The sequence below is a fragment of the Perca fluviatilis genome, chromosome 4 (genome assembly GCF_010015445.1).
Source record: "Perca fluviatilis chromosome 4, GENO_Pfluv_1.0, whole genome shotgun sequence".
NCBI classification, from domain to species: Eukaryota; Metazoa; Chordata; class Actinopteri; order Perciformes; family Percidae; genus Perca; species Perca fluviatilis.
Window position 1 is genome coordinate 41,918,311 of NC_053115.1, and position 288,358 is coordinate 42,206,668.

Sequence of the window (288,358 nt, forward strand, 5' to 3'; positions counted from 1 at the left end):
TGACTGAGTAGCAAGATATGAATTCAGTTGTGATTCTGTGAGAATTCACAGATCCAGTTTCTCTTTTTTTAATCTTCCCCTTAACATTTAAAGGAATCTACATGTATGTGTGTGTGCTCAAATATGGCTTCTGGAAAGAAAATAAAGGATTAAATATGAATTACTAAACAGACATTAATTAAGAAGTTCCCCATACTTTAAGAGTTACGCAGCATATTCGCCAGGAGTCATTCTTGATGCCTAAACATCTCTCTCAGATAAGGCCAAGGATGATTGAGAATGTCTTGCTGCTTGTCTGCCGAATCTGTTTTCTTCATTTTCAATCATGTCGCCATCCATACTACTAGTGCTAACGTTACCACCATCATGCCGCAATGATTTCCCGCAAATGAATGCCGCCGAATCTGTCGAGTCGTCTTGTAGTGGTGCGTCAAGTGCAACGTACATTCCCATCCAATTAGATTGAATTCGGTATTGATGACGCGAAAAATAACGGTAACTCCAGTGAAATTATTTGATACTTGTTAATGAGGACTAGATTAGGACTGTATTTTTGATGCTTTATTAAGATCAAGCAACGTGTAACCTAGCTAACAGGTTAACACAAACAACTAAATCACTAGCTAACTTACTTTAAATTTGCAAGAACTATAGACCAATACAACAACAGGCTTAAATTAACCGACAACATAAGTTATACGACTTACAGTTCTCAAGGACGCACACACACGATCTAACGGATTATCCTTTTTTCTCCGTGTGCGTCGCGCGGTGATGGCGCGGCGTCGGCGCTTATTTTCCCGACATGCACTCACAATCACTCCTGATAGACGACCTTTTGTACAAAACTAAAGTAACGAGCCAATTTTCTAAAATGTAAGGAGTAGAAAGTACAGATATTCGTGTTAAAATGTAAGGAGTAAAAGTAAAAAGTTGCCACAAAAATAAATAGTAAAGTAAAAATATCTGAAAAATCTACTTGAGTACAGTAACGAAGTATTTGTACTTCGTTACTTCCCATCTCTGTCTACAGCCTACCAGGTGGTGTTCTGTTATTTAAGTGCACGGTTTAATTCAGATTGGTATGTATTAAAACATACTAGTCGTATATGTAGGCCTGTCGCGATAGTCAATAAATCGAGTTATCGCACGATAAAAAAAAATGAGCTCGATAATTTTTCCGGCCGCGATAATTTCCATTTGCATGCTTGTTTGTTTTCCTCGTCTCTCTCTACCAAAGAGACTGGAGGACCACTCTCGGTTCCTTAGCGTAACGAGGAGTGAACCCTCTTGTCAGTCGCATGGTCTTTGTGGGGGCGGGACTGCGGACAGAGACAGACAAACGCTAGTTGAGAGTTGGAGCAGGGTTTCCCGCAGCACTTTGCAGTTAAGGCGCCGTCAAAAAGAAAGTAGGCCTATATGAGCGATATCACCCGTGTTATTTGGCGTCTCGTTTCTCCCTTTCAATCCAAACCACACAGCTGACAACCTGCAGGTGGAGACTGTGGAGCCGGGCTCGGACATACACGCCGCTGGTCAGTCTCGCAAGCGGTTTCAGGAAAGTGGCTCCATGTTTCCGACAATGCACAGAACATTAACGGTACAAGCCTACAGCTGTCCACGGACACGGAGTGTGGAAAGTATGTCAGAGTTGCACCTGTGTGTGTGTGTGTGTGTGTGTGTGTGTGTGTGTGTGTGTGTGTGTGTGTGTGTGTGTGTGTGTGTGTGTGTGTGTGTGTGTGTGTGTGTGTGTGTGTGTGTGTGTGTGTGTGTGTGTGTGTATGTGTATGTGTATGTGTGTGTGTGTGTGTGTGTGTGTGTGTGTGTGTGTGTGTGTATGTGTGTGTGTGTGTGTGTGTCCGCCCGCCCCCACGAAGCTCCGACCTGAAGAGGAGCAGAAGCCGCACCTTCGCCAAAATGAAGACTGAAAAACAGAACTATTTTGGTACATTTACTCGCCATGTGGCAGATAGCCATACAGATAGATTTAATTTATTAATTATATATTATTTAAATTTAATATTTAGAGTTAAATAATTGTAAAATGTAGTACAGAGTCTGTAGTCTGAGAACTTACGTGTCACAAACGGCAATTCCACAACTGTACATCAGCGTGAAAGACGACATACCAAAGGAGATCAAAGACATGTTCTGGATATTTAAAATGTCTTCCAGTTCCAGTGTTAAATATTATTTAGAAATAAAAGTGTATTGATCTTTGAAAAGGTGTACCTGTATTATTATGCCATTATCATTATATTAGATGCAAATGGTCTCTCAATGACAATATTATCGTTTATCGCAATAATTTCTGGGACAATTTATCGTCCAGCAAAATTTGTTATCGTGACAGGCCTACGTATATGTATCAATTCATACTTCATTATTTGACATAAATTAATTTCAAGTCAACGTCAAGTGGTCATCTTAACTATGATATCAAAATAAATACAAATGTTTAAAATTATGTTAACACCATTGTCATGTTGATGCTGAAACAACTATTTGATTTCATTTTTTTTTAGGTTTATCCTTGTCTTACATTATAATGTACAGATTTTCTTTTTTACACTGTTGCTGACCACAATAGAGTCCTCTCCAAATAGAAACATAGAAGCAGAGTCTGTGGCACACAGGTTTAAGTAACAATATAAGTACAAAATGAGCCATTTTAACCAATTTGTACAGTGATTTCATTCTTATTTTCTGCACTGTCGAGCTGCATGATTTATATTAGAGAACAGTTCATCGTCAAGTCAAGTTTAATGCAAGAGAAAATGATGCACAGAATTCTTTAAACAAATCAGAGGTCAAATAAGCTGCATGTCATTACTCAACCCCCCTCTGTTTGGTGTGTTAAGTTGTGGGAGCATGGCACTCAGCTCCGGTGTTCCCATGTGTCCCTGCTCCATGGAGCCTGACATTGGGCCTCCACGGCTGGGGTGGGGAGAGCTGGAGTGGAGGGCACCGTGTTGAGGTGAAGGCTGGGGCTGTATTCTTGGGGAGGGACTGGACTGTGGGGGCTGCTGCGAAGGTGGACGGGGCTGGGGAGCTTATTCGGCACCTGGTTTGCAATAGCTGCGCAGTAATTCCTGCAGGGCAATCAGAGCAATGTTACCATCCACCACGTGTTAATGAGCTGGCCCTGCTGGGGCAAAGGGCTCCCCTGAGCCTGCAGAGGAGCCATGTTGAGCATCAGTCAGAGTCAGAGTCAGTCACTCGGCCGACATGTATCTAGGGGGACTGTGCAGCCCACATCGAGCATTAACACGAAGGTCGAGCATGTCTCTACAAACCCCCATAAATGTTTCCATGTCCTGCATATGGTCAAAAGTGAATGTGAATGGGTCCTTGGCATCACACTCCATTGTGTCCATCAACACTCTCCAACAATTAAGTTGGTCATCATGATTCATCCACACAAATGACGGCTCGTGCACCCGTCCCTTAAACAGCCCAGGGTTGTTCCTGACGATGTACTCTGCTGTGTACATGTCTTTGACAGTTAATGGTAGCTCCTCCACTTCTACCTGCTCCTCCTTTGATAAGGTAAAATACATTAAGTTAAGACTACTCTATAACATAAGATGTTTATGCCATTTCCGTACATGAGGAACATCACCAACATGGTATTTATTATAAATTCAAGACATTTTCTCAGTGGTTCCTTGTTGAAATGAGTTGCCTAGTGTTGTCCATTCCTGTGAGTTTTGGTTCTTTCAAAAAGGACCTTAAAGACATCTTTTCATTATAAATTAATTAAGTAGTTCTTATGAGTATTTGAGTATTATGGTATTTCCATTAGGCTATTGATCATTGATATTACATTGTTGTTCATTACTGCTATTTTCCTTAATGTAGTCTAAGCAGCATTTTAAAAGTGTTTACTGTTAATTTTTAACTTTTGTATTGTTTTTATTTGTAAGTCACTTTGGACAAACGCATCTGCTAACTCATTACCATAACTATTACATGCACAAAGAAAATATAGGATGCAAACGTGAAAATGGTTGTCTGGTTAGTTTGGCCATACCTCGACTTTGTGGGGTCGAGGAATCCTATAAATAGGTGGTAGGTTGCCTGCCATCAGCTGTTTTGCCTCCTCTGTCCAGAAGGCAAAGCGCTGTCCGATGTGCTGCCCATGCCTTTTCAAAAGCCAGAGTATGGTACTTTTAATATAGCATAATCGTAAAGCAGACCAATGTTTTACTGAATGAAATGTGTCCTACCTTGTGATTGAGAATTTCTCCTGAATCTGGAGACACCACCACTTGCGAATGGATGGTATGTCGCTCTGTAATACAAATGTAATATTGGAGACTTGTGCTGTTTAGTTTTTAACATTCTTGGATAGATACATAATATGAATTACAACTTACATCCAAAAAGTGAAACTGGGCACCAGTACAGATGCAGAGGGCGTACTGTTAAAGAGAAAGATACTGATTACAGAGATGTAGGACAAACGGGAAAAATTGCGTGGAAAGTGTATAAGCTTACCATAAGCATGAAGATCCCACAGCTCTGTCCATCTGATTGAACTGGAAATGGCTGGAAAGTAATACATAGTTACTCAGATGTAGTGTTGACAACCATTACAGTATACTGTGTCCGCTGTGCAAAATTAAATGCGGAAATATTACATATAGTAAGTAAAGTTACATCAAAATCTTTGCCTGTCTTCTCCACCCACGGCCCATTAGCCACTGCTTCTGCAGTTGTCTGGAAAACAAATTATGCGAGATTTAAAAACTGAAGCCATAGAACGAGGCTTTTGCTCAAACCTGAAGCCATAGAACGAGGCTTTGCCTAAACAGGATATCAGTCTATTTCACTCGGTTTGATCTGTAAGGCTGTTACACAGTGTCATCAGAATGATGATTTTCAGAGTGCTGTTCAGGCTTAACTGGATGAAAGAACTGTATAAAAGGCACCCATCATGTGTTAACTTTAATTCCCATAGTAGCATGTAACTACATGCACTGTCTGTTCTCTGTGTGAGCCTTAGACGACCACAGGTCAAACCTTGCTAATGTCCTCTGCGTATGAGTTTCAAACCTGAATATGGTTCGGTACTCCTCATCTCCAAACCCATTTGGACGTAATGAGTCCAGAAAAATAGCCTCCTTCTTAGCAACTAATAACACCTGTGAAGCACATAAGCCATACATGCCAGCTACAGGGGCACCGACTGGTTTAAATAATAGAGGAAACACACAAAAAAATGTTACTGTACACAAAGCATGTAGTGGCTTACTGTTTTTGACTCCCTACTCCATGCTGGCAAAATGATAATGTCTTTTGATTCCACGTTTTCCTATAAAAAAACACAATGTTCAGATCTCCATGGACATATCTTCACTTAAAGAGGTGTATCTGCTGGACTTATGTCAACACATTATGCAACTTACTTGCAAACTGGCTTCACTATGCTTCCATGTAGGTTGATTGTATACAGGTCAGCAATGTGGACATCCATTCCCTGAATAATATTGTATGTCAGTATTTCATACAATGCAAATTTATAAGTGTAAGTCATCGAGGAAAATACAAAGACATACATGTCTCCTGGCTGCCTCCTCTACCAGCATGAAGCACGCATTCCCAATCTGAAAGCACAGAATGTTTTGCATAATTGCAATAAAGGCATTAGAACCATCCAAACTCTTCACAGCAATATCCACTTACATTGCTCTCCACCTCCTCATCCAGCCCCAAGCTCCAAAAGTCCTCCCTTCGAAGACACATTGGGCCATCCAGAACAACAATTTCTTTTGCTGGACGTGCTCTGTCCAGCACATAGGTCAGCTAGAAATAACAAAAAATATCCCTGTTATGAATGAGCAATCATGCATTTATTATTTGAAGCACACCAACAAGCTATGCATGTCAACTATCCAGTTTAGTTTGGCACTCACCAGTTGATCTTGCTGTGGACCGAAACTCTTGGACCACAGTGGACCTTTATTGGCATACTGGTGGTCCACCAGTCTAATGTCCTCTGCCCTCTTGGACCACAGTGGACCTTTTTTGGCATACTGGTGGTCCACCAGTCTAATGTCCTCTGCCCTCTTGGACCACAGTGGACCTTTTTTGGCATACTGGTGGTCCACCAGTCTAATGTCCTCTGAATCCTCTTGGCTCCCCTCTGGTTCACAGCTATGGTCTACACAATGGGAAAGTAAATACTATTAGTTCATGTTTCACTTGTTATGTTTATTTTTCGACTACATAGGTATTGTTATAGATCCTACTACTACATTCGCATAGTCATTTTGCAAATATTAACTTTTGTTTTCTGACATCATCCCCCCCCCCCCCCCCCCCCCCCCGCGGGGGGGGGGGGGGGCCCCCCCCCCCCCGCCCCCCCCACACCATCCCCCCTTCTCCCTTTTTTTCCCCCCCCCCACAAGACCCCCCCTGCCTTGACTGAGCACTAGCGCACCCCTTTCCCTTTCTTGGCCTCAAAAGCCTTTTTTTGTTTTTCCTGTGCCTTTTCAATGTTGTTCAGTACCTTAAAGATAAGAATGTATAAATTATAATGCGAACATTCTTATTCACATTGAACATGCCATCCACACAACTCTGAACAGACCTTTTCATTGAGGGCCTTGACTCCACATAGTTTTAGCTCCAGCTCCTCCTCTGGGTCTGCCAATTCTAAGGCGGAGTCTGTCTCACAGGCATATAATGCCTGTGGTAGACGGGGGTGTCTGTTATACATTAAAAAGTCTCTAATTTGAAACAAAAAGTTTTTGTTAGATTGCATTGAACCACAAAATAAAACTCTTAAAACATGTATGTGATATATGTTATCTAATCATTTTGAATTATAACCTGTTTTGCAGTGTTACTTCCATAAACTATGGCCTGCAGTTGGACGTCCCAGTCATCCTGGTGCTGACTGACGTATTTTGTGAGAGTCCTCTTCACGTCTTGGTTAGTTCTCTCATCCTTCAACATGCAAAGGAATTACTACATGCATTTAAGTGTACGTTGGCTAAAGTTGACTTGTTTTGAGGGATGTCATGATGGCACACTTACTTGGCCATTTGACTGGGGGCGGTATGCACTTGTAATGGCATGTTTGATGTTCAGTGCCGCGAATATGTGTAAATGACTAATGAACGTGAATTGTGATGTCATATGACCTGTGTGAAGGAGGTGAAGGGAGAGGGTAATCAGGACACATACGTTTCCGTTTTTACATTTATGTTTATTTCACACGTCATCAATGTATAATTTAACACAATCTCATAAAGTACAATGATCATATATAAGCCGCGTGAAATGGGGAACCCCAAATAAGCTACTAAAAGCTTTATGGGGTCATTCTTCTGGCATCCGTGACAGCTTTTGACCTGATGGATACATTTATCATTTAGACCAAATAATTAACTGAAGTCAAACAAAGCCACTAATGCAATTCATTGCCTGAGAGCCATAGTGTTACATACAAAATGTTTTTACCCAATCTGCCACATCTGCCTTTATGCTGTCCCAGTAGTACCCCGCAGCAACCCTGTCCGTGGTGGCCCTCACGCCCCCGTGGTTCCCTGTGCCAGGGTTGTTGTGGCACTCCTCCAGGACAGCCCGCCTCTGCTCCTCAGACAGCACAGCCAGCCTCATATTTTCCACACTGGGTCCAGTGTAGAATAATTGACTTTCTGTGATAGACATACCAATGTTTGTTAAGTAATGATTTTTGCTGCATTGTTTTGGTATTACAATACGGCACTTATGTGCACGTGTCTTTGTTCAGGGATGCAAACACGTGTGATGAAAAAAGAGAGTGACATTTCTGTTACCGTGAAAGGAAACTAGCCTATTCGAAATGTTTTAAATGTGAATGCTCTAAACGTAATTCATCATTAACTAGATTAGGCAAAGCATGACACGTTCATCACTCAGTTGGGGTGTAAGCCTATGTCTTGAGTGATCGCCTTCCCTTTAAATGTCTGGAACTTTAACTCCATGCTGTTTTTGTTGTTGGACAGCGCCGTCTTTGATTCAGAATTTTCTTAAGGTTTTCATAAATGACACATGGGGGGGCGCCGAAAAGCGCGCTATTTGCATCCCTGTTTGTTCCAGTTATAAGTATGGCTGCTACAACACAGCTCACTCACTTCTTTTCAACTCTGACTAAACTTTACTGAACAGCTAGGGGACCGTTCGTTATTTATTTAAGGGGCCACCGGAGGAGTTTTGGGACCTTGAGTCAAAATAGACCTGAACCTCCCTTCAACAGCAACAAATTTTTGATGACCCTCCAACATGATTGGGAGAAAAAAGGATGACCCTCCCCAACACTTTATTATACTGATTTGCAATTGGCAAAGCTGAACAGAATTCCATTTTTTTTTACAGCCATGACATAGATGGATAAACGGCTGCATTGTCATCTGACGCATCCCACTCCTCTGTTATGGTGTGGGGGCCATTTCAGTAGATTTACTCACCAACGTTGTCGAAACACAATAAGCATGGAAACTAAATGCACACTTCCTGCGTTACTTCAGATACTAAGTTACTCATCTAGTAAATAAAACAATAAAACATTAAGACCATTCAGCAAAGCACACTGGGTAATTCAACACTGGTTGCTATGGACTCGTCACTAGGCTTCCTCAGTCATTGAATATTTTCGCATTGGTAAAAGTGCCGAAGCAGAACATTATCCAAAACTCAATTTCTCAGACGAGCGTCAATTTGGGAGCTTGCATGCTACCACTCCTTCCTTCTGAAATCCCTTAAAAAGGCTGTCGTTTGCACAATTTCACAAATAATCACCGGGACCAAAAGGATATACCTCCCGTCTCATGCCTTCCCGGCTACTCCTACTCCTTGATGTCCACTTAATATTAAGTGAACATCAAGAAGTATTTTGCATGGATGTATATACATCCATGCTCGAAACCAGAGCGCTGTGAAATTAATGAAATAAAAAAAAAAAAATGCGCCCAAGCGTGGAACAGATCGTACAGTGTCGTAAATCATCGTAAAACATGATTATCGTCGCAGAACGGATCGTGCAGGCAGCACGGATCGTGTACCGACAGTAACGCTAAAGTTAACTGCTATGGTTATCTGTTTATAAAGTGGAAGTAGACAACTTATCAACTAGCTAGTTAATCTGTCTGCTTATCAACTCCTTGAACGGATTATAGTAACTTTTAGCACGGCTTATTGTAGAAAAGGCTACCGCAAGAAAAACATTGGTTCACTGAGGTTTGTTTGACTGCCAATGTTAGCTAGCAGAGCTAACGTAGCTAGCGCGCTGCAATCACGTCCGATGGCAGACAGAATTGCAAAATAAAAAGCAATCCAACAGCACATTATACAATGTAAACAAAGACATGTTTTCTTGTGGCGGCTGTCGGTACACGATCCGTGCTGCCTGCACAATCTGTTCTGCGCATGCGCAAGATGTTCACGCATGCGCAGATGATAATACTGTTAACGTTAGTTTAGCTAACAGCTAATTCGTTTAACTGCTAGCTGACAGCTAGATTCAGTCTAAAATAACGTTAAATCAAACTTAATGGGAAAAGCAGGCTACAGCTAAATTAAGACTTTACAGTAATAACAATAAAGACAAGTATTGAGTGATCGTATTTTAAATGAGCACAAGTAGAACTCACGTAACAGCTGTTATCTTAACGTTTATTTTCAAGTTTTATTTTGAGGGTATTTTAAAGTTTGCATGCTGTTTCAGCTAGCGGTTAGCCAAATAAGCTGTTAGCTAAACTAACGTTAGCTTGCATGTTGAGGCTAATGGCAGACCGCTACAATCAGCTAGCGGTTAGCCGAATTAGCCGTTAGCTAAACTAACGGAGGCTAACGGCAGACCTCTACAATCAGCAATCAGCTAGCGGTTAGCCGAATTAAACTAACATTAGCTTGCCTGTGGAGGCTGTCGACCGGAAGCGTGGAACAGATCGTGCAGTGTCATAAATCCTCGTACAACAGCGCATGCGCGAACATCTTGCGCATGCGCAGAACGGATCGTGCAGGCAGCACGGATCGTGTACCGACAGCAGCCTTTATAAAATGAGCAGTGGTGAAAGTTATTAAAGGTCTCATGACATGGTGCTGCTTGGATGCTTTTATATAGACCTTAGTGGTCCCCTAATACTGTATCTGAAGTCTCTTTTATATAGACCTTAGTGGTCCCCTAATACTGTATCTGAAGTCTCTTTTATATAGACCTTAGTGGTCCCCTAATACTGTATCTGAAGTCTCTTTCCCGAAATTCAGCCTTGGTGCAGAATTACAGCCACTAGAGCCAGTCCCACAATGAGCTTTCCTTAGGATGTGCCATTTCTGTGTCTGTAGCTATTGAGGAGGAGAGAGGGGGGGCAAGGTGGAGGGTGGGGGTGTGGCCTTGACCAACTGCCACTTTACTCATTTGAAAGCCATGATGTCTCTCTCTCATGGGTGGGCCAAATTCTCTGGGGTAAAGCAGAGAACGGGGAGGTAACCTTTCTCCTTATGACCTCATAAGGAGAAGATTCCTGATTGGCCCATCTGAGCTTTCATTTTCTCAAAGGCAGAGCAGGATACCCAGGGCTCAGTTTACACCTATCACCATTTCTAGCCACTGGGGGACCATAGGCAGGCTGGGGAAAACACATACAGGTGCTGGTCATATAATTAGAATATCATCAAAAAGTTGATTTATGTCAGTAACTCCATTCAAAAGTGAAATTTGTATATTATATTCACTCATTACACACAGACTGATATATTTCAAATGTTTTCTTATAATTGTGATGATTATAACTGACAACTAATGAAAATCCCCAATTCAGTGTCTCCGAAAATTAGAATATTACTTAAGACCAATACAAAAAAAGGATTTTTAGAAATGTTGGCCAACTGAAAAGTATTAACATGAAAAGTATGAGCATGTACAGCACTCAATACTTAGTTGGGGCTCCTTTTGCCTGAATTACTGCAGCAATGCGCCGTGGCACGGAGTCGATCAGGGAAATGACACATGGGTCCTTTTGGTCTTTAGCCCAGGCGAGACGCTTCTGACGCTGTGTCTTGTTCAAGAGTGGCTTGACAGCTGAAAGCCATGTCTTGCATCCGTCTGTGGGTGGTGGTTCTTGAAGCACTGACTCCAGCTGCAGTCCACTCTTTGTGAATCTCCCCCACATTTTTGAATGGGTTTTGTTTCACAATCCTCTCCAGGGTGCGGCTATCCCTATTGCTTGTACACTTTTTTTCTACCACATCTTTTCCTTCGCCTCTCTATTAATGTGCTTGGACACAGAGCTCTGTGAACAGCCAGCCTCTTCAGCAATTACCTTTTTGTGTCTTGCCCTCCTTGTGCAAGGTGTCAATGGTCGTCTTTTGCACAGCTGTCAAGTCAGTAGTCTTCCCCATGATTGTGTAGCCTACAGAACTAGACTGAGAGACCATTTAAAGGCCTTTGCAGGTGTTTTCAGTTAATTAGCTGATTAGAGTGTGGCACCAGGTGTCTTCAATATTGAACCTTTCCACAATATTCTAATTTTCCGAGACACTGAATTTAGGGTTTTCCTTAGTTGTCAGTTATAATCATCAAAATTAAAAGAAATATATCAGTCTGTGTTGAATGAATGTATACATTATACAAGTTTCACTTTTTGAACGGAATTACTGAAATAAATCAACTTTTTCATGATATTCTAATTATATGACCAGCACCTGTATTAATGTTAAAAAACCTCAAAGTGACATTTTCATGCTATGGGACCTTTAAAATCTAGTCATGTTATGAACGGAAGTGTAAGTGAGTTAATACTATGCTCTTCTCTGTTTTTGGTGAATTTCTGTAGCAGAAACAGCGTTTCCCCGTCATCAAGGGCTGTCTGACAGCAATCGAAAGCGATGAAAATACTGTAAATATAGCCTAAAAATCTTAAACCCAAACACTTCACATTACAAGACTTCTGGTATTTCTTCTGCACTCGAGATTCCTCCTGCTCCCACTGAGACACCCTGATGTCAAAAAGAACACACACGGATAAAAAGAGGGTGACTTTATTTGATTTTACAGAACAGACGAGACGTACTGTTTAAGAAATAACCATGTTTGGAGTTCCCCAGACAGCCGTCCGTTTGTTACACAAAGACTGAAGTAAAAGGTTAGCACTCATGCGGTCTGATGAAAAACATGACAAACCAGACCACTGACTCGCGTCACGCTCTCCCCGTGCACGTTTCATCATAGTGCACGTTGAACGTCAGCAGCTCTGCAGACAAATACATTATCACATCCAATGATTAAACACTCGTTCAGACGACTCTTAAAACCCTTCAAAGAGCGCCTTACTTTGAAACGATTGCCTCGGCTCCGTTCTTAGTTACATTCTTTAAGCATCAGACACACATTGGCCATGGTCGGGGGTTCGAATCCCTTAAAGGCGCAGGCAACCGAGCAAGGAACCAAACCGGGATTCTTGGCCGACTTTAGGCGAGAAGCAACAGCGCTGATATACCGTCTACAGAGTTCCCATTTCGTTTCGAATTACATCCCCAACACACCTAAGAGTTGTGTGTCTATATATGTATGTGTGTGTGTGTGTGTGTGTTTAGACACTCTTTTATATGGTGACTTTCTGATGATACAGGCACAAAAATAAATTGGATTTTTAACACCTTCTAGAGTACAGCCTCGGCCACTTTTGGTCTATCCAAACTGGGAGAAAATGTCAAACCTTATTTCTCCCCGTTTGGTTAAAAATATTCACACAAGTGCCACAAAAGGCTGAAATATCGGATTCCTCGACTTCACTGTTTCTGCACGTTAACATCTGTAAGCCTCTGAACACAACGGTCTCTCCTTTGAGAAGAGAAAAGACCCCCCCCTCCTCCACCAGTCTCATTTCCTCGCTGAAAGCTGAGTGGAACCGTTTGAGAAAGATGAAGCCGGGGTGCAGAGTGAAGGCTGGAACAGGGCTGCAGGTGGGAGCTGAGATGTCGGAGCGACAGTGAAGTGGACTGGGTGGAACGAGGAGTTTACAGTTGGGACATGAGGTCCAGCAGCGCGTCGGCTTCACGCCAGAGACCAGGGGGACCGCGGCGAACGCGGCTTACGCCATGCTGATGGGAAACAAGAGGAGAGGAGGGGCTTAAATCACAGAAACAACACTTAATGGCTGTGTGTGTTTACGTGTGTGTTAGTCTGTATGTGTGCGTCTGTATGTGTGTATATCTCTGTGTGTATCTCTGTGTGTGTATCTGTGTGTGTGTGTATCTGTGTGTGTGTGTGTGTGTGTGTGTGTGTGTGTGTGTGTGTGTGTGTGTGTGTGTGTGTGTGTGTGTGTGTGTGTATCTCTGTGTGTGTGTGCGCGCGCGCGTTATTTACCTGTCGATCAGCGAGTCCCTCATGCTGGTGGCGATGGCGGAGGGCTGCGCTGAGTCGCTGAGTCTGAATACGCTCTCGATGACCGACAGCTCGGTGCTGGTGGTGTCCAGGCCGCAGAACGCGCACCAGTCGTTGACCACCATCCCGCCGGCGATCACCTCACTGCCTCTGTTCACCGTGCCGGCCTGGACAGGAAGGATGGTAGGATTTACTGTGTGGTTTCTTTCAACCAGGACCCTGTTGTCACACATGTCTGAGTGACTGATGGGAACAACAATCTTTGAAAATGGTCCGGTATTAAGCGAGAAACAAGATGCGATGTCACGTTAACGTGCACCTTTTGTCCACTAAAGATTCTGTTTGTGCCGCTGACAGACTCAGATTATTATTCTAAGTGTCTGACAACATTATGGGATGGATCTCTACAGAGATAGACCTTTTAGTTCAAGAGTAAGATCCTTTTAGTTTAACATGAAACAGCCCCGAAATCACCATCACCAAACTCCACCAGACTCCATGTAAATAATCAGGACTTTTAGCGGTGTTATAGAGCCAGCATATCTCCACCAGACTCCATGTAAATAATCAGGACTTTTAGCGTGTATAGAGCCAGCATATCTCCACCAGACTCCATGTAAATAATCAGGACTTTTAGCGTGTATAGAGCCAGCATATCTCCACCAGACTCCATGTAAATAATCAGGACTTTTAGCGTGTATAGAGCCAGCATATCTCCACCAGACCCCATGTAAATAATCAGGACTTTTAGCGTCGTAAGAGCCGTGGGATGATAGAGAAGTCAAACTCACAACGAGGGGAACTTGGAGCAGAGATGACAGCTCGTCCTGGTCTTCTATCGACGTCTTCGGGTGGACGAGGCCTCCCTGGTTGCTGAACGCGCAGTAGGAGCCGACCAGGACCTGCTCCGCTATCGTCTGACGGAAAACCTCCACCTTCAGAGTGTCTGCCAGGATCTCCTCCGTCTCCTGGGGGGAGAGAGAGACACGATGTAAGACATCAACCTGTCACAGGGATCTCATCTGCAACTTGACTGCTCATTTCAATTCACATGTCAACTTAAATGGATCCATCTCTCTTGGTTCAACGTGACATCAGGAGATCAGTCTGCTTGGTTATTTATTTGACTCAGCAATAACCCATTTAGTTTATTAGAAGAAACCACAAATGTGCAGACTACTTTGCTCCCTTATTTTAACTTTTAGCCAAAAAGGCGATATGAATGTTGACTTTATGACGATATGAAGGAGGAAAGCCTGCACACTAGTGAAGATGTATTCTGGATCAACGGGAGATACACTTCCAGGATAAAGCCTGACGTCCCTCACCTTCTCTTCTCAAACTCTCGTCTCTTCCAATCAACGACCTTTGAGCTGGCGAGCTACACGCTGAAAACGGCAAGTTCTGAAGAAAGCGTGGACCTCTGTGGCTTCGTTTTCAAAACCACCTACTACATCCTGCAGACGACTGCAGCATGCTGCGTTCATCAGCAGTAAGAAACATTTAAATGGCTTTATTCAGGCTGAGCCTTTGAACAAGCTCTTAAAGCGCTGGGCAAAAAAATAAAAATAAAAAGACCTCACACCACTATTGCAAATGAAAAATAGAACTTAATGAGCTTTGCATTTTTTGGTTTGTTTACTTTATAAAGATGATGAAAATTTGAGAAACAGAAACTTGATTTCTTACATCTTTATTTATGTAAAATAAGCAAATAAAACAAACCCTAAGTATGAACTGAAATATCAAATCTAATGCATATACAAGACGGGTTTCTCTCTGCCCTGTCAGACGCGGCTCTCCCTCTCCTCTGCCTGCTCCGTGGACGGTGACGGTGTGTGTGAGTGAGTGTATCTAAGTGTGTGTGTGTCATAACATACACTTGGCCTGACTTCAGCACCGTGATACTGCAGCAGTGTTTTCCACCAAGGCGTGTTTGTGTGTGCGTGCCCGTCTCACCCTGTCCAGGTCGGGGTGGACCAGCGCCACGTAGTCGTTGCAGGCGACCACGTTGCCGAGTGCCGACAGCCTCTCCTCGACTCGCTGGATCTTCACGGCGTCCGGCAGACAGTTCCTGATGTGCTGCAGCTCCTGGTCCGTCGTGTTGTTGGGCACCAATAGACCGTGGCGGTTCCCTGGCGACCACAGACACACAAAAGTCATCAGAACTCTGGTATTATTAATGTGATGTTATAGTTTGGGGGTAAAAAGGGGTTGTTTGTATTTCATGTACAAAGAGTCTAACATGTAATTGTACAGGCTAATTTCCATCTGCAGTCCCTGATGGGTCTACAATATCAGCAAAATAAGGTTCTTCTACATGAAAAATCAATATAGAATACGTTGTCAATATGCGTCACTGGGCGTGTGGTCAGCGCATCTGTGTGCGAGCGGTCCAGATCGTTACTCACCCACGCACATCCTCCCGATGATGCGACAGCCGGCTATGGACGCGTGAACCACCGGGATGGTTTCTGACAACTCCCCCTCGAACACACTGCGGTGACACAAACAACAGGCGGTCAACGTACTGCAGCCCCGCGAGGAAACCAACGGGCCGTTTCTGCCGGCCGGTTGGTCACACACCACTCATCCAAAAGACTGAAGGAGTCCTCTATGAAGCTGGGTCTTCAACGTCTTTTAAGGCAAGGTCCCCTTAGCTGAGAGAGAGACGCATCAGGGACCCCCTAATACATATATTGTATAAAATGAAGTTGCATATTAAACTGGGCCTTTGAATAACATGTAGGGCAGCCTAAAGCCTTTATACATACCTTTTTAGTGCATAGAATACTAAGCTATTAAAATAATTGTGGGAATGATTTATGAATCAACTTTTATTGTTAAACACACATTGAATCCTTAGGATGAACTGTATCTGTGGATGGCTATTTTAGTGACTACCTTACATACAGTATAGGCCAATAAGCCTAATATTCAGCGGGGCTTTCATTTTTTCATTTCACAAATAGGCTGATTTTTGTTGTTGCTAATAATATGTTGGATTCATGTTAAGACATTTTAAATTTTTGAAAAAACTTTCAGGAAATGAACAATAATTTGGCGGCCCCCCCCTGCAGTAACTCTGAAGACCCCCTGTTGAAGATCTCTGCTCTACATACATACACATACTGTACTTATTCTACATACTTTTGTGTCCTGTATTTGAAGTTTTTGGTTTATTCTTTAGTATGTATGTATGTATTCATTCATTCAAGCTATGTGGCAGCAGAATACACTTTTGAACTGTAGTGTGTGTGGGTGCATTTATGTGTACTTTGTCATTAAGTTGACACACCTCATCTTACATAAAGTCAATAGCTGAAATTGCCGGGAAGAAAATCAGGTTTGGTCCCAGCAGTGGAAGCTAACTTAGCCTCCATGCTAACAAACAAACTGACTGATTCAAGTGTATACAGTTCAGATCAATGTATTCACAAAAGTTAAAAGACAAGACCACTCGTAAGACATGATGCAGATGTGTGAAACGGGACAGCCCGGTAAGCTTGGTTGTGGTTTAGGCAACCAAGCTTGATGCAATTCCCCCTCCATACATTGTGTTCTCTTTGTGGGTTTATGCGTCTTTGTAGTCGTGCTGTGTCTTTTTGAGTCTCTGTGGCCATTTGGCGTCTCTTTGTACTCAGTTTGTGGTAGTTTTGCGTCTCATTTTGGACCGTTCTTTGGAACGTTGGAAAAGCTAGAGCAGACAATAAATACATGACACTAAAAAAAACCTTAAAGACAAAACTTAAGGCTAAAGAAGTCCAACTAGAGTCATTAGAGCTCAGAAAACAGTCATTCGGCAGCCACAAACAGCTCAGGTGCTACACCTAAACCTTATAATAAAAAAAAGGTAAGGAAGACCCTGTAGAAGTTAAACAAACCCGTATACACAAAAAAAAACTCACAAAAGTTAAATGACAAGAGCACTCATAAGACACGATGCAGATGTGCGAAAAGGGACTTTGGGATATTTTATGTTTTACTGGGAATAAATACAGTACAGTGTCGGTGATGTAAATCTTTTATTTATTTTTTTGCTGTTTTTGTGTCTACAGGAGTTATGGATAAGGATTTCTGAGGAGGTCGACCTTTCTGATAAAGAGTAAGATCCTTTTTTGAAACCTAAAAACCCACCAGACTCCATGTAAATAAAACAGTTATTTTAGCGTCGTAAAATACACTTTATCCAAAGCCAACAGACACAAAATAAAAATTTGAAAAGACATTTTTGGTCATCTTTCCACTTTCCCAACCATCACAATTCTAGTTTTGACTGAAATAAACAAAGTTTACTGATTTACATGGGAGAGTATGCTGGCTCTATACACGCTAAAAATACTGTTTGTTTAAATTGAGTCTGGTGGGTTTAGCGCTAGCGACCTCGGAGCTGTTTAAACTCTGATTGTGTATTATTAAAAAGATAGCTTAACGTAAGTACAAGGTGTATTAAAGGGTAGGGTTACCATTAAAAGGTAGTTTTACCTGTAACTTCAGTACAACGTGTATTAAAAAGGTAGTTGTACCTGTAGAAGTTCTCGGAGCCGCCGACGGCCACCAGGCAGTACGTGTTGGTGAGTTTGGCGAAGCAGCCGATCTCGTTGTTTTTCTCAAACGATGCTCTCACGGCCATGGCGACGGTGAAAAGGAGGGTTGACTTCTGATCCTGAAACACCACACAGTCGTTAAAAAACACTGAGCTGCTGATAATCACCTAATTTAACGAGTTAATGGCGTACGAGTTGAGCAGCTTTTGGCAGTCCAGCCGGAGCTACCGATGCTAGCTAGCTGCCTAGCTAATGCTAGCTAGTTTTCAGACGTTTATCATTTAAATGTTAGCCAGAGAGGAAAGCTCGCGCACGTTATAACAACACGCAGCTTCGACTTCACATACAGTCGTGTTTTTTTTTTTTTTTTTAAATAACTCCTGATATTTAGTGAAAAAGGGGATAACATAATTACCTGAAAACAGCCCGTGGCCTCTCAACATGCGTTGTGATTTCCTTCTACCACACGTGTTCACTTCCGCAACGTCAACGTAGTGACGTAGGACGTACCATGCGTTGTAAAAACAACCTGGTTTGCTCTGTGGAGAAATTAATGTTGTTAGTTGCAGACGATTTCTGTCTTAATAACAAAGTTAAAGAGGTTTCCTCTGAAATATTGAATACTATATATTCCGTATATATATAATATAATAACATATATTCAGCAAAATAACATTAGAGAGATTTATATTTAATATTCTTGCACTCGTTCATTTGTTTTATCTCTGGGTGTTTAGCTACTAGAATGTTCGACATTTTATAAGAAGGAAAACTGGGCAAACTTTTCAATTTCAGGATTACATTCTTACATGTTTGGAAGTGTTTTGAACAGTAAAAACAAAAAAAATGGACTCCAAACGTGTGTGTGTGTGTGTGTGTGTGTGTGTAAGTGTGTGTAAGTTTGTGTGTTTGTGTGAGTGTGTGTGTAAGTGTGTGTGAGTAAGTTTGTGTGTGTGTGTGTGTGTTTGTGTGTGTGAGTAAGTTTGTGTATGTGCGTGTGTGTCTGTGAGTGTGTGTGTGTGTGTGTGTGTGTATGTGTGTGAGTAAGTTTGTGTGTGTAAGTTTGTGTGTGAGTGTGTGTTTAATTGTCTGTGTGTGTGTGTGTGTTTGTGTGTGTGTAAGTGTGTGTGAGTAAGTTTGTGTGTGTGTGTGTGTGTGTGTGTGTGTGAGAGTAGGTTTGTGTGTATGTGTGTGTGTGTGTGTGTTGTATATGGCAACAGTATAACATACAGTATGTTAAAAATATGAAGGCAATTAAGATTCATTTAATAGACAAATGCCAAAAATGTCTGAAATAGATATTATAAAAAATGTGCACAGCGTAAATTATAGATTATAGATGTGTAAGATGTCCATAATGTGTGTTTTACTATTTAGAATATATATCTATATATATAATATATATATATATATATATATTTATTTTGATTTGATTTTATTTAGGACAATGCATATTAATGAACATTTCTGTAAATGCGCCTAATTTTCAACTGTAGTCCTAGTTACCTAGTATGCATGTCTTTATGGTGGAAAGAAACCAGAGCCCCCTCAGGAAACCCATGCAAACATGGGGAGAACATGCAAACTCCACACAGAAAGGCCCGGGACAACCCCAGAACCTTCTTGTTGTGAGGCAGAAGTGCTAACCACTGAGTCACCCTGCTGCATTAGATATAGCTATAGCTATACAGCGATATATCTATATATCTATATATCTATAGATATATAGATCAGATTTGTCCCCAACAGATCATTTCATGCTGCTTTCTCTCGTCAGCTGCTTCACAACTGATGTTTGTGTCTGTGTGTGTGTGTGTGTGTGTGTGTGTGTGTGTGTGTGTGTGTGTGTGTGTGTGTGTGTGTGTGTGTGTGTGTGTGTGTGGGGCTTCCCTCTCCAGTAACCTGCATAGCAACGGTCCTTCTCCCCTTTTCCTCGTGTGGCAGCCGGGATCTCTGGGGCGCTCTGAGCCAATCACGTTGGCCTCTCGGTGTGACGTCTTGTTTTGTTGACACTACCATTAGCTCGCTACCTGTGTGACGTCACTGCAGCGGGTCGGTGTGGGGGAGGTGGGGAGGGGGTAGCCAGAGCGGAGGAGGAGACAAAGAGCCTCCAAGATCAGGTAGAGGTCTCACTCCTCTCTGTGTTTTTGTCTGCTAACATTTCAACATCTGCTTTTTCTACTCATGGTTCAACGCTCAGTAGCCTAGAGAAAAATGTTTGAAGAAACGTTCAGAAAAAAAGGAAAAAGAACACTGGAAAAAGAATTCAGGCATGTCCCGCTCCAACAAGAGACATCTATTTAAATTGGTGGTGTGTTGAACACCGGGCTGTTTATATTTTTCATGTTATTAGCTACATGTCGTCATCCAGCGCCACATTTTAACAACATGTTTCCTTACACTATTATCGTGCAATAACGCAACATAACCAGCCTATTGTTTACATTGATCCCATTGTTACAGAATGGCTGCTGGTCGCTGTGCTTTATTGTTTGTGTTCTTAGTGATTTTATGTCTATAATTGTTGTCAGACCTCTCAATATAATGACAGTAGAGCTGATTTGACTTTCCTTAACCCTTGTGTAGTCTTCCCACTTCGACCATGCAACTTTGTGTTTTTTGGGTCAAAATTTAAACTTATTTTCAACGTTTTGGATGTCTTTTTTGACACTTTTGTTGCTTTTCCACCAATGTTTTTGTCACTTTTTTCAAAATTTTTGTTACGTTTTCCCAACGTTTTTTTCTGCACCTTTTGACGTTTTTTGTGTGTTTTTTCGACATGTTTTTGAAGCTTTTCCTGACACTTTTGTCATTTTTTTTCAACATTCTTTTTATAAAAAAAATTTCTGCTATAGAAACTTTTTTGAAAATGGGTCAAATCTGACCCGAGGACAACAGCGGGAGGGTTAAAACCTGTCCCTGTTCCATCGTCACAGTGCTCTATTATTGTGGCTAGTCTGATATAACGCGCGGAGTGATACATTATCTCTTTTATAAACGATCTTTGGAGTCAGCCGCTCCACCGACACGTCTGCTGGGATACTCTGCCTGGAAACACCGCAAACTAATCGGAACCGGCGGCCGACAGAGACGGACGGGTCTCGTAGGATACGAGGGGGTCGATTAGGTGGGATAAAATTAATTTCTGTTCCCGACAGCAGCTCACACACACCTCTCTCTCTCTCTCTCTCTCTCTCTCTCTCTCTCTCTCTCTCTCTCTGTTGTAAACATGTCAGCTCTGTTCTGTCACATAACACAGATGTGCACTAAAACAGTGTGAAGCCTGTGACACAGTCTGTGGTTAAGATAAGGTCAACTCGTTAACACTAACATTAAAGGGCTAAAAGTGTCGTGCTTGTCGCTGACCGGCTCAGATTAGTATTCGAAGTGCCTGACAACATTATGGAAATGATCCACACAGACATAGAGCTTTTTTGTTTACCTTGAAACAGCCCCGAAATCGCTATCGCCAAACTCACCAAACTCCATTTTAAAGGGGTGATAGAATGATTATATAGGGTATTTCACACTGTTCCTTATGGTCTCCTAATAGGGTATTTAACATTGGTTGGGCTGAAAATGGCCTTGTTGATATTTTATTGGCCCTTATGCATCCCTGTGTTTTGGCTCTATTTGGAACGACAGCTTTTCTTCCAAATATGGTATGCTCATGAATATTTAGATGAGCTGCGCGCTGGCTGATAAGGAACCACATACACAATACATTGGAGACGCACGTCTCATATTTCAAAACACACACACACACACACTGCTGCCCTGCGCACAGCGCACACACACAAACACACACACACACACACATACACTGACATACACACACACACCGCTGCACAGCGCACATACACAAACACAGACTCACTGTCTGTTACATGCCCAGACATGCCCAGGCGCGAGCCGCAGCAGCTAAAACAGCCGAGACAAAATAAAAACGTTTCAACACTTTCATTATAACTATAGTGTTGTTCTAACGTTACTCTTGCGACATAAAAAAAACCTCCACCAAAGAACTCACCTTGCAGCTAGTAAGGTGGGGAGAGGAGAGTGAACCCCTGCAAGCCTGTCCTCTGCCAGTGCCTCTGCAGCGCTGCGTTAGATCCACAACTCCAGCTCCATTGTCCGATATACTCGTTCTAAACCCTTTTCTCTGGGCCAGTAGGCTCTTCCGTTGTACAGTCTAGAACACTGCATTTACGACCGTGGTTCATTTTCAATATCCTTGCAAAACCTCCAAACTTTCTTCTTTTCTAAAGTACACAGCTCAGGGTGTCTGTGAAGGGGGAGAGGCCGGCAGGGAGCAAGCAAACCCGGCCAGCAGCCGCCGCCTGTCTCGGCAGATTGTGGAGCTTGTGAAGTCCGACACTGACTTACCAAATTTGCAATTAGCCATCAATTTTCATAAAACGGCCCATATTTGAGTTTTATATAGTTGATTTCTCGCATAAAAAAGTCTCAGAAGTGAATTTTGTAATGTAATAGCAGAGATCTGCACAACCTAGATTTAGAAGACTAACTGACCTCAGATCAGTTAGTGGCCTAGTATGTAAATTTTGGGGCGTTACAATGATAGAAGGTTGAGCCAAATGAGGAGGATTTGGGAGGTTGATGTCAACTTCCAGCTTTGTTGAGATTTGCCCGTTTTCAGAGGCAGTTTCAAATTGTGAGATTTGCAGAGAAAAGAGGTATCAATATTTTTAAATTTTAACACACTTCATTCAAAGTCGACAGAAACAAAATAAATCTATCAAAATCCGTCTTAGTTCGTATTTCCACTGTTCCAACAATCACCACTGTGGTTTGGTTGAAATAAACCCTTAATTCATGTGGAAATAAGCTGGCTCTATACACGCTAAAAAGTATTGTTTATTTACATGGAGTCTGTTGGGTTTGGCAGCGGTTTCTGGTTAAAGGTACAATATGTAACATTTCTGCATTAAAACGTCTAAAAATGACACTCAGTAACTGTTACACAGCTTGCTTTCTGCCACACAGCATCATTTTGTCATTGATTACATGCCACTTACAACACAGTAATACAGCAGAGATCTTATTTATTGATACATTTCAAAATCAATTGATCCAGCTTAACGTAATGTGCTACGCTGACAGGTAACGTTAGCGTTAGCGCATGCTAATGCTCGGTGGAACGTTAACGTTTTAAGGTTACAACATTGTTCAACACTTCTTTTATGTATAATTGTTTTGATCAAGGTAAAGTTACCGTCAAACAGCACTGGGCTTACCCACGATTACGTTCGCCAGCTAACAGTTAGATAGCTGTATAGATAGAAGACAAATCTAGCCAGCTATTCCACCCGGTTTTTTCTGCCTCGATCCCCACCGCTAAGGGACTAGTTCAGTTGGGATGAGAGCGGACAACAGCCCTGGGGACACGACACATCCACAGTTAGCCAGCAGCCAGCCACTCTTATAAACTTACAACAATCCGAACCCAGCCAGCACAAACTCCAGCACTGGTTGATAACGATGCTAACAGCAGTAACAGAAAGTTACCATATCACCCCAGGCGTCCGAGTCTGGCTGGCCGCGGTGTTGTGCTGAAATTTTTCTTGAAAGGTCTTCTTTAAAGTTACGTTTGACCCACAAATGGTGACTGTCCTGTGGACAAAAGGTGAAGGTGGGGAGAGTCCAAAAGCAACACCCGTCAGCCATCCTATTGATGTAGCTAGGCGTATCCTCGGCTGAGCCGCGGCCCCAAAGATACTCGGCAGCCAGCCCCAGCCGTGAAGTAAGTCTCTCAGCGTATCCTCGGCCGGTATCTCTGGGACCGTGGCTCGGCCCCAGTCGCAAAGTAGCTAAGTCTCTCAGAGGTGTTGAGTAACATTACAACAAACCCTTTTCCCCCAGGTGCTGAAAACATCCAAAAAGTGACACTGAGGTGAAATATATTGTGATATTGTTAGTTGCTGGCTAATGTTAGCTTGCTTGATCGCTAACTGGTCAACTAGCTAGCTAACGTTAGCTACCAATACAAATCAAAAAAAGAAAACGTAATTATGTGGGGGAAACTGCAGCTATTTTATCAGAATGATGTAGACGTTACTAAACATGACAAGGATAAAACTGTAATGGATAAACCTATCCGTGACAAGATCTATTTTAATCAGCAATTGTGTTAAACTACAACTCCCATAATGCCACTACACAGCGTCATCAAAAGTCTGTGTTTACATCCATTGTTTTGATTGAGAGACCCCTAGCGGCAGAAAATTACATATTGTACGTTTAAACAAAAAGGATCTTACTCTTTAACAAAAAGGTCTATCTCTGTAGGGATCCTTTCCATAATGTTGTCCGACACTTAGAATAATAATCTGAGTCTGTCAGTGGCAAAAACTTAATTTATAGTGGACGCTAACTCACGCTGAACATTTGTCCTATAGGGTTACATTTCAGTCCGGTTCACGGCTGCCGGTTACAGCGGTTACTGGACCAATTTTAAAGATTTTTGTTTACATTATTCACTTATTCACCAATGCATATGAAAGTATAGTCCAGGTTGGGAAAAAAACTGAAATTACAACTCATTTACAGGAGAGTATTAAAGAGGTAGTTTTGGTGGGTTTGCCGTCCGTTAAAGGCTACATGTTTATACCCAGTCCACCTTAAGTTGGAGGCAACTACAGGTTTTCTGTTTCCTCAGCTTTAATGTCTCTTCTGATGCCCAGTCTGAACACCAATCAGCTGATAGGCCTGATTCAGGGATTCCTTATCGTGGAGGAAGAATAAAGATTAGGCAAACTCACTCTCACTTTAAGCCAATCCATAATGCAGATGGACTGCAGGCAAATCAATCTGCTGGTGGGAGATTATTTATCCAATTAGTTCCCTGTGGGTGAACTCTATTCATGCCCAACGTGTTTCATTTACTGAAGAAAAGAAGAACAAATAAACACACTCTTTGGGTTACAGTGGTATGAATTCATGAAGGCTGTAGTCAGTAGTCTGACTCTAGTCCACACAGCGTTCCGGGATTGGAGAATATTAAACCAATCACAATTGCCTCGGGCGACGCTAAGCGCCGGACAGAGCCACGGTGCCTCTGCAAAATAGCCTCGGGAAGGAACTTGTTTTGGTGGAACACTTATAAGTTCAAAAGTAGTTTTAGTCGTGCAACAGAAAACTCAGGTTGGACAGATAGTCTAGCTAGCTGTCTGGATTTACCCTGTAGAGATCTGAGGAGCAGTTAACCATAGTCGTTGTCGGTACGCCATCTGTGCTGCCTGCCTGATCCGATATGCGCATGCGCATTAATACGTAATAGAAAACGTGATGGTTTCCCTACACTATTTGTATCAGGCATGCATTGAAAACAATGTTGAAACACTTGACGGCCAGGCGGCACAACTGGCGGCATATTTTTGTACTAAATAAACACCGGAGCGACCACCACTGGACAAATCGTTAATATTTTAGTTTTTGACACTTTAAAAGACCCTCAAAATAAAACCTGAAAATAACCGTTAAAATATAGTCTACTTTACTTGTGCTCATTTAAAATACAATCAATCGATACTTGTCTTTATTGTTATCACTTTAAAGTCTTAATTTAGCTGTAGCCTGCTTTTCCCAGTGTTTAGTTTGAGTTAATGTTATTTTAGACTGAATCAAGCTGTCAGCTAGCGGTTAGCCGAATTAGCGGTTAGCTAAACTAACGTTAGCTTCCCAGTGGAGGCGGGAGACGGCCGCAGGTAAAGCGCGACAATAACGGGACGGTTAACGGGGAAACAAAACGCCACACGCGGGACGCGATCCCCGGCTTCCGGGGTGAAAGTCCGGAATTGTTTGACCCATTCACCCCCCCAACCAACCTCCTTACGCAGATTTCATACTACTCGCTACCGTAGTCGTGCTGTGACCATGACATATGCTTCCCATTTAAATACATTAGTTTACATTTTCATGCTGGCTACCATGACAAAAACGTCCCTGTGAACATGAGTCAATAGATTAAATAACGTGACCATTTCACCAACTGCCATGAGACTGGGTTGACGTACAGCATAACTCAGTGAATCATGCATTTATGTGCGCATATTAATGTACTTATGGGTACAAATATTGTGAGATCCTGGTGTTTTCCGGAGACGAGAGCGGGATCATTTTTGCTTCGTTAAGTGAATGATTCTTCTGTCAGGCAATTATCCTGGATATGCACTTCTGTTGATTCAGACTATAGAGTTGTTCCCAGTAGGAATCAAACTACCAACCCTTATAGCTATTAAGCCACACGCAAGCGAAGAGGAAAGAGAAGATGAAGAAGGGAATAAGGGAGCAGCTGACGTGAGCCCTGCAGCTGCACACTGAGGGACACGTGCAGGTTTTGTGTCAAGTCCTCAGAGAAGCAACGACAGATTCAATTTATTTCCAACCGAAGAGGGGCAGCACCGGAGATAAGAAGAGCGCACGAGACAAAACTAAACAATATCTCAAAGAAAGAGAGCAGAGCTATATTTAGCCCGGCTTACTCTCGGCACAGACAGCTGAGGAGGGGAAGTGAGGCGACGGATTGAGACGCTCTTAAATTCATGAATGGAGAATGTGTAGCTCACACTATTGTGTTAACCGTGCTTGCCTGTTACATTTGAACGGCTTGGGTCCAATTAAGTTTTATTTGGAAGGAAAAAGAATGAAAAAAATCAAGATAAGATAATATAAATGGATTTTCATCGTCGATTGATCTGTTGATTATTTTCTTAATTAATAGATTAGTTGTTTGGTTCATAAAATTTCAGAAAATGGTGAAATATGTGGATCAGTGTTTCCCAAAAAGTCCCAAGATGACGTCCTCAAATGTCTTGTTTTGTCCACAACTCAAAGATATTAAGTTTACTGTCACAGAGGAGAGAAGAAAATAGAAGATATTCACATTTAACACGCTGCCATCAGTTTTCAAAATGATTCATCGATAGAAAAAAGTTGCAGGAGCGCTTCTGGTGTCCTTTTAACCACACTTAACACCATCAAGTTCACAGAGAGGAGGAAGAGTTATGACCTAAGGAACCCATATCCAGGCACTTAACACTTTATCTTGCACCTGGCGCAGCGCAGCACAAAGCCCCAGCTAGTTTAAAGGTCCCATAGCATGGCAAAATGTCACTTTATGAGGTTTTTTAACATTAATATGAGTTCGCCCAGCCTGCCTATGGTCCCCCAGTGGCTAGAAATGGTGATAGGTGTAAACCGAGCCCTGGGTATCCTGCTCTGCCTTTGAGAAAATGAAAGCTCAGATGGACCAATCTGGAATCTTCCCTTTATGAGGTCATAAGGAGAAAGGTTACCTCCCCTTTCTCTGCTTTGCCCGCCCAGAGAATTTGGCCCACCCATGAGAGAGAGAGAGAGACATCATGGCTTGCAAACGAGCAAAGTGGCAGTTGGTCAAGGCCACGCCCCCACCCTCCACCTTGCCCCCCCCTCTCTCCTCCTCAATAGCATTTAAAGCTACTGACACAGAAATGGCACATCCTAAGGAAAGCTCATTGTGGGACTGGCTCTAGTGACTGTAATTCTGCACCAAGGCTGAATTTCGGGAAAGAGACTTCAGATACAGTATTAGGGGACCACTAAGGTCTATATAAAAGAGACTTCAGATACAGTATTAGGGGACCACTAAGGTCTATATAAAAGAGACTTCAGATACAGTATTAGGGGACCACTAAGGTCTATATAAAAGAGACTTCAGATCCAGTATTAGGGGACCACTAAGGTCTATATAAAAGAGACTTCAGATACAGTATTAGGGGACCACTAAGGTCTATATAAAAGCATCTAAAGAGCACCATGTCATGGGACCTTTAAGACCGACGCAGTTGTCATTTTCCCATATAGGCTAGTGACAAATGGTCCAAAAGGGCTTTAGTTTTTGAGATACCCCTACCGGAGGTAGAACTAAACCCAACAATGTTTTTCCTCATCTCTAAGGTCTCCCATATGTGAAATGGATTCTTGGCTAAAACTATTTTACTGCTAAGATTGTTAAATTAACAGATATTGTAATACACCCCAAAACCAAAAAAGGACTAAAATATAGCCTGTCCGTATGGGAGTTAAGGCATAAAAACTAATGCAGATCAATCACACAAGCTCTGAGAGCTTTGACACTTGGCAAGTTTGTAGTCAGGAAGTTGCATTACCTACTAGAAAAGACTGGATGTGAATATCTTGATGTATGGAATAACTAGAGACCTATAAACACATACCTAAAATAGGCGAACATGCAAAAAATAAATATCTATGCAGAATGGTTTCCTTTACTTTATGGTTACTTTGCCAGGGATGATCATAGAAACAGCTGTGATGGCTTGTTGGAATGGTGGGGTTGTGCTGAATCCAGCAATACCAAATATGTAAATATAGCATGACAAATCAGGGTGTTCTTTCACTCATTGTATGAGGTGTCCAAAATTAAAGAAAATGGAACACTGACATAATTTATTCTCAAGTCCAAAGCTCATTATCAGTGGTGAGAAGAATGTTGAGAAATTCAAATATAAGATACATTTAATAATGAAATATTTCATATGGCACCTTGTACTATACAGTCCATATGGAAACAGAGATTGAAATGGAAAGATAACACCTTACCATAGCACAAACAGGAGACCAGGAGTCAGGATTGCAGTTTGACCTTGATGAGCCTTTTAATAAAACTATAACTTAACTTCACACAATACAAATTAAATTACTGTCTTAAATCAAACTAATGGCAATCTAACAAAACAAACCCTGGGAGGGGGAATGAGCTCACTCCTCACTGAATCTCCAGCTTTTCTCAGGCTGGTTTTTTTCTAGCAGCAACCATTTGGAACATGAACTGCTTTTGGTAGCCATTCTGGGGGTTAGGCTATCTCCAAAGGCCACTTTGGGGAGGTCAGCCCCCCATGATATTACAACTGCAACACACCACTGTCACTTATCTGGGTTCCAGAGAAGAGGTTTGACCAGGTGGCTGTGACGCCACACTACTGTTTGGTACAAGGCTCTAACAAGGCTCTAAGCACTTGTAAGTGCCTTGTACCAACAGTAGTGTCCACGCGATCTTCAACCCTCGTCTCTAAAACCCATTTGGTAGAGGATGGAGGCTCAGAGAAGATGGGTGCATTGAACCTGTGATGTTCCAGAAGGCACCAGCACCTAAAGAAGTTAGAGACATCACCCACCTCTACTGTAAAGACGGAAACTGCAACGATGCCACCAAATGCCAGTGTCTTTCAGTGGGCTTGACCTGCACAGAGTTTTGCTCTTGCCCTGCAACTGTCCAAATATTTCACTGATGACAATGTAGATGAGTGACAGTGGTGTGTTGCAGTTGTAACATCATGGGGGGCTGACCTCCCTAAAGTGGCCACTGGCCCAGTACCAGTGTTGCCACAGTTACTTTGAAAAAGTAACTTAGTTACTTTACAGATTACTTGATTTTAAAGGTAGTTTAGTTACTTTACAGATTACTTGATTTTAAAAGTAACGAAGTTAGATTACAAGTTACTTTATTAGTTACATGCAGCAGCTGCCGACAACACCCCTACAGCCTCAACATAAAAATGACAACCGGTTTACTGTGAGGCAGCTCAGCGTTGCCAGTAGTAGGGATCTGGTTTATTATGGCACGAAAGAGAGCGAGTCAACCGTGTTTAAGGGCAGCATTTCCGCTACAACATAGGCCTACTGCCCGACCAACTTCTTCAACTCTCCCCCGCATACTGGTTTTGCACCGAAGTCCATCTTTTGTTGTTTGGGTGGTGGGGGACCTGCTCTCTGCTTCGCTCCACCTGCTGGGACTTGCTCTGTAAGTCTGACTGCAGTGCTGCGACTCCAAATGTTTCTTCAAATTTGACGTAGTCGCCACTAGCACAAAGTGTACAACGAACCTTAATATTGCCATCTTTAGCTTACACAAACTCTAAATAGTGACTGTATTTCCAGCTAGAAAGCGCGCATCTCTCTCCTCCCTCCATTGTTGTTTACGTTTGTCGCTGTGTGGTACACGTGACCTGTCCACATGCTGAAAACGTGACCTGTCCTCATGCTGAAAACGTGACTTGTCGCATACGTGACTTCACTCTCCGAGACGCAAGAAGAAAGCAAAAATATATATTTTAAGGAAAATGACAAAAATAGTAACGCACAGTGACTTGGATAAATAACTTTAATCTGATTACTGGTTTGGAAATAGTAACGCGTTAGATTACTCGTTACTGAAAGAAGTGGTCAGATTAGAGTAACGGGTTACTAGTAACGCGTTACGTGGCATCACTGCCCAGTACTGGCGATGTAGGTGCTGACAAAGCTACATAGAGCAGCCTTGTTTCCACTGATCCCGAGGTATTTTCTGTAGTTTGGAACACTTGTTTGTCCTGTGATGATATGTGTTCGTCTGCTGGTTTGAATGGTGCCTCTTCTTTATCTTTCAAGATCTTTGACTGAGTGTTGGTGGTTATATCTATCAAACACTATAACGACTATGATATGACTTGTACAGCTTGCTGCAGAACTGGGACAGCACCATATATTCTTGTGACAGCAAACCATGCCATTTATAGTAAAGCACAACAGATCTTGTGGAGCAAACCATCGCCCTTACAAGGAAAGATTACAATGAGACTGGGAGGTATGCATATCACGATGGCTTACCTAGCAAGCATCGGAAAGCTCAATGGCGATGGTGGACTCTTTGACATACTGAGTCAGATGTAACATCTCGACAGTTCAAGTGCATTTTGGGCGTGTTGCTATCTTGAGGCAGCGGTGAGTGATCGCGCCATTGACCAACCAAAACCTGGTCTAAAGTCAATAAAGTCAGCATTTCATTGTTATTTTAACAGCACATTAGGAAATTGCACCTAGGCTCGTGCACAGCGCGCGCACTATGCTTGTTACACACACAGGGATGCGCAGCACACACACATGCAAAAGATTACAAATAAAAATATTACGTTGCAAATACAAATACACCATCATAATAGCAATACGCCCAAAACACACCTCTGATTAATGAAGACACTAAGTACAACCCTTTAGAACCAGGCGCCCAGACCCTTTTTTTCCACCGTCAAACTAGCAAAAGTGGATTTGGACACGCCCTAAACACACCTGCGCCAGGTGCTTCATGCCGTGCGCTTACGTAGATCATTAAAATAGGGCCCTAAAAGTTTTAAGGTTGCTTACAAAAAAGTATGATTAATTTTGCAAGACATTTAAAGGTACACCAACGCGTGTCGGCTTGAGCCTTCCTCGGGTGTCGTAGCCTGGATAACACAGGGAGAACATGCAAACTCCACGCAGAAAGGTCCGGCCCCGGATCGACCTCTAGCTGACCCAGTAAGAGCGTGCGCCCCACGTAGGCTGAGTTCTTTGCAGCGGCGCGGTTTGAGTCCAACCTGCGGCCCTTTTTTTTGTCATCCCCCATCTCTCGCCCACATTTCCTGTCTATCCACTGTCACTATCAAATAAAGGGAAAAGCCCCCCCAAAAAAATAGCCCGGCTCCCCCAGACCGGGTATTGAACTCTGCCCAGATCGTTGATCTAACTCTGCAGTACCAACTTGCAGAATCAGTTTTATTCAGAATCAGATTTATTGGCCAAGTATACTTACATATACAAGGAATTTGACTTTGGTAGGTTAACTCTCTATACATTCAACAAATAAACATGTAGTAGACAAATATGTAAATATGGCACACAAACTGTATCAACATAATATAGACAAAAAATTACAAGACAAGTACAGATGGAGTGGGATATAAAGTGCAAAAAGTAATAGTGAACAGTAATGTGCACAATGCATATTATTAATTGATTGATCGGTTAATCTTTGCAGCTCTAAATATATTACTACTCCAGATCCAAAGTATTTTTAGTCATGATATAAACTTTGCTCCATGGATCCATTCTCTTCCTCTTTATCTTCTATTTCTGACTCACCGCCTGAGCTCGGCTGTGGTTAATGTTTTATGTCTGCCCAGCAGAAGCTCCCCCTCTGATGTTATATTTAGGTCTGGACTAAAGGTTGGGGCCCACAATCAACTTTTATGTGAGAATTGTCACAAGTTATTGCTTCGTCCGGAAACCTGCAGCCGTTACACATTTGCGAGGCAGTTCATCTCTCGTTTTTTTAAAAGGCACGCTCCCTTCTTTACTGCCGCCCATTATTTCCTATCGACCATAGGCGTAATTTAAAGGGGGGATATAATCAAAACTGGCCAGTGCAAACCACCAAAAAACCTTTCAACCTTTTAATTTCCTTTACATAAATAAAGAAATTTGCACAGGAGCGTGCCTATGTTCCCACAGCCCTATGTCCCCCCTACATTTCTAAGATTTTTTTCAAAATTGCGGCCCTAGTATGTATTTCCTTTTTCATAAATTTGTATCAGATTTTATCCCCCTTTCTCCCAATTTGGTAGCCAATTACACCCAACCTATTATCCACAAGCAATGGACTACAGATGGAAAGTAACACTAACCTTAACATAGGGACTAAATTTAAGAATAATCTTATTATCTCATCCATAACATGATGCAGAAAAGGCACAAATTGTTGTGAAAAAAACCACCAACCCCCACCCCCAACGTTGAACCCAAAGTTACGCCCTTGGTATGGACACAGTGGTTACAATCTCCGTTTGTCACTGTGCTGTGTGAAGATATTCAGCAGCATTTTGTTCCTGTTTGGTACAGAGTCGGCGACAGCTTGTGGTGACATTTGTCTTCATTTTCTATACAGTGACAGAAACGTCCACCAGCTTGTGACTCATGTATCTTGGCGATCCAAAAAATGAAAAGCGAATGACAAGTCTGCCGATTTGGGCGCCCGGGTAGCTCAGTTGGTAGAGCACGCCTGAGGCCTGGGGTTCAAATTCGACATGCGGCAGGTTTCCTGCATGTCTCTCCCCTCTCAGGCTGTCCTGGAGATTAAAGGCGGAAAATGCCCCAAGTTTTGCCCATTTCACATATCTCCGCCATTCAAATCCACAGCCATTTGTCTACCTGGAGGTAATAAAATGAGTTAGTGCCGTGTCACCGTGATTCAGTCTACTGCTACGCTATGTGTACTTAACCCTCGTGTTGTCTTACTGTCGATCACGCAGCTTTTTGTCATTCTGGGTCAAAATGAAAAAAAAATTTCCCCAATGTTTTGGTCGTCTTTTTCAACACTTTTGTGGCTTTTTTTCCCCAAGTTTTTTCCAATGTCTTTGTCAATTTTAGTTTATATATTTTTTACATGTTTTTATCAAGCTTTTGAAGCTTTTTCTGACTTTTTGTCAGTTTTTTCCAAGTTTGTCACTTTTTCTGATGTCTCTATCAATATTCTTTTTAAGTTTTTTTTTTTTTTTTTTTTAAGGATTTTTTTGTTAATTATTTAATTTTAAATAATGGGAGGTGGGGGGGGTTTTAATGGTAAAAAAAAAAAAAAAAAAAAAAAAACAAAAAAAAGGGGGGAGAAAAAAAATGGTAGTGGGAAGAAAAGGATGGGGGGGTATGGGGGGTAAAAAAAAAAAAAAAAAAAGAAATGAAAAAAAAAAATTTGTAGGGGGGGGGGGAAAAAGAGGGGGGGGGGGGGGGAAAAAAAAAAAAAAAAAGGTTTTCCCGAACATTTTGTCACTTTTTTCAACCTATCAATTTTTGTTCAAATGCTATAAAATCTAATATAATACCCAAATGAATTGAAAGTTTTGAACTGGTCATTTATTTTACATTAAATAGCGTTGTATGGAACCATCCACCTTATTTTTTTTTTGGGACAATTTGTAGAAAGAAAGTTTTTGATATAGAGACTTTTTGAAAATGGGTCAAATTTGTCCCGAGGACAACAGGAGGGTTAAAGAGGACCTACACTGATTTTTCACCTTATGCCGACCTTACACCAAATTACTTTTCAAGTAATTCCACTGTCGCAGACTGATTTCTAAACTGGAAATTGACCTGAAGTTTATACCTGTGTGTTGGTGTTAAAGCTGCAGACACACTGACCAGACGGCCCGACTGTCGGGAGAAAAGGCAGTTGGACTGATCAGTCTCCCGAGTTGGTCAAAAAAGTGCCTCGGAACACAGCAAAGAGAGACGGACCCTTTCTTTCCCCGTCAAACTAGCAAAAGTAGATTTGGACACGCCCTAAACGCACCTGCGCCAGGCACTTCACGCCGTGCGCTTAGATCATTAAAATAGGGCCCTGTGTCTTTAACATTAGATGTGAGATGATTGTCTTAAGATATGAGATGGTGTCAGACTTCAGTCTTTTCAAAATAAGAAAGATAGTCTTCACGTGTGTGTTTCCAGGTGTTGGGGAGTTCTGTTGAATATGTATTAACAAAACACACAGAAATAATAATTTGGAATCGGGAAGATCCCGATATTTGTCTTCATATTGCTGTACAGTGAATAAGAAAAAAAAATACAATAGATTGAATTAAAACAAGTCATTGGTTGCAGCCCCATTGGACAGTGCTGCTGCTCGGCTGTTTTCATGATGGTGTAATTTCCCAGCATGCATTTACAGACCACCGGGAAGCGGCTCGCCCAGCGATCGTGTAAAGTAAGCAGAGTAACACGATCCCATCAGCTAAACTGATTGAGTCGTGTTTGATTGGATTGGCGTCATGGATCACTCTGGAAGGATTAGCGATGTCCGAGCTGATAACGTGGGATCTCTCTCTTCCCCCTCTCAATCTGCATCTCTCTCTCTCTCTATCAAAGTCTTTCTATCTTTGCCCACTCTGACTCTCTGTTCTATGTCTCCATTTCATCCCCGACAACACACACACTGCCCAAATGTAGAGTTTCTCTCAGATCTGAATGCGTTCAGTGTCTCTTTTTGAGACAGAAGTCACGCTGAATCTCTGCCTCTGTAGTTTCCACCAGTGAAGCTTTAAGTTCAGGTCTGAGCCGAACTTATCCCACCTTTTGTGTCATTTGTTTTGATAGTATTATCAAAAATTCTCTATTACTTATAATAATAACAACGCTTTGCTGCGTCAAAGAGAACTTCAGAACAAAGACAACTATCTGGAGGTGGGACTTTATTGCCTGTTTAAATTGTTAAAACCATTGAATATGTACACTAACCTGTGTGTTGTTGCTCAGGTGTGACAGTGATGATGGGAGGAGAGCAGAGCCATGAAAGAGAGGCTGAGGAGAGAGAAAAAGAGACTGAAAAACATCAAGAGTCTGCCAATACTGACAGCTCCGGATCTGCTGCTGCTGAAGGTAAACACTACATACTCTGGTGTGGTGGAAAGTAACCAAGTACATTTACTCAAGTACTGTACTAAAATTCTGACTCCATCTAAGTTCTTTTCTGGGTTTAAAAATGGAAACGCCCACTTAGCCTTTAGCCTCCAGCAAAAAGCAGTGACGTAGGTTACCACAAGCTAATCCATATGAATAATGTGAACGATAGTACTAGCTGAGTTAATGTTAGCTGTGCTAAGTTTGGATGTAACGCATCACAGAAGCTTGTTAGTTAGTTAACGTTAGCTGTGCTAAGTTTGGATGTAACGCATCACAGAAGCTTGTTAGTTAGTTAATGTTAGCTGTGCTATGTTTGTAAGTAACGCGGCACAGAAGTTTGTTAGTTAACGTTAGCTGTGCTATGTTTGGATGTAACGCGGCACAGAAGCTTGTTAGTTAGTTAGCGTTAGCTGTGCTATGTTTGTAAGTAACGCGGCACAGAAGCTTGTTAGTTAGCGTTAGCTGTGCTATGTTTGTAAGTAACGCGGCACAGAAGTTTGTTAGTTAATGTTAGCTGTGCTATATTTGGATGTAACGCGGCACAGAAGCTTGTTAGGTATTTAACGTTAGCTGTGCTATGTTTGAATGTAATGTGGCACAGAAGCTTGTTAGTTAACGTTATCTGTGCTAAGTTTGGACGTAGCGTGGCACAAAAGCTTGTTAGTTAAAGTTATCTGTGCTAAGTTTGGACGTAATGCGGTGCTGAAGCTTGTTAGTTAGTTAACGTTAGCTGTCCTAAGTTTAGACGCAACGCGGCACAGAAGCTTGAACGTTAGTTTGCTTCCAAAAGTCACACGATAACACAAAGAAACTAACTGATCGAGGCAGTGGTAGACCAGCAATTATTGTTTATGTCAAAGGTATCTGGTGGTTTTAAAGGTCTCATATTGTTAAAAGTGAGTTTTCCGTGGCTTTTAAAAAAAAATAATAAAGCAGGTGGAGGTGCTATATAAATACTGTTAAGTATTAAAACGCTCAATCCACAAAGAAATGCACACAGCCCGTATTCAAAAACGGTGTCTTCAAACGAGCCGTAAGGACTTCCGTACGGTTGTGATGTCACAACTATACTATATATAGGTAGGAAGTGCCTTGACAGTCATTCCTCGGCTGCAATGAGAGTGCAGAAACTTGGAGGTTGCAGATACGGAAGACCTGGAAATGCTGACCAATCAGAGCAGACTTGGCTTTTCCAGGATGGGGGGGCTTAAAGAGACAGGCGCTAAAACAGAGCGTTTCAGACAGACAACATGAGAAAAATAATGTCTTTTTTGGTTTTCAAAGCATGTAAACATGTTCTAGTAGAAACCAAAATATAAATATTTACCTGAAAATGAGCATAATATTGGATCCTTAAAAGAGAGCATAGATAAAAGCAGTTATGCAAAAGATATAGACTCTACAATACAAAACTAAACATTCAACATATACAAGTCTGCAAAGACTAAGATATCCACTCAGTCTGGTATAAATTAATCATACTCAATAATCGTTACTTACTTTGTCTTATTTCCTTAAGAAGTGACTTTATAAGGATGAAGTTTGGTTTCAGAGGTTGTCTTCAACTCTTAGTGATCTTACAAATAACGTCACCAAAAAACCAACATATTGCGCACATTTTGAAAAGATAAGGGCTCATTTTAGTAATATTTTGCTTCCACAGAAACCCCAGGAGAGCTGCCCCAGTGCCAGATGGGAAACAGGAAGGTGGACAACATGTGCTTCATGATCTCGTGCACCAACTGGTACTAAAGGGATCCTCGTACAACAGGTTGATGAAACAGAAGATGTTGATGGGACGTCTTGGCCAGACGCTGCATTCATGGAGCCAACGAAAATCCAAAACCAGGCTGTCACTGAAGTCCCATGTGATCAGCGCATTGTTTCGCCATTTTATAGGTCAAAACAAACAGCATATAACATATGTTAGAGGTGGTTGTTGGTAGATTTTGATCACATTAGGTCAGAGTCAGGATAGCTGTGTTCCCCGGTTTTCACTCTTTATGCTAAGCTAAGCTGACTCGATGCTGGCGGTGGCATCATATTTACCGTACAGACGAGACTGTAATGAAACTTCTCATGTAACTCTTGGCAAGAAAGCAAATAAGTGCATAAGTTCAGCCAAATCAATCATTTTCACAGCAATGACTTAAATAAAGACGTTTGATTTTTATTTATTTTTTATTATTTGTGTCTCATTACTTTTAAGATAGGATAAGTTACATCTTTATTGATCCCTAGCGGGGACATTTGGTTGTTGCTGCAGTACAACAGCAACAACAGAGATAAAGACAGATACCTGCATACTGCATTAGTATTTATTGGCTCCAGTTCGATCGGCAGTGATGGAAACAGGACAACCCAGGTAGATAAGCAATTTTTCGGCCCTTTTCTGGCACGCTGCTGTGGCTGTGTCGGTAGGGTCTATCATCACTGCCACAAACTCCGCCCATCTTCGACTAAAACATCAAATTAGTCCGCACGAGTTTGACAGAGGGACTGAATACGTAACAGATATTTAAAAAACAATAAAGTAACCACCGTAACATTTTCACTGGCCTCCATGCTGGTTTTCTGTTTACAAAGAGTAGCGTATAATAGTAGGCAGTATGGTAGGGAGCGGGGAAGAAAGGCAGCGGCCTGTGGCGGAAAGTTGAGACCGACTCAACTTTTAGAGAAACACAACCAGACGTCACCCTGCGGCGGCCAATCATGTGCGTGTGGATCAGACTTGTCAGTGTGTTTTGAGGCAGTGTGAGTGCCGTACAGGAAACAGAAAACATCACTGCCTCTATTGCTGCCACAAGAAGGTTTTAAATCACTATGAGAGTAAAAAATGAAAAAGCAAGCACTGGTAGTTTGTGTAACAGCTGACTGTTTCCTCAGTCCCTCGGTCTCTTTTCTGGCTCTCTTTCTCGGTGAAATGGAGCGGTCTTCAACTGCAGTCAGAAATCTCAAGGTCTATAAACGATCCGACGGAAACAGTAATTATGAAAAATAAAGTCTACTTGTGCCACACTAGGGGGTTAAAGAACACAACAGGACGTCACACAAATGGGACGATTAATCGCTGGATTGCTTTTTCTGGTCTGATTGTGTCCCAGAGACACGTAATGCAGTTGGGGGGTGGAGGTTGTGATGTTAGTCTATTTCATCCATTGACATGTTGATGTTTGGTGTGAGTAGGGTGGGGTACCGAAACCCAGTGCTTACACGGCACCGGTGCCTTAACAACTGGTATCTACCGGACCCAATAGTAAAGCAGATTTCGGTGCCTAATTTCGGTTCTACTGAAATGCCAGCACTGCCCTCTGATGCTCCGAAACGGACGTTAGAGGCAACAGAAGTGTGAATGGAAGCAGAGATGGTGCATTGGGACACACGCACACTGTCGAGCGAGGGGGGATTTTGATTGAAAGCCTTTCTTGTCCAATATTGTTCCAATTTTATCGATATTGTTAATGTTTTAATTATTTTGACTTGTGTGTGTTGAGCCGTGTAGACCAGCAAACTCTTTGTAGAAGCTGATTTGATAAAGAAAAGTTATTCAAAAACTGCATGTTTAAGCAGCCAATCAGTGTTGAGATCAAGAAATGTTAAACTAGTTGAGATTTAAGCTACGCTAAAATCTATGTTTAAATTCTTTTTGTATTTGGTGTAATACAGAAGATGATTATGTCTGTAAATGTGTTTCATTCATTTTCCATCAGTTCAATTCTGCTAATGTTGGTGATTTAAATAACATTAATGCTTAATTATTTCCTGTTTCATAATAAAACATTGCCTTTTCTTGTTCCGGATGTTCTGTTTTTCAGTTTAATGCTTAAAGTCTGACTGCTTCTGTGAAAAATACTGACAAAATACAATATTGCTAAAAGGTGGCAACAGCCTCCAGTTTATTATCCAACAGTACCATGCCATGGTAATGACTGCTAATGACTACTTTTTTGATGTGTTGCTCCCATCTGTTTGACTGGAACAATGGCACTGGTAATATTTTACATAATTTTACAAATAATTACATATGGGCTTGGGTCAAACTTATTGAAGAATAGGTTCAGTTAAGTTGTAAATTATGGGTCACCTTGAACACCATTGGTGCAGGTTTGCTGCATCAGTTTAATTCCGTTACACAACTTGTTAATAACTTTAAAGAAAAAATGTGGGTATGTCTGTATTTATATATGTTGGTATGTATGCAAATCTTATAAATATATAAATACATATGAATAAGTAAAGACAAAAAATACTGTTAAAAAGACAAGAGAAAGCAGGTATAGGACCAGAATCTTTTTTTTTAAACTTCCTTCTATTCTTTTTGAACATGGAAATCCTAAATTGTAATCAGTTACTGGAATTGTGAAAGATGTGTTTGCTCAGGATTTAGTTTGTGTGTGTTTTTTTTCTGCTTGTACTTACATGTTATTTCTCAAAACATGTTCAAAATAAACTAATCTAATAAAGATGATATATTTTGGTATGAAACCCCGCATTTTGAATTTTTAACCAAGTATCTTGTATCATTAATATTACTTTTTTTTTATAGATTTCAAGACCTCCTGCCTCACGTGCATTAGGATCCGTGCATCCGTTCCAATATGCAGCTGCAAAACTACAGCCAATCAGAGCGCAAGATACGGGCTGATGGGAAACCAGGGGAAGGGATATTCTGTAACTTTACTGTTTGCCACACGGACTAAAGTTGTTGATGCGCCCAGAGAATAAAATAACGTAAAATACGTATGGAACGGTCATTGACATAGGGAACAGTCTGTAAACAGGCGTAAAACGCCGTAATATTTCCTTTTCATTCTTTGTTATTTTACTGCAAAACAGCCACCAACAACTTGGAGAGCGGACGACCGTGGATGTGGTGCTCACACACTTTCACCTGGAGGAATCCGCGATGGTCGCCGGCCGGGCGGACAAAACAACTTCCCCTGGGTGAGTTCAGCTACAGGACAGAAAAGTGGAAAACTGAACAACCTGCTGACACTCCAAACACTGAAGGTGAGTTTGACTAAAAAATGTGAAGTCGCATATATTTATACTTAGGCTAAATACCGCATTGGTCGCTGTTGTTCATTGGAGCGATAGATGTAGATACTGCCTCTGGCTTGTGAAATGCGTCTGCCGCCGCCATCTTGGGACGGTCATCCGACCATACAGACTCATTGAAAATAACAGACTTTTGTGCTGCTTTTGGAAAAAAAACTGATTTTGTCTCCTTTTTCCATCAGAATTTAAATGTTTTCCAGGTACAAGGCTGTTGTTTAGTAAAGCTATCGCTGACATTGCTGTATTGTTCTTCTTTATAATTACTTTTTTTATTATTATTTTTTTTTTTCCTACCAAAAACTATTTGTGCTGGTGGTACATGGCTTAAAAACACTGTTCAAAGGGGGAACATTATTGAAAAGAGGTTTGAGAACCACAAGCTAATGCTAACTTGTGTCATATAAAGTCTTTTATTTATGTAATATATCAGTAAGATGCTGTAAAGGGTGTTTGTCATGTGTGTTAGTGAACTACAGTTCCTTGAGTGGCCACTTTAGGAGACCCCCGTTGTTAAAAATCCCAATTTCACAGCAGAAATAAACATGTTTACAGCCTGGTACAACATCCTTTCGGTTTATTTAACTAACTTGCCCCTGTATGAGGGCAAATGTTTTTTTTTAAGCCAACAGCTTAAAATCTGGTTGGAAATATAGTGAGAAATTATTTTAATTGTACATAAATTAAGATAAAACACCTCTTTCATATGTGAAATGATATTCCATATAGCTTAGTTTGGCATATGTTTGGCATCTACCAATGCAGCACATAAGTCTTTCTTTGAGTCTTTATTTATGGTCAGAATGAGTCAGAAGTCCTTCCCAAGAAGTCGGCGGCACAGACGCATCTCATGTGCTTATATGTACGTATATATCTCGGGTGAAGTTTGTGGAAAAGGTACGGGAGCCATCACTGATTGTACTTTCTGTCTGCTGTGTTTTCAGCTTCACTCGAAGAAAAAAATGGCTTCCAGATCAGAGGAGGATCTCTGCTGTCCGGTCTGTCGGGAAGTCTTTAGAAATCCTGTTTTTCTATCATGTAGCCACAGCTTCTGTAAAGACTGTCTGCAGAGATCGTGGACACAGAAACCAACACAGGAGTGTCCAGTCTGTAAGACAACATCCTCAAATGCCAATCCACCTTGTAACCTGGTGTTAAAGAACCTGTGTGAGGCCTTCTTACTGGAGAGAGATCAGAGAGCTTCAGAGGCTCTCTGCAGTCTGCACTCTGAGAAACTCAAACTCTTCTGTCTGGACCATCAGCAGCCAGTGTGTGTCATCTGTCTGCATTCAGAAAAACACTCCAACCACAGAATCAGACCCATCGATGAAGCTGCACGACAACACAGGAAGGAGCTTCAGGAAACTCTGGAGCCCTTAAAGAAGAAGATAAAGGTTTTTCAAAGAGTTAAAGTGAAATTTGATCAGACAGCAAAACACATGAAGGTCCAGGCCCGACGCACAGAGACGCAGATTAAGGAGCAGTTTAAGAAGCTTCACCAGTTTCTAGAAGAGGAAGAGGAGGCCAGGTTGGCTCCACTGATGGAGGATGAGGAGCAGAAGAGTAAGAGGATGAAGGAGAAGATGGAGGGTCTGAGCAGAGAGATAGCAGCTCTTTCAGACACAGTCAGAGCCACAGAGGAGGAGCTGAGAGCTGAAGACGTCTCATTCCTGATCAACTACAAGGCTGCAGTGGAAAGAGTCCAGCAGCGCCCCCTGCTGGATGATCCACAGCTGCTCTCAGGAGCTCTGATAGATGAGGCCAAACACCTGGGCAACCTGAGCTTCAACATCTGGAACAAGATGAAGGACATGGTCTCCTACACTCCTGTGATTCTGGACCCAAACACTGCTCATCCTTATCTCATCCTGTCTGAAGATCTGACCAGTGTGAGACAAGGAGAGAGAAAGGACCTTCCTGATAATCCAGAGAGGTTTGATAAATGCTGGTTTGTCCTGGGCTCTGAGGGCTTTAACTCAGGGAGTCACAGCTGGGATGTCGAGGTTGGAGACGGTAAACGCTGGTCACTGGGTGTGTTAGCAGAGTCTGCCCAGAGGAAGGGAAGCATACGGTCTGGATTATGGAGAATAAAGTTCTATGAAGGTAAATACTCAGCACGGTCAGCACCAGCTCCATCCATTGATCTCGTAGTGCAGAAGAAGCTCCAGAGGATCAGAGTGACTCTGGACTGGAACAGAGGAATGCTGTCATTCTCTGATGCTGATACTAACACACACATACACACCTTCACACACACTTTCTCTGAGAAGATGTTTCCATTCATTAAAACTTGGTATAAAGTCCCACTGAAGATATTACCAGTGAAGGTGTGTGTGACAGTAGAGCAGAGCAGTTAGAGATAAAGAGGATGATTATATTCATGATGTTTGTTTCTTAACGTTTGTGATATCCTCGGTTCAAATTTGACCCGTTTTTACAGTTCTTTATATCAGAAATATTGGTTTTGTTCAACCAAATTGCCCAAAAATAACTTGGATGCATGGATGTACATTGTATGCATACAACATTCTTTGCAGGTAAAATTACTGATTACTTCCATTGAATTTTGGATGTTTTATTCAATTTTATAGCATTTGAAAACAATAATTTTACATGGTTTTAAAACAGTATCCACTCAACATCCTCTGATCTGAACTATTAGTTAAAATAATGTATAATTTCTACTTTTTCTAACTCAAAAATTAGGTATAATGTCATAAATTAGGTTTATTGACCATAAATAAAATAAAATAAACATTGAAATAAGGCAAAAAAAATGTATAAAAGCGTCAGTAAGTAGGACAACAAGTTCATGGTTGATGGGAAGACAACACAAGGGTTAAAGGGAAAACAGTGGAGCTGAGAGCTGAACACGTCTAGTTCTTCTCTGATGCTGACGTCCCGGTGAAGATATTACCAGTAAATGTGCGTGTGATAGTGGATGACAACATTTAGAGATAAACAGGATGATTATATTCATGTTTATTTCTTCAGGGGAATTTCTTCATGATTATTAGACTTGATTGTTTAGTTTTAAAATCTGCTTTTTGTTTAATCAATATTGTTCATATTTAAATTATTTTGACTTGTGTGTGTTGAGCCGTGTAGACCAGCAAACTCTTTGCAGAAGCTGATTTGATAAAGAAAAGTTATTCAAAAACTGCATGTTTAAGCAGCCAATCAGTGTTGAGATCAAGAAATGTTAAACTCTAGTCGAGATTTAAGTTACGTTAAAATCAATGTTTGAATTCCTTTTGTATTTGATGTAATACAGAAGATATTCTGTCTGTAAAAGTGTTTCATTCAGTTTCCATCGGTTCAATTCTGCTAATGTTGGTGATTTAAATAACATTAATGCTGAATTCATTCCTATTTTTCAACAACATAATAAAACATTGCCTTTTCTTGTTCCGGATATTCTGTTTTTCAGTTTAATGCTTAAAGTCTGACTGCTTCTGTGAAAAATACAGCAATGACAAAATACAATAATGCTAAAAGTTGGCAACAGCCTCGAGTTTATCCAACAGTACCATGCCATGGTAATGACTGCTAATGACTACTTTTTTGATGTGTTGCTCACATCTGTTTTACTGAAAAAACTTATTGAAGAATAGGTTCAGTTAATTTGCAAATTATGGGTCGCCTTGAACTCTGGGTGCAGGCTTGCTGCATCAGTTTAATTCCGTTACACAACTTGTTAACAACTTTAAAGGAAAAATGTGGGTATGTATATATGTTGGTATTTATGCAAATCATGTAAAAAAAATCGTATAAAGTAAGTAAATAAGTAAAGAAAAAAATATACTGTTTAAAATACAAGAGAAAGCAGGGTGGGACCAGAAAAGTAGTCCTATTCTTTTTGAACATGGAAATCCTAAATTGTAATCAGTTACTGGAATTGTGAAAGATGTGTTTGCTCAGGATTTAGTTTGTGTGTGTTTTTTTCTGCTTGCACTCATATGTTATTTCTCAAAACATGTTCAAAATAAACTAATCTACTAAAGATAAGGTATTTTGTATGAAACCCCTCTTTTTGAATTTTTAACCAAGTATCTTGCCTCTTTAATACATGGCATTTGTAGCAGAGCAAACTGCTTGAAAAAGCGTTTTTTTTTTTTTAATAGATTTCCAGACCTCCTGCCTCACACATGCATTAGGACAGTGGTTCCAAATCTGGGGACCCCAGGGGGGCGGCAAAGATCACAGGGGGGGCGCAGGTCTTTATCTGGTTTGAGGTTGAGGTAAAAAAAAAAAAAAATTTGCACATGTTAAACAAATGATAATACACTAGAGTATATAATGTATACAAAAGTCTGTATGAAAACTATATATTTTGTTGTATGCTCGTTTTTCCTGCTGCCACGGCATGAATGAAACATGGCGGAGAAATGTAACAGTGCTGATAACTCCTCTGTATCAAGAAGGGCTCAGCGTTTCTTAGACATGAGTAGGGGGGGCGCCAAGGAAAAAAGGTTGGGAACCACTGCATTAGGAGCATGGATGTAATAAGGAGGCGCGGCTTATCCGTTCCAGTATGGCAGCTGCAAAACAACAGCCAATCAGAGCGCAAGATACGGGCTGATGGGAAACCACCATAGACCGTAAAAGAAACCAGGGGACGGGATCTTCTGTAACTTTGGACTAAAGTTGTTGTTTCACCGAGAAGAACGTTAAACACGTGTGGAACAGTCTATCTTGTAAACAGGCGTAAACGCCGTAATATTTCCCTTTTATTTTTTGTTATTTTACTGCAAAACAGCCACCATCAACTTGGAGTGAGAGCTATAATTATTGTTTCTGGCGGACGACCGTGGATGTGGTGCTCACACACTTTCACCTGGAGGAATCCGCGATGGTCGCCGGCCGGGCGGACAAAACAGCTTCCCCTGAGTGAGTTCAGCTACAGGACAGAGAAGTGGAAAACTGAACAACCTGCTGACACTCCAAACACTGAAGGTGAGTTTGACTAAAAAATGTTAAGTCGCATAGATATATTTAAACTTAAATACCGCATTGGCCGCTGTTGTTCATTGGCCCGATAGATACTGCCTCTGGCTTGTGAAATGCGTCTGCCGCCGCCATCTTAGGACGGTCATCCGACCATACAGACTCATAGAAAATAGGCTCGTTCGAGATGAGCCAGATCTGCGCAGAATCGATCACCGGCGATCGCCGCCCAATGCATGCCGGTTAGATTTGTGTCCGACTTGATCCCGACTTGCTCTGACGTCATGCACACGTGGGCAACGATAATCTCACGAGACCAAGGCAGCCGCAGTTCTGAGACGCAGGTAGCGCAGTTGCTTTTCACCAACTGCAAGAGCCAGGCGGACGCAGGTGGACCCAGTGCATGCTGGGAAACGCCGTCCTCTCAGCTGATCGAACAGCTGATTGGTTCAGAATCGACTCAACATGATGACGTTTTATATAAACGTTTTATTGATTTGTAATCGGAGGGATTTTAACTGCTATTTGTCTGATTTAAAGGCTTATTATGTACAGAACACATGTAGTGAGGCTGATAGTTACGTTTAGAAGTCAGAGAGACTAAATCTGTTCAGATTACGGATCATCTACTGTCTGTTGTTTATTAAAATCAGCAACAGATCACATGTAGAGCATTCTGACAGTTACTCTGTCATAATAAAAACAACTGGAGACTGTGTAGCAGCTGATATATGGGTCTGATAACATTTTATTAAATCGGAATCGGACCCGAACGGACAACAGTGTTTGTGTCACTTCCTGTTAAGTCTGAAGGCTGCTGGAGTCAGCTGGAAAACTGTCCGACTTGAGAGCAGACTTTTGTCACCGCCCCCTGCTGCTGCCGCCTGCTCTCGTCTACTTTACAGGCGAGGCGCAGTTCATCTCGAACGAGCCTAATAACTAAGGGTGTGACGAGATCTCGTTTTACGAGATCTCGCGGGATTAAAACGTGACGAGATTTCTCGTCGAGGTGAAAAGTTAGGCTCGTTCGAGATGAACTGCGCCTCGCCTGTAAAGTAGACGAGAGCAGGCGGCAGCAGGGGCGGGGACAAAGGTCTGCTCTCAAGTCGGACAGTTTCCAGCTGATTCCAGCAGTCTTCAGGATGAACAGGAAGTGACAGAAACACGGTGGTCCGATTCCGATTTAATAAAATGTTATCAGACCCCTATATCAGCTCCTACACAGTCTCCAGTTGTTTTTATTATGACAAAGTAGCTGTCAAAATTCTCTACATGCGATCTGTTGCTGATTTTAATAAACAACAGACTGTAGATGATCCGTAATCTGAACAGATTTAGTCTCTCTGACTTTTAAACACAACTATCAGCCTCACTACATGTGTTCTGTACAGAATAAGCTTTTAAATCAGACAAATTACAGTTAAAATCCCTCCGATTGAAAATCAATAAAAAGTTTATATAAAACGTCATCATGTTGAGTCGATTCTGAACCAATCAGCTGTTTGATCAGCTGAGAGGCCGGCGTTTCCCAGCATGCCCTGGGTCCACCTGCGTCCGCCTGGCTCTTGCAGTTGGTGAAAAGCACCGCGCTACCTGCGTCTCAGAACTGCGACCGCCTTGGTCTCGTGAGATTATCGTTGCCCACGTGTGCATGACGTCAGAGCAAGTCGGATCAAGTCGGACACAAATCTAACCGGCATGCATTGGGCGCCGATCGCCGGTGATCGATTCTGCGCAGATCTGGCTCATCTCGAACGAGCCTGTTGTCTCGTGAGGCGATGTGATGTCAGCGTGATGGAGCGTGAAATTACTATTGAAGATCCCCCTGCCACTTTTAAATCATTTGTGTGGCAACATTTTGGTTTTCCTGCGGAAATAATAAACGTCGAAAGAGTGACAGACAAGACGAACACAATATGTAAACATTGTAAGAAAAAAATGCCGTATACCGCGGCTAACACGAGCACTATGCAAAAACACTTACAGCACCACCACAGCTCTCTACTAACTACTGCACCCGCGACGAAAACATTAAAAGGGCAAACAACTCTAAAAGCCTTTGCATCTCTGCCACCGGTAAGTGCAAGAGCCACGGCAATAACGAGGGACATAGGCGTTTTCATTGCAGCTGATCTGAGTTTTTATCAGCTGCAATATATATGATATGAGTTTTTTTTTTAAATCTCGTCTCGTCTCGTTCTTGTGAACCCAATCTCGTGATGTATCTCGTCTCGTGGAGTAAGCGTCTCGTCACACCCCTAAAAATAACTGACTTTTTTGGTGCTTTTGGATGTTCGTGTTCAATTACCGAAACTGAGCAACATGTAATAACATTTCACAGATACAAAACTATTTACTGCCATTAACGTGTTGAATTTGTGATTACAAGAAGTAACGTTAATCCTAACAAACTTAAGTGACTCTTCTGATTAAACATGTTCGAGTCGTGATTCACTCGGATCTTTAACCCGAGTCTTTAAATTGACTCACAAATCGCGAGTCTCTAGTATCATTGTACCACTGTGTATGCATGGGTATATGTGAGCTGTAGGTAGGTAGATATACGGTGTACATGTATGTAAAGAAGAATTGTGTTGAATTCAGTGGCGGTTCTAGACAAATTTTACTAGGAGGGGCCAGTGTTTAACCAGGGGGGCACATTAGAAAATGGCAAGAAATGATATTTAAAGATTATAAACTTTACTTTAAAATCATATCAACATTTATTTCGTACAAGAATGAGTGCAGGTGCAAGAGAGGTAGTACCATAAAAAATGAAAAATGTCATAGATACATGCATAGCAATATGTTAGATTCCATCATGACAGAATACCCCCCCCCCCAAAAAAAAAAAACACCCCTTCCCGCCCCCCCCCCCTTTTTTCTTCGCCATTTTTTCAAAATGGTTGGGAATATATTCAAGTTGGGCTGTACTGGTACATCATTCTTGGACTTGCTGCTATCTGTAGAAAGATGTATAGTAAACATAGGGCACAACTACAACATGTATTTACGTACAGTGGTATGCATGAGTTTAGACACCCATATTAAAGTTGACTAAAAAAAGGAAAAAAAAAACAAAAAACATCCTTTTGGAAATTGATCTTAATGCCTTAATTAAAAAAAATGAGGAAAAATTCAACCTTTTAAGGACACCAATTTTCTTTGTGAATGAATAATGACGTAAATAAATAAATGCTCTTCCTTAAAATACAGGGGTCATAAGTCTACACACCCCTATGTTAATTTCCCATAGAGGCAGGCAGATTATTATTCTTTAAAGGCCAGTTATTTCATGCATCCTGATAAAGTTCCCTTGGCCTTTGGAATTAAAATAGTCCCCCCCACATCATCCCATACCCTTCACCATACCTAGAGATTGGCATGGTTTTATTTGCATTGATATGGATCTAATTTCAGTTAGCTATTAGGCTAACTGAAATAAAACCATGCCAATCTCTAGGTATGGTGAAGGGTATGGCATGATGTGGGGCTATTTTAATTCCAAAGACCAAGGGAACTTTATCAGGATGCATAGTATCCTGGATCCATGAAATAACTGGCCTTTATAATAAACATCTGCCTGCCTCTATGGGAATTTTACATAGGGGTGTACTTACTTATGCCCCCTGTATTTTAAGGAAGAACATTTATTTATTTACGATACATTATTCATTCACAAAGATAATTGGTGTCCTTAAAGGTTGGATTTTTCCTCATTTTCTTTATTATTAAGGCATTAAGATCAATTTCCAAAAGATGATTTTTTTAATTCCTCTTTTTAGTCAACTTTAGAATGGTTTTCTAAACTTATGCATACGACTGTATGCATGTATATCTGCATGTATTTCAAAATGTAGGCCAAGTATTTACTTAAAAAAAGAAACCGAGCCATATTGCCACAAATAAGAGTTTACAGCAGAAAGCACCATTTTAAGGACACACAGTAGGCCTACAATGAAATAGTAATTACACTGCTTTGCAAATACTAAGAACCTTCTTCATCACAAACCTGATGGTGCAGTACTTGATCCACATGGATCGACTTGCTGTCCCCCTGGCTGTTCCTCTCTCTGCCCTGTAGGTTTCCACCCTCTTCTTCATCCTCCTCACCCTCTGGAATTTCCCTCTCTGTGTCAGAGCCCTCACTGTCATCACATGCCCTCTCTCCATCCTCCACCGACTCCTCTGGCTCTCCCTCTTCCTGCTCCTCAACACCTTCATTTGTTTCTCTCACTGCTATTTTTTTGTTTCCTGGGGCAAAAAAGGACGCTATGTCCCTTCCTCGTTTCATGATAACTATTAGAAGAAAAAACGTAGGGGCATGCATTATATTTCGTTGCCTAACCATCCCTCCCTACTTAACACTGACAGATAACCTGTTGATTACTTTACTCAAATGTATTTTTTATCGCAATGCAACAGCCAAGATGGATGAAGTTACGTGGTTTACATCACAACATTGTGTAGTCCTAGCAAGGAGACTGACATTTGGATATTCGCTTCTGCTTCGATGAGTTTGCTTAAATATGATTAAGTTCTAAACACATCGAGACCAGACATTTACAAACTTGATTTCATTATCAGTGTGAGGAACAAAAGGAACATGGTTATGTGCAAGAACAACAAGTCACTTATGAGACGAAATTGTTTTGCTTACCTTCGACTCTTGCAACAGGAGAAATCGTAGCTCCTCTCTCCAAGAGTAGTGTCTCATTCAACGAGCAGCACCACATGTGGGCGTGGAAGCATGGATGTATTAAGAGAACTGGATACAGTGTTCGGCGGGAAGACCCGTACGTTCCAATGAGAGTGCTCAAAAGCGCATTATGCAAACATGGAGCTCGGCTTTTCCGCATTCTTGGCCCATGACGTCACGGTGGACACGCGCACTAGCAACAATTTGTTTGTGTTGTCTTAGCAACCGGTAGCAACATGCTCGTTCATGAGGTTATCTCTCGTGGCTCTTACAAGTGGCGAACTCATGAACTCGCCGTTTTCATTGTCTAAAATATTCACTAACGTTAAACATTGTGTTTTCGTTGTTCCTGATCGTTTACATGCTTAGCTAAATAAACGATACATGTATTAAGCTAGACAACCAAGGAAATTTAATCATTATGTCGTGCTACTAGCTAGCTAGCGCTAGCAGTTAGCCTGCAGTTTCGGGAACAGAGCTCATCCATGGCTTTATCTCTCATCCACGTTACAAGCTTTACAGCATACAGCCCTCGGATGGATCATAAGAGAGAACCAAGGCCATGTAATCACTATGTCTGTAGTAACGTTATGTAGCTAGGCATGATCTTAATACAGCCACGCTAGCTAACCCTGATGTTAGCAACTAGCTAGCTAGCCGATAGCCCCGCCAGTTTGGGAAACGCTAATGACGTTACATCCACGTAACAGGCTTTACAACATACATACATCCCTCGGATGTATCATTACTTCATAAGATAATACCATGGACGTATTGATAGAACATTTACATCGATACATCAATACATAGAATTACATCCATTAGCTAGCTATATCCATTATTACAGCTAGCTACGTGAGCTCGGGAGAACAGTCATGTGAGCGGGCGTGCGCAGTCCCGTGGGTCTGCTCGCGTCCATTATGCGCGTTCATCATTTCAAATTTAATAATTCTGGATTCGCTTGTAGTGAATGTTAAAAATGTTAAAAACGTAACGTTTTAACCAAGGACCCTTTCATTGTTCAAGCTGGTAAGTTGATATACCCCGAAACAAATTATCCGCTGAAATATAGACGTTTCTTTCGCCATGTAATGTCTATGTGAAAAGTCTTTCTGGGCCATGGGGTGCAGTACCACCGTTATCCGCTAAGCCCATGTTGGCATATAGACACGGCGCTCTTCCTGGGGGCTTGCGTGGAAGGCAGGCTACGTTGTTTGGGTGCGCCGCTCTAATTTACCCGTGTAGAATGTTGCGTCGCACATTAGTTCCGCTTTTGGTGCTTGCGTGTAAAATCATAATAAATCACTAATCTTTTTATTTGCTCAGCACGGGGGGGCCCAGGGGTGGCCAGGGACATTTCAAGGGAGGCACGGGCCTCCCTAGGCCTCCGTGTAGAACCGCCACTAGTTGAATTGTTTTGTATTTAACTAAAGGATAAAAATAGAGAAAGGGGGTAGGACTAGAAAAGTTTGTTTATGAACTTCTTCCTACTCCTTTTTGAACATGGGAATTTCTTATTTTAATTATTTATAATAATTTTGGTAGATTGTGCTGAGAAGTACATGTCCTTATTTATCTGTCATTTTAATTTTATATATGTGTGTGTGTGTGTGTGTATATGTATGTGTATGTATATATATATATATATATATATATATATATATATATATAAAAAAATAATTTTTGTTACATGTTCAAATAAACTACTACTAATACATTAAAAACTACTACTACTAGTACATTAACCCGGTTCAGTTGAGTCCTACTACAACTAAATCTAAAATGATAACCGCGCCACACACAAACCTCTTGCAACATTAGCTTCTACTATGCTAGCCTTCTTAGCTTCAAAAAACTTTATAACTTACAATTTCAGTGCTCCAGACTAACTTTTTTCACTAGGAGCACAGTGGCCCCCAACTGAAATTTTTTGGGGCACAACCAGAAAATTTAGGGGCACACACCGTAAATCAACATGCTAACCAAATATTCACATTTTACTAATTTCCACTGTATTACTAATAAATACTTTGATAATAGATGCAGAAATTACACTGTGCTGTTTCAAATTCAGTGTCACTATTGAAGATGCAACATATAACGTAAACTGACAGCCCCATCGCTGTCATGACAGTAAAAAAAAATAAAAAAAAATATATATATATATATATAGTTGTATTTGTATATTATTTTTTAGTCTGTTTTATTTTCACCATGACCGTTTTTAATTGCTCTTTAATTTCTCATGTTGCTGAAAGGTGCTGTAGAAATAAAGTTGCCTTGCCTTAGAACCTCAGCCTGTCAGTCAGTCACCAGGGCATAGAAACCACTGTTGTGCCTGGCTGCTGGTCTCCGAGGAAGTTTACTTTACTTTATACTTTATTAGTCCCATCACTGGGAAATTTGTCTTGGACACCATGCACAATAATAGATCATTCACACAATACAGCATCCGTTAAAACAAATAAGAGAAGTTTAAAAATAAAAGCACAAGAAGGCAGTTCACAGTATTTCATTTCTATTTAGCGCCTTGATTGCAGTGTAACGTCAACAGCACCGCGACCGCTTTCGGCTCGCCATTAATATCATATCGCAGCAAACACTGTCTGTGTGAAGTTTTGAAAAACTGTAACCACACTTAAAGGGGTGATAGAATGATTATATAGGGTATTTCACACTGTTCCTTATGGTCTCCTAATGGGGTATGTAACATTGGTTGGGCTGAAAATGGCCTGGTTGATATTTTACTGGCCCTTATGCATCCCTGTGTTTTGGCCCTATTTGTAACAAGAGCTTTTCTTCCAAATATGGTATGGTCATGAATATTTAGATGAGCTGCGCGGTGATTGGTTGAGCGACTTGCCATACGCAGACATTAGAGACGCGCGCTGATTGGTTGAGCGAATCCCCAATACACATACATTAGAGAAGCGACAGAATCTCATATTCCAGACACTGCAATGTTTCATTACCAAATTCACTTCTGAGACTTTTTTAAGCGAGAAATCAACTATATAAAGCTCAAATATGGGCCGTTTTACAAAAATTGATGGCTAATTGCAAATTTGGTAAAACGTGTCGGACTTTAGGAGCTCCACACAGTCTGACGAGAAAGCGACAGCCTGCTGGGCTCCATACCCAGGGCAAAGTCACCCTTTGTGGATACTGCATACGGGGCTCCGCGGCCAGCTGCCGGCATAACTATATCTACAAATAATACATTTACGGTTTTGAATGTCCCAATGTCTTATAAAGCTAACCGTTGTGTCCGATTTGATTTTAAGGCATTTTTATGAACGGGGGGCTCTTTGTAGGACAAGCTGCTTGCTATATGTCCCCATTCATTACAATGGGAAAATACCCGCTAGCTAGCTACACTTTCGCCATAACTAAATTATATTTACTGTTTGAATTTCGTCACGCCACTTATACAACACATTCCCCAATGTCTTATAAAGCTAACCGTTGTGTCCGTTTGATTTTAAGGCATTTTTATGAACGCAGGAGATCTTTGTAGGACCAGCGCTGCTTGCTATATGTCCCATTCATTACAATGGGGAAATACCGCAGCTAGCTAGCTACATTGTCGCCATAACTAAATTATATTTACAGTTTGAATTTCGTCACGCCACTTATACAACATCATTCCCCAATGTCTTATAAAGCTAACCGTTGTGTCCGATTTGATTTTAAGGCATTTTTATGAACGCAAGGCGTCTTTGTAGGACCAGCAGCTGCTTGCTATATGTCCCATTCATTACAATGGGGAAATACCGCAGCTTGCTCACTTTCGCATAACTAAAGTATATTTACAGTTTGAATTTCGTCACGGCATGAATATTACAGGTTCCTCAAGGTCTTACAAAGCTTAGCTAACACTTGTCCGATTTCGGATTCAATTGAATGTATTTTTGTGAATGTCAGAGTTAGGAGGAGGCTAGCTAGCTCTCATTGATGGACTCCATCTCACCGCGGCTCTATCAATGAGACTTGGCGGACAAGAGGCGTTTATTTTCCCGATTGTTTGTTTAAATAACTCACCACACATACCCATTATAAGATTAACTGGAACCTGCGGGCTGCGGTAAAAGATTGCGGGCGTAACAAGCTCGCTGACACTGCGGTCAGGGCGGCGATGTAGCAACCCAGGCAGCACCAACACCGGCACTAAACTCCGACACACAGTCGGAGAAAATTTGCAATTAGCCATCCATTTTCGTAAAGCGGCCCATATTCGAGCTTTATATGGTTGATTTCTCGCATAAAAAAGTTTCAGAAGTGAATTTTGTAATGGAATAGCAGAGATCTGCGTGACCTAGCTAGATTCAGAAAACTACCTGATCTCAGGTCAGTTGTGTAGCCTATTTGTACATTGGGGCGTGACTGTTCTCTTAAGGTTCCGGATTTTGAGACGCTTGCGTAAGCAACTCAGCTTTGTTGGGATTCGCCCGTTTTCAGAGGCAGTTTCAAAATATGAGATTTTCATAGTAAAGGGGTGTCAGTGGGATTTTGAGCTTCTATGTATGTCCTATTTACCCACCAAACTGTCGTTATTCAACTATGACAGGGTAAAATCGGTTTTGCATTCTATCACCCCTTTAAAACTACTTTACCGGCATTTCCGTGACTCATTGGGACTTCAACAAAACTGCAGAGCCCACGTAGTTTGCGTGTCTGCGAGTGTGTGTGTTTGTGTCAGAGCACCACTCTTTGTCAATTTTCAGAGAGGACAGATAAGCTTGCGCTTATGCGCTCTCAGGTACCAAAATTTCAACGTTTAACGTGTAAAAAAGGGGGCAAATTTACTGGTCGCACATGTGCGACTGGATGTAACATTCAGTCGCACACTCTCAAATTTTGGTCGCAAAATGCGACCATTTGGTCGCAGTCTGGAGCCCTGAATTTCGTAGGCAACAGCAACTCCACAAGTCAACTCAAGCGCCTGAGTGAGCAGAGAGACAGTCCCGACCCGCAGACTCAGAGCCGGAAGCTCGCAGGCCATGGGATTCACTCGAGAACTCACTAGTCAACGAGGGCTCGTGAGTTGTCGGGGATTCATGAGTTGTCATGTGATTCATGAGTTCTTGCGCGAATCAGCCGGCTAAATGAGTGGATCTGACGAGCGAGTGAAGTCGCTCCTCGAGCTCAGAGTAAAGCAAATCCACAATAAAAGCCATTCTTTCACTTCTGAAATAACATACAATGTTCTGCATGTAGCCTAGCTAGGCCTACTGTAGGTTTTGGTGTATAAATGTAGTATGTTAAATGGAATTAGGTCGAGCAGAAAGTCCGAAACATTACAAGCTCGCCTCGGCTCGGCTGGCTTGGTTCGCAGACAACTCATGAGTTGCCGACAACTCACGAGTCCTCGATGACTCGTGAGTTGTTGATGACTCGTGAGTTCTCGTGGGAGTCAGTCAATCCCGCGAATCAGCCGGCTACATTGTTATGAGTGAATCTGATTCAGAAGAGCGAGCATAGCGAGTGAAGTCTCTCCTCGAGCTCAGGGTAAAGCAAATCAACAACAAAAGCCATTCTTTCACTTCTGAAATAACATACGATGTTCTGCACGTAGACTAGCTAGGCCTACTGTAGGTTTGGTGTATAAATGTAGTAAAATGCAATTAGGGCGAGCAGACAGCTCACCTCGCCGACAACTGTGTTTTTTTTTTTTTGTCTTTTGTACAGATACACATACACATTGAAAACATTAAATGCATACATAGACTACCGGTCAAAGGTTTTAGAACACCTCAATTTTTCCAGGTTTTTATTGAAATTCATGCAGTTCAATGTCTTATTGTACTCTGAAATGAAAGAATAGAACAAATGAACAATTTAAGTTAAAAAAGAAATCATGGAATCAATTTATAAACCAAAATGTATTCAAAATTTTTGACTCATCAAAGTAGCCCCCTTTGGCAGATATAACAGCTGAGCACACTCGTGGCATTCTTTCTACAATGGAAATCAAATATTCTTCAGAAAGTTCTTCCCATCTCTGTTGCAGAAGTTCCCATAAATGTGTGGCACTTGTAGGTTGCTTTGCTTTCACTTTTCTGTCCAGTTCATCCCAAACCAGCTCAATGGGGTTTAAGTCTGGTGACTGTGCTGGCCACTCCATGTTTTTAAGCTTACCATCTAGTTCTTTTTTGCCAAGGTAGTTCTGGCATAGCTTGGATGAACCCCTGACCAACTAGGCGCATACCAGGGTACTGCATGGTGCTGCAAAATGCTGTGGTAGCCGTTTTGGTTCAGGGTGCCTTTCATTCTGTACAAATCACCGACCCTGGATCCAGCAAAACAGCCCCAGACCATCATGCTTCCTCCTCCATGTTTGACAGTTGATGTCACACACTGAGGAACCATCCTTTCGCCTACTCAACGGCGTACAAAAATCCTGCGTGATGAACCGAAGATTTCAAATTTTGATTCATCAGTCCATTCTGTTGTGGCTTTGGGTCTGCCAGACCTCTTCCTGTCAGAGTTTCCCCCAGTTTCTAAGTGCCTTTTGATGTTGAAGAATACTGTACTCACTGACACCTAGGCCTGTCACGATGGTCAATAAATCAATTAATCGCACGATAAAAAAAAAATGAGCTCGATAATTTTTCCGGCCGCGATAATTCCATTTGCATGCTTGTTTGTTTTCCTCGTCTCTCTCTACCAAAGAGACTGGAGGACCACTCTCGGTTCCTTAGCGTAACGAGGAGTGAACCCTCTTGTCAGTCGCACGGTCTTTGTGTGGGTGGGACTCCAAGCGGAGAGAGAGAGAGACAGAGAAACGCTAGTTGAGAGTTGAAGCAGGGTTTCCTGCAGCACTTTGCAGTTAAGGCGCCGTCAAAAAAAATAAAAGTATATGAGCGATATCCACCGTGTTACTCGACGTCCTGTTTTCTCCCTCTCATTCCAAACCACACAGCTGACAACCTGCAGGTGGAGGCAGTGGAGACAGGCTCGGACATACACGCCGCTGTGGACTTGTCTCGCAAGCGTTTTCAGGAAAGTGGCTGCATGTGTCCGACAATGCACAGAACATTAACGGTACAAGGCTACAGCTGTCCACGGACACGGAGTGTGGAAAGTTTGTCAGAGTTGCGCCAGTGTTTGTGTCGGCCCGCTCCCATGAAGCTCCGGCCTGCAGAAACCACACCTTCGCCCAAAATGAAGACTGAAAAACAGAATGCCACAGTGAAGTCACCTATGTGACAAGTCACGTTTTCAGCATGAGGACAGTTCACGTTTTCAGCATGAGGACAGTTCACGTGTACCACACAGCGACACAAACGTAAACAACAATGGAGGGAGGAGAGAGATGCGCGTTTTCTTTCTTACAGATTAAGTCCCAGCAGGTGGAACGAAGCAGAGAGGAAGTCCCCCACCACCCAAACAACAAAAGCTGGACTTCGGTGCAAAACCAGTAAGCGGGGAGAGTTGAAGAAGTTGGTCGGGCAGTAGGCCTATCTTGTAGAGGAAATGCTGCCCTTAAACACGGTTGACTCGCTCTCTTTCGTGCCATAATAAACCAGATCCTACTACTGGCAACGCTGAGCTGCCTCACAGTAAACCGGTTGTCATTTTTATGTTGAGGCTGTAGGGGTGTTGTCGGCAGCTGCTGCATGTAACTAATAAAGTAACTTGTAATCTAACTTCGTTACTTTTAAAATCAAGTAATCTGTAAAGTAACTAAACTACTTTTAAAATTAACTTTTAAAGTTTTAAAGTTACTTTTTCAAAGTAACTGTGGCAACACTGGTGATGCTAGTTAACACTATACTCGACAGCAGCTAACATTAGCCTACCGCTAGCTAGCAGCTGGATTAAACACGGTTAAAATGCTGACAGCTAACGCTGAACGGTGTAAAGTGTGACTATATTTCACTGTAGAGGATAACACCGGGATGTAACAATCTGCAGCTGCCGTTGTCAGAAAAACACAGACGGTGCGTTCAATGAAACTGGTAACCTACAGCCTTGTGGTGTATTCAAAGTTATTGTTAAATGCCCTTTTCCCATCTGGTGGTTGTTTTTGTCGTTCAACATTAATTTACTAGTGAAATAAGTTATTGTTATAGTTATTACATTATTATTAAATCATTTAAGTTTGACCATATGGCCTAGCAATAAACAAGCCGTTCTTTAATGTTGCCAAAAAAAGTAGTCGGTTCAGGCACTGGGAAAAAATGATGTATGTGATTAATTTAGATTAATTAATCAGTATATAATTAATTAGATTAAATTTTTTAATCGATTGACAGCCCTAATCATGTTCATATGATGATAGTAAATGTGAAGCCATTTTTATCATAGTGAGTAGTGATAGACCGATTTTATCGGCCAGCTGATATATCGGGCCGATATTTGCGTTTTTACGTGTATCGGCATTGGCCGATACGCTGCTGCTGCGTTAGCCGATCCCGGCATTATTTACAGACAGGCGTCCAAAGACAGCTCTGTGTTGCTGGAGACGCTGCAGTTCACATGCAGACCATGCACTGCCCCTCCACCACTAGCACCATGGCAGTCTTAAATTACAAATCAAGCACTTTATTTTTAATGGGTACTTTTCAGGTTTGTTTTCTTAAATTATGTACATGTGTTGACAAAGGACATTTTGTGATGACCTGATTATATCTGTCTTATAATATGTCAGCAAGCAATGCATCATCAAGGCTGTGTTGTAGATGTTGATGAAAGCCTTTTACCCTTGCACAGTTAACCATATGCAGTGCACCCATCCATATGATGCACATTGCACACATAATTTGGGTGATATAAATGTAAGATGATTGCAGAAGTGACACTGATATGTGTTTTTGTTTATTATTTTTAAAGACATGGCAGAGCAGATTCCAAAAACAAATCCAGTTTGGCAGGGTTTACATTTTTATGATGTAAATTGAGGGAGCAAAAGCAGTATCGGCTCCAAATATTGGCTCAAGAACATCAGCAGCCCGTATCGGTCATCGACTAAGGCTGATGAAAAAAAAATCGGTATCGGCACTAAAAAAACGGCTGATCCCTAATAGTAAGTCCAATAGGGTTAATATTACTTACATTTTACGTGAATGTTATGATTGTTATCATAAAATTGTGCTATAAAATAGAAGTTACGGTCTTCTGCCTTGGTATGACCGATTGTCATTTTGTGGGCAATGCTAAGGCAGAATACAGAAACTTCCGAAAAATGGTCAAAGGTCAAATTTGAGTTCAACATTTTTTTGTAGATAGATTAGTACAGGTATACACTACAAAATGTGAAAATTACAATTGTATACCTGTAACTCAATTGTCAGGACATTAAAGCTGCATATCCTCTTTTCACCTGGTCTCTGTTTTAGCTACAGAGTGAGACCTCTTTTCGTCTTCTTAAGTAAAAGAAAGGTTGTTTCTCCAACTTCGGTCAGTTACAAGACAGGATTAGCAGGGAGACTAATAAATCTTTTGTAGATTATGGTGAACTTGTGTGTGTTGTAGCAGTGCTTTGCTATTGAGAACAAGGTAGCATGCTAGCATTAGCGTTAGCATGCTAACGGTTGCGGTTAGCCACCTCGTTTCGGCTTGTGACGTAGAAAGCTGTGCAGATTTTGACCAGCTCACCCGGAGACTGAAGGCAGGACACATTCAGAAACCGTATCTCACTCAGAACACCATGGATGGATTTTTTTCAAAGTTTGTATGCGTATGGAAGCACCAGAGACACAAAATAACACCCCAAATCCCAGAAAAAGTGATTTTTATTTTTCATAATATGGGCACTTTAACCCTTGTGTTGTCCTTTGGGTCCCAGTGACCCGAAGGACAACACAAGGATTATGTACTTCCGTTTACTTTGTTGAGAATTGCTCTCTAAACCCTGTTTCTTGTAAAGTAAGTAAAGTTTATTTCTAGAACACAGTTCTAGACACAGTTTAAGCTGACCAAAATGCTGTACAAACAAGAACTAAGGTGCTGTATTAACCCTTGTTTAGAGAGCAATTCTCAACAAAGTAAACGGAAGTACATAATCCTTGTGTTGTCCTTCGGGTCACTGGGACCCGAAGGGCAACACAAGGGTTAAGATAATTTTAAAGTAATTTTTCTAAGTTTCACACTCTGGCGAGTTATGGTCTTTTGCCTTAGTAGGGCAGTACTGTATGAACATTATGGAGGGTAAGGTTGTTATAGAGCTCAAAAGTAACCTGGGCTATGACTAGGGCTGGGCGATGTGGCTTAAAAAAAAATCTCCGATTTTTTTCACACCAAAACCGATTTTCGATTTTAATCGATTTGTTTTTTCTATTTAAAAACAAACTACAACTGACAAAGAAATTGCTCAAAACAAATGTACTCTTTATTTTGTTCTGTAGCTTATCAGTTTTCTAACTTCAAACTTAGTGACACAATGCACCTTCAAAATAACTTATATAATATAAATAAAATTGTGTCCCTTTTTGATAAAACGCTTTTGTGTAACTAACAAAAATTACAAAATTAGATATATTACAAAAATAAATACTTTTAACAGTGTTATTCATAAAGTGCAAACAAAACTTTAAACAGTTTTCCTGAATCCTCAAATTGTAAACAAAATGAAATATCTGCATCCATTGACTTCAAAATAACTTAAAATATAAATAAAAAATAAAATTGTGTCCCTTTTTGATAAAATGCTTTTGTGTAACTGTGTAACAAATCACAAAATTAGATGTATTACAAAAATAAATACTTAACAGTGGTATTCATAAAGTGCAAACAAAACTTTAAACAGTTTTCCTGAATCCCTCAAATTGTAAACAAAATGAAACATCTGCATCCATTACTTTAGTTTCAACATTTTTCTTTTATGCATTTTTAGCCAGGAAGACAAGCCTGTCTACTACCTCTGGCTTGAGGCATGCCCGGTTACATGTAACAATGCCCCCTCCCACACTGAAAAGCCTCTCTGATGGGGCACTTGTAGCAGGGACAGACAAGTATTTTTTTGGCCAAATTACTGAGCCTTGGGAAGTTTGGTTCGTGACGCTTCCACCGCTGAAGTGGATCAGTGTCTGGGTCTACCTCAGGGGTCAGTAGGTAGGTTGCCAGCTCTGTCTCTACTTTCACTGCCTCTGATTGGTGAGAAGATGGCTCTGGCACATTCTTCTTGAAGAAAGCAGCTAAAGTCATTTTCTTATTGGGCGGAGGCTGTGCTTCTCCTTGGCACACCTGCACAGCTGGACCAGATTGCTGTGGTGTACTTTTTTCAGCAGGCAGAGACATCAGCTCAGTGACAGCTCTCTTCTTGACTTGTTCCACCTTGTCTGGGTCAATGTAGGTTGTACAGAACCTGGGGTCCATCAGTGAGGACATGTCCAAGAGTTCATTCTTCACAGGGTCACTGTATTTGTCATCAAGGTACCGCATTATGTTTCTTTTTATTGTTTTAGTGAATTCGGTGTCTTCTTCCTCTGGCTGTAGGAGATTTGTTTTGAACAAATGCAGCACCAGTTTAATGTAGGAGACACTGACATAAGCCTCCCCGGACAGGGCGTCTGTAAATTGTTGGAGTGGCTTGACAGCTTTATTTACGGACTCTAAAACCTCAATATCTTGCCAAGTGGGCACAAGATGACGGCTTTTCTTGTCTGACCCCAGGACACGGACTATGGCCTTCTCCTGTTCGAGAAATCTCTCTATCATTTTTTGACGTGAACCCCATCTGGTCGGGGACTCCGTTACCAGCTGATGAGTGGGTAGACCAAGCTCAGCCTGTACTTCACCCATCTCTCGTCTTTTCTTCCAACTATAGGAAAAGGCAGCAACCGCCTTTTTACAAACCCCAATGGCACGATCGATTTATGGGTCCTTCACACCATTCTCTGTACAATAAAGAAGGAAAGAAAACGCAAAGAAAATTTTTTTTGTGTCACTATTGGTCAGTGTCAACAAGTCTTGTATTTGTCTCATATTTCCAAATTATTAATGCACACTAAAGGCATACATATACAATATACACACACACACACACACACACACACAATATACCATTATTATTAATCATGCATATACATTTAGTGGAAATATGTGTTGATTTCATTAAATTGCATTAATTACAACATGCATTAATTGGGCTGTTCATGTGTAAAAAAAAAATCAACACCACTTGAATGCATAGCCATTAGACTCTTACCTATAGCGTTGTGCAGTTTATGTCCAAAGCACTGGAGGTTGGGCCACTCATTGTCTCTCAGAGCTTTTATTATGTTGGTGCCGCTGTCTGTTGTCATACAGATGAGTCGGTCTTCATCAAGGTTCCAGGAGGTTAGAGCTTCTTTTAGCCCCGCGCAATTATTTCACCTTTATGGTCATCGGGAAAGTAAGCTGTTTGAAGGCAGACGCTTCGCAGAGTCCAGTTGTCAATAAAATATGCAGTCAAACTCATATAGGGCTGCATCGTTCGACTGGACCACAGGTCCGTTGTGGCGGAGTAAAACGACACCCCCTCCAGCTCTCTAGCGATCTTTTCACGAGTACCGTTGTACAGGCGAGGCAAGGCAACTTCGGCAAAATATTTGCGGCTTGGTAGCACATACCTGGGGTCGATAACTTTAAGCATGTCGATAAACCCCGGCTTTTCCACAGTGTATATGGGCACCATATCTTTTGCTATATATTTCGCCACTGCATCCGTGATTGCTTTACACCGGGGCCCTTTCTTGTCATAGGGGATACACTTCGAAAATCTTTCTAAGACTGTAGTTTGTTTTTTTGCGGGTGTGTTTGAACTGCTGTCTTGTTCGTTTCGTTGAGAGACACATACCTCCCACTCGGCTGCATGCCTTTGTTTAAGATGCTGGAATAAATTTGTTGTGCTGCTACCTTTGGTACTAACAGCTTTTAAACACACTTTGCAACGTGGCGTTATTTGTTCTGCGTCTGACCCCGAAAAAGCGTCATATTCCAAACAACGGATGAAACTGCGCCTTTCTTTGAAACGAGCTCTTCCTTGCTAGCTGCCATGTTGTCATGTTGTCTGTGTGCCGGCTGTAAGGAAAGCGGGGGAGGGCTGAGCCTGAAGTCTGAACTACGGAAGCCTAAGGGGAGCGTCGGTGGTGGAAGTTAAAGAGAAAACCGATTTTCATTAAAAACAAATCTCCCTAAACGTCAAATTCGAGTTAATCGATAAAATCGATTTATCGCCCAGCCCTAGCTATGACTAATGACTATGTCCTAGGACCAGGTGAAGTGATTGGTAACAATGTGAACTAAACGAAACACTATACTTATGCCCAACCAGCCAAAATGACATCAAAGACAGCAGTAATGGCACGTTTTTTCCGCATGTGTGCCGCCGTGTTCATGAACGAGAACTCAGTAAGTTGCTACTCAAAAAAAGTTTTTCAAGGTTGGCAGGTCTGTAACTATCTGGTATGAAAACCCACATTCTTATTTAACCAAGTATCCTGGATGATAAATGCATGTCTGACCTTTTGTAGCAAAGCAAACTGCTTAAAATCTGGTTGGAAATATAGCGAGAAATATAATTTTAATTCACATGAATGTACTAAGCGTTTGTATAAGCATGAGACGCTTACAGTGACAGGGCAGAGACTGACCCTGTGATTCAGTATGAGGGTGTGTGTCATGGTGGTAGTACAACTAGGTCCAATAGTGCAAGGATAAAGTGTAGACACCAGCATTAAATAAAATAAAATATGGACAATATAAGAGAATAATGTAAACATGGTAATATAAAAACTATAGCAGTGCAAGGATCAAGTTTAAAAAAGACAGCATTAAATATGGGCATTATAAGCATTAAGCCTTAAATATGGGCATTATCAGGGAATAAAGTAGACAGTAGGATAGACACAAGTCAACAGTCAATGTTAGAGTTTTGAAGTAATAGGGTTAAAGCTAGAAATGCACTGATAGACCGGCCGGTGACCGGAATTGGCCGGTTTTCACGTGCTCGCCCATGACCGGCGACCGACAGGTCAGTCTGACATATGCCGATTTCATGCCGGTCAGTGCTACACTTACTTGACAACATAAGTTATACGAGTTACAGTTCTAAAGGACGCATTTACTAGGGATGGGCATTCGATTACATTTTCGAATGGCTATCGATTAATCATTAATATTTTTATCTTAAAATTCATTTATTTAACGTTTTATAAGTTAAAAATGCAATGAAAATACAGCGTGCTTTTCCTCGATGAGATCTTAAATACAAGAAGAACAACTTGTGGCAGTTAAACTAGAGGTTATAGATATAGATTATAGATAAATGCACTGCGGTGCTCTGAAGCAGCAGAACCTGAAGCTGCGAGCCAGCGTTCTTAAACAGAGACCCTCGCTTGTTCCAAAATAATAAATAAAAAGAATCATGTTAAATAATAACTAAACCAAAAACATAATAATACTAGATCTGACAGGTTTTTTCAAAATGTAACTCAAAACTATCCAAGGCACGGACAAAGCCTAATAACAAAATAACCAGTAGGCTAACTCAGATACAACTTCTGCACCAGTCTACTGATTTTTGTTTTTTGAGAAAGCATGATCTGGGGTCAAAACACCTGCGTTGCCGGGATGCACAGGTACGTCCGCGCTAACTTGGCCAGCTCAGGGAACCTTATTCCGTTCTTTGTAGTGAGTTTCTACCAGTCTGGTGATGGTACGTCGTGACAAAATGTGATATGCTGGTTCCAATATCCACGTCAATGAACTTGCCCTTGGGTAATTTTCTCTGCTCGTTGTGCATCGCAGCTCCTCCATGCTAACGCCGAGTCTATGCTAGGTTGAGAGAATGAGAGCAGGCGACATTAACCAGGGTCGGATACACTTTGTTTAGTGGTATGCTACATCATTTGAATCGTGGCCGTGTTGTACTTAAACACTGCATCTCAGTGTTTGCAGTGAACCAAGTCGTTTATTTTAAATCAAAATGGTCCCACGCCACACTTAGCCGTGTCCTGTTCACGATTACTTTTGAAATCAAAACGGAAACTCGCAGCTAGGTAACTGAGTATAATGTTTAATTGCTGCCACACTGTGAAATTAATTTCATTGCTTCAAGACTCACACTACGCAACGCAACCAGCATTAGTTTAATCGATAAAAAATGAACGTGATCGACGAAATTCTTAATAATCAATTATCGATCGTCGAGTAATCATGCCCATCCCTAGCATGCACACACGGACGCTACAGCAGTCTCTTTTTCCTTTCTCGCACCTTTACCGCCATGTGTCGCGCGTACCCGCTCGCGGTGTGAAGCGTGTGTCGGCGCTAATCTCATACATATAGGGAACCTCGTGAATTAATCTGCAACATGTCAGCTGTTTGGAAATTCTTCAGTGTGTGTGCAGAAGATAACAAGTTTGCAATATGCAGCACCTGCAAGGAAAAAGTAGGGCGTGGAGAGACGACATCAAAAACCAGAATCACATTTTTTTAGATGGATATTGGATGTGAAAAGAAGGAAATGGTTCTAACATTGCACGTGAATTTCCAACACCAGGAGTAATTTATATAGTTCTATTTTATAGTGATCCATTCACTGTTCAAAAAATGTTCTGTGCAACATGTTCTATTAAAGTATAATAAATAATATATAAATATATAATAAAAAAAAATAAATATTTGTGTGCTGTAAAGTGGTTAGAAAAAATTGAATTGGCTAAAATCGGTATCGGCTGGCCTAACTCAATGGAAATCGGAATCGGCCTAGAAAGTTGTAATCGGTGCATCTCCAGTTACAGCCATTGTTCAAGTATTAAGTTAGACCTCAGTCCATGCTGGGGGAAGGAGGGAGGGAGGTGTTGTGCATATGGGCTAATAAAGCCAGTAAACAGTGTAACAGTATAAATACTAAGCAGTAAACAGTGGGCCAGTGGACAGTCAGTACATAACTGTTGTTGTAGGAGGTAGTGGAAGTGGTGGAGAGGGAGGAGAGGCAGACAGATTAGGCAGAGAAGTCCCTCTCTCCTCTTCCCTTTTGTGAAACATTGACTACGTTTACAAGCTGTCAATTTTCGGGTTATGGTCGGGTTAAGGTCACTATTCGGGTTTCTGAAACATTTGGAATAACCCGTTTACATGCATGAGCAGAGAGAGTTACTCCTGTATACATGGCATTTGTAATCAAATGGCAATATCCCGACGTAAACGGCGACGCACGGTTAGCGTCTGGACGTAGCCTACGGACAACCTTAAGGCGCAATAACTTTTCGGTCACCTTCTTATAAATCTCACTATCTCGGTACTTTCTGTTGTCAACAAAAGACATTATATTCATGGTTTTCACCACACTAATGAAAAATTGGTTTCCTCCTCGCTCCAAAACTGTGGTGCTGTGCTGCGTCTCGCCATGTTTACCTCTACTTCTTTACTTCCGGTATACTGCGTGCAGGTTTTCTGCATTGACATATATATATATATATATATATATATATATATATATATATATATCTATATTATTATAGTATATAATTATTATTATAACTATGTTTTCTGGCGCATACAAGAAGTTCCTCTACTCAAAAGACCAAGATTCCTTGTGAATAGAACATGCGCAGAACACAAATCAATGTTCCTTTTGATGGGGATATGCCGATACGCGTTTACATGACCAAAATTTCGGGTTAGAAAAGGGGTAACCCAGGTAGCATATTCAGGTTTTTAAAAACCGGAATATGAGCATATTCGGGTTTTTGCCAGTGTTTACATGGCCGTGCGCGACCGGGTTATTGCTAATATTCCGGTTTTGAACGGGTTATTGGCTGCATGTAAACTTAGTCATTGTAGAGTTGTATAGCCCTGGGGACAAATGACTTTCTCAGTCTGTCAGTTGTGCATGGCAGTGTGCGTAGTCTTGAGCTGATCATGCTCTTCTGCTTTGTGAAAGTGCAGTGGAGTGGATGACAGTCATTGTCCAAAATGTTGAGCAGTTTATATTGTATAGTATATATCTCTGGTGAAGTTTGTGGAAAAGGGAGGGGAGCCATTACTGACTGTACTTTCTGTTTGTTGTGTTTTCAGCTTCACTCGAAGAAAAAATGGATTCCAGATTAGAGGTAGATCTTTGCTGTCCGGTCTGTCGTGATGTCTTCAGAAACCCTGTTTTTCTCTCATGTAGCCACAGCTTCTGTGAAGACTGTCTGCAGAGCTGGTGGAGAGAGAACCCAACACAGGAGTGTCCAGTCTGTAAGACAACATCCTCAAATGCAAAACCGCCTTGTAACTGGGTGTTAAAGAACCTGTGTGAGGCCTTCTTACTGGAGAGAGATCAGAGAGCTTCAGAGGCTCTCTGCAGTCTGCACTCTGAGAAACTCAAACTCTTCTGTCTGGACCATCAGCAGCCAGTGTGTCTCATCTGCAGAGATTCAGAAAAACACATCGACCACAAATTCAGACCCGTCGATGAAGCTGCACGACAACACAGGAAGGAGCTTCAGGAAACTCTGGAGCCCTTAAAGGAGAAGTTAAAGGTTTTTGAAGAAGTTAAAGAGGAGTGTGATCAAATGGCAAAACACATAAAGCTCCAGGCGCGACGCACAGAGTCACGGATCAAGGATCAGTTTAAGAAGCTTCACCAGTTTCTAGAAGAGGAAGAGGTGGCCAGGTTGGCTGCACTGAGGGAGGAGGAGGAGCAGAAGAGTCAGAGGATGAAGGAGAAGATGGAGGCACTGAGCAGAGAGATAGCAGCACTTTCAGACACAGTCAGAGCCACAGAGGAGCAGCTGAGAGCTGAACACGCCTCATTCCTGATCAACTACAAGGCTGCAGTGGAAAGAGTCCAGCAGCGCCCCCTGCTGGATGATCCACAGCTGCTCTCAGGAGCTCTGATAGACGAGGCCAAACACCTGGGCAACCTGAGCTTCAACATCTGGAACAAGATGAAGGACATGGTCTCCTACACTCCTGTGATTCTGGACCCAAACACTGCTGGTCCATTAAACGGCCTGTCTGAAGATCTGACCAGTGTGAGAGTAGGAGAGGAACAGCTTGATCTTGATAATCCAGAGAGGTTTGATAAACACCGCTTTGTCCTGGGCTCTGAGGGCTTTAACTCAGGGACTCACAGCTGGGATGTCAATGTTGGAGACAGTACAGGCTGGTCACTGGGTGTGTTAGCAGAGTCTGTCCAGAGGAAGGGAAGCATAGAGTCTGGATTATGCAGAATAGGGTTCTATCAAGGTAAATACTCATGGTCAGATCCAGCCACTGTTCTCGTAGTGCAGCCAGAGGTCCAGAGGATCAGAGTGACTCTGGACTGGAACAGAGGAAAGCTGTCGTTCTCTGATGCTGATACTAACACACACATTCACACCATCACACACACTTTCACTGAGAAGATGTTTCCATTATTTACCAGTTGGGATAAAGTCCCACTGAAGATATCACCAGTGAAGGTGTGTGTGACAGTGGAGCAGAGCAGTTAGAGATAAAGAGGATGATTATATTAATGATGTTTATTTCTTAACCTTTGTGTTATCCTTGATTTTTTCAGAAATATTGGTTTTGTTCAACCAAATTGCCCAAAAATAACTTGGATGCATGGATGCCTGCTAATCCAGAGAGGTTTGACATATACTGCTCTGTCCTGGGCTCGGAGGGCTTTAACTTTGGGACTCACAGCTGGGATGTCAAGGTTGGAGACAGTCTGGTCACTGGCTGTGTTAGAGCGGTCTGTCCTGAGGGAGGGATTTGTACAGTCTGGCTTATGGAGAATAAGGTACTATTTAGGTAGATACGCAGCACAGTCGCCAGTAGATCCATCTGTTACTCTCATAGTGCAGGAGAAGCTCCAGAGGATCAGAGTGACTCTGGACTGGAACGCACAAGAGCTGTGTTCTCTGATGCTGATACCAACACACACTTACCACCCTTTCACTGAGAGGACGTTTCCAGTCATTTTCACTGGGGATAACGTCCCAGTGAAGATATTAAAAGTAAATGTGCATGTGATAGTGGATGACAACATTTAGAGATAAACAGGATGATTCATTTGATGTTTATTTCTTCAGTGGAATTTCTTCATGATTACAAAGACATGTTAATTTCTATTTCACCTGATTGTTTAGTTTTAAAATCTGCTTTTTTATCTATTGTTCATGTTTTAATTATTTTGAAGAAAAGTTATATAAAGAAAAGTTATTCAAAAACTGCATGTTTAAGCAGCCAATCAGTGTTGAGATCAAGAAATATTAAACTCTAGTCGAGATTTAAGTTACGTTAAAATCAATGTTTAAATTCTTTTTGTATTTGATGTAATACAGAAGATGACTATGTTTCTAAAAGTGTTTCATTCAGTTTCCATCAGTTCAATTCTGCTAATGTTGGTGATTTAAATAACATTAATGCTGAATGTACATTCATTCCTGTTTTTCAACAACATAATAAAACATTGCCTTGTTCGGCATATTCAGTTTTTCGGTTTAATGCTTAAAGTCTGACTGCTTCTGTGAAAAATACAGCAGTGACAAAGATTAGCTTTATAAGACATTGGGGAATGATGTTATATAAGTGGCGTGACAGGGCTCCAGACTGCGACCAAAATTTGAGTGTGCGACTGAATTTTACATCCAGCCGCACATGTGCGACCAGTAAATTTGCCCCCTTTTTTACACGTTAAATGTCGAAACGTAGGTACCTGAGCGCGTAAGCGCAAGCTTATCTGTCTTCTCTGAAAATTGACAGAGAGCGGTGCTCCGACACAAACGCACACACTCGCACACACACGCAGAGTTGCGATCGGTGCAAACTACGTCGGCTGTTTTGTTGAAGTCACAGTGAGTGATGCCGGTAAAGTAGTTTCAAGTATGGTTACCGTTTTTAAAAACGCGTTTGCAGCTATATGATCTTAAAAACGGTCACGGTGCTGTTGACGTTACACTTCCTCTGAGACGAGCAGCAGGCACAACAGTGTGCAACTGTGCTCTGGTGACTGGCTGACAGGCTGAGGTTGTAAGGCAAGGCAACTTTATTTCTACAGCTCCTTTCAGCAACAAGGCAATTCAAAGTGCTTTACATGAAACATTAAAGAGCAATTCAAAACGGTCATGATGAAAATACAACAGGCTAAAAAAGTGAGTGAGTAAGAAATGAATAATTATTCAATTTAATAGGTTGTAGGGACGTGTTTGGGAGGAGAGAGGGAGGGGTTTTATTTTTGTTTAATTTCTGTAGAGTGTAACATATTCTAATAAAATAACAATGTTCTAACTACATAGGATAAATAGGTTTGGAATTATTTTTACAAGTGAAATAATTGTTTTGTAATTACAGAGGTAAAGTACCGAAAAAATGTTCAGGTATCTGTACCAATATTGGTTCAGATGTGAAAAGGTACCCAACCCTAAGGGTAGTAGCCTAAACAATGCATGTTTAATTTTAAGGTGAATTCATTGTAATTGTAGACTAGAGTTGGTATATTTTTTAAATATTTTGTTTACTGTCATGACAGGAATGGTGCCTTCTATGTTGCATCTTCAAAAGTGACACTGAATTTGAAACAGCACATTGTAATTTCTGCATCTATTATCAAAGTATTTATTAGTAATACAGTGAAAATTAGTAGAAATGTGAATATTTGGTTAGCATATACATACTACCCCGTAGTGCAGTATCCACAAAGGGTGACTTTGCGCTGGGTATGGAGCCCACCAGGCTGCCGCTTTCTCGTCAGACTGTGTGGAGCTCCTAATGTCCGACACGTCTTACCAAATTTGCAATTAGCCATCAATTTTCGATTTCTCGCATAAAAAAGTCTCAGAAGTGAATTTGGTAAGGAAACATTGCAGTGTCTGGAATATGAGATTCTGTTGCGTCTCTAATGTGTGTGTATTGGGGATTCGCTCAACCAATCAGCGCACGTCTCTAATGTGTGTGTATGGCGATTCGCTCAACCAATCAGTGCGTCTCTAATGTGTGCGTATGGCAATTCGCTCAAACCAATCAGCGCGCAGCTCATCTAAATATTCACGAGCATACCATATTTGGAAGAAAAGCTCTTGTTACAAATAGGGCCAAAACACAGGGATGCATAAGGGCCAATAAAATATCAACCAAGCCATTTTCAGCCCAACCAATGTTACATACCCCATTAGGAGACCATAAGGAACGTGTGAAATACCCTATATAATCATTCTATCACCCCTTTAATGCTGTTAGTTGATTGTCAGTTTGATTGTCAATTCTCTGCAGCAGGATCTGTGAACCTACCTCATCTCAGCAACTGCCTGTACTGGTGAGTATATGTCTGTTTGTAAAGAAAACTATCTGTGTGTGAATGTGTTTTTCAAACGTGCATATTAAGTGTGTGTGTGCGTGTGTGTGTGTCAGGTACATGATAATGAAATACAAGGACAAAGAGACCCAGCAGAGAGACCCCAAGACCCACCGCCAGAATCCTTCTTGCCATTCAGTCCTAACCTGGACAACCCTTCCTGCAGAGTAAGCCGTGCAAAGTTGCCAAATGTCCTTTTTTTTCAGCAATATCTTTAACAGCTATGTAAACTAAATTTGTCCAAACTAATGAACTTGCTAAACACTTTTTCCAACATTTCATTCTGATTAACAAGTAACAGGAAGAATCCTTTTACTGTCCATCCCAGCTATCATTTTTGGGCACCATGGATTGGGCGAGGCACACGAAGGTCGAACACTGCTAAACACAGAGTTTTTAAAAGCTCAAGGTCCAAGAAACTCAGCAGAGGCAGATGGCATCAATATTACTGAAGACAGACTCTCAAATGAATTGATGAATTTGAAGGTATCCTCCACATAGTTTATCACCTTTTATTTTGTTCTTTTCACAAAGGACTCTCATGGAATCTTTGTCTGTTATAGGCCTACAAACTGCAAGACAGTTGTATGGAAGCAAAGTGGCTTTTTGATGCAGTTGAATAGATTGAAGTCACAACAATAGGCCTAAATGTTAGTGGGGATAATATAACACATTGTCAACCCACGTTTACTGTATTTATTCTTTCCCTTGACCTACACAGGTGGACGCGGTGCGTACGCTCTGTAAGGAATGTGGTGTCGACTCTTGCGGTTCTAAGATAGATAGATAGAAGACAGGTTACGTTGGAAGAGGAAGGCGGGGTGAGCTGCGGAGGATATATTCTGAAGATCCCCACCCTGGGTTCTGCAGCCATTTCTGCCAACTAACGGCAGGATTTCCTGAGAAGGGATAACAAGGATCTGCACACACAAGAATACAAAAATAAACATGTTACACTCTTTCCAAGACTGCTTTTTATTTTTATATTCTATATTGTTTTCACACTTCACTGGGACATTGCTGCAAATACAATTGCTTATCAGCAAGGCGAGAGGGCATGAGACAGGAGACTCCAGGTTGCAGCCAGAATGAATTTATTTGTTTGACTATAATCTGCATTTATTTTATAGACGGACATATTTTAAGTATTTTATTCATCAGTATGATAGTCTGCATCTATCTTGTAGACATATATATTTTTAAGTATTTTATTCGTTTGTATGATTGCCTACTGTTTAGTTTAAAAAAAACACCAAATATATTTTGAAGTATTTTATTCACGAGCTTTTACTTTGAAAAGTAGAAGCTCGGGGAAGCTTTTACTTAGAAAAGTAAGAGATCTTTTTTTAACCCTTGTGTGGTCCTTCGGGGTCCCGGTGACCTGAAGGACAAAACAAAGGTTAATGCAGCACCTTGGTGCTCGTTTGTACAGCATTTTGGTCAGCAAACAGTGTTTAAATGTGCTAGGAAACAAACTTTAATTACTTTACAAGAGACAGGGTTTAGAGAGCAATTCTCAACAGAATAAACGGAAGTACATCATCCTTGTGTGGTCCTTCGGGTCCCGGTGACCCAAAGGACCACACAAATTTCGGACGGCACCAAGCGGGATGGCATGAGACGGGGACGCGAGCTTTTATTTTGAAAAGTAAAAGGTCGGGGATGGCACCAGGCGGGACGCAAAATTACGAATCCCACTATGGCCACGCCAAGACCCGCCCTACTAAAGCAGCTTGATTGGTTATATACTGTCTATGGTTAGGGTTAGGCATTCACCTCGAGTGGTTAAGGTTAGGGTTATGTGATTGGTCAGGGGATAGGACCTGTACGTGTAAGCCAGAGCTGTCTTTCTCTATCACTCTGGTGTAAGCATGGACGCCTGGCCAATTGTAGTGTGTGAATGCTATTGAAGGGCGGGTCTTGGCGTGGCCATAGTGGGATTCGTAATATCGCGGGACGGCATGACATGGGACGCTCCGGGCTGCAGTCTTGTCCCAATGTGGCAGCACGCGTACACTGCTGCGAAACTACAGCCAATCAGAGCGCAAGATACGGGCTGATGGGAAACCAGGGGAAAGGATCTTCTGTAACTTTACTGTTTGCCACACGGACTAAGTTGTTGTTGAACCTAGAAGAACGTAAAACACGCGTGGAACAGTCTGTCGTGTAAACAGGCGTAAACGCCGTAATCTTTCCTTTTTATTCTTTGTTCTTTTACTGCAAAACAGCCACCAACAACTTGGAGAGCTTATTATTTCTGGCGGACGACCGTGGATGTGGTGCTCACACACTTTCACCTGGAGGAATCCGCGATGGTCGCCGGCCGGGCGGACAAAACAGCTTCCCCTGAGTGAGTTCAGCTACAGGACAGAAAAGTGGAAAACTGAACAACCTGCTGACACTCCAAACACTGAAGGTGAGTTTGACTAAAAACAGTGAATAGAACAGTCACATAGATATATTTAAACGTAAATACCGCATTGGCCGCTGTTGTTCATTGGCGCGATAGATGTAAATACTGCCTCTGGCTTGTGAAATGCGTCTGCCGCCGCCATCTTAGGACGGTCATCCGACCATACAGACTCATAGAAAATAACCGACTTTAGTGGTGCTTTTGGATGTTCGTGTTGAATTACCGAAACTGAGCAACATGTAATAACATTTCACAGATACAACAATATTTACTGTGCTAAACGTGTTGAATGTATTATTACAGGAAGTAACGTTAATCCTTCTTTTAAGCTAACAAACTTTAGTGATTCTCCTGATACTGTAAGCCAGTGTTTGTCAAATGGTGGTACGTGTACCCCAAGGGGTACTTTGGAGGACTACAGGGGGTACGTGACATTTTTTGCACAATGTTTTTCAGTTACTAGGCTGTAGTTACTTCTACTTTCTGTTACTTTTAGTTTTTTTCAAAGTTTTTGTCGCTGTTTTTGAAGGTTTTGTTGCTTGTTGACCTATTCTTGCCTTTCTTTTTTCCTCCCAACTTTTTTAACTTGTTTTTTTAATTTAACACTCCTGTGACATGCGGAACAGACATTATGAACAACGTACTAAAAAGAGAAAAACCATGCCACCTCCCTCCAATTTCCCACCCACCCAGTTCAGGTCAAAAGCGGAAAGGGACAACCCAAATAGTCCTGCACGATTTGAGTAAAAATATGAAAAACAAATTTTTTTTAGCTTAGAATTGATGTCACGAGGATATCTGTGTAATGTTTGCACACGTGAACCATGACAAAACAAAACAAATTGGCAGTACCAAACATAGACTTATTTTGGCACCTATAGCACATTGTGCATCACCACAAGCTTGTAAACATAGAGGCTTCAATGAATAAAGAAAATAAAGTACATAATGGCTATTTAAGTACAGTAGGCTACCAAAAATAGTGACCCTGATATAGGCTCTATCTGAACTCCTTGAACATGTCTTTACATATTTAAAACATGTCAATCAACATGCTACAGCTTCAGTCTCTAGAGAAATGGAGTTTGTCAATTGCCAGTTTAAGTACAGTATCAAAAACAGAATGATTTCTTAGCACACTCTTTAACTGCTTGTCTTTCATGTCTTCAGCTGTCCAATCAAAATAAAGGCCGAAAATGCCCCCAAAAAAAAAATCTAAGTCCTTTTAAAAATTAAATCGCAACAGGTGTGAATGGAGATGGCGTTTTATAACTATTAATCGTGCAGGCAAACGGCATGGCAGCATCGCGTGCCCAAGGCACAGCACTCCAAAAAAAAGCAAAACTAAAAACTGTACAGTTATACGGGCAGTCATGAAAACAAAAGTAGAGACCCTAATAAACTAACACCCAAAAGAAAGACTCACGGTAACATTACCAGGGGAGTCTTAAAGCAACAATAGCAGCTTGTAGCTGTGCGTCTTGAAACGGTCTTACCAGAACAGAACACCGCGAAGCCAGGGGGTTAGCATGCGCTAGCATGTTCGGAGCCAACAGTGGACCATTGCAGAGACCTATCAAGCTACATTAGGCCCTCGTGAGGGTGAGAAGTTAGCAAAAAAACAGCTATTCGGGCAGTATTGACGCATCCATTATGTTGCCAGGCGAAATCAGTCCTCGGTGGGTCCTGAGCTGAGTCAGTGCTGAGAGGAGATGAGGTCCTGGGCAGCCTCAGGGGAAATGAGCCGTTCCAATCCATCTCCGGTTCTAGTAAACAAGTTAGCAGGGTAGCGCAGGGTAGGTCTGAGGCCCAGATTATATAGCTGTTTCAGAACATCTCGGTATGCGGAACGTTGCTCGACCACCTCGGGTGAATAGTCCTCAAAGATGTGGATCGGAGAGCCCTTGTATGTCAGCTTGCCACAAAGCCTATGATCCTTGCGCACAACCAAGTCCCTGGTTTGGAATCTGTGGAACCGCACCACGACAACTCAAGGTCTTTCAACGGAGCCAGGCCTCGGAGCTGGCGTTCGGTTAGCTCTTTCCAGTTCCGGAGCAGAGTCCAGTATTTGTTCACCAAGGACCTCAGCTAGGAGTTGAGAAAAAAAAACGTTTGTTGCGCACCTTCGATGTTCTCAGGGAGGCCTACCTTATTCTTATGTTATAATGTCGGTGTCTGTGTTCAAGATCGATGAGTTTAGCTTGTAGCTTAGCGTTCACCTCTGTCACCGCAGCTAGCTTAGCCTCAGACCAGTTTGTTTTTAGCCCAAGTAATGTATTGATATAATTCAAATGTGCGTTCCCAAATCCCAAACTGACATTTTTTTATATTATTTGTATCATTTTTAGGGCAAAAGAACACAGTTTATGTCCATCATCAACACAGTTTGCAATGATCTATTCTGCTGCGTGATCAAGTGAGCTGCGTGCTGCAGCGCTAATTATGACATGATTATATGATTATAACTTCTGAAAATCTAGGCAACCCTTATATAACCAATGTTTTACAGAACTCAATTATAAAAACAAACAAAATCTGCTAAAGTAAACCATTGAATGATTCCTAAACCATTCTGTTATCGAAATCCATTCTGTGGCTGTTGAGATTTGTAAGCGGCTGCAAACGGGAATAATCACTTGAAGTTAACCAACTATTTCTTTATTAGGGCAGGCATATTTCTCTTTTAAACACATACAAGTTCAACTAAATTAATGAATACATTTTTCTTCTTTAATGAATGTATTGAGCCTGCTTAATGAATTTAGTGAGCCTGTATTTCCATAGCTACGGTACGGGACCGTCGCCTGCATCAACGTTACCGTATGACAACAATAGACAGCACTCCTTGCCTTTTTTATTTTATTTTATTTAATGTTTCCCGTTTCCCGTCATAACCTTTCCCGGGAATTGGGAAATAGTCTTGATCAGATTTCCCGGGAATCCCGTCTCCCTGGATTAAACCGTAGTCTGGACACTATCTAATCTTGCCTCAAGTTTGGTTTGAAAGAAAGATTTGAACTCAGTCAGAAGCGAGGCCTTGTGGCGGCAGTCACTGGCGAATCACCCTTCTCTGGGACGTCTTTTACTTTTTCTCTTTTACTACTTCTGCTACTTGGGCAGAGCAGAGAGTAGCAATGCTTTGCCTTTCTGAGAATATAGTTCCCAGTTTGTATACGGTTAGAAGATGGCTGTGTCTCATGTGACCTTGTTATTTGTACACCTTGTGACTATACAAATCACAATATGTAAATAGGAACATGTTGCCATTATTTTGTCACTTATTGGGAGCAGTAGGCTAGATAGAGCCGGTTACCTCCAGGATCTGTGCTAAGCTAGGCTAGCGGTGGGGGCATCAGACAGAGTTACAACACGCACAGTGATGAGAAGGGTATGTATGGACTTATCTAACTCTGGGGGTTACGGTGAATAAGCTAAAGTCCCAATAAGTCGGCGTGTTCCTTTAAACATGACTGAGCCTCTGACATGGAGGATACTGGGAGAGAAGGTGACTTTCACAAGCATGTTTAAGGAACACACTGACTTATTGGGACTTTAGCTTATTCACAGTAACCCCCAGAGTTAGATAAGTCCATACATACCCTTGTCATCTCCGTGCGTGTTGTAACTCTGTCTGACGCCCCCAGCGTTAGCTTAGCCTAGCACAGATCCTGGAGGTAACCGGTTCCATCTAGCCTACTGCTCCCAATAAGTGACAAAATAATGCCAACATGTTCCTATTTACATGTTGTGATTTGTATAGTCACAGGGTGTACAAATAACAAGGTCACATGACACACAGCCATCTTCTAACCATATACATACTGGGAACTATATTCTCAGAAAGGCAGGGCACTGCTTCTTCTGCTACTTGGGTGGAGTGATTTGCTTGCAGCACCTGAAGCCCTGGTGAGGAGCAGAGAGTTTGCTCAGAGTTGGAGTAATAGAGTCAACAATTACTAGATAGTAAAATCATAGTGACCTTGTTATTTGTACACCCTGCTAGGAAGTGATTAGCTTTTTTATATAACTATTTTTGACCTATTCTTGCCTTCCTTCTTCCTACCGTCTTTTCCCAAGGTTTTGTCGTTTACAAAAAAAGGTTTTTGTCTCCTTTTTCCATCAGCATCTAAATGTTTTCCAGGTCCAAGGCTGTTGTTTAGTAAATCTATCGCTGACATTGCTGTATTCTTCCTCTTTAGAGACTTTTTTTTCCTACCAAAAATTATTTGTGCTGGTTTGTAGGGGCTACATGGCTTAAAAAACACTGTTCAAAGGGGGAACATTATTGACAAAAGCTTGAGAACCACAAGCTAATGCTAGCTTGTGTCAGTTAAAGTCTTTTATTTATGTAATATATCAGGAAGATGCTGTAAAGGGTGTTTGTCACGTGTGTTAGTGAACTACAGTTCCTTGAGTCGCCACTTTAGGAGAGCCAATCCCAATAGACCCTCGTTGTTAAAAAATCCCAACTTCACAGCAGAAATAAACAGGTTTACAGCCTGGTACAACATCCTTTCAGTTTATTTAGCTAACTTGCCCCTGTACGGGGGCAAATGTTTTTTGTAACTCAACCATTTAAATGACCTCAAGGCTTAAAGACGCATATTGTAACTATCTACACAAGATAAGATATTTTGATATGATAAGTATCCTGGATGATAAATACATGTCTGACCTTTTGTAGCAAAGGAAACCACTTAAAATCTGGTTGGAAATATAGCGAGAAATTATTTTAACTGTGCATGAATAGAGAAAAAATACCTCTTTCATATGTGAAAGGATATTCCATATAGCTTAGTTTGGCATATCTTTGGCATCTACCAAGTCTTTATTTATGGTCAGAATGAGCCAGAAGTACATCCCAAGATATTGGCGGCCAGACGCATCTCATGTGCGCCGAAGGCGATATCTACGTATATATCTCTGGTGAAGTTTGTGGAAAAGGTAGGGGAGCCATCACTGATTGTACTTTCTGTCTGCTATGTTTTCAGCTTCACTTGAAGAAAAAAATGGCTTCCAGATCAGAGGAGGATCTCTGCTGTCCGGTCTGTCGGGAAGTCTTTAGAAATCCTGTTTTTCTATCATGTAGCCACAGCTTCTGTAAAGACTGTCTGCAGAGATGGTGGAGACAGAAACAAGCTAGAGAGTGTCCAGTCTGTAAGACGACCTCCTCAAATGCAAATCCACCTTGTAACCTGGTGTTGAAGAACCTGTGTGAGGCCTTCTTACTGGAGAGAGATCAGAGAGCTTCAGGGGCTCTCTGCAGTCTGCACTCTGAGAAACTCAAACTCTTCTGTCTGGACCATCAGCAGCCAGTGTGTCTCATCTGCAGAGATTCAGAAAAACACATAGACCACAAATTCAGACCCATCGAAGAAGTAACACAAAAACACAGGAAGGAGCTTCAGGAAACTCTGCAGCCCTTAAAGAAGAAGTTAAAGGGTTTTGAACAAATTAAGGTGAAGTTTGATCAGACAGCAAAACACATAAAGCTCCAGGCGCGACGCACAGAGACGCAGATTAAGGATCAGTATAAGAAGTTTCACCAGTTTCTAGAAGAAGAAGAGGAGGCCAGGATGGCTGCACTGTGGGAGGAAGAGGAGCAGAAGAGTCGGACAATAAAGGAAAAGATGGAGGCTCTGAGCAGAGAGATAGCAGCTCTTTCAGACACAGTCAGAGCCACAGAGGAGCAGCTGAGAGCTGAAGATGTCTCATTCCTGATCAACTACAAGGCTGCAGTGGCAAGAGTCCAGCAGCGCCCCCTGCTGGATGATCCACAGCTGCTCTCAGGAGCTCTGATAGACGAGGCCGGACACCTGGGCAACCTGAGCTTCTACATCTGGAACAAGATGAAGGACATGGTCTCCTACACTCCTGTGATTCTGGACCCAAACACTGCTCAACAAAAAGTCTTCCTGTCTGAAGATCTGACCAGGGGGAGATGGGGACAGAGAAAGCTGCTTCCTGATAATCCAGAGAGGATTGATAAATACCCCTCTGTCCTGGGCTCTGAGGGCTTTAACTCAGGGACTCGCAGCTGGGATGTCGAGGTTGGAGACAGTACAGGCTGGTCACTGGGTGTGTTAGCAGAGTCTGCCCAGAGGAAGGGAAGCATACAGTCTGGGTTATGGAGAATAGGGTTCTTACAAGGTTATTACTCAGCAGGGTCACCATCAGATCCAGCCACTGGTCTCGTAGTGCAGAAGCAGTTCCAGAGGATCAGAGTGACTCTGGACTGGAACAGAGGAAAGCTGTCGTTCTCTGATGCTGATACTAACACACAGATACACACCTTCACACACACTTTCACTGAGAAGATGTTTCCATTCATTAGTCCTTGGTATAACGTCCCACTGAAGATATTACCAGTGAAGGTGTGTGTGACAGTGGAGCAGAGCAGTTAGAGATAAAGAGGATGATTATATTCATGATGTTTAATTCTTAACCCTTGTGTTATCCTCAGGTCAAATTTGACCCATTTTTACAGTCCTTTATATCAGAAATATTGGTTTTGTTCAACCGAATTGCCCAAAAATAACTTGGATGCATGGATGTACGTTGTATGGATACGTTCTTCGTAGGTAAAATTAATGATTACTTCCATCGAATTTGGGATGTTTTATTCAATTTTATTAGACTGGGTAAACCCCGCCTAATCTGCCGGCAATTTGATTTTGCCCTGCAGCTCAGGCAGGAAACCTGTACGTTTATCTATCCTGCTTCCGTAACGGAACGTTTTGCGGGAACCAATCACAAACTGGCTTATCCACCTGGTGCGCCATTGGCGGGTTTAACACGATGACGATAGAGAAGCAACCAAGCAGCTTCTTGTTTACATTCAACATGGCGGCCACCGAAGTGCAGCAACCCGTGGATGCCGCTGTCGCTGCTACGTCACCCGGATTGTTGGTCTGATTGGTTGAAGGACTATCCAATTGCGTACAGAGTCATTTGAATATGCCCGTTGATCACGCCTCTTGTGCAGAGAAAATACAGAGCAGACTCCCCCAGACTAATGTTCAATCTTAAAAGATTGAGCTTGGTGATAGCCAGACTACAATTTCATAGCATTTGAAAAAAATATTTACAGTTTTAAAACAGTATCCAGACTAAATGTTGACATTAACCAGTCTGTGATTATCCATTCAACATCCTCTGATCTGAACGATTAGTTAAAATAATTTATAATTTCTGCTTTTTCTAACTAAAAAAAATAGGTATAATTTCATAAATTAGGTTTATTGACCATAAATAAAATAAAAAAAGCATTGAAATAAGTCAAAAAAACTTTTCAGTTTTGACCGTGTAGGACAAGTTCATGGTTGACGGGAAGACAACACAAGGGTTAAAGGGAAAAGTGGAGCTGAGAGCTGAAGACGTCTCATTCCTGATCAACTACAAGGCTGCAGTGGAAAGAATCCAGCAGCGCCCCCTGCTGGATGATCCACAGCTGCTCTCAGGAGCTCTGATAGACGAGGCCGGACACCTGGGCAACCTGAGCTTCAATATCCATTGATGTTTATTTCTTTAGGGGAATTTCTTCATGATTATAAAGAAATGTTAAAGGAACATGCCGACTTATTGGGACTTTATCTTATTCAGCGTATCCCCCAGAATTGGATAAGTCCATACATACCCTTCTCATCTCCGTGCCTGTCCTAACTCTGTCTGATGCACCCACTAGCCTAGCTTAGCACAGATCCCAGAGGTAACCGGCTCCATCTAGCCTATTGCTCCCATAAGTGATAAAATAATGCCAATATTTTCCTATTTACATGTTGTGATTTGTATAGTCACAGCGGGTACAAATAACAAAGTCGCATGAGACAGTCATCTTCTAACCGTATACATACTGGGAACTATTCTCCACAGAAGGCGAAGCACTGCTACTGTTCCTTTAATTTCTATTTTACCTGATTGTTTAGTTTTAAAATTTGCTCTGTTTTTATCGATATTGTTCATGTTTTAATTATTTTGACTTGTGTATGTTGAGCCATGTAGACCAGCAAACACTTGAAGCTGATTTGATAAAGAAAAGTTATTCAAAAACTGCATGTTTAAGCAGCCAATCAATGTTGAGATCAAGAAATGTTAAACTCTAGTCGAGACTGAAGTTACGTTAAAATCAATGTTTAAATTCTTTTTGTATTTGATGTAATGAAGATGATTATGTCTGTAAAAGTGTTTCATTCAGTTTCCATCAGTTCAATTCTGCTAATGTTGGTGATTTAAATAACATTAATGCTGAATGTACATTCATTCCGTTTCTCAACAACATAATAAAACATTGCCTTTTCTTGTTCATCATATTATTTTTTTTTCAGTTTAATGCTTAAAGTCTGACTGCTTCTGTGAAAAATACTGACAAAATACAATATTGCTAAAAGGTAGCAACAGCCTCCAGTTTATTATCCAACAGTAACATGCCATGGTAATGACTGTTAATGCATACCTGTCAAGTTTTGGATTTGAAAATAAGGGAAATTTTCCGGCGCCCACCGCGAGCAGTCCCATCACCCCAACCAAGCTCCAGTATCCCTTACATTTTAAGACAGGTGTACAAGAAAGCTAAAATCACCACTTGATGCAGAATGCTGAAAACATTTACAATTTACAACATTGCTTGTCTTTACATTTACATTTTATTTTCATTTCATATTGCTTTTCTTTTACAGTTTTTCTTTTCATTTCACATAACTTTTCTTTACTCTTTTAGTGAGTTATATATATACATGAGAGTAGAGCGCAAACAGTTCTGTTGTCTAACGTCATCCTATTCTCTGGAACAATCTTTCGTACCATGCTAAACACCCTTTCTGAACTTGCATTGCTATGGGGAATGCATAGAAAAGCCTTCATAAGTTTTGGCAGCTCACTGAACCTCATGTCCTTTCCTACCAGGCCCCAGAATCTGTCGATTCTATCTTCTTGGGGGAGTTGCTTACTATCTGTCACCTGATAGTCTGTGAATTCCTCTCTCATCTTGTCCTCTTTCAGCCTCAACTGAGGGAACAGGGCCCCTAGCCTTTCCACTGTAAAGTAAAACAAGTGTTTGACTGAACATTGCAGATCTAAAAAAGTATCAAGTATACTGTGCCAATTATTTGTTTGGTTATCAATGGGGAACTGTCCCCAGAGGATGTTGTTATGATGCGATGTAAAGCCCTTTGAGACAAATTGTTTGTAAAAATGGGTTAAACCTTGCCTAACATCAATAGGCTTTATGCACAGATGCACTGCTTCCTGAACTTAAGCCAGCTCCTTTATTTCCTGTCTTACATTATTGGACAAACTGATTAATCCAGGTGTGTCTGACCATTGCTAGGGTGGTTGCTAGGGTAAGTAGTGGAGCTGGGCATAAAGCCTATTGGAAACTGTTTCTATTATCTACCTGTCCCTGGTGTTATGTTAAGACGAGCTGCAGGGTCCAGCACTTTCAGGTCCCTCATGAGTGGATGGTCGAGGGGAAAGGAGGAGAACATCTTCTTAAGCACTGCCTCATAGAAGCTTCTCACAGTTCTACAACAGCATAAGAGTGAAAAAATGCATTAGTGGTAATATTTTTAGGCACACTACAGCCTATACTCTCATACTGTCAAAAGATGATATAATATAACTACTGGGTAATATACTCACTGAAAGATTTTCTTTTCGGCTGACACGGAGCTCAGCGCTTCTCATGAATGCCTTTGTGTCTGCTCTGATAAAGAGATCTTCATCAGCCAACTGATGTCCATTTCTGTACTCCACCCACTGAGAGGTAAACCCACGATTGCCCTGGCTGGTATGAGGTAGCCTAGGATCCTCATCATCAGCCTGCACATTTCCTCTTCAAGTCTGAATTTGTACTCCCTCTGACTGGAGATAATATCAATGGTTACAACAAAATAACAGTGAAATAAGAATGCTACAATAAGCACAAACATTTAATTATATACTATTATTCATTCATTCACTCATTCATTCAATATCATTGACACCCACCCAATGTTAAATTCAGATAAAGGCTTATGGGCAGCACTCAGGAACAGGAAGTAGGTCTTCACGATTGGATCAGATGGCTTGCCAGATCACGCACTTTAACACTCCTCTCCACCTCTTCATGACTGTTAAAGTAGACCTACAGTACATAGAGATACAGGGTGGGAATACATGGTTAAAATGGAAATATAGCATAGTAAACTGTAGATATCTGCTGAGTGGAGTTACCATCCTACCTGTAGTGCATCCCACTGGTTCAGCACCCTCTGGATGCAGGTTAACAGACTCAGCCATCTGGTGCTGCAGTACCTGAGGAGCTTCAGGTGGTCTGAATCAGTGAAGTCTACAAACTCTTTGTAGACTTCACATCTTTTTGCACTGAGAGATAGAAAATTACTCTGTTAGTGGTTGAAATTGTGAATGAGTGAGTGTGAGTGTGTGTGTAAAGAATATAATATATATATATAATATAATAATAACTGCAGGCCTACTAGGCTACCTTGTTCATGAGTTAGCCACATGCAATGTTGTTACATTGTAACACACACAACATTAGGCGAGAAAAATAGGCCTATATGTATGCATTTACCTTTTATCAAAGTGGGTGTATATCCCCACCAGGATGTCTTCCAATGGTACCTGGGCTGCTCTGATGCCACAGCCAGTGGCCAGCTGTACCAGGTGGTACAGCTTTTAGCGACCTGCAGAGTGGCCTCATCGTAGAGTCTAGTCAGGATGACAAATTCTTTGTCTGTTTTTCTGTTGTTCGATTCGTCGCACATCAGTGAAAAGGGCTGAGATCGGCATGTTTTGGCCAACTCGTCCTCTAGTTCTGCTGATATGGCACCTGTTGAGTGTCCAGTAATTAGCTAGTAAGTTAGCCTACAAAAAGCATGCCATGGGTTAATGCTCAAATGTTAGAATATTCAAACACATTTCAAACCCATTTTATACCGTTTTAGCAAACGTACAGTAGCCCAGCAGTAAGATAGGTAGCTATATGGCTAGCTAACTTACCTTTGATGATTTGAGTAGCCTTAGTTTTTCCCGTTGAGTATTTTCGTGCAATAGCAGAGTCCGGGAACATGTCAGCTACACACTTGTTGAAGTCGTCGTGGAAGGAGAAAGGAATGTTGTTTTTGGCACATAGCATTGCCATTTTTACCTCTGCACGTGTGACCTGGTCTGCCTCGGTGGCATTTCTCAATACTAATACGGGAGGACGGCGGGAAAGAAGGGTAAAATACGGGACTTTCCCGGCCAAAACGGGATACTTGACAAGTATGTGCTAATGACTACTTTTTTTAATGTGTTGCTCACATCTCTTTGACTGAACCAATGGAGCTGGTAATATTGTACATAATGGTAAATATTAAACCAGATTTAATCCTTTATTTCTCAAAAGGGTGGAACAGAATGGCTGAATGTCTGCTAATGCTTTAGTTGACGGCCTGCAGTGTAATTCTTCCTTATTCACAGTATAATTGCTGCTGCTGAAGGTAAACACTACATACTCTGTGGTGGAAAGTAACTAAGTACATTTACTCAAGTACTGTACTAAAAGTCTGACTCCATCTGAGTTCTGGGTTTAAAAGTGGAAACGCCCACTTAACCTTTAGCCTCCAGCAAAAAGCAGTGACGTAGGTTACCACAAGTTGTTCCATATGAATAATGTGAATGCTAGCACTAGCTGAGTTAACGTTAGCTGTACTACATTTGGACGTAATGTGGCACAGAAGCTTGTTAGTTAACGTTAGGGTTAGCTTGTTTTTTAGTTCATGTTAGTTTGCTTCCAAAAGTCTAATTACAGTACAGTGCGTACTGATACATAGATGTAGGTACGAGGAAAAAAGATGGGCAGTTAGCAAAATAATATATCAATCTGGGAACGTACTGTATATTGGGATTGGGAATGAAAAACATAAACTGTGGTATTTTTAACACCCAGGTTCCTATAATATGTTGGGTTGCAGTATGGGGAATGGTGGGCGTCGTTTTAGAGAAGCCATATTCACCTAGCCTCGTGAGACCGTCCTGATCTTGCACGCTCCAGTTTTCCACTCGCAGATCAGTCTGGCATCTTGAGATAGAGAAAATTTGGAGCCGTTCGCCAATAAGCGACCGACCAATCAGTGTTGGTTTTGAGGTGGGTTTAGGTGTGACGCAACGAGAAGCGTCTATCACCAACATAGGTGGTGATAGACAGATGGTTTATCCAATCAGCTAACCAGTATTTTCAGACAGCAGTAGCCCTAATTCTGTTAGCCGCTCGCTAATGCTTTTTTCCCGGTCCATCTTCCTTCTTTTGGAATATGGACCGGGAACCTGAAATGGGGCGTTTCATTCGTAAATTCTCGTTACACAAACGGCAAATATCCTTTACCGACATGTTGCTTGCTTGCTGAGCTAACGAGCTATGCTTTGCCTGCAGCAGCAGGGGTAGCCTGGCTTGTGATTGTATTTTCATACGCTTCGTTGATCTGATTGGTTGATTTGGCCCGTCTATCACCAACATAGGTGGTGATAGACAGATGGTGTATCCAATCAGCTAACCAGTATTTTCGCCCCTTCCCAAAAGTTCTACAACGGTAAGTTCCCAGATGGATATGCCAAGCAAATGCGAAGCAATCCATCTGGCGGAGGCAGGTTAATATTCACCTCATTATGATCCCATAAATAAACCTCACCAAAAACAAACTGCACACAAATTGCACACATTTTAGTCTGGAACAACATACATTGGTAGAGGTTGTTGCGGTCTGGATGAGTTTGGCACGCCTTGAACTGTCCACATGGCATTTATAGGTGGGCCAATCATGAACCATCTTTGCCTTCCCTAGTGAGCATGTGGTCAACAGACTCTGGCTTGTTTATGGCTAACTAAAGACTTGTATTTAAAAGAGATGGATAGTTGTGCAGAGATTCCAGGGATGAATCATTCTATTAACCACTTGATGTGGAACTACCATTGCAAATTGGGGTTATGAAGGCGTGCAAGGCTGATGTGGCCTCCACCAAAGGAAGAGCAGACGTAAATGAAGCAACACAAGGACATGTTGCAACATGCATGGTTGAAGTTAGGCAGTGGCGCACTACATTAAACCAGGGTTCTCAAGTTTGATCAAAAGTTTGGAGTGAGATTACATGCGTTAGGGGAGGAGCCATCCCAATTTTTGCCGCAGTGGCCCCTCTATTTATCCCCCCCATCCCACCACCTTTTTGCTAGGACTTCAATTTTACCCATTGCTCATAATTAACCAGCACAAATAGAAATTATGACAATTGGTGAATTTGATAAATGGCCGCAACATTACCACCAGTCTTTTGGTTTTCATATGTACCATGTACCTTGGTCTCTTGTTCTGTTATGCCACTAACCGACGCTGAAGCATAAAACTTTGCAATCCCACTTGCTGACTTAAGTGCCTGTTCTTTGGCCTGATGCCCTTTGCTTTTAACATGCCTGTTGACATCAGTCACACCTTGATGGGCACATTAATTCTCGTGTCTGCAAACAGAGCACCAGTAGTAGGAGCTGATACTGCCTTTGGTGATAAATGGCCATTTGGTTGACCACTCATTTTTGAAAGTACACCTATAAGTGGCTGCTCCACTTAAAGCTTTCCTCTTTCCTGTCCTGTCCACTGAGTCTTCCACTGTCTCCTGTGTGCTCTCTTCCACTGTCTCCTCCTCTGATCTGGCAACCTTTTTAGGGGGCTTACCCTTTGGTGCCAAGAACAAAAAAATATTCCTAGACAAATGCAATGAATAATGTAGGCCTATGTTTTGACATGATATTAAACATTATTGAAATAATAACCAGAGCACTCGGCTTGAATAAATGTAGTCTTAATGTAAGTAGAAAGACTATTAATACAGTAAAATTTTAAATAAAACAAAGAAATACATCTTCACTCCTTACCATACCCTCCAACATTTCCCTAAGTTTCAGATAACGTAAGCCATCCAAACGGAGCCAAATCTTGTGGTTGCAAAGCAGATAATAATTTAGCCACAAATTGGCTATATTACCAAATGTTCGGGCCTCTCTGGAGTAAATATTAAAAATGTTAGACAAGCTTTCTTCCAACTTACCTTCTCAGTGTGTTCACGCGTCTATGCTGCTTACTTAGTAACGGACGTACGGTGGCCGAGAATGTTCCATGTGTTTGCCTATGTTGTAGGCCTGGCAAACTCGATTCCTTTTTAGGATTCAGGTTATTCTGAGTCATTCACCAAACTGATCCGGGTTGTGCAATTCACTTGAATCACTTGAGTCAGTATTGTATGCTACATCAAAGGCGAGCTTTTGATTTGGATAAAATGCCATGTTTTCATTTAGAATCTTTTAATTTTATTTGGAAAACGTTATATCCATAAATGTAAATGGTCTGAAAGAAAAACGAATATTCTTTTAAAAATTACATGTAATTATATTTTGTAACTTTAATAGGACTGACAAATAAGAAAACCATCTGGACTCTGAACATTTACAAAGACTTACAACCTCTTTAATGTAAATTCCATGCGCCCCTTTTTCATGTATTTTATAATACTAAATTTAATGTTTTCAATGTGTATGTGCATCTGTACTTGAATACAGGGGCGTAGGCAGAAATAGTATTTTGGGCGGGCCAGTTCAAAAGTGGGTGGGCCATTTTTGAATGGCATTCATTCATTCATTCATTCATTCATTCATTCATTTTCAAAAAGACGAAGCAGCAAAAAGGACTAACTGAAAAAAACAGCAATGATTTTACCTTCCAACATACTGCATTACAACGGCAATAACAGTACTGTCTACAACATGCTCTAACCATTATATTCAAAAAGAATATTTGCACCGGCAGAAACAGCAGCATTGGCTCTGCACAGCACTGTTATAAAATTAACCATTTTATTACACAAAGTGGCAACTAAACATGAACCCAAAGAGCAGAGAAGGCGTTTACATACTGCAGGACATAGAATGGCCTACATCAGACAGAAATCACACATGTAACAATGCAACAGCATTGTTGCTTCAGGACTATGGTCAGATCATGAGCAGCAAATGGCTACCAGCAGTAAAAGAAAATCAAAGAATGAAAACTTCCAGCCAAGCATTGTTTAGCTAAATTATGAAAGATATAATGAAAAGTTTTGTGAAGCAAAAAAAAAAAACATGAGTTGTCGGCGAGGCGAGCTTACAATGTTTCGGACTGTCTGCTCGACCTAATTGCATTTTAATATACTACATTTATACACCAAACCTACAGTAGGCCTAGCTAGGCTACGTGGAGAACATTGTATGTTATTTCAGAAGTGAAAGAATGGCTTTTGTTGTTGATTTGCTTTACTCTGAGCTCGAGGAGAGACCTCACTCGCTCCCCATGCTCGTTCGTCTGAATCAGATCCACTCATGACAACGTAGCCGGCTGATTCAGTTGATTCGCGGGATTTACTGACTCCCGCGAGAACTCACAAGTCATCAACAACTCATGAGTCATCGACAACTCATGAATCACCAACAACTCACGAGTCATCGAGGGCTCGTGAGTTCTCGAGTGAATCCCATGGTCTGCGAGCTTCCGGCTCTGAGTCTGCGGGTCGGGACTGTCTCTCTGCTCACTCAGGCACTTGAGTTGACTTGTGGAGTTGCTGTTTACTACGAAATTGTAAGTTATAAAGCTTTTTGCAACTAAGATGGCTAGGACTAGTAGAAGCTAATGTTGCAAGAGGTTTTTGTGTGCCGCTGTTATCATTTTAGATTGAATTGTAGTAGGACTCAACTGAACCGGGTTAATGATGCTAGAGACTCGTGATTCGTGAGTCAATTTAAAGACTTGGGTTAAAGATCCGAGTGAATCACGACTCGAACAGGTCTACTATGTTGCCTAGTAATGAACTTACGGTGGCCGAGACTGTTTAACACAGGGGCAAACGATACGTGCTGGTGGCAGGAAACTTCACTCCTTTTGTCTGTAACTCGTCCATAATGTACAACATTAGCAAGACAACGTAGCGGGACAACTTTGCCTTCTCAGCGTGAGAAATACAAGGTCTGGCGTGTGAGCATGTGAACTGCTTGAAATGCGCGTCTCACTGTCAATGCGTGAGGCTTGAGAACCCTGATACTAACTGCCTGACAACATTCAAACTGCTGTTGAACGTGAACACAACTGTTGCATAAGCACGATGCACATTATCAGTCTTCATATCCAGTAATGAAGCAGACCTTTGGAATGAGACACACCTCTGTGTTAGAGGTGAAGCAACAGCATTTCGCAGAAAATATGTGACGGAGCTCCACCCCTCACCTGACACAAATTTGCGTTTCCTAGGATGGCTAAGGCATGTCCCGCCCTACTCTGCCTTACTCTGCCTTTGACTGGCTTACCCTTACCCTAACCTTAACCAATCTCACTCTTCATGTTAAAACCTAACCAATCCAACCAATTAAGGCAACGAATAATTGACAATTCGAGGCAGAGTAGGGCGGGTCATGCCTTCACTATCCTAGGAAACCCGAGACAAACCAGGAAACAGTTTATTTTTGGTCCTCACTACAGAGAGACGCACAAACTGAAAACAGACGATCAGATTCAGCTTCAGACCAAACTAACAACTTCCTCTGAGTGAGTTCAGTTACAGGAGAGAAAAGTGGAAAACTACAACCCTGCTGCTTCAACCTGCTGACACTCCACACACTGAAGATGAGTTTGACTAAAAACACGACTCAAAGTGAAAGTAAATTTCAGTGAAGTTAGTAGAGGAGGGAGGGGAGCCATGACTCACGGTACTTTCTGTCTGCTGTGTTTTCAGCTTCACTCAGAGACCAAATGGCTTCCAGATCAGAGGAGGATCTCTGCTGTCCAGTCTGTCATGATGTCTTTAGAGATCCTGTTGTTCTGTCATGTAGCCACAGCTTCTGTAAAGACTGTCTGCAGAGCTGGTGGACAAAGAAACCAACACAGGAGTGTCCAGTTTGTAAGAAAAGATCTTTGTATGAACCACCTTGTAACCTGGTGTTGAAGAACCTGTGTGAGGCCTTCTTACTGGAGAGAGATCAGAGAGCTTCAGAGGCTCTCTGCAGTCTGCACTCTGAGAAACTCAAACTCTTTTGTCTGGACCATCAGCAGCCAGTGTGTGTCGTCTGTCTGCATTCAGAAACACACTCCAACCACAGAATCAGACCTATCGATGAAGCTGCACGACAACACAAGAAGGAACTTCAGGAAACTCTGGAGCCCTTAAAGGAGAAGTTAAAGCTTTTTGAACAAGTTAAAGTGAAGTTTGATCAGACAGCAGAAAACATGAAGGTCCAGGCCCGACGCACAGAGACGAAGATTAAGGATCAGTTTAAGAAGCTTCACCAGTTTCTAAAAGAGGAAGAGGAGGCCAGGTTGGCTGCACTTAGGAGGGAAGAAGAGCAGAAGAGTCAGAGGATGAAGGAGAAGATGAAGGCTCTGAGCAGAGAGATAGCAGCTCTTTCAGACACAGTCAGAGCCACAGAGGAGCAGCTGAGAGCTGAAGACGTCTCATTCCTGATCAACTACAAGGCTGCAGTGGAAAGAGTCCAGCAGCGCCCCCTGCTGGATGATCCACAGCTGCTCTCAGGAGCTCTGATAGACGAGGCCAAACACCTGGGCAACCTGAGCTTCAACATCTGGAACAAGATGAAGGACATGGTCTCCTACACTCCGGTGATTCTGGACCCAAACACTGCTCAACCCAACCTCATCCTGTCTGAAGATCTGACCAGTGTGAGGCGAGTAAAGAGACAGCAGCTTCCTCATAATCCAGAGAGGTTTGATAGATACCGCTCTGTCCTGGGCTCTGAGGGCTTTAACTCAGGGACTCACAGCTGGGATGTCGAGGTTGGAGACAGTGCATTCTGGTCACTCGGTGTGTTAGCAGAGTCTGTCCAGAGGAAGGGAAACATAGAGTCTGGATTATGGAGAATATTGTTCTCTGAAGATGAATATGTAGCACGGTCCCCACCAGATCCAGACACTGTTCTCGTAGTGCAGAAGAAGGTCCAGAGGATCAGAGTGACTTTGGACTGGAACAGAGGAAAGCTGTTGTTCTCGGATCTTGATGCTAACACACACATACACACCTTCAAACACACTTTCACTGAGAGGATGTTTCCATATATTGGCACTGATGATAAAGTGAAGATATCACCAGTAAAGGTTTGTGTGACAGTGGAACAAAGCAGTTACAGGGTTTTCCCTAGGTTCTAAGAGCACCTTTTTGCAACTGACGTCATACGCTTCTTTAAATACGAGTGATGTCATCACAATTTCTTTGTATAAAACTTAGTGGCTGTCGGTTGCAGCGAAAGAGAGGTCCTATTAAACTCATTAAATCACTAAAGGAAAACTTTGTTAACGTTACTGCTAGCATACTACTCACCGACAAACACCCTCTCTTTTTTCCTCTCTCTCTCAACTGCACACTCGCTAATGTGTGGGCTGCAGCTGCTGCTGTGTACACAACATACATGGTGTGTATGGGTGTGTGGATGTGACACCCATCCCACGTATTGGCTGATCATCCAGATGCTCCCCACATTGTTTTTAAATTCATAATACACCTAGGTTGTGCGCCCAAGCTATATTATGGCAGGGAAAACCGTGAGTTAGTTATAAAGAGGATGATTATATTAATGATGTTTATTTCTTAAAGCGAAGTTGCTGAATTTAATGTCTTAATCTGAACCTGTCATCCTAATGTCTCATTAATACAAAGATATGTTTAATTTTCTTTCACTTACTGATTTTGTTTCATTTTTGTTGTTTTCTTTGACAGTCTGCTTTTTCACATCACATTCATTTATCTGACACGTTTACAATACTGTACAACCCAACAATTGCAAGAATCTTGCATAAATATTATCTTCATCAAATATGCTGAACTGCTTCAAGAGCTGCATTCAAAGGAAATAACAGATTAAGGCTATGTTCAGACTTGGAGTCTTTTTTGACTAGAGTGCTTTTACAGTAAAAAACCCCCCAAAAAACTAGCAGCGTTCCAAAAAGCAGCCGAGAGGGTCTTTTGTTGCTATAACAACAGCTACTGCTACAGTATCCTAGCTAGAGCACTATGTGGAGCGGTGCTAACGTTAGATAAAACAAAGCGGTGGAGCGAGGTAGAGAAAGAACAGAGAGAGAGAGAGAGCGGTGCTAACATTCGATAAAACAAAGCGGTGGAGTGAGCTAGAGAAAGAACAGAGAGAGAGAGAGAGAGAGAGAGAGAGAGAGAGCAGTGCTACGTTTGATAAAACAAAGCGGTGGAGCGAGCTAGAAAAAGAACAGAGAGCGAGGGAGAGAGATATAGCAGTGCTAAAATTAGATAACAAAGAGGTGGAGCGAGCAAGAGAAACAACAGAGAGAGAGAGAGAGAGAGAGAGAGAGAGGTGCTAACGGTAGATTAAACAAAGCGATGGAGCGAGCTAGAGAAAGAACAGAGAGAGAGAGAGGTGCTAACATTTGATAAAACAAAGCGGTGGAGCGAGCTAGAGAGAGAACAGAGAGAGAGAGTGGTATTAACGTTAGATAAAACAAAGCGAGTTTCCTAAAGAGGGAGTACCCAGTCACATCATAAGTCGCTGTGCTCCGACTCGATTTTTTCTTGTTGTTATGGAAACGACAGGTCTGGCTACTCCGCTTGTCATTGGTCGGCTGTCAAAAAACCGCTGGACGTAGCGTGTTCTTTCAGAAAAGTTGAATTTTTTTCAACTTCAAAAACACTCCACGCTGCAGAAAAGAAGTCAGTGGTGGTGTTTTAAAAATACACTCAGGACTTTTTTGAAAACGCGGTTTACGCCGTAGGATTATAATGTAAAACAGACGCTGGCAGCTTAAAAAAGACGCCAAGCTTGAACATAGCCTCCGAGTTTTTTTCATATGAAAAATAATTTGACCCAGTTTCTGATCTTTTCGTTTGTTTAGCCTTTTTCTTTTTTATCAATACTGTTTTCATTTTAAATTGTTCAGGTTTTATTATTTTGACTTGTGTGTGCAGAGCCATGACAACCAGCAAACACTTTGTAGAAGCTAATTTGATCCCAAAATATCAATAACTACACGTTTGAGCAGCCAATCATTGTTCAGATCCAACAAACTCTATTTTAAATCATAGTCCAGATTCTGGTTACATTAAATGTTTAAAATATGAAAACGTGTTTTACATTTTCCAAAATATATAAACAATAATATATTCGATGTAATAAAGAAAAGAGGATTCTGTAAAAGTGTTTAATTCAGTTGAATATTGCTGTGATTTATTGATGTGCTTCATGATCTCGTGCACCAACTGGTACTAAACTGGTACTGGTACAACAGATTAATGTTGAATCTTGACTGAATTTCATTTTTTTTTAATCAGTTTTGTCTCATTACTTTTCAAGATTTAAAATTAAAATGCACAATTAATTTTCATTATTATATTTTCTCTCCTTTCAAGTTTTTATTAAACACTTTTGAAAATTCCAAACCTGTCATTATACCACACTGAACATGAGGCCTAACAATCATGTTGACTGCATCACTGCAAAGCTTTATTTACAAAACCTTTTGTTGACACCATTAAGTGTCACACCTTAAAGTACAAACTACCTCTCTCCAACAATATTCCATGTTCAACTTTTTTTCCCTTGATGTCTCATGGTCCTCCATATCCAGAATATTCCTGGGATTTTACTAAATTAAACCAACTGCCTCACAACATTCAAACTGCTGTTGAACATGAACACAACTGTTGCATAAGCACGCTGCACACTATCAGTCTTCATATCCAGTAATGAAACAGACCTTTGGAATGAGACACACCTCTGTGTTAGAGGTGAAGCAACAGCATTTTGCAGAAAAGTTGTGACAGAGCTCCACTCCTCACCTTACCCAAATGTGCATTTCCTAGGATGGCTAAGGCATGTCCCGCCCTACTCTGCCCTACTCTGCCTTTGATTGGCTTACCCTTACTCTAACCTTAAACAATCTCACTCTTCATGTTAAAACCTAACCAATCCAACCAATTAAGGCAAAGAATAATAAACAATCAGAGGAAGAGTAGGGCTGGTCGTACCTTCACTATCCTAGGAAACCCAAGACAAACCAGGAAACAGTTCGTTTTTGGTCCTCCCTACAGAGAGACACACAAACTGAAAACAGACGATCAGAAAACTACAACCCTGCTTGCTTCAACCTGCTGACACCACACACTGAAGGTGAGTTTGACTATAAACAAGACTCAAAGTGAATTTCAGTGAAGTTAGTAGAGGAGGGAGGGGAGCCATGACTCACGGTACTTTCTGTCTGCTGTGTTTTCAACTTCACTCAGAGACCAAATGGCTTCCAGATCAGAGGAGGATCTCTGCTGTCCGATCTGTCACGATGTCTTTAGAGATCCTGTTGTTCTGTCATGTAGCCACAGCTTCTGTAAAGACTGTCTGCAGAGCTGGTGGACAGAGAAACCAACACAGGAGTGTCCAGTGTGTACGAGAAGATCTTCAAGGGATCAACCACCTGTTAGTCTGGTGTTGAAGAACCTGTGTGAGGCCTTCTTACTGGAGAGAGATCAGAGAGCTTCAGAGGCTCTCTGCAGTCTGCACTCTGAGAAACTCAAACTCTTCTGTCTGGACCATCAGCAGCCAGTGTGTCTCATCTGTCTGCATTCAGAAACACACTCCAACCACAGAATCAGACCCATCGATGAAGCTGCACGACAACACAGGAAGGAACTTCAGGAAACTCTGGAGCCCTTAAAGGAGAAGTTAAAGGTTTTTGAACAAGTTAAAGGGAAGTTTGATCAGACAGCAGAACACATGAAGGTCCAGGCCCGACGCACAGAGACGCAGATGAAGGAGCAGTTTAAGAAGCTTCGCCAGTTTCTAGAAGAGGAAGAGGAGGCCAGGTTGGCTGCACTGAGGGAGGAAGAAGAGCAGAAGACTCAGAGGATGAAGGAGAAGATGGAGGCTCTGAGCAGAGAGATAGCAGCACTTTCAGACACAGTCAGAACCACAGAGGAGCAGCTGAGAGCTGAAGACGTCTCATTCCTGATCAACTACAAGGCTGCAGTGGAAAGAGTCCAGCAGCACCCCCTGCTGGATGATACACAGCTGCTCTCAGGAGCTCTGATAGACGAGGCCAAACATCTGGGCAACCTGAGCTTCAACATCTGGAACAAGATGAAGGACATGGTCTCCTACACTCCTGTGATTCTGGATCCAAACACTGCTCATCCTTATCTCATCCTGGCTGAAGATCTGACCAGTGTGAGACAAGGAGAGAGAAAGGACCTTCCTGAAAATCCAGAGAGGTTTGATAAATGCTGGTTTGTCCTGGGCTCTGAGGGCTTTAACTCAGGGAGTCACAGCTGGGATGTCGAGGTTGGAGACAGTAAACGCTGGTCACTGGGTGTGTTAGCAAAATCTGTCCAGAGGAAGGGAGACATAGAGTCTGGATTATGGAGAATAAAGTTATATGAAGGTAAATACTTAGCATCTTCACTACCAGCTCCACCCACTGTTCTCGTAGTGCAGAAGAAGCTCCAGAGGATCCGAGTGACTCTGGACTGGAACAGAGGAAAGCTGTCGTTCTCTGATGCTGATACTGACACACACATACACACCTTCACACACACTTTCACTGAGAAGACGTTGCCATATATTGGCAGTCCTTATAAATTGAAGATATTACCACTGAAGGTGTGTGTGACAGTGTAGCAGAGCAGTTAAGAGATTTAGGGAGTTTTCACACCTGTAGTTCGGTTGCTTTGGTCCGAATCATTTGGTGAGTTGGTAAACTTGGAGCGATTTGCCCTCGGTCGATTTGGTTTGGTTTGGTTTGACACCTGGAAAAATCCAAGCGTACCAAAATGCGTCATTACAAATCAGGCAAGAACGTCCAGCCCTCTTATTGGTCGGATATTTCTGGGGGCGGGAGCAAGAAAGTAAATACAGGAAGAAGGTCCTGTGTTCTGGTCTAGTGGTCAGACCAGCTCATTTCATTAAAATTACCAGACATTGTTTCACAAGAGACGTTACTACATCTGCTCTGGTCACCGAGACTTCGCTCTGCTGGCGTCTGTCTCCAATTTTAGCGGCAGCTGGTTTGACCACAGAGATACGAGTGACGGACGCCAAGCTTGACCGCAGTCTATTTCTGTGAGAGAAACACTGCAAGCTGCTACAGTTTGCTGCTCTGCTGCATCGCAGATTGCTAAGCACACCTGACTACATGAGACACTAGCTCAGACTAGAGGAGTGTATAGTTGGTGTGGTTCGAGTACGGATCACGTTCTCACCATAAACGAACCGCTCCAGAGTTTGATTGAAAGTGCATCGAGACCCCCTCTTCAAGCAGGTCTCGGTGCGCTTGTTTGGTTCGCTTTTGGTGCACACCAGAGTTCGATTGCCGCATTCTCACCTGCCCAAACGAACTGCACTAGCGGGGCAAACAAACTCTAGTTCGATTCAACCAAACTAAAGGCTGTCGGTGTGAAAACGCCCAAAGTGGACGATTAGGACAGCAAAGCTGCGTGGACCCTATTGTTTTTACCAGTATATTTCTTCTTTTTCCTAAGAAATTCATGTTCCCATGCACGAAAACTCACCAAACTTTGCACACAAGTCCGGTTATATACCAAATCAGTCTTGTTTGTGTGCTAATAGCCCAGATAGTGGCGCTAAAGCAGCCATCTAAAATTCAAAATTTTATAAGTTCATCACATAAACCGTACATGCTAAAATGACTATAGCCCCAGTCCATCTCTACTTTTTTCAAAAACTGCAAAACTTCCTAAACCTATCTCCTCCCACATTTTTGTCCTCCCACACCTGTCTTCCACAGGTTTACAATTCAGATTTTTTATATATATTAAAAATTGAGCTTACATTGCATGCAAACATTTAACTGCATGCAGTATTGTAAACAAATACTGCAATTTCTTCCAAAATTCTGAGGTCTCTGTAGATTTAGTGTTCAAAATTTCAGAAATTTAACTCATTTTATCTTTTTTTATGTTTTATTATCTCTATGTTGTCTTAACCAACACAAATTCTCAGGATTTTCTAGTGAGAAATGATTTTTTGACTGTAGTTTAAAATTCTGCAGTTTCATGCAGTACTACCCCTTGTCTACTAAATGCCCTGAAGTCAGTTTTGTCATCACTCAGATAATAGCTCCCTGAGATCAGCACCTGCCTAAGGCATCAGAGGTTCAGAATTCGAGCCCCTGGTGTTGCAAGATGTTCAAACTATATCTAATCAGGCATTGTGCTTTGGACCCCTTCCCAGCATGTTTTACATGTGTCTCAGCATCAACACATCTGTCTGAAATGATCAGTTCATGAGTTTGTGTCCTAGCTTAACATGCCACTGTGTACTCTACATTGTGCATTGCAGATTAGAGACATAGGTTTCTTCTAGTTCAACAAGGTTGATACTGGTCTTTAGAGCAAGAGGCTCAGTGTTTCAATCCCTTACACACCACTCACCAACCCTCACTTAAACAGTAGGCCTGTTCCTTGGGCATAATCAACGTGATTAGCAGGAATTTTTGGCACTTCTGCTGACAGAACTCTCATGTATTTGACATTTTTCTCCTCTTCCTCTTCTTTATTCACCGTGTTTTTCTTTTCATCCTTAAAATGCTCGGCCCGGACCATCACTGCGGAGTAGCTATAATTTTACATTACATTCATCTAGCTGACACTTTAATCAAAGCAATTTACAATACAACTCAAATGTTGCAAGAATCCTGCATAAATATCTGCATCAAATATGCTGAACTGCTTCAAGTGCTGCAGTCAAAGGCATTAAGAGATAAACAGAGTTTTGTTTTCATATGTCAAATTATTTCACTTAGGGCCCTATCTTGCACCCAGCGCAATTGCCTTTGTACACCGACGCATGTATCATTCCTATTTTGCACCCGACGCACAGCAGACTTTTCCCTCCACAGACTCAGGTCTGTAAATTAGGGAATGAACTTGCGCTCCCGGGGGCAGTTCAGCAAATAAAGGAGGTGTGTTCCGGCGCAAACGTTCCCTAGTGCTATTTTGCAGTTTCCAAAAACAATTCCACCACAGACCAGGAAAAACTTGGTCTAAAGTCAGTGGCGCATGCTTGGCCGTAATGTAGAGCATACACTTTGCTTCTCTCATCTACACAGACCCAGCAGTTCCCATTTTTGCAAACCATACATAAATTCATGACCTTGTTTTACACAACATTTCCATGAATCATGGATGTGTTGATGACATAAACAAGGAAATATTAGAGGACTTAAGGAGATGTGATGTTGAACTGCATATGCCAATGCTACTTAACCCAAATGCCCCAGCAGCAGCATGGGAGAAGAGAGACAGAAGAGCTGCATCGTCTATAGTGAGGTAATCTCGGTCTAATGTTAAGGTGTGGACACACACACGCCGAAAATCGGCCGTTGGACAGTCTGGCGAGGTCAGTGACTCGAATGTCTTCGGTGTGTCCCGTGCCGTCGTCAGTATGGGGGGCTGTCGGCGTTCATTTTGGCCGACCTGACATGTTCAGTTGGGGGCAGGGCAGTCGGGACTCACCCGGAAGTGGCGAGCGGAATGAGCATGACTAGAGTCTCTCAAAATCTGATGAAAATCTTTTAAACTGACCTTTGTTGAGCTGAAATGAAGACAGATTCAGCAACTGCACGGCCTATTTCTCGCTTAAAATGTTTTCAGAAACATGTTTCAGTGAACTATTTTAGTACAATATGAGATTGTATTCTGAACGGCCACCATGACAGTCTGGTTTTGAATTTCCGGAGAAAACAAACCCATGTGACGCATTCGTCCAATCAGCTGCCGGTTTTCATTTCTTGGGCAACATTACAGAGTAGCGCCGCCTGCTGCTATGGAGACGTATTATGTTTCTCAAGTCGGTGTCGCCTCAGTGTGTTCCGAGGCAGTTTTTTGGACCTCGGGGATGCAACTGATCATCTCGACTGGCTTTTCTGTCAACGGTCGGCCATCGGCTTAGTGTGTCAGCACCTTTAGACTGCATTGCAAAAATATCAACCATGCATTCTTACCCTCGTGATTCAGTGAGAGTGAGCCCAAAACATCGGAAAGTATGTTTGTGTGACATTTCTTTATTTACATTTTGTCAAAAAGAAAAATCAATAGCAAACGTCGGTCTCCTTGGCTGTGAACCGCTCCTGGCGTGCGCCCATGGATGTATTAATCCGCCATTATAATAGCAATCCGCCATGGAACAAGTGTGCCTGCTTTTAAAGGGAATGTTAGATAACGCTCTAATTGGTTTATTGCACGTTACACCCAAACCACACCTATGAGTAATGTAGCTACTTCAGACCAACCCATTTTAGATTTGCATCGGGTGCAAGAGTCATTTATCCCACCGGTATAATAGCAACAGTGCCTGAGATCCACCCACAAAGCTACTTGCGTTTGGCGTTTGATACTTAAAATAGGGCCCTAAGTTTCTCATCTTCTCGTTTGTTCAGCTTTTTTCTTTTTTATTGATACTGTTTTTTATTTGAAATTGTTGTTCATGTTTAATTAGTTTGACCTGTGTGTGTGGAGCCATGAAGACAGAAAACACTTTGTAGAAGCTCATTTGAGCCACAAAAAAATTAATAAATTTATCAAAAACTGCATGTTCGACTAGCCAATAATTCTTCAGATTATAGTTACATTTAAATCATGTTTAACTACATTAAATGCCTTTTAAATTCTCCAAAATATCTGAAAATTTTTCTATTTGATGTAATAAAGAAAAGATGATTCTTTCTGTAAAAGTGTTTTCATTCAGTTTCTATCAGTTGAATTCAGCTGTTAATCATTTAATCAGAGGAGGAGTTGTTCTATTTAGAGTGGACATGTCAGTTTTAAGGTGGACATCTTAGTTTGGGTTCAGACTTTATGTAATGTTGGTGATTTAAGAACTGAATATGTCTTTGCTGTTTCTCATGTGAGCAGAAGTATGTCACTAAAACTGAATTTGAATAATTCATATTTGAAATTGTTATTAGTTTTGAACTGAAATCTAATAAACCTGAAACAGAATGTCAGAGGAATAGTTGTTAGGTGGACGTCTCAGTTTGGGTTCAGACTATGTAATGTTGTTGATTTAAATAACATTAATGCTAAATGTACATCTATTCCAGTTTTTCATAAACAAAATAAAATATTGCCTTTTCTTAGTCTGCTTTGCGCTTCGCGCCTTAGAGCTGGGCGATATGGAGAAAATCGAATATCACGATATTTCTGACCACATACTGTACATTGATATTGCCGAAATAATTGAAGAGCTGACTTTTGGTGCTTTCACAAAACATTTACACAAAGTGATTTTAGATAAATAATCATCAATAATGTGGATATAATGCTGCTTAACAGCTAGTAAGTCTGGTAAATTCAGAAAATGACATTACTTTACTGTAATGCAACCTTTAAAACCAGGAAAAGACAACACTTATATCACGATATTACGATATCCAAAATTTAAGACAATATCTAGTCTCATGTATCGATGTCGATATAATATCGATATATATTGCCCACCCTAATGCGTCTACTCCAACCTTGTTTAAATTTTGGAGTGTCAAAATGAGGACCCAGCGTGACCAAAGCATTTTCTTCTGCAGCCGCACAACATGTTTGGAGAGAGGTAGGCTACTGTAATATGCTATGTAATGATGTGATCGGAATCTAAATTTATATTAATTAATGTAGCTATATTAAGGCGCCTTACGGCCCAAAGCCGCAGTGCACTTTCGCTACAGGTCCGTCTCTCTGTCTCTCCACTGTCTCACTGACTGACTGAGGTCAGTGTGTTCGTTGTTAATCAGTGAAACTATCCACACCAGAGAGTAGCGCGATACTGGTGCACACCACGGAGATCCACTCTACAAACTGTCTTCTATATATATATGTATACACATATATATATATACATATATTCAGTGAAACACAAGAAGAGGATGTTAATGATCGTGTGAATCAAGCTCATAATTCATTACGCCGACAATGTCATGGCAGCGGAGTCTGTGAAAGTTTCTTTAAAAAGCCCAATAATAATTGTGATAGTGTTTATAAATTAGTTGAAATAATGAGTGATTAATGTGGGTGGAGGATGAAGAACAAGCACTACATATTTATTTTTTAGTGTCACTGCAAAAAAAATCATCAATCATCTGTTTCTTGATGAAAAGTGACTGCAGGGTTGACAGAGGTTTTACGACCCTGTCCATCAAGGGAGAAAGTAATTCCCCCAACTGATAGGGGTATCTGGAACATACGAAACATTTGCCAAAATAGCAACCTTTTCTAACATACTGGTGGTTCTGTGGTGTTGGCGCTTCAAATCTGATGCCTGCAGTGCGTCATAGAAGCATCAGTTAAAGCGTAACTCTCGCCAAAATGCAACCTAGGGTCTTCTAGGTGATGCCGTAAGTCAACTTTCGTTTAAATAAATTAGCATTCTATGTTTATGATTGTAATCTCTATTTTTAAAACACTAAGAAGGCTAGACACAACATGAGACTTTGCTCCAAGTATCACCAGGGCCTCTACACATGAACTCCAGCATTGAGAACAGGAAAAACCAACAGCTATAGTGAGTTGTTAAAACCTTTCTTTTTAGTAAACTCTGTGTGCACAAACAATGTTCTCAAGGCTGAGTTCATGTGTAGAGGCCCTGGTGATACTTGGAGCAAAGTCTCATGTTGTGTGGAGCCTTCTTAGTGTTTTAAAAATAGTGATTTTGATGCGATCATAGTAGTGCCCCTAGCACTCCCATTCAAAAGGCCATTTGACCAAAAAACGAGTAATTATGCTTTTAAACAAAAGATTGACTCTGGTACATTCACAAAAAGATACTAGATTGCATTTTGGTGAGAGTTACGCTTTAAGGCGAGTCAAATGAAGGAACGTCAATTATCGCTTTCAGTGCGTTTGGTCCTTTGCGGTCAAACACCTCCACAGGGTTCCTGTACCTTTGGTGAATGGTGATGCATTCACTCATTTAAAACAACACCGCCTAGCGTAAAGTCTGAAAAAGTGTTATAGTTGGCGTGACGATCCATTTTGCCAAAATATCAGAAAAATTCCAAATGACACATTACATTGCCATGAAAGTGAAATGTTGTTGGAAGGCATCAGTATGTGCAGAGCCAGTCTGTCCAGTCCCGTTTCTGAGCAGGTGGTTGAACATATTGCATATAGATCCCTAAAGGGGTATTTCAGCAAAATACCACAAGGGAGATTTATTATGCACATCTGGTAGATTTATACTGCACATAATCTCACAGATGCCCTAAAACTGTTTATGGACTTGCAGAAATTCATTTAGTATTAGGGCTATTGGAATCTATGTATGAAGTAAAAATACAGTTTTTATTCCTTTAAAAAAAACAAAAAACATTATTGTAGCAGTAAAAACAGCTGAGCAATTAAACATTACCAGCTGCGAGTGTGACTCAGTTTAGGTTTCCTGCTGTCCCACGCAGCGAGGACAGAGATTAAAATAGCACAAAGACTGCAAGACGAACAGAGGCATAAAAGGTAAAAAGTAAGGAAATCATTCTTCATAAGCTTTGTGAGGGCTGTGCAAACAAACAAAGTGTTTAAAAGAATATAGCATTTGGCAGAAAACTGCATACATTAAATGTATGACTGAGATAAGAGTTTGGTTGTTGTTATGCAATATGGGTTTATATTCCACATTTTAGTATTTGTTAAATTTTTAAAAGCAGGTATAGAGACAAACAATTGGCACTACAGTATGCAACTAAAGGCACACGCTAACAAAATGCCTGTAGCTAGCTAAAACATGAGATTTAAGCATGTCAAAGGATTATTTTAGCAACCTTTGTCTACCAGAGGACAAGCTACCTGTTCTTAAGCTAACTTTTGCCATGTGTTAGCAAACTAAGGAAACACAATACTAGCTTTCTAAATGTATCCACATTGGTAACAAAATGCTTTAGCTTTAACTTACAGAAATATAGTTAGCCTCAAACTGACCTTTGGATGTTTGACTAACAAAATACTTGCTGCAAAATGTAACGTCAGACATTAGCTTAGTGTCTTCCCATACTTCTGCTGATTCCTCACATCCGTTTCTACTTTTGTCTTCATAAAAGGTCAATTTTTAAATTCGGCATCTTTTAAAAACTTCGTTAAAGGTTCTTTACATTACATAGTGCGCCAAACTCTGCATAACGAGGCAGGTTGGGGTAGTGGGTGGATTAAAAGACTTTTCAGTCAGGAAATTCTTTCAACTTTACGGAACAGAGCTACTTCACGTTCTGCCACACGATGTAACATGATGTAACGTAGGTAAGTTCTGTTACTAAACGTTACCAGACTGTGACCATTTCACAGTGTTACCGTGTTAACTGTGTCCGTTATGTTTAGATATGAATATGGAAGATGCGTCTATGGGTCGTTTTACAGGGTACACGGTATCTAAGCAGATTCATGGACGTTTATTCAAATGATTGCACCTTCACATTAGACTTGAGTTATGACTCGGAGAAGGAGTACAAATGTTGACGCAACTTGTGGCAGACTTGCTTTACTGCGCAGCCTCCAACTGAGAGAGACAACGTAAATGTGATGTGAGCAACCTGTCTGAAAGTGTGAAGTCTTCTGGTAGCTGTGCCAAGAGAAATCTCAATCATTCCCAATCTTACAGAGACGGAGAGCGTAGGTATATGTAAGGAGATAACATAGCACAGGCTAATTATTGCTAACTAAAATGCTAGTTAACATTAGTAATTAAACCTTAACAGCTCATGTAAGTCGAAACTGCCTGCAAGCTTATCCTGTACTATACTGTAATTCCTCTACTATGTGACACAATCACCTATTTTTACAAAAACGTCTGCTACGGAGCCATAACGTGAGATACAAGGTAATGGAGCCTTTTATACATTGTCGTGTTTCTTTAGAAATAAACAATGGACAAATAGTCTTTAAACGCTTCAGATGTAAAGTTATTCACTGTCAAGTGACGTCAAAATGAATGGGAGTCAATGGAATGCTAAAGGGAGGTGATCGCTTTGTAGCATCCAAATGGCGCCATAGGAGGTTCGAGTTCTGAAGCAAAGCTTACCCCCTTGATCTGAACAGGGAGTGGTGGATTTTTGCAAATCGCACTACAGGCTGTAGGTGGTGCTAGAGGAGCCAGATATTTTTTTTTAATTACCTGCTTCATGTAGTTCTACTTGAACATAGAGTCAGTTTCAGCAAATATGACAGAAATTTAGTTTTATAAGGCTTACCTACTGCACCTTTAAGATCTACTAGCCATGTTGGCTGGTGATTAAAAAAAGTTGATTTAACCCTCTGAGGTCTAAGGGCATTTTCACAAATCTTCTTAAGGTATTTGCATATAACATTCATATCAAAATGTTCAGAACAAACTCAGCTTTCCGTATAGTGACGCCTAAATGTTTTGTAGAGCAATGTGTAAAGAGATAATTTGGCACTAAAGTTGAAACGTTAATGTTGGCTTTTTGAAATTCCCCAAGTTTCTTCTGAAGACAAACCTAAATTTATGATGTATAGTACGAATTGTTTCGGTGCTTGAAATGAGTTTACCAAAGTCTTTAGGTTCACAAAGTAGTGTTAATATATGATAAAAATAGTAGATAAATGTCTGAAATGAAATATTGATATATATATCGCTTTTTGAGTAGTGCACACACACACACACACACACACACACACACACACACACACACACACACACACACACACACACACACACACACACACACACACACACACACACACACACACACACACACACTCACTCACTCACTCACTCACTCAGTAAGGTTAAATCAGTTTTGTCAAACATCGCTTGGATGCGCCGGTGAGTCTTTCGTCTAGGCCTTGGTTATATCACTCCATAAACAAAAAAAATTAAGCAAGACAATCAAGTTTTCACTTTTATTGACATTTCATTGATAACAGAACATGGTGTTGTTGGTATATAATTGGCGTGGGATAGTAAAACCAAACCAAACATAGCAACAAAAAAAAATCCCAAATGTGCTCCAGTTATGTTAGCATTTTAAATAAACTTTCTCTCAATAGAAATAAATCTGGAATAATCTTCTCAAGTCATAAACGTAAACATGCTTATGCAACATAAGCATTATCATAAAAATGGTTGAACATTATGTGCAAATGATGATCATCTTAAATAAGAGAAATAAAAATACAAAACTTTTCAAAAACCTTTGTTCGTCTTCATATTTACATGAGCTGATATTCGCTGTCCGACCCGAGAGAACTACGTTACAACTCTATAAAAAAATCCTCAAACAAAACGATGCATCAGTAAAGTGAGTCAAGGTCCAATTTTTTTCCATTTTGATTTTATAATCAACCCATTTAATCAAAAAACCCAAAACTGAACAGAAATCCGAAGGTATTTACAGACAACGTTGCTTTTTCTTAATAAGAAAAAACTAACTAATCTCTTTTAAAGCTATATCTGATAAAATCTCCCTAGAAGTAATAGTTGTGATACATCTTATACCTTCAAAAACTCTGCTCCGACTACCTTTGATATGTTTTTTATTCACCTACGTTAAAGAAAACTTTAGAAACTAAAGGCAACAACAGGCAAGTTAAAGGAAGACTTAGCAACGTGAAGCCACAATCCAAACTCGCAGCAACGTTTGCCAGAGATGATGGGTTTCTTCTGGGTCACTAAAAGTTAAAAAACCATTTCTGTAAGAATATGAGTTTAAACTCAGTGGATGGACCCGAAGAAGCAGTTTCATCTGAGTGAGCGCTAAATGGGAAACTATTTACTGTCCATCTTCACTAGAATATATTAATAATTATAATATTTTCACACTTATATATCTGTTCATTTTTTTAGGAAACTAAATTAAAAAAGTGTTACCCAGATGTCCGCAGCGACTTTTCCACAAATGTTTCTATAACTGAAGGACAAATCCGCATCATGGAATACTTTTCTGAATTTATGGTAATGCAGAGAGGGAGCGTGCCTATGTTCCTACAGCCCTATGTTCCCACATTTCTAAAAATGTTTTCAAAATTAGGCCCTATGTTCCCACATTTACTTTTTTATAAATTTGTATCAGATTTATCCCCCTAACCCTAAAAAATGTTGTGAGAGGATGGGGCTTAAATTGAAAGGAAATGTAGGAACACAAGACCTAATTTTGAAAATGTTCTAGAAATTTGGGAACATAGGGCTGTGGGAACATAGGGCCTAATTTTAAGAAAAATCTTAGAAATCTGGGAACATAGGGCCTAATTTTAAGAAAAATCCTAGAAATGTGGGAACATAGGGCTGTGGGACCATTGGGCTGTGGGAACATAGGGCTATACATAAGGTACCATCTTTGGCAAGTGTTACCCCAGTTTGTAAGTGGCGATATCAGATAACTAAGTCTACCTTTAAAGGCAACTCACTGTTGTCAAAAGCCACCAGAACATCACCAGACCCGGGACAAAATGAGCTTCTCTTCGGAGGAAAATTGTGAAGCTAAACTCGAGTGAAACTCTAACTTCTCTTTCTTATAGTTGTTTTTCCTGCCCTTGAAGAACGCACCATAAATTGTGTAAACAACAGACTGCATATACAGATGGACAACGTGTCTCCACTTCCTCCCGCTGTACAAAAGTGAAGCCAAACTCTGTAACTGACCGTCATCGTGTAATTTTCGAGCCAGACTCTGCGCAGTACTGATCAGGGCGGTGGAGCCGCGTATCAAAGTCCCGCCCACACACCCGCCCCGACCCGTTGTGGACGCCAACGCGGACAAATCCAACGACACCAATGTAATTAAAGAATGGGTTTCAGTGTCAGTTTTGTCCCAGGTCTGCGTACAATAACCGTACAAGAGGCAAATGTTCAGAGGATCCTTTGCCCTCTTCTCACATGTACAGAATAAATACGTTCCAAACAGAAGACACTTGGACAGACAGCGTCCAGCACATGACTTAAAAAATCTCAATGTACATATATTTTGTCTTTACGTGTGTTCGATTAGTAATATGAATAAGCGATACTACATCACTACGGTATGTTTTTCTCCAACCCTTCTTCCATTTCCACAAACAGACATCTGCTGTAATACACTGGACTCTTGTAAACAGCTTTTCTTCTGTAAATCTCAGTAAATATATACAGTTTCAGACTTCTCTCCCAGAGGGTTAAAGGCGGGTGGTGTCTCTTTTCAGAAAACATGATTTAAATGTGTCTTAGTAAAGATTTTTTTCAGGTAACACATGATGTAAAAAAATATCTACCTGTTCACCAACCCCGGCAAAAGTCAACACATTTCCCTCTCTCGTTAATTTCTGCAAGTCAAGCTAAAACCTCCACAAAGTCTCATTAAAATAGGGCTGGACATCGCCAATGATTTCCCAAATTGATATCACTCCGATTTGCAAGGACCTGATTCGATTACATTTCCAATTTGGTCAAGGGCATAACTTTAGGTTCATCATTGGGGGGGAGAAAGTGACAAAAAACATCCCAAAGAATTGTAGAAAAAACATTCAAAAAAAGCGTGGAAAACTGGAGAAAAAAAAAAATCAAAAAGAGACAAACATTTTGAAAAAAGCACGGGAAAATTTGGGGAAAAAAAACTCAAAAAAGGCGAAACAAACGCCAAAAAACAAGTCTAAAAACAAACCTCAAAAAAAGCAACACAAACATTGAAAAAGCCCCAAAAAATCCCCCAAAAAGGATTATTGTTGGGCTTTCAGTAAATTTCAGTTACAATTCCAATTTTGATCGATATAAAAGGGATTCTGAGAGAACTTACACAAGAAATAATAAGCCCTCGATATATTTTAGAATGCATCCATGTGCAGTTTCCTACTATTGCGTTATTAGTTAAGATAAGTTCGGCTCAGACCTGAACCCAAGGGCGTAACTTTGGATTCATCAACTAACTATCTAGGAAGGTCGCGGGACATGTCTGCATGGATTGAGAAAAGAGACTAAAACATCCCAAAAAAATTGCGACAAAAAAACAAAGAAGCAACAAAAAAGTAGGAAAAAAACCCTCCAGAATGGCGACAAAAATGTCAAGCAAAACTGACAAAAAAAACTTAGAAAAATGCAACAAAAAATTGGAAAATGCAACAAAAACTTATGAAAAAGCCTAGAATGGATTATTGGGTGGGGGTTGTTACGCCTATGAATTCGATCATCATTTAGGGACATTTCAGTTACAATTATGATCTATATATAAAAGAATAAGAGAACTTATAAATTGAACAAGGAAAAATAAGCCCTCAATATATGTTAGAATGCAACAGGTAATGGTTTCCAAAAAGTTAGTTTAAAGTACTTTTTACTCATATACCCATGGTGAAAAGGCACATATTAAAAGATCCATTTTGGATTTTATTAATCGATATCAGATCCCTCGAACATAGATCGATTTCAATTGGGAAAATCTATTCTTTTAACCCAGCCCTAATTCAAAAAGAAGCGCTGTAACCTGATGAGGATGATGTGAGAACAGGAGTCATTCGTTGTCAAAGCAACATTGCGAGCATAAAACGGTAAAAAGAAGAAGAGAATAAATCAAGCAACAAACCGGAAAAAGTTGCCGGCTTTAACACCCCCAAGAATAGGGTTGGGCATCCTTTGGAATTTAACAATTCTGACTCTTTCTTTCGATTCCGGTTTCTTATCGATTCTTTTTCAACGTAAAATAAAGCCACACTATAGAGCCAACACATTCTCACTCCCATCGCGTAAAATACAGACGCTTGGTCAGGTGCCTTTGGCGTTGTTGACGATAAAAGTCTCCTTTAGAGTCATATCTAAACGCGCTGGGTCGGGACTATTGGCTTCTCTTTTGACGCAGTTAGGTTAAGGAAAAGGTTGTGGGCGGGCTTATGTTTCCATGCCACGCGGGGAGAACGGGACGGTTGGGTTTAGGAAAAGAAGAACGGGGTCCCCTGTGTGAAAGTCCTGTGTTGTTTGACCCATCCACCCCCCCAACCAACTTCCCTACGCAGATTTTCGGCCTTTCATACTACTCGCTACTGTGATTGCTCCCCGGTTCGTTCTGAAGGGCGTTTTTTTCGTCTTATCTGACGCTGACAGCCACTGCCCAAACGTCCATAATTTCAGAGTTCAGAGTGAGGGTTGTTAGAGCGCCGCTAACTCTTCTCCATGGCTGCAACACAACAAGCGCCTGGCCGCCACGGAAACCTAAACTTGCGCGTATTAAATTTGGAACCGATAATCGGATTTGAAACCAAATTCCCAAACGATTCCAATGAAGAAATGATTCCACTGGAATCGTACATTTTTGGAAACGATTCCAAGTAGGACTCGGTTCCTCGATGCCCAATCCTACCCAGAGAAGCGCTGTAGAAATCAGCATGAGAAGTGCTCTTCTCTCCCTCAACATCCACCGCTGAAGTGCAGTGGAGCAAGGCACTTAATCCCTGATTGCATCAGTGCAACGACTCAGTGGCTTTGCAACGTATGAGGAGATGAACGGTGGTTTAATCTGCCTGTAAAACTGACGGTAAGTACCTGATAGTAGTCGTAATGTTGTACTCAAGTTATTTTCTACCCTTCTTCCATTTGTACATGTGATGTAGAACTTTTACAGATTGCTCCTGCGGTGTTGTGTACATTGTGTTGTATGTATTGTAGTTACAGGAAATATTTTGCAGTCTTTGCAGGCACGTGCACACATAGACACCAAAGGGGGCTTGAGCACCTACCCCTTTTTCTAGGGAGACTTGGTTAAATAAATGAATTTATATATTCCTGTTTGACCACAGCTTTCCTCGTTTCCAAACACAGTGTATTTATTGAATAAAAAAAAAATCTAAATATCCAGTCGGGAGATTAGCCTTTGTTGAGTTCCGATTAAAATAAATTGGTAAGGAAGTCAGAGTTTGTTAAAAAAGATTTTTTTTTTGAAATATATGATTATAAGAAGTGCCCTTTTTTTTCACTTGAGCCCCTTGCCTCCGAAAATGGCTGTGCACGTCCCTGTGTCTTTGCATTGTCCTTTTGTTTATTTCTATGTTGCCTGTATGTGTGTTTTTTTTATCTTGCACTCCTTACTGCAAATGAAGTTTCCCATTTGGGATAATAAAGTCACTGAACTGACCTGTCATTTAAGAACAATCACGATGGCGAGAGTGAGTGAAATGAATAAGGAGATGTTATTATTACATGTGTGGAAGTAGGATGGAAACCCCCCTGCGTTAGCTCCATGAGGGAGAAGACACCGAGGGAAAGCTACAACTCTCCCGTCTCATCATCTCTCGTGTTAAACCACACGGCAACAAACCTGCGATGCTTCCCCAACAGCCTGGAGCTCTGCCGTGTTTACATCCTATTACATCCGCACCGGCGTCCAGCTGAGACACCGCACAGCCGAGAACCGCCTTAACAAGTACGAGGGTCGCGTTCCATCTGCCTCTCTCTCCGCCTTTCTCGTCTAAGAAGTGCACGAAAAGCAGAAATATTTTTCATCAATAAGTTTCAGCTGAGATATAAAGTAAGTCATAAATTAATAAGCCTGGTCTGTCGAGTGTTTCCCTCTAACTAAGGACAATCCATAAATTAAAACCTTTACATGCACACTTATATTCCACTATTACTCTGAATATGACAACATTCTTAATTTGATACAGGTCATGTAAACAGCATATTCTGTTTGGATGTTCAGAATAAGGCCTTTTTTCTGAATTTAGCATTTTCTGATTTAGACATGTGTGATATATCGGTGTTATTCAGGTTTTAGAAACATTCTTTATTCTTTATATACATCGCATTCAGAATCTGCGTCTCAATCAGGGTTTTTACTGCAGTTTGTGACAGTTTACGACCTCTTGCCTGTTTACGGCATACGGTCAGCTCTGCGCATTGCTTTGGTTGTTGGACACAAACTAGTCTCGCATTGCCAGAACTTCCTCCACAGTGCTGCGGAGGAAGGTCTGGCTAGTCCACACAGCATTCCGTGATGGGAGAAAAACGTGCTCTGGTTTATTGGCATTTCTTTAAACCAATCACAATCGTCTTGGCTAAACGCTAGACGGAGCCACGGTGCCTCTGCTAAATAGTCTCGGGAAGGAACTTGTTTTGGTGGAACACGTGTACGTTCAAAAGTAGTTTAAGTCGTGCGAGAGAAAACTCAGGTTGGACATTTCCTGCGGCAATGGGGCAATCCCGAAAGTGGAAGGTCGTGGATATAGACTGGACACAAACCAACCAGCCGACAGTTTGCACGGCTGCGGTAGAGATGCACGGCCAAAAGAAAAGAAGGAGAAACACAGCTACTTTTTAAACATTATCAAAGACTTGGACACCTCTCTGGGCTGGCGGCTAATTTATGAAACACTCTTATATCGTCATACAGTTTGGAGGACTTGTTTGGAATTTAACTCGGTTCAATTTTGATCAAATGCATAGCCTATACCTTGTATCCCAGAGATCTATCCAGACCTCCACGCTCCGGCTGAGAAAACACAAAGAGAAAGACTAGTTTGGTCCAATAGGCAGTTTTCCTAAAAGATAGACAATCATGTTTCCACAAACTCACACAGCCCTCGCAGCAGACACAGAGTGAATGCTGAATACAGGTTTAAAGGTACAAAGACAGCAGAATGTCTTGTTCTGTTTATTGTACACCCTCCGGGAACAAATATGCATTTTGTTTTCATCATAGCTCTGTAGGGATATTGAACGACATCGATTTGTGCTGAGTGCTGCGTGTGCTGAATTGCTCTCGACAGTGGCGAGAAATTGCACGGATATGCGGCGAGAACACATTCAATTACTGCGGGACAGAGAGCTCGCCGAGAAAGGTACAAAGCTGAGCGACTGAGAACAAGGACAAGAGGAGGAAAACAGAGAGAGAGAGAAAGAGAGATGTACCGAGGAGGACTTTATGTGCTCTTTTATATGTAAAGTAGCCTGCAGAATGATGTGGAAAGACATGCTGCAGCCTGCTGCATTATTAGTGTATTGAATGTATATATGAATAGTTATGTCTTCTTCCCAACGCAAAGCGAGTTATTCAGCCAAGTCTGGAAAAACAGTGACTCAGCGAGGATGTCCCAATTCGCCCTCCGAAAGTGATTTTCTAGCCCGGAGTGGGAGGTCACGGATGGGGGACTCCAAACCACCCAAAACCCCCTCTGGGGAGCAGACTTGCCTCCGAGTGAACCATTATGAGTCATACTGGAGTTAATTACATTTAAATGAACAGCTTGTGTATTCAAATAAAAGCATGCAAAGTTATTACTGCAGTGCTGCTGCTGTAGAAGATGTAGAGGATTTGGCGTGTTACATAAGGTGACGCAAATCTTCCTGCATCGGCCATAAATAAATCTTTTTTTTTTATCAAAGTGGAACACAAACTTCTCAGAAACAGTCTGAAATTGTGTGACATACCGACAGTAAACTGCACGCAGCTCGCTGGTTTAATTTACCAAACGAACGTAGACGTAATGAGAGAGGAAAGATTAGTGTGTTCGATCTGTTCTAGCAAATCTGTCTTTGTCTTTCGGATATTGGAAAAGTGAGCATGCCTCGGTCAATACAGTCAAAATGAGATGGTCTTATCTAATGTGTTTTGTACAAAAGTGTTTCCTTTTGTGTCCCACAAACACATAAAACCTATAAATGATCATTCCTGTAAAGCCTGGAGGCGAAGTAGAGAAATTACAGATCACTTTGAATTACAAATCACGTTTTAGCTCATTTTCCAACACAACTTGTCAAAAGAGAAACATGTCACAACACGGCTATCGTTTCTAAGTACTCAAAAAGTAGTGCGTGTTTGACATGTGTCGACACTTTAGAGCCAAAGATAACAATAAATGTTGTCAATTTTGAAAAAACTGAGGACGAATTACAAGCGCCTTAGTTTTAACCGACAATAAAAACCAACTTCTTAAACCATACTGAAAGCAGCCAGCCTGAAATGCAACCTGGAGTGTTTAGTAAACTGGATACAGAAGGTGTATTTATAGAGACAGCGTGAGATGCTGAACATCAAAATACGTAAAGAAAGAGATGGTGAGTAAAGAGGCCGGGCAGCACAGAGGAGAAGGTAAAAAGGGATGAAGATTAAATAGACGCAGAGGACGAAGCGACTAGGAGAGGAGAGGCCAGACGGACAGAGAGAATTACAAGAGGACAGAGAGAAATGACAGAGGGCGGACAGTAGGATTAAAGCGAGGGAAGTGGAGGGTGAGTAGCGTCTATTAGAGCTTTGTGAACAGAAGTACTTCATTAAGCTCGGCCGACGTCGCCGCGCCGCAGACAGCTTACTAATACTAACCCTCCCTGTCCCTTTACTGTCTCTTTCTACGTCCTCACGTTTTGCATCTTTAGCTATGTCCCAATTCAGGGGCTGCAGCCTTCGGAGGCTGCGTTCGTAGACCGATTGTGTCACACCGGCACAACGAAGGCTGTCCCATTTCATTTCATTTCCAAGGCTGCTTCAAATGCGGTCCACAAATGCGGCCTCCTTTTACAGAATTCGGAGGACCTAACTGTAACTGTGTATCTTAACTGTAACTGTGTATCCTTCGCAGCCCCAGGACTCCCAGCATTCATTTCGGCATTCAATCAGAAGCACAGGCAAAACACAAACGCTAACAACCAAAAATTCACAGATCCACAGAAAGATCCTTGGTTTTCTTTTTGTTATAGCCTTTTCTACCTACATTTTTATCTTCAAGTTTGATATTTTTAAACCATTTCTTTTCTCTTTTTTCTTCTTCAAAATTTCAATAGTAAGTAGTTAAAGCGTACAAGTTGTTTTATGGTGTTGTCTGGCTTTGAGGAGCATATCATTTTTGCTCCAAACGCTAACAACCAAGATTTCTTTTTCTTTTACATTTTTCGTCTGCTATTTCATCATTAAATTCACTTCTGAGAATGTTTTAGGCAAAACAATTAACTTGTGGAGCATAGAAGCTCCAAAAACTGTGCTTACGTAAACTAGCCGACCAAAGAGCCCGTCTCGGAGACAAGAGATGTTCACAGAAAAGAGCGTTTATTAGTTATTGGCCTCTCTTTTTGAGACACTTATAAACAAAAAGAACAACTTCTGGCTCCATTTCGGTGCTGTAGTTAAAGTTTTGATCACTTATCAGCTGCAGCTGCTGTCACTAGGCGACAGGAGCGGCGCATAACGGACAGTCTCATTTCGGAGGACGCTCGGTTCAGCCCCTGAATTGGGACATGGACAAAGACGAGGATGAAGACTCGAGAAACAAACTATAACTAGTTTAGCTCAGGGCCCGAATTTATCAAACCTCTAACTCAAGACCAAGGATTAAAAAAAAGTTCTTTGTGAAGCGTTCTGACACAGTTACCAAGCAACTTGCTCCGACTTAACAGCAAAGTGTAAGAGTCATATTTGAGAGCAGTTGTGTGTGTGAATAATTACATGCATGTTCAGAGCAGGAAGAGCCAATCAGACGCAAGGATTTACCCTACATCTGTCATATGTTTATTCCTAAAAAGGTGCAAAAAACACATGTACATTTTTCAAAAAAGGCTCATAGTATTAGTGTGAAATCCTTAATATCTTAAGTAGCAATTAATAAAATGTAAAAAACATGTAAAAACATGATTTTATATTATATTTTAACATATTTACAATATATAAATAGGGATGAATTATTAAGAAACAGGCAGAAATGGAAATAAAATTATACTGCAAGAAAGTCTGCTGCTGGTAGAAAAGGTAGGTCAGAGAACTTGAATATGATTACAAACTTAATGAATACTAAATGTTGTTGTTTTGCACATCTGCTACATGCCATAAAATAGAAAAGTGGTATAATATCAGGGAGACAGGAGAAGAAGCTCTGGCTGTCCCGGAGATGTCAGCAAAATCCTCGGTAATAAAATCGGGTTACCTAATACCATCGAAAAGAAAACGAGTATTAGCTATACATAGTAACTATGTTATGGCAATAAAAGTGGTGAATGAAAACGAAACTTGTTTTCTGTAGGTGTCTAATGGGAATGTAGATCTTTCAATTTCAGGAGTGCCTATGGTTTAAGCTATAGTGCGTAGTTTCTGTCGCCCCCATGAGGAATTCAAAGTAATGACAACAAAACTGTCTCAATATGGCAATGGCTTGAATGTAACAGACATGTCATTAATATCAAAAAGTTACGCACTAAAGCTTTAATATTTTTCACATTTTATCGTGTCATGCAGTGTGGGACTCACACTGGTTTGATCTTGGTCTTGACTCGGTCTTGATACAAGTAAAAGTTTGATAAATACGAGCCCTGGTTGTGTGCAGCTTGTTAAATATGAGCCAATGTGTTTGGCCTGTTTCAAATAAAGCAGAGATAACCCTGTTGAACTGTCACACATGCATTGTATCATTATACGCCGATGACTAGCTATTCTACATTTCCAAAAACCCGTCGCTCCAAGCTGTGTGAATCAAAGCAGGGGAGTTTTAAGTTGACAAAGGTCTGAGTTAATGGGGATGAAGATGTTTGTTGTTGTGAGTGGTGAAAGAAAGAGAGAAAAAGGTCCTCTTTGACAGTTTTACAGCTCCATACAACTATAAATAAATTAAGTAAAATTCACAGATCCACGGAAAGATCCTTGGTTTTCTTTTTGTTATGGCCTTTTCTACCTACATTTTTATCTTAAAGTTTGATATTTTTAAACCATTTCTTTTCTCTTTTTTCTTCTTCAAAATTTCAATAGTAAGTAGTTCAAGTGTACAAGTTGTTTTATTGTGTTGTCTGGCTTTGAGGAGCATATCATCTTTGCTCCAAATCCTCTTTCTTTTTTTTAATTGTCACTGAGAAGAAGAGACATGTTGCAGGTCCAAGAAGAAATAGTCAAACAAAGTTCGGCGTCGCTCGTAAGACCCCGTTTCACTTAACCAGAGAGGTTGTTGATGAATCAGGCGTGTCATCCGTCCTCAGCCAATCAGATCTTCCTGCTGGAGTTTTTGCGGACTTGTTCTCGCTGTGATCAGCCATGTTTGTTTTACGCGTCATCGCCCGGTGAGGAACGGGAAAAAGCCAAAATCAGTAGCTGTTTAACACTGAAGTGCACGCGCACACACACACGCACCCACACACACACACACACACACACACACACTGCGAGCCAATTTCTCTTGCAGAGCATCTTCAGTGTCCGCACTTTTATCAGTAGCTTGCACAATTAGCGTCTTTCAGCGTTGACTTTCCATTGTTTTTTTCGCTAGCGCTCCTGGCCATTAGCCAAAATAAGCTAGCTAACAGTATGGAGATGCTTGACCCCCTTAAATCCACGAACTTTGACCTCCTTTAAAAAGGAAAGTTGCCTGTCATACCCACTCCTGAACCGGGTATTTGTAATAGTGCTGAGTCATGGTGTTCTGCTGCACTCCTTTGTTTTTAAACTGGAATATGGTGTACACCAGCACCAGGATGCACAGCGACAGGATGCAGGGGATCACCACGGCGATGGCGTTGACCGTCGTCGGGACGTCGTTGATGGTCACCATGATGTCCACGTCGTCGAGAGGCAGCTGGCGGTCTCCGCGGTTACCCTTGCTGCCGGAGCGCTCCATGTCGGACTGGTCGCAGCCCATCCAGTCGCGCAGGATCGACTTTGGATACCCGGGTTCCACCGTCAGCTTCTGGTTGTCAAACTTCCAGTAATCCTTCCCCTTGTAGAAGTACGTGTAGTCTGAAGACGGGAGGAAGGGAGGGGGGAGAAAAGAGGGGAGGGAGGAAGGAGGGGAGGAAGGGAGAGAAGGAGGAAGGGAGGGAGGAAGAAAATAGGGAAGGAGGGAGGAAGTTAGGTGAGGGAGGAAGTTAGGTGGAAGGAAGGAAGGAAGGAGGGGAGGGAATGAAATAGGGAAGGAAGGCAGGGAGAGAGGGAGGAAGGGAGGAAGAAAGGAGGGAGGAAGTTAGGTGGAAGGAAGGAAGGAAGGAGGGGAGGGAATGAAATAGGGAAGGAAGGAAGGGAGAGAGGGAGGAAGGGAGGAAGAAAGGAGGGAGGGAGGAAGGTAAAGGAAAGAACAGGAAATGGAGATTAGTGGGTTGAGTTTTGTGAGGAAACGTAAAGAGTAAATATTACAATAACTTCATTAAGACAAATGTTTATTGAGCATTCAACGACGACGCTACGACTAGGTAACTCCTTTCCAGTCCTTCCCCTCTTTAAGAAAAGCTTCTTCTTCAAGTGAAAAACATCCGACAGTGTCCTCAGCTCCCTTCTCTCAGCTGTGACTCAGAATCTCGTTACAGGCAATAAGATTTTGATTGTGACACGGCAGTTACAGGCAGCTACAGTATTTCAGTCCCAGCAGTTAGTTGCTTTTATTGAAGGGCAATATTATGTAATGCCTGTGAGACACACACTGTAGCTGGGAGACAAACGGGACGGTATGTGAGAAAGAGAGACACAGAGGGAGAAAGAGAAAACATGAAGTGATTCACCAACAACACACAGTCTCACACATACAGGCAGATGTGATAAAAAAGCCCCCAAAAAACGAACGACATTTTTATCCTGACGTACTGTATGAAAAAAAGAAGTCTGGATGTCTAAGCGTATGAATAGCGGGTACTCACATCCCTCCCTGCTGATGAAGGCCCCCTGCGGTGCGTCCGGTACTCCCTTCCACACGGTGATGGGTTTGGGGTACCCTGGGTCCGCCGTGTGCTTCTCCTCGTTGTAGCGCCAGTACTGGTCTCCTTTGAAGAAGTAGGTTTTCCCGACGGGCTCCCAGCGCAGCGCCGTGTCGATGCCGTCTTTGGGGAGGCAGCTGCCCAGCTCCACCAGGCTGTGGGGGTAACCGGGCTCGGCCGTCACTTCCTTAAACACCCAGAACTTATCGCCTGCAGGGGGAGGGGAAAGATCGGTTGGATTCTTACACACACCTTTTCACCTTTATTACCTCATGCTTATAGAGCTCAACAGTGTGGTTCCTGGAAGTAAAAAGTCCCGTCAAGTTCTCCATAAGGATTTTGACTTTCAGCCATAATGTCTGAACCACGTGTCAAACTCAAGGCCCGCGGGCCGAACCCGGCCCTTCGCAGATTTGGATCTGGCCCGCAAGTTAATTTAGGCTCATATTAAATTTTGGCCCGCCTTATTGTGCGCCAAACCCCAAAAGACAGCAAACAAACTATAGGTGTGTGTGTGTGTGTGTGAGTGAGGGGGGGGGGGGTGTCTCAGTTCATTTCCAAGTGCTCTAGAGAACAGGAAGTTAACCAAAACTAGCAGTGAACTTACTAAAAAAGCACAATATTTCCCTCTGAACTGTGCTGGAGTAAAATTGTAAGTACCTCAAAAAAAGCAACACGGAATTGCACTTAAGTACAATGATTGAGCTATTTTCCAACTGGTATAGGTGACCTGTCAGCTGCCTCTGGATTTTTGGGTAGTGCTGTTTTCTGTCCTACGTCATCCACGCTGTAAAAATAGAAACGCAGGACAGAAGCGCCATGAACCGGTAAACCCACTGAAAGTAAATGTTTTAGGCCTCCCCAGGCCAGCTCACCGAGAAGACATTTTACCTGCAAACCAAAAACAGAAACCTACTCACTCACTACAAACCCTGCTAATTCTCTGTGTGTGCGTCTCTGTGTGTGTCTGTTTGCGTGTGTCTCTGTGTGTGTGTGCGTGTGTCTGTGTGTGTGTGTGTCTGTCTGTGTGTCTGTGTGTGCGTGTGTGTGTCTCCGTGTGTGTGTGTGTCTGTGTGTGTGTGTGTGAGAGAGAGAGAGAGTCGGCAGCTGAGAGAGCAAAGCTATTAATATCTGCTCCTGGCCAACTGCGATAGCAGGACACTCCATCAGAAGATGTCGGTGTGTGTGTGTGTGTTACAAAGAAAGTGAGAGAGTGAGATAGAGATGGAAGCATAGAGAGAGAGAGAAAGAGAGAGAGAGAGTGAGAGAGAGAGCAGGCAAAGGATGACGGCAGTTTCATACATAGACTAAAAATCTATTACTTTAGGCCGGCTGCGTTGCCATTCTCTTTTTCACACTTTATTAAAGATATCTCCAGCGGGACGAGGAGGGCATGTAGAGAGCAGGACAGCGTCTAATCACACTGGAGCAGATGTCAGATGGCGGCAGAGAATAGTTTCAGAAAGGTTTTTGTTTCCACTGAAGACGAAGAGCAAAAATCGGCTCAATTTCTTCAGAGCAGCTCCGTGAGAAAAACTCACGAACGTAATCAAAACTTAATAGATCAAATTTGCAACGATGCCAACTTTCTAATAGTATATTAAATCATTTATGACTCATTAACCCCCCCAGCGAGCTCGCAGGAGCAGTTGACGGAAACATAATACATTTTATAACAACATTAATAGCTAATTGGAACTGCAAGTTAACGAGCTAAAGCGGAGTCGGACTGAACATCTGGAGAGATATCCGCGAGACTCGATGGGTTCCCGTAGTCATAGAAAAAAAGTGTGTTTCTCTCTCTTAACACCTTCCTCTGTCTCTTAGCTGCACTGGCAGAATATACAGTCATTTGTAGAGCTGCAAAGAGAGCAAAGAGACGAAGAGGGAGAGAAGAAAAGCTGAAGTAAACAGCAACTGCAGTGAAACGTGTTTATATTTCGGTGTGTCACCGTTGTGAGTAATCACAGATATCAAATGCATTCAGGCAAACAATTGTTCTCATTTTAAATGTCACACAAAGTGCCATTTGTTGCTACCGAGTCTCTTGATGATGACACAATGGTCTTTAACCTTTTCAGTGTCAACAGAAATAAAAGATTTTCCAAGGACATTGTTGGTCATTTGGTCCGTAAATCCATCACTTCATTTTAAAGTGCCCATATTATGAAAAAAATCACTTTTCCTGGGGTGTTATTTTGTGTCTCTGGTGCTTCCACACGCATACAAACTTGGATCCATGCGGTTTTGAGTGAGATACGGTTTCTGAATGTGTCCTGCCTTCAGTCTCCAGGTGAGCTGTTCAAAATCTGCACGGCTTTCTACATCACTGGTCGAAACGAGGGGGCTAACCGCATGCTAGCGGAACTTTAAAAAGTTAAGAGATTAGGAGAGGAAGTTGCACCAGACCGAGGCCCCCCCCCCATGATGAGAGAATAAAGACACAGGGAAAGCTTAGATCGGAGTTCATTTCGGAGGAGATCTTGGTGGACTGAGCTTCGACTTAATGTCTGTCGCTAGGAAAACTTAGACTCTGTTTGTGAACCCACAATTGTGTTGTAACTCATGATGGACTGTAAAATTTGCTTAACTGAACTCTTTGTCTCAGATTGATCGTTGTGTTCTGGTAAACTTAAGTCCGATGAAAGAAGGCGTGGGAATTAATACATTTGAGTCAGATTTGACAGGCCTTAGGGCTTTATTTAAAATAATTCCTTACAATATACATGAGAATTATTCTTATTTATGACTTCTGATTTTGATGGATTGCACGCTCTTTCCTTTAGCCCGAGCCTGACATTGAGCTGTCCACTCCACACAAAACATGATGATTGCTATAAAGCAAGAAGAACCCATCTGACCACGGACTGTAAGAATAATAGAGTTGCAAAGGTTAATCGATAAGTTGTCAACCAATAAATTAATCAGCAACTATTTTGACAATCAATTAAACAGGTTTTTATAAACGAAAACTTCTCTGGTATCAGCTTGTTACACGTGAATATCTTCTAGTTTCTTCTCTCCTCTGTGACAGCTAAATGAATATCTTTGAGTTGTGGACAAAGGAAGACATTTGAGGACATCATCCTGGGACTTTGGGAAACACTGATCCAAATCTAGTCATTTGTAGGGTTTTGAAAATGATGCCACTCAAATGACAAAAAAAACTAATAAATTGGTGTCTTTACCGGCCCTCTGGACCCATGAGACTGAAGGCAGAACTGTGATACATAGATGTTGAATATGAGAGAAACAAAGCAGAGTTTTTGTACACATCTGAGTATTTTTCCTGACGTACCTTTGAAGAAGACAAATTTGCCATCAGATCTCTCGTAGGCAGCGTCGATGCGAGGCGGCAGGCCCTTCCAGAACTGATCGATCTGCATGGGATAACCCTCCTGCACCTTGTTGTTCCTCAGACGCCAAAACCACCGATCCTGCAACACAGCGGGTCACATGTTTGAGATTTGAAGTCATGAGAGGCATCAACGTTGAATGCACCGTGAGCCTACGAGGTGCACTTGAACACACAATTTAGTCCGGTCTGTGTTGTTTCTCCGACAACCGACAACTCAGTTGCTCTCAAAGCTCAGCTAGACTCCTCTGTGTCTTCAACTGCAGACTGTTGGACGTCCCGCTGTTGGAATCCTTTCCAGTGAAATACAGCAACACGTTAGACTGTTTAGCTGTCAGCTTTTTTAACCGTGTTTAAACCAGCTACTAGCTAACGGTAGGCTAACTTTACCTGCTATCAAGTGTGAGGTTAACTAGCGGCAAAGACAGCGAGTTATGCATTCATCTATTATGTCTCGACTAGACTATTGTAACATATAACCCCAGTTTTAGCCTCGCTCCACAGGCATCCTGTCCGTTTCAGGACTGATTTTAAGATTTTAAATGGGTAGCCGCCTTCTTATTTATCAGAGCTTTTACAAGTCATTACACCTGTCAAAGCACTGAGGTCTTCCAATCACATGCTCCTCGATGTTCCCAGATCGAGCTTAAAAAAATAAAGGTGACCGAGCCTTTTCAGAAGCAGCTCCAAACCTCTGGAATAGTTTACCTATTCATATAAGAACATCTCGGACCGTTGAAGCGTTCAATTCCTTGCTTAAGACCCACTTCTATTTGTTGGCTTTCAATTCAAGTTGAGCTTTGACACCTTGACCTTTTTCAACTGTTGGTTATTTTGTATTGTGTATCGTTTGCGTATATTATCCAGTTTTTTATTTTTTTTAGCTTGTTAGGCACTTTGGTCAACTATGGTTGTTTTTGAACGTGCTATATTTATAAAATTGAACTGAACTGATGCTTCTGTTTCCCGTAATATCAGTTTTAGAGCACCTTAGAGCAGCGCAGGCATTTAAGTTGCACCGAAACGAGGCACTGGGTATTCAACATCCATCCCTAGTTGGTTTTGCCAAAAGCACTTCTCTTTTTAACCTACATTTACTTAACTTTTCTGCACTTTAGCTATGTTACATTATACACTTATTGACTCTTATTTTAGCTTTAAATTTCACTGGATGGACTGTAACTGATCAATTCCCCTGATGGGATTACTAAAGTATTCTGATTCTGGCGGGGTGGATAAAAGATGAAGCTGTGAAAAAAGAAAGACAAACAGAAGACACAGATAAGAAAAGTGAGGTGATGCAAGTTATGTGGAGGAAGGAAAGGAAGAGGAAAGGCGCAGGAAGCCAAAAGACGAGAGGAGACAAAGCAAAGAACAGACAGAGAAGGCAGGAAGAAGAAGGTGAGCATCAATCTGAGCTCATTATTATTTGGCTTCGGCGAATGTAGGACACAGCCAAGCACAGTCCCCACTGAGCGCCACGCGTACACGCACATGCACGCACACACACACACACACACACACACACACACACACACCCCGTCTCAAATGATCCGACATTATCTGCTGGCCGCTAATGTTTTTCTGTGTGAACCCAAAGTGAGAGAAAAAGGAAAATCAATGCTTCTCACATCTAGCAAAAGAAGCCATGAGTGTTTCTCGCCGTGGAGACATCCCATAATGAGTGTCTCCTTTCAAACGCCCACTGCCTCTTAGCGCTCTTTGTGTCCCAGAGTTAAAGGGAAGAGAAACTCGGCCGCGTGTTCCTTGTCGTTGATGATGATGACGATGATGCATTTTTGAAGTCATCGAAAGGCTTTGGTGTTTCACTGCCTCGGTACACGATACCAGAGTGAAACATATTTCTACACACCAAGGCCATGTTGCGAAGATACATTTCTGCCTTACTGCAAAAAAAGTAGACACAGAATCTTCTATAAACGTGTTTGATATTATCGAAAGTTTGAAGTCACGGTAGTGAAGTTAAATCCACAACCAATGGGTGCGCTCCCTCCAGCACCAAACAGGAAGCAGAAACGTTCACACTTGCTGTCTTTTTTGACAAGACAAAGTTGACTAGGGCGCTAGAGAAAGAACAGAGAGAGAGAGAGAGAGAGAGAGAGAGGGAGTGTGCTGCTGCTAACGTTACATAAAGTGAGTTCCCTGAACAGGGAGCACCCGGTCACATCATGTAACTCGCTGTGCTCCGACTCCATTTTTTTGTTGTTGTTATGGAAACGGCAGGTCCGGCTAGTCCGCTTGTCATTGGTCCGCTTGGCCTTGACCAACTGCCACTTTGCTTGTTTGAAAGCCATGATGTCTCTCTCTCTCTCTCATGGGTGGGCCAAATTCTCTGGGCGGGCAAAGCAGAGAAAGGGGAGATAACCTTTCTCCTTATGACCTCATAAGGAGAAGATTCCTGATTGGCCCATCTGAGCTTTCATTTTCTCAAAGGCAGAGCAGGATACCCAGGGCTCGGTTTACACCTATCACCATTTCTAGCCACTGGGGGACCATAGGCAGGCTGGGGGAACTCATATTAATGTTAAAAAAACTCATAAAGTGAAATTTTCATGCCATGGGACCTTTAAAAAAAGCACACATTATAAATTATTTTTACTGTGAGCCAGTGGCGTAGTCTAATGTATTGTAGTGGGTATACTTCACTGTATATAAATATATTGGCCTATATATATGGGCCAGAATCTGCCTTTGGGGGGGAGGGAGGGGGTCTGGTTGTCCTCCCCCAGGGTTATTTTGAGCATCAAAGACTTAATTTTCTGCATTCAGATAACTTTTATGCACCAATTTACAGTGCAAATACCTTCGCCTATATGAAGAAGAAAAACACAGATGGCAATTCTAAATATATCAAAAATATAATGGAAAGTAGGTTGTTGCGTGTCATTGGGCATTTTTAAGTGGGTATGGAGAAATCCTGGAGCTTTCTAAGTGGGTATACTACGTATACCTGCATATCACGTAGACTACACCACTGCTATGAGTTAAAATCAGAGGATGTTGTGGTGGATCACAGACTGTCAAAGTTTATTGAGGATACGGTTTTGAAACCATTTAAAAAATTTTTTAAATGCTATAAAATTGAATTTAACACCCAAAAATAATCATTATTTTTCTTTAAATGTTGTATGGGTTCCATACAATGTACATCCATGCTATTTTTGGGCAATTTGGTTCAAAGAAACCAATATTTCTGATATTAAAAACTTTGAAAACGCGTGAGCATGTCAAGATAGCCTTAGGAAGCGCGCCATCCAACGGGAGAGTTTTACCGGCAGATAAAGACAGAACTCACGGTGCTGCCGCAAAAGTCGGCAAACTTTCCCTCAAGTTACCAGCTAACGCTAGCGGTAGCTAGCTAGCTTGGTTACATTTTTCAAAAGGAATCTAGTTTTAGCTTTGCAACGTGTGACCCTGCAAGATCTTTACATGTTCTGACCGTCTTTAACGTTAGATGTGAGATGGTGTCATGAGTCTTTTAGTGTACAGTAGGCATTAGCAGATAACGACCCAGTTTGAAGGAGCTGTTCCACATAAAGTAAAATGTATATGCAGCATATGCTGTAAACACACCTGAGCCTAAAATAACTCATGGAGCAGCTGCTCCCAGTTCGACTTCATTCGCTTCTAATGATCTGCTTAGTTAATAGAAAGAAAGACAGACACACACACACACACACACACACACACAACTTTAACTACATTTTCCTGATGATACTTACAGACTTTTACTGAAGTCACATTTTTAATGCAGGACTTTAACTTCTAACTCTCTATTTTAACAGCAGTAAAAGGCTCTGAATACGTCTTGCACCGCTGCTTCCATCCGAGGGGCGTCGCGGTAAGATGGGGCTTCTCTGGTGGGAATCGACCCCGTAATGTGCCAGCGTCGGAGCGATCGTTACTTCCTGAGCTGCAGAGCAACCGCGCCTCGCTCACAGCCACTCACGTCCTGCATCCTCCTCACTTAATGTTCAATTAAGCTTCATCTAAATCCCCAAGACGTGTCAGCCTGTTTTATATAGACACACTCAGGGCCGGATGACTCAGCCTCTGCAGCAGTTAATTACATAAAGGACAGAATCCTGTTCTCAAAAGACGAGATAATGTGTGTGTGTGTGTGTGTGTGTGTGTGTGTGTGTGTGTGTGTGTGTGTGTGTGTGTCTGTTTGTCTCTGTGTGTGTGTGTGTGTGTGTGTGTGTGTGTGGGAACATGCACCCTGGATCCTTTTACACTGTCAGATTTCTGAGAAGTTTGATAGCTAAGTGTATTTATTTTTGTGATGTAAACATTTTAGAGCTGCAAAAGATGAATCAATTAGTTGTCAACTATTTTGATAATTGATTAATCGGTTTGATTCAGGTTTGTTTTCTGAAAAAATGCAAAACTTCTCTGATGTCAGCTTGTTAAATGTGAATATGTTTCTAGTGTCTTCTCTCCTCTGGTACAGGAAACTGAATATCTTTGAGTTGTGGACTAAACGAGACATTTGAGGACGTCATCTTGGGACTTTGGGAAACACTGATCCACATTTTTCACCATTTTCTGACATTTTAGAGACCAGACAACTGATCCGTTGCAGCACTAGACAAAACAATGGACCCAAAAACGAGACGTAAAATGCCAACAACTTTTGGTGGGTGAACAGAACACAACTCATCAAAAAGAGTGTATATCAACAATGCAAATTTACCGCAACAGGCAGCTTTTCATAGAATTAAAAGAAACACAAATGTCCATTTTTTCCAACACAGCTTTGTACCTTGTGATGACTGAAGAGGATCATTTATTATCTGAAATAACATCTTCAGAGGAGCAGCAGAAGTGCACCAAACATCTGTGCTGATTTTAGAGATATTAGAGTGTGAATGCAGTGGTGTAGTCTAATGTATTGTAGTGGGTATACTGTACTGTATATGTTTGGGCCTATACTGTATACATGGGCCAGAATGGGCGTGTTGGGGGAGGGGGGGCATTTCATAGTGGGGGGGTCTGGGTGTCCTCCCCCAGGGAAGTTTTGAGCATCAACAACTTAATTCCCTGCATTCTGACACACTTTTATGCACCAAATTACGGTGGAAATCCCTTTATTTAGTTTATGAGAAGAAGAAAAACACAGATGACAATTCAAAATATATCAAAATTACAATGCAAAGTATGTTGCTGCGTGTCATTGGGCATTTCTAAGTGGGTATCTGGAAATCCTGGAGCTTTCTTAGTGTGTACCTGTGTATCACGTAGACTACACCACTGTGTGAACGTGTCTGTTTTTGTCTCTGACCTGGCGAGTGTTCACCGTGTTTCCTGTTGCTCACCTTGAAGACGAACATCTCCCGTCTGAAGAAGGCCACCGTGTTGAAGTTGCCGTCGCAGATGTTGGGTTTGCCGTTGCCAGGCAACGCGGGCCGGTCGCCGGGCGGGCGCGCCGGGCGGGAGTGGCGGTCGTGCTTCCGCTCGGAGGTGGAGTGTGTCCGTCGGGAGGGTAAGGTGGGCAACGGCCTGGTGGGCTCCAGCATGGCCGTGGGGATGCCTGGCGACGGAAAAACATCCATGACAACAAGATTGAGTTCGGTTTGCGGGTCTATGAGTCAGCCCTATCTTCCCACAGCCCTATGGTCCCACAGCCATATGTTCCCACATTTCTAAGATTTTTCTTAAAATTAGGCCCTATGTTCCCACAGCCAGGACAGAATATTTTCAAAATTAGGTCTTGTGTTCCTATATTTCCCTTCAATTTAAGCCCTATCCTCCAACATTTTTTAGGGTTAGGCCTGCCACACACTGGCTGCGTGGCGTGAGCATGTCAGCTGCGTGGCGTGTCCGTTTATATATATATATATATACGCACGTCTCAGCGCTAGTTGGTGGTTCAGTTACCCCCCAGAAAAGGTGACTGTGCGCTGGGTAAAGAGCACTGCTGCCGCGGTCGTGGTGCACTCGGTTGTGGTTCCCACGGCTCTGTTCTGCATGTGAAAGATAGCCACACCCCCTGATTTGCATATAACAACTGGAAATAAATGGAGAGGGAAATAAATTAATGTGGCATTAGGAAATAAAAGTCCCCGGAAATACATATATGTGGATTTAGAAAAAAAAGTACCATGAAATAACTAAAAGTAAAACCTTTTAATATATTTAACTGATTCATTGTTATATGAATATTTACAATTATTTAATTATTTATGTATTTATTGGATCATTTATTTAATTCATTATGTATCTCAAAGGCATAATTATTTATTTATTCATTCATGTATTTATTCATTTATTTATGTATTTATTCATTTATTTAATATTGAATTAAAAGGCATTCCATACGCCTCGAACGCCGTCTCCAGGTCTTACTGCTGGAGAGCCGGAGCAGCGAGGCCAATCAGATCAACGGTCAGCAGCCAGACACAATAACAGGCTTTGTTATGCACACCGAACACAAGACAAGTGGAAAACTACCGTTTCCCTTCAACACGGACTGGAAATGTCACCTGCGTACCGTGACCTTTAACGTAAAGATCGCTTTGTGAAAAAGGATTCCTGCTTTGAAGCTTAAAGGAAACCCGAGCCGTGTAACTGACGAACAAAAACAGTTAGTGCTGCAAAGATGAATCGATTCTATTAAATGTCAACTATTAAATTAAATTAATCGCCAACTGTAGTCATTTTTTATTAAAAAAAACTGTCCAAAACGTCTTTGCTTTTAGCTTGTTAAATGTGAATATGTTCTAGTTTCTTCTCTCCTCTGGGACAGTAAACTGATATAATAATAATAATAATAATAATATAATTTTTCACCATTTTCGGAAAGCTTTGATGAAGCGTAATTTAAATTTTAAGACAGACACTGATTTACATGTAGTTGCTTGTTACCTTGGTTTTCAATCTCATACATTTTGTATGTGTGTGTGTGTATGTGTGTGTATCTGTGTGTGTGTGCGTCTGTGTGTTCTCTGTGTGTGTGTATCTGTGTCTGTGTGTGTGTCTGTGTCTGTGTGTGTGTTTCTGTGTGTGTGTGTGGGTGACTTTGGGAAACACTGATCCACATTTTTCACCATTTTCTGACATTTTAGAGACCAAACAACTCATCCGTTCATCCAGGAAATAATTTGACAGATTAATCGACGATGAAAATAATCGTTAGTTGCAGCCCTAGTCTGTATGTCATCTGGCTATATGTGAAGCAGTACTGATGAAAATATTAAATGAGATCTGGATCTGATGGAGATATTCTTCACTAACACATATTTTCTGAGCCAGCAGACACTTTGACTTTCCATTCCTTCTTTGTGTCTTTGCATCACAAGTACATGTTGCACTACATTACAACAGAAAGCTGCCGTGATTGTTTCGGGGCAGACAGAAAGACAGCGTGTCTGCGTCTGACAGGCTGATTGTTCTCTGTTCACTTAAAAGAAAGATCATGTGAGGCGTCTTCTCTGAAATGGAACAAAGACTCTCTGGTGTAAACACAAAAGAAAAAAAGACACAAAGACACACTTTTTTTTGTCTTCTTTTAAATCTGTCTCTTTCCAGGCAAAGAATGATCAGAACTGTATAATGTTTTTCGGCAGGCTGCTCTCATGAACAATTCGTACATTTAGCTAAAAAAATGAAAGCATTGTCATTTGTATTTATTCCATGTTAGCGCCACATTAGTCTATATTGTTCCACTTCTCTGCAGGGGAAATCCAGACAGCTAGCTAGACTATCTGTCCAATCTGAGTTTTCTTTTTTAAAGATTACTTTTTGGGCATTTTAGGACAGCTGAAGACATGAAGGGCCCTATTTTAACGATCTAAGCGCACGGCATGAAGTGCCTGCCGCAGGTGTGTTTAGGGCGTGTCCAAATCCACTTTTGATAGTCTGACGGTGCAAAAAAGGCTCCGTGTACCGGGCGCCTGGTTCTAAAGGGTTGTCCTTAGGGTCTTCATTAATCAGAGGTGTGTTTTGGGCGTAACATGCAATCAACCAATCAGAGATCATCTCCCATTCCCTTTAAAAGCCAGGCACGTTTGGACCTTGGAGCATTGCTGTTATGATGGAGGATTTGCACCCTAATATTTTTATTTTTAATCGTTTGCATGTGTGTGTGCTGCTGTGCGTCCCTGTGTGTGTAACAAGCATAGTGTGCGCGCTGTGCACAAGCCTAGGAGCATTTTACTAATGCTCTGTTAAAATAACAATGAAATGCTGCGTTATTGACTTTAGACCAGGTTTTTGTTGGTCAATGGCGCGATCACTTCCCGCTGCCTCAAGATAGGAATACGCCCAGAATGCACCTGAACACACCTCCCTATAAGACCAGCACGCCCATGGGCGCTCAGATGGGCGCAGGTGCATTTGCTGTTTAAACGACGCGGGCGCTGGACGGGAAATTGACAACTGCGTCGGTCTTAAACTAACAAAGACACTTGCGTTGGGCTTTGCGCTCCGCCTGGTGCAAGATAGGGCCCTGAATGAGAGAGGGGGGGGAATGACATGCAGCAAAGGGTCGCAGGTCGGAGTCGAACCTGGGCGCGCTGCGTCAAGGAGTAAACCTCTATATATGGGCGCACACAAGTTCCTTCCCGAGGTTGTTTTGCAGAGGCACCGTTGCTCCGTCCGGAGCTTAGCACCGCCCAAGATGATTGTGATTGGTTTAAAGAAATGCCAATAAACCAGAGCACGTTTTTCTCGCATCCCAGAATGCTGTGTGGACTAGCCAGACCTTCCTTCGCAGCGCTGGGGAGGAAGGACTGGCAAAGCGAGACTAGCACCACATTGACTGCTGCTGAATAAGAGCGTGAAGTATTTTATCCCAAACCACAATCTTTTTTTCTAATCTTAACTAGTTGTTATTGTGCCTAAACTTGAACTATTGGTGCAGCATGACGCCCAATTTTTGTCTGCTAAATTTAACTGTAACGGCCGCTGAAAGGACCGTCACCTGACTGTCCTCTGCAGCCCGCTCCCAGTCACCTGTTCTTGGCTACATTTAACCATAAAGACCGGTAAACTCAACTCTCATTCTGACCGGTCGCCACGTGACTAATTTGGGGGGATATTTTATGAATTGGTGTGAGTAGGTTTTTGTATAATATCATATGAGACTAAAAATTGGATTTAAAGACTAAAAAGTCTATAGATTAGTGACTAAAAAGTCTATAGATTAGTGACTAAAAAGTCTATTAATAAGAGAGTAAAAAGTCTTTAAATCATAGAATAAAAGTCTATAAATTAGAGACCAGAAGTCTATATCTTGGACACTAAAACGTCTATAAATAAGAAAATAAAAAGTCTATGAATAAGATAATAAAAGTCTATATATTAGACACTAAAACATCTATAAATAAGAGACTAAAAAGTCTATAAATTAGAGATTTAGAGACTAGTGGATCATGAGAATGTGTTGTTTTCAGCCTGATGGTGCTTTACATTCATACATATTTCAGCCAGCGCAGCGCTCTGCCGGACAACACGTCTTCATAACTCAGCCGGGTTTTAAGATTAATAATTCATATTCAAGGTGTGCTGCTTTTTGCCTGTGCAAGTTTTTGCTTTCAGGTCTTCCTAGTGAAGTCAAGTGTTCCTTCACTTTAAAGGCTAACTTTGTTTTTGTGTTCCATCTGGACCCTATTTTCCCATGTGTTTGTGTGTAAGTGACCGATGGGAACAGCTATCTTTGACATTGGCCCTGTATAAGGTTCAGGTCCAGGTTACTTCATTGGTACCCGTAGGTAAACTAGGTTTACAGTCTAAGAGGCCGGACATCCTTAAGACTTTGCAGACCACCACATAACATGCAACACACAAAACATTAAAACATATAAAACAGACAGCAGAACATGGACAAAAAAAAACAGTACATGACCACATTGACTTGTGCAGTTATATGGAGAAATTCTACAGCTAGTACATGACCAAGGTGCTTGTGCGTTGTGTGTAAGTAATTCTACAGTTTATTTAACAGTGATTGCCGCTGGGACAAAACTGTTTTTAAAGCGGCGAATCAAGCTGCAATGTAACGTTAACGGGCAATTAACCTTCAACTACTGTCCACTAAAAGTTCTGTTTTTGCTGCTGACAGACTCAGATTATTATTCTAAGTGTCTGACAACATTATGGAAAGGATCCCTACAGAGTTAGACCTTTTGTTAAGGAGTAAGATCATTTTTGTTTAACATGAAACTCCTTAACATTTGCCAACGGTCCCATCTAGGCTCCCGTAGTTCAGAATCGGGCCAGCCCTCCCCCCGCGCGTTTGCCATGGAGATACACAAACAACATGGCAGCGACAGCGGCTAATATGAGTTATTTTCTTAACTAGTCGTTTCATTACTTTCATTAACCGTAATCTCCGCCGAAATGACCGGCAGCACATGGTGCTCTTTACCCGGCTCAAAGTCACCTATTCTCGAATAACTGAACCACGAACTACCGCTCACCTGACGGAGCGAGTATTGGACGGAGCACCATGGAGCACCGTCAGCTGTTGAGGAACTCGGTTGCAGCTCAACACATCTACTAGAACGCACCATTAAGCCGCTGATACGACCGAGAAGTGAATTACCTGTATGTGTGAAAACAGCTTTATCTCACGCATCCGTTTAGTTGTTGTTGATAGCATAATTATATAATTTGTTGAATATATAGCATAATATCATTTTGTCATTCTTTTACGGAGGGCGCCCCCCCCAATACAATGGTAGGGAAAACACTCAAATGAATTTGCATAAAATTGGCATGAATAATCATAATGGTATAAATGTCCCGTGTGTGTGTGTGTGTGTGTGTGTGTGTGTGATCTTGTCATTTATTTGTCATCTGCAGATTTATTTTGAGTAGGGGGGAAGAATCGATTTAAATCATGAATCTGATTTTTTGTGAAAAAAATCAGGGATTTTTTTTTTGGAGGGCATATCGCCCAGCCCTACTTCCTACTAACACAGTGTATGTCCGGCAAACCCACAGCTGACAACCATGCAGCTAAACTAATTGATGTGGTTGCTAACTGTCCCAGAAGGGTGGACTTGGACTTAGTCGGCTGATTGTTAACGGTTAATAAGCGGTTAACACGGGCGGGCTATCGGTCAGGACAAAAAATCTAAATATGCATCCCTATCAGGATAAACAGAGAACATGAAGTCCTGTGAACTTGTTGTTTGGCCCTGAAGCCCAAGTAGTTGTGTGAAGTCACTACCTTATTAAGTCAAAAAGCAAAAGGCTATGAATCTGAACAAATTTAGGTATTGCCCTTCTCAAGCTGACCATCCCAAAAATGCACCAGAATACAGGAAATCACATCTATCACATACTAAATTTTCTCGGGGAGCACCCCCAGAGCCCCCCCCCCCCCCCCCGTCACGGTTTGCCCCCACTTTTGCACAAATAGAGTAGGGGGGGAGGGTCCTTATCCATCTGTGCCCAGGGGGACAGTAGTTCATACTCTGTCACTATATTAATACATAACCTCATTGTATTAATTTATAATGTAACATTATAGCGTGACATTTGTGTTAATAATCGTCAAGCACAGGTGACTCCGCGTGGTGGGAGGGGGGGCCCCCAAATCAAATTCTGCTTAGGGCCCCCAAAAGGCTCGGGCCGGCGCTGATGTTTATGTCACGTTCACGACAGTGTCATGTCACTCTTACGTAGATACCTTCAAGTAAAGTGTAACCGTTTTAGCATTGTAAAACACACTTCATTCAAAGTGGACAGAAACTAAATAAAACTGAGATTGAAACAGGAAATGTTTGGAAAGATGAGGTGGAAAAAAGCATTTTCTTCTTTTCTGGCATTTCCACTCATTAAAATGCACAAATTGAAAGAGTCTTAAGTATCTTAAGACTCTCTCTCCTGACAGAGACTTGGCCCTTTTTGGATGCTCAGAGGTCTCTTTAATCCTCCCTCTACACATTCAAACAGCTTTACTGATGGTTCTGGTTCTTTTATTTATCCATGTACTTATGCACTGATGTTGTCTATACCGGTCTAATATACTGGTCTAATAAACCAACAAAAGAACAACACATTGTCCTCTTAAAGGCTTATCTTCAACATGCTGGAAACACAGCTGTGGAATAGAACATCAACATAATGGAACAATGAAATACATAACGACTTACCGTAGATTTTCTGGATGCCCTGCAGGTCGTCCAGAGGCAGTTTGAAGTTGTGCGTGTCCATGTACTGATAGAACGGAGCCATGATGGCGCTGGGGTCGTTGGAGTGCTCCAAACCCAACGCGTGGCCCAACTCGTGGACCGCCACCAGGAACAAATCATTACCTGTAAAGAGAGAGAGAGAGGGGGAGGTGTAGAGAGAGAAAGACTTTTACAACACCACTTTTATTTACGTATTTATAATTTGTATTATAAAATATAGTGCTAATGCATAGAAATCTTAGTTTTTGTTTAAAAATACGTCATCCAGTAAAAACCAAATATCCATCAACAAGAGAGAGAGAGGGGGGGAGGGAGGGAGAGGAGAAAGAGAGAAGGAAGGGGGGGAGGGAGAGAGAGGGAGAGGGGAGGAAAAGAGAGGGAAAGAGAGAGAGGGGGAAGGGAGAGGGAGGGAGAGAGAGAAAGAGGGAGGGGGAAAGAGAGAGGGAGAGATGAGACACAAGAATAAAAGAGATTAGAGAGCGGGATGAAGAAAAGCAGTCAGAGGGAGAAAGAGGAAAGAAAACCCAAAATATGAAAAAACATTTTTTAAATCTTTTGACTAACAGCAGAATTCAACTCATGGAAACTGAATGAAACCCTTTTACAGACAGGATCATCTTTTATTTATTACATCAGATAGAAAATGTTTCATATATACATTTAAAATAATTAAATATTACTTTGAATGTAACTGTAATCTGTCGCAGAATTAAAAATAAAGTTAGTTGGTTCTGAACAGTGATTGGCTGTGTGGTGTTTTTTACTTTACTAGTTATTTAAACTACTAGGGCCCATCTATGAAATTAGAAGTCAAGTTCTTGACTTGCTGACTGTGTGAGCCCCACAGCGGACTCAGTACAGAAGAAATTGTCAGACGAGGACTCCATGAAGACACCTGAGACTGTTGATATTCACTCCATGCACATTTATTTGTTACATTTTAACAAACAGACCGAGCTGCCCCGGATACATCAACTGACCACAGGCGTTTTTGTCGCTTATCCCAACTTTTTGTCCTGTATTTCTTGTTTTGTTTTACATTTTCTGTGCTTATTTCGAATCCCATATATATATATATTTTTTTTTTAAACGGGTCAAATTTGAACCAAGGACAACATGAGGGTTAAAACATGAACCCAATGTGTGCTGAATAAACACCCATATTGATACATGACTGATAGATAGTGAACATTTCTATACTTATGTTACTTAGAAAGAAAAGTGAATATATGTGAGGGACCTGTAAAATATCTTGATCCCAAAATATAATTACATAGTGAGAGTACAATTGTGTGATTATAACTGATTATATGACAGACATTACAATACAAAACTATATCTAATAAATTATTTAAAATAAGAGTGTACTTTTTCCTACCACATTTACCCCCTTGGGTGACTCTTGTCACATTGTCACATGCAAAAGTGTTAAATCTGCACCATGAAATTACCAACTTCTTCAAAACCGCTCCTGCTCTTCCTCTGACAGATCGAGACTCAGCCAAAGGGCCAAAATTATAATCTATTCTCATGTGAACTATTTATGTCAGCACAGACATTTTTGTTAATTGCTTAGTCAGTGTATCCCACCACAATGGTTATTATATTGCCAGATTCCAGACAATCCCACTTATATACAGTACAAGCCAAACGTTTGGACACACCTTCTCATTCAATGAGTTTCCTTTATTTTCATGACTATTTACATTTTAGATTCTCACTGAAAGCATCAAAACTATGAATGAACACATGTGGAATTATGTACTTAACAAAAAATGTGTGAAATAACAGAAAACATGTCTTATATTTTAGTTTCTTCAAAGTAGCCACCCTTTGCTCTGATTACTGCTTTGCACACTCTTGGCATTCTCTTGATGAGCTTCAAGAGGTAGTCACCTCAAATGGTTTTCCAACAGTCTTGAAGGAGTTCCCAGAGGTGCTTAGCACTTGTTGGCCCTTTTGCCTTCACTCTGCGGTCCAGCTCACCCCAAACCATCTCGATTGGGTTCAGGTCCGGTGACTTTGGAGGCCAGGTCATCTGGCGCAGCACTCCATCACTCTCCTTCTTGGTCAAATAGCCCTTACACAGCCTGGAGGTGTGTTTGGGGTCATTGGCCTGAAAAATAAATGATGGTCCAACTAAATGCAAACCGGATGGGATGGCATGTCGCTGCAGGATGCTGTGGTAGTCATGCTGGTTCAGTATGCCTTCAATTTTGAATAAATCCCCAACTGTGTCACCAGCAAAGCACCCCCACACCATCACACCTCCTCCTCCATGCTTCACAGTGGGAACCAGGCATGTAGAATCTATCCGTTCACCTTTTCTGCGTCGCACAAAGACACGGCGGTTGGAACCAAAGATCTCAAATTTGGACTAATCAGACCATCAAAGTTTTCGCAATTTTTCGGACTGACTGACCTTCATTTGTTAAAGTAATGATGGCCACTTGTTTCTCTTTACTTAGCTGATTGGTTCTTGCCATAATATGAATTCTAACAGTTGTCCATTAGGGCTGTTGGCTGTGTATCAACCTGACTTCTGCACAACACAACTGATGGTCCCGACTCCATTAATAAGGGAAACAATTCCACTAATTAACCCTGACAAGGCACACCTGTGAAGTGAAAACCATTTCAGGTGACTACCTCATGAAGCTCATTGAGAGAACACCAAGGGTTTGCAGCGCTATCAAAAAAGCAAAGGGTGGCTACTTTGAAGAATCTAAAATATAAGACATGTTTTCAGTTATTTCACACTTTTTTGTTAAGTACATAATTCCACGTGTTCATTCATAGTTTTGATGCCTTCAGTGAGAATCTACAATGTAAATAGTCATGAAAATAAAGAAAACGCATTGAATGAGAAGGTCTGTCCAAACTTTTGGCCTGTACTGTATATATATGTATATATACAGTATATATACTGTATATATACATACACACACATATAAACACACACACACACACACACACACACATTATATATATATATATATATATATATATATATATATATATATCTCCCACTTACAAATATGAATATATATTTCTACTGGTATGCTTCCTAGTGTCATTAATGCAAGAATATGAAGAAAAAACTATTCTACCTGTGTGTGCTTGGTTAAAATTCTGAAGTGCCAAATAGTTCAGGCTACAGCACAAATATTTCCATCCATAGATGAGAATAATCAAGTCTAACCTCTGAATTTCTTTTCAAAGTGCACCAGATTGATGCATTTAAACGTTAAAATAGACAACATTTTCTTACAGGGGAGAATGCCCATGGATCCCCCTAGGGGGGCTTGTGCCCCAGTGCAGCTCTAGGTCTAGTGACGCCCTCGGGGCACTGTCCCCGTTTAAAGTTTTACAAAGATAAAAAATTACCTTTTTTGGAGGTATTTACGCTTCTGAGCTGAAAATGTCCCCGGATTTTGTCTCAGAAATCTGGTCCCCTTAAAATAGGACACACTACCACAACTAGGGTAGAGCAATGCCTTTAGGGCCCTATCTTGCACCTGGCACAGCGCAAAGCCCGATGCAAGTGTCTTTGCTTGTTTAAGACCGATGCAGTTGTCAGTTTCCCGTCCTGCGCCCACATCGTTTAAATAGCAAATGCACCTGCGCCCATCTGTGCGCCCATGGATCTGGTCTTACAGGGAGGTGTGTTCAGGTGACGTCTTCAGGCAGCGTCTTCTTGGTTCATGCACTTTGCGCACAGTAGAGAACCTTTCTCATATAGAGAGGTGCTTGCACTTTAGGTTGGAGGAGATTGGCTAGGGCTTGGTCTAGGGTTGGTCTACGGTTTCCACTCACATACAAGTTCTAACATTCAGTTATTGCTTCATTGTTTTTTAGGGATCAAATGAGCTTCTACAAAGTGTTTTCTGTCCGCACACACAGGTCAAAATAATAAAACATGAACAATTTAAAATAAAAACTCTCGATAACAAAAAGAAAAAGGCTAAATGAACCAAAAGATCAGAAACTTAACGAAATCATTTTACACGTGAAAAAAACTAAACGTGCTTTTGACTGCAGCACTTGAAGCAGTTCAACATATTTGATGCAGAGTTAGGGTTATGTTTGATGCAGGATTCTTGCCATTTTTTGGATTGTATTGTAAATCGCTTGGATGAAAGTGACAGCTAGAGGACTGTAATGGAAACAAAAATTGTCAAAGATTGTCAAACTAAACATCAAACAATAAGTGAAACAAAAATTAAGCAAATTTTTTGTATTAATGAGACATTAGAAGGACAGGTTCAGATTAAGAGGTTAAATTCAGCGAATTTTCCCTTTAAAAATAAACATCATCATGAATATAATCATCCTCTTTATCTCTAACTGCTCTGCTCCACTGTCACACACACCTTCACTGGTGATATCTTCAGTGGGACTTTATCCCCAGTGCTCCAAATGTAAATGAATGGAAACATCTTCTCAGTGAAAGTGTGTGTGAAGGTGTGTATGTGTGTGTTAGTATCAACATCAGAGAACGACAGCTTTCCTCGGTTCCAGTCCAGAGTCACTCTGATCCTCTGTAGCTTCTTTTGCACTACAAGATAAGTGCGTGGATCTGGTAATGATCCCACTGCGTATTTACCTTTATGGAACAATATTCTCCATAATCCAGACTGTATGCTTCCCCTTCCTTCCTACAGACTCTGCTAACACACCCAGTACCCAGCCTGCATTGTCTCCAACCTTGACATCCCAGCTGTGAGTCCCTGAGTTAAAGCCCTCAGAGCCCAGGACATAGCATAGATAATCAAACCTCTCTGGATTATCAGGAAGCTGCTGTCTCTCTCCCCGTCTCACACTGGTCAGATCTTCAGACAGGATGAGGTTGGGTTTAGCAGTGTTTGGGTCCAGAATCACAGGCGTGTACGAGATCATGTCCTTCATCTTGTTCCAGATGTTGAAGCTCAGGTTGCCCAGGTGTTTGGCCTCGTCTATCAGAGCTCCTGAGAGCAGCTGTGGATCATCCAGCAGGGGGCGTCTCATCCTGCGTCTCTGTGCGTCGGGCCTGGACCTTCATGTGTTTTGCTGTTTGATCAAATTTCACTTTAACTTGTTCAAAAACATTTAACTTCTCCTTTAAGGGCTCCAGAGTTTCCTGAAGCTCCTTCCTGTGTTTTCGAGCAGCTTCATCGATAGGTCTGATTCTGTGGTTGGAGTGTGTTTCTGAATGCAGACAGATGACACACACTGGCTGCTGATGGTCCAGACAGAAGAGTTTGAGTTTCTCAGACTGCAGAGACCCTCTGAAGCTCTCTGATCTCTCTCCAGTAAGAAGGCCTCACACAGGTTCTTTAACACCAGGTTAGAAGGTGGTTCTTCCTTTGAAGATCTTCTGTTACAAACTGGACACTCCTGTGTTGGTTTCTCTGTCCACCAGCTCTGCAGACAATATTTACAGAAGCTGTGGCTACATGAGAGAAGAACAGGATCTCTAAAGACATCATGACAGACCGGACAGCAGAGATCCTCCTCTGATCTGGAAGACATTTAATCTCTGAATAAAGCTGAAACCACAGCAGACAGAAAGTACCGTGAGTCATGGCTCCCCTCCATCCACTACTAACTTTACCGTTTTAAGTGAAACTCACCTTCAGTGTGAGGAGTGTCAGGAGGTTGAAGCAGCTGTGTTGTAGTTTTCCACTTTTCTCTCCTGTAGCTGAACTCACTCAGAGGAAGTTGCTAGTATGGTCTGATGGTCAATCTGATCCTCTGTTTTTCCGTCTGTCTGTCTGTCTTTAGTGAGGACGAAAAACAAACTGTTTCCTGGCTTGCCTTGGGTGAGTCAGTTGAAGGGTGGAGCTCTGTCACGCCTCCTCTGCTAGTGTTGTAATGTACACAGGGTGTGTCTAATTCCTAAGGTCTGATTCATTGCTGATATGTCGACTGATAGTGTGCAGTAGTCTGATGCAACAGCTATGTTTTATGTTTAACATGTTAAACGTAGGTTTAATACGGTGGATTACTTCAAACATAATTAAGTATCTCAGGAATATTCTGGGTATGTGGGTATGTATTGTAAAACCAAGACAAAAGGAGGAGGTACACAAGAAAGCCAGGAAGAGCAGGGTTTCTGCAGGTTTCATCAAGTCTGTTCATCAAGTTTGTAGTTTTAATACAGCCAATTATATTTGGACTAGCGACAGAAAGAACCACAATACCACAGAAAAAAAAAAAAAAACATTCCAAAGTACTGCGGGAACATTTCAACGAGCATTAAAGGTGCAATATGTAATATTGTATGTAATACTGGCAGCTAGCGGTTAAAATAGTTACTGCACTACCAATTCAAAATACTGGAGAGTCGTTTCCCCCGCCCCCTCCTGCCCAGACTCGAAGTTCACGGAGGTTGCCAGGCTGAGACCGCAGCATTCACAACAATGTTGCTAGACGCTTTTCTCACATAGCCAGACATTACTTCACAGCACAGCAGAGTAGCTAACGTTAGATGCTAGTCTCACATAGCCAGACATTACTTCACAGCACAGTGGAGTAGCTAACGTTGGTAGCTAACGTTAGATGCTAGTCTCACATAGCCAGACATTACTCCACAGCACAGCAGAGTAGCTAACGTTAGATGCTAGTCTCACATAGCCAGACATTACTTCACAGCACAGCAGAGTAGCTAACGTTAGATGCTAGTCTCACATAGCCAGACATTACTCCACAGCACAGCAGAGTAGCTAACGTTAGATGCTAGTCTCACATAGCCAGACATTACTCCACAGCACAGCAGAGTAGCTAACGTTAGATGCTAGTCTCACATAGCCAGACATTACTTCACAGCACAGCACAGCAGAGTAGCTAACGTTAGATGCTAGTCTCACATAGCCAGACATTACTTCACAGCACAGCAGAGTAGCTAACGTTAGATGCTAGTCTCACATAGCCAGACATTACTCCACAGCACAGCACAGCGGAGTAGCTAACGTTAGATGCTAGTCTCACATAGCCAGACATTACTCCACAGCACAGCGGAGTAGCTAACGTTAGATGCTGGGTATATTGACAGTCATATAAGCCCGTGCTCACGCGGAGCTCTGTAAGCAACCGACAGACACACTTTTCGGCCTTAAAATTACAGTATGAACCGCTAAAAACACAACAGCCTCACCGTCCTCTCCACACGCCAGTCAGGCACACTTCCTCGGCTTAGAATTACAATAGGAACCGCTAAAAATACCACCACCATGCCGACTGAACAGCCCGTTCCATGGCGGAGTTCGTGTAAATGTGACGTTATTTTTATCTATTGATATCGTGTTCACGGAGACGTTTTTTGCGGTTTTTACGTGGCGGGACAACACGAATCGGCCGCCTCATCCAGCGGCCCCAGCGGGCGCGCCTGCCCGGGCTTATGGAGCTTCCTTTTCGGCCGCCTCCCGCCGTCCTTTCCCCGGAAAATAACGCGACATTCGTCCTTTCCCCGAGAAAATAACGTCACATTTACACGTAAAAACGAGCAAAACGTCTCCGTGAACACGTATCAATAGATTAAGAATAACGTGATATTTACGAACTGCCGTGGAGACCGGGTTGGAACTACACGTGTAAACAGCCATGGCCCGCTTGCCTCGGTCCTCCAGGTAACGTGCACAGGGTTAGCATGGCGGCGTAGCCAGGACCAGTCGGGATCACTTTACTGGCTATGTCTCAATTGTTTTGCGAGTAACCAACTCGGTACTCTAGCTATATAATTCAATGTGAGTACACAAATGTTGAAATGACATAAAATGCCCGTCCCTAGTGGCTGTGATAAATTAGCCTGAAGCTATGTTTACCTGTTCAGGAGGAAATAAGCCAATTCTGCGTCCTTTTGGGATCTAAGCTTTCTCCATCTTTCAAATGCATCTCCAATATTTACCAGGGGGTTGTTACGTCTCTGGCCACGCAACTGTTTTTTTTAGGTCGGGTAGAATCTATCTCCGTTGATCCCGTTCGTTTGTGTGCTGCTTTCATGGCTGTACTACCGTTACAGCTGTAGCGCGCTGGGTTTACGTTTTTACAGGTATATCTGGCAACCCGGCCTGGATGTCAAACTGGGCCGTTGATAACAACACACAAATCAAAACATAAACATAAATAAAACTTAAATTCCGTCACGGAATGTAAATTTCAAAAAGAAAAAATACTGACATTAGCATTGTTGTCAGAAAAGATAGTATTTCAGCTTAACATGTTTCCTTAATATCTGATGAGGCATTGGTGTCATTTTTGGATTTATTACAGTACAAATATTACATATTGGACCTTTAACGGTAGCGTTACATGGACTTGTAAAAATGAAGACCCGTTTAAGCCGTTTTAAGGCCTAAAGATTTGATTTTTATTATAATTTACATAAATAAAGACATTTACACAATAACGATGCATAAAAGGCACACATTGTTGCAGAAACATTCACCAGAATGCAGGAAATGAAGTGTTGACATTCAAATTATCACTTTTGCTTAAATGTGGAGATACATACATACCACCCCCCACAGACAGGTCAAAATAATAAAACATTAACAACAATTTGAAATTAAACAGTACCAATAAAAAAGAAAAGGGCCAAACGAACAAAACGATAGAAACTTAACAAAATCATTTTACACATAAAAAAACTAAACTTGCTTATGACTCCAGCACATGAAGCAGTTTAACATATTCGATGCAGATAATGTTCATGCAGATTGTCAAACTAATCAAACAAGAAGTGAAACAAAAACTAAGCAGATTTTTGTATTAATGAGACATTAGGATGATAGGTTCAGATTAAAGGGCCCTTCAAGAATAAACAACATTAATATAATCATCCCCTTTAGCTCTAACTGTTCTGCTTCACTGTTACACACACCTTCATTGGTAATATCTTCAATTTACTCCAAGTGTTAATGAATGGAAACATCCTCTCAGTGAAAGTGTGTGTGATGGTGTGTATGTGTGTGTTAGTATCAGCATCAGAGAACAACAGCTTTCCTCTGTTCCAGTCCAGAGTCACTCTGATCCTCTGGAGCTTCTTCTGCATTACGAGATCGGTTTGGGAGCTGGTGTTGACTGTGCAATGTATATACCTTCATAGAACCTTATTCTCCATAATCCAGACTCTATTTCTCCCTTCCTCTGGACAGACTCTGCTAACACGCCGAGTGACCAGACTGTACTGTCTCCAACCTCGACATCCCAGCATTGAGTTCCTGATTTAAAGCCCTCAGAGCCCAGGAGAGAACGGTATCTATCAAACCTCTCTGGATTATCAGGAAGCTGCCGTCTTTTTACTCGTCTCACACTGGTCAGATCTTCTGACAGGATAAGGTTGGGTTTAGCAATGTTTGGGTCCAGAATCACAGGAGTGTAGGAGACCATGTCCTTCATCTTGTTCCAGATGTTGAAGCTCAGGTTGCCCAGGTGTTTGGCCTCGTCTATCAGAGCTCCTGAGAGCAGCTGTGGATCATCTAGCAGGGGGTGTTGCTGGACTCTTTCCACTGCAGCCTTGTAGTTGATCAGGAATGAGACGTCTTCAGCTCTCAGCTGCTCCTCTGTGGCTCTGACTGTGTCTGAAAGAGCTGCTATCTCTCTGTTCAGAGCCTCCATCTTCTCCTTCATCCTCTGACTCTTCTGCTCTTCTTCCTCCCTCAGTGCAGCCTACCTGGCCTCCTCTTCCTCTTCTAGAAACTGGTGAAGCTTCTTAAACTGATCCTTAATCTGTGTCTCTGTGCGTCGGGCCTGGAGCTTTATGTGTTCTGCTGTCTGATCAAACTTCACTTTTACTTGTTCAAAAACCTTTAACTTCTCCTTTAAGGGCTCCAGAGTTTCCTGAAGTTCCTTCTTGTGTTGTTGTGCAGCTTCATCGATGGGTCTGATTCTGTGGTTGGAGTGTGTTTCTGAATGCAGACAGATGAGACACACTGGCTGCTGATGGTCCAGACAGAAGAGTTTGAGTTTCTCAGAGTGCAGACTGCAGAGAGCCTCTGAAGCTCTCTGATCTCTCTCCAGTAAGAAGGCCTCACACAGGTTCTTCAACACCAGGTTACAAGGTGGTCCATCCCTTGAAGATCTTCTGTTACAAACTGGACACTCCTGTGTTGGTTTCTCCGTCCACCAGCTCTGCAGACAGTCTTTACAGAAGCTGTGGCTACATGACAGAAGAACAGGATCTCTAAAGACATCATGACAGACCTGACAGCAGAGATCCTCCTCTGATCTGGAAGCCATTTTGTCTTTGAGTGAAGCTGAAAACACAGCAGACAGAAAAGTACAGTGAGTCATGGCTCCCTTCCCTCCTCTACTAACATCACTGAAATTTACTTTCACTTTGAGTCGTGTTTATAGTCAAACTCACCTTCAGTGTGTGGAGTGTCAGCAGGTTGAAGCAGCAGTGTTGTAGTTTTCCACTTTTCTCTCCTGTAGCTGAACTCAGAGGAAGTTGTTAGTTTGATCTGAAACTGAATCTGATCATCAGTTTTTCCGTCTCGGTCTCTTTGTAGTGAGGACCAAAACCAAACGATTTACTGGTTTGTCTCAGGTTTCCTAGGATAGTGAATGCATGACCCACCCTACTCTGCCTCAAAGGACAAACGGTTTCCTGGCTTGCCTTGGGTGAGTCAGATTAGGGGTGGAGCTCTGTCACACCTCCTCTGCTAGTGTTGTTGTTTCACATGTACACAAAGGTGTGTGTCCTTCCAAAGGTCAGGTTTAGTGCCGATATGTAGACTGATAGTGTGCAGCAGGCTGATGCAACATCTATGTTTCATGTTTAACAGGTTAAATGTAAGTATCCCGTCTGCCTTCCCTAACCCACGTATGCCTCTGCAGTAAATACCATCTTTTGTGTGTTTGAGTTTCAATAACTGCTAACATGTAAATATTTTTTTATGTTGTATTTGAAGACATTTTATTTCCACAACTTTTTTAAAAGTGCATTCATAAACGATTCTTTGCAACAGCAAATAATTTCCAACTTCATGCAGGCCTAATTGTTACTTTTAAAATCATTCATCACAAAATCAGTAGGCCTATCCACAAGTCAACAAAACATGCTTAACATGTGTTATGATGTGGGGGGACTGGGGGTCCACCCCCCAGAAATTTGGACCATTAAAACACTTCATTTCATGCATTCTGGGGAATTTGTATGCACTTAATTCTACCTTTTTCTGAATCAATATGCTGGAAATATCTTTATGTAAAGTGAAACATATATTACAATCCAAATATAAAAACATAATGGAATATTGCAGTAAGGCTCTCAGGCCTTCTATATTGTGTTATTCTCCTTTAGATCTGCTTTTCTAATTATATCTGAGTCAGCACACATGTAGCTCAGGCATAATTTACTCTTACCTTCTCTTTTGCATCTTTTGTTGAGGAAGTAACCTCAATTATACATTATTCATTTTAATTTAATAATAAACCCCTGGACTGTAATACTTCAGATGTTTGAGCAAGATTTCTGTGTCCAACACTTTGTGCACATTCAAAATGTAACTCATCCCATCTGTGTTTTCTGAGATTTGGAGGAGTCCTGATATTTTGTGAAAAATAAAGTTATAATAGGCTATTACAAGAATAAAGTAACTATATTTCAGAAAATAATCTACCTGCACCATAGCCTGCTGTGCATTACGTGATTGCTCTGCTGAAACGGTAGATCTCAGACCTCCTGACAGACACAGAGCCCCGTTCGGAGGTCTCTGAATGAGACAAAGTTTAGGGAAGTGGCTGTACGCTGCTCTACATCAGAGGTGGAAAACTGAAACTACAGAAATACATGGAGCTCAAATGCAACATATCTGCCGCAGCATGTCGACAGCAGACCGCGTCCTTTATAAACCTGAAGTTGCACAGCTTTTTACAGCGAGAGTGGACACTAAACAACGTCCGGTTTTATATTTGTCAGTCAACTTTTCAAAATACGTTCGGGGCTGAAGCTCCGGCAAAATCAGCGGACGCCGCATCTGTCAGTGGGAACAGTGAGGCCGCGCTTTGATGCGCAGAGGAGTTCGATGCGGGGCTGCACTGCAGAGAGAAATAAACGCCAGTTGTCCTCCACCTGCAGCCTTGATCTGTATTTGTTTTTGTGCAGCCTCGGACCACGACCAGGTGAAACCTAACTTTAACTCATGATCATATTTCCTACGTTTGTTGTTGTGTCCTGTCTCCTCCCTTAATGCTGACTTCTGTTGACTCGGGACAAGGAAACGATACATTTTAAAGCTAATACACGTATGCACAATTACCGATATCAATAGAGCTGCATACAGTTATTTTTTCTTGGTGTGTCGCGCCTCCCCTGTGGCTCTTTGGCGCCCCCCAGGGGATGCGTGCCTCACCTATTGAAAACCCCTGCTTTAAATAAATAAAGACATTTGCACCATAACTTGATGCAGAAAGGCACAAATTGTTGCAGAAACATTCACCAGAATGCAGGAAATGAAGTGTTGACATTCAAAATATCAATTTTGCTTAAAAGTGGAGAAACATACATACCCCCCCAAAGTTGAACCCAAAGTTACCCCCTTGATGTACAATCAGCAATTATGTTATTAAAGTTCATAAAAGACCAACAATAACTAAAGTCTGGACCCAAACTGAGACGTCCACCTTAAATAGAAGGACTCCTCCTCTGATTAAATGACTAACAGCAGAATTCTACTCATGAACACTTAATGAAACACGTTTACAGACAGGGTCATCTTTTTTTTATTACATCAGATAGAAACTTGTTCATGTATACATTTAAAGTAATAAAACATTAATTTAATGTAAATATAATCTGGACTAGAATTAAAAATAAAGTTTGTTGGATCTGAACAATGGTTGGCTGCTCAAACATGCAGTTATTGATACATTGCTTCATTGTTCTGTTTTTGGGATCAAATCCGCTTCTACAAAGTGTTTTCTGTCTTCATGGCTCCACACACAAACACACACAAAGTCAAACTAATAAAACTTGAACAACAATTTAAAATGAAACAGTACCGATAAAAAAGAAAAGGGCTAAACGAACCAAAACGATAGAAACTTAAAATCATTTTACATATGAAAAAGAACTAAACTTGCTTTTGACTGCAGCACATGAAGCAGTTTAACATATTTGATGCAGATAATGTTCATGCAGATTGTCAAACTAATCATCAAACAATAAGTGAAAAAAAACTAAGAATATTTTTGTATTAATAAGACATGACAGGTTCAGATTAAGAGGCCCTTCAAGAAATAAACATCATGAATATAATCATCCTCTTTATCTCTAACTGCTCTGCTCCACTGTCACACACACGTTCACTGGTAATATCTTCAGTTTAGTCCAAGTGCTAATGTATGGAAACATCCTCTCAGTGAAAGTGTGTGTGATGGTGTGTATGTGTGTGTTAGTTTCAGCATCAGAGAACGACAGCTTTCCTCTGTTCCAGTCCAGAGTCACGTTGATCGTCTGGAGCTTCTTCTGCACAATGAGATCGGTGTCTGGAGCGGATGGTGACTGTGCTGAGTATTTACCTTGAAACAACCTTATTCTCCATAATCCAGACTCCATTTCTCCCTTCCTCTGGACAGACTGTGCTAACACACCCATTGACCAGCCTGTACTGTCTCCAACCTCGACATCCCAGCTGTGAGTCCCTGAGTTAAAGCCCTCAGAGCCCAGGACAGAGGGGTGAGAATCAATCCTCTCTGGATTATTAGGAAGATGCTGTCTCTTTACTCGTCTCACACTGGTCAGATCTTCAGACAGGATGAGGTTGGGTTTAGCAGTGTTTAGGTCCAGAATCACAGGAGTGTAGGAGACCATGTCCTTCATCTTGTTCCAGATGTTGAAGCTCAGGTTGCCCAGGTGTTTGGCCTCGTCTATCAGAGCTCCTGAGAGCAGCTGTGGATCATCCAGCAGGGGGTGCTGGACTCTTCTACACGCGCCTTGTAGTTGATCAGGAATGAGACGTCTTCCGCTCTCAAGCTGCTCCTCTGTGGCTCTGCTGTTTCCAAAAGAGCTGCCATCTCTCTGCTCAGAGCCTCCATCTTCTCCTTCATCCTCTGACTCTTCTGCTCCTCTTCCTCCCTCAGTGCGCCATCCTGGCCTCCTCTTCCTCTTCTAGAAACTGGTGAAGCTTCTTAAACTGATCCTTATCTACTGCCGTCTCACGTTCGCGGCCTGGAGCTTTATGTGTTTTGCTGTCTGATCAAACTTCACTTTAACTTGTTCAAAAACCTTTACCTTCTCCTTTAAGGGCTCCAGAGTTTCCTGAAGTTTCTTCCTGTGTTGTCGTGCAGCTTCATCGATAGGTCTGATTCTGTGGGTGGAGTGTGTTTCTGAATGCAGACAGACGACACACACTGGCTGCTGATGGTCCAGACAGAAGAGTTTGAGTTTCTCAGAGTGCAGACTGCAGAGAGCATCTGAAGCTCTCTGATCTCTCTCCAGTAAGAAGGCCTCACACAGGTTCTTCAACACCAGGTTACAAGATGGATTTTTCTTTGAAGATCTTCTCTTACAAAGTGGACACTCCAGTTTTGGTTTCTCTGTCCACCAGCGCTGCAGACAGTCTTTACAGAAGCTGTGGCTACATGACAGAAGAACAGGATTTCTAAAGACATCACGACAGATCGGACAGCAGAGATCCTCCTCTGATCTGGAAGACATTTTATCTCTGAGTGAAGCTGAAAACACAACAGACAGAAAGTACCGTCAGTCATGGCTCCCCTCCCTCCTCTACTAACATCACTGAAATGTACTTTCACATTGAGTCGTGTTTATAGTCCAACTCACCGTCAGTGTGTGGAGTGTCAGGAGGTTGAAGCAGCAGTGTTGTAGTTTTCCACTTTTCTCTCCTGTAGCTGAACTCACTCAGAGGTAGTTGTTAGTATGGTCTGAAACTGAATCTGATCCTCTGTTTTACCGTCTGTGTGTCTCTCTGTAGTGAGGAAGGACAAACTGTTTCCTGGCTTGCCTTGGGTGAGTCAGATGAGGGGGGGGGGGCGGGGGGGAAGCTCTGTCACGCCTCCTCTGCTAAGTGTTGTTACTCCACATGTACACAAAAGTGCGTTTCCTTCCAGAGGCCCGATTTATTGCTGATATGTTGACTGATAGCGTGCAGCAAGCTGATGCAACAGCTAGGTTTTATGTTTAACAGGTTAAACTTAGTTAAACATAGTTGATTAGTTCAAATATAATTAAGTACCATGTTCCACAGGTTGAACGTTGGTTGAATGTAGAGGATGAGTCCTCAGGAACATTCTGGGAATGTACTGTAAAGGTGTGAGCTAAATGCAAACCAAGACAAAAAAGGAGGAGGTACAAGAAAGCCAGGAAGAGAAACATCACATCACTGACAGTCTTTATATAAAAAAAAAGGCTTTTTAAAAGATTTTTTCACAGCAGAAATCAGGCAGGAAACAGAAAACAAGTCCTGCGTTGTTCTGCTGACAGGCCTTTCTGCTATTTGTTTTGTTGAAAAAAACATCTGAAAGTGGAACAAAGGCTCCCCAGTTAAGACACAATAGAAAAGACCAAAGACGCAGCATCAAACGCAGTGGGAAAAGTGAGAAAAAGTAAGTCTGTGATGCTGTTGACTCGTGAGCAGCGTTAATACGAATCTCACATCAAAAGGAGAGTTTGTGGGAAGTGGAAGCGACTGTCAGCTTTTGGATCTGAAGCTCCCGTCACTTTTTAGAGTCCAGCCTGAGCGCTGAGCTTCTCCGACGGGGATTACTTCAGAGTGCGGCAAACTGTTTAGTGCCACGTCAAGTTCACACTTACACAAAATGAGATTTTAAAGTATATAATCTGTGAATGCATAAGTAATGTGCTGCTGCTTGAAGGTTTTAAAACATGCCAGTGAACAAGCACAGGGTTTTTCCCAAACATTTGGAGACTTAGGGTAGTCGTTTTTGGGCACCACCTACGCAAACCAACGTAAAATAAATTTGAGCATTGAACTAACTAAATTACTTTTTGTCAGGCTACATGTACATTGCTACGTTTTGGTTTCTAAGCGGAGTTTTGAGTCAAAAGCGATCTCGATACACCAAGTGTTTTTAGCTCCAGTTGAACAACTAATTTCTGTTTAAACTAACACGCCCAAACCAAAATATCTCGTCAACATCCTGGTATACTGGGCATAAACAGGTGGCAGCGTGGAGACTCCGCCCACTGCTGGTAGTTGCCATTGTAACGTTAGTTGTTGCAGTGGTAGGGAATTAAAGGACCCAATCGCAGAGACGAGGTAGGCAGGTAGGAGATGGTTGGGGCTCAGGGATTCAATAATACAACACAAAAACCAAACCAAGGGAGACCTGAGGCTAGGGATGGCAGAAGTGAAACTGACGTTCCGAAGCTTTGTCGAGATCCGCAGATGTTTCGAAACACTGATCCAAAGCGTGATTCAAAACACCCATGTCATGTGACCAAGGCTAATGAGCATTGAGTGTTTCACAAGTGTTTCAACAGGTGCATGAATAGTGTTTGATTAAGGTGGGAACACACAATGCACATCAGTATTAAGGAGTCAACGATCTTGACCTCGATTGGGTTTTGTAGAGGGTTTGATTTTGAGATATAGTGAATTTGTTTAGAAATTTGGGCTTACATTTAAATTTTAATTGACTGATAGGTGAGAAGACAGAGTATAATAGTACAATTAACATATTGATAGGTAGATACATATATAGTACACATAGATAGTATATATATATATATATATATATATATATATATATATATATATTAGGAGAGAGAGAGAGAGAGAGAGAAAAGAAAAAGAGAGAGAGAGAAATGCTCCACAGAAGAGATGCCGTACATCTGTGGTGTGGGGAGCATTTCCATTTGGAAACCCCAAATAAAGTGAGATGTATGTATTGTGATGGCAGCTAGCCTTTTGCAAAATACATCATCCATGATGTCCATTTGAGGAGCACTCATCCTGCCATCATCAACATCACACCAGTAGAAACACAGGACAGTTTATGGGAACTTTGATGATGCATCCGTGGGACCCAGGCATACACAATGCTACAGCCGATGCCACACTGGAAGTGAAAAAATACCCCTCAACGATGCGTTTTCCCATAACTCATGATCCCCTAACTTACTGGAAAGAGAGAGCAGTAATCTTTCCTCATTTGTATGTCCTTGCTAAAAATATCTTTGCATGCCAGCAACAAGTGTCCCTTGTGAGAGGATTTTTTCAAAGGCTGAGAAATTATCTGTAAAACACCGAAGTAGGCTAAGTCCTTCCACGCAGAGAAATAAATATTTTTGAATAAAAATCTATAAAAAGTGAGACATTGTGGCTTGATTTATTAATATTCTTTTGTCATGACCAAAATAACATTATGCACAGTGAGGAGCCTACAGGTTACAAGCTTCACATATTAGAAAAATACAATTATAAAAAAATGGCTCATTGTCAAGGTTGTTTCAGATCAACACCTGCAAGTGACCACTAGGTGTCATCGCTGAGACCGTGTCGGATTGTTTCGAAGCCTCGACACAATATGGAACATTTGCTTCAACTGTTTCATTGTTTCACGAAGCCTCGATCTGCCCACCACTACCTGAGGCTTCAACAGGCAAAAAATACATAGTCCAGAGAAATCCAAAGAAATCCAAAAAACCAAGGAAGTACAAAAAACAGGAAACACTGGAACTAACAGGAGCTGACGCAGACACATAAACTGAACAGACTGGCAGGGCAAACTCAAAACGATCTAACAAGAGACAAAGGGAACACAGAGGCTAAATACACGAGGTGATGAGTAAATCAGGAACAGGTGAGACAACAGGTGAAACACATCAGGGCGGGGCAGGACAATCAACAAAGGCGGGAAAACATAGGAAGTAAACTGACAAGACAGAAAACCAGACTATCAAAATAAAACAGGAAACAGGAAAAACAGACAGAAAACATGAAATCAACTACACAGGAATTAACACAATTCAGAATAACCACCAGAGCAGGAGGAATGAGAGGGGGGAAACACCAGAGCAGGGGGAATGAGAGGGGGAAACGTAGCAGAAGATATTAATTTTTTAAAACCAAAACGTAGCGATGTAAATGTAACCTCAGATCTAGTGATCAGAGCCACAGGGAATCTGCAGACACAGAATTATCCCCAACAATTTCCGAAAACTCAGAATGTTAACTCCACTTCAAGCAGAAAAACAGTCTGCTAAGACTGCAGAATTTCATTCTGGAACATTGCTGAAAATTGTAAAAAAAATAAAATAAATAATAATAATAAAAAAATAAAAATCCACATATTCTGTTTTGGGTCTGTTAATGATCAGTTTTTGGGGTGATTGATGATCTTCAATCAAATCAATGGTAGGGAAAAAACTGCAACTACTCCAACCATTCATACTTGTTATTACAACTGATCAAAACAGCAAGAAAGAGAATAGAAGGCTGTTATTCCGAATGTCATGTATTCCTGTGAGGTTTATTAAAAGCATCAGGCTCTCTGTCATAATCTTAAGAGCTGCTGTCAGACGCTCAATGACTTCTTACGCTCCTTACGCAGAGCTCAAAGTAATACATTGACTCGGTAATTGGTTTGACTCTGTTTGAACCTAATTTCAGAACCTAATTATCTTTTTCTCTTTACTCCGGCAGGTCTGTTTGAAGATTACAGCCAGCAGTCGACGCACAGACTCCGTGAAACTACACAGACGCTGATGTTTTGTTTCTCTTGCAAATGTACAGTCAATTCTTTCTCTCCGTTTTCTCTGCTTTCAGGAGATGTTGAAATACTTCAGCCTGTCCCTCTCTGGCTAATGTATTTTAAAGATGGAGGCGCAACATGGCGGCCGTCATTCGAGCGACTCACTCTTCTTGTGTCTTGAGTCTTGTGTTTTCTCCTTAACTTCTCCAGGACATGAACACCTGTTTCCTGGGTGAAAGTCTTGTGTTTTCTCCTTAACTTCTCCAGGACATGAACACCTGTTTCCTGGGTGAAAGTCTTGTGTTTTCTCCTTAACTTCTTCAGGACATGAACACCTGTTTCCTGGGTGAAAGTCTTGTGTTTTCTCCTTAACTTCTCCAGGACATGAACACCTGTTTCCTGGGTGAAACTCTTGTGTTTTTCTCCTTAACTTCTTCAGGACATGAACACCTGTTTCCTGGGTGAAAGTCTTGTGTTTTCTCCTTAACTTCTTCAGGACATGAACACCTGTTTCCTGGGTGAAAGTCTTGTGTTTTCTCCTTAACTTCTCCAGGACATGAACACCTGTTTCCTGGGTAGAAAGTCTTGTGTTTTCTCCTTAACTTCTCCAGGACATGAACACCTGTTTCCTGGGTGAAACTCTTGTGTTTTCTCCTTAACTTCTTCAGGACATGAACACCTGTTTCCTGGGTGAAAGTCTTGTGTTTTCTCCTTAACTTCTTCAGGACATGAACACCTGTTTCCTGGGTGAAAGTCTTGTGTTTTCTCCTTAACTTCTCCAGGACATGAACACCTGTTTCCTGGGTGAAAGTCTTGTGTTTTCTCCTTAACTTCTTCAGGACATGAACTCATGTGACATGAGAACAGCCTGAAATGTTTCTTTTTTCTTTTATGAAATTCTTCCCTTTCTCCCACCTTCAGTTCACACCCAAACACACACTTCTGTCCCTACACATCCCTTTCTTTCTCTTCCTCCTCTAGCCTTTATCTCTCCGCTCCCTACGCCTCTCTTTCTTCCACGTCGCAGGCAAAGATAAAGATGATTTTACAGCACAAGACGTAAACTCCATGTTCCCCGGCTTGAGGAAATTCCCACTGGGCGGTCTCTCTCTCTCTCTCTCTCCCTCTCCCTCCCTCTCTATCTCTCTCGTTGTCAGTCTATAGTCTGCTTCGACGCCCTGCACCGACGATAACGGCTCCTTCTATCATGTCTGCCCCCCACCAGTCGCCTGCCCGCCTGCGATAAAGATGACGTTTGATATCGCTGTGATGAAGCCGGTCTCTCAAGTAATCCCAGTTTGATGCCTCCACAGAGTCTTTGTTTGCTTTGTTTGGCTCCAGCAGTTCCCCCCGCCTAAATGTTCATTTCATTTCTTTTGGACGTTGCATGCCAGAGATAATTTTGTACAAGCGGTGTCTGAAATTAACTTTTTGGCTCAATTGCCAAGTTCTGGTAAAGCACAAAACAAATTACCTGCCAAGAATGTGTTTCCCTCTCCAGCCAAATGACATTCCCATCCACTTCAGCTGTACTTTGTGTTTGGTGCCAATAAAGCGGGGTTTATGCTTCTGCGGAGGCACTACAACTGTAGTGAAAGCACAACCCTATCACCGGAAAAGAAAAATAGTACTGGAACATCCTGCATAAATGCATCGCATCCAATGCCAATGCCTGTATTGGGTTATATATCTTTTTTGTGCATGTAACAGGTTTACAAATTGAAAAAGCCCAAAGTCCCCCCCAAAGGGACTTACCATCTCCAACAGAAAACACTGTTCACAAACTGCTCCAAACAGCTCTATTGTAGTCCAGCCTTTACTTCAGAGACAGACGTGGGTCACTTTGTAACACACGTTATAATGGTCGCCTAGCTGCTAGCATGGCACGCCCTCATACTCTGCTTCTGACTGGCTAGTAGTCCTTACCTAGGTACTGTCAGGGCACGCCCTCATACTCTGCTTCTGACTGGCTAGTAGTCCTTACCTAGGTACTGTCAGGGCACGCCCTCATACTCTGCTTCTGACTGGCTAGTAGTCCTTACCTAGGTACTGTCAGGGCACGCCCTCATACTCTGCTTCTGACTGGCTAGTAGTCCTTACCTAGCTACTGAGCATGTGCGACTCCCAACAAAGATGGAACAGAAGTGAGATGCCTCACTTTGTAGCTAAAACAGAGAGCTCAACACACAGGGTGAAAAGAGGAGCTGCAGCAATGTGCAGTACAACAAAAATATGGTGTTTTTTGAAAATTAAACCATGTAAACCTATTCTGGTACAACCTCTAAATACAAGTATGAACCTGAAAATGAGCATAATATGAGCACTTTAATGTCTTTTGACATGTATGGTTTCTATGCCACTAATCAGATCAAGGACGTTTACAGTAAGCATATTGAATTGAATGCTAAAGCTTATATATTTAATAACTGAAATACTCATGTAGAAATATAATTGTTTGATATGACCGGTGTGGGAAACCAGTAAATGGGAGTACCCATACCCTCCAGGATAAAATAAAGTGAAATCATTTGAAGTACATCATTTGTTGACTGGCATGTACGTTAGTAGTTAGTCAACTGTGAACACTAACACAACTTCCCCCCCTCCCCCCCCACCTCCCCACCCAAACTGTATAAGAAGAGAGTCATATGAAACTTAGATTCAGTTGCCAATCGACTATCACCTGTGGTCAGTTGATGTATGAACCTGAAAGTGAGCATAATATGAGCACTTTAAGCTATTTTTAAAATTAGACCACTGAAATATTTGGGTGAGGGTGAGGGGGAGACAACCGCCCAGACCACACGTACTTTTCGCTTCACGACGTAAAAGACACACGACTTCCTGCGTTGGCACTGAACTGTAGCGATGGACGGAAACCGAGCTGCAGATTCGTCCGATATCGAATGGAGACACGTGGTCGTGTCTGTGATGGGTTTATCAGCTCGCCCCTCCCGGTGTTAACAGGTTCATCACAGACGGCGTCCCTCAGCAGCGACAACAACAGCCGGCTGGAAGCCGAGGTGAAGATGAAGGCTGTTCGTCCTCGCGACGTCCTTCTGAAGCTGATAGCGTGAATTAGTTTTTGGAGCGTCTGAGAACTTTGCTGTCTCACTATCTACCTTCTAATCTTTCAATTACTATGTGTCTGTGTGTGTGTGTGTGTGTGTGTGTGTGTGTGTAGAGATTTTAAAGATAAAGATGCGTGTGTGAGGGTGTGTGTACGACAGCACCTGGGTGACCGCAAAAACACACACACACACACACACACACACACACACACACACACACACAGACACACACACACACGCAGACACACGCAGACACAGGCACATACAAGCAGACACACACACACACACACACAACAACACACACACTCACACAGAGACACACACACGCACGCAGACACACGCAGACACAGGCACATACAAGCTGACACACACACACACACACACACACACACTCACACACACACACACACACACACACACACACACAGAGACACACACACACACACGCAGACACAGGCACATACAAGCTGACACACTCACAAACACACACACACACACATTCACACACTCACACAGAGACACACACACACGCAGACACACACAGACACAGGCACATACAAGCTGACACATGAACATGCACACACACACACACACACACACACACACACACACAACAACACACACAGACAGACACAGAAACACACACACAAAAACAACAACACACAGACACATGCAGACACACACAGACACACACTCACACCCACACAGAGACACACACAGACACACGCAGACACACACGCGCACACACACACACACACACACACACACACACACACACACAACACACACACACACACAATATTATTAATGTACAGTGTATTGACAAAATCAGCACTTTATTAAAAAGGGGAAACCGAATGATTTCGTCCATGACTAACACAATGACATTTCATTGTGGATTATTTTTTTCAATTAATGGATAAGTTGTTTGGTTGATAAAATGTCAGAAAATGTGGATCAGTGTTTCCAAAAAACGCCCAAGATGACGTCCTCAAATGTCTCGTTTTGTCCCCAACTCAAAGATATTCAGTTTCCTGTCCCAGAGGAGAGAAGACTCTAGAACAATGTTCACATTTAACAAGCTGCCATCAGAGAAGTTTGACCTTTTTTTTCATAACAAATGTAATAGTTGACCACTAATCGGTTAATCTTCACAGCTCTACAACTATTGTGTTCATGGGTTTCTTACACTTTCTGCAAAAAAATAAACCCATCTAAAAAGCAAAAATCCTATTAGAGAGGGACAAAATCTTATCTAATCGGTGTTGGTTTAGGGGGTCCTCGACGTGAAAACGTTTGGAAACCACTGCTCTAAACTCTGTTACATTAAAATGAAACTGCCTGGATGCATCCGGAGGGAATGTTCCCCGGGACGGTTCGTACCGACACAAGACGCGCACACACACACACACACACACACACACACACACACACACACACACACACACACACACACACACACACACACACACACACACACACACACACACACACACACACACACACACACACACACACACACATTTAGAGCTTCCCTGTCAAAGCTAATTCTCTTTTCTGCTAATCTCTCAGACCAGATTCCTCTCCTCCCCTCCGTCGCCTCCCTCTCTCTGCGTCTCCCTCGCTCTCTCCATCAACACGTTGGTTACTGAAGCGGAGGCAATCTGGCATGAGTCATTTGTCAAACGGAGATAGAAGAAGAAGGGGGGGAAAAAAAACTACAAAGTGAAGTGTTTTTTCCACGTCTATTTTCCATCTAATGACTGAACGGTGTGGTGCTCAAAGATAGGGGAGAAGGACATCTCCACATTCAGAGCATTTCATTTACTAATGCTATATATTGGAACATATTTAAATGACAAACAATTTAATCAGTTGGTATTTCACTGCTGTCATTCACTATGCTGCAATATTTCAACATTAGCTCGAGTCAAAATGCAAGAAATTTCCATGCAAATAGCAACTCTCTCAAGGTCATAGTCAAAATAATAAATGACGCTGTGGTGTTTAAAAGAAACGCTCCCTGATCATGTTATAGACTGTCCCATTGGCGATTTTAGACCCTTTTTAGGGGGGCTCAAGGCACATTTGTACCTTGGCGCATTGCTATTGCACGAGCCTAGGCGCATTTTACTAATGTGCTGTTATTGACTTTAGACCAGGTTTTTGTTGGTCAATGGCGCGATCACTTCACGCTGCCTCAGATAGCAATACGCCCAGAATGCAAGTGAACACACCTCCCTGTAAGACCAGCACGCCCATGGGTGCTCAGATGGGCGCGGGTGCATTCTAGAATCGGGACCTTGAAATTGTCGCATTCTGTCTCCATCTTCTAGAAAAGCCTGAATGACAAATTGCTTCCAATATATTGTGGAATATTCTTCAAGTGTTATATTTGTACTGGGATCGTCTGTATACTGTGGCATTTGTCTGCGTTGCGTCTATTGTAAATTGAGTTTTAAGTGTCTGTATATTCTCTGTTGTATGTTTATTGTTAACGGGCTCCCTCCGAAAAGCTTAAAGTAGCTTATTTGGGGTTCCCCATTTCACGCGGCCTACATATAATCATAGTACCTTCTGAAACTGTGTGTTAATGATACAATGATAAATGCAGGATAAACCGATATAAACACTCATTTGTGCCTATGTCCATTAAACTTATTAACACCAACATGTAGGGTGGCTGGGTTGTGCAATAGGTTAGTGGTGCAGTACATGGACTGTTGGATTGTTCAATAAGTCATTGTGTACTGTATAGGTTATGTGGAAATGTGTCATTTGTGCAATATGTAGCTATTTGGGTTGTGCAATAGATCATATGTGCAATCTGTAGGCTATTGGGATTGTGCAATATGTTAGTTGTGCAATACGTAGGCTATTGGGATTGTGCAATATGTTAGTTGTGCAATACGTAGGCTATTGGGGTTGTGCATTTTGTCAGTGCATTTTGTGCAATACGTACGGGGTTGCTCAATTGGAAACTGCCACTGAAAGGAGTTCATGTGCTTACTATATAGGGACCTGTCTGATGTATATGAGAGTATTACTATATAGGGACCTGTCTGATGTATATGAGAGTATTACTATATAGGGACCTGTCTGATGTATATGAGAGTATTACTATATAGGTACCTGTCTGATGTATATGAGAGTATTACTATATAGGTACCTGTCTGATGTATATATATTACTATATAGGGACCTGTCTGATGTATATGAGAGTATTACTATATAGGTACCTGTCTGATGTATATGAGAGTATTACTATATAGGGACCTGTCTGATGTATATGAGAGTATTACTATATAGGTACCTGTCTGATGTATATGAGAGTATTACTATATAGGGACCTGTCTAATGTATATGAGAGTATTACTATATAGGGACCTGTCTGATGTATATGAGAGTATTACTATATAGGTACCTGTCTAATGTATATGAGAGTATTACTATATAGGTACCTGTCTGATGTATATGAGAGTATTACTATATAGGGACCTGTCTGATGTATATGAGAGTATTACTATATAGGTACCTGTCTAATGTATATGAGAGTATTACTATATAGGTACCTGTCTGATGTATATGAGAGTATTACTATATAGGTACCTGTCTGATGTATATGAGAGTATTACTATATAGGTACCTGTCTGATGTATATGAGAGTATTACTATATAGGTACCTGTCTGATGTATATGAGAGTATTACTATATAGGGACCTGTCTGATGTATATGAGAGTATTACTATATAGGTACCTGTCTGATGTATATGAGAGTATTACTATATAGGGACCTGTCTGATGTATATGAGAGTATTACTATATAGGTACCTGTCTGATGTATATGAGGTATTACTATATAGGTACCTGTCTGATGTATATGAGAGTATTACTATATAGGGACCTGTCTAATGTATATGAGAGTATTACTATATAGGGACCTGTCTGATGTATATGAGAGTATTACTATATAGGGACCTGTCTAATGTATATGAGAGTATTACTATATAGGGACCTGTCTGATGTATATGAGAGTATTACTATATAGGGACCTGTCTGATGTATATGAGAGTATTACTATATAAGGACCTGTCTGATGTATATGAGAGTATTACTATATAGGGACCTGTCTAATGTATATGAGAGTATGGTTTGTGTTGCATGAGAGTATGTGTTGAGAGATGCTTATTTTCTGTATTTTGTGTTGTCTTTGTAAAGCTGCGGAACGGACAGAGTCCAAAACAAATTTCCCAATAAAGTATATCTTATCTTATCTTATGATCACGTGTGAATAAAAAAAATAAAATAAAAATAAATCATTGGCGATACCCAGCCGTACAAAGGAATGAGTCTCACCGTCGTGGTTGGCGTTGCCCAGCGTCCAGGGCTCGTCAGAGTCAAAGTGTGTGTCTCCTCCGATGCCGGCGCCGGGGAAGTAGGCGTGGGCCAGGAAACCGCCCTCTCCGTCAAATGGAGAGCTGTCGCCGTGGAAACCGGAGGCGAAGAAGATCATGATGTCGGCCTCCTTGCCCTCGTTCTTGATCTCCGAGTACGGCACCTCCTGAACGGGAAACGAGAGGCGCAGAGTGGAGTGACGAAAGAGACAAAAAAGATATATATGGAAACACAGGATCATAGCAGGAGGCTGACATTCACAAAAATACATTCAATTGAAATCCGAAATCGGACAAGTGTTAGCTAAGCTTTGTAAGACCTTGAGGAACCTGTAATATTCATGCCGTGACGAAATTCAAACTCTAAATATACTTTAGTTATGCGAAAGTGAGCAAGCTGCGGTATTTCCCCATTGTAATGAATGGGACATATAGCAAGCAGCTGCTCGTCCTACAAAGACGCCTCGCGTTCATAAAAATGCCTTAAAGTCAAATTGGACACAACGGTTAGCTTTATAAGACATTGGGGAATGATGTTATATAAGTGGCGTGACGAAATTCAAACTGTAAATATATTATAGTTATGCCGGCAGCTGGCCGCGGAGCCCCGTAGTGCAGTATCCACAAAGGGTGACTTTGCGCTGGGTATGGAGCCCAGCAGGCTGCCGCTTTCTCGTCAGACTGTGTGGAGCTCCTAAAGTCCGACACGTCTTACCAAATTTGCAATTAGCCATCAATTTTTGTAAAACGGCCCATATTTGAGCTTTATATAGTTGATTTCTCGCTTAAAAAAGTCTCAGAAGTGAATTTGGTAATGAAACATTGCAGTGTCTGGAATATGAGATTCTGTCGCTTCTCTAATGTCTGTGTATTGGGGATTCGCTCAACCAATCAGCGCGCAGCTCATCTAAATATTCATGACCATACCATATTTGGAAGAAAAGCTCTTGTTACAAATAGGACCAAAACACAGGGATGCATAAGGGCCAATTGCAAACAACCTTCAAGCTAGCAAGCTACTGCTGACTGCTTAGCGCCGCCCACAACGATTGTGATTGGTTTAAAGAAATGCCAAAAAACCCAGAGCACGTTTTCCTCCTATCCCGGAATGCTGTGTGGACTAGCCGGGACCTTCCTCCGCAGCGCTGTGGAGGACGGTCTGGCCAATGCGAGACTAATTTGATCCTGAACAGTCATACGAACACCCGATGGCGATACGTCAGAGACGTTATAGCAGATGTTTAAAGCTGAACTGTGTGAGCCTTTTGTCTGACCTGGAAGGAGAGCGGAGTGACCGTCTGCCACACGTTGAAGGCTTGTCGGATCGCTCGCTGCGTGTCCTTCTCGCCCACTTTGGGGGTGAAGTTCGATATGCTGCGGGGGAGACAAAAAACAGAGCATTAAGGATTAGTTACAGGCCTGCATGACATGAGGAAAGTTATATATATACACACACACATATATATACATATATATATATACACATACATACACACCAATTTTTCCAGGTTTTTATTGAAATTCATGCAGTTCAATGTCTTATTGTACTCTGAAATGAAAGAATAGAACAAATGAACAATTTAAGTTAAAAAAGAAATCATGGAATCAATTTAGAAACCAAAAAGTATTCTAAATTTTTTACTCATCAAAGTAGCCCCCTTTGGCAGATATAACAGGGATAACAGAGACAGGGATAGAGAGAGGGGGGAGAGAGAGACGGAGAGAGAGAGAGAGACAGAGAGAGGCAGGGATAGAGAGAGGGGGGAGAGAGAGACGGAGAGAGAGAGAGAGACAGAGAGAGGCAGGGAGAGAGAGAGGGGAGAGAGACGGAGAGAGAGAGAGAGAGAGAGAGGCAGGGATAGAGAGAGGGGGAGGGAGAGACAGAGAGAGAGAGAGAGAGAGAGAGAGAGAGAGAGAGAGAGAGGTGGAGGGGGGAGAGAGAGAGGGGGGAGATAGAGAGAGACAGAGAGAGACACAGGGATAGAGAGAGAGAGAGACAGGGATAGAGAGAGGGGGAGGGGGAGAGAGACCGAGAGAGAGAGGAGGAAAGAGAGATGGGACAAGGAGAGAGAGAGATGGGAGGGAGAGTAAGAGGACAGATGGAGGGATTGGCAGAAGCAGAGAGGCGAAAGAAGATGGAGAAGAAAAGAAAGAAAAGCCGGGACAAGAGAGCGAGATGAAGAAAACAGCAGCGAGATGAGACACTAAAGCGAGTTCATTTCACACAATCTGTCTCTCAAACCAAAAAAATCTATTATGGAAATGAATATCAGATCATTACAGACATTACAGACAAACTGCCATAATTTAATATTCATACATGAGCGCACAACAGATGAGAATAAATAAGTCCATCTAGCAAAATGTTGATGGCACGTCCTGTAGTTTACGGGTAGTTGAACGCCGCGTCATGCTGGGAACAGATATACTCTGGTTGTGGAAGAAGTATTCTGATCCTTTACTTTAGTAAAAGTACTAATACCACACTGTAAAAATACTCAGTAAAACAGTAAAAGTCCTGCATTTAAACTGTAGTTTATAAAATAATGAGATTTTATAAACTACATGAGTTTTGTGTGCAGAAACCTTAATGTGTAAAGTAACTAGTACCTAAAGTAACTAGTAACTAAAGCTGTGTGTGTGTGTGTGTGTTTGTGTGTGTATGCCTGTGTCTGTGTGTATGTGTGTGTGTGTGTGTGTGTGTGTGTGTGTGTGTGTGTGTGTGTGCAGTAAATCTTAATGCGTAAAGTAACTAGTAACTAAAGCTGTAACAGATGACTGTAGTGGAGTAACTAAAGTAACTAGTAACTAAAGCTGTAACAGATGACTGTAGTGGAGTAACTAAAGTAACTAGTAACTAAAGCTGTAATAGATGAATGTAGTGGAGTAACTAAAGTAACTAGTAACTAAAGCTGTAACAGATGAATGTAGTGGAGTAACTAAAGTAACTAGTAACTAAAGTGTAACTGAACAATGATGTAGTGATAAGTAAATAACTAGGTAACTATAACCAAAGCTGGAACAGATGAATGTAGTGGAGTAACTAAAGTAACTAGTAACTAAAGCTGGAACAGATGAATGTAGTGGAGTAACTAAAGTAACTAGTAACTAAAGCTGGAACAGATGAATGTAGTGGAGTAACTAAAGTAACTAGTAACTAAAGCTGGAACAGATGAATGTAGTGGAGTAACTAAAGTAACTAGTAACTAAAGCTGGAACAGATGAATGTAGTGGAGTAAAAAGAACAATATTACTCTCTGAAATGTAGCAGAGTAGAAGTAGAAAGTGGCATGAAAAGAAAAGACTCAAGTAAAGTACTTCAACATTTGGTACTGAACAACAGTACTGGAGTAAATGTAGAAAGTGGCATATAATTAAAAGACAGTCAACTTTATGTTGCCTTTCCAGAATTTGTTTGTAATTTTTCCAACTTTTATTTTGTAATTGTTTCCAACTTTATTTTGTAATTTTTTTCAACTTTTACTTTGTAATTTTTTCCAACTTTTCAACATTTTCGCTTTTTCCTACGTTTTTTGCACATTTCACATTATTTTTTTTATTTAAAAAAAAAAAATTCCCAAATCTCTGAAATGTGGCGGAGTAGAAGTAGAAAGTGGCATAAAAAGAAAAGACTCAAGTAAAGTAGTCTAGCTAGCTGTCTGGATTTACCCTGCAGAGATCTGAGGAGCAGTTAACCATAGTCCTCACAAATCAGCCGGAGGTTAGAACGCCAACACAAAGAAAGAGGAAGGGGACAGACATCCGGCCAAAAAGAGGGACATCCGGCAGAATATCCGGTGGCCCTGGAGCAATCCCGGAAGTAGAACGTAGTGGATATAGACTAGAGGATCTATAATACACAGAACATTTGCCTAAATAGTGGCCTTTTCTAAAATACTGTGGTGTTGGCGCTTCAAATGGGACGCCTGCAGAGCGCCACAGGAGCATCAAATGAGCCGTGTCAAATGAGGCGCGTCAATTATCCCTTTCAGTGCGTCTGGGCCTTTAGATTGCACCTTTTTTTTTGTCCTTCATGGGTAGATTGTTGTTTGAAGATTGCTTTGAAAAGGCCGTGTGAATAATAAAACGTGACTTGAAATAGAAATATAAACGATGCTGTCTCCGTTGCGGCCCCCGAGACTCTGGAACAGACTTCCCATTCCTATTAGGTCCTCCTCTACTGCTGAGCTCTTTAAGTCTCGTCTTAAAACACATTTTCATTCTTTGGCGTATGATTTAGTTTAGGGACATTTGTCTAGTGTGCTGTTTGTATGATGTTCCATTGTGTCTATATTTATATTGTCTTCCTTTGATTTTATAACATAATATAACTTGGTTCAGCTTATGTTGGTTTTAAAAGTGCTCTATAAATAAATTGACTTGACTTGACTCGTTGTAGAGTCAGAGGGAATATACTTTAAGGACCGCTCCTGTGCGTTTTGGGAAAAAAACTGTGCCGTCTCAGCTAATCTTTAAGAGCCACGCAGACTCTTTAGAGTTCAGCGAGTTTAAGCCCTTTTTATTCAACTTTTCTGACAGGATGTTTGCTGCAACATGTTGCAGTGTGAATGGCTCCGAAAACAACTCTTTGTCAGTCTCATAAAACGACTCAACTGTGAGAAATAAATGAATTCAATCTTGTTTTGACATTCTTTATTGTATTCTTCTTCGTGGAAGATAATTAAGAAATCTTCTGTAGCCAAGTGGGAATGAAAGAAAGTGTCTGTTTTTGCATTTTTTTTTTGATGGATGATCAATCATATTTCACACCCTGTCTTGTCTGTGCATGTGTCGGTTTGCTGACAGCGGACACAAGTTCAAGATTTTTTTTTACTTCATTTCAGAACCGCCTGCATGCAAATCCCTTTATAAAGTGTATTTATAAATCCAACTTTCCACCCAGAAGCCTAGTGAATGCGTGTGTGCGCATGTGTGTGTGTGTGTGGCGGTACACCATCTGTGTGTTTTGGCCACAGGTCATTTTTGGCTTAACGTTCCACACCATTTACTCATATCAGACAACTGCTACTTAGCACCACACACACACACACACACACACACACACACACACACACACACACACACACGCACACGCACACGCACACGCACACACACAGATGCACACACACACACGCACAAAATGTACGACGAAGGTGTGAAAAAGTGTTTCCCAAAGTCCCAAGATGACGTCCTCAGATGTCTTGTTTTGTCCCCAACTCAAAGATATTCAGTTTCCTATCACAGAGAGAAGAGACTAAAACAATATTCAAATTTAACAAGCTGCCATCAGGGAAGATTGACTTTTTTTCCATAAAAAATTATTCAAACCGAATATCTATTTATTTAATAGGCGACAACTAATTAATCTCCACAGCTCTACTAATTGGCACTAAAAAACAAAACACAGCTGAGGCTGATGGGAATGTCTTTAGTTTGGGACACAGATTAAAGTCAGAGGAGCCCTGAAGTTGTTACAGTTCATCCCGAAAGGGAACATGAACGCCTGAAACTAACGTGATGGCAACCCATCCGATAGTTGTGAATATATTCCAGTCAAAGTCCAAAAATGTGGACAAGAGTATCTCCAAAGACAGAGGGGTTCATCCTCTGGGGAACAGGATGTACAAATCTTTGTGGCAATCCATCCAAATAGGGATGTAAATTTAGGACCGATAGCCGACCGCCGTTAGCCGATCATTACCCGTCAGGCAGGCAACGGAGTCCTAGTTCACCCGTTAATAAATAAATTGTACAGCAGAATTTTCTTTTACCATGCAAAAATGTATAATTATTTTGTTTTGTTTGAATAATATTGTTTTTAATTGTGTTATGTCCATTTTATGTCTAGGAGAGGAGAATTATTCGGTTAAAAGGTCCCATGACATGGTGCTCTTTGGATGCTTTTATATAGGCCTTAGTGGTCCCCTAATACTGTATCTGAAGTCTCTTTTATATAGACCTTAGTGGTCCCCTAATACTGTATCTGAAGTCTCTTTTATATAGACCTTAGTGGTCCCCTAATACTGTATCTTAAGTCTCTTTCCCGAAATTCAGTCTTGGTGCAGAATTACAGCCACTAGAGCTGGCTCTAAGGTGGAGGGTGGGGGTGTGGCCTTCACCAACTGCGACTTTGCTTGTTTGATAGCCATGATATGTCTCTCTCTCTCTCTCTCTCTCATGGGTGGGCTAAATTCTATGGGCGGGCAAAGCAGAGAAAGGGGAGGTAACCTTTCCCCTTATGACATCATAAAGGGAAGATTCCAGATTGGCCCATCTAGCTTTCATTTTCTCAAAGGCAGAGCAGGATACCCAGGGCTCGGTTTACACCTATCACCATTTCTAGCCACTGGGGGACCATAGGCAGGCTGGGGGAACGCATATTAATGTTAAAAAACCTCATAAAGTGAAATTTTCATGCCATGGGACCTTTAAGGGTTAAATGGTGACAGACAGACAGACAGACAGACAGACAGACAGACAGACAGACAGACAGCCGCTAGTGTGGCTTAAAATAGATGAAACGAATCTTAGACATTCTTTAATTTACATCAGTTCAAAAACACACACACACACACAAACATCATTTACAGAGTATCTGCAGAGAGAACAGGCCGAGCAGCTTCAAGATGCATATGTTTTCGCTCTCTCCGTTTCTTCTTCCCAGCTTTCTTTCAACTCGCTTTCAATCGAATGTGCTTTGTTGGCAGGAAAAATTAAAGGTCCAATATGTAATACTGACAGATAGCGTCAGTATTACATGTTGGTTACTGCAGTCCAAATTCAAAATACTGGAAAGAGTTGTCTCCCCCACCCCCTCCTCCCCAGAATCGAAGTTCACGGGAGTTGCCAGGTTGAGAATGCTTAACCCAACGTCATACATGGTAGTCTCGCGTTGCCAGACATTACTCCACAGCGCGGCGGTGTTGCTAGATGCTGCTATATTGACGGTTATATAAGTGGCTGACAGTCCCCTTTTATTGACTAATTGCAACAACAATGACCGCTAAAAAGACCGCAAACTTTCGGAGCTTTGTGCCCGACTGACAGCCACCTTTTCTGGGTTTAACATCGCTGCAACAACCGCCAAAAAGACCACAACCTTGCAGAGCTTTGTGCCTGACTGCCAGCCACCTTTTCTGGGCTTAACGTCACTGCAACAGCCAAAAAGAACACGACCTTTTGGAGCTCTGTGCCCGGCTGACAGCCACCTTTTCTGGGCTTAACATCACTGCAACAGCAGCCAAAAAGACGGCAACCTTTCGGAGCTTTGTGCCCGACTGACAGCCACCTTTTCTGTGTTTAACGTCACTGCAACAACCGATAAAAAGACCGCAACCTTGCAGAGCTTTGTGCCCGACTGACAGCCACCTTTTCTGGGCTTAACGTCACTGCAACAACCGATAAAAAGAACACTACCTTACGTAGCTTTGTGCCCGACTGACAGCCACCTTTTCTGGGCTTAACGTCACTGCAACAGCCGCCAAAAAGACCGCGACCTTGCAGAGCTTTATGCCCGACTGATAGCCCCCTTTTCTGGGCTTAAGGTCACTGCAAAAGCCGCCAAAAAGACTGCGACCTCACAGTCGTCTCTACCCAGAGTAATTTTGCGATTCTGTTTCTGTCTTTCCGATTTTTCTTTATTCACCTCCGCTTCGTTTCCTCCCTCGTCTCTTCCTGGACTGGTTTTTAAAGATTCACCTCCCTGTCCTGAGGCATCAATAGAGAGATACACAGTTACATAATCCTGCAGCTCAACCGCAGAGCAGCGGGTGATCATTTACAGTTGCCAGCAGCCCTGAAATTCCTCTAAATGTGTGTCTCTGCATTGCTCCAGATGATCCAAAAACCAGCGTTCAGAGCAAGACACTTCCATCAGCCTCAGCTGGGTTTCATTTTTTAGTGCTAATTAGTAGAGCTGCAAAGCTGAATCGAATAGTTGTCAACTATTAAATCCATCGCCAACTATATTGATAATCGAATAATCGGTTTTAGTTCTTTTTTTTATGAAACAAAAGAAAAACTTCTGATTCAAGCTTCTTAAATGTGAAAAGATACTCAGTTTAATATGATATAAAAACAGAAAAGAGGAGAACATCTTCATATTTGAGAGGCTGAATACAGCATTTTCTGTTATTTTGGCATGAAAAATTACTTAAAAATAGTTGGCAATTATTTTTTTACTCGTCGAAGCTCTAAATAATTGTCTAATCTTGTGGAAAGGGATGTGTAACAATATACTCAACTCACAATTCACGATTTTAAGCTGAAACGTAAAAAAAAAGTGTCATAAAATGTTGAAAAATGTCAAAATTAGCGACAGTTTTATAAAATATGGATTCCTACTTCCTACATTGGAACAAAACGTTACCAGTATAAATAACCAACATAAATTTGAATCAGAAATAATGTAATCCAGGCAATAATGTAAATGAGATACACACAGGAGTGTAATTCACAGGAGACTGGGCTGGCTCTGGAGATAGTTTTGGCGCCTTGGAAGAGGAACAATTAAGTTAAAAACGATTACAGTTATGCAGCTTTAACGGTGGAAGGGAACTGAAGACGACACGGAGCCGTGCGGCGGGAATGGGACAGGCGATAGCAGGGTGAAACACAAAGAGGAGCGCCGAGGAGACTCAGATACAGGAAGAGGTAACCAGATCTCAAAGTGTGGGTTTTATGTAACGCTGTAGAGTGGGCTGGGATGCCTTCAGTGTCTCGTGGGAGCGCTGTAATTCACATTAGGCCTGTAAAGCTGTGAGCAGGGTGGTGTGGAGGAAAAAAAGGAGAAGTGAGAGGCATGAAAGGAGAAGTGAGAGGAAGAGAGAGGAAGTTGGAAAACACAGATTAATTTATTGTTGTTTGCTGTGTTGCAAATGAGCTTTTTGAAATTCTTTTCCTCCTGAGAGTACATGGAAGTACTCTTCAGTTACAGATGAAATGCTCTTGCTTGCTCTTGTGGGAATTCGTAAATTATAGAGTGTGGTCTAGGCCTACTCTGTCTGTAAAGTGTCTCGAGATAACTCTTGTTAAGATTTGATACTATAATGAATTTAATTAGATCTTTAAGTTTCCGTCGTGGCCAAGGCTGACGAGAGAAATGTTTGGTCATTCCTTCTCCTCTCACTTGGTTCTTTTTTTCCCACATTCATCTTTTATCCACACTATTCCTACCTCCACGATACCTTGCTTGGATTCTAGGCGAGATGTTACTCATTTAGCGTCTCTTTTCCTTAGAGATTTTGGGGAAGGAAATAATGAAGTAAAGGATCTGAGTGCTTCTTCCACTCCCAGAGCGAATATCAATGCAGCGTTCGGTGCCTCAATTCGATTCCACTTAAATGCTTGCCCTGCTCTTTGATGCTCAGAAACGATGCAAGAGGCAACAGAAGCATTGTTGCGTGTGACACTATGGCTAACACTACATTTGGCAGCAGGTAACGTTAGCCGACCGTTAGCTAGTAGCTAGATTAAACACGGTTAGAATGCTGACAGGTAAAAGGTCTAACGTGTTGCTGTATTTCACTGGAAAGAATTCCAACAGTCTGCAGCTAAAGACACAGAGGAGGCATCGTGGACACTGCCGGAGAAATAACACAGACGGGACTTAATGGTGCGTTCAAGTGCACCTCGTAAGCTCATGGTGCATTCAAGGTCGATGTAAAGTTCACCTCTGCCATCTAGTGGTTCTTTTTGTTGTTTAACAGCATTTGACTGGTGAAATAAGTTATTACATTTAAACAAATCACTTAATTTTGACCATATGGCCTTAGCAATAAACAAGACATTATTTAAAGGTGCAGTAGGTAAGACTTATAAATCAAACTTTCGGTCATATTTGCTGAAACTGACCCTATGTTCCAGTAGAACTACATGAAGCAGGTCATTTAAAAAAAAAATTCAGCTCCTCTGGCTCCACCTACAGCCTGTAGTATGATTTGCAAAAAATCCACCGCTCCCTGTTCAGATGCACCAAGCAGGGCCAGGGGGGGGGGTGTGTCTTACTGCGTGTCAATAACTGCTCGTGCACTGCTCATTCTCCCTTGTGGGGGGAGGGGCTTAGGAGACTGTTTTGGGTTTTAGCGGAAAGGTGGGGAGGGACTGAGAAGTTGTCGATGTTCAAATTTTTTGGCTAAGTCCTGGATCTTCACAATCCATCTAGAGCACCTTTAATGTCGCCAACTTTAGTTTTGTGCTCCTTTTATTTTGGTTCAGGCACCGTTTGGGCACCGATTAAAAAGTATAGTTTTAGCACCGGTATTTGAAACTGCAGCTGGATTAATCACTGATGGCAGACAGATACAGAAGATGGAAACGAGGCATCGCGGGTGGCACTATGCTTTTTTTATTGAAGTTTTTAGCTACTTTTATGGAGGAATTGTCCAAATACGTATGTTGTATTGTTTCTGTGTGACACAGAAGCTTTGAAATTTTTTAATTTGAGAAGTGGAAGATAAAAGAGGAAGAGAGAGAGAGCGAGAGAGGATAAAAGACAGAAGCAACAACGGGAGCTGGGAGGTGCTCAGTATCTCGCGGGACGGCTTTAACCTGCATTAGAGCTTTATTACATGGCTGAGCCGCCGGTTGGATGGTCACATCCTACAGGGAAATGTTTTACTGTTCAGTATGGAGACAGACAGTAGAAGACAAGAGAATAAAGACGTGGAAAGAGAGGACAGAGAGACGAGTGGGTGGATGTAATGCAAGGATACAAGATGCATTCAAGGCCTCGTGGGACGGAGCAAATTTACATTAGGCCTAGCCGAGTTCAGACTGAGAGACAGAGAGGGAGAAACAGAGAGAGAGAGAGCAAGACAGAGAGAGAGAGACAGAGAGAGAGAGAGAGAGAGAGAGAGAGAAAATCTGGAACCAAAACAAAGACGTGGTCGCTGTTGGACAGGTGAGGTCGAGACAGAGATGCACTTTCTCATACAATGTAAAGCATTCAATAACACAAGGAACATGTAAGTCTGTAATCCCAGATTTCAAAGAGCTGACTATCCTTTCAAAGTAAAGCTACCTACACGTGATAAGCGAGATGCTCTCTGCGCGCCGCAAGGTAGGGCGCAGAGCAGAGCGCAGAGAGCAAAGCGTAGCGCAGGTAAACGTCATCAAGGGAGGCAAGGACGCTGTTTTCCTTTTCTAGCTAAAGAAATGCTGTTACCTCATTGGTTGCGCTTTCAAAAGGTCAACGGCAACTGGGTCAAAGTTGTAATTTGAGCTTTGAGCGCACACAACATATCTGAGCGTAGTTAACGCTTGTGGGTAGCGAGCTGGTTGGATGCCACCGCCCCCACCCGTGAGGGAAATAATGGAACAGCCGTGCAATGCACCTATGGTGTGGCGGCTTTAACTGGAAAGAACGGGTATCTTGCTGCCCATATACAAAACTGGGAGGCACACAACACACACACACACACACACACACACACACACACACACACACACACACACACACACACACACACACACACACACACACACACACACACACACACACACACACACACACTAGAGGTTGCATAAGAAGTATTTTTTCTTTCTTACATTTGACACTCAACGATTATATATTAATATGCTGTTTCTTTATTGACCCTAAAACAAATGAATTATTGACGCATGCACGCACGCAGCCAAGAGATAGATAGATAGATAGATAGATAGATAGATAGATAGATAGATAGATAGATAGATAGATAGATAGATAGATAGATACCTGTAGGAGATCTTTTTGTCTCTCCATTTCTGTCCCGTCAGGGCGTAGCGTTTGTTCCTCTGCCGGCGGCTGGTGTGAGGATGATCTGGGACGCCACAGCGAGGTCTCCTCATCCACCTGGACGACAACAACAACAACAACAACAACAACTCACTGTTTGGTACACAGGACGGGAAGTAAACCACAAGTTTTATCACCGTACGATACTATATCGATTCTTTGGACAACGATACCATATTATTAACGGTACGATTTCGATTCAAGGAACCCGCAATCGATGCGATATTATATGCCAATTTATCACAGTTACATTTCTATCAACACAAAAAAGAAACTAAATACGATTTGTGAATTTGTATGACAGAGCTCTTCCAGGCATTTAAATGAAAGAATTAGTGCTGTCAAACAATTAAAATATTTAATCGCGATTTATTGCATTAATGTCATAGTTAACTCGCAATTAATCGCACATTTTTCAGCTGTGAGCTCGGCCGTCAGCTGTGAGCTCGGCCATCAGCTGTGAGCTCGGCCATCAGCTGTGTGCTCGGCCATCAGCTGTGTGCTTGGCCTTCAGCTGTGTGCTCGGCCATCAGCTGTGTGCTCGGCCATCAGCTGTGTGCTCGGCCATCAGCTGTGTGCTCGGCCATCAGCTGTGTGCTCGGCCATCAGCTGTGAGCTCGGTCATCAGCTGTGTGCTCGGCCATCAAGTGGTATTTCAGACTGGACGTGCTGCGATGATAGCTCAGTTCACAACGACAAAACACACAGATCACTTTGGTCTTGTCAATGGAACCATTTGGCAACTTTTTAAAAGTAAACTTTCTATTCAGAATCTTCCAAGACATGAACACCTGTCTCCTGGGTCAAAGTCTTGTGTTTTCTCCTTAACTTCTTCCAGGACATGAACTTTGCTCCCCGGCTTGAAAGCCCTGTGTTTTAGGAGCCAAACATCCCACCCCCACCCCAACCTCCTCCCTATGAGGATCTTCACGCTCTTATACAGCAGCAGTCAATGTGCTGCTGACAGTAATAAATACGTGGAATACATATGAGTTACAGTACTTTACTTTTCGTAGCTATATGTACAAAAAGAAATAAGGTCTAAAATAAGTTAAAGGCCAATCTTTGGTTTGTATATTACAAACACAAACACACTAGTGTCTCAGCATCGGCAACACTAAATGGAGTTCAGCAAGATCAGCCAGGGAGCGGCCGCACACTGAGGCTAAAAATGTCAGGCCAATTAGAGTCCATTTATATCAGTAATAATTAATCTGTGTGGCCTTTAATCTGAACTGTGGTCTCGAAAAGGTTCCATAACCAGGGTTCATACGCATTTTAACCAATACTTTTCCATGACTTTTTGTCAAATTTCCATGACTATGTATTCCTGAAAATGTCAGTCAACATTATACAATAAGAAAAAAATCTGTGTTTAAGTTTACCCTGAGAGGTTTAACAATAAAATGAATGTCAATTACTGGTAGTGGGATTGGTAATATCACGCCCCGAATAGAACGTTGAGGTTAGGACGACAATACGAAAATATATACGAAAATACATTTATTAATCACGTTATTATACTGTGTTAAAAAAAAATTCCATGACTTTTCCAAAACTTTCTGGGTCTTTTATGTTTCCAAACCCTTTCCAGGCCTGGAATTTGCATTTTTAAAATTCCATAACTTTTCCAGGTTTTTTTCAATACGTAGGAACCCTGCATAACAGCCACGACATAATGTCAAAATCGGCCGGTGACTCACTCTATAGTCGTCTCGTCCAGTATTCCCGTCACAGGAATGCCGTAGAAGCGCTGCATGGCGGCCACGGCCGACTGCATGGCTTTCTCCTGCCGCAGGTCTGACGTGCGTACGTCGTGAGGCAGCAGGTAGCCGTAGTTCTTCAGCCACGTCTGAGAGACAGAGAGGGAGAGAGAGGGAAGAGGGGAAAACAACAGGAATACAGGTTAGTTATGATCAAACAAACACACCGGTCCATCAGCAGCAACGTGAAATGCAAAGTAAGTAGGGCTTTAAACTGACACCCTCCCAACCTGCCAAATGCGGGTAAAAATGAACAGGTAACATAGGCATCAATCAAGTAACTCTGCGTCTGCTTGAATCGGCGGTTTGACTCGTTTGCTGCAGCTCATGGCCCTTATCTGATAGCTCCTCGACTCCTCGGTCCATCTTGTTCGGTCTCTCCTCGGCGAAGACAGTCTCAAGCTCTTATTTCTGCCCCGAGGAGCGAGGAGGGAGCATCAAGGAGCAGACTGATCTCATGACATGGCGTATGTATGACATGCCAATTGGTATGCCATTATTGGCGTGTCATCAAGACACATACTCGCTTTTTAGCGTGTTTATCAACGCGGTTTGGCCTCCATTGACTTACATTACCTTGCGATTGCGTGTGAATTGACGCCGTAGCGAGTAGAAGGAAAGGGCGTAGGGGAGGTTGGTTGGGGGCGGGGTGGATGGGTCAAACAACACAGGACTTTCACCCCGGAGACCGGGGATCGTGTCCCACGTGTCACGTTTCCTAAACTCAACCGCCGCGTTCTTCTTTTACTAAACCCAACCAGTTCTTCTTTTAAGAACGCCACTTGGCTTCAGAAAGTGGCGTGTATGTTTACGTTGTATATGGCGTAGACATACACGCGGATAGATCAAAATGCGTACAGATAACACGCCACTTGGCCTAAGAAAATGGGTGGGTATGTTTAAGCGAAGTCATGATGTCATGTTGCAAGGAGGGATCGTGGAGGAGCTATAGGCGAGGATCCAGAGAGCAGCCTTCCTGGAGGCCGTAGCAGCTGAAGGAGTTGCTAACTCCGCCCAGACAGCTGACAAATTCATGCGACGCTTCAGAGGAATGGACGTCTCATCCCTCTAAAAACACATTTGCTCGCTGCCTCTCTACTCTGATGAGGAAGGGAGGCAAGTGGAGGACTCAAGGAGGCAATTTAAGGGCGATGGGACGCACCCATTGTTGCCAGATTGGTGTGTTTTCCGCCAAGAAATTTGGGCGGTTTTGTGAGTGTTTGGCTTGGAAACGTAATCTTTATGAGGCAACACTGATGCTTAGGAGTTTATGCTCAATGCACTGGACGCGGGGTGCCACCTACCAAACTTGCATTGCCGGTTTTGCCAGCGGCGTCCCCCCCTGCTTTGCTATCGGGATGATTCGCCCTACTACGAGTTCGTTTACAATCGAAATGACTTTGAAGCGGTTATATTAAAAGGTACAAATCTTGCATAGTGTGCCTTTAAGGCTGTTTGAGTCCCTGTGGTCTGTACATGGAGAAGAACACAGATGTTTGTAGAGGCGAAACCTGCTCTTCCCAGCCGTGGGGACGTCATTCGCGTGCACCGTGGCTACCATAAACCTCACCTCATCCTACATTGTGACGTGTGGTACAACCATTGGCTACGTGTCTAGCGTGTGCGGTATCGATCACGAGCTACGACAAAAACGCAGAAGACATTAGAAATTAAAGTTAGGAAAAAAAAAAAAAAGGTGGCAAGTGGAACATCTGATTGGCTGGAAACTTTGAAAACCATGTTGGCTGGTGATTAAAAAAAAAAATTCAAAAGCAGTGAAAGTAAATCTTCACACTTCAACGGACGGAGCTCTTCCCATTTAAGTTGTCCTCCGATGTGGCCGAGCGGAACAAGAGAACGGAGGGGAATAAAAGGGTGGGCTGACAAAAGAGGATAACCAAACACTCAATCAGGCTGCGGAAAAGAGAGAAGACACCGAGAGATTGATGGAATACGTCAGAGAGAAACTGGAGAGAAAGAGATCAAGAAGGATGAGGAAAGAGCTTTTCCCCCTTTGCAGAAAATTTGATTCACACCGATCCAAAAATCAATGTCGAATCCACAAGTTTCCTCGGCCGATTCTTATTACGTCGTATTTTTCACTTAGCGCGTCTGTCTCTTTAATATGACATAACAAGATCTGCACAAGCCTCCTGAGAGAGAAGGGAGGGGGGAAGAGAGAGGTAAACATACCCCGGCTGAGTGCAAGAGGAGTAAAACGCCTTTCTTCTATGCGCAATAACTCGGCTTAATTTGCACATGTAGTCCAGACATTGTTAGAGTTTGCTCCGGTATTTTTGTGTTCTGTATAGTGTATGTAGAGGAAACATTTTAGTACTTTATACAGGGCTGTAGTACTTGAGTACTTGAGAAATGTTTTTCTATCGTCTCGGACTTGTCTTGGACTCGGCCTCGCCAAATATTCTAATTGGTTTCGGCCGAGTCCAGCGATATACAGTATATACTTTTTCTAAAGTAACTTCCTCTCAAAAAATTGTTGGAAATAACAGATTCGCATTTCCGTTCTGTTCAGTCAGTTTCACCCAAACTCCTAGTGGGTGTCCTATAACACGTTTTTATGGACACCATGCAGCCAATCAGAATCAAGTATTCACCCAGACCGTGGTATAAACTTTACTATTGCTCACCCTTTTCCAGTGCATGATGTAATGTCAGGTTCAAAGATGGACTTGTCTACAGCCCTGACTTTATGTCTTTATATGTGTTTTTTATCTTGCACTCCTGACTGCAGATCCATTTTCCTATCTGGGGAGGGAGGAAGGAAGGACAGAGAAACCGAAAAAAGGGGGCATTTGAAAGGGAGAAAGAGCAGCAGGGAGAAAGATGAGAGAAGGGAAAGGAGGGTGGGGGTGGGGGTGGGGGGGGGAGATAACGAAGGCGGAGGTTGAGCCCTTCTCTACAGTAGGTCATTAATATTTCACAGAGTGTGCCAGCCGCTCCCAGCCGGCCCGGGCCCGGCAGCAACCGTCAACGCCTGCCTAACTGCCATGATGGACGCAGCGAGGTCACCAGCGCTGAGGGAATCAGTCTGTCCCCCCCCCGTCCCTTCACAGCCGACACACGCACAACATTATTCACACTTTCACACGGTGCTGCACGGTATGAGGAAACTATGCGATAACATTGTTGGATAATCGGTCCGCGTACAGTAAAGGCAATGAGTCTGTGTTGCCTTATTTGACAGAAATCTATATGCATTTTTCTGTTATTTCTGACAATTTGAAAAAAAAAAATGATATTATGCTTTGAGTAAATGAAACCCGAATTTACAAAACTGGTTAGAAAAATATTAATACAAATCACCGGGAGAGATTATATAGACTCTGGTAGTGGTGTAGTCTAATGTAGTGGGTATACTGTACTGTATATACAGTATATATTAGCCAGAATCTGCCTTTGGGGGAGGGGGAGCCATATCATAGTGGGGGGGTGTGGCTGTTTTGAGCAACAACTTCATTTCCTGCATTCTGATACACTTTTATGCACCAATTTACGGTGGAAATCCCTTTATTTAGCCTATGCGAAGAAGAAAAACACAGAGGACAATTCCAAATATGTCAAAATTATAATGGAAAGTATGTTATTGCGTGTCATTGGGCATTTTTAAGTGGGTATACGGAAATCCTGGAGCTTTCTTAGTGGGTATACTGCGTATCACGTAGACTACACCACTGGACTCTGGACATTAATCTAAGATTAGTGCTCATATTCACATTTATGTTCTGCTTGTTCAACACTGTTTTGGTAAATTGGTCTTAAAAAACATTCAGGGAGGATTTGAAGTGCTATTTTTATTCTCAATTCTTATTTTGGTGCTGGTGATTTTCTTTCGGGGCTGGATAAAACCTCTTTGGGGGGGGGGGGATGGGGTCTAGTTTAGTCAATTTATTCAGACTGTGATCCTAATCGGCCTTTAATCCAAAAGCAAACGTGAACACACATGGTCCGTGAGCCGAGAGGAAACGGAAACTGCTTGCGATCCAATTAAAAACCTGCGGTGATGACAACGCAACTACTGTTCTCTCACAAAACATCTCCGTCTGGTTCCTGTAAATTGAATTGTGTTGAAACCAGACTGTGATGAAGAACAGAAACAGAGCTGCGGGCCAGAATCAACAGAACTGTTTCACTGTCGACTGCCAGGATGGATAAAAAGATCTCCGTCTGGAGTAAGACAATCATAATGATAACGCCGTTTAATCTATACGAACAAAATGGACAACACAGTCTTGAACAAGCGGTGCTGTCAAGCAATGGTTTTAGTTATCGAGGGCTCTTCACACGCCTCGTAATTCATTTTCAATAAGAGGCGAGCAGTAGGGCTGCAAGATATGAGGAAAATATGTCATTGCGATTATTTTGACTGATACGGTGATTGCGATTTGATTCACGATATGGGAGGGAATGATCGCTTTTGTCTCATTATTCTTATTTTCATTGAAAAATAATCAAATGAAAATGATTATAGTGTGATTTTTGCGACAATCTGTACCAAACAAAGATTTTTTAATTTTTTGGGGGCTTTTCCCTTTATTCGATGGATTTACCGGGTAACGGCCGTAATTATGACATAACCTATCAACAATAACAGTCCGTGGTTAGAAAAGACTTTTTGTTATGAATCGACCTGTGATTATGGATATGCGGTACTGCAGTCAGCTAATCTCATTCAGTTGTACGGCAGGGATACAGCATCTCCATGGTTACCACGCATTGATCGCCTGGCGATTACTAGTGGAGCGTTTTCCTTCACATGAGGAGCGTCGTAGACCGGGCGGATCCACGCGACTACGCAGGCCAAGTGTCGCTCCCCGTGTGAAAAGCCCTATTTGTGCGACATCCTGTCCTGTTCCCGTCCGGAACAAAGCACAAGGAGACTTTATATTTCACGATTTTCCGTCAGATCGTTTATAGATCTCAACGTTTCCGACTGTACTTGAAGGCAGCTTCATTTCACAGGAGAGAGAGAAAGAAAGAAAAGAGAGGAGCGAGACATGGCGAGTGCGGGAAACAGTCAGCTGTTACACAAACTCCCAGGCAGTTCAGAGCTTGTGTTTGGGGTTTTAGACTCTCTCTTGTGGCAGAGATAGAGGCAGTGATATTTCCTGTTTCCTGTACGGGACTCTCACACCGCCTCAAAACACACCGAAAAGTCAGATCTCCAGTTACACGACTGGCCACCGCAGCGTGGCGAAGGGTCGCGGTTCTCCACAAGTTGAGTCGGTCTCAACTTTTTTTTTGAGGACGGAAACCTCAACACAAATATTCCCAAAGAAGTCCCATTCACCTTGTCTCACTTCAGATGTCTCACTTCAAATGTCCTTATCACCCTGTCAGGGTTGTGTTCGCTATAGCGACCACCTTGCTCTACATTATCCCTTACATATCATGCAAATTGGTGTGCCTTCATTTTCATGCGATATCATACGCAACCGTTCGTGTGACAGCGCAAACTTGCCTGATGAAGGTCTAGTGCTGAAAAGGTTGCCAGCTATTAAATGTCTTTGTTTGTTTGTTGGGCAGTGTGCTGGAGTTTCTTTGCAAATTCGGGTAAACAACAGCTGACTGATACAGGCAACAGAGAAGTTGCCTAAAAAGGTTATGACAGAAAAATGGAGCCTGAAGATCTATTTACAGTATTGTTATTGTGCCCTGCATGATACACACACAGACACACACACACACACACACTCTCTGCAATGAAGTCTCCAAGAACTTCGATTAGTCATAGTGTGTGTGTGTGTGTGTGTGTGTGTGCGTGCGTGCGCTCAGAGGAAGCAGTTCGAATTAAATAATTCACCAGCTGCTATTATACAACAATTACTACACTGCCAGCAAAGCTCTGAACACACACACACCTCCATATGTGAACATGTTTAATTAATATTCTTATCTGACTTGGATAAAATAGTTTCTCGGTGAGTCGTTGGATGTTGTGGGAGTTTCAGAAACACAAAGACCCCAAAGTTCAGGAACTGCCTCGTGAACAAAAGCCCTCAGAAAACCCAATTACCCAGAGAGGAGGAGAAGAGGCGGCTGGCTAAATTTCAGTCTCAATGCAACTAGTCTGGATCAACGGAAGAACACTTCCAGGATAATCACCTTCTGCTCTCTCTGTGCGTGTTGCCGTTCTCAAAAGTCCGTTGCATCGGAAACGACCTTCGAGCTAGCGAGCTACACACTGAAAATGTCAAGTTTGGAGAAAAGTTTGCATCGTGCAACACGGCAGGTATGCTTGATTGTTGCGGGGAATGATTGTAAAGATTTACAAAGAATATGTTTAGGGCGTTTCCTCTCTAACTGGGACGTTTTGGGACCGATTGGTGGGATTGCTGTGGACGAAGTACACACAGAGACACACTGGTAAGAGCCAATGAGGTTTAACCATGTATCAGCTCATTTAAATAGCTCACGTTACTGGATTGTGTCAACAGTTACCTTCATTTAATATTGTATGTGGCGTTTTCTTTTGTGGGGTGCAAATGTTCCACCAAAACAAGTTCCTTCCTGAGACGGGGTCAGCCCTATGTTCCCACATTTGTAAGATTTTTAGGCCCTAGGTTCCCACAGCCCTATGTTCCCAGGGTTAGGGTTGGGCTTAGTTACCAGATTTAGCTAAAAGCTACATTCCTTCTGTAGTCCATGGCTACTGGATAATAGGTTGGGTATAATTGGCTACCAAATTGGGAGAAAGGGGGATAAAATCTGATACAAATTTATGAAAAAGTAAATGTAGGGTTAGGGCCTAAATTTGGAGAAAAAAAAAAAAATCTTAGAAATGTGGGAACATAGGGCTGTGGGAACATAGGCACGCTCCCCCTGAGACTACTTAGCAAAACCACCGTCACTGCGTCCAGAGCTTAGCGCCGCCCAAATGATTGCGATTGGTTTAGAGAAATGCAAACAACCCAGAGTGTTTTTTCTCCTCTCCCAGAATGCATCTGTGTTGGAGCCAGACCTTACTCCACAGCGCTGTGGAGACAGAGCTGGACATGCAAGACTACAATGCAACTAACACTTCACTCAAAGGATGAGACTTACAGCCCTGTAGGAACAAATAACCAAATTCCGTCTTCAGCGCGTCGACCTAATTGATGACCAAAACCAATTAACGATTACTTCGCCAGGTGCGGAGACTTATGGCTTTCAAAGCTCAGTTTCCGTCCTGAAAAGTGGAACATCAAGACATTCCCGCTGCCGTTTTCCCAAAAAGTCATCCAAACCACAACTGTTGTGCGTAAACTTCTGACAGAATACATGTACAAAATAAAAAGGAAAAACAAATAGCGAAGTTCAGATGGAGTTTGAAATCACACACATAAAATACAGATGACGAAGCCATAAATATCACAGCAAATCAAAAACACAGAGCGGTGCAACACAATAACAAAAGTATTTGCATTTAAATATTGTAACTCTAAATCACATTTTACTTGCATGAAGGCTTCGCAGTGTGCAGGGAATCTGGATGCTTCCGGCTTCAACCGCTTTATATATTTCTGCTTCAAGGGTGCAGCGTTTGTTGAACAGCGATTTTAAAAACCTCAGCTTCTGAATCGCTGTTCAAGAAAACATCTCGTTGCACAATAAATACATTGTGCTCTTTGTGTTCGCTTTTGCTGACCCCGCAAAATGAAATGCTTATAGAGCAGTAAACGGAGAAAAGAAGGGAGGAAGACAAGAGATGAAGGCTTCCTTTGAAACGTTGGCCCTGCTGGGAACAAACTGTGGGCGGAGTGAAGCTCTCTCCGGTCTAACGTGCTCACACTGCTCCACAGATTCAACAATCAAAATGTAAGATAACTACGGACTGAGAGACTCTGCTGCAGTGGTGGAATGTAACTAAGTACATTTACTCCAGTAATGTACTTCAGTCCAGATGTTGAGGTACTTTACTGGAGTCGTTTCTTTTCATGCCACTTTCTACTTCTACTCCGCTACATTTCAGAGAGAAATATTGTTCTTTTTAATCCACTACATTCATCTGTTACAGCTTTAGTTACTAGTTACTTTACACATTAAGATTCCTACACACAAAACACATGTAGTTTATAAAATCTGATATTTTATTATAAATGAAACTAGCCAACAATATAACGGCCTACAGGTCCAGCTGAAATGATTAGGCCGTTAAACATACAACTGGCTGGATCCTTTACACTTTCTAAAATGGGAGGATTGTTCTTTACTTTTGGTACTTTAACTACATTTTCCTGATGATACTTACAGACTTTTACTGAAATAACATTTTCCATGCAGTACTTTTACTTGTAACAGTGTATTTTTACAGTGTGGTATTAGTACTTTTAGTAGTGGTAGAAGTGGTAGTAGAAGTAAAGGATCTGAATACTTCTTCCACCGCTGCTCTGCTGTTCCTTTAGTCCTTCCTGGCTGGCTCGCCAAAAATAGGTGCAGATTGATGACAGAAGAGGTAATCACACTTTGTTTTATCTAACGTTAGCACCGCTCTGTTTTTTCTCTAGCTTGCTCCACCGCTTTGTTTTATCTAACGTAGCACCGCTCTCTCTCTCTCTCTGTTCTTTCTCTAGCTCGCTCCAGCACTTTGTTTAATCTAACGTTAGCACTGCTCTCTCTCTCTCTCTCTCTCTCTCTCTCTCTCTCTCTCTCTCTCTCTCAGCAGATGTTTATATTTAGTTTTTCTTATAGAAAGAATAAGAACTTCCTGTTTTGGTCAAACCTAGATGACCATTTATTTAAACAGGAGGGAAAGGATGGATGGCAGCCAGACATGTGACTGTCACTATTCAAGAGTCTGGTTAGAGCGCGCCCACATTTTGTATACAAATACAATGCAAAGATGGAGGACGTGGATGCTTTTAAGAATGTGTGGGACTGTGAAGGCATTATTTTGTCTTTAAAAGATCTAAGCTATGTCCCAATTCAGGTGCTGCAGCCTTCAGAGGCCATAGCCTTCAAAGTCTACCTCGGCCTCAGCCTTTGAAGCCCACGAATGCTTGAGACGGTCTGGTCTGCAGAGCATTTCCTTTTTGAGCGAAGCGCCGCTCCTGTCGCCTAGCAACCTTGACAGCTGTAGCTGATAAGTGATCAAAACATTAACTACAGCACTGAAATAGAGCCAGAAGTTGTTCTTTTTATTTTACTGTTTGGACAAGTGTCTCAAAGCGAGAGGAAAAAAAATAATAAAGCCTCATGTAGCCTATGTGAACATCTCTTGTCTCCGAGACGCAGAGCTCCAGTAAGCTCACAGCGGGGTCTTTGAGCAGGACTGGCCGCCAGATATCTAGCTACTCCTGCAGAGCTGACTAACGTTAGCCCCGCAGCTATCTAGCTACTCCTGCAGAACTGACTAACGTTAGCCCTGCAGATATCTAGCTACTCCCGCAGAGCTGACAAACGTTAGCCCCGCAGCCATCTAGCTACTCCTGCAGAGCTGACAAACGATAGCCCTGCAGCTATCTAGCTACTCCTGCAGAGCTGACTAACGTTAGCCCTGCAAATATTTAGATACTCCTGCAGAGCTGATTAACATTAGCCCTGCAGATATCTAGCTACCCCCGCAGAGCTGACAACGTTAGCCCTGCAGATATCTAGCTACCCCCGCAGAGCTAACAAACGTTAGCCCTGCAGATATCTAGCTACTCCCGCAGAGCTGATTAACGTTAGCCCTGCAGATATCTAGCTACCCCCGCAGAGCTGAAATTTTTTTAGCCCTGCAGATATCTAGCTACCCCCGCAGAGCTGATTAACGTTAGCCCTGCAGATATGTAGCTACTCCCGCAGAGCTAGTTGGCGTCCGGCAGTTTATGGAGCTTCTACACTCCGAAGCAAATTTGGAGCAAATTTTCAATTTGCCATACATTTTCATAACACTGCCTATATTTAACATCTACACAGTTAGTTTCTTGCCTAAAACATTCTCAAAAGTGAATTTAATGATGAAATAGCAGACGGAAATTGTATAACAAAAAAAGAAAAGAAATATTGTTTGTGTTTGTGTTTGATCGAATGCCGAAATTAATGCTGGGAATCCTGGGGCTGAGGAGGATACAACAGTTGGGTCTACCGAATTCTGTAAAAGGAGGCCACATTTGTGGACCGCATTTGAAGGAGCCTTGGAAATTAAATGTGACAGCCTTCATTGTGCCGGTGTGACGCAATCGGTCTATGAACGCAGCCTCCGAAGGCTGCAGTCCCTGAATAGGGACATAGCTCTAGACATCTTTAAAGATGTGTTGCTTTAATTTCATTTAACAAAAACGGACAATACACAAAAATCGCAAAACACTCTCTCTCTCTCTCTCTCTCTCTCTCTCTCTCTCTACTACTCATTTAATCAGTTACATAAAAACTTCGGCGACAAACACAATCGCCACCCTTGAGTCTAAATTTTTTTCTATAAACCAGAACCTTCTTGCTGCAGCATTTTGTATCTGTTGCTACTGGAAACACACAAAAGCTTTAGAAACAGGTCTCATCTTCTTCTGGTTTCCAGTGTCTCAAAAGAACACTGTATTCATGTCTTAGTTTAAGTTAATTTACTGCTTATATAAAGAGTCTTAAGCCTGGACACAAGCCAAGCAGATACCAGATGAGTCGTGACCATAAAACATTTGATTTGGCGCAAAAGAAACATTTTTAAATGGCAAAAAGCCCAAAAGGTACCAGACTGTGAACAGAAACTGTCATAGACTTCAATGGTGGAAGCTCACTGGCTGTTTGCAGGTTCACGGTGCAGTGAACATTTCCATGGTAACAGCAGGCTCCACCAATCAGAGACGTTGCTGTTATGCTTAGAGATGTGCCGATAGCGATACCAGTATCACGAAAGCCTCCGATGCCGCCTAAAATGCTGGTATCGGAATCGGCGAGTACTGGTGTTAATGCACCGATCCGATGCCACTGTTTGAAGAATGATGTTTTTGTTGTGGGATACATGTGGAGACCTCAGATGTTCTTGTTTTTCTTGACGCTTAGGATATTGGGGTCTAATTAGGGTTTTAGGTCCTTTCTCGGGTCCAATAGGTCGACAAGCCTGAAATTGGACATTGTTTTGATTTTATTTTGATTTCTGAGGCTGTCATATGTATTCCAGTAAACCAAGACATTACAGGAATTGATAAAAAGATTTCTAATTGATCTGGAGTACTGAAGGTGGTCGCCTGGGGCAGAGGGGCCGTGAGAGAATTTTCCTGTCTAGATTGATTGATGGTTATTTGGAAAGAAGCTGCCAGCCAGGTTTTTTGCACTTACACTCCATAAAATGTTTGTTTACACTTCCTAAAAAATTGTTCACACTTTATGCAAATTTGTGTTATTGCTAAGGTTATACTACAAGAAACCTGATGTAATGGAAAGTGCTATTTTGTAATAATCTTACTCTTTGTTTTCGAGACTTGATTAGTCTTGAAGGGGGGAAATATGAAGTGTATTATCATCTTATTGTATCTGCACATTCTATAACTTGTATTTAAGCTATATTTGAACTATCTATATGTATGAGGACTCAAATGAACCCTCTCACACTTCTATAGGAAAAGGGCCACAGGAAACATCTGGAAAGCGTTATCAGTGGGGCCCCAAGTTAGAAATGTCTTTGTTGAAAAGAAGGCCAGTTGGCTTGTAGCCATTGGTCAATTATTGATCCCACCCAATTTATGAAGTATCACAAACAAAATAATGTGCCTAAAGCATTTGGAAAAAAACGCCTAAACAGGTGTCACAAATGACAAATGTAAAAAAAAAGTGCCAAAAACGTCGGTTAAGGGACAAAATTATTTTTGAACCTAAATTGAAATGCGGCCCGGAGCAAAATCTGAGATGGGCCGGATTCGACTCGGCCTTGAGTTTGACACATAGGCTAAACACGGATATTCTTCTCGTGCAGTGAAAACTTTCCTCCCAGAGGTCTGTACCCAGCTCAACGGTTTCCTCTATGTGAGCCAGACTCTCTGTTTGCATCTACGTCCACCTGATTGGCTGCGTCTCTGTCTGTCTGTCTGTGTGTCTCTGTGAGTCTGTCTGTCTCTGTCTGTCTGTGAGTCTGTGTCTCTGTGAGTCTGTCTGTGTCTGTCTCTGTGTCTCTGTGTCTCTGTGAGTCTGTGTGTCTGTCTCTCAGTCTGTCTGTGAGTCTGTGTCTCTGTGAGTCTGTCTGTCTGTCTGTCTGTCTCTGTGTCTCTGTGAGTCTGTGTGTCTGTCTCTGTGTCTCGGTCTGTCTGTGAGTCTGTGTCTCTGTGAGTCTGTCTGTCTGTCTCTGTCTGTCCGTGAGTCTGTGTCTCTGAGTGAGTCTGTCTGTCTGTCTGTCTCTCGGTGTCTCTGTGAGTCTGTCTGTCTCTGTCTCTGTCTGTCTGTGAGTCTGTGTCTCTGTGAGTCTGTCTGTCGGTCTCTGTGTCTCTGTCTGTCTGTGAGTCTGGTCTCTGTCTGTCGGTCTCTGTGTCTCTGTCTGTCTGTGAGTCTGTGTCTCTGTGAGTCTGTATGTCGGTCTCTGTGTCTCTGTCTGTCCGTGAGTCTGTGTCTCTGCGTCTGTCTATCTGTCTGTGAGTATGTCTGTCTCTGTGTCTCTGTCTGTCTGTGTCTCTGTCTGTCTGTTTCTCGGTTTGTCTGTGAGTCTGTCTGTCTCTGTGTCTCTGTGAGTCTTTCTCTGTGTCTCTGTCTGTCGGTCTGTGCGAGTCTGTGTCTCTGGGAGTCTGTCTGTCTGTCTGTCTGTGTCTCGGTTTGTCTGTGAGTGTGTGTCTCTGTCTGTCTCTCTCTGATGCTTCAACCTGTGTGTCAGCCTGCCAGTGTGTCTCCTCCGTCTGTCTGCTGAGATAAAAATAGACCTTATCTCCCCCTAATAAACTATTTACCGCCTCTCAGCCTGAGTGCAGCGGGTGCAACCCACCGGCACTTCCCCCGTCCAAACCGCGTGTGCCGCCTGATAAGTGGGCTGGCTATCGTCCTGAATATTAGATTGTGAAACTACCTCAAGGTGTTGTATTAATTTCTAGGCTTCGTTGAGTAGATAATCAACAAAATACCCCAATGGGGAGTAGGACTACACAAGAAAAATACAAGGGCTGCCCCTAATTTCTTAAGTCGAGGACAGCACCAGAAATCTAACCTGGATGTCGGCCGAACTTAGCCCCGCCCACAACATTTGAGGTCGGGAAGTTCGGTCTGGACTTTGATCCGTTGTGGAGCAACTATGCTCCAACCAGAGCTGTTGGACGAATCAAATTGTCATATGCTATAATATGTAATATGTCATATTGTTTATGCGATGATGGACGGATGACCGACAGTAACGTAAAGCCTGCCTTTGTCTCGCAGCTTCTGTGACGTCTGTCTCCGTCGCTCTGATTGGTTGTAGGTCTATCCAATTGAGTGCAGAGGCATTTTATTTCCTGGTTGGGTTGAAACACGCCCCATAATCACAGCCCAATGGAGCAGCATCAGACTCATATTCTGACTAGAATCTGAGTATGACCACGTCAGGCTACCAGAAATCATAAACTCCCCTTAACATTTCCAGGGTACCCCCCCCCAGGGTTCTCCAAGTTAAATATAAGAGTTTTTAATACCACCTGGAAGGAAGGAATGAAGGAAAGAAGGAAGGAAGGAAGGAAGGAATGAAAGAACCAATGGACAAAAAAGGACGGAATGATGAAGGAAAAGGAAGGAAAGAAAGAAAGAAGGAAGGAATGAAACACTGTGTGCCTGTGTGTGAGTCGGCGTTTTATTTTTGGTCTGTTGGTACCAAACGGTGTTCCTGCATCGCGGTCACAGTGCACCCAATCACAAACTCCCCGGGTTCCCAAACTCAATATTTCAACTTTCCTCTGCAGCCGCGTGACGTCAACTTCAAAGAAACACAGCAGCACCTGGAGGGGAGGGAGGGAGGGAGGGAGGGAGGGAGGGAGCATGGAAGCGAGGGAGGGAGTGAGCGGACTCCTAAAAGCTTCCTGAGCGATGAGTAATGTTCTGCCCCTCGTCCTTCAACAACAAGTAATCACCATCATGCCTTTTCATTTTTAGATTTATTGCCTTTCTAGCTTCAGGTGTGACTGCCGGCTCCTTTTTCTGTACGCACTAAGGCAATGTTCACACTTGGCGTCTTTTTTTTTAAAATTGACTGATGCGCTTGACATAGGGCGATTTTTTTCCAAAAAAAAAAAAAAAAAAAATATGTTACTTCAAAAAAGACACCCTGAAAAGTGTACCCACTCCCATTTAGGGTTGGGTACCAAGACCCGGTGCTAATACGGCACCGGTGCCTAAACGACCGGTATCTACCGGACCGAATAGCAACGCGGTTTTCTGGTGCCTCTTAAACGTCTGTGCTGCTCTCTGATGCTCCAGAACAGACGTTAAGGGCAACAGAAACATCGCTGCACGTGGCGCTCGTTAACACTACACTTGGCAGCGGGTGACGTTAGCCTACCGTTAGCTAGCAGCTGGATGACACGGTAAAAATGCTGACAGCTAACGTTAAACGGTGCGGGGGTGGCAGTAGCTCAGTCCCCGTATGGACCAAAAGTACGGAGTGTGGACTGGTAGCTGGAGAGATGCCAGTTCACCTCCTGGGAACTGCCAAGGTGCTCTTGAGCAAGGAACCATACCCCTCCGGCACTGGCAGCCCACTCACTCTGTGGGCTCTCAAAGATTGTTCACAAATCTGTCTAGATCTGTGGTAGTGAGCACTTCTTTGCTGAGAAAATCCATCCACCTCACAGGTGTGGCATATCAAGATGCTGATTAGACAGCATGATTATTGCACAGGTGTGCCTTAGGCTGGCCACAATAAAAGGCCACTCTAAAATTTGCAGTTTTACTGGGCGGTCCGGGGGGGGGGGGTCCTAAAACTAGTCAGTATCTGGTGTTATGGTTAGGGTTGGGGTTAGGCTCCATCCGTGAAGAGAACACCTCTCCACGGTGCCAGACGCCATCGAATGTGCAACATGACATCATGACTTCGCGTAAACATAAATGGCCCCTTTCTTAAGCCAAGTGGCGTGTTATCTGTTCGCATTTTGAGCTATCCGTGTGTGTCTACGCGCAATTGCAAGGTAATGTAAGTCAATGGAGGCCAAACGGCGTTGATAAACACGCCAAAAAGCGACTTGATAACACGGCAATAACGGCATACGAATTGGCTTGTCATACATAAGCCATTTCACGAGATCAGTCTGTGTGAGCATTATGCCCCTCAAGTCGGTTACGAAATGCAGTCAGGTCAAGAGAGAGAAAGAGAGAGAGACAGAGCGAGCGAGAGCAAGAGAGAGAGATGAACCCAAAACCCTAAACCCTATTGTGGCCAGCCTGAGGCACACCTGTGCAGTAATCCTGATGTCTAATCAGCATCTTGATATGCCACACCTGTGAGATGGATGGATAATCTCGGCAAAGGAGAAGTGCTCACGAACACAGATTTAGACACATTTGTGAACAATATTTGAGAGAAATAGGCCTTTTGTGTACGTAGTAAAAGTCTTAGATCTTTGAGTTCAGCTCATGAAAAATGGGGGGCAAAACCAAAAGTGTTGCGTTTATAATTTGGTTCACCGACTTTTAAAAAGTATTGTTTTGACACCGGTATCGAGAAAAAAACCCTACTCCTATTTCTACATGTTAGTTTGAACTAGGCCTGGGCGAGAAAATCAGATATCACGATATTCTTGACCAAATACCTCGATATCGATATTGCGGCAATATTCTAGGGTTGAGAATTGGGGCTTTAACAAAATATCTTCACACTTAGAGTTTAGATAAATAATCATTAGTAATGTAGACATAATGTCTAAGTGGGGAAAAGGCAAATAATAGAAGAGCTAGAACATACTGGTAAGTTCAGAAAAGTACATCACTTTACTGTAATGCAGCCTTTAAAACCAGGAAAAGACAACACTTATGTCATATCACGATATGACGATATCCAAAATCAAGACGATATCTAGTCTCAAATCACGATATCAATGTAATATCGATATATTGCCCAGCCCTAGTTTGAACAACAACAAAACTTTTTGTTTTGCTTCTTTTAATCTGCCATTTGAGGCAAATCTCTTTTAAAAAGTGCCTCAAGTTTGTACTTAGTTGCATTCCACCACAGTGAAAAAGTACTGAGGTTCAGTCGGCAGCTTTTCGGTCAGAGCAGGATAAAAAACAAATAAAAAAAAAACAAATAAAAAATAAAGAGTCTTATTTGTTCACGACCTTGGAGGATGTTTTGTGAAGAGGCAACAGAAAAGGGAAGTGAATCGCTTCGGACAGCCTCCCTGTTCTTGCAAACATCACGTCCAATAATACGAACCCACTGAAGAAATCAAAAGTCAACACAGTCCGCAGGCGTTCAACAGCAAACTGATTAATGAATGAAATCACGGAGCGGCTGTCTGCTGATGCAGGGTTATTATTTGTACGGGGAAATGAAAAGGAGTCAGCGTGGTGTTGTCCGTGAGGATTCCCTCATCGGCTGAGGACGGGGAATGAAGAGGCAGATTTGTAGACGTTTGGTAATGAAATTTAGAACCCACAACTTCTGCACTCGGCAGGAAAAAGACGATGTAGAGAGACAATCCCTGACGTGATCAAATTCAACAGCTGGTATGAACTCGGGGTTTTCCCTCCTGTGCAGCTAAAGAAATGATGATACAAACACATATTTAAGACAAAAATGAATGAGAGCGAGCTTTTTTTCTGTCAAGAATCTGAAGGTACAAGCAACAATGGTAACTCAAATTTTAAAACACAATAAGACTACAGAAAATGTCCATAGATTTTAGAAAGTCACAGCAATCCACTGACACTTATTATCAATGGGGGGGGGTATTCAGGAGGGACTGCCCGTTTCTCCGACGCTCCATTGTTCCGACCTCTCAATAACCCGAAAAATTCCCTTTGGTCCTACAGCCCACTAGTCCAACGTCCCGCTGGTGGCGAAATTACGAATCCCACTATGGCCACGCCAAGACCAGCCTTACGAAGCAGCTCGATTGGTTAGGGTTAGGTATTTGACCTCGAGTGGTTAAGGTTAGGATAACCGATTGGTCAGGTGATAGGACCTTTATAAATGGGGTTACTGTATGTTACCTCACATGAGCATGGAAGCCTGGCCAATAAATGCTATTGAAGGGCGGGTCTTGGCGTGGCCATAGTGGGATTCGTAATATTGCTGGTGGACGTCGGACTAGTGGGCTGTAGGACCAAAAGGGAATTTTTCGGGTTATTTAGAGGTCGGAACAATGGAGCGTCGGAGAAATGACATGGCACCATATTCGGGTTGTTACAAACTACAAATACCTTGGCATTGTACTGGACAACAAGCTTAAATGGGACTCATGGACTGATCTTTTGCCCACTAAGACACAGCAAAGAATGTACTTTTTAAAGAAACTGCTTGTTTTTTAAGGTCAGTAATCAAATGCTCCAAATGTTTTTATACTGCTTTTATTGAAAGTGTTTTAACTTGCTGTATTGCCTGCTGGTTCGGAAATGCCACAGAGTCTCAGAAAAGGACAATCGGAAAAACAGTTACAACTGCCAGTAAGTTACTCGGGGATAACGCTACCGAGTGTTGAACACATTTACAAAGACAGACTGGTGAGAAAGGCCAATGTGACTACACCCCCCGGCATCTCAACTACTGCCATCTAGGCGTCGTTTCTGACCACCCCTTCTGACCAAGAACAGATGCAAATTCTCTTTTGTACCTTAAATCAGTGTATAGTGTATTGTAGTGTGTGATGTATGTTCTTCACGTTATGTCTGTCGGTGTCTGATGGAGGGACTATTGGTATGTGTTATATGTCTAATGTCCTGTCATGAAGTGCCTCGCGACTGTGCCAACACATGAACGAGGGAAACTTGAACGGAGCCAAAGAGGTTTTCAACAGGATGGCGGAGAGAACGTTTAAGTCTAAAGTCTGGACCCAGAGTTGCTCTATAGTTGTGTCATTTTCATTTACAAGCTAAAAAACTTTTCAGTCATTTTTTCTCCAACTTTTTAACCTTTTATGCAGTCTAAAAGCTACAGATCCTTTCTCTGTTGTCGAGCCGTCATGTTTAGGCCTAATCTGCAATGTTCCAGGGCTGATGGGAAATGGCGTTTGTTAAAGGCAGCTTTGACTTAAAGCACAAGACGTGACATGTTATCATAGGCGTAGTTTACAGAGGGGATGGCCAGTAGCCTGACAAGCCAGACCCACATCCAGATGTTAGGTCTGGGAACTCACCATTGGGAGGGCTCAATCCGAGGGGCGGGATAAACGGTTGTCTTACAAATTCCCTCTGCACTCAGAGCCAACCAGAGCAACGCTGGTTGATAGATTAAACTTTTCCCGTATCCGGTCGGCAAAACTCCGAACACATCTTCCTTTTTTAAGAATGACTTCAGTGCCGTTCTTTGTTCTTTTCTCAAAGAAAAGCTGAACTCCAAGTCTTCCAGAGTCGCGGCCAAAGCCAATTCCAAAGGTCGCTGTTCACCAGCAGCAGCAGCCATCTTCCTTGTTTTCAAGTAGCAGGGACTTCACGCGGAACCGTCGCAACTCTGCCTTCCTTATGTTAAGCCCCGCCCACCGACTCTATACACAATGTGATTGGCCTGACCAGAATTTGGTTTTTCCAGCTCGCAAACCAACGGAGAGTTGCTAGACTGACCCTGGCTGCAAATTAAATTTGCTGCCACTAGGGTGCGTCTAGATTTCTAGTCTAGATGGCCAGTACAACCCCCCGAAAAACCTTATATCATAATTTCATTTACATAAATAAAGACATTTGCACCATAACTTGATGTAGAAAAGGCTACTCGCCTGCCTGAGACAGGTTATGAGGTTATGTTGGGCACTGACTTGGATGAGGGGTACCACTGTCTCAACCTACATAGTGTATAAAATAAGTCATTTAATCCAGTGAATAACTTTATATAACTATGCCGGAGAGTGTGTGTGTGTTCCACTGTGGTTCCTGATTTATTTTCACGAATACAAATGTTGCAAACGTAATATTTTAAGTGATGAGCATGGTGTGCCATTATGCTGATGTGAGCATGCTCTAAATGTCTAGCTGACCGATCACATCACCTAGTCGGATCTACTTGTTGTACTGTATATTTACTGATCTGAAGACCTTATCACCAGAAAGATAAAAAAAACAAAAAAAACAAGACCTCTCAGCGTCACAGAGCCAGTTTGATTGACAGGTGACCTCTGTAAAGTAGACGCGTTCCTTCAAGGTAAAACTTTCTCAGGATGCAACAAAAAGGCTGGATTTCAGCGACGGCTGTGAGGCAAACGCTCAGCGTGGAGGGATGAGTGACAGATGGATGAACAGATTCATCAACAGATCGATGGGAGGTCTGACGGACGGATGGAGCAGAAGAGAAGAGGAGAATGGGGGAAGTACTTCTATTCTGCTCGTGCTGCAGACAGCTGGCATCTTTTTTATTTCTTTCTACGCCTCTACGAAGCTCAGTTAGGACGCTGGGGGGGGGACTAGGCACGTCAGTAAGCATGATCGCTAAGCATACAGTAAATTTGATAGAAATCTACGCATTTTCCTGTTATTTCTGACAATTTGATAAATATACATAATATATTAACAGGGTTTCTGCAGGTTTCACTAAGTGAAATTAAAGACTTTTTGAGACCTTTTAAAGACTATTATGAATGAAATTTAAGATCACAACATAAAAAAGCATATGCAGTACCTCGTTAGCAACTGGCTTTAACTGAGCCCTAAATTCAGTTAGGGCTCAAGCAGTATCACTAAATTTGCATGTCACCATAGCTGAGGAATATTACTAGCAAAACTACAACAGCATGGAAACAAAAAGGAGGGAGCATTTAAAAGAGCATAGACTTGATCGGCATTTATGAGAATGTCCACTAAAATGCAATTTCCATTTATGCCATGGGGGAAAACAAACCATTATAATTAATAACCATACACCTTGTTAGCGATTAATCTTTAATCCTTGTCATATTTACCGTCATGTTTTTTTGCTTGGTACAATGCCAAAAAGTGTCTGTGTGGCGTTTTGCGCCTCTAATAAGTAAAAAATCCTGATCTTAAGTTTTATATACTGCCGAATAGACAGACGAAGCCGGTGTTGATACCACTAACGTCGCTGCTACAGTCCAAGTGTGGTTACATGGAATTTATTTTTTTAACATGCTAAGACATACCAGTATTTAATATCATAGCTTTAATGAACGTGGGGTAACAATGTCTGATGACCCTGGGATAACGTTACTGATAATACAGTCAGATTGTATCATCTAAGATAAGCCAACGGTTAACGTTAGCGGTCTCTTACCTGGAGACTCAATCAGGTAGCTAACGTTAACAAAATATGTCGGGAAACGACACCTCTGGCCGTTCCGTTGGGTCATTTGTCCAGTCACTTACAATGTACGGACAATCCGACCCAATACGGCTCAGTTTGTTTAATGCATCTTGCTCTGTCAAGCAGCAAGATACATGGGGCGTGATCACAGAAGGCTTGTATCATGTGGACGCGCCGACAGTTTTGTTGTCATTACTTAAAATTCTTCATGGGGGAGACAGAAACTACGCACTATAGCTTTAAAGTTAGTGACTAGCTGGTGAACAAAGAAAAACATTTAGCAGCTAAATAGACAAATATTTCCCACAGGACAGGACAAAAGGGGAATATTGGACTTAAAGGAGACCTAATATATAACGTTTTAAGGTTCGTACTTGGTTTTTGTTTCTACTAGAAAATTTTTAGATGTTTCAATGTTCAAAAGACAAGTTTATTTTTCTCATACTACCCACGGCTGCTGCTTCTGCTTCTATAGTAATGTTAGCTCTATAGGCTACATAAGTGAACATTACTATTGTTAGCAGTGGACAGTAACAGAATATAAAGCAGGACTTTATACCATCAAAAATCGCAGAGAATTGCAAGAAATTAACAATATTGGCAGCCAAGGTTACATCGTTCCCTGTTGTTACCACGCAGCTACTATAGTTAGCAATGCTTTTAAAGTTAATGGAATATAGCAGCACTTTCTACCGTCAAAATTCGCAGATCAGGGCTTTTAAACCAAAAATTACACAACCGGAAACGTTTCAGCAGTAACATGACCCGGAATTGGGGAGAAATGAACAACATTGGCAGCCAAAATTACATCTTTGTAATATCTTATATCTGCTGATAGCATGTAGCTTCATGCGACAATGTTAACACTCGAGTAGGGCCTGCCTTGAGCAGATGACCAATCATAGAAGGCCGGCTCCGTCACATGGTGCCAAGAGTAAAAAAAAACAAATTAAAGCGGAGAGTTCACAACAATGGGGAATCTAAAGTTTTAGCTTACGGGGATTTCTCTGAAATACGTTGAGCTCATTATTTGAAGCTTTGGCCACGTTTAACATGAAAATCCAACATTGTAACATTAAAGATATGACAGAAAATATGGGAAAGCATAATAGGTCACCTTTAAAAGTAACCAGATGGGGAAAAACACGACTCAAAAATCAACGTTTTGCTCCGTTTTGTCTAGGCTGAACATGCCCATAGACTTCTAAACCCTTTCTGATGGGAGGCAACATGCTAACCACTGAGCTGCCCTTTTGTACGTTTTTATTTTTTACTTAGGGACATCCTGAAGGCAAAAATATCCCTAAAATAATACTGACAAACAACTCAATTACTGTATGATCAGCAATGGACGTTACGGTGCTCCAGCAGGGTGAGCTGCAGGCACAGAGTGTAATTAAATTCCCATCTCTGTGTGAAATTGTTGAAATGTGTGAAATTGAAACGGTGTCCACAGCGATTCAACGTAATCCACGTTCTTCTGTGCTGCACCCAGAGTGAAAGAGATGCTCCTTGTCCTCACAGACAGAGCCCTGCCTGATATTCATTTTTAATTAGAACTGCACTTGCATTTCCGCCCTGCTCAGTATCTCGTTTTATGAGGCTCCGCTGCGCCGCTGGGCTCCCGTCCGGAGCTGCAACTCACTGCTAGACGTGCTCCATGAATGCTCTATGCTGTTGATTTGTTTCTGGCACACATGGAGGGCCCTATCTTGCAGCCAGCGCAGCGTGTTTGCTAGTTTAAGACCGACCCAGTTGTCAGTTTCCCGTCCAGCACCCACGTCGTTTAAATAGCAAATGCACCTGCGCCCATGGGCGTGCTGGTCTTACAGGGAGGTGCGTTCAGGTGCATTCTGGGAGTATTGCTATCTTGAGGCAGCGGGAAGTGATCGCGCCATTGACCAACAAAAACCTGGTCTGAAGTCAATAACTCAGCATTTCATTGTAATTTTAACAGAGCATTAGTAAAATGCTCCTAGGCTCGTGCACAGCGCGCACACACTATGCTTGTTACACACACACACACACACACACACACACACACAACAGCACATACACATGCAGAAGATTTCAGAAAAAAAATATTACAGTGCAAATCCTCCATTATAAGAGCAATGCTCCAAGGTCCAAACGCGCCTGGCTTTTAAAGGGAATGGGAGATGATCTCTGATTGGTTGATTGCATGTTACGCCCAAAACACACCTATGAATTAATCTACTGCACTAAGTACACTTTTTTTTGTCCCGTTTGCAAACCAACAGAACGGAGACATAACTATTTGTGTAATGTTAGTCCTCTCTCTCTCTCTCTCTCTTGGAGCGTGCAGGAGACGGGACATGACTCGGATTACACCCCCGTCACGGAGCCGTTGGTAATTTGGTGATAAACAACCGAGTCTCTCAGTGTTCCATGGATTTGTCAGACAATATTTCCACATTGTCTCTTCAGTGTAAGATTTAGGTAGAGTCTTTGTGCGGTCGTCTTTGTCGCCTCTGTCGCCTCTGTCGTCTTCGTCGTCTTCGTCGTCTTCGTCATCTTCGGTCTTCGTCATCTTCGTCGTCTTCGTCGTCTTCGTTGTCTTCGTTGTCTGTTTACTTCCGGTAGCGACAGCCGCATGACAGAACTTGAACGTGAAAGCATGTCAATGATTTAAAAAAAAAAAGGGGTTGGTTGATTAACTTCAGCCGAGCCAACCATCCGCCACGTTAGGGCTGCACGATATTGGAAAAAAACTGACATTGCGATACTTTTTTCTGCCTGCAAGATATATGGCGAGACGTTCTGTTGTAGATTATTGTTACGTTTACAGCTTCGCGGCCCCGAAACGGAACGTTAGTTGGGACATAACCATTGTTTCTTTAGTCTAACTCTATTAGCTTTAGCACCTAGCAGGTGGCGAGCAGCGAACATAAAAAATTGACTACTGTAGGTTCACTACCGATGGAAAAGCATGCACACATCACTGTGTCTTACGGTACTTTTCTACAAACGGGAGAGTCCAACGTTACGTCACATACCGTATTTTTCAGACTATAAGTCGCTCCGGAGTATAAGTCGCATCAGTCAAAAAATGCGTCATGAAGAGGAAAAAAATATAAGTTGCACCGGACTATAAGTCGCATGTATTTAGAAATTTATTTCACAAACTCAAGGACCAAAAACAGTCTTTTTCATCTGTCAACTACACAATAGCAAACAGAACAACAGGCTGAATACGGTAGGTATCCGGTATGTTAACGTAACACATTAACAGTTATTGAACTATACAATAGCACCCAGAACAACTACCAGGGCGTGGAGACATAACTGCACCGTTGACAAGCCTCTCCCGGCAGCACGTTGTTCAAGCACCCATAGGGGACTCATTCCTCCAGCTCTGGCCGTCTTGCTTTCAGCCCGCAATTAGCCGATTAGCTTTCGTTGATTTCTTCATTGCAATAAGAGTCACCTTTTCGCCAGTCCAGTTATATATATTTTGATATATAAGTCACACCTGACTATAAGTCGCAGGACCAGCCAAAGTAGGAAAAAAAGTGTGACTTATAGTCCGGAAAATACATTACACACAATAGCCACCTGTCTTAAAGGGGAAGGGTCGGCCGCTAACAATCATGTAAAAGGAGAACTGTGAAGGTTTACTGTTCTATCAAGCAGCAAAAAAGGTGTGGCGTTAACATCGCACGTCCTGCAATGTGACCATCGCACATGAGCACATTGCGGTTTAGCCGATGAAACTAAATATTGTGCAGCCCTACACGACATCAGTGCTTCTACGCACTTCAAACTGTTCTTTAAATATAGTCTGTCCCTGGCTCGCTGCATACAAACAGAACAATACCCTCATCAAATGCACAATGACAACTCCTATTCACAGCCGCGGCTTGCAGAGTGTGCGGTAAAGAGTGTGTATGTGTGTGTGTGTGTGTGTGTGTGTGCATGTGCGTGTGTGGGCGACAAAGACAATGGCAGGAGAGCAGGGACGTGAAATGAACTTGAGACAGTGGGAGGCAGATGAACAAAAAGGGGGGAGGGAGGAAGAACTGTAAAACAATGAAGCTGGTGATCAAAAAGCCAAAATGTTCCGAACACATGGCGGGGTGGCGGTCGCAAAAAAAATAGATGTGAATATGGAGTCAAGGTTTCACGTGTGTGTGGGCTACAACCAACGATAATTTTCACTGTTGATCAATCCAGGGATTAATTTCGGGATGAATGGATTAGTCGTTTGTTGAAAAAAGTGGATCAGTATTTTCCCAAAAAAGCCCAAGATGATGTCCTCATATGGCATGTTGTTGTCCCCAACTCAAAGATATTCAGTTTACTGTCACAGAGGAAAGAAGAAACTAGAACATATTCACATTTAACAAGCTGACATCAGAGAAGTTTGACGGTTTCATTATACAAAATGAATGACGATTAATGTAATAGTTCACAACTAACCGATGAATCTTTGCAGCTCTATATCGGACGTTTGTTCCTCCCCTGTTTTACGACCCACAGAGTGTTTCATAAATTACAGCCCCTAGTTATGGAAGGAAATATGTCCTTGTATCTAAACCAGAGAACGTTAACGGTTGTGGTTTTAAAAAAGTTAACGATGTGAAACGGTCCCAGTTTGGTTACATTTAGGCACCAAAAGTACTTAGTTAAGTTTAGAAAAAGATTGTGGTTTAAGTTGAAGCTATAGTGCGTCGTTTCTGTCTCCCCCAGGAGGAATTCTAAGTAATGACAACAACACTGTTGGCGCGTTGACATGATAGAAGCCTTTTGTGATCTCGCACCAAAAAGTTAAGCACTAAGGGCCTAAGCTAAGCGCACGGCGTGAAGCGCCTGGCGCGGGTGTGTTTAGGGCGTGTCCGAATCCACTTTTGCTAGTTTGACGGTGGTAAAAAGGGTCCGTGTGCCGGGCGCCTGGTTCTAAAGGGTTGTACTTAGTGTTTTCATTAATCAGAGGTGTGTTTTGGGCGTAACATGCAATCAACCAATCAGAGATCATCTCCCATTCCCTTTAAAAGCCAGGCGCGTTTGGACCTTGAGTTGCTATTATGATGGACAATTTGCACCGTAATATTTTGCATGTGTGCGTGCTGCTGTGTGTCCCTGTGTGTGTAACAAGCATAGTGTATGCGCGCTGTGCACGAGCCTAGGTGCATTTTACTAATGCTCTGTTAAAATAACAATGAAATGCTGCGTTATTCACTTTAGACCAGGTTTTTGTTGGTCAATGGCTCGATCACTTCCCTGCTGCCTCAAGATAGCAATATGCCCAGAATGCACCTGAACACACCTCCCTGTAAGACCAGCACGCCCATGGGCGCACAGATGGGCGCAGGTGTATTTGCTATTTAATCGACGTGGGCGCTGGATGGCAAACTGACAACTGCGTCGGTCTTAAACTAGCAAAGACACTTGCGTCGGGCTTTGCGCCGCGCCGGTTGCAAGATAGGGCCCCAAGGCTTTAAAATTAGACGTTACTTCATTTCTGGTTACACGTGTGACGCTGACGTAAAAAAAACATTTTAAAACAGGACATGAACCAGTCTTCTGGGTGATAGTCCTGTGTTGTTTGACCCATCCCCCCCCCCCCAACCTGCCAATTAATCGCTTATCAAAAATAGTTGGCGATTAATTTAATAGTTGACAACTCTTCTGCTCTACACTCTAACGCTCTAATCTTTGCAGCTCTAGTTCTGAACGTGCAGCGATCACCAAAATAGACGTGAATGTGAAGTCAAGGGTTGCGTGTGTGCGTGCGCTTCTCACTGAGGACGGCAAATCAGGATAAAGACTGCTAGTAACAGTCGTGTGGAGTCACACCCGCCTACACACACACACACACACACACAAACACACACACACGCGCTCTGATAAGTGCAGCGTTGCAGGCTCATTTAGCCCATTTCTCGGGTGTAATGTAGTGTTTACAACACTCCAGGGACCAGAGGAGAGAGGAAAAAACAGACCCCAGAGAGGTTTGGAGACACACTTTCATCTTATAAAAACCATCAATCGCACCGCCTGCACTGTCCTCTTCTCACTATTCGTCACTGTAAGTCACAATTTGGATGGCTTCTTAATCACCATCGTTATTCATTTTCATCACCACGATGACTTCCGTACGGACTGCTGTCAAGTCTCACGTCGCTGTCTGATATTATCACCCCCCCAGCGCTACAATCAACGTCAGCCTGCTGGCAGGGACGGGCAGCCATTTTAAGGAAAAGTCTCTCGTCAACTAGAAAAGGGTCCAAAGAACAGAGAAAGTGTGGTGGAAAAAATTAAACGATGGCTTAGTGTCAAATGCTAACCAAATCCAGCCTTCTCTCCTGTATCTAAATTTTCCATCATATCAAATACAGACATAATCCTCAGAAGACTTCTCCTTTGACATGACTGTTAGCGGCCGACCCTTCCCCTTTAAGACAGGTGGCCATTGTGTGTATGTGACGTGAGGCACTCCCGTTGTAGAGAAGGACGGTAAGACACAGTGATGTGCGTGCTTTTCCGTGGGTAGTGAACCTACAGTAGGCCATTTCATATTCGCTGCAAAGACATAATTAATCACCGGATTAATGCAACGTTATCCCGACATCTCCCGCCCATTTTTCACCGCAGTTGCCAGAAAGCTGCTACCAGCCAGGCTAAAGTTAATATAGTTAGCCTAAAGAAACAAGGGGTCTGTCCTAGGGGTGCATGACATATCGACTCAATATCGTTATCGCGATATCACGTTGCGCAATATTATATCAAAAGTGTTGCGATAAGTATGCTATATTTTTATACATTTTTTATAAACATGTCCTGTTCTGTAGACATGGGCCTTATTTATTTATTCATATTGGACCAGTCCAATATGACTGTTAGTGGAAATAAATCTTGTGTTGTATTTGTTATGAATCTATTTCGATGCGTTTTCCCATAACTTTTCTAATTTTACATATGTTTAAAAACATCCAAATGAATAATCGATATCGCACTTTTTGTCAATATCATGCAACCCTAGTCCTTCCCAACTAACGTCACGGTTCGGAGCGGCGACGCTGGAAACGTAACACTGATCTACAACAGCAGCCTGTGTCTGATATAACGTCATTTCCACTGACTGAAGTGTTCTTGGATACACAGTGTGTTGCTGGTGCGTGACATGCAGGCATTGCATGCACAGCCAGTTACCAATCACAATCAATGTTGATCGATCCATCAAACAACCAAAGCAGGCCCCGCTAGTCGAGCACAACCTCAAACATGCATGCTTTACTCAGATCATTGACGTTGGCCTGGATCGATAGTATTCTATGAATACAATGGTGTCATGTGAGTCAACCAGCATATTGAACTACCTAATGTCCCTCTCCAAAATCACTTCAGAAGAGCAGTGTAGTAAAATTTTATTAAGAAAATGTGTGTATGTGCTCGTTGCAAAAGAAGCGTGTGCAGTCAATTGAGGAAGTGGTTAAAAGTACTCTGGGTGACCTCTTGATGCACAGAAGGTTAAGCTCAAGTCATAAAAATAGTTTAAGCCTTAAGCAGTTTCTGCCCCCCCCCCCGTGAGAGGAGGACCAGAGCGCAGGGAGAGGGTATATCGGGACTCATTCGAACAGAGATCCTGGTGGACCAGCTCTGACTTGATGTCTGTTGCTAGGGAAACGTAGACTCTGTTTTTGTGAACCCACAGCTGTGTTTGTAAACTTGTATGCTGGGCTCAGTAAACTTTGCTTAACTTGAATCCATCGTCTCAGATTGATCTTTGAGTATTTGGTATTTGTAAAGGCGGTTACACACCAACCAGACGGCCGACCGTCGGCAGAAAAGCCAGTCGGACTGATCAGTCTCCCCGAGTTGGTCCAAAAAGTTCCTCAGAACACACTGAAGCGGCGAGACGCAATACGTCTCCATAACAGCAGGCGGCGCTAATCTGTATTGTTGCCCAAAAAATGAAAACCGGCACCTGATTGGACGAACGCGTCACATGGGTTTGTTTTCTCCGGAAATTCAAAGCCAGACTGTCATGGCGGCTCGTTCAGAATACGATCTCATACTGTACTAAAATAGTTCACCGAAACATGTTTCTGAAAACATTTTAAGAGAGAAATAGGCCGTGCAGTTGCTGAGTCTGTCTTCATTTCAGCTCAACAAAGGTCAGTTTAAAAGATTTTCGTCAGATTTTGAGAGACTCTAGTCACGCTCATTCTGCTCGCCATTTCCGGGTGAGTCCCGACTGCCCTGCCTCCGACTGAACATGTCAGGTCGGCCAAAATGAAGGCCGACGGCCCCTCAGACGGACAACGGCACGGGACACACCGAACAGACTCGAGTCACCGACCTCGCCAGACTGTCCCACGGCCGACTATCGGGTTAGTGTGTCAGCGCCTTAAGTCCCATCAAAGAAAAAGTGCAGGAATTAGAGTAATTGGAGTCAGATATCTCAACATTTGGGCCGGTGCCTTTTTCGCCAGAAATTCCCTCCTTCAGTAGTCACATTGCTTACTTGCGCTGGTGTTTTTAAAGGATTAAAGTTCAACAAAGAATTGTTCACATCAAATCATGTATATGCACTCCCCTACAAAATCACCCCAGTAGTCAAGAATTATTTAGATTTTCCCAATAGAGCTTATTTATGTCATCTTGTAAAGATTAGTCTTTCGTCATATTGCAATGTATATCACTGGATTTTTTTTCCAATATCTTGCAGCTCTAATGTAGCTTGTTTTTGTGCCCTTTATCTAATTGTTTGTTTTAGAGCCCACATATTCACTAGGCTATATGGTTCAAATCTCAGTGCTCTCATCAACCCTGTGTCCAGCAGCGGGCAGCAGGTGTGACCCGACAGTAAAAACTATTAAAATAGTTCATCACCCCAAGCAATAAATAATTGTAATAAAACCTTTTTGATGGCCACGTTACCCAGTCCTGCTGCTCAGAAAGCAGAGAACAAAGCAGAGAACAGCATCTGGACATTGATAAATCTTCTCATTAACGTCTTTAACAAACGTGTAACAACGATCCCTCAGACGTCATCAACACCTCTCTGGGATCGATACCAATCAATCGATTGATTCCCCGATCGATCGTTTAACAGCATTAGGACGATCAATAACATTGGGTTGATCTACCGTTCTGCTATTAAATAAAGGCCGTTCAACAACACTACGAGAGCTACAGCCCACACTACAGTTGTCTATAGCGGCTGCCAGCCAAAAATACTCAGTCCAAAAAACACACCAAATTTGACCTATTGTGTAAACAGGCAAACAGACAAAATGAGCATGGAGCAGTGAGTCAGACAAAGAACTGAACGCCTCCTTCTCTCCTCTCTCTCCTGTCTCTCTCTCTCTCTCTCTCTCTCTCTCTCCTGTCTCTCTCTGTGTCCCTGTCTCTCCTATCTCTGTGTGTCTCTCTCCTCTCTGTGTATCGCTCTCTCAATTCAAATTGCTTTATTGGCATGAATGTCAGAAATAACAATATTGCCAAAGCATCAAGGATAATAATGTGAGAAGAAATACATACATACAATTCATTGAGTAACCTAAAATATATACATTTAAAAATAAAAATAAAAACAGGAAAGCAACAACAGTATATCATTATACAGTAAAACCGCTTGTGTCAAATGTAAGAAAGAAAACAAAGACAAAAGCAAAAACATGAAACAGAAAAAAGCCATGAAGTAGAGGATGAGAAGGCAGAGTAAACTGTGGGGAGATGAACTACAGATATTACGTGTTCTCTCTCTCTCTCTCTCTCTCTCTCTCTCTCTCTTCTCTCTCTCTCTCTCTCTCTCTCTCTCTCTCTCTCTCTCTCTCTCTCTCTCTCTCCTGCCTCTCTGTGTCTCTCTCTCCTGCAAACACTGCGTGTCTCTGAGTCACTGGAACAAGCTGAAGGTGCAGCGGTCGGTCCGCCATGTAACGGACCAGTGTGGTGCTGCTGACAGACCCACACACAGCGCGTGTTGTGCGGCGCTTTCTGACAGACACACACTACTGAGCTCATGTCCTCAATGTAAGCAAGACGCGTGTTAGCATTGGGGATGTCATGGTACCAAAAGTCTAGTGGGGGTGGAGGGGGGGGTACAGTTCGCAAAACCCACGGTTCGGTTCGTATCACGGTTTTAGGGTCACGCTTCTCGGTTCTATACGGTTCTTCTTCTACGCCTATCAAAATCGGACGAAAATCTTTTAAACTGGCCTTTGTCGATATGAAATGAAGACAGATTCGTCTTAAAACATTTTCAGAAACATGTTTCGGTGAACTGTTTTTGTAAAATACGAGATCGTATTCCGAACGGGACGCCATCCGAGTCAGTTTTGAAATTCGGGAGCAGCAAGACCCACTGGACGCGTTCGTCCAATCAGCTGCCATGTGTTGCGTTCGTCACGCTCATCCCCCTCGTCAAGTAAGTGTCCTATGTAAGTGTTTTAACAGAGGGGTCGAAAGTGGGCACTACGGCAGTAAGTGGTTAGTGCACATTAACGGTGTACTGACGAACCGTGTGACTCACACACGCTCCGAACCGAGACTAGCGAACGGTTCGGATGTTTTTTCATCGCTACCGATACCTCCAAAAGTTTTTTTTTTTTTTTTTAATAATACTTTAACATTAGTCTGGCATTACCAGCTCTATTTCCACAGCGGAGTGGAGTCTGGCTAGTCCACACACGCTTAGCACCGCCACCGACTGCATGATTGTGATTGGTTTAAAGAAATGCCAATAAACCAGAGCACGTTTTTTTCTCCCATCCTGGAATGCTCTGTGGACTAGCCAGACCCTCCTCGGCAGCGCTGTGGAGGAAGGTCTGCCAATGCGAGACTAGAATCAAAGTGATTCAGGAAATCAGTGACAACACCAAGCCCTACCTTTAACATCTGAACCACTATATGTTTTTTTTTATTATTTCTGGGCATTTTTTGCCTTTAATGGATAGGAAAGCTGGAGATATGAAAGGGGAGAGAGAGAGAGGGGGGGGGGGAGACATGCAGGGAACAGGTTGGACTCGAACCCTGGACCTTCTGCGTCGAGGAATAAACCTCTGCATGTGTGCGCCCGCTCTACCAACCGCGCTAACCGGCCACGCGCTACATGTCAGAACACAGACACTGTGTCTGTAACAGACATCACGGTACAGTGTGTGCAGCTCTGCAGGCATCGCAACAACTTCAAAACAAGTTCACTCCCGGAAACCACACGCCTCATTACATCCCAGCATCAAAGATCCTTTCAAGCTTTAGCGTGACGTGCGCCGCCAAGCGGGGCCAATCAGTCGGTGAATAAACGATCCGGCGGTTCGAGACATGATCAAAAACATGTTTTTTTTCGTGCAGTTTTCACGGAAAAACACCGAGACCTCTGTGACCGCTGTCGGAAACCGCAGAGCCGTCGTACAAAACATCTTGGCGCGTCGGCGCGTAATAATCCCTTCAGCCAAGAGCTACAACACACACACACACACACACACACACACACACAGACACACACAGAGAGACACACAGCGTGTCGACCATCAAATGCAACTTCACAGTCATGTTTACAACATCCCTGATCTCTGAAAACAGCCGTGTCCCCTCCCTGTGGAACAGCCAGTGTGTTTGAGCTTTTCACAGGGATTCTGTAGGTTCCACCAACTCAAACGTAAGGCTTTTTAAGACCTTAATGGATGAAACTTAAAAATGCCCATATTATGATAAAAAATTTAAATAAAAAAATCACTTTTTCTGGGATTTGGGGTGTTATTTTGTGTCTCTGGTGCTTCCACACGCATACAAACTTGGAAAATTACCATCCATGGTGTTCTGAGTGAGATATGGTTTCTGAATGTGTCCTGCCTTCAGTCTCTGGGTGAGCTGGTCACAATCTGCACGGCTTTCTACGTCACTAGCCAAAACCAGGGGCCTAGGGGACTAACCGTTAGCATGCTAGCGCTAAAACACTGCTACAACACACACAAATTCACCCTCATCTACAAAATAATTTGTATAGAACTACTTCCATGTCCCTGTTCTGCAGGTATTCCACGCAAAGTTGGAAGTGCTCCCTCGTTTAGAAGAAGTCTCCCGGCTAATCCTGCCTTGTACAGGCCGAAGTTGGAGAAACAGCTAGCTAGCTCATGTAGTCCTTACCTAGCTACTGAGCATGTGCGACTGACAACAAAGATATTACAGAAGTTGAGATGTCTCACTCTGTAGCTAAAACAGAGACCTGAACACAGGGTGAAAAGAGGAGCTGCAGCAATGTGCAGAACAACAAAAATATGGTGATTTTTGAAAATTAAACCATGTAAACCTATTCTGATGCAATCTCAAATTACAATTATGAACCTGAAAATGAGCATAATATGGCCACTTTAAGACCTATATCGCGACATAAAACACGTTCAATGTAGCTTGCGTTGGTGATGTAATGTAATGGATGATTATGGTTGTTGTTGACGATGGTCATTGTTAATTATATTGTAATAATAAATAATACATTTAATTTATAATGCACTTTTCATCAGAGATCTCAAAGTGCTACAGGTTAGAAACAAAAAAACTACTTCAACTTTGTAGGCCAATATGCACTTTTTCCTACCCTGTGTAGGTTACATTTGAATTTGAAGGCTTAGAGGTAGCGTTACATGGACGTAGGAAAATCAAGAACATTGGTCCCATACAACGCACATGTATGCTTCCAAGTTATTTTGGGGTAACGTGGTTGAAAGAAACCCATACTTCTGATATAATAAACTTTGAAAACGGGGTCAAATTCGACCCAGCAAGAACGCAAGGGTTAATTACGGTGGCCCTGAAGTGCAAATTATAACAGCAAATAAAAAACGCAACAGCAAATCACAAAACACAACGGCAAATAGGAAAACAAAACGGCAAATAGGAAAACACTTCAACAAATCATAAAGCACAACGGCATTAATTTCTACCTGAAAAGGTTGGGCCTATCTAGCAGAGGATGGACCCTCCTGATTGGACAGAAGGACTGTCTGTCTTTTAACAGACAGTCTGTTAAAAGTAGCCGTTTTTCCGTGTTTTTTCACCTCTCCTTCCTGTTAAAAGACAGACAGTCCGTCTGTCCAATCAGGAGGGTCCGTCCTCTGCTAGATAGGCCCTACTTTTTCCCGGTAGAAGTTAATGCCGTTGTGTTTCATGATTTGTTGACGTGTTTTCATATTTACTGTTGTGTTTTCCTATTTGCCGTTGTGTTTATGATTTGCTGTTGCGTTTTTCTATTTGCTGTTGTGATTTGCACTTCAGGGCCACCGTAGTTAATACATGGCGTTCCGTTTTTTTCTGCTTTTATGTATTCTATTTTCTGATTTGACTGTATGTTTTATTCCCTCTGATGTGACTGCATGTTATGTTTTACTGTTGGGACTTCATGTTAAGCACTTTGGATACCTGCTGGTTGCTGTAAAGTGCTATATAAATAACTGTTGATTGATTTTGAAATATTGATGAGGATTTCAGGCGGCATATTTTTCCCCCAGTAGATCTTCTGGAACATTTTGTAATAAATCCTGTAAAAAAAAAAAAAATCCTGCACAGTGCATGTGTGTGAGGCCACATTAGCATGACGTGTAACAACAATAGCTTTGAGAGGATTATGGTTTCTCAGGGAACAGCAGACGGGGCTCGGTGAAAACATCTCCTCCTCTGTACAGCAGCGTGACACGCGGCGGCTGATAGCAGGCGCCGCTCAGCAGGCTCCGGGCGCTCCCTTTGTCTGAATCAAAGTGTCACGGGCGACACAAACATCACCAAATAACAGCGCCAATCATCGCGTCGTCTCCTGGAGCTTGGGAGACTTCTGCGAGCGTTCCATTCCTCAAAAAAAGCATGACCCACATTTTCACAACGAGGTATGATGCACGCTCAGCAAACAATGCATCGCGCGTCTTGCTGTGACAAACATCAGCGTTCCAAACAAAGGGCTCTGCTTTAACTCTGCTGGAGCTCAACATCAGAATCAGAGATGTAGTGCCAGGTGAGTGGCACTTACTAAGAACGTGATTTGGCTGACGGTGCATTCATAAAAACAACAAGATGAAATAAACTAAGGCGGCACGATATGAGGAAAATGTGCAACAACGTTGCTGAATATCGCGATAACGATATTACTTGCAATAAACAAATGGATATTAAGAGTGAACTAAGATCTCCATTTCTGCTGCTTTTTAAAATCCGACAAACTGCTTGTTGGATTTAAAACAAATGAAAGGAAATCAGTTTCAAAGATTCTTTGACGTACTGCCCTAAAATAAACAAACAATAAATACAGAAACCACACACACACACAGAGAGAGAGAGAGAGAGAGAGAGAGAGACACACACACAGACACACACAGAGACACACAAACACACACACAGATACACACACAGAGACATACACACACACACACACACACACCTTCCAATATTCCTTGCTACCCTTTTCTTTCCATCTTTGCCTCCTTTCTTTCATCCTACTTTGCTTCCCTAAGTACTTCCTTTCTTCTTTCCTTCCCTCCTTACTAACCAACTATTTTGATGAATCGTTTTGAGTCATTTTTCATGAAAAAACAGTGAAACTTGTGTGACGTCAGCTTGTTAAATGGGAATATTGTTCTAGTTTCTTCCCTCCTCTGTGACAGGAAACTGAATATCTTTGAGTTGGGGACAAAACGAGACATTTGAGGACGTCATCTTGGGACTTTGGGAAACACTGATCCACATTTTTCAAAATTTTCTGACATTTTAGAGCCCATGCAACTCATCCATTGATCCAGAAAATAATCCACACATTAATCAACGATGAATATAATCGTTTGGTCGCAGCCCTACTCGTACCGACAAAGAACTCTCTCTCGACGTCTGCCTTCGTGCGACAGCAGCCACGTGCAAAAAACGATTGTTAAAAACATCCGACTGCATCCGTCCCATCGTTTCTTCTCCCCTCCGACTCTCTGCCACTTCCATAAATTATGGAGGGAAGGCTATATTTGGACTCCGTGAAGGGAGAAAGAGAGCAGGGGGTGGGGTGGGGGAAGAGAATCTGGAGAGGCTTTGTTCAGCGCACATGAAAGCAGCACACTCACTCAGGTTCACTTTAACATTCTGTGCACGCTAGTGGCTATTTATTGACAACATGGGGTTGAGAGCTCACTACAGAGACTTGTTGACCAGCCAAAAGATAACACGCACACAGCCAGGGCCAGGTACCGAAGTCCATACTTTTTAGGCTCCGACCCAATTGCCTCTAAAGTATCGAGTATCGAATATCGAATAACGCCTCGTCATTCAATACCCAACTGTCAATACCTAAAGGAGTAAATCTCATCAGCGTCAGGCAGCCAATCAGCGCGCAGCACGCTTCGACCAAGCTCTAGTAAGTTTGTGACTGGCTGTCCCAATGTTGCACGTCGTAGAAAAACTCTACGTTACGCAGAGACGGAGCTCACCTAGTAGGAGCTGGAACAGAAATACAAAGAGTCGTCCCTAATGTGGAATGTAGAGGACCACTTTGGAGTTCTAATGCACGCTGCTGATTTAATGAAATAAGTATGGGTTGGTAGCCCGGGAAAACCCTGACCAACTTCCAGCAAACTTGAGATTTGCTCTGCAAGTCTGTCTGACCAAGAGCCCATTCAAACCCATTTCCAATTTTTTTTGTATGTATGTATGTATGGTCTATTTTGCTGTGTAATTAATGTTTGTCACCCTAAATGACGGATTAAACGAATGTTGACTTAAGGCGTCCTGAGGAAGGCAGGCTGCACAATTAATCGCAATGTTATTGAAATCACAATATGGACTAGTGCAATACTCAAATCGCAGGGAAGCGGTCACGGAAGGCTTGTATCATGTGGATGCGCCAGCCAGTGTTGTTGTAATTACTTAGAATTCCTCCTGGGGGCAGCAGAAACTACGCACTTTAGCTTTAAGCAGTGTTTCCTTTAGGATTTTTTTTTAGCAGTGGGGGCACGTCTGTCCGAACAATAACCCTCCCCCCCCGTTGTGATTGAACTGTATTTTTTGAAGAATTATAGGGCACTTAACATCTAGTTAACAACTTAACAACAGGTCTACAAAATGAATTAGAACAGACCCACCGCAGGGACATTTTTTGGTGGAGCCGTTCGTTTAATAGTCGATTCGGAATAAAGCGAACGTTTTGACAATGAACTACATCAACACAACAGTATGTTGGGTTAAACTGGACGGTCCCAATAACCTCTGAATTTTCTGCATTTTTTATACAGCCCTATTTCTGATACCGTGGTGGTAGAAATTCTGCCATGGCGGGCCGCCACCACAAAATCAACATAGAGGAAACACTGGGTTTAAGTATTGTGGTGCTGCAGAGACGTCCCAGCCTACAAACCCTATCCTACAGACTAAAGAAATAAATCTTTGTTTTGTAAAGGTCCTCACAAAAATCACACTATCATTAAAATTTTTATATTTTTCAATGAAAATTAGAATAATGATACAAAGATGACATTCTCTCCAATATCGTGATTCACAACACAATGGCAATATCAGTCAAAAATAATCGCAGTTAGATATTTTCTTCATATTGTGCAGCCCTAAGGCAGGCACAAAGAAGATAACCAAAATCCAAAAACCACTAGAAAAACCCAGAAGACACCAAAGGGAATAAACTTCCAGGACGAAGCGACGCAGGGGAGGAGAGACGACAAACCGAACGGAGACAAAGAAAGCACATAGACTGATTACACGAGGTAACAACGGGGGTAACGAGGGACAGGCGACGCGAGGGCTGAAGAACAGGTGGAACACAGCAGGGCAGGGCAGACGATCCCAAACGCGGGAAAATACATACAAGGCCGGAAGTAAAACGAGACAAGACGCAGGAGAAACAGACACTACAAAGTAAAACAGGAAACTAGAGCATGAAACAAACAAGTAAAAACACAGCTACAGCTTATCCGTTTCCAGCGAAACGGCGAAAGCAGAAGATCCATGTCCATGTTCTTCTAAATGTCAGACTGACTGACTGACTTGTGACATGCATTCTTCTTAGAAAACAAGCTCATGATGATATATTATTCAACTTTTGTTTTTGTTAAAGAAGGAAAAGGAAATCCCAATACTCATTACTATCTAAACTGAATAAATCAAAAATCGCAACCGCATATCGTGAAAGAATCGGATCGGGACAAAAGCATATCATCCCAGCCCTGATAATTAGCAGCCAGTAAACCATCCATTAATGTTGCTTTTAATGAGGACGTTGGACCCGACACCCTCCGCCTCTTTCCTCCGCCTAAAAGCCCACCAGCGGAGGAACACACTTTCAGCCCCTCGCAGCGGAGCTCTGCGGACGCAAAGAAACCTCCATCTATCTCAACCACACAAAAAAGATGGAAACAATTCAACCTGATGGAACAATTACACCTTAGTTGGTAATTAGGACATGTATGCACAGTGTGTGGGGACGGCAGCTGGACGCGTTCAAATTCAGTTTGCGTCCGTCTGAAACCAAAAAGAACCAGGTATACAGCGAGGGAGGATTCTCAATTAAGCCGATCCAGTTCACTAACTAACTCGTGAATCTTTTATTCCCCGGTCCCTCCTTACAGGGTACAGGAAGGATGGGTATTACTTTCATATCGAGGGGAGGGGAAGGGGAGAGGGGTGAGGCAAGGTGAGAGAAAAAACATCATAATGAGCATGAAAACATCCAGAGGAGCGCATGACGGAACGTAAAGGAGGGAGGGATGCTCCTAGATCCATTCCTGTACATCCAGCGAGCACAAAGGCTTGGACACATAGACGCACACATTCATCCCTGACATCCCGCACTTTCTTCTAAACAGTGTTGTGGGCTTTTTGGGGGGGATGTTGGGTAGATCCTACCTTTACAATCAGCGTCTGCTCCTCTCCGTACACGGAAACGACCCAGAACAAAATGGGAAAGTAGCAGGTTTTCCAGCAGAATCCCGGGAGCCCCGCTTTCCTCCTCCGTCTCGCTCCTCCGCCGCCGCCGCCTCCTCCAGTCGCCATGGCTGTGTCCCCGAAATCCCCCCCCTCCTCCTCGGCTTCCCTCCGGTGTTTTCCAGGCTCCTGCTTCGCTTTGTTTACCGGAGGAAACGGATGGTGCGCTCGCGCTTCATCCCGTCTGTTCGGTGACTGCCGCGTTGTGTTGTCCTGTCTCTCCTCTCTTCTCTTCTCTCTTCTCTCTCTCTCTCTCTCTCTCTGTGCAGACGCGCTATTGGTTTCCTACACTTGACGAGTGGCCATTGCGCATGCTCATTAAGGTGCAGCGGAACAGCTGGGGAAGCCTGGCTACGAGAGAGAGAGAGGAGAGAGAGAGAGAGAGAGAGAGAGAGTGATGTGATGGATGTTGTTGCAGTAGCGCTTTGTCAACACCAGGAGCGCTACAGATGCAGTTAGACATCTGTCTCAATGCATTTCTTCTTTAAGCAGGTGACAAACATGAATGAAACAGGAATCACTATTAAAAGAGGTACGATACACAGTGCCTACGTTATCAGTCTGATGCACTAAACAACAACCTTGTTACTGAAAAACACTTACATTTACTAAATTTTTTTTTTTAAACCTTACGTACTCCCTGCAGTACTCCAGAGTACCTGTAAAGGGTACGCATACCTCCATTTGAGAAACACCGATCTATAGCATCAGGAGTTGTGGACTGCTATTCAGTCCTTCCAGAAAAATGTTTTTTTTTGTGATTATTGTGGGCAAAAATCCTTGATTATGCGGCACGTTTTCTTAAAAAATGCAATGGAATATGCGGGATATTTATGCAATTTTATGCGATGAAATTGCGGGAACTTGCAAAAACTGCGGGAACTTGCAAAAACTGCAGATTCCCCAGCCCCCCCCCCCAACACCCTGCTTTTCAATGATGTTCACGTCGCGTAATTACGTCACTTCATAACGTTCCCATGGCAACAGGGGAAAATGGCTGCTCTTGTGTGAAGTAAACGCAACATTTTTCAACTTTCTGCTAAGATATATTATGTGACTTTTTTGCAACGAAAATAAGAGGATTATGAAATCATGCAAGCCCCGCATATTTTGCGCGGAAATCGTCAATTTATGCGGCGAAAGTGCGGCGTATTTGAAAATATGCGGACTTTGGCTCATTATGCATTGAATTTTCTGGAGGGACTGGCTGTTAGGACTGTGCCAGTCTGACACCAGGTATCAGCAGGTTCGGTCAGGTTCAGTCTTAATTTCTATCATTGTACACAGGCTCGGGCCGGGCCGGGCTGGGCCGAGCGTGGTCCGCGTTGCGTTGTAAATGAGCGGTCAGGTCCTGCGTTTTGATTAGCGCAAAAATGGATGTTGAGGAAGTGAAATGGAGGCTGGCCTCTGGAGGACTTATTTTATTTCTTTGTTCCAACTTCCAAGTGGCCTATAACCTACGTTAGTCATGAATAAATGATGTTAAAAAATGTATAAATGACTCATTCTTGACAAAAAGGCAAAAGAGCTGTGTGCGTGCGCACATTTGAATAATGTCGGGCTGTAAGCGGGTTCGGGCTTTTAAAAAGCTGTCAATCAAAATGTACTTGTCGGGCTTTGGTTTTTACAAAAGTCAAAGAAAAGAAAATAATACATGTATTGATTCTAATGCCAACATTTCATTTAGACTCAAGTTGAAGGAACTGTAGGGTGATGTGAAATGGTTCGGGTGGAGTGAGGGTGATAGGGATATGGAGTGATGCATAAGAAGGCAGGGTTTGATGCAACACCAGTGGTATGTTATGTTCTCATCCTTCAAGGTGAAACATGATTCATGTTTGTGTGCTGCATAAAGGGATAACAAAGAGATAATACAATTAGACAGTGGTCAATCAACACATAAATGAAACAAGTTGTACAAATGAACAAAGGAGATGTGAGTTTACTACTCACAACGGTACAGGCTTTAAAAGATAATCCAAACAAACAATCTTTCCACATGGCTCATGGCACATATCTGGCAAACGAAGGAATCCAGTCAGCAGTTCACAGGTTAGCAAAGTGACAGCAAATCATGACAAGGCATAAAAAACACAATCGAAATGATGAAGACGCACACAGGATGTAATGGAGAGCTGGCAGAGAGTGGAAAGGATGAGCCAAAGGATTCACAAACAAGTCATAGTCAAAAGGTGAGGTGGGCGTGGTCAGGTGGCAGGTGGCAAAAGTATCCTCCTGTTTCCGACTGGCAGATTCAACACATTCATTCCCAAAGTGAATTGAAAAAACAAAAATTGAATGGAAAAGAAATGCAATGGAGTCTTTTCACAAGTATTCTGTCTTCTCTCCTGAGCTTGGCAAATAAAATCTGCTACAAAAAAAAGTTTCCTTTCTCGAAGCACCACTCATTCAGGCAGAAGAAATCATCCCAATACTTTATTTAAAGATGCATTAGGTAAGTCTTATAAAACTAACTTTCTGTCACATTTGCTGAAACTGACCCTATGTTCCAGTAGAACTACATGAATTATGTAATATAAAAAAAATCCAGCTCCTCTGGCACCACCTACAGCCTGTACTGTGATTAGTTCTGTCAACCTCCGTTGTGTGGGAGGGGCTTAGGAGACGGTTTGGGCTGCAGCAGAAAGGGGGGAGGGACTGAGAAGTTGTCGATGTTCAAATTTGTTGGCAAAGTCCTGGATCTTCACAGTCTTACCTACAGCAGCTTTAAGTACAAATTACATCCCTTATGTCCTTCAAAAACAGGAAAATAAAATCAGTTTTAGCCAACTCATATAATAAACAACATACCGATGTGCCGGTGATTATGTTGGAAATTAAATTCCGTCCATCTAGAGCACTGGTTCTCAAGCTTTTTGAATAATGTTCCCCCTTTGAACAGTTTTTTTTAAGCCATGTACCCCATGACCAGCGCAAATAATTTTTGGTAGAAAAAAAAGTCTATATAAAGAGGAAGAATACAGCAATGTCAGAGATAGATTTACTAAACAACAGCCTTGGACCTGGAAAACATTTAAATGCTGATGGAAAAAGAAGACAAAAACTTGGAAAAAGACGGTAGGAAGAAGGAAGTAAGGCAAGAATAGGTCGAAAATAATAATAAAAACTTAGAAAAAAGAGACACAAACTTCAAAAAAGCAATAAAAACTTTGAAAAAAAATCACAGTAGAAAGAAGGAAGGCAAAACTAGCGCGACAAAAGTGACCAAAAATTCCCAAAAGCGACAAACTTCGAAAAAAGTGACAAAAACTTTGAAAAAAGCAGAAAAAAAACTTTGAAGAAAAAAAGACAGTAGAAAAAAGTAAGGAAGAAAGGCAAGAATAGGTCAAAACAAACGACAAAAACTTCAAAAGACCAAAAAAAATAAAAAATGTCACGTACCCCCTGCAGTCCTCCAAAGTACCCCTAGGGGTACACGTACCCCCATTTGAGAAACACTGATCTAGACCACTGATCTATCCTAAAGAGTGAGAGAAAGAGGCATATAGGGAGAAGAGATTCATAATTCAGAGAAACCCCAGCACACCACATGCACTTTTACTTTAAAATAGCTGCTGAAGCAGGAAATTAATTGAATGACAGCCTGTTGACGAGCACTCTGACAGTCTCAACCATGTAATCAAATCTTTTTTCAAAGAGTTTCAGCACTGTAGAAGCAGAAATGTCTCAGAGGAGTTAGCAGTCGCTGTTTGCGTCATTCCAAGGCAGTTTTCTTTCCACCTGGTGACAGGCTCTTACATTATGAATGAGTAAGAATTGATTCAGAAGTCAGTCTTGTCCTCAGGTGCCCTCGCAGGCTCATGTTATACATGTTAAAATACATGTCTGTGCTACATGTCTGTAGGGAAAGAGATGCCTCGTTGTTTTTACCTTCACACGGAAGTATTTCATATGTTGAAAAGATACAAAAAGAAGCAGATAAATGGAGAAAAGGAAAATGAATGCAACAGAAAGGAGGAGTATAAGACGGGAGATGGAGAGGAGCAGAGAAGTGAAGATAAGAATATTTTGTTTTGCTAACTTTAGATATTTAAACAGCTTAAAGACATATTTAGCATTACGAAAATCTGTTTTTTTTTTTAATGCGGTCACAAACGTTAGCTTATCTGTGTTGCCAGGAGACTGTCCTCCCCAAAAAATGCTCCCAGACGTTGTTTTTTCTAGAAGCAAAATACGTTTTTCATGCCATTTCCACCGGCTGACAGTTTGTAATGTAGAAATAAAATGGATTGTGGATCATTTTATTTTGCTGTTGAAACAGGAGACATCTCTTACGTTCTAAAACCAGCCTCTGGACACTCGACCAGCTGACTTCTCTATTGGCTGTTGAAACAGGAGACGTCTCTTACGTTTGTTGGGAATGTCCAAAATAAGGCCCAGAGGCTGGTCAAATCTGAGTCCTATTAATTAATTCCCGCGTCTTCTTTTATGGACTTATGTTCACTCTACACAAAGATCAATCAGAGAAGATGAGTTCAGTCAACCAAGTTTACTGAGACCAGCATAAGAGTTACAACACAGCTGTGGGTTCACAAAACAGAGACTAAGTTTCCCTAGCAACAGACATAAAGTCAAGGCTCGGTCCACCAAGATCTCGTCCGAAGTGAGCCCCTTCTTCTCCTTTCCCTAATCTTTTATTGTCTTCCTGCAGGGCGGTGTCTGCTTGTCTCTAGGCAGACTGTCATCTTTCACAACACATGCCAGGGTTCAGGCCATCTGTGTTGCATAGCTTCCTTTTCTTAGACACATTCCCTGTTTAGTTTTTTACCAAACTGTCTGGTTCATAGCCTTCCGTACCATATAAGGCTTACTCTGTTTTAAAGACTTAAGCTTAACCTTTTGTGCATCAGAGTTCTTCTTTGTGTGGAGAATGCAAATGTGCCTCACCCGGAGTACTTTTAACCACTTCCTCAATGACTGCACACAGCTCTTTTGCAATGAGCACAGTGTAACTTGAATTGTTAATATTCAACACATTCTAAAACCAGCCTCTGGATACTCGACCAGCTGAGTTGCAGCAACACCATCAGCTGGTTTGAGTCGAGCTGAGACGGGCTGGTTCAGACCGCTGCAACTTTAGCCGTGCGCGGTTTTCCAAAACTGTTCATCTCGTCGCGAATCTTTGGTCTGCTCTGGGCTTAAGTTAGGGCGTCTCAGTTCCAAACTGTCTCTGCGCCAACCGTAGTCCTTACCCACAATCCTCCCTGCTCACTCTCACTCACAATGTGTGAATAAACACCATCTGAGAAGAGCAGGCAGCCAATAGCCCCACAGATCCATCTCTTGCTCTTATTAATCATAAATCCTCTCCGCTCTGATGCTCGGCTCTCCTTCCCTGCACTCTCCACCTCCTCCTTCTCTTGCTGTCCACCTCCGCAACACTTCATTACCACTTTGCATTCATCGTCATCTGCCAGCTCAATAAACCAGTTGCAAGACTTTTCACGCATTCCATAATGTCTTTGTCTCTCTTCTGTTACCCTTATCTTCTTGACACAAAAAATAGAAATTAGTGATTTGTGTTGAGTTTAAAACAGTTAAACAATGCTGATCTTTGATATCAATGTACTTTTATGTTTTGATGTATTCACAATGTACTCTGTAGCTTGCTGTGCTAATTAGATCATGCCTTTCACTTAGCATGTAGGCGGAATCTCTTTGTCACACGGCAGGAAGAAACCTTTTGTCTATCCGTCTTGCAGCCAACCCCTGATGGCGTGCAGACTAGATTAAAACAAAAGAACGTTTATTCCTGTAGCTTTAAAATAATTGACACCCACAAGGTAGGACCTTTCATCTATGTCCGAGAGTAACATCAAACATCCATTATGTTAGAGGTATGCCTCCTTATTAGGGTGACGAAGAAAACCAATGAGATACGCCCAACATGCCACCATGCCATTGAAGGACCAATGGGAATGGTTTTAATCCCTGTGGGGAATAGGAACCGCCCACATGTCCAGGAGAATATAGGCAGAGGTGGGTAGAGTAGCCAAAAATTGTACTCAAGTAAAAGTACTGTTACTTCAGAATAATATGACTCAAGTAAAAGTAACAAGTAGTCATCCAAATAATTACTTGAGTAAGAGTAAAAAAGTACTTGGGGAAAAAACTACTCAAGTACTGAGTAACTGTTGAGTAACGTCTGATTTATTTTTTACACAAGCATTTAATCAGACAGACAAAAATACACAATAATCATCTTTAGGCAAATTATAGTTCATCCAATCAATAAAATTAATTAAAATTAATTAATTAATTACAAAATAGCTTAAATTAAAATAATCCAGGTAAATTCAAGTACTTAAAAAATAAAATCAATAAAATAATAATACATAAAAAATAAATAAGCACAAGTAACACAAATTTCCAAACCTTTATATTTTTTTTTACCAGGCTCTGCAGGCAGAACTAAAACAAGTTATTGTAGCTGCTGTTTGGCACTTTTACTAAGGTAACCATGCTTTCATTATGAGGCCAGAGGCCTGTACTACGAAGCAAGATTTGGGGTTAACGAGGTAACTTCAGGTTCAACCCAGGGTTTTCTGTATCACGAAGGTGGATCACTTGATACCGGGTTTAATCGCCGTGGTAACTTCTGCTGGACGCCTAACCTGGTCGGGAGCAGGTTATGTTGGAGATCAGAGATCAACCGGTGTAAAAGCTAGCCTCTACGTTAGTTTAGCTAACAGCTAATTCGGCTAACCACTAGCTGACAGCTAGATTCAGTCTAAAATAACGTTAAGTCAAACGTAATGGGAAAAACTTGGTTACAGCTAAATTAAGACTTTACAGTAATAACAATAAAGACAAATATTGAGTGATTGTATTATAAATGAGCACAAGTAAAGTAGAACTGACGTAACAGCTGTTATATATGTTAACGTTTATTTTCAAGTTTTATTTTGAGGGTCTTTTAAAGTTATTACATGCTGTCTCAGCTAGCGGTTAGCCGAATTAGCTGTTAGCTAAACTAACGTTAGCTTGACTGTCGACCGGAAGCGTGGAACAGATCGTGCAGTGTCGTAAATCCTTGTACAACAGCGCATGCGCGAACATTTCGCGCATGTGCAGAATGGATCGCGCATGTGCAGAACGGCTTGTGTACCGACAGTTAGAATATTTAGCTAACAGTTAAAATAGTTAGCTAACTATTTCAACCATTAGCTAACTATTGAAAAAGTTAGCTAACAGTTAAAATATTTAGCCAACTGTTGAAATACTTAGCTAACGGGTTAAAATAGTTAGCTAACTGTTAAAATACTTAGCTAACGGTTAAAATACTTAGCTAAATGTTGAAAAAGTTAGTTAACAGTTTTAATATTTATCGGTTAAACAAGTTAGCACAAAAAACAATATCCACCTTTATATAAAGAACAGTTTTACATTCAGAGAATACGTTGGGAATCGATGAAGGGGTACGTGAGTTCACCTGACGCGCTGTGGAGGAACCTCAGACCAAAAAGGTCGGGAACCACTGATTAACATCTATTTTAGCTCTCCTTTGCTGCTAACGCTTCTGTCCTTTAGCACCCCATCCCTTTTTTCTTCTCTCATTAAGTGCTCATACTCCTCCTCACTCTTTCCTGGTTGCTCCTCTCTCGTCTCTGTTTTTAATTTTTTTTTTTTCAGCCAGTCAGATAAACAATTCACACCTCCCTCTCCCTTCTGTTCAGTTATAACAGCTTCTAATATATGGGTTTCTGACCCACTTTTCAGCAGCTGACATGTTCTGTTCTGGTCCAGTACTGAGACTCCTTCTGTTCTGTAGCCTTTAGCGTCAACAGACATTTACTCCGAATGTAACGGACCTATCGAGTGAACATATGCGAGTATCTAATGAACGTATACAGAACTGCACTGCACACACACACATTTAAACTGGCTATAATCTCAATATATCTATACAGGGATTTCCCTGCCATTACAAGGTTAGGTGCAGCACCCGAGACGTTTTGGGCAGCACTTAAGCCGAGTTAATGTAACTAAAAGACTTAGGACTTGTTAGGTTTTGTCTTAAAGCTTCTTGAGAGTTGATGAGTTGATCTCATCTAGCTTTTCCAGAGTTTTAGACACAGATAAGGTGATAATAATGGTCCAAAATAATGTGAGAAAGGGATGCAAAACTACCACAAAGGGACACAAAGCGACTACAAAGAAAAGCCTCCGATCGCGTAAAATACAGATGCTTGGTCAGGCGCCTTGGTCGGCACTATTTTGCATCACTTTGGACGCTCTGGCTCAGGACATACGTTTCAGTGACACAAAGGACAATAACGAGACATGAGACCTGGTGAAAGTCCTGTGTTGTTTTACCCATCCGCCCGCTCAACCTGCCTCCTTACGCAGAATTTTGGGCTTTCATAATAATCGCTACCGTTGTCTCTCTTCATACTACGTTATCTTACAGCGCCGCGGTCGAACTGCTGCTCTGCCCGGTGCATTCCATGCTGCCCCACAAAGGCTAAGTGCAGTAACTACGAAAACAAAGAAACTGAGAAAAAGGCATTTAAAGTTTGGATAACAGCCAGTCAAACATGTTATGGGTAGATTAGTGGTAATGCATTTATGTAAAGCCTTCTTAGGAAGACATTTTTCTATAGATAAAAAAATGACCACTGATGTGACCTTTGACCCCTAAAATGCAGATACTGCACTCTGCCTTTGGATGACCTTAAACAACTAAAACACTATTGCAAAGGCAAAGTGCAGTATCTACAAAGTCAATGTCTTCATGCAACTTTCTTGTTGTGTTTCTTACATGTTTCTTTAAAAAAAAATAGCTTTAATAGCTTTATTGATGTTTGCAAGTTGTAATGTTGAAATTGCTCACTAATAAGGCTCGTGATTAAGAATAATTTTTTATCACAATGCCCCTTTCATCACAAAGAGAATTTACTCAGTAAGAAATTGACTTTGAAGAAGTTGTCTTCATTATCATAATTTCCCTAAGCATCATTACCATTTTACACAATAAATAAATATTGATATGTTGGGTTTCATTAACATTTTCATTTTCATTAAAAAGTAATTCATTACAGAACATGGTTGCTTTAAAAACAGTACTCAAAAATTCACAAAATTAAAAACAATTGAACAAGCAAGTAGTGTGTGTGTGTGTGTGTGTGTGTGTGTGTGTGTGTGTGTGTGTGTGTCCAGATAGCCGCCAGAAAAGAGAGGGTAATTGAAAACGCTCGTCAGGACAGTTTCTTTTCTGGAATGGTCAGGCCTGGAGATTAAAGAAACAAAATATGCTTTTGGAGGAGGATTGGAGGGAATCAGTGATAATGTCCAGTGTTCACAGTAGGTGAAAGGACAAAACCTATACGTGTATATTCTCTTCATGAGACATACACTTATCTTGGACACAAAATTAACATTGCAGGAGAATGGAAGGAGCAAGTAGAGTTTACATACAGGGTGGTTACATAAACTACCACTACCACTGACTATGAAGTTGGAGGCTATTAGACAAGTGGCGCTGTCTGAAGTGCAACATGTTCTATGAGAGGCCAGTATAGGAGGTAATTCATACTTCTGTCTTACACACGCTATCATAATCTTGCATATACACCACTATACTCATACACACACACTATTATAATCATTTTACATGTATTTATGAGAGGGTATAGTTGTGTATGTGAGAGAGTATAGTAGTGTGTGTGTGTGAGAGTATAGTAGTGTGTGTGAGAGAGTATAGTAGTGTATGTGAGAGAGTATAGTAGTGTATGTGAGAGAGTATAGTAGTGTATGTGAGAGAGTATAGTAGTGTATGTGAGAGAGTATAGTAGTGTATGTGAGAGAGTATAGTAGTGTATGTGAGAGAGTATAGTAGTGTATGTGAGAGAGTATAGTAGTGTATGTGAGAGAGTATAGTAGTGTATGTGAGAGAGTTTAGTAGTGTGTGTGAGAGAGTATAGTTGAAAAGGAAGTTGGTTTGATCAATCAGGAAGACAGTTTAAATTCTCACTTCCTCATTGGCTAAGGGCCATTTTAATTTTCATTATCTGGTGGGCTTGCTGCTTTGAGTACAGCTAGCACCAACTCAGAGAACATTTAATCAAGCAGAGCTTTAAGGAAAAACAACCTTTTGGACAAAACATTTATTCTTATTTTATTTAGTTTTTTTCAAGTCGTTATTGTTTGTGGAAGTATATGGTTATGAGGACATTGCTATTTTTTCACTGATACACTGTGGTGTGTTAGAGAATTGTGAGGTAAACACAATTTGGGCCATAAAGTGTATTTTGGAAAGATAATTTTGACTCAATGGTATACTCTGACATTCTTTCTTGCTCTTGATTAACCAGCAGTTGAAGAGGATGCCAATCAGGGAAGCTTTGGTGTAGAGCTAGTCTTTGTCCAACACGCCGGACCTTAATTTCTATCTTTTACACGGTTGTCGGGTTGCTTAACAGTGCAGAGGCAATGCAGAAATTTTAGTTAGAGTGAAACGCTGAATGTAGACCGCCAAGACATTTTGAGACTTCATTTGTTGTTCCAGAAAATGACTTTATTTTCAATTACAGTTATGACAGATTCGTGTGCCACTATCATTCAATTTTGAGCCTAGTGAACTCTATCAGTAGCAACTTCAAGTGTCAAGAAATTAATAAAGGTTAATAAAGGCCATTGACAAGTTTCTTTTCAGTCAAATGATTATTCCATTTTCAATTGTTTAAACAAGACATTAATAATGTATTAGGAAATGGTGAGTTATTGACAACGATCCTCTTCAATTTAGTCAAGTTCAACAGGCAACAGATTTTAATAATGTATATTAAGGAGTTCTTGGAAGTCATTCCTGACCAAATCCCTGAGTGTTTTTAATGCAAAATCCATAGTTTCCTTAAAATCCTCGAATTTTTTCAGGACTGGCAACCGCAGGCAGTTAATGCATGTGTTTGCGGTGGGTAAATGACGGCCTTGTCTGAGGGGCAGCTCATGGAGAAAAACCACTGAAGGTAGTGGGGAGAAGCCCAGGGGTGGAATATCGTTTGCTCCCGTCGCAAAAGCCAGGATACCCCCAAGTTGCAAGGGTTCCTCTTGCTCTGAAAAAGAAATACACCAAAGAACACCAAAAAATAAATTAAACCTAGCATGTAGAAAACTTTTAAAAAGGAGGGAAAGACAAAGACAGACAGAAGGGCATATGAAAAGATTTTTATTCCATAACTAGCAATAATACTTACCCTCAACATCCAGCAGGTAGTCCCTCCAAAATGCAACCACACATTCCTCTGCCCTTCTTTTGTTCCTGCCCACTGCTGACAGTTCTAGTACATCCGCTGTGAGTGGGGATGGCTCGTGACAAAACAGCGGTCTGAAAGCATCTGGGTGCATTCTTATTGCATCAAGAACACCAAGGGTCTTCATCCCCTCCCTGAACCTGTCAAAATGTATCATGAGAAGATACAAATATAATTTTTCAAATTGGATAAATTATCACACAGCACATGAAAGGGATGACTTATAAGACAGTTCAGTTTTTGATTATGCAAAAGGCCCCTTGTCTTTGACCACTATCTAAAAACGTGATGTTCTTTACGTTTTTAAGATTTTAAGATTTTATATGATACATGCAAGCCTTTATTGAGTGTTTGGTTGTACACTGGCTTTTAAAATATGTTAAATCTTTCATTATTCTTAAACCTTGTAAGGTGTTCAGGTCTGTGGGACCCGTTGTCCCACAAATGATGCTATTTATTATGTTTTGTAACTCAAACTCATTGGCCTTGGCTCATTTTCTTTGAAGAACATAAAAATAACTTATTTTCAATTAGTGTACACGTACACCCCCCTACACATAACTAATACAAATGAGGTGTTCGTCTACTGGACCCAAGTGTAATAATTGTAGGTGCTGTGAAACTTTGTACCTGCTATTCTCCACACAAAGTTACAAAATTGTTACATTTCAAGTACTTTCACCTGTTCTGATAATGTCTGATGATAATGAATGAAAAATCTTGTTTCCATTTTTTTTTTTTTTACCTTTTTATAATTGAATTTCCTTGTTTACTCACAAAATCATGATCATATGATCTCACAGGAGTAAATGCAATATGAACCATAAATTGTATATATCATTGGTATGAGTTAAGTAAACCTTTTCATAATTTTTTATGCTGTATTGATTTAAAACTATATTGGTGGGTCCACCAGACCGGGAACATTGGCTGTGGAACAAAAATATGCACCTTAGAAGGGTTAATTTTGTTTTGCTAAAAATGAGTGACACAAACCTTTAGTGCTCCACTAACTCGATGCCACTGCATTATCCTCCACCAGGATCTTTGTCTTCTATGCGTTTCAAAGCTTAGCACCCACATTCGTATTAATTGTATATTCCACAAATTGTTTAAACAAACTGTTCTTTACTGGAGGCCCCTGTATGTGATGATGAATTAGGTGATGCATATTTATATGATGCATCTTTATTTACCCTTAACACGTGTTATTTAGCACTGCCAACCGTCACATATGAGTAGAACCACACAATTGCAGAAATATCAAGTGCTTCACCACACTAATCGGCTCTCAAGTTTTGACGGCAAAGTGACATTCTAAAATCTTACTTGAGAGCCTCTTGTAGTATTTAGATTATTATTCACTGTAATAAACTATGTAACATGTATATTGCATCGTTACTAATAATAATAATACATTTTATTTATATAGCCTTTTCATGGTACTCAAAGACACACACACTATATCGTCACCCAGTCAGATGATTGCAACTCAGCTGCTAGCTAGCCAGCCGATGGAGACCGAGCATTCTTATTTAACCTATCTTTGCTGTAAAACCACTCTCTCTTACCCAAAGATAGGTGAAATAATAAATGCAGACCTACATTGCAATAAGCTGCGCACTGAATAGCAAATTACAATGTGTTTGAATTTAATAACAGGGCGCAGCAATGGGTATTACAATTACCAGTATGCTTCCATAACTCGCTGCTAGCTGCTACTTTTCTCCTAGTCAAATATGTACATTGTACAGTAAATAAACTGTGTTTATCAATCAATACACTTATGAACAATTTCAACTTACCTCTTCCTGGATTTCACGACGATCCACCACCTGTCTCGTCTGGTAACGGGGTCCCCGTGTTCCATTGAGCTAGCTGGTGCGTGCTAGCCGGAGCCAGCACTTTTGCAGTTCCCCCTGTAATCTCACTCGATCAGAACGTGGACTTAATTTATTCGAGCTCGTTGACAATAGCTCACCATTCCTAAATTATTATTTAGAAGACCCACAGCCAGTTGCTTTCTCCTACAGCTCCACTCACATTATATACGGCGAATTTGACCGTCATACCTTCTTCTTTGTCACATCGGGTTACTCCCCTTCAATTTTTAACACCCAAACTATTCCAATACCCTACACTTACACACATCACATCTAACTCCCATACTACTATACTCCCACATACACTACTATACTCTCCAAACTATATTTCCAACTACTATCCCACATATAATCATATACTCTATACTCTACATAACTACTATATACTCTCACATACACTACTATCCCACATATACTACTATACTCTCTCACATATCTACTATACTATCTCACATACAATGCTATACTCTCACACACACACTACTATACTCTCTCACATACACTATACCCTCTCATACATACATAAGGTTATATAGTGTGTGTGTTATAGTGGTGTATATGCAGATAGATAGTGGCAGGTAGAATTACCTCCTATAACCTCTCATAATGTTCTCTAACGTTCATATTAAACAGAAAGTGCTAATTGAAATGAATAACAAAACAGTAAGCTTAGTGCAAAAGTGGTTTGGACTTAACACACACAGCACCAGCGACATTATTTTCCCATTGTGAGGGAGCTGGCTAGATCCTCCCTGTTCCTGGTTTTAAGGAGACACAAGGTCCCACTAGCCAGGGAGTCAGAGCCCCACTTACTTGGATTCAAAGAAATCCCAGTGGGAAACTTGACACCCAATCTGCTGGTTTTGGGGTCTGGTCAGATTGGCTGGATTTGAACGACCTTTGTGTTCAAACAGGAGTATCACCGGAGTGGGAGCGGACTGACGCTGAGACCGTGAGGGTCTCAGAGGACACATAGCCACATACATACATACATACGGGCGGCTGTGGCTCAGTGGTAGCGTGGTCGTCTGCCAATCGGACGGTTGGGAGTTCGATCCCTGCAGTCCCATGTCGAAGTGTCCTTGGGCAAGACTCTGAACCCCGAGTTGCCCCTGATGAGCAGGTGGCACCTTGTACGCCACAGCGTATGAATGTGTGTGAATGGTGAATGGTTCCTGTACTATGTAAAAGCGCTTTGAGTAGTCGTTAAGACTAGAAAAGCGCTATATGAAAACAGTCCATTTACATACAGCCACATACTGTGGTAACATCTACAGGTGCCCGGTGCCTCTTATGGACAATAACAACTTTACTTTCTTTACTTTACTTTACTTTACTTCCTTTAAGTAAAGTTAAATAAATAAATAATTAATAACAAATAAATAACAATAATAAATTGCAGAGGTATAAATTGCCTCTGTGTTCTTGTGGTGGTTGTTATACTGTATTGCCAATGACAGTAGCTATCAGTCTATCATTTTTTGGATGATAGGCCAAAGTTGTTAAAAACGTTGTCTTACAGACTTCCTGTTGCTGGCCGAGGTCATTATTCAGATGGTAGCTGAGTGACCTGGTTCGTCTGCTAGGAATAGCTGAGGTGTGGCGCACGGTCTGGCGCTGTGAGACCATGTGGAAAATAAAGTTCTTATCTCACTGTAGGCCATATTCCAATAGCCTGTAAATATCTGTCTCCTTTGATCCTCTGTAATTTTTGTAATGCATTTCTTCCTTCATATTGGACCACAAGACTTTCCCAACCTTACTATGTTCACCTTCAGCTGCGGACTGCTCTTGAAAAATGATTTGGGCGCTGTGATTGATATTATCACCATCTTCATCATTATCACCCCCATCCTCTGGTACATAGGTAGCATCCCTCTCATCATCCTCATCACTGTCATTAGCACTCATCACCATGTCCTCATCCTTTTCGTTCATTTGCACATGGTCTTGACAGTTTCCGGAGGAGCTATTATCTTCCCCTCCTCAGTGAATCTGCCTGCTCTAAAGAAGAATGATGCAAACAAACAACCCCTCCAGATAAACTTTTCTCATCCTCTCCTCTTCACTATCTGCTTCTGCTTCAGTGATTTTTGGAGCAGTTTCCTCATACTTCCCTGAAATAATTAATAAAAGATGAATGTGATTTTCTTATAATTAGTATCCTAATCAAGTAACCTATTCCACTTTTTTATATTTTAAAATGACCATAAATACTTTCCTAACATGTATGCTTCTTGTCTTTGTAGCCTTACATCTAGGATATTCTCAGACTTTTACATTTTCTATCATGCTGTCTACTCTCATTAAGCTATAAAAATCATTAAAATAAAGAAATCATCTTAGCTATCTGTGACTGATTGAAAAAACTGATTGGCAAAATGGACTGACAACAGAAAAACAGATCATAGGCTAATGCTTAAACTAATATGACACCAACACAAGTTAAATTGCCCAGTTATGTTTAATTCATGTATTATTTAACTAAAAGCTATAATCATACAGCATCTGTCTTGTCACAGGGTTGCCAATTTAAGGCTGACATGGCATGGTTTTTGTTTTTTTTCACTTTAACATCAGCAGGGTTTGAGTTATAATCTGAGCTTCGTGGGGTTCTCTAATATAGCCTACTAACTAACGTTACCGGTGGAGATAAATAAATAAATAAATTGGGGCTCAGATTGTGAGGACACACTTTGAGCATGAAAACAAGGTGAAAAGATATTTTAACAGTATTATGAATAAATATTCATGCTGAAATATATCAGTGGGAGGTCTGGAGACATTTTCTGCACCAATTTATGGTGGAAATGTCTTTATTTATATGAAGGGAAACAAAATTAAGGTGGCAGGTGACAATTCAAAATATAACAGAATATAATGCAGTCCTTCAAGAAAAATGCGGACTTTTTTTGTGATTGTTGCGGGCAAAAATCCTTGATTATGCCGCACGTTTTCTTAAAAAATGCGATGGAATATGTGGGATATTTATGCAATTTTATGCGATGAAGTTGCGGGAACTTGCAAAAATTGCGGTTTGATGAAAAATAGAAAAAAAAGTGATTCCCCCCCCAACACCCTGCTTTTTAAAAAAAACTTTATTTCAAAAAATTGTTTACAGATATTCAGTCATCACAATACGTAAACAAATAAGATACAAAAATATATACAAATAATATAATATGAAAGTAAAAATAAAAGTAATAGTCTAAACAGAGGGAAATAAAAGATACAAAAGAGACAGACTTTCAAAAATCGTTAATAATATAGACAGCAGGAGCACTTAAAGAAATTTGAGTAGACATCAGATATTAAGATAGCTTTCTTATTGGATACCAACTTAAGAGACTCAAAGTACAACATGTCACATTCAACCTCCCAACACCCAGCTTCTCGATGATGTTCACGTCGCGTAATTACGTCACTTCATAACGTTCCCATGGCAACAGGGGGAAATGGCTGCTCTTGTGTGAAGTAAACGCAACATTTTTTCAACTTTCTGCTAAGATATATGTGACTTCTTTGCAATGAAAATGTGGGGATTATGAAATCATGCAAGCCCCGCATATTTTGCGCGGAAATCGTCAATTTATGCGGCGAAAGTGCGGCGTATTTGAAAAAATGCGCCCCCCGCATGAATATGCGGACTTTGGCTGATTATGCATTACATTATGCGATCGCATAATCGCATTTTTCTGGAGGGACTGATAGTGCAGTAATCAGCAGCTTGTTGTTTTAGCTTAAGTTACTTTTTTTGGACAATGCACATTTGTTTCTTCTATATTTCAATTGATAACTGACATTGACAAGCTACTTTCGGCACATGGCTGCTTGAAAGGCATCCGAGCCACTCTTCTCTTCCCCCTGCTCTCTCTCCGCCGACAGAGATTAGCGGGCAGGTGAGAACGGGAACAGGTGAGCGCCACGTAGCGCCCAGAGAACCTGATGTGGAGAGGGCGGAGGACGGTACCAGTAGCTGTTACATCAGCCTCTTGTCTGATCAAATGCCTGCGATTCATTGATTTGCAGTATATAAAGAGTTAGATTTCTATGGTTGGCAACTGTTGAATTTGATTGATGCTCAATAAAGTCAATAATATTCTATTTCAATCACGTGATCTAACATTTAGTGCAGTTGTGATGTATATGAGTTTTATCTCACACTCAGTGATTAAGTGTTATTATAGTCACAGCGTGTACAAATAACAAGGTCACATGACACACAGCCATCTTCTAACCGTATACATACTGGGAACTATATTCTCGGAAAAGCAAAGCACTGCTACTTCTGCTACTTGGGTGGAGTGATATGCTTGCAGCACCTGAGAAGCCCAGAGCAGAGAGTACCAATGCTTCACCTTCTGAGAATATAGTTCCCAGTATGTATTCGGTTAGAAGATGGCTGTGTGTCATGTGACCTTGTTATTTGTACACGCTTTGACTATACAAATCACAACATGTAAATAGGAACATGTTGGCGTTATTTTGTCACTTATTGGGAGCAGTAGGCTAGATGGAACCGGTTACCTCCAGGATCTGTGCTATAGCTAAGCTAGCGGTGGAGCCGTCAGACAGAGTTATAACACGCACTGAGATGAGAAGGGTATGTATGGACTTATCTAACTCTGGGGGATACAGTGAATAAGACAAAGTCCCAATAAGTTGGCGTGTTCCTTTAAGAACCATTCTTGGCCATCAATACTACCTCTAGCAGTCGCTACAGTGGCAGGCAATGTGGGGCTTACAGTAGTAAATACGTGCAATGCATACAAATTACACTGCATTATTTTTCGTAGCTAATTGTACGAATGGTTCATGAGAACCGCCTGATCGGGTGCAACAGCCACATCCCTCAGCTCTGACTGGGGAATCCCAAGGTGGTCCTCGGCAAGATGAAATATACTGTATAGTCCCTAAATCGTGCTTGGTTTCCACAAATAAAGAATATAAAATATTAGAGAAGTGCGATGAAAAGTGCTGGTTTTAATTCTATATTTGGTTTAGTGAATCAGGCACTTGTATCAGGCACTAACTTCTGTAAAGCTGTTTTTAGATGAACTTACCAGTGCAGATCCCAGGGGAATATGTGAAGTCATGTAATGTGGAAGTGTGCAGTAAACAAACCTGGCAGCAAGATTAAATATTCCGTTGCTCTCCCTGCACTGAAGTCTAAAGTTAGCACAGTAAGCAGACGTCAACAGACAGACAGGCAGACTCCCGCTGTGAGTTGGCCCACTGAACTAAATCTGCCATTTGCAGGAAATAGAAGAAAAATAAATTTCTGGATGTGTGGAGGTTTGGGATGCTCCTGAGCATGCGAGTGTGTTTGTGTATGTCTGTTGTGCTTCTGTCAGTAATTAACAGTATAAATAACTTGGTTTCTGACTGGACAATAAACTACACTTTAAGCATCATATTAACACTCTGATTACTAAATCAGTCCTTATTTCAGTAGTTTATGTGAATCATTTCAAGCTGATCCCTGATGTTTTCCTAACCCTAAGTATTTTTGTTGCTTAAACTTTACTTCCTTTTCACTTTAACTGGGTATTTAAAACTGTGACTTTTACGTTTAAAGTCACATGATTAAAACTGCAGCCATGGTCACGTGTTACAGTCACGTTACGGCCGTAAATAAAACAATCATATTTCAATCAGAAGAGACTTGTTTGCAGATATGCAAAGGTTTATTGTACATAAGCATAATAAAATGTACAGTCTTTGGAACTTAGACTCCATCATTTTTAAAGGGGTGAGGAAGCCAAGAAAATCCCCCTTGGAGTCTAGACACGGGAGGTGGCGGCGAAGGAGCCCGAAGACCAGACCGAAAGAGTCGACGGAGCGTCCAGCAGGAGGAAGACCCAAGGTGCCATTGGGTGACGATGACTGGAGGTGGAAGGGGAGGTGGAGGGTTGCACGCTTTGCCTGAAATGACAGTTGACAGCAGCAGGGAGAGAAACAGATTTAAAGCAGGGATGAGATGCTGTGATTGGCCCTTGGAATTCGTGGCCGATTCTATAACAGGAAGGTGAACGCCTCCAACAGCTGATTCCATTTAGAAAGAGAGCAGTGATTAAGTGTTAAGTGTTAGGTCTTACTGAAAGAATTCACTCTGAGCTACATATGTCATTTTGGGAGTCATTGTTATTGATGCTAAAAGTCTCCTTTAGTCATCTAAACGCGCTTTATCTAAGCTTATGTTTCCATGACAAGAACGGACGGTTGGGTTTAGGAAACGTGACACGTTCTCCTGGGTCAAAGTCCTGCGCTGTTTGACCCATCCACCCCCCCGACCAGCCTCACTACGCGGATTTTCGGTCTTTCATACTGGTCGCTACTGTAGACGCTCTAAATACTACGTCATCTTCAAACGCCGTGTAGCTGCTGCTCTCCCCGGTGCGTTCTACACACATGCTCAAGGGCGCTTTTTTCGTTGTATCTGACGCTGACATCCACTGTCCAAACGTCTGTATTTTACGAGTTTGGGAACTGAGAACGAGTTGTGCCAATCGACCTATTCTGTCATTTAGGAAATTCTTAGCCGACTAACACTCATGATGATTTTGTCAACTAAGCGATTAGTTGATTTAATCGACAGATCTGCACAAAGAATCATGTTAAAGCAACACTTTAAACCTTATGTCATTCAGCATGTAAAAGCATAAAGAAGTGACTAATCGACTGAATGTCTTTAGTCGATTAGTCACTTTATGCTTTCTTATGTGTTGCAGTTTCTCTTTTTGGCTTGTCAAAAGATATCTTAAAAGTCACAGATGACAACTTTTTTGAACATTTTGCTGAAAGATCGCAATTGGTCTTTAAAAGAAGCAATTTACAACAAGAACCTGACAAACCGTTGAGTAATCAATTAGTTGATTTAATCGACAGATCTGTAAAACTGAGTTCCTCCACAAAGAATCATCCAAAAACAATACATTAAGTCCTGTGTTTACCGGAGATGTACTTTTTTTTTTTTTTTTAAATAAGTCATTCAGCAGGAAAAGACATTTAAAAAATAACGTATCTAAGAAAATCTGAGTCGACTAAGAACAACATGAGGATGTGTTGCCATTTCACAGTGTTTGTCAAGGCTTTGTAATACCAGTGTAACCGTTCTGCTGCAGATACTCTGCTGTGTCATGTAACTGAATATTTATACCACAAGATGGCAGCACTCTGTAGTCCACTGAAGGTATATCTCTGTTGTACTGACAGTGTGACATGCAGGCTGTCTGTGTAATAACACCTGAAACTAACTGGATGCAGCACTGGAATCATGCTTCAAAAGAAAATTAAGTTGCTATATTCAAGTTGAATTATGGGTTATAAGGTTACTGGAATCATTTTGACTTTTCCTTAAACACGTTCAAAGCATTTATTGGGGTCACCTGTAAATGGAGAGACACTCGACCACAGGCTGTTCTCATGAACCATTTGTAAATAGAGCTACGGAAAGTAGAGCACCTTTAATTAGCATATATTTATATATAATATTTTGCTATATGGGCTCAGGGCTTACTTAACTGTTACTTAACCACATGACGCTTACATTTTGTCGTCTAATCTTATTAACAGCTGCTCATTGCAGCTTGACTTAGAGCTGATAACAGGTGATGTCATATCTGCAGCCTTTTTTAATTTTGCAACTCAGTCTGTGTGGGTTATGCAGACATGTTTTGTGGCTAGATGACGAGTACGACTGTAAATCACTGAGGTAAACTGCAGGACAATCCTAGTCCTGTTGGGAGTATCTGGAGGAGTCCCTCACATATAATCAGCATCAAGCAACAACCAATCAGGCCTCTGGAAAGTTGGGCGTGTTTGTTGACCTTTTTCTAAAGTCCAATGTGTATAAGGCCCAGAAATGTAGATGGAATGAACTCATAGTATGTTGTTGTTGTTGTACATATTAAAGTTTTTTAAGGAATCTTCTACACAGCAGTATAAGTCAGGTCCTGATCAAGAACAGTCACCAGATAAAAAATGAAAAAGTGGGATTGTAGCACACCAAAGAAACTCAGCTGCAGACAAGACAAACTAAAAAGTTGCTTATGTTGGATTCCTAATTTCAGATAATTTATGTGTAACACAGGTATTATATACAGGTAGTATTTTAAGTTCAATTCTAATCATTTATAGAGTAGACTGCCTTTTATTGTCACAATACACATGTACAATGAGATTAAAAGCAACTCCTTTCCAGTGCCAACATAAAATAAATATAACAACATGAATAAAATAAGTTGTGCAAAAAAGTGGGGTAAGGTGCACAGTTCTGAGACACTATATACATATATTTATATATTTAAAAAAAATATGGTTTTCTCTAAAGTGTGACATGCAGTGTGGGTTATTATATTATATGGACTTATGTAGACTGTCTGACATGGTCTTGCAGTTTCTGGCAACACATGTAATATAAAGGTTAATATAATGATGATAACATTAATCAAGTTAGTATTAGTCATTTAAAGGCATATTGTCTCTCAATAATAAATCAATAAAAGTTGTATGAATGAGGCGGGATGAAGGCACTTCTGCTGCAGACGATGAGGAGACTGGCAGTAAACTCCAGAATACCAGAGGCATCATGTTAGTCTTTTATAAATACTTATTTGTCATATAAAATATATTTGTAACATGGATCCATGTTGTGTTATGGTTAACCACAAAATGTGTTCTACTAATGCCAGATTAAATACACGTAGAAGACCAACATATATACATGATCCTTTATTGTTAAAGAGAACATCAGAAAATCAATAAATCAGCCCCAATGATTAACAACGTGTTGGTCAGTGACCTGAAACCTGAAGCCTGCAGCTCACAAACATTAAGACCAAACTTTACAGTGAAGTAGGAGACTTCTCGTGTTCACCACTAACACTTTTATAATACACAACATTTACATATTCAGAGATTCAGAATTCTTCAATGAGGAAGAAGGAGCAGATGGAATTCAAAGGATTTTTAAACAGGAAACTGGACTAATTTTTTGAAGAAAAAAAAAATTCAAAGCAGCATTTTATGTATTTGATGTCTTAAACATGTAACATGCAGGTGTGTCAGGAGAGGATCATGACATCACTGTGCAGCAAAACATAGAACACAGATCAAATATACATGTAGATCATAAGACGAGAGTAAATATGTTGTTGAAACTTCTATTGTAATATTCAATCTTTAAGTTGATCTTTTACACAATGAATTAGTGAGAAACCCTTTCACTCAATCAGGTCACTTCACAAATCCTTAATAACAAAAAATTATCTTGCACAGTTTTCCTTAACATAATTTCTTGTCCATTACTGCGTCATGTTCATTAGTGATATTTAAACCCAAATATCTAAACTAACCTGCTGCTGACGGCACAGTGAATGAACCACGTTGATGGATTAGAGAGTTGAGGTTGTTCTTGATATTTAAAAAATAACTCTTTAAACCTTTGATCGGCTCATAATTTGAGACAACATGATTCACATAATGCTCAATCGTCTTGACAGTCCAGTTACAGCTGAAAAGACCAGCAACTGCTTCTTTTGTTATTACACATTTTGTCTCAGAATTTCCGATAGTACAAATTGATGGCTGGCAAGTATTATGGCACGTTCCTTTTGTAAATTTTACAAAACTAGCACTGGTTCGGTAAGTCTTGTATTTCTCCAGCAAACGATCCAGGTCCTGCAAATACAAATTGATGGTAATTTTGATAGCAGTACCATAGTCTGATGCAGGTGTACCAGTCTGAATATTCAGTTGAGCCTCATGGATCAACATCTGGACGTGCAAGGCTGCTCCGTTGACCCAGATTTTGAACCCTCGGCTGCTCATCTGTCCGTGAAGTAGCAGGGAGTTTCTGAGGATGGTGAGATGGTTGCTCAGCTGATGTTCCAGTCTCCTTATTTCCTCCTGTAATCGTTGGTCATTGTTCAGGAACACATGATGGCGTCTCAGATAAACAGACATTGTGTCCCCGACACTTGAAGCTTTCTCTTCCCCAAAAACACGTTGTAACATGCTGTATGTATGATCACTTCTCTGAGTGCTGCTCTGGATGGCGATCTCTATGATCATGGAAATCACCAAAGCTCCAAGTCCAACAGCATGCGGGACTGAATCCAGGTTACCAATAGCAGATCCCAACTTCTCGATGTATTCTGGCACTTTGTCGAGCACTGTCTCTGACAGCATCTCATTAGAGTAAGCCTGCAGCACAGAGTTAGAGTCGTTACCAGAATATTTCACCAGAAAGTCATCTATGCCTATATCTGGTAGGATGCATGGTTGTTGATGCTGTAAAGCAGCGTTATAAAGAAGAAGAGCAACATTGTCAAAATTAGAGCCCATGATTTGTCCTCTCGATCTGTGAGCGCTCACACAAAGTTCAGATGTCCCGACCAGCAGACTGAACACTATAATCAGAATGTACTGAGATCAAATCCAGCCCCCTCCCTCACATATAACCAGGATGACAACTCCAGCAGCCAATCAGAATTCTGGAAAAGTTAAGTGTATTTGTTGACTTGCCTCTAAAGTCCAATGTGTCCAAGGTCCAGAAAAACTAATTGTGCCGCATGACTCTTGTAGGATACACGTAGGGTACAGATTTGATCATTGGCAAATTATCAAAGATGTTTTATCAATATTAATGAAGTTATGAATATGGTTATTAATAACTTTATCAAATCGACGAACAATCAAAACAGGGCACCACCCTGCAAGTCAGGGACCAATAATCAAACTGTGGAACAGTCTCATTTCTGTGGTAATCCCTTAAAAAGGAAATAAAGGAAGGGGTGAATCCAAGCACGGACCTGATTGAACAGCAATTATTACAACAAGTACACAAACAATCACAAGCAACTGCTAATTAAGTATAATAAGATTTATTAACTTCACAATTATCAGTAGCTAAACAATAATCCTTCAATAATAAACTCATATACCTTTTTATAATATCACAACCAAAAACAAAGCAAAAACAAAGCAGCATGTGTCATGGACACGTCTGTGTGTGTGTGTGTGAGTGTGTGAGTGTGTGTGTGTGAGAGAGAGTGAGTGACAAAGGAGGGGGTGGTGTCTGAGTGTAGTTCTAAACACCAGAACAACTCCAAAGATGGCTACTCCTGTGAGCTGCACAAAACTATTTAGCCTCAAGAGGGCGGTAGTGGTGCTGCGTGCGCGGAGAGGGCTGAAGAAGCCGGGGGGGTTGCTAGGCAACGAGAACGCTTAGCCGATCTGGTAGCTAGTTCCTGTTTTAGCTCTGTACGAACGTAGGGAGATCCCACGTGTGAAGCTACAGCGTTAGCTTGGTAATTGCGCGGCTAGCCTGTGTCGTGTGTGTGTGTGTGTGTGTGTGTGTGTTAGTAAAGGAAGAAAGAGAAGGAGAGTAAAGAAAAGAGGCACTTCTGATCTTAAGATATTGATAACGGCCAGCTCAGTGGCTTAACAGCGGATTCATCGCGATTATCTCGCGGACAGTAACTAAAACTCCTGAAAGGAGTTAGCAGATAGCAATTACGGTTTTAACCCAGCTACTTTAACACAACCAGAATCAAACGATATAATGATCAGTTATATATTCACAGAACAGATTAATAACCAGATATGGCCCATACATGATTACAATCAGATCACATTAATGGCAACAGCGGTAGCGAACCCTTTGCTCATTAGTAACAAACCAAAACGCACTAGTTCTAATATCTGCCCAGAACTGTGTAAGCCTCTTACTGTACATGCGTTGTTTGTCAGTTAAGTCTCTCGCCAGAGCTTAACGATCCGTTTCGTCCGAAAGCAGAGGGGACGAGACGTTATCCAGGTCGACCAAACAAGAACCAGAACGTAGTCCTTGTCTTGAATCCAGGCTGATTAAGCCCGCTGCAGATGAAGGAATACTTCGGCCAGTATTCCCTCGGATCCCCTTTGTATATCAGGCCGATATAAACTTTGTACCAGCGAGGCGATGCTAGTTTGCTAGCTAGCTAGTCCGGACTAGAGTGCTTCCTGTAGCGACGTGAGTCACGGTGGAAAAGCGAAGAAACACACAGTCCGGACAGCTTTTATCCTCCCTCCGCCTCCTAGTGGCGGGGTGGTGCATTCAAGGACCCGACGACCAATGGGAAAACTGCAACCTGGTCACAGGTGTGAAGCAGTTCTTTGTCTCACCACCAGTCTGCCTTGTCCCACACGTGTTGAATGCACTTTCTCCATCTTGCAAAGTGGCGGCTTTTTAGGAGTTTCGTGAAACTGGCTTTGGAATTCACATGTAGGCCAAGATCCTTTGTCCTGCCTCCCCTGTGTCTCTGCAGTCAACTCAATCTGAGCCAAATCACTGTTTAACCAGCTTCTTGGTCCCCAACAGAGATGCAAAACACCCTCAGAGGGGCTTAATCTGGACACTCGCCAATGCATGCTCCAATTAAAGTAGAAAGAAACTTAAATACTGATAACGAAAGAAAGAGAAGAAGAAAAATGACACACACCACACTATTTACACACTAGAGGGTGCTGTGTTGTCACATTGTCATCTCATAAGAGCTGACAGATTTCCAGCTCAAAGTCATGACAGGAGACTTTAAGCAAGACTCTTTGGCAAAATTTGGCGAGAGGGTCCAGTTTAGTTTGCAAAAGAGTCCAAGATGTTTGGTCCATTAAATGACAGACAAATGTGGATCAGTATTTCCCAAATTCCAAGATGACGTCCTCAAATGTCTTGTTTTGTCCACAACTCAAAGATATTCAGTTTACTGTCACAGAGGAGAGAAGACACTAGAACAATATTCACATTGAACAAGCTGACATCAGAGTTTAAGATTAAAAAAATTGTTGTGTCCAAAAAAGCATTTAAAAAAGTGCCCCAAAACAGTGTCAAAAAACAGTATTAAAAAAAGTATTAAAAAGACCATTGAAATAGCATCAAAAACATGCCAAAATCTTAAAAATAGTGTCCAAAGTTTTCAAAAAAGCTTCAACAAAGTGTCAAAAAAGCATTTTAAAATAGCATCTAAAAAGTGTCAAAAGCTCAAAGATCTTCAGTTTCCTGTCACAGAGGAGAGAAGAGACTAGAACATATTCACATTTAACAAGCTGAAAGCAGAGATGTTTGACTTCTTTTTAATAAAAAATGACTCAAACCGATTAATCAATCAAAATAGTTGGCGATTAATTCATCATAGGCGTATTTACAGGGGGGATGGGGGGGGGGGGTTAAAACCCACCTGATAATCAAAACTGGGCTTTTCTCTAAGTTTTAGTTTCCTTTCAATGTTTTTTTTGTTTGTTTGTTTTAGCTTTTTTCATGGCTTTTTGGCATTTTTTGGGGAGTTTTTGTCACCTTTTTCAAGATTTTTTATTGACAATTTTTGTTCATGTTTTTGTCGCCGTTATTTTTACTTTGTTTTTTTAAGTTTTTGAGCTTTTTTTCAATTTTTTGTTGCTTTTCTTGACAATTTTTTCAATGTTTTCATAAATAACATGTCCCGGGACCTCCCTAGATAGTTGGAGATCTCCCCCCCCCCCCTAGTATTGAACATAAAGTTATGCCCTTGGTTTTAATAGTTCTCATCAAGTCATTGATTAATTTTTGCAGCTCTATATTCCTCAAATAATTTCAAAAAATTACTCACAGAGACAGAGGTGAGGTGTATTTCACGTTGGGTTGACCTGTGGTCTGTGGTGATTGTATTTAGTAGAAAGATGTGACTGTATGGATATATATGAATATATTATCAACTCAAAGATCGACATCATCTGAGTGTGATAGGACAAAACTACAGACATCTAATTGTCAAGGGAATTTTAAGCGAACTTTTAAAATGTTGCAAAAAAGAAAAAAAATGAAAATGCGAATTAGAAGCGTTTCCATCAACTGGTTTAGAGCGAATAAACTAAACTACGGAAAGCGTAGTTTGGTCAGAAGTTGACGTTCCGCATGGTTGTAGATTGCAAACCTGCTTGCTAAATCAAAGAGTTTAGAGCTAAGTTCTTTGGTTGAATGGAGAGAGGTAGCATTGGACAAGTTGGTCACCTGTGCAGAATACAGGGTTGTGGCAGAGACATTTGGTGTCAGCGAGGCAACCATTCACCGCTGTGTATACGCGGTGTGCAGGGCCACACCATTCAAGCTGTTGAACCAATTCGTCAATTTACCTGACGTGGCTGAGGCCCAGGCTATAGCGCACCGCAACTCCACTACGCACCTTGTGCCACAAGTGTACGGCGCTGATGGGACCCGTATCCCGATCCTTCCCCCATCCGATGGATACCGGGACTATAGTCATGTGAGTTACACGTTCGCTACGTCACATCTTATTCGGCAAAGTTGTTTCCATATCCCATTTTGCGCATGAACTCTTTTGTCGAAAAAGGCAAAAACCACCTCAAGCGAGCGATACTTCAAAATGCGGATAAAAATACGATGATGGAAACATGACTTGAAGACATGATGACAGACCTGTGATTGTAAAACACAGACAAAGTTAAGAGACAGACATCCAAAGCAAAGAAGAAAGACAAGACAAACCCAGACAGAGAGAGAGAGAGAGATAAAGACTCAAAAAGAGGACAGCACAGTAAAGACAACAGACTGCATGCGGTTGTTGTTATTCACAGTTCTGGGGAATTAAATGTTGTGACATACTCTCCTCTGAGTCATGTGTCTTCTTTGCATGATACCAGCTGAGAGACACATAAACACAGCTCCAGAAACTGCATGTTTGTGTGCATATATGTGGTAAGCTTATGAGTGACACATGCTTTAGTGATGTTGTGGCTTAAGCACCAAAATGGGCTCAATGTGGGCTTATGCTGCAAAATGTTAGAAATCAGTGTACACATTCTGGACCCAAACCATGGACAAGAAAGATGTTTATTTGTTTTGAACAGTGATGGAAGCTTCAGTCTCACATGCGGCAAATTACAAACCAACAGAACTATGTCGTCGGCCGATATCACGCTCTCCACTTTGCAGATTATACCTGTAGAGTCTTTTATTCAGACCTACATTAGGCCAATGTCCAGTACATTAAATATCTTTGAGTGCGCTGACCCACTAATTAATTGACGGCATGCTCCCGCACAGGTATGACCCAGTATAGTCCATTTCATCTCAGGTTAAGGGCGTTCTCACACCTATAGATGGTTTGCTTTGGTCCGAATCAGTTGATGACTTTGGTTCGGTTTCGTTTCACACCTGGAAAAATCCAAGCGTACCATAACGCGTCATTACAAATCACTCCTCTTATAGTATGGATGTGTCTTTGGGGGGGGCAGCAAGAAAGAACTCAACGAGGCAGGTGTGAAAGCGCCCTAAGCACAGCTCAAACACCACTGACGCGCCACGCTGACAAGGTGATAAGTTGTTTGCAAGTGTTGTAGTACTTGATATCGGTCTTGGTCTCTAGACCACTGTTCAAAGGTCTCTGTCTCGTCTTGGAATCAATTGCATTTTTACTCCAGGGAGACAGGAGAAGATGTTCTGTCTGTCTCTCCCTGCCTTGGTCTTGGTCTTGACTCTGTCTCAAACCCTCAAAGTCTCGGTCTTGTCTTGGTCTCGATACACTCTGGTCTCCGTGATGAGTTGGTCTCGGTTTAGGTGGTCTTGACTACAACACTACTGTTGGCTTGCCAAACACCTGTGGACCTCTGGCTGTTGATTACCTATACTGTATGCTTTCCGGTAATAATGCTCTACCCGGTGATCAATGCATATATTATATATATATATATATTCATGTCACCAATGTGCTAAACAAACTAAAGATAAAACAAAGTTACATTATGGCTACAACACTATCCATGAAAAGGCACGACTGTGGTACATAAACACGCCACGTTTGTTGGCTTGTTTCTGTATCTTGTCAAGCGTAGAAACATCAAGATCGAAATCTGAAGCGAGATCAAAGAAGCTTTTTAGTACCAGAGGACAAGAGCAATTAAGAGAAAACAGTAGATGACATGTACATGATGGATATTTTCGTGTTAAAGTAATTTAAGATGCAGATCTATTTTTACAAATGCACTTCACTGATGTGTTCTGTCTCTGTCCGTGCTTCTGTCTCTTCAGTCTCTCCCCCCCCCCACGTGACATATGCTCTGTTTGTTTTGAACCTGTTGTGCTACTAAAGCCTGACACAGACATTGCTTGGCTTTGATCCATTGCAATAAGTTCCAATGAATTCCTTTCGCAACAAAAGGTAAACCACAGGTCTGCCAAGTCTAACGCACCCAACATTGCATATGACGCTGAGCTCTCTTGTATTCATAGTCTTGTCAATTTCAGTTTCGATGAGACAGGAATGAGACAGTTTGGTAAAGTAAGGTCTTAAACATTACCTGCTGGGACATTAATGTTGAATAAGAAGGGGAACCCAGGCTAAGGTTCAATGAAAACAACGCAGCAGCAAGCACAATGCAGTGACAGATCTACACACGGAAACTAAATGTATGTTGTTGTTGAACGTTTCATTGCAACACCATGTTCATTAATAATAGATAGACAGACAGACAGATAGACAGACAGACAGATAGATAGATAGACAGATAGACAGACAGATCGATCTTTATTGTCATTGTATGCAGTACAACAAAATTCTGTTGGAGCCATACTCTCGGAATAGCAGCAGTAAAAAGTAAAAAGATTATATATATATATATATATATATATCACCAGAGACACAAAATAACACCCCAAATCCCAGAAAAAAGTTTTTCTAATATGGGCACTTTGGGACCTGGTTCTTTAAAAACGTCGGATCTTACTATAATCAAAAAGCCCAAATGGCGATACGCCGAAAAAAGTCAGATTTATAAAACCGTGTTACGCACACCTGTAAGCAATGTTCCCTTTATAAATCACAGATTGACGGCAAGTTTGGCCGTGGATCAGCCTCTTATCCCGCCCTGTACACGCCCATTTTTAACCATAAATAGTCAATGTAAATCACCTTGTGAATGCTGATCAGTATGGTAATGACCCTGGCAGTTGTTCTTTCGTTACACCGAATCATGCCGAATCATGACGACTGGTGGAGAAAAAAAAATAATTAATAAACTCTCAGACGTTCAGGAATTGCTGCAAATTGAGTTATAATTTCGGCTTGTTGTCGCACAGTGTAGGGAAACCGGATCTATAGACTACCTTTATTAATAAAATCTTCCAAAACAGCAGGCATTAAATAAGGCACTCGGGGACAGCTTCAATATACCAGACGTATATAATAAGATTTAACAGAACTATATATTATATCCAAACAAGCCTTAGTGATAAAGTTGAAGATTATATATATAATATTTATTTAAAAAAACACTTAGCTGTCTGACATTTCCCTCTGGAAACAGCTGGTTGACCCCAGAGCGGCGAGGACCTGTATTTGCGGGATGGACCGGGATGGCACGGTTCCGGCGCGTTGCCCTCTCTACTGGACCCAATTCAGTACATAGATCCAAGAGCTCAGCTATATTACTATTACAGCTACATTAGGGAATTGAAATCGGCATATGAGCCAGTCATCGTCATGGTTCCTGAAGTCTCTTTTTCTCCTGATTCTTCCATTGGGGTTAGTCCTCCTGCAGGGCCAGCAGGGCCATCATGCAGCATTACGCACGGGGGTCACCACAGTATTTATATGTTTAGCCTACAACAATTTGTGATTGTTAACACCTTGCTAAAATCACAGCAACAACTAGTGGTATACAATTTGAAGATGAAAGAAAGTGTACTAGGCAAACACACTTTTCTTCATGCAGGTTTTGTCACAAACAGTATTAAAGTTCGGACTGATAACGAGGACATAGAGCGTAACGATTGCGCGAGAGCTTAACGGATGTAATTCCAGACTTTGACATTTGATGATATATGCACATATATGTTTTAAAGATAGATATTTAGATATTTATATTTATATGTGTTCTGCAGTTATATGCTAGGGTATTTGATGCTATCCTGTATTCCATGCAGTCGGGCCATCTCCTCCTCCTACGCGCCGTAGCGGACAATGTGACGGCGAGACAACGCTGATTAAATATTAAGAATGAGTTTTGATTTAAGATTTGAGTTTGAGGTGTTTATGGAACAATTATCACTCAATTATCACTCAGTACAATCTTCATGATATGGTGTGAAGAAATGTGCGTGAGGCATTAATACTTCAACATATTAAGAGTAGCCTAATCGTTATTCCCACATGTACTTTCTGCAGTCTTGACTTCAGTTCACCACCTCACCATCTGCGTCGCCAATTCCTATTTTGTCTCCAAAATGTGCGTACGCATGGGTCAGAGTTTGCATGGAGGACCGCACGTTCTCCCGTCAAGTTTGTTTTTTATAAATCACAACCTTTGCGTGGGAAGTGGCGTACGCACGTTTTCAGCCCCCCTTTTATATATGAGACCCCTGGGACGTATCCCCCAGGTGTGAGAGGGTTAAATGCAGATGTGTGAGAAGACCCAAGCAAGCAAAAGTATTGCCTTCCTGACTGAACTCATGCTATAGCTTCACATGTTTTACCTGGCTCCAACCATAGACTGTAAAAATAGCCCAAGGTCAAGTTTAGGAAGTAAACGTAGACAGCAGAAGAGCTTTGTTTGGAGTCAGTGTGTCTTGATTGAAACTCAGCTTCTGCTCCAGGTGGCATACCAATGATAAGCCCTCGGTATGAAGGAATTCACTCTGACTGTTGTGAAACTGGCAGAAACAGTAGCCGAGAGACACGCTCAGAAAATGTACAGGAGGAGAAAGATTATTGAAGATCAAGAACGGGTTTAAAAATAAAGAGACATTTGACTTTTGGCAATGGTTTCTGTAGGAGGTTGTATCTGAAAAGGTTTATATTCGTCACAGATTAAACCTTCAGTGAAAACCATCATATCCTACGAGTGACTGAAGGGGGGGGGTGGGGGGCTACCAAATTATTGTTGACTTTTTGAAACCAATTGATGATGGACTTACCGACTTATAGTTACGGTAGTCACCAAGGTAGCCATCCACAGATAAAGTTCATCGCAAAGGATTACCTGTGCCACATGTATGTTTAACATTAAAATTATAGATTTATAAAATCATGCCAACAATTATTATTTAAATTGCTTAGTATTCTTTGCACATAAAAAGGTATGTAAAGTAGTAGAGATGTTCCGATAGCGATACTGCCTAAAATGCTGGTATGGGTATCAGAAAATACTGGAGTTTATGAACTGATCCGATACGTAATTTAGCCCTGAAAAAGACTTTAAAGTAGTTTACTTATGTTCTTGTTCCTTTATGACTCGCTATCAAACTTGATTATAAAAGAAAGTTCTGTGGTGTTCATTCTCTGTGTTTGCATCGAACCATCCCTAGTTTAAAGGCTTTAGGTCACCATACATGTTATTGTAGGCCCAGTTTAATATGCAACTTAAATTTATACAATATACAGTATGTAGTAGGGGGTCCCTGATCCATCTCTCTTTCAGTTAAGGGGTACCTTGGCTTCAAACACTTTTAAGACCCCTGGTTTAGACATTTTGGCTAACAATCTAAATACTTATGGAGATAAAGAATGGAAATTTTACTTCCTGAAACACACTGTTGATCTGTATTTACATGTGTTTGGTTTGGTTTCTGTCGCTGCTGATGCATTTGCACCTGGGTTTTATGGCTTCGTGCTTCCCAGCGTGAATGTTTCAACCAAATGTAAATGTGATCACAAAGGAACAAAGAGACGCAGGCAGAGAGAGCAGAAACAACCACAAAGGTTGTGATTGCAGGGGTTTTGTTGGATGACAGCAAAATGAAAAGAAGCAGTGCAGTGTGTATGCCAGTTGGAAACAGGACAGAGAGTCTTCCATCTTTTATAATGTGCAGGGCCCAGACTGACCAGGTCTGTCCAAGTCAGCCTGCTGCTTCCTGAGCTCAGTAGACACAAAGTATTCAGATCATTTACTTTAATTGTAACTCTGTATGAAATTATGTTAGTCAGCGGTTAGATTGTATTTATGGAAATCTCTGCAGCACAACAAGCATTACTTTGATTCTTAAAGCATTGTGTTGCAGTTGTAAAGTTACCACACAAACTAATGTTTGTTCTGTGGAGAGAAGAAATGTGTGATCAGCTGGCAGACAGACTGTGAGAGTTGGGAGCTAAATCCAGATTAGAAAGGTTAAACCTGTCCCAGAATGCTGAGAGGACAATACGCCAGGCTTCCTCCTGCACACACACACACACACACACACACACACACACACACACACACACACACACACACACACACACACACACACACACACACACATTCAGAAAAAACAATACATAAAACAATCTCTCTGTCTCTGGGGACAAACAATTCCAAACACAGACCGTCAAGGAGTCTCAGTGCAACACACACAGAGTTCAACATGCACACACACACACACACACACACACACACACACACACACACACACACACACACACACACACACACACACACACACACACACTGAGCAGAAAATAGAGGCAGGAAGAACACTGCATCCTGAAGATAACGATCAGATCTTCAGCATGTTGCTGCAGGAAATGCTGCTGCATCCAAGTGGGACGCTCCAAAATATTTTTCACAATTCGTAAGATATCCTAAGAAAACTACCGCGACCGGCGGCCGGTCACACGTTAAGTTGAGCGGTCTTTACAGTTAAGTTTAGCCGAGAAAAAGGTGACTGTGACCCAGGTACTGAGCGCCGTGAGGTTACGGTCTTTTCATCGGCTGTTGCAGTTAAACCTACATTGTGTAATGTTTTGAGTTGATTCTTAGCAAAAAAACCTTTGTTCTTTCACAAAATATGTACTCATTCATGTGTAATTACTTGCACCAACTAATCAAAGTATTCTCGTACGCGTAGAATCTGCCATTCAGAATCATTCAGAATACTTACGAGCGACTCGCTCGAATGATGGCCGCCATTTTGCGCCTCCATCTTTAAAATGCATTAGCCAAAGAGGGACATACCTCCGTCTTTCGCCCTTTTAGACTCAGTGGCTCCATGACGAATGTCAGCCGGGAGGGAAAAAGAGAATTAAAACGACAACGCGACAGGCAAAGCAACAAGACCAAAGTTAATATTGGAGTGGCTAGAACAGCTGCAATGGAGATATTAAGAGATCATTTCGGGTTCGGCCACCGTAGGAGATAAAATGTGCTCGGAATGGGAGGGGCTAGAAAGATGGTTGTCATATACAATTTCACCGCTACATGGGAGAAATTCTTACACAATGTAGCTTTAAGTTTAGCTGACAAAAATGAACTGTCACGCGGCGATGACAGTTAAGTTTAGACACCAAAACGACTAGTTAAGATTAGAAAAAAAGATTGTGGTTTGGGTTTCCTGGGTGAAAGTCCTGTGTTTTCCCCTTAACTTCTTCTGGCGTCAAACTCCGGTTTCCCGGCTTGAAAGCCCTGTGTTTTAGAAGCCCAAAACATCCACCCATAGCGCTGTCATACAGCAGCAGTCAATGTGCTGCATACAGTTAGAACACGTTGAATACATACCAATAACAGAGCTTTTCCTTCCGTACCTATACATACGAATGGTTCACTGTCACACAATGTAATTTGATGAATTGTTACTATACAAATATTGATCGATATAAGGCTTATGCGATAAACGCTGATGGAAACGTTATTTGCCGAATAAATTAATGAATTTCCGCCCAGTATTTCTGCTCTTTTTGCACACATGACAGGTGTCAACAAAGACAGATGTAAGTGGACGAACGAGGAGACAAGAGACTTTTTGAATTTAATTTACGAGCAAAATATAACGGCTGTTTTAGATAGCAAAAACCTAAGAAATTACATAATTTATCAGGAACTCGCAAAGGAAATGACCAACAAAGGTTACGACAAGCCGTGGGACGTCCTGCGGAGTAAATGGAAGGCGCTCAAACAGCGATACATGTCTCAAAAAAGAGAGTTGTCTCGCAGCGGGGCCGGAGGGAAAATAAAAGGCAAGTTCCACATTTTTGATGAGCTGGATTAGATCCTCGGCCAAAGGCCCATCGGAGCTTCCTCGGCTTTTATTATTACAACAATTACCAATGTTTCTCAAATCAATTCGATATACCGGTATTACCGCGCAAAACAGCATGTGATGTCATTACGCACAGGTTTTTATTCGCTTTAAAGCTGTTGGATGGAAACACACTTCCACCAGCTTTATTCGCATGAGTTTTTTTACCGAACTTCAGATAATTCGATTGACAGTTAAATAGCTACTGTCACAGTTCTGTCTGACAAAACAAAGTGTGAGCTGTAAAGGGGAATGCAGTACAGACTGAAGACCTTATAAACAACCACTAGACGACCTGTAAACCTGTATCCAGGACTACCCAACGAAAACAACCGGGGCTACAGGTATAAAGCAGCATGCGTGCCTGGCCAACCGGTCGCCTGGTGTCCACGTTTCGCTCTGTGGTTTAGGGTATTTGTTTTGGGAGATTCCTTTCTAGATGAGCTGGGTGATGTTTGGCAGGAGTAAACAGTAACACCACTACACCTAAAACACACGGACCACTGCACAGCTTTAGAATTTTCTCAACCGTTTTAGGCTTTGAGTGATCTGATAGCTGATGCCTTTTCAATGACTGTACAAAGTACTTTGTGGGGGTTAATTAACCTGGTGCAATATTTAAAAAAAAGTTAGAAAGATGCATTACTGAAAGAGACGGAATTTGGTGCTGGAGTGAAGACATGATCGGGCTAATCTGGAGAAGGTGATTGTGGATGATTGACAACTGGTGCGCCTCTTTGCAGTCACACACACACACACACACACACACACACACACACACAAAAGGGAGAGGAGAGGATACAGAAAAGAACACACAAGACAAAACCAAAACACAAAAATTCCAAACCATAACAGAAAGGTGCTCCATAAACCTGCCTTGCCTTTTCGTTGTAATAGATTCAAAGAGGTGCTTTATTATTGGACACACTTCATACACACACGTCAAAGAAAACTTACCCTAGTTGTATGCTTGTATAGCATGGACATTTGCCTATTGGTACAATCCATGAAAAACTTTGACACAATGGTACGGATACAAATTTTCAAAGAAAAGGGTCAGTACCAAAATGAAAGGATTGGTCAATGATCAGTCACTTACTCAGGGATCTGAATGACTTAATCCAAAGGGCGAGGGGCACATAGAGGGTTTTTCACTCGTACTACTTTCCTTTTTTTATAGTATAGGCTACTAAAAAAACACAACTGATGCAGTTTGATGTGGGATGTCATTTGGAAATACATTTTATCTGGAGGATGGAAACATTATCTATAACCCTTGAAGTGGATTTTGGAGGTTTCTGACTGAAAATGTTGGATGCAGAGTGTAAATGTAAGCTGATAGCATGAACTTGTTTAAAACAAGGACTTTAAATTGTTTTCTCTAACAGGGTAATGATAAATCAATACAGGGACTATTTTGTTTTGATTGGTAATTAATTACACATCTGAGCGTACAAAACATGTGGAGTCCCACAAGGCTCCATTCTGGGGCCTCTTCAGTTCAACATATACGTAAAGCTCTCAATATGATCTTAATACGGTTTCTCTAAAGCCCAGTTCAGACCAAAGAGTTGCGATGAGACGAGTTGAAACTTGTAACTTCTTGCAAAGAGTTGGTTTGCAGCGTTCTGAAACCTGCCAGTTCACACCAATAAAATGAGGCGGTGTATCATCTCCATAGCAACGACTCTTTGTACTTCCATTCTAACTTTCGACTTTTAGGCTTTTTTTGTAATTGGATATATAATTAGTTTTGTCTAAATATGAATGTGGATAACGTTAGTGATAGTGAGATGCTTGCTACAGCTGGGCGCTCCCTCTTTCAGTCACTCTCTATCTCGCTCCACCATATAACGTTACCGTGCTTTCGGCCGGTCGTTGAGGCTCCATCTAAAACTCGACCAGCTGTTTGTAACATCAAAATGAAATGGATTATGGATAATTTTATTTCTATAGTTTATAGCTGACTTTACCAGCTGACTTCTCTATTGGCTGTTGAAACAGGAGACGTCTCTCACGTTCTAAAACCAGCCTCTGGAGACTAGACCAGCTGAGTCGCAGCGAAACCATCAGCTGGTTTGAGTCGAGCTGAGACGGGCCAGTTCAGACAGCTGAATATTTCTCTGCGACGTTCTAAAACGGTTTCGTCTCGTCGCGAATCTTTGGTCTGAACTGGGCTTAACAGAATAATGATGTTGATGTTCATTACAGTAATGCAATAATCCGAATTCAGCATGCATGTAAACATACAGTAGCTGTAAATTTGTCTTTCATTTGTTTCCTTCCTGTCTCAGGATTTATGTGGACGAATGATGGATTTCCTGCTTGCGGTGACACAATTATCGAGTCCATTTTTGGGGCACAGTATCTTGTATCTGTCCTTGGAGTTTTTATTATGTCACATTGTTCATGCCGTGGCCGGTGACCCAGGCTCTGGGCTGGATTTCCTGACAGGAAAACATACAGTACTGTACAGTGGCCCAGCGGGGGGAAGGTGATCCCTAAAGTGCCTGACATAAACACAAAATCCTCGCTTCGCTGACCGACTAGAAACTTTTTGGCAGCATTCAAATGTAATAAGACAAGTCTGTCTGTAGATGCTTTATGAATTCAAAATTCAGAATATTAAGCATGGTTTCCATTTGGAGCTGTTGTGTTTTTTGAACAGACGTACCGCCACAGTGAACTAAAGTACCAGCTGTAGTGCTCCAAACAGAGATGGGGACTCGAGGCCCAAACAAAAGAAGCGCTGAAAACAACATCTACACCCAGCACTCCTTGAGTTCAACTTCTTTTATTAAATCCTATTAAAGTGTTACAAATTAAGACCTTTTAAACACAGAACGTTCACATTATCCAGTCGATAACACATTGTAAAAAACAAAACTTTAAAGAAAGGTTTCTTTAATAACCCATATTCCTGACAGTCCATTCATTTTACTATGTACAAAGTAATATACATAAACCCAAATTCCTGACAGTACGTTCATGTATTATGTACAACGTAATATACATTAGTCAGACAAACATGCAACAAGGATTGAAGCCATGTGTGCAAATTATCCGGCTGATTGTAAAGACAAAACACACAAAATCACGTATATTAAAATAATAGTTCACTGTGAATCGTTATTGCTTATCTGAATCTGAACAGTAGAAATCAGTTTCGATGGCTGCTGCTCCACGCTGAGGAGGAAGGATTTGAAATCTTTCCGCACAACCCAAAATATAACAAAGAAAACAAACAAAAAATACAATAATAACTTGTTTTAACTAACAGACTATATACAAATCTACATAGGGGAAAAGAATGCCATTTAAAAAAAAAGTACAATATAAGGAATCAATCCTCTTATGAAGAAACGTATTTCATGGGCACGATAGCACGGTCAAATTTTAATTCTTTCAACAGACATACCCAGAACTGTCTTGTTTCTCTCATCTGCTGTTGAACCACATGGTTGCGTCTGAAATCCCCTCCTCTGAACTACGTACTCAACACGTAAACTATCGCTCAACATACTTTTGTGTAAATAAACAGTAGTGTCTTTTAGTTTGCACGTACAGCATGTGTGTACACACGGGAGAATATATTGGAGGCACGTTCGTGAGTCTGCCCTCTCATTGGCTACCGCTCTCCCAAAGTGCCGCCAACATCCGGGCACTTTCGCAGATTTTGCTCGCACCGCTGTTCTCATAGAGAATCAACTGAATCGCTCCGCTCTGCCGTTATTTCAGCTGCCTGTGGAAACCCAGCGTAATGAGATACAGCACCTGCTTCTTCCTCTTCTATCTACAATGGCTCCGTTCCCTGTAGTAGGGGCAGCAGTTTCAGATATTAACACTTATTTAAAGTCACTGGAGATGTTAAGGTTTGTCTGTGATGCGATTGTTAAAGGGGCGCTATGCAGTTTTTGACATTTTTCGTTCGTTCTTTTGTTCGTTCTTTCGTTCTTAGTTTGCTTTTTGCTAACCGGTTTCTCTATAGAGCCCCCCCTACAGCTTGTATGTAACTTGTATCTTACATACCCGGCTCACAGTCACCTGTATCTTATTATATCCTCTCTCGTTAAGTCTGCAGTTTCCTCTTTCTTTGTTCCTCCGACAATGCTTTCCTAGCTTTCGGCTTCTTTTTTGCCGGCTCAGCCATGACGAAAAACTCCATCGCTACCTTGTTAGCCGGTTCCTGAATGGCGGCGTGTATGTGTTCAGTGCCGTGAAGCTATTAGTTACATCGCGAGACCTGATATCACGCCATACGTCCTGACGCTGAGGCCGGCAGCTTGTTGCAAGGGTGGTTTCTTCCGCTCACAGGCGCTAGGGGGAAGTGAGACAACCTCCATTAAACCCCAAAAAGTGATATAACCATTCCAATGACTCCAAAGCTGTTCAGTTAAGGTAAATTAAGCTTAAAAAAAAACTGCATAGCTCCCCTTTAACCTTAAGGCAGGATGATCAAGGCACGTGGTACACACTATAATATAATATAATATAATATAATACAATACACTACAATCAAGGAGAGTCAAAGCAAAGCCAAATGTTAGAAACAAAAAAAAGGAGGAAGTTTTCTTTACAATCATGGCTGCATTAAATCACTGTCTTTACACATATTAAGATTCCTCCTGATACTCTGTAGTTTTTCAATGTACTTGTTTGGTAAAATTGTAATTGGTTTTATTCTTTTTTTTTCTGCGGTGATAGTTACCAACATTACACAGAATTTTTTTGGGTTTCGCTGACTTTACATATACAGTTTATTAAAACATAAAACAACTTTTCTAAGCTCTGGAAAAAGTTTTACAAATATAAAAAACACCCAGGAGTAAAACTTCTCAATTTACCTTTTTTTGTTTTTCTGTTTTAAGGCCCTGACACACCAACCCGAGGGCCGACCGTCGGCAGGAAAGCCAGCGGGACTGATGGCTCCGAGTTGGTTCAAAAAGTTCCTCAGAACACACCGAAGAGGCGGCGTGCGCGTTGTACGTGACATATGTCTCCTAACAGCGCTTCTGTTTTATCACGTGGGTCTGGCTTCTCCCAAATTTCAATAGGGCGGCTCATTCGGAATACGAGCTCATATTTTACGGAAAATAGTTAACTGAAACGCGTTTCTGAAAACATTTTAAGCAAGAAATAGGCCAAGCAGTTGCTGAATCTGTCTTTATTTCAGCTCAACAACGGTCAGTTTAAAAGATTTTCGTCAGATTTTGAGAGGCGTTCGTCACGCTCATGCCGCTCGTCGTTTCCGGTGAGTGTTTTAACATAAGTGCACTGATTCGCTAGTCAAAAGGCTAGCGCTCCACCAATCAGATTGGTCATTGAGTCCGACTGCCCACCGGCTGAGTCAATGTCATATCGGCCCAAATGAAGGCCGACGGCTCCTCAGACTGACGACGGCACGGAACGCACCGAACTAGGGATGGACCGATATGGATTTTTTTAGTGCCGATGCCGATTTTTTTCCATCAGCCTTAGCCGATGACTGATACGGGCTGCTGATTTTCTTAAACCCTGCCACACTGGATTTGTGTGCAATCTGCATCATATGGATGGGTGCAGCGTCTCCAGCAACACAGAGCTGCCTGTGGACGCCTGTCTGTAAATAATGCCGGGGAAAAACTATCGGTGAACGCAGGAGCCGCTTATCGGCCGATGCCGGTACACGTAAAAACGAAATATCGGCCCGATAAAATCGGTCTATCACTACACCGAACAGACTCGAGTCACCGACCTCGCCAGACTGTCAGACGGCCAATTATCGTTGGTGTGTCAGGGCCTTAAAATGCGACAGATCTTCTGGTTTATTCCAAATCCTTTTTAGCCCCAACATTGTTTTTAATTTTTGAAAACATGACGACTTTGGTAGCAATTGTTAAAAAAAAAATTGATTTCCAGGTGATTTTCACAGATCAATTTCAGTGTGTTTGTAAACTACGACCCCACAAACAGTCACATCCACACTGCACTTGTAAAGGCTCCCCACGTGATAAAAGAGGAAATATGGTTTCAAGAATCACAGACCGAAGAGACGGTGAAGGAGCCTGTAATGGCTCGATTCAAACCGGGATTCACTGTGGAAGAAGACCAAGGACTTCATAAAACTACCAGATTCCATGGAGACCTTTCATCGCGGGTTTTAAGAATGTAAGAAGAAACACAGGAGGAATGAAGAGTTTGGAAGAGAGAGTTAAAGTGTAATGTTGTCGTTTGTTCAACCTGGATCCTATTTCAAAAAACAAAATATCTTTGAAATTGGTCCAGTTTTGAGCGAGAACACTGGAACCGGCAGCCGCAAACCAGGCTGCAATGTAACCCTATAGACAAATGCACATCGCCAAACCCATCAGACTCCATGTAAATAATCAGGACTATTAGCGTGTATAGAGCCAGCATATCTCCACCAGACTCCATGTAAATAAGCAGGACTTTTAGTGTGTATAGAGCCAGCATATCACATGTAAACGGGTGAATTAAGGGTTCATTTCAACCAAACCAGAGTGGTGATTGTTGGAACAGTGGGAAGATGAACCAAGACGGCTTTTGATAGCCTGGTTGACACCAGACCCTTCTCAGTTGTAACCGAGAGTGGGTCAGGGCAAGCTTCATTCACAGCCCATTTCCAAAGGCCGCCGCTCAAGTGCCTCTGGACGCAATTGGATAGTTCAACCAATCAGACCAACGATCTGGGTGACGTAGCAGCGACAGCGGCATCAACGGGTTGCTGCGCTTCTGTGGCCGCCGTGTTAAATGTAAACAAAAAGCTGCTCGCCGTCGCTGGGCTATCGTCATCGTATAAAACCCGTCATAACGGTTGTGATTGGTGCCTCCATTTGGAAAAATTGGACATGGGCTTGAATGGACTCTTGGCCAGACAGACTTGCAGAGCAAATCTCAAATTTTCCGGAAGTTCGTCAGGGTTATCCCAGGCTAGGATTTAGATATTTGGTTTCTGTCCACTTTGAATGAAGTGTGTTTTACGATGATAAAAGTAGTTTATGTAAATTGAGTCTGGTGTGTTTGGCAATAGCAACTTCAGGGACATTTCAAGTCCTAAAAAAATGTTGTACTCTTAAACATAAAGGTCTATATCTCTGTAGGGATGCTTTCCATAATGTTGACACTTAGAATAATAATAGGAGCCTGTCAGTGGCAAAAACAGCACTTTTAGTGGACGCAAACTGACGGTGTGTAATTGCCCATTAACGTTACATTGCAGCTTGTTTCTCAGTTAATACTGCACCAAAGATTGTCAAAAGTTGTTGTACCCATCAGTCGCTTAGACACAAAAACATAGGGAAATAGGGTCCAGGTTGAAAAACAAACCAAAACACAGGTAACCTTTAAACACACATTTAGTTTCCGATGAAATCACCCTCAACTGGAACTGAATTGGGCTTGAGCTCGAAGCGGCTGTAGATCTGCCGGTTCTTCAGCTTGTTGTATTGGTTCACCATGTCCAGCTTGCTGTGGCCCAGCGTCATTCGCTTCTGGTCGTGCCGGCTCATCACCACGCCCGGGGACATCGGCGGCGGTGGGCTCTGCTGGCTCTCCGGCTCGTTTTGCGAGAGGTCCGGTCCCCCCCAGGGCGGGTTGCCGAGAGGGGACGGCGGCCTCCGGAAGTTGTACGTCTCTTTGCTGGACTGCGGCAGGAAGATTTCTGAGAATTTGTTGATGAACGGGTTGGAGGGAGTCCTCTGTTTGGGGATGAGTTTGCCCTCGTTGCCCGGGGAAGGCGTCTGTGTCTTGGGGTTTAGGTTTGACACGGGGGTGCTGGCGCCGTGGAACATGCCCGATTTGTGCTCGTACAACCCCAACCCCTGCAACTTGGAGGTGGCGCCGCCTACATTTGCCCGAATGGCGTCCGCTGGGTTGTGCTTGTTCCACTCGACGCCCATTGGCTGACCGTAGGGCGGCGGCGGGCGCTCCATCCCTGGGCTGTGATTGGCTCCCCCGTTAGCGGTGGCTCGCGGCCCCGGAGGTGTCAGGGTTCCGCCTCTCCTCTCGGGGCTAAGGCGAGGGTTGCTGTTGGGCTTGGTGTCGTGAGTCTGAGTGACCTTGTAGACCGTGTTAGACGTCATCCCGGGTGCCGCCTTGACGCTGGACATGCTGTTACTTGATTGGCTGCTGGAGTTTTCAGAGCACACCCGGTCCCTCTGCCGGCTGGAGGAGAAGGGAGAGTAAAGATAAGCATGTATTTTTTAAAATCAAATATAATCTATTAGTCCACAGATTTTATATTGTATAAGAACCATAGACCGTAACAATAATGGACGAAGCTTCCGGGTCTGAAAAGTGAAGCAAACTTAAAGCTACGTTCTCTCTAATTTCCAGCAGGGGGCGTCTCCACTGGCTCCAAAAAGAAGTCTGTTTCTATGAAAAATGAGCCAACTTCTCACTTGATTTATTACCTCAGTAAATATTTTCATAATGAGTTTAAGTTCTCAATCGCTAGTTTAAAGTCTTCAACACAGCATGAGGTTCATTTAGTAAATGATGCTTACATTTATTTTAAAATAGACAATAGATTAAGTTTTTGGACCTGTCAATCAAGACAGAGGCTTAGCAATGCTAATGCTTTTGGCTGTTGTCCCGTGTTTTCACTTCACTTTGTGCCATTCATCTGCGATTACGGCAGTACAGAAATTGGATAACTTTCCCCTAAAGGTGCACTATGAGTTACTGCGTGGTTTCAGCGTTGTTTCATTTTTGTCTCAAATGGTAGGCATCTCTCCTTGATCCTCTAGCTGCCTGCCCCCTGAACACACTGTGAAAAAGCCCGGTCTCGGGAGACCGCACAGGGGTCGTAAACGTCAAACAAACACTAGGGGCACAGGCTGTGTACCAAAATACAACAAACCACGTTCCAGCCTGTCACTGACAAGATGGTTGGGGAGGGGTGGGGGTTAGTGACAGTCAGTTAGGCATGACAGTTACAGAAACATGGGGGGAGGGGCGAGCTTGCTCGGTTTTGTTTGGAATTTACTTGGAACGTCAAAGAAGTGACGTCATGCAGAACTCATAGTGCACCTTTAAGTTACCAGCTAACGCTAGCTGTGGCTAGCTAGCTTGGTTTGCTGAACAAGACCTTTTTAGGCGATCAAAGAGTTGGCTTCACTTTTCAGACCCAGAAGTTGCCGCTTGCTTGGGACAAATAAACAAATCTTGAATGTAGCATGCCTCTCAAGACTGACAAAAACGCAAAAAAAAAACAGCCTTCAGCTTCGTACCTGTCGGGGAGTAAGTCCAGCCCCATGACCGGGCCAAGCCCCATGCCGGGGGCCATCATGGCCTGGTATGACGGGTAGTAGGGCATACCCTCCTCCTCCGCGTTGAAGAAGCAGTCGATGATCTGCGAGTCGGCGTACAGACAGCGGAACTCCCTGTCGAAGCTGTCGGTGATCCGGCCGGTGAAATGCATCACCATGTTGCTGTGCACCTGAGCCGACAGCCAGGTGAAGCTAGAGAAGGGGACACAACGGCATTTTAAAGGTTACAATCTCGAAAGCTCATTGGTGTAGTCTACGTGATATGCAGTATACCCACTAAGAAAGCTCCAGGATTTCCATATACCCTCTAAAAATGCCCAATGACACGCGACATACTTTCCATTATATTTTGAATTGTCATCTGCATTTTTCTTCTTCACATAGGCTAAATAAAAGGTATTTCCACCATAAATTGGTGAATAAAAGTTATCTGAATACAGGAAATGAAGTCGTTGATGCTCAAAACTTCCCTTGGGAAGGGCACCCAGACCCCCCACTATGATATAGCCCCCTCCACCAAAGGCAGATTCTGGCCAATATACAGTACAGTATACCGACTACAATACATTACACCACTGCAAAAGCTGTGTTTGAAACCGTTCCCTATCACATAAAGAGTGCACTATATTGTGTTTTCGCCATTTTGTAGAGATGTTGGAATTCTCCGCGGTTAATTTCATTCACTATATAGTCCACTATAAAATAACAATGCACAATGCACTGCTAATTTGAGTGTACATACTATTTACGCTACATTTTACTCCCGTATACCACAATGCAACGCGGTTGTGTTTTCCCGGAGGAGAAGAAGAAGAACACACACACAAATAACTGGCGCATCCACTGACGCAACAGTGTTTTCAATGTAGTGTGTGAAATCTTGTTTGGTCGTTCCCTCTATGGTTCACTCCTTAAAAAAGTCCAATGTATGGGCTTTTCTCCCATCTAGCGTTGAGATCATATATCGCAATCAACTCTCTCGCGCCACGCAGTTCAAAGTATGAATTACAGCTACGGTAGCCTTCACGCTTCAAAAAGCCGGTCTCTTGCCCTTTTCAATATCCTTATTCTTTTTCTGGGTGGAGAAGAAGACTCCTGTTCCTGAAATTTGGATTTTGAATAAGCGTGGTCCATGTTTCCTTCTTCGATACCCATTAGCAGCATTAAGCTTATTAGTACCTGGCTGTATGTCGGCCTTATCGTCAAGTATTCATGATCGTCAGTGGTGATCAAAATGTTATGAAATATAATAAAGTCAATGAGTAAGTGAGAATGGTTTCAAACACAGCTAAATACCTCCTTTTCGTTCTCTTCTGCAGTAATTGCAGGTGTGTTTTTAGATCTTATGTTCTTTAGGGCACGAATGTCGGTTGGCGAAGGCCCTATGAAAATTTATAGAATTCCTACTATTCCACCAAATGAATTGCATTTTTGGAGGGGCTAAACGTGCTCGGAAAGTTATCAAGCTTTGGACACGTATCATAACTGGCGTCAATTTACATCTGACAGGGTCGCAGGCTTGGGTTTGGCAAATTGGCTCGATAGCGCCCCCTACTAAATTTGGTAGGCCTATGTATCATGACCAGACCTACAAAAAAAAGCCTCTTGGAGCCATACCCTAAACCCAACAGGAAGTCAGCAAAGCATTGTGCGAGCATCTGTTCATCGCACTTAATTTGTTTTTGTAGTTTCAATATTGAGTCATTGCTCAAGAACTAGGGCTGCCCCCTCAATTAGTCGACTTATCGGTCGATTTGATCTTAGTCGACTAAGATGTCTTTAGTCGATTAGTCATATTTGATGCTTTTTTTTCATGGGTTAGTCAAAAAAAAAAAAAAGTGTGTTAGTCGACTAAGAATTTCTTTAGTGGAGGACAGCCCTAGAAAAAACTGTTTGCCTTTTTGGCAGACCAGATGCTCAATCAAGAGCTGCAACTATAACAATTATTTTCTGGATGAATGGATTAGTTGTGTGGTCTCCAAAATGTCAGAAAATGGTGAAAAATGTGGATCAGTGTTTGCCCCAAAGTCCCAAGATGACGTCCTCAAATGTCTTGCTTTGTCCCCAACTCAAAGATATTCAGTTTACTGTCACAGAGGAGAGAAGGAACTAGAACAATATTCAGATTTAACATGCTGGAATCAGAGACGTTTTACTTTTATTTCATAGAAAAATGTGTGCAGCGTTGTGCGTTTCTAAAAGTGTGCAGTTGGTCTCGGACAATAAAACTAGAAATTATGCAACACAAAATGTGACACTACACTTGGAAACTATCAGCTGTCTTTGTGTAAATTCTCTCTGTACACCTACCAGCTGATAAACCTGCAGATCAGCCCAAACTACATCCTGGGCGATGATGATGAGTCACCACAGTGACTCAGCTTATCAGCTTATCAGCCAGCAACAACATAACATGTGCATGAACCGCGGAGACGCCTGACTGAGCAGCAGAAATAAAGCCTACGTGGCAGAACAGAAGAGACAGAATGAGAGGAGCAACGTCTTACCCAGCAGGCCTGAGACACGGGGAATAAAACCCAAATGACCAATTACAGAAACATATTTGATATTTAGAATAACAGACAGGATCTGTAGATGATGCCTGGAGCCCCAGGTTATAGACGGAGCTTTTTTAACTAAAAAGTTATCACGACGGTTGAAGTATGGTGTTTAAATGGAGCTACTTACATTTAGACAACCAAGCATGTCTTTATCGCTAAGCCTGCATTCACACAACGCAGGTCTGCCCATTCATTTTTAAACGCATTTAGGCTGCAGCAAAGTTCTGAAGAATTCAACTCTTGGGGAAACGCAACCGGGCGTCATGCTGCGGTGGCCAACCATGTCAGCGTGGATCAGACTTGTCTAGGGAGAAGTGGCAGTGTTCAAAAACTGCAAGTGTGCTCAGTAAACTCTCTTTTGTGATTAAGTTAACTTCTTATTTTAAAGTGCTCATATTATGCCCATTTTAAGGTTCATAATTGTATTTAGAGGTTGTACCAGAATAGATTTACATGGTTCAATTTTCAAAAAACACCATATTTTTGTTGTACTGCACATTGCTGCAGCTCCTCTTTTCACCCTGTGTGTTGAGCTCTCTGTTTTATCTACAGAGTGAGACATCTCATCCTGTTCCATCTTTGTTATAGCAATGTGCAGTAGCTAGGTAAGGAACTACTAGCCAGTCAGAAACAGATTATGAGGGTGTGTCCTGACAGTACCTAGGTAAGGACTACTAGCCAGTGAAGCAGAAGTAGGAGGGCGTGTCCTGACAGTACCTAGGTAAGGACTACTAGCCAGTCAGAAGCAGAGTATGAGGGTGCGCCCTGACAGTACCTAGGTAAGGACTACTAGCCAGTCAGAAGCAGAGTATGAGGCGTGTCTTGACAGTACCTAGGGGAGGACTACTAGCCAGTCAGAAGCAGAGCAGAGGGCGGCCCTGACAGTACCTAGGTAAGGACTACTAGCCAGTCAGAAGCAGAGTATGAGGGCGTGCCCTGACAGTACCTAGGTAAGGACTACTAGCCAGTCAGAAGCAGAGTATGAGGGTGTGTCCTTACAGTACCTACAGTGCCTTGCGAAAGTATTCGGCCCCCTTGAACGTTTCGACCTTTTGCCACATTTCAGGCCTCAAACATAAAGATATAAAACTGTAATTTTTTGTGAAGAATCAACAACAAGTGGGTCCCAATTATGAAGTGGAACGAAATTCATTGGCTATTTCAAACTTTTTTAACAAATAAAAACTGAAAAAGTGGGCGCGCAAAATTATTCAGCCCCTTTTACTTTCAGTGCAGCAAACTCTCTCCAGAAGTTCAGTGAGGATCTCTGAATGATCCAATGTTGACCTAAATGACTAATGATGATAAATAGAATCCAGCTGTGTGTAATCAAGTCTCCGTATAAATGCACCTGCTCTGTGATAGTCTCAGAGGTCCGTAAAGCGCAGAGAGCATCATGAAGAACAAGGAACACACCAGGCAGGTCCGAGATACTGTTGTGGAGAAGTTTAAAGCCGGATTTGGATACAAAAGATTTCCCAAGCTTTAAACATCCCAAGGAGCACTGTGCAAGCGATAATATTGAAATGGAAGGAGTATCAGACCACTACAAATCTACGAAGACCCGGCGCCCTCTAAACTTTCAGCTCATACAATGAGAAGACTGATCAGAGATGCAGCCAAGAGGCCCATGATCACTCTGGATGAACTGCAGAGATCTACAGCTGAGGTGGGAGACTCTGTCCATAGGACAACAATCAGTCGTTATACTGCACAAATCTGGCCTTTATGGAAGAGTGGCAAGAAGAAAGCCATTTCTTAAAGATATCCATAAAAGTGTCGTTTAAAGTTTGCCAAAAAGCCACCTGGGAGACACACCAAACATGTGGAAGAAGGTGCTGTGGTCAGATGAAACCAAAATCGAACTTTTGGCAACAATGCAAAACGTTATGTTTGGCGTAAAAGCAACACAGCTCATCACCCTGAACACACCATCCCCACTGTCAAACATGGTGGTGGCAGCATCATGGTTTGGGCCTGCTTTTCTTCAGCAGGAACAGGGAAGATGGTTAAAATTGATGGAAAGATGGATGGAGCCAAATACAGGACCATTCTGGAAGAAAACCTGATGGAGTCTGCAAAAGACCTGAGACTGGGACGGAGATTTGTCTTCCAACAAGACAATGATCCAAAACATAAAGCAAAATCTACAATGGAATGGTTCACAAATAAACATATCCAGGTGTTAGAATGGCCAAGTCAAAGTCCAGACCTGAATCTAATCGAGAATCTGTGGAAAGAACTGAAAACTGCTGTTCACAAACGCTCTCCATCCAACCTCACTGAGCTCGAGCTGTTTTGCAAGGAGGAATGGGCAAAAATGCGGACTCTCGGTATGCCAAAACTGATAGAGACATACCCTAAGCCGACTTTACAGCTGTAATCGCAGCAAAAGGTGCGCTCAAAGTATTAACTTAAGGGGGCTGAATAATTTTGCACGCCAATATTTCAGTTTTTTATTTGTTTAAAAGGTTTGAAATATCCAATAAATTTCGTTCCACTTCATGATTGTGTCCCACTTGTTGTTGATTCTTCACAAAAAATTACAGTTTTATATCTTTATGTTTGAGGCCTGAAATGTGGCAAAAGGTCGAAAAGTTCAAGGGGGCCGAATACTTTCGCAAGGCACTGTAGGTAAGGAATACTAGCCAGTCAGAAGCAGAGTATGAGGGCGTGCCCTGACAGTACCTAGGTAAGGACTACTAGCCAGTCAGAAACAGAGTATGAGGGCGTGCCCTGACAGTACCTAGGTAAGGACTACTAGCCAGTCAGAAGCAGAGTATGAGGGTGTGTCCTGACAGTACCTAGGTAAGGACTACTAGCCAGTCAGAAGCAGAGTATGAGGGCGTGCCCTGACAGTACCTAGGTAAGGACTACTAGCCAGTCAGAAGCAGAGTATGAGGGCGTGCCCTGACAGTAGCTAGGTAAGGACTACTAGCCAGTCAGAAGCAGAGTATGAGGGCGTGCCATGCTAGCAGCTAGGCGAGCATTATAACATGTGTTACAAAGTGACGAGCGTTTGTCTCTGAAGTAAAGGCTGGAGTACAATAGAGCTGTTTGGAGCAGTTGGTGAAGTTCCTTTGGGGGGGGGGGGGGGACGAATTTGGGCTTTTTCTCTTTGTAAAATTACATGCACAAAAAAGATATATAACACAATAAAGGAAAGGGAAAACTATAAACTATAAACAGCTCAGTGGAACACAACAAAGGGTTTCCCTTTTTTTTTTTTTAAAAATTGTAGACGGGATGATCTGAAAGTCTACGTCGGCAGTCAGACGGTGCCTCTAAAACGCAGCTCTTTCTATTTATTTTGAATGGAGGGGGTAGTGAGTTTAGGCGGCTGGTGGGAGATGGAAAAAGTTGAGCCAGATTTAACTTTTGGAGAAACGCAACCCTGTGACACGCTGCAGTGGCCAATCATGTGAGCGTGGATCAGATTGTTGTGGTTTAAGGCGGTGTGAGAGTCCCGTACAGGAAACATCACTGCCTCTATCTCTGCCACAAGAACGTTTTAAAAACACAAGCTGTGAACTGCCTGGGAGTTTGTGGAACAGCTGACTGTTTCCTCGGTCCCTCTGGGTCTTTTCTTTTTGGCCATTTTAGGCCTTTATGTGACAGGACAGCTGAAGTCATGAAAGCGGAGATAAATGGGGAATGACATGCAGCAAAGGGCCGCAGGTCAGGGAGTCGAACCTGTGGCTGCTGCGTCGAGGAGTTAACCTCTATATATGGGCGCACGCTCTACCAGGTGAGCTACCTGGGCGCCCAACTCCGTCTCTTTTGTTTCTCTCTCCTGTGAAATAAAGCTGCCTTCGGTGCGTTCGGAAACGTCGAGATCCATAAACGATCCGACGGAAAACAGTTACTGTGAAATATAAAGTCTACTTGTGCTACATTGGGGGGTTAAAGAACACAACAGGGTGGGGTCAGCCCTATGTTCCCAAATTTCTAGGACATTTTCAAAATTAGGTCTTGTGTTCCTACATTTCCCTTCAATTTAAGCCCTATCCTCCCACAGCATTTTTTAGGGTTAGGGTTAGGGGAATAAAATCCGAATACAAATTTATCAAAAAGGAACTGTGGGAAGATAGGGCCTAATTTTGGAAAAAAAATCTTGGAAATGTGGGAACATAGGGCTGTGGGAACATAGGCACGCTCCCAACAGGGCGTCACACAAAAGGGGCGTTTATGGGCCACTCCCACCGCTGCACAACCCTGCGGAAAAATAATCACCAGATCGATGTTTGCGGTTATGAATGGGCCCCAAAATCTCCAGAATAACAAGCCGCCAAGCGAACAGAGTTTAAGGGCAGCAACGCACAGAGAAAGCGGAAGGTGAGGGTGTCAGGCAATTATCCTGCAAATGTGCTTCCGTTGATCCGGACTTCATCTCCCCAAAGTTGAATCCGTTTCAACTTTTTGTCACAAGCCGCTGCATTCTTCCAGCTCCCCCCCGCAGCCCCCCAGCCACCGCAGCCAAATCACCAAACCCTGATTCAAAATAGATGGAAAGACCTGCGATTTTGACGCAGTGAGCGTGAACGCAGCCTAAACGCAAATCCCAGCTGTAATAAAAACACACACTGGTGTCTTTGATTTCTTTGATTTCTCCTATAATCTTCTAGAAATATAACCGAGGTTCACAGAATCAGAAAATATCATCAGAAATCACTGACTACCTCTGATCACGATGCACTTTATTAATTCACCTAAACAATGCACTATATAGGATCACACTGTATTTTGTCTCTACGATTATATGGACTATGGACTGATTTCTCAGAGCTCTATGCACTTTATTTGCTAATGCACTTTAATAATGGACTAACACGATCATACTGCATTCTGTGTTTTATGTCTTTTCTAAGCTATAAAAGGAAAAGCACTTTTAATGATTATACTACTGGTTAGACGTCAAACTGCATTTCCTTATACTGGTTGTCCTTGTGCAATGACAAAGTTGAATCTAATCTAAAATGACAGATATTAACCTATAGAATATGAAGTGGTTCATCATCATACACAGTAACTACAGTTCCTTATCTCAGGCCTGTTTTGCAACACTCGCTCTAACGTCTCCCAGAGAGCGACGTGTTGCCCGCGGGGCTTTTAATAATCTCTGCAGAGACGGTTCCACGTGCAGTGCATTTAAAAAAAAAAAAAACACAGCAGCCAGAGAGAACCTGCAGGACGGCTTTCTGATTTCGCGATAAAAATCACTCACGGCTCAGATATGTCGCACACAACTCACCCAGAGTTAAATTCCGGGGAAAATTTCAGAGAAAGATCTGATCCGAGCACCCCTTTCACGGTATAAAACCGTCAATCATGAAAGTTATCACGAAGAGAAGAGGGTCGTCTAACAGGTCTGACATATGAAGTGGTGTTTGACATTCATAAATCCATTCTCTCTTTGACGATAACACGTGGCTCATAGTTTAGGTCGAGATAAATCTGCCGTTTCCCGTAACTGTTAAAAACTCGTTACGAATTCATCCCAAAAATGAAATATGTGTGAAGACACACATTTGGAAGATGTTAGGAACCAACTATTTAGCATAAGTACGCACATTGTAAACACTGAATAAATAAGAGCCTTTTATCTGCTAAAAACTACATTATAATGGGTCGTTTTAAGTCTAATTAATTATTAATGTACAGAATTGACTATGAAAATATTCTTTTGATTTTGTACATTTTATTTTGCTGCCTCGTGCAAAGACTTTCTAACTTGGGTTTTGAAAGGCGATTGTTTTTGAATAAAGTATATTATAATTATTATTCTCAAGATGCATGCTGCAATACCTTCTTTTAAATATAAAATATGAACATTAGTATGAAGTGGATACGGCAAATCTGAGTGGCATCTGGCTCATAACTGTCTAAAAAAAAAAAAAAAAGTATGAGAAATATTAAAACATGTACGTACATATGAATTTGAAAAAGGGTCAAACCGCCATGTGTAAAAATATGCTTTTCGATGAGATAAAAGCTGTCGTTATCTGCTAAATATCAGTGAATCAGTTTATTATTTGCTTCTCAAACAGCGTTCCCTCCCCGGGTATCCAAGCGTCAAACCGCATTATCACGGCGTTTAATATCACAGTGGCGTTGGCGTTTGAAGACAGGGCGGGAGGCAGAGGCGTGCTCAGGTGATAAGCGTTAGATATTTGCCTCAAGCGAGCCACCTGGCACCGCTCCAGGCCTCGCCCGTCATTCCACAGGCAGCAGGTTTGATCGACTCGACCCGATCCGCTTCCACACACACACGCCTTAAAACTAAACACACACTCCACTGCAGCTATTTGAGGCCAAATCTGAGATAACCTATCAGGAGAAAATAATACCAGAAGGAAACAACCTGACGGGATTTGACAGAACAAGGAAGCAGAGGAAGGGAAGAGGATCAAAGGGCAGAGAGCACCGAGAGGAGAGGGGATCAGAAGGTGAGGTGGGTGACACACCTGGGTCAGGTGACCAAAAAAAAGTATCAATATGAACTCGACAATATTATAAGGGATTTTGTGTGTCTGTGTGTGTCTGTGCGCGTGTGTGTCTGTGCGTGTATGTTTGTGTGTGTGCATGTATGTGTGTGTCTGTGCATGTACAGTATGTTTGTGTGTGTGTGTGTGTTTCTGTGCGTGTCGGTATGTGCGTCTGTGCATGTATGTTTCTGTGTGCGTGTGTGTGTGTGTCTGTGCGTGTGTGTGTGTGTGTATGTAAAGGGCAGAGAGCACAGTGGATCAGAAGGTGCAGTTAGTGACACACCTGGGTCAGGTGACAAATAGAATGTGTGAATATGAACTCTACAATATTATAAAGGGACATTACCAAGAACTGCAAGAAAGTAGTTGATTAGTTGTCAACTATGAAATAATTTACTATTCTGACAATAAATTAATCAGTTTGAGCCATTTTTTACAAAATATAAAAACAGTGAAACTTGTGTGATGTTAGCTTGTGAAATGGGAATATATTTTCTAGTTTCTTCTCTCCTCGTTGACAGTACAGTGAATAGTTTTGAGTTGTGGACACCAAAAGTCTTTTGTTTTCTCCTTAACTTCTTCAGGACATGAACACCTGTTTCCTGGGTGAAAGTCTTGTGTTTTCTCCTTAACTTCTTCAGGACATGAACACCTGTTTCCTGGGTGAAAGTCTTGTGTTTTCTCCTCAACTTCTTCAGGACATGAACTAGGGCTGCACGATTATGGCCAAAATGATAATCACGATTATTTTGATCAATATTGAGATCACGATTAATTGTCACGATTATTTGTTGATTTTAGCCAAAACAAAATTTTATTGTCACATAATTATATAATTATAACTGCTTTTACATCCATATTGTGCTACATTCCTACTAATACATCCATATTGTGCTACATTCCTCCTTTATTGAAGGATACTGTGAAGGAGTATGCCATTTCAGCTGTTGTGCGACCGCTTTCCACACATGCATGTTTGCCGTGAAAGATACAGGCAACGCAATTTTCTGTTCACGTTAACGCGAGCCATGTGATGCCCGGTATCTACCAGACGAAATAGCTACGCGGATTTCTGTGGCTCATTACACTGACACATACATGTCTGCGTTACGCTCTGATGCTCCGAAACCCACGTTAGAGGCAACATAAACATCGCTGAATGTCACGCTAGTAAACACTAATGACACGTTATACAGCAGGTAGCGTTAGCCTACCGTTAGCCACAGTAGTAACTGGATTAAACACGGCTAAAATGCTGACAGCTAAACAGTGTAGTGTGTCTGTATTTCACTGTAGGATTCCAACAGCGGGACGTCCAACAGTCTGCTGCTAAAGCTATGAGCTAAAAGACACAAACTAGCACTGGTCACTGCTGTTGTCTGAAAACAACACAGCCGGGACAAAACGTTGCGTTTACTGGTAAACTGGTAAACATCGTGACCGGCTTATGATGACCGACTGCTACCTGTTGTGGAATATTCCTCACGTTACTCTGTCCTCTGTGACTGTCTACATCTAGAAACTAAGCTGCGCGGTGCAGGCAGGGAACAGCTCTGATTGGCTCATGGAGACATGTGATCAAACAGTGGTTTATGGAGCGCTAGATTGGCTTTGCAAAAACTGTTCTATGAACGGAATGACGCATTTTAAATATCGCTCGATCACGCAAATTTGATCGTGGGAAGCCAAAATCGTGATCGTGATTAAAATTCGATTAATTGTGCAGCCCTAACATGAACACCTGTTTCCTGGGTGAAAGTCTTGTGTTTTCTCCTTAACTTCTTCAGGACATGAACACCTGTTTCCTGGGTGAAAGTCTTGTGTTTTCTCCTTAACTTCTTCAGGACATGAACACCTGTTTCCTGGGTGAAAGTCTTGTGTTTTCTCCTTAACTTCTTCAGGACATGAACACCTGTTTCCTGGGTGAAAGTCTTGTGTTTTCTCCTTAACTTCTTCAGGACATGAACACCTGTTTCCTGAGTGAAAGTCTTGTGTTTTCTCCTTAACTTCTTCAGGACATGAACACCTGTTTCCTGGGTGAAAGTCTTGTGTTTTCTCCTTAACTTCTTCCGGGACATGAACACTGCTCCCTCTCTTTAAAGCCCTGTGTTTTAGGAGCCAAACATCCCCCCCGACCTCCTCCCTACGAGGATCTTCACGCTCTCATACAGCAGCAGTCATTGTGCTGCTGAATGTGATACATACTAGAACACATTTGAATAACACTGTGTTACTTTTCATGTACGAACGGTCCTTGAGAACAGCCTGCTCTTTTCAATGCACTGTGACACGATGTTGCCAAATTCCACAGAATTTCACAGCTCGGTTTGCCTCTCAGCTCCATAAAATACAGTGTTTCTACACTGTGGTTTACTTGTCTGATACTGTCAGAGGGCGTGGAACACAGGTCAAATCTATAGAATAGAAAAAAATGCAAATGTGTGTGTGCGTGCGTGAGGGCACACTGACAGTGAAGTAGCACCCTCCTTTGCTACAGAACAGGTTAATCCCCCCCCCACACACACACACACACACACACTTTCGCACTGACACATTTGCAAACCTCTGACGGCCTCTCTGGGCTCAGCTGGTTTCCTCCTACCACCCCCCCGCTGAAAGTGCCGTCTATCAGGCGGGATGCAAAGTGAAGGTCAAAATGCTAATCGAGAGCCGTCCACAGACTCTGTTGCTGTTGGATTAGACACCTATTTATATACCCACACACACCTCCTTACTGATCGTCAGTCTGTCAACTTTTGTTATTCCAGGCTTTCTACATTCAATTGTGGCAGCATTATGCATAGGGTTGGCCATTCAGAAAGGTCCCATACTGATACTGATACAGAGACTTCAATACCGGTTCCTAAATGATGATTGATACTGTGTGTGTGTATGTGTGCGTGTACGTGCGTTTGTCTGTGTGTGTGCACGTGTCTGTGTGTGTGTGTATTTGTCTGTGTGTGTGTGGGTGTCTGAGTGTGTGTGCGTGCGTTTGTGTGTCTGTGCATGTGTGCGTGTCCGTGTGTGTGTGTGTACGTGCGTTTGTCTGTGTCTATGCATGTATGCGTGTGCGTTTGTGCATGTTCGTGTGTGTGTCTGCATGTCTGTGTGTGTGTGTCTGTGCGTGCGTGTGTGCATGTGTGTGTCTGTGCATGTCTGTGCTTGTGTGCACATGCGTGTGTGTGTGTGTGTGCATGTATGTGTATGTCTTTGCATGTCTGTGCACGTGTGTGTGTGCGTACGTGCGTGTGTGCGTGTCTAACCTGTACGAGCCGGCGATGACCTCTTCACAGTCGATGATCATGAACTTCTCCAGGACCTGACCGGTGAATTTCTTGCCGCTCTTGGTGCAGTACGTGTCCCCGCACATGCTGCGAATACGCATGTTCTGCACACAGACACAGACACACACACACACACACACTCACAATACACGTCACGGTTAGAAACACAAACGCACAAACATGGAATGGCGCGTTCTTTTTGTCTTGTAATCGCGACTAGTAGCTCGAGCGTGACGTCACATCCGTGTTGAAAAATGAATAACCGCGGGGTTGTTGCGTTCTTTTTGTCACACAATACTACGAGTTGGAGAAAAGATGGATTTTTGTAACATTTTTAGTAACATTTAGGATTCTATTCACCCAGTTCTTGACATATTACACACATATATTTCACAGTTTGATACATGAAAATTACGCTTTGATTAACGTTAACGTTAGGCTACTGCTCTGCTTTCTGCTCAAGACTCGGCTTAAAGCCGTTGTTGTCATATAGCAACCGAGCGTCTCTAGCCAACTTCAGCTGCACAAGCTACAAAATAACTAATGAGGCGGTATTTAACTCCTAATAAGACTGTAGCGACATGCCTATAGGTAGCAGTATACAGCGCTATGTTTAACTCCTAATAAGACCGTAGAGACATGCCTATAGGTAGCAGTATACAGCGCTATGTTTAACTCCTAATAAGACTGTAGCGACATGCCTATAGGTAGCAGTATACAGCGCTATGTTTAACTCCTAATAAGACCGTAGAGACATGCCTATAGGTAGCAGTATACAGCGCTTATGTTTAACTCCTAATAAAACTGTAGAGACATGCCTATAGGTAGCAGTATACAGCGCCATGTTTAACCTCTAATAAGACTGTAGAGACATGCCTATAGGTAGCAGTATACAGCACTATGTTTAACTCCTAATAAGACTGTAGCAACATGCCTATAGGTAGCAGTATACAGCGCTATGTTTAACTCCTAATAAGACCGTAGAGACATGCCTATAGGTAGCAGTATACAGCGCTATGTTTAACTCCTAATAAGACTGTAGAGACATGCCTATAGGTAGCAGTATACAGCGCTATGTTTAACTCCTAATAAGACTGTAGAGACATGCCTATAGGTAGCAGTATACAGCGCTATGTTTAACTCCTAATAAGACTGTAGAGACATGCCTATAGGTAGCAGTATACAGCGCTATGTTTAACTCCTAATAAGACTGTAGAGACATGCCTATAGGTAGCAGTATACAGCACTATGTTTAACTCCTAATAAGACTGTAGAGACATGCCTATAGGTAGCAGTATACAGCTGTTTAGCTTTCGCTATGTTTAACTCCTAATAAGACTGTAGAGACATGCCTATAGGTAGCAGTATACAGCTTGCGTTTTAACTCCTAATAAGACTGTAGAGACATGCCTATAGGTAGCAGTATACAGTGCTATGTTTAACTCCTAATAAGACTGTAGAGACATGCCTATAGGTAGCAGTATACAGTGCTAAAATTATGTTTTTTTTTAAAAAAAAAAAAAGTTAAAATTGTAGATAACCACAATGTTTACTACGTGTGATGCACGACGTAGCCATCTTTGAAAGTGAGCTCGGGGTCCTCTGAGTTCAGACGACTTGACAAGTCGTAAATACGACCTCGGGGGCGTTCTTTTTAAAACTTCCGGGTCGTAACTCCGGAAAACAACTCGTAAAACGACTTCGGTGGACAAAAAGAACGCACCAGAAGCTCACAGAAGAAAGCCAGTTTTTCACTTAGGTATTCTTTTCTGCTTTCTCTGAGCTCATTTAGAGAGGATCATTGCCTTCACTTCTATGCTTCTAAACCCTCTTAAACTTACTGTTTGTTTAACTTTATTTGCATTATGACCTGTCATAGTTTGTATGTGTGTGCTTATCTAAAGCACCTTGACATTGTCTTTGTGTCTGAATTGGGCTATAAAAATAAATTGCCTTACTATAAATCTAACAACAGACTACCTGTTGGTGCAACCTTAATTACAAAACAGTGAGCATGTGAGGTTTGTGAAATGAATTGCTTAAAAAAGGATTTGAAAATTCAAATGAGCTCCACGCATAACAAGCTCTGGAATTATTCAACATGGAAGGATTTTTTTGTTGTTAGAAGTAATGAAATTAGTTTTATTATTATTATTTTTTTTAAGTAGCGAGGTGGGAAGTGAGTGTCCGAACAACAGATGGAAAAATACTTTTTATATCCTCCACACCAAAAAAAAAAGTTATCTGGAACGTCATTGTTGCTGGTGCAAAATTTGGGTCTTTTGCATGTTTGTTTCCATCCATTCAGTCAGTCAGCATTTGGTTTCAGCTCATGTCTGTGCAGAGACTTTTGACTTAATATTTGCATGATGTGGCGGATGATTCATCACTGTTAACATGTCCTCGGTGAAGAACACATCTGTGGTGTGGCTGATGCTGCGAGAGCAGACCGAGTCACACGGTCCTCACACACACACACACACACACACACACACACACACACACACACACACACACACACACACACACACACACACACACACACACACACACACACACACACACACACACACACACACACACACACACACACACACACACACACACACACACACACACACACACACACACACACACACACACACACACACACACAGAGATGGGACTTTATAGAGACACTGCAGGAGAATGGGGAGGATATTTGAGGTTTTAAAATATGAAAAAGAGGCATTATCTTGTTAAAAACGTGCTAATGTGCATACATTTCTAGAACAGAAATGTGAACATTGGATAAAGCCAGGTTTCATGTTGTTGACATATTGGAGGTTTTTTTTCCAGAGGGGATTTCAGATCTCTTTTTAACACTTTGTAAATCAGAAAACACTGTCAGAAGCCATTTTAAAAAATAATCTATTTCCTCCATGTTTTTCTGAATAAAATGTTACATAAAATCAGGGTGTGAATGATGTCTAAACAAAGCTCTGTGGAGAGGGAGAGAGAGAGAGAGAGAGAGAGAGAGAGAGAGAGAGAGAGAGAGAGAGAGAGAGAGAGAGAGAGAGAGAGAGAGAGAGAGAGAGAGAGAGAGATACACACAGACAAAAAGAGAGACACACATACCCACACAGGCACAAAGGCACGCACACACACAGACAGAAAGACACACACACAAAGAGACAAAGACACACACACAGACAAAGAGACACACAAACACACACACACAGACACAAAGAGACACACACACACACACACAGACAGACAGACATAAAGAGACAAACACACACAGACAGACACACAGACAGACAGACACAAAGAGACAAACACACACAGACAGACACACACACACACACGTTGCGGTTCTCCAACAGTCCTGTGTGACTTCTAGACGTTGGGTGTGGAGACGGCTCTACTGCTGAGGTTGAAAATGTAACACACACGCTTTGGTAGTGAAATATTGGGGGACACTAGAGGGAAAACCAGAACCGGTTCCAGTACCCTACCCAGTCTGGGAAGTCAGATGGGAAAACCAGAACCGGTTCCAGTACCCTACCCAGTCTGGGAAGTCAGATGGGAAAACCAGAACCAGTTCCAGTACCCTACCCAGTCTGGGAAGTCATACATTTGTATGTGTGTATGTCCCTGTAACACAGTCATTTCCCAGTTTGAGATTAACAAAGTCCATCCATCCATCTATCATCCATCCATCCATTTATCCATCTATCATCCATCCATCCTTCTATTTATCCATCCATCCATCCATTTATCCATCTATCATCCATCCATCCATCCAACCATCCATGTCTGTGTGCACCTATCACCAAGGCAAATCCCACGTGATGTAACGACCGTGGCAATAACCTCCTTTCTGATTTCTGATTCTCTGCCCCCAAGGTTTAACTCCATCTCTGTCCGAGTCCCCCAGCTGAAACATTATAGATTTGAGCGTCTGTACTTACACTCATGTGGGAGCTCTGAATATCCAGCGTGGAGCACATCTCCGTGAAGTGCTCAAGGTTTTTCTCGTCCAGCAGGATGTAGACGGGGACTTTGCGCTTGTTGGACGCCTCCATGAGGTCACACAGCAGGTCCACGTCTGTGAACACGTCCATCACCAGGGCGATCACCTGGAGCAGCACGGAGACACAGTAGAGACACGTTAGAGAGACATTAGCGACACGTTACAGACACGCTAGAGAGACATTAGAGAGACATGTTAGAGAGACATTAGAGATACGCTAGAGAGACATGTTAGAGAGACACGCTAGAGAGACATTAGAGACATGTTAGACAGACAATAGAGACATGTTAGAGAGACAATAGAGACACGCTAGAGAGACACGTTAGAGACACCCTAGAAAGTCATTAGAGACATGTTAGAGACACGTTAGAGAGACATTAGAGAAACGCTAAAGAGACATTAGAGACATGTTAGAGACACGTTAGAGAGACATTAGAGAAACGCTAGAGAGACATTAGACACGTTAGAGAGACATTAGACACGTTAGAGAGACATTAGAGACATGTTAGAGAGACAATAGAGACATGTTAGACAGACAATAGACATGTTAGAGAGACATTAGAGTGTACATGTTAGAGACACAGAGACACCCTAGAAAGTCATTAGAGACATGTTAGAGACACGTTAGAGAGACATTAGAGAAACGCTAAAGAGACATGAGACACGTTAGAGACCCGTTAAGAGACATTAGAGAAAGCTAGAGACATTAGAGACATGTTAGAGACCGCGTTAAGAGACATTAGAAGCAGCTAAAGAGACATTAGAGACATGTTAGAGACACGTTAGGAACACGTTAGAGACATTAGAAGAAAGCTAGAGACATTAGACACGTTAGAGACACGTTAGAGAGACATTAGAGAAACGCTAAAGAGACATTAGAGACATGTTAGAGACACGTTAGAGAGACATTAGAGAAACGCTAAAGAGACATTAGAGACATGTTAGAGACACGTTAGAGAGACATTAGAGAAACGCTAGAGAGACATTAGACACGTTAGAGAGACATTAGACACGTTAGAGAGACATTAGAGACATGTTAGAGAGACAATAGAGACATGTTCGACAGACAATAGACATGTTAGAGAGACATTAGAGACATGTTAGAGAGAGACACAGAGACACCCTAGAAAGTCATTAGAGACATGTTAGAGACACGTTAGAGAGACATTAGAGAAACGCTAAAGAGACATTAGAGACATGTTAGAGACACGTTAGAGAGACATTAGAGAAACGCTAGAGACATTAGAGACATGTTAGAGACACGTTAGAGAGACATTAGAGAAACGCTAAAGAGACATTAGAGACATGTTAGAGACACGTTAGAGAGACATTAGAGAAACGCTAGAGAGACATTAGACACGTTAGAGAGACATTAGAGAAACGCTAGAGAGACATTAGACACGTTAGAGAGACATTAGAGACATGTTAGAGAGACAATAGAGACATGTTAGACAGACAATAGAGACATGTTAGAGAGAGACACATTAGAGACACTCTAGAAAGTCATTAGAGACATGTTAGAGACACGTGAGAGAGACAGAGAAACGCTAGAGAGACATTAGAGACATGTTAGAGACATGTTAGAGAGACGTTAGAGAGACATTACAGAGATGTTAGAGCAAGCACTGTTTCATGTAGGCCTGTAACACTAATTACATTATTGTACAACTGTCAATTCTTTTAAATAATCGCAGTTTCTTTGTGTAACTAATCGATACTTTTATGGCACCGAAAAAAAAATCTGTCCTCTGTGCATATTGAAACAGAGCGGAGCTACGACCGACACCGACACACACTGTAAACTGTCTGCAGTTTTGTTGAAGTCACAGAGAGTCACGGTTGGTTTCAAATGTGGTTACAGTTTTTCTAAACTTGACGCAGACAGCGTTTGCTGCGATATGATATTAATGGCGAGGTGAAAGCGGTCGCGGTGCTGTTGACGTTACACTTCCTCTTAGACAAGCAGGCACAACGGTGGTTTCTCTGCCCTGATGACTGACTGACAGGCTGCGCTTGCAAAGCAAGGCACTTTTATTAATGTTACTCTGAGTGAGCAGTTTTACCAGAATCAGAATAACTGTTTTGATTCACAATTAAAGTGGAAAATAAAAGCTTTGTGTTTAATGCATTTTTGTTGATGTTGAAATGGATTTTAAAACCTATGGTATCGAAAAAAGTATAGTTAGGAACCGGCATCCAAAATGAGGTATTAGAATTGGCACCAGATCGAAAGATTTTGAACGATACCCAGCTCTATGTGTAACCGCAATTAATTGCTAACATTAGCTAAGGTCCTAAGGCATATGACTGCTAATTGTAGACTTTGTTTGGATATGCCCAATTGTAATTATATAAGTGATTATTGGTCGGTGAATGTGTGTGTGTGTGTGTGTGTGTGTGTGTGTGTGTGTGTGTGTGTGTGTGTGTGTGTCTCTGTGTTTATGTGTCTGTCTCTCTGCGTTTGTGTGCGTGTGTCTCTGTGTGTGTGTCTCTCTCTTTGTTTGTGTTCGGGTTGTGTGCGTCTCTGTATGTGTGTGTGTGTGTGCGCACACGTTGTTGGCACTTTGACCCTCTACATGTTTACATGTTCACAGTTCGAAAAACTGTATTATGATAATAAAGAGGTGTTCACTACATAGGTTGTGTATTTGTGTTACTATATTATCTGGGTCACATGACAGCGACAGATATTCACAACTTGTTTGTAAAAGCACGTTGCAAGTTTCAACTGGTCGAGTCGCGACTCTTGCGTCTGAACTGGGTCTCACCGCTGACTGAACATTTTGGGGGTTTGAGGCTGTTGGTTGGAGAGAACATTTTGAGGATGTCAACATGGACAACGATGGACACAATTGTCTGGCATTTTATAGACTTAACAATTAATCAAAAGTACTTACTTAATGTTTCAAACTAAATGTACAAGCACAGTGCACAATGTCTGGGACCGCCACATTAAACTGCAAATGCCAGATAGTCTGAACCCTCTCAGTGCATCCCCCCCCCCCCTCCATCCATGCATTGAGAAGAAATGAACGAGCCCTCCATATGGTGAGTGTTACGCAATACACCCCAAGAATGGGTTTGAATGCAGATGACAGCACACACACACACACACACACACACACACACACACACACACACACACACACACACACACACACACACACACACACACACACACACACACACACACACACACACACACACACAAGCTCACAGGCATGTGCACGTGTGTGTGCAAATGAATAACACGTAATTATTATAGGAGTCAAAATTTTAGTAGGAAAAGTTATTTTTGTATTTTTATTTTCACTAAAAAAATAAATAAAATAAAACGTAAAAAATGATGACGATGATGTGATTTTTGCCGAGGCGCCGTACCAAACAAGCACGTTCCCTAACATCTTACGGAGAATACGATTGATAGGCCGGGGCATCTCTGTAGCACCACAATGCTTCATTATATATTGTAAAAGCATGTTGTGACACATTTACCTTATATTAAAAAATGTGCAGCTCCTGCGTTCTGGATAGTGCACTTATAGTGCACGTATTACGATTTCGATAATATTTCTCTTAAAAAAAAGGTGCAGTAGGTAAGACTTATAAAACTACCTTTCTGTCATATTTTCTGAAACTGACCCTATGTTCCAGTAGATCTACATGAAGCAGCCTACAGCCTGTAGTGCGATTTGCAAAAATCCACCGCTCCCTGTTCAGATGCACCAATCACGGCCAGGGGGTGTCCTACTGCGTTTCAATCTCTGCTCATGCACGCATTCATTCTCCCTTGGGGGCTTAGGAGACCGTTTTGGCTAAGTCCTGGGTCTTCACAATCCTACCCACGCCACCTTAACCCTCCTGTTGTCCTCGGGTCAAATTTAACCCATTTTCAAAAAGAACCCATTTTCAAAAAGTTTCTATATCAGAAATTTGGGTTTCTTTCAACCAAATTGTCAACAAAAAATAACATGGATGGTTCCATGCAACACTCTTCACAACTAAAATGAATGATCAGTTCACTACTTTCATTGAATTTGGGTGTTTTATTACATTTTATAGCATTTGTAAAAACAAAAAATGATAAAAGAATGTTGAAAAAAGTGACAAAAATCTCAGAAAAAGCTTAAAAAAACTTTAAAAAACCCCAATAAAACTGTAAAAGAAAAGTGCAGAACAAAAACAATAATAATCGACATCGAAAAACATCGAAAAAAAAGTGACAAAAACGTCAGCAAAAGTAACAAAAAGGTCGCAAAAAGTGATAAAAACATCGGGAAAAGCGACAGTGTTGCAAAAACAGTAAACATTGAATAAAAAAAAAATAAAAAAAAAAAAATAAAACGGTTTAAATTTTACATTTTGACCCAGAAAAACGTTGCCACAGAGTTGCATGGTCGACAGGAAGACAACACAAGGGTTAAAGGAACACGCCGACTTATTCGGAATTTAGCTTATTCACCGTAACCCCCAGAGTAAGACAAGTCCATACATACCCTTCTCATCTCCGTGCGTGCTGTAAAGCTGTCTGACGGCTCCAGCAGCATCAGGCCATCACAGAACAGGCAGGTGAATGGTTCCAGTAATCCTACTGCTCCGAATAAGTGACAAAATAACGCCAACATGTTCCTATTTACATGTTGTGATTTGTAGAGTCACAGCGTGTACAAAAAACAACGTAACACGAGACACAGCCATCTTCTAACCGTAAACAAACCGGGAACTATATTCTCAGGCGGAAGAATATAGTACTTGGGCGGAGTGATATGCTCGCAGCAAGCCTGTCTGAGAATATAGTTCCCGGTTTGTTTACGGATAGAAGATGGCTGTGTCTCATGTTACGTTGTTGGTGTTATTTTGTCACTTTTGTCACAATTGGGAGCAGTAGGCTAGTTGGAACCAGTTACCTTCAGGATCTGTGCTAGGCTAAGCTAATGCTGGAGCCGTCAGACAGCGTTACAGCACGCACGGAGATGAGAAGGGTATGTATCGACTTGTCTAACTCTGGGGGTTATGGTGAATAAGCTAAATTCCCAATAAGTCGGCGTGTTCCTTTAATTGTTCGGCCCTATGCAGACGATTTGTTTTTTCTCTAACATAGTTAAAACATATGTTGGTAATATATACTCTGTTCATATTTTGGTCCAGTTGTGAACCGTACGGCAGTATGCATGAACCGTACCCGAGAACACCTTTTCAAGTGGACTTGGTCACGAGACAACGAACCGTGCCCGGGAACAGTACGTTGTGTTCACACTAAATCAAACGTACTAGACTTTGGGCGCCCGGGTGGCTGGAAGTTATTCCTCGATGCAGAGGCCCAGGGTTGAATCTGACCTTACTGCATTATATTATATTTTTTTGATTTTAAATTGTCACCTGCCTACTGAACAAAGTGTTTCCTGATGTAGCCTGAATGGGTCTCTTCCAAAGGCCCATTCTGAGCCAGGTCGGACCCTGGTTTCTTTGCCGCAAGGACAAAATGAAGACAGTTTAACATCAACTGTGAGTCTCCTTTACTGCACTGCAGTTGTGACTTGATTCAACAGTACAGATGTCAAAGCTCCTTTATGGTTCTAATCTAAGAAATGGCCCCGAGTGAACTTAAGATAAGTGGGATGAACAAACATCCAGCTCTGTAACAGATGTTTATCAGCTGTATCCACTGACTGGTCAACTGGTGTCCCTTGATCTTAAAACCTGCCGACTCTGCACAAATGTGTCAAAAAGAGTTTGTTGCTGCCGTGTCCAGAGACAACAGCTTCTCCAACTTGTTGCATTTCTACATTTTTTCGAACGTTGCGTGCAGGCATGGAACAGGTTTAAATGATTTGGGTACAACCGGTTTCATCATGCATATTAAACTATATCTCGGTTTCTATATAGGGAAGAAGGAAGTGTCTGTGGAGACGTGACTCATGCAGCGTGTGATGGACTGCCTGCCAATAAACCAACGGCTCTTATTCAGCTGTCATGTGCTCAGTTTAGGGATCAGGAGACAGCTCGGAAACATGTTATAAAAACGCTTATAAACGCTATGTCACATGTCATGAACTATAACGGCTGTATGTTACAGAGCTGGCAACTATTGGATGGTCCAAAGTAGGGATCGCCCGAAACTGGTTTTTAAAGCGGCCATATTATGCTCATTTTCAGGTTCATAATTGTAATTTGAGATTGTATCAGAATAGGTTTACATGGTTTCATTTTCAAAAAAGCACCATATTTTTGTTGTACTGCAGCTCCTCTTTTCACCCTGTGTTCAGGTCTCTGTTTTAGCTACAGAGTGAGAGAAATCTTAACTTCTGTTCATCTTTGTTGTCAGTCGCACATGCTCAGTAGCTAGGTAAGGATTACATGAGCTAGCTAGCGGTTTCTCCAACTTCGGCCTGTACAAGGCAGGATTAGCCGGGAGACTTCTTCTAAACGAGGACGTACTTCACACTTTGCGTGGAATACCTGCAGAACAGGGACATGGAAGTAGTTCTATACAATTCATTTTGTAGATTAGGGTGAATTTGTGTGTCGTAGCAGTGTTTTGCCATTGAGAACAAGCTAGCATGCTAACGGTTAGCCCCCGAGCCCCCTGGTTTTAGCTAGTGACGTAGAAAGCCGTGCAGATTTTGACCAGCACACCCAGAGACTGAAGGCAGGACACATTCAGAAACCATATCTCACTCAGAACACCATGGATGTTTTTGTTTTCAAAGTTTGTATGTGTATGGAAGCACCAGAGACACAAAATAACACCCCAAATCCCAGAAAAAGTGATTTTTGGGGGCCGATATTGATTATTAGCATAACTGAAACCGATAACCGATATTTGGAACCGATATGCATTTAGGTTTCGCCGGAGCGTGCCGCCATGGTAAAAATCAACATAGAGGAAACACTGTATAGAGACACAAAATGACTACAAAAGAGACGCAAACTACCACAATAACACACAACACAACTACAGAAAGATTAGCAAAACAACAACAAAGAGACACAAGATGGCCACAAATAAAACGCCCACAAAGAGACGACTACAGACACACAAAAGGACTACAAAAGAGACAAAAACTACCACAGTAACACACAAAACAAACTACAGGGTTCAACATTAAGAATGGCCCGTGGCCACAAATGTTTACTCTGTGACCACCAGATATCCCCAGTAGGTGGCCCAACATATGGTGGTCTCTCTTGAAGCGCCACTTTTAGCTCAAAACAGAAAGACTGAAGTCAGAAAATAGGTTTACAAAGAACTTGTTTTAAATTTGAATAAATTATATGTTTTCAATCTGTTGAGGTCTTCTCATTTATATAAGAGTTTAAGGAAGGCTGCGTTAAGTGCACATATTATGAAAAAAGCACTTTTTCTGGGATTTGGGGTGTTATTTTGTGTCTCTGGTGCTTCCACACGCATACAAACTTTGAAAAATAGTCATCCATGGTGTTCTGAGTGAGATACGGTTTCTGAATGTAACCTGCCTTCAGTCTCCGGGTGAGCTGGTCACAATCTGCACGGCTTTCTACGTCGTTGGCCGAAACGAGGTGGCTAACCGCTAGCATGCTAGCGCTAGCATGCTACCTCGTTCTAAATGGCAAAACACTGCTACAACACACACTAGTTCACCATAATATACTAAAGAACTACTTACATGTCCCTGTTCTGCAGGTTTTCCCGCAAATTTGGAAGTGCGCCCTCGTTTAGAAGAAGTCTCCCGGCTAATCCTGCCTTGTAACTGACCTGACTAGCTGATGTGATCCTTACCTAGCTACTGAGCATGTGCGACTCCCAACAAAGATGTTACAGAAGTTGAGATGTCTCACTCTGTAGCTAAAACAGAGACCTGAACACAGGGTGAAAAGAGGATCTGCAGCAATGTGCAGTACAACAAAAATATGGTGTTTTTTGAAAATTAAACCATGTATGGTACAACCTCTAAATACAATGAACCTGAAAATGAGCAGAATATGGCCACTTCAACCTTCCTGTTGTCCTCGGGTCAAATTTGACCCGTTTTCAAAGGTTTTTTTATATCAGAAATATGGGTTTCTTAACATCCAAATTGCCCCCAAAATAACTTGGATGCATGCATGTACATTGTAGGAACCCATACAACATTCTTCGCAGGTAAAATTAATGATTGCTTTCATTGAATTTTGGGTGTTTTTATTCAGTTTTACAACATTTGAAAAAACAGCATCCAGACCAAACCAGTCTGTGATTCACTCAACATCATCTGATCTTACCTATTAGTCAAAATAGTTCATAATTTCTGCTTTTCTTAACTCAAAAATGAGGTATAATGTCATTTAAATTAGGTTTATTGACCATCAATAAAAAAAAATAAAAAAAACATTGGAAAAAAACAAAGGAAATGTCAGAAAAAGTTCATTTTCAATTTTGAACCGGAAGGACAACAAGTTCATGGTGGACAGGAAGACAACACAAGGGTTAAATTGTCTTTTCGGTTTCGTTTTTCTATACAAGTTTAACATTTGGGCCACCAGAAATGTACTCTGGCCACCAAATTTAGAGGCTTGGCGGCCCATGGGGCCAGTGCCTAAAAATATTAGCGGCTATCCCTGAACTACAAAGAGACACAGGACGCAGTCTGGGTGTTTAGCTTCTATAAAATCTATAAATGGGGGAGTGGAGGCCGGTTACATGTGTGTGCCCAGGTGACCGGGTCATAGAGCTGTGGTGATTAGAGAGTGAAACCTGCCCGATCCGTGAACCGAGGTCAGTTGCTAAAAGAGAGGCAGGGCGAGCCGTCGGCCACGTGCTCAGAGATAAGAGCTGATCAAACATGACAGTCAGCGGGAGGACGGCCGCCCCCCAGGCTGCTGCTGCATTTGTTTCTAAGCAAACCAGGTGGAAACCTCTGCGGGGGGAGAGGCACGCATTCAGCTGGAACGGAGAAAAACAACCCGACTGACAGTGCGAGGCGTACCGATTCTTTTATCCAGGGTGTTTGTCAGGAAACATGCAAAAACTTTTATTTCAAAAGGTTTAACTGCTGGACACACACAGACAAGCACAAACACTCACACACATGCGCACAGAGACGAACACACACTCACAGACACAGACAGACATTCCAGATCAGCGTTTGGGTGCTGAAGCCCGTAGGCTCCTGTCAATACACACACACACACACACACACACACACACACACACACACACACACACACACACACACACACACACACACACACACACACACACACACACACACACACACACACACACACACACACACAGTCAAGCCAAGAGTTCTGTGGTTTTTTGTAGATGCACCCCTCAGATAAAAGACGTATAGTAGGCCTAGGGCTGCAACTAACAATTGTGGATTCTGGATTATTTTCTGGATGAATGGATTAGTTTGGTCTCTAAAATGTCTCCAAGATGATGTCCTCAAATGTCTCGTTTTGTCCACAATTCAAAGATATTACGCTTATGGTCCCAGAGGAGAGAAGAAACTAGAACATATTCACATTTAACAAGCTGAAAGCAGAGAAGTTTGACTGTTTTTTCATAAAAAAAGTGACCCAAACTGATTATTCGATTAACAAAATACTTGCCAATGAATTTAATAGTCGACAACTAATGGATTCATCTTTGCAGCTTTACAATTAAGGGCACTGACAATTCTTGTGGGACCTTATGAGGTCAAAGGCTATAGATAGATAGATAGATAGATAGATAGATTTAGATAGAGATATATATTAGCCTATAGCCTATTTGTAGCTTTTCTTTTTTCAACATTTTATAATCCTTTACAGTTTTTGGTTTGGTTTCACTGTTTTTGTCATTTTTTACAATGTTTCTGTCCCTTTTTTTCAACACTACATCCAGTGGTGATTTTAGACCCTTTTTTTAAATTTCATCTCAGCCCCCTAAAAAAATTGCAGTCAATTTTAGTGCTTCAAGTGAGAGTCTGCGAACTTGTCTGTTAGTGACAGAGGGCAAACAATTACAGGTTCAAAGAAACAGGTTTAATATCCTGTGTCGCTGTCACCAGTGCTATGCACCTGTAACCCAGTCAAGGAGTTTTATTTTTTATTTAGTTATTGTTTACACCTCATTATCTTTTCATTTGGTTCTGGTAGTCCATAATAGGGCCTTTTATAGTTTTTTCATATGTTCAATATTTTGCATGTATCCTCTGTTATATTAATACATACATATATTAATTGTTATCCAGTGAAATTGCTGACTTAGCAGGGGGGGGTTAACACTTTTGCAACATTCTCATTAGGGCCTGAGCCCCCCTAAAGGTCTGATCCTAGACTCGCCCCTGGGCTACATCTATTTCAACAGGTTTCTCTCTGACGGTTGGTTCTTACCTTTTTGGCTTTGTTCATCAGGGACCTGATGAGGTCTTTGATGTTGTGAGACTTGTCCCTCTGGAAGTAGATCTGCGTCTCCGACGGCCCGTACCTCGACTTGGACTCCGGCCAGCCGAGCTCCAGCATCGGCGGCTCCTCGTCGGACATCATCGGGAAGTAAGTCCCGGATGTGAGCTCGGAAACTGCGTCCGCGTCCCCGAAGTCCCGGTCGTTGGAGCCGGAGCCGTTGCTCTCGGATTCGAACGTTTTGGCCGCGTGCTGGGTGACGTAGCGGATCTCCAGCGGGGACAGAAAGTTGAGTTCCCGCTCCTCCGTCAGGACTCGGCGGTACTCCTGCTCCCCGTGCTCCAGGAGCGCGTCGGTCGCCAGCCGCGCAGCCTCGTTGTGGCTCAGCTCCAGCGAGGAGACCTGCCGCCACGGGTTCTTCACCTCCTCCAGCCGGGAGGCGAGCTTCCCCAGCGGCTTCCTGCCGGACGGCGCCGGCCGAAGCCCCTCCGAGTTGCTCATGGTTCAGGGGGATTTATTAGGTTTTTATAAAAAACCCTAACAGCCCTCTCATGCGTTATGTAATATACTAAATAACCCAAACTATTTGCTACTGTAGTCTAATGGTTTTGTAAAAACATTACTGCAAAGAATAAGGAGACATTTAGCCATATATAGGCCTATGTTATAGGCTACAAACAGTGGTGGTTTAACATTGGAGTTCAATATTACAACTCCACGTAAACAACACAAACGGCTGCACCGTTGTGACACTTTAAAGCCTTAAATACATGTTTTTAAGCTCTAAAAGTCACATTAACTCACCACCGAGGCTCACATGCATCTCTAAAGTCCTTTTCAGTGATATTTGAATTTGTTTCTTGTCGTCCGGGGTTACAATCTCGGTAATAATCCAAATGTTTGGCAGCAGTTTCCCCTCCGAGGCGGTGAAATGGTCCTCGCTTCTCTAATTCCCTGTCAGGCCGGACAGGATGTTCAGACAGAGGCTCTGTCCTCACAATGTGTGTGTGTTCTCTGCTCACCTGTTGCTAGCCTACCTGTCCTGTCATTGGTCTCCAGCGACGGGCTCCTCCCCCCCCCCATCTCCTTTAATCTCTCCGTCGTCAAAGCCAACCAGTTCACAACAGATATGCTACTTCTGGTTAGAAATTTCAAAATAAAGTCCCATTAAAAAGAACGCACACTTGTTTGGATGTCATTTCTACAGTCGATAGTCTGGATTAGTGGTGTAGTCTAATGTATTGTATTGGGTATACTGTACACACACACACATTGTTATTTTTTTTTTTTTTAATAGAAGGAAGAGGGAGGGGAGGGAGAGGGGGGGGAAAGGGATATGAAATGGGGGGGGGGGGATTTTTTTGGGTGAAAAGAGGCTTGGCTTTTTAAGTGGGTATATGGAAATCCTGGAGCTTCCTTAGTGGGTGTACTGTGTATACCTGCGTATCACAGAGACTACACCGCTGGTCTGGATAAACGGAAGTACATTTCGCACATTCCGCTCTCTGTGTGTCGCCGTTCTCAAACTTCTTTCGCTTCGGGAAACAACAACAAACTTTGAGCTAGCAAGCTACACGCTGAAAATGTCAAGTTTTAAAGAACATTTAGAATCAAAATTTTTCATAAATTTGTAAATGTGGGAACATAGGACTGACCCCCACACGGAGATACACTGGTAAGAGCCATTGAGGTTTAACCATCTATCAGCTAATTTAAATAGTTAAATAGTTACTGTATTGTGTTAACTTCATTTAATATTCTATGTGGCGTTTTCTTTTGCGGGGTGCAAATGTTCCACCAAAACCAGTTCCTTCCAGAGGCTATTTAGCAGAGCCACCATCGCTGCGTCCAGAGCTTAGCGCCGCCCAAGACGATTGTGATTGGTTTAGACGAGAAATGCAAACAACCCAGAGCAGGGTTTTTTTTCTCCTATCCCAGAATGCATCTGTGGTGCAGCCAGACCTTACTCCACAGCTCTTAGACATTCTTTGCTTTTATTTTGAAGGAAGCATTGCTTAACTTCCTCACAGTCTCTGGCTTTGGCAGGGCTGCCTTTTCTCCCTCTGAAAACACAAAATCATCACTTTAATTCTCACTCGGATTTGTATTTAGTTACATTTACTGAAGATAATTTGTGGGTATAAATGTGGAAAGACAAAAAAATAAGTCTCTCTCTCTCTTATAAAACAGAAGCTCCTTGCATGAGGTGTAAACTTGTATCACCAAACATCCCAGATATCAATATCAAGAATTACAGAATTACAATCCAGACTAAAACACAAGAAAAACATTTAAATGTCAACACGAGTTTGAATATGAAACTCTTCTTAACTGATTGCAGAAAGGTTTCCCAGCAGTGATCTCTATGACTAATCTTCGACCTTTAAAAGCTCACAAACACGTTTTCAGTTGCAAAATTTGAGGACAAACACCGCCTCTGATAGAGCAATGTTTCTATCTTTCAGTCTCTCTCTCTCTTGTTCGCTCTGATCTAATCATGTGTGAAATGGGAAACCCTCCCTCTCCTCCCCCGAGACTCCCTCCGTCTCTGGAGGTAGCATGTTACATGTAGGCTACAACCCCAATTCACCTAAAAGCTTACCAAGTCTTGTCCTGGACCCTTCTGCCTCATGAATTATAAAAGATCCCAAATAATAATGTAAAATATGTACCAAAGGTTAGCTACAGACCAGTGTACACATTTTGATCAAAGGGACAAATGCTTGCTGGAATACTCGGCATTACATGTATCAGTATGTCTGTCTGTCAGCAGGATTACGGAAAAAACTTCTAGCCAGATTTTCATGACATTTGGTGGAAGGGTGCATCCTGAGCCAAGGAAGAACCCACCAAATGTTCAGACTTTTCTCATGAATCATTTGGGAGCATGCCACATTTATAAGATTTTTTTCAAAATTAGGCCCTATGTTCCCACATTTCCTTTTTCATAAATTTGTATCAGATTGTATCCCCCTAACCCTAACCCCTAACCCTAAAAAATGTTGTGGGAGGATAGGGCTTAAATTGAAGGGAAATGTAGGAACACAAGACCTAATTTTGAAAATGTCCTAGAAATGTGGGAACATAGGGCTGTGGGAACATAGGGCTAACCCCAACCATTCGTACATATAGTTAAGAAAAGTAATGCACTTTGATTAATATGTATTCCACATATTTATTACTGTCAGCAGTATGTTTGGATGTTTGGCTCCTAAAACACAGAGCTTTTAAGCCGGGGAGCGGAGTTCATGACCGAGAAAACAAATATCTCACGAGAGCTATGGATGGGATCCATGGGGGCCTTCTCCCAATTACCAGTTTGTGCACCCCCCACCCCCACCCCCCCCCCTGGTTTCTCTCCTTGTTTTCTGTTCAATCTTAATCCCGCCCACAGGAGATTCGAGCAGAGGAGTCGAGGAAACAACGCAAGGAGAGAGGAGTCGAGGCAACAGGCATTTAACAAACATAAGAGATTGTTGCCTCATTTTAGAGTTATTTTAAAAAAACAGAGAGACACACACACACACACACACACACACACACACACACACACACACACACACACACACACACACACACACACACACACACCTCCATCTGCCATGTAGGGATTAAGTAATTATCAAGCACCAACAGAGATTATTGTCTGTAGTCTTGTATAATCATTGTTTTGTTATTTTGTTGTGTCTGCCTATAAAAATAAAGTTTTTGCATTGCTCTGGGAGGAATTGTTGGGTCTCTGTGAATTATAGAGTGGTGGTCTAGACCTACTCTATCTGTAAAGTGTCCTGAGATAACTAACTGTTATGAAATTGAATTGAATAAAAACTGACCAGTGTTGTCTGAGGGGAACTGATCCATTGAAGACTTCATCAAAGACTTCCAGAGCTTTTGTTCGACATCCTGGCTCCACTTTTGGACAGATATAGATTCATTCCCCGGTGAGTTTTACTGCACAATACACATTTACAGGAGGGTAAGGGAGTTCAGGGCAGAGGAAAAGATATGCAACGGAGGTCACCAATGGGTTTAAACACACAGGACTACATGTAATGCACATTAGAGCCAGCTAAAGAAAGGCCGGAGGCCAAAGACAGTCAAAATAATGGATGTAGTATCAGTGATGTCACCCGTTGGTTTGTGGACAGCCGGGAGTTTGCATTTTGGGTGTCGCATTTCATGTTTTTTTTGGAGCCAGAAGTGACCAAATTTGTACGAGAGGGTGAAGCTGGGGAGGATGACGCGGCCAAGCCAGCATTGTTGATGTTTTCAGGTGCACTAATCTAAAGACTATCTGTCCAATCTGAGTTTTCTGTTGCACGACTAAAACTACTTTTGATCGTACACATGTTCCACCAAAACCAGTTCCTTCCTGAGACTATTTCGCAGAGGCGTCGTGGCTCCATCCGGCGTTTAGCACCACCCAAGACGATTGTGATTGGTTTAAAAAAATGCCAATAAACCTCTCCCATCCCAGAATGCTGTGTGGACTAGCCAGAACTTCCTCCGCAGTGCTGTGGAGGAAGGTCTGGCAAAGCGAGATTAACATGTGGACCTCCATGTACTGGAGCCATTCATCTGCATGTAACCCTTTCCCTGAAGTTACCAGCTAACACTAGCCATAGCTAGCTTGGTTTGCAGAAAGCTGAACAAGACATTTTAAAGCGACCAAAATGTTCCAGTTAAATTTGCTGAAGTGAGAATACACAGTGAGAGGGTCAAAGTTTAAGACAAAAAGCACAGACAGCAGCCAAAAATAAGTTGAGGTCTATTATCCCCAGTGTTAGCATGGTTAGCATCGCTAAGCCTCTGTCCTGATTGACAGGCCTTAAAGCATCAACTGCTTTATCGTGTATTATAAAATAAATGGGACCATCATTTACTAAATGAACATCATGCTGCGTTGAAGAAGACTTGAAACTAGCGATTGAGACCATATACTCATTATGAAAATGTTTACTGAAGTAATAAATCAGGTGAGAAGTAGGCTCATTTTCTCATAGACTTCTACACTCCAGCAACCTTTGTCCTCAAAAATTTAACTTTTGTGGCATTGAGTGAAGTGTTCAGACGTTACCTTTTCGTTTTCTCGTTTTTAAAAAGTTAGCCGAAACAGCATTTTTAAGCTGTCATTAGATCGATTAGTTCCCCAGCGACAGTCGTCATTTCAGGTGACAAAAACAAAACAAAAGGCGCTGTCTATCACAAGAAATGACAAGCTGCTTTTATTTACTTCCGTCTGAAACCAAGGATCCATTGTTTCGTTGTTTAAAACCAATTTCGTTGGTAAATCTGACATTTTCATTGTAAACTGCATGTGTGACGTGCAAGAACGAAAAGCTTGACGTCTGAGGCGTAGCAAACAATAAGGTGTCTCTAGTTTCATTATAATTACTCTAGTTTCATTATAATTAGTATCAAATTGTGTAATCCCTCCAAGTAGACTTCATAAGAATTTATAGTGAATTGCAGTTTCCTTTCTACAAAACTCTTTGGAAAGTTTGTTACACATGAAATAACATGTTAACCCTTACCCTAATCTAAAGAACAGGGGAAAGTGGGAGGTTGTTGTCCACATGATTCTGTTTAAATCGATCTAAAATGCG

The 288,358-nt window shown here is 41.9% G+C and overlaps 9 protein-coding genes, 2 long non-coding RNA genes and 1 pseudogene across 14 annotated transcripts; 6 read left to right on the plus strand and 6 right to left on the minus strand.

The window, feature by feature from the left end:
- Window positions 1–12,014: 12,014 nt before the first annotated feature.
- Window positions 12,015–18,471, minus strand: eif6 (eukaryotic translation initiation factor 6). 2 transcript variants are annotated; one of them, XM_039796469.1, is made up of 7 exons: window positions 18,338–18,471; window positions 17,902–18,041; window positions 15,787–15,872; window positions 15,335–15,510; window positions 14,167–14,343; window positions 13,358–13,542; window positions 12,015–13,092 (listed from the first exon to the last, which is right to left on the minus strand). In XM_039796469.1, exons 2-7 carry the CDS (start codon window positions 18,006–18,008, stop codon window positions 13,083–13,085), a joined length of 741 nt encoding a protein of 246 aa, XP_039652403.1. In that variant the 5' UTR covers window positions 18,009–18,041; window positions 18,338–18,471; the 3' UTR covers window positions 12,015–13,082. The 2 variants fall into 2 exon arrangements, with proteins under 2 accessions (XP_039652403.1, XP_039652404.1); XM_039796470.1 differs by having other exon boundaries at window positions 17,902–18,035; window positions 18,338–18,446.
- Window positions 18,472–20,903: 2,432 nt separating this feature from the next.
- On the plus strand, window positions 20,904–37,361 carry LOC120556755. Its single transcript, XR_005638887.1, has 3 exons — window positions 20,904–21,049; window positions 35,038–35,160; window positions 36,848–37,361. It is a non-coding gene; the product is annotated as an uncharacterized LOC120556755 (long non-coding RNA).
- A 2,621-nt stretch (window positions 37,362–39,982) lies between these two features.
- On the plus strand, window positions 39,983–42,860 carry LOC120556746 (nuclear factor 7, brain-like). Its single transcript, XM_039796463.1, has 2 exons — window positions 39,983–40,194; window positions 41,184–42,860. The coding sequence occupies exon 2, from the start codon at window positions 41,202–41,204 to the stop codon at window positions 42,594–42,596; it is 1,395 nt and encodes a 464-aa protein (XP_039652397.1). The 5' UTR covers window positions 39,983–40,194; window positions 41,184–41,201; the 3' UTR covers window positions 42,597–42,860.
- A 2,193-nt stretch (window positions 42,861–45,053) lies between these two features.
- On the plus strand, window positions 45,054–69,267 carry LOC120556737 (nuclear factor 7, brain-like). The gene is made up of 2 exons (XM_039796451.1): window positions 45,054–45,195; window positions 66,893–69,267. The coding sequence occupies exons 1-2, from the start codon at window positions 45,054–45,056 to the stop codon at window positions 68,293–68,295; spliced, it is 1,545 nt and encodes a 514-aa protein (XP_039652385.1). The 3' UTR covers window positions 68,296–69,267.
- On the minus strand, window positions 60,527–62,315 carry LOC120556748 (zinc finger BED domain-containing protein 4-like). Its single transcript, XM_039796465.1, has 2 exons — window positions 62,037–62,315; window positions 60,527–61,725 (listed from the first exon to the last, which is right to left on the minus strand). The coding sequence occupies exon 2, from the start codon at window positions 61,628–61,630 to the stop codon at window positions 60,770–60,772; it is 861 nt and encodes a 286-aa protein (XP_039652399.1). The 5' UTR covers window positions 61,631–61,725; window positions 62,037–62,315; the 3' UTR covers window positions 60,527–60,769.
- Window positions 69,268–73,096: 3,829 nt separating the features above from the next.
- LOC120556739 (nuclear factor 7, brain-like) lies at window positions 73,097–80,091 on the plus strand. Its single transcript, XM_039796453.1, has 2 exons — window positions 73,097–73,557; window positions 78,546–80,091. The coding sequence occupies exon 2, from the start codon at window positions 78,564–78,566 to the stop codon at window positions 79,956–79,958; it is 1,395 nt and encodes a 464-aa protein (XP_039652387.1). The 5' UTR covers window positions 73,097–73,557; window positions 78,546–78,563; the 3' UTR covers window positions 79,959–80,091.
- Window positions 80,092–83,544: 3,453 nt separating this feature from the next.
- On the minus strand, window positions 83,545–84,720 carry LOC120556756. Its single transcript, XR_005638888.1, has 3 exons — window positions 84,125–84,720; window positions 83,772–83,913; window positions 83,545–83,674 (listed from the first exon to the last, which is right to left on the minus strand). It is a non-coding gene; the product is annotated as an uncharacterized LOC120556756 (long non-coding RNA).
- A 5,421-nt stretch (window positions 84,721–90,141) lies between these two features.
- Window positions 90,142–94,022, plus strand: LOC120556738 (nuclear factor 7, ovary-like). The gene is made up of 2 exons (XM_039796452.1): window positions 90,142–90,230; window positions 90,340–94,022. Exon 2 carries the CDS (start codon window positions 90,357–90,359, stop codon window positions 91,761–91,763), a length of 1,407 nt encoding a protein of 468 aa, XP_039652386.1. The 5' UTR covers window positions 90,142–90,230; window positions 90,340–90,356; the 3' UTR covers window positions 91,764–94,022.
- Window positions 94,023–94,637: 615 nt separating this feature from the next.
- Window positions 94,638–96,244, plus strand: LOC120556744 (nuclear factor 7, ovary-like). The gene is made up of 2 exons (XM_039796458.1): window positions 94,638–94,747; window positions 94,861–96,244. Exon 2 carries the CDS (start codon window positions 94,868–94,870, stop codon window positions 96,242–96,244), a length of 1,377 nt encoding a protein of 458 aa, XP_039652392.1. The 5' UTR covers window positions 94,638–94,747; window positions 94,861–94,867.
- Window positions 96,245–111,618: 15,374 nt separating this feature from the next.
- On the minus strand, window positions 111,619–211,923 carry mmp24 (matrix metallopeptidase 24). Of its 3 annotated transcripts, none has more exons than XM_039796448.1 (10): window positions 211,531–211,923; window positions 173,304–173,452; window positions 171,541–171,657; window positions 161,099–161,198; window positions 159,787–159,991; window positions 133,661–133,822; window positions 126,875–127,089; window positions 121,482–121,620; window positions 118,127–118,393; window positions 111,619–117,236 (listed from the first exon to the last, which is right to left on the minus strand). In XM_039796448.1, the coding sequence occupies exons 1-10, from the start codon at window positions 211,675–211,677 to the stop codon at window positions 116,872–116,874; spliced, it is 1,866 nt and encodes a 621-aa protein (XP_039652382.1). In that variant the 5' UTR covers window positions 211,678–211,923; the 3' UTR covers window positions 111,619–116,871. The 3 variants fall into 3 exon arrangements, with proteins under 3 accessions (XP_039652382.1, XP_039652384.1, XP_039652383.1); XM_039796450.1 differs by lacking the exon at window positions 111,619–117,236 and adding an exon at window positions 117,530–117,912; XM_039796449.1 differs by lacking the exon at window positions 111,619–117,236 and adding an exon at window positions 117,530–117,918.
- On the minus strand, window positions 142,018–144,312 carry LOC120556743 (annotated as a pseudogene).
- Window positions 211,924–254,125: 42,202 nt separating the features above from the next.
- On the minus strand, window positions 254,126–283,812 carry fam83c (family with sequence similarity 83 member C). Its single transcript, XM_039799041.1, has 5 exons — window positions 282,744–283,812; window positions 272,341–272,508; window positions 268,367–268,491; window positions 256,019–256,249; window positions 254,126–254,951 (listed from the first exon to the last, which is right to left on the minus strand). Exons 1-5 carry the CDS (start codon window positions 283,251–283,253, stop codon window positions 254,144–254,146), a joined length of 1,842 nt encoding a protein of 613 aa, XP_039654975.1. The 5' UTR covers window positions 283,254–283,812; the 3' UTR covers window positions 254,126–254,143.
- Window positions 283,813–288,358: the final 4,546 nt, after the last annotated feature.

Coding starts and splice junctions, on each gene's coding strand:
- eif6 (XM_039796469.1), bottom strand. CDS start 18,008: ATGGCCGTGAGAGCATCGTTTGAGAAAAACAACGAGATCGGCTGCTTC. Junction 14,344..15,334: donor TCCACCCCGACCTGGACAGG/GTGAGACGGGCA, acceptor CTCTCCCCCCAG/GAGACGGAGGAGATCCTGGC. Junction 13,543..14,166: donor TGCTCCAAGTTCCCCTCGTT/GTGAGTTTGACT, acceptor CTTCCTGTCCAG/GCCGGCACGGTGAACAGAGG.
- LOC120556746 (XM_039796463.1), top strand. CDS start 41,202: ATGGCTTCCAGATCAGAGGAGGATCTCTGCTGTCCGGTCTGTCGGGAA.
- LOC120556737 (XM_039796451.1), top strand. CDS start 45,054: ATGTGGTGCTCACACACTTTCACCTGGAGGAATCCGCGATGGTCGCCG. Junction 45,196..66,892: donor TGACACTCCAAACACTGAAG/GTGAGTTTGACT, acceptor TTGTGTTTTCAG/CTTCACTCGAAGAAAAAATG.
- LOC120556748 (XM_039796465.1), bottom strand. CDS start 61,630: ATGGGTGAAGTACAGGCTGAGCTTGGTCTACCCACTCATCAGCTGGTA.
- LOC120556739 (XM_039796453.1), top strand. CDS start 78,564: ATGGCTTCCAGATCAGAGGAGGATCTCTGCTGTCCGGTCTGTCGGGAA.
- LOC120556738 (XM_039796452.1), top strand. CDS start 90,357: ATGGCTTCCAGATCAGAGGAGGATCTCTGCTGTCCAGTCTGTCATGAT.
- LOC120556744 (XM_039796458.1), top strand. CDS start 94,868: ATGGCTTCCAGATCAGAGGAGGATCTCTGCTGTCCGATCTGTCACGAT.
- mmp24 (XM_039796448.1), bottom strand. CDS start 211,677: ATGGCGACTGGAGGAGGCGGCGGCGGCGGAGGAGCGAGACGGAGGAGG. Junction 133,823..159,786: donor GGGCAACGCCAACCACGACG/GTGAGACTCATT, acceptor CTCTCTTTACAG/GTAATGATTTGTTCCTGGTG. Junction 117,237..118,126: donor CTTCATCAGCAGGGAGGGAT/GTGAGTACCCGC, acceptor TCCCGTCTTCAG/ACTACACGTACTTCTACAAG.
- fam83c (XM_039799041.1), bottom strand. CDS start 283,253: ATGAGCAACTCGGAGGGGCTTCGGCCGGCGCCGTCCGGCAGGAAGCCG. Junction 268,492..272,340: donor TTCAGAGCTCCCACATGAGT/GTAAGTACAGAC, acceptor GTCTGTGTGCAG/AACATGCGTATTCGCAGCAT. Junction 254,952..256,018: donor CTGGACTTACTCCCCGACAG/GTACGAAGCTGA, acceptor CTTCTCCTCCAG/CCGGCAGAGGGACCGGGTGT.